At 42.1% G+C, this 288,358-nt stretch overlaps 1 protein-coding gene, 1 long non-coding RNA gene and 1 other non-coding gene across 5 annotated transcripts; all 3 read right to left on the reverse strand.

Annotated features, from left to right (window-relative positions):
* Window positions 1-1,938: 1,938 nt before the first annotated feature.
* On the reverse strand, window positions 1,939-237,109 carry SNTB1 (syntrophin beta 1). Of its 3 annotated transcripts, none has more exons than XM_060611234.2 (8): window positions 236,983-237,109; window positions 235,685-236,461; window positions 134,944-135,160; window positions 94,069-94,276; window positions 35,140-35,279; window positions 12,523-12,719; window positions 6,946-7,136; window positions 1,939-3,807 (listed from the first exon to the last, which is right to left on the reverse strand). In XM_060611234.2, the coding sequence occupies exons 2-8, from the start codon at window positions 236,235-236,237 to the stop codon at window positions 3,715-3,717; spliced, it is 1,599 nt and encodes a 532-aa protein (XP_060467217.1). In that variant the 5' UTR covers window positions 236,238-236,461; window positions 236,983-237,109; the 3' UTR covers window positions 1,939-3,714. The 3 variants fall into 3 exon arrangements, with proteins under 3 accessions (XP_060467217.1, XP_060467216.1, XP_078298094.1); XM_060611233.3 differs by lacking the exon at window positions 236,983-237,109 and adding an exon at window positions 236,629-236,766; XM_078441968.2 differs by lacking the exon at window positions 236,983-237,109 and having other exon boundaries at window positions 235,685-236,766.
* On the reverse strand, window positions 50,961-51,065 carry LOC132664915 (U6 spliceosomal RNA). Its single transcript, XR_009603906.1, has one exon. It is a non-coding gene; the product is annotated as a U6 spliceosomal RNA (small nuclear RNA).
* On the reverse strand, window positions 123,533-126,208 carry LOC132664454 (uncharacterized). Its single transcript, XR_009603677.3, has 2 exons — window positions 123,795-126,208; window positions 123,533-123,708 (listed from the first exon to the last, which is right to left on the reverse strand). It is a non-coding gene; the product is annotated as an uncharacterized LOC132664454 (long non-coding RNA).
* Window positions 237,110-288,358: the final 51,249 nt, after the last annotated feature.

The raw sequence follows: 288,358 nt of genomic DNA on the forward strand, positions 1-288,358 counted from the left end.
TTCAGGAAGAGTCGCCTGAGTTTAGTGGAATATTATGCACGGTTGGTGTTTCCCAAAATGTAGTACTTGGACCAGTAGTGTATATGGTATGACTTCAGGTGGTACAAACTTTTTAAAGAATTTAATTGGTGTGTATTCATTTTTATATGTATATACTATGTTGCTATATTTCTAGCAAATATACGCTAAGATACACTAAGGTGGTATTGTTAAAATTATAAACTTTTGGCAATAATGTGCTTGATGACCTCTGAAGTCTCTTTAAAAGTGAGATTCTACAGTTTAAATGTAATCTCAATACTACTAAATTTTCAAATAGTAAAAAGACTTCCCAGCCATAGACTAAGCCATTATAAGCAATTAAAAACAAACCAAGTTGCAGTACTACATAAGATTTGAGTATTTGGAGCTTGGTATACAGGTCAAATCCCATGTATTTTTAGTTTAAGAGCCAAGATCCCTAAGCTCCAGATGAAGACCCATCCTGAAATTATACACAAAACCCTCACACACCAAACTTTCTAGTGGCATCTCCGTTACCCATTAGCACCTTCCAAGGCCAGTCCTGGAGGAAGAGAATAGTGGGATGTGTCTTCACATTCCGTCCGTGGCTATCATGAAACCACCAACCAGTCCACCATATTCAGAGGTGAATATTTATTTAATTCATATGTAAAGTTTACATGATATCCATGGTGCTATAAACATAGGCACATTTTTTTTTTAACTCAAGGTACATTCAAATATTACCCCCTCACCCCAGCCCACTCCCCTCAAGATGGACTAATATTTGTAAAACAAGGGCCCGAAAGGCCCTGCTCATTAATTGTAGGAGAATGCATTTTTCAGCATTTTAATTCCATCAATTGATAGAATTAATTAAACGCCTCCACGTGGATGTTTTTAAGACGTTTATGATTTTTTTCTTCTACTTAGTTCAAGTCAGGAAAGAGACTGCTTTCTATATTCCTCTTGGCCTTCTTCAAATCCCTGGGATGCTTAGGGATCGCCTAACCACATCTACCAGCAAAATGGGTAGCTTCCCAGTAAGTACAGTTAAAACATTTGTATTGATTTACCCTTAAAGGGACAAATGTGAATTTAATAATTCATTGATTCAAATAAGAAACGGATTGAGCACAAAGCAGATTGGACAAAAACAAATTCAGTGATTGTATCCAGACATAGGACTTTGTGTCTTTCACAACATCCATAACACACATCAAGACAAGATTAAAATCTACACTATAAAATCATTGTAATTTGCTGAATTCAGAACGAGGAAAAATGAGTACTTGAAATTGATTCATCATAGCCACTCAGATATGATACACTTTAACTGTGAAGGAAAAAAAAAAAATGATTCGTATACACAATTCTCTTAGTAAAATTGTCTATTTCTTGCTAATAACACATTTTTATTCAGAAAATGCATAAATTTATTCAAATGTATATTTTCTAAAATATAAATATTTAACTTAAGTTTTTGTAAATGCAGAGAATGTAGTTTGTTGACCCCCACCCAGATATTAATCAGTCTAAAACTTAATGTGATGAAGAAATATTTGTAATTATCATTTTAATTTGTCTATAAATATATAATAGGATCTTTGCAATTTAATTATGAGCAATTAACTCATACTTCATGTAGTAATGAGCACCTTAGATTACATTGTTGAACTATTGGCATTAATGTATGTATTTCAATGTTATTTACAATGCATAAGTATAATTCTCTTGTATAACAACATTCCAGTGACTTCGAAAATATGTCATGAAAGAGTTCGGTATAATTTACAAATGCATCAAAGCTTTCCTGTAGTATTCAGGGTGGGATTTCACTCCTCAGCATTTTAAAATAAGAAACCAAAAAGGAAAGAAAAGAAAAGAAGAGAAGAAAGAAAAAAGAAAAATCGGTGTCCTAAAGCTGTTTCCAAAGTGTTTTTTGTTTTCTGTTTTGTTTTGTTTTATTTTGTTTTTTTAAACACCGGTTTCAACAAGATGCCCTGACAGAAAGGAGTTCTAGAAATGTTTGAATAGTACACGGGTCCCCCCTTGAAGAATCTCAGTGTATACGTTAAAGCCCTTGAGGGGGCCCACAATCATGAAATCTGTTTAACATTTCTTACCTTGGTGTTTAACACACTTGAACACACAAACCTCTTATTCTCCCCCAACAAAACACGTCTGTCGATGCCCTTTGGAACTAGTGTTACATGACAGACACTTTGGGAAACACAAATCTAAAACCAGCTTTGTAACTCAATAAACATCTGGTGGGCAAAATTACATTCCTTTAAGACAGTTTCACTTTTAAAAGCTCTTTGCATAGGTATTTGCTAAAAGTTCTGCAAAAACGCATAGGTCCAATCCAGAACATTTCTTTATGTACATTACAGGGGGAAGAAGGGTTACAAATGCTTACGGAACCTCTAGAGCTAATTTTTAAGGTCTGAGGAAAGGGACTCCAAAATCAAATGATACTGGTGTCTTTCTACTGAATTTGTATTGAAAGGTAAAAATAAAGGCATTAAATCAGAAATATGCTCTATGTTGTCTGAAAATATTCTTGTAGAAAAATATCAGGTCATTATATTATTTCCCTGGAATTCCTAAGAGCTGCGGATGCTGTCAACAGATTTGATTACCACTCTGGGTGTATGCGTAAAGCCCATCATCGTCCAGAATTATATGCGCTGCTCTATGATTGGTTCGAAAATGCATGCATACGAGCACAGGCAGGCACAAGGGTCAATAAATTGCTCAGTATTTCCACTGAAAACCACGAAATGGGGATAATTAGTTAATCTCATGTGAGCTGTTTTATATATATGTATGTAATATATATAGGAGATATACGTATGTTTATATATATCTCAAATGACAATCTTTTAAAAAAATATCCATAATTTGCTTTCTATAAGTAAAGCTATCCGTCTTGGCTCTAAGATAACACACCTTGGTGTGAGTGCAGTCTCCAGATTAATCATCTTTCAAGCACACGACTCTTCTGCAAAGCTCTGCACTATAAACAGTCTACTTTGGCTCAGATTCCACCAGCTCAGAGCTCAGATCAGTATCTGACGCTTTATCTAATTCCTGCTCGGCATATGCTAATGAGAATACTTCAGACTCATTGTACATCACTGAAAGATAATTCATTAAGAAAAAAATTACAGCTGCTTCATACTTAAGTAAAAGGTGGGTTTCCAATTTGAAGCACTTCTCTTTCCTTACCAGCAAAAGTCAACTCAATTAGAAGTAGGCAATCAATCACACTAAAACAAGGGATCGTTGTTATCGGGGGTGGGGGAGGTCAATGTGTCCATTTCTCATCTGGTCAGCCCTTGCTTACCTGGGTGAACCAGTTGCCTAGACACTGGTATGATTAAGATCTGCACACGCTGTTCTAATGTTCATGTACTTGATTGTCGTGATTTCAAAGCTATGCTTATGTATTCCCATTCGCCCTCACCTCTTTACCCTTCTACCGTCCTAAAAAGCCATTTTTCTCCTGATATTCCTTGCGGTATTTTCTTGGGGCGCCCCCTTGTAGTTGGTGAAGCTGATGGAGAAGTCTGGGGCAGCTGAGGACTCGGGGATCTAAAGCTGACCGCGGCAGACCTGCTATGCTACCTCTCCCCGCTCGCCGAGCAGCCCATCTGACGTCCCACAGCAGCCCTCCTTCTGTCCAAGGCAAGCCATCCCCCCTGCTCAGGCCACCAAGCCCAGTCTTGTGATCTTCGCTGACAGGAAGGAGTGAATGATGAACACGATCGGCTTGGGGCAGGAGTGAAGGTCCAGTTGCTGAAATTTAAAAAGAAGGGAGCGTGAGAGATTTTCAATCAATGCTTGATACAGAATAGCGATTTGCACATCAAATGGATCTGAGCACTTCCTGCTTTTAAATGGGAACTGAATCGATTATGGCTGTAAATCCTTGCCCCCCCCCACCCCCTCAGTGAGATTTAAAAGCTAACTCTTTGAACTTATTCTTTACATCTCATATATCTTTTTTTTTCCGAAATAGGTTCTGTGAAATTTATATATACCAGTAGCATCCATAGTGATGTTGCCTTTCTTGACTGTCTAAACCATTTATTTTTGGTATCACAATAGTGATATTATTTATGTTGGATTAGGTCCAGCTTGGAGGAGCACTAAATTTCACATCTGAAGATTAAATTTGAGTCCTGGTTTTAACACTTTTTTTTTTTCCTTTTAATACTTTCTAGATATATAATCTGGGACAAGTCACTTGAAATTTTTCTTAGTCTTACCTAATTTACAGGGTAAATAGAGTATTAAATGAGATACTGTATGTGAAATCCAGAATACAGGGGCACCTGGGTGGCTCACTTGGTTAAACATCTGATTCTTAGTTTCGGCTCAAGTCGTGATCTCACGGTTTATGGGTTCGAGCCCCACATGGGGCTCTGCGCTGACAGTGTGGAGCCTGCTTGGGATTCTCTCTCTCTCCCTCTCTCTCTGCCTTTCCCCTGCACTCTCTCTCTGTCTCTCTCTCAAAATAAATAACAGAAAAAGAGAATTCGGAATGCAGAAGCCCTAGGGCTAAGCAGCTGTGTCCCCAGGGTCCTGTGCTCTTGAATTGTAAGCATGTGGGTCACATGTCTGTTAAGTCCCCTGCTCCGTGTGTGCCTACATGTGTCTCCACCCATGACCAGAGCATAAGAGTCAGGTTGAATTTTTATCACTGGACCTAATTCAGGAAAACTGGAGGTGTTTCCAATTCTGTTCTGATGATGACACTACTGGGGAATCAACAACCGGAATGTATAACAGTATCTAGCGAAGTTAGGGTTGTATTTATCATGAACCAGGCACCGTGCTAAACATAAACTAGGCACTGTGCTAAATATTAGCTCTACACCGTCTTATGTAATTCCTACAAAATCCCATGAGGTAGTTATTGCTATTATCTCCATGTTTTATATGGGAAACTAAGACTTAAAGAAGTTCTAAAACTTTCTGAGCTCACGGATCTTACAGGGAAGGGTACATACGGACTCAGATGCAGGCTTCTCTGATGCCAGAGTCGGGGGTTAACCACAGGATTCTGTTTTCACTAAGGAAGAATGCAACTTTTGGAAGTAATCGTAAAGATTACCCACTTTAGTCACTGTATTTTATGGACAGAGAGACTCAGATCCAAAGAAATACAAGGACTTGCCCAACACAACTGGTGAGTTACAGACTCAGAACACGGGTGTCTTGACCCTCAACTCCATCTCAACAGCACATCTCTGCTCCCTTCCCTGGAAAAGGAGAGGAAAGCCTGGGTGGTGCCTGCCTCCTGGGGTTGCTGACTTGACCTGGGGGAGCTATGTGTGAACTTGCACTCACCAGCTGAATGGACTGGCAGCAAAAACTCAGTCCTTCCTAAATCTCCCGAGTCAGGTTATAATTACAGGCTTCAGGAAGGCTGAAATTTAGACCTAAGTGATTTTCCTCATGGGCAAAAATAGCCTTGATTTTTCAAGCCAAGGATAGCAAGAGACTTTTTTTTTTTTTTTTTTTTTTTTTGCTAGGGAGCAGTCCCCTTTAAGAAAAAGCACGCAGTTGAGTGATTGATAAGAGCAGCAACTGAACTACAAGTATTCTTAGCGAAAGGGACTTTCTAGTCACTTATTTCCAAACTGGTGCTTCAGACTGAACCTACTGACTGAAACACACAAATCCTATAAAATCCTGTGGATCCATTTTAAAGGTTAAGGAAATGACTGGCTGGAAACTGTTCTCAGAAAGTGAGTTCAGATGAGCAGCCAGGCGTAGGGTGTTGGATTCCTCACGGCCACAGGTGATACCCACAGTGAGAAGTGCTGGTTACGTGGGGCCGGTGGTGTCTCGGGACCCAGAACAGCAGTGCTCGTGACTTTGAAATGAAGGCCTTATGCTAACAGCTTAAACGAGGTCCTATGTCTTCCGGAGAATGTCAAGAACTATACTTGCTTTCTAGAAAGAACGTGCAAATTCCCACCCTTTCATAGAACTGAAGAAGTACACTGTTATTGTTGTAACAGGCAGTAATGATCACAGCAAATTGTGAATTTCAATACACTGGCTGTTTGCATTGATCTAAGTCTAAAAGTTACTCTGACAAATCTGCTAATTTTGTTAGACGTTATTTGCCATTAGCCCGAAACTTCTGGGCTCTTGTCTGGCTCTCTCTCCATGCAGGTATTGACCACAGTTCTTTGTTCCCCACCATCCCTTCTACTCTGCCCCTCGTCCAGACCCTCTGCCTCTGTGCTCTCCATGTGCTGTGCTCCTTGCAGACCTCCCCGATGGCGGGCATTGCGCATGTCACGCCCCCGCACCCCCCACACCAGCAGGGATGCCCAGGTTAGATTAGACGCTTGAGACTTTTTAAGAATGAATGGTGCATTTTGAAGCTGGTGGGACCCCATTTAATGAGAATTTAATGCTGACTTTGTAAAAAATTCTTTGATTCAAATATTGATTTGCTAGTGGAAAATGAGACAAAAGTTAGGAATTTTGAGATGCTTGGATCTAATCATAGTTTTTCTAGGATCAAACAAGACATGAGCCTGCAGGTACTTTTTTTTTTTATTTTTTTTTTAAATTTTTTTTTAACGTTTATTTATTTTTGAGACAGAGAGAGACAGAGCATGAATGGGGGGGGGGGGCAGAGAGAGAGGGAGACACAGAATGGGAAGCAGGCTCCAGGCTCTGAGCCATCAGCCCAGAGCCTGACGCGGGGCTCGAACCCACGGACCGCGAGATCGTGACCTGAGCTGAAGTCAGATGCTCAACCGACTGAGCCACCCAGGCGCCCCAAGCCTGCAGGTACTTTGCAAATAGTCAATTGCTAAATAAACATAAGGCAGCGTTACGTTTGCAAGCCATCACAGATGTGCCGCCCAGCAAAACATGAAATTGCACTGTCTACAGAAATACACTTACGATCTCTCCATCTTTGCCTCCAAAATCCAAATACAGCATCCTGATTCCATCATCTGAAGACATTTTCAGCTTCTCATAGGGAGACTGTAAGATGGTCTTGGGAAAGGCACCCTCCTGTGGTTCCGTGGTAATAGAAAATCCATTCTCGTAATGTATGGTCAGGCAGCACGCCTGGTTTTTGTAGGTGCAGGCTGAGGGGGAGACAGGAGACACAGCGGTGTGAGTAGCAAGGTCGGTCCATTTTTCCATGCACTTAACTTACAAGTCTCCTCAATCCCAGGGTCAGCCACACATTTCTCAAGTTGAAAAATCAATCACTGCTCATGAAAATCTTCTCCTTGGATGGATTTTGATAATGTATCTTAACTTGCCCCATGAACCCAAGGGAAAGAAGCTGAAAGAATTCCTTTTGCTGGGATTTACTGACTTCTTTCTGGGCTCTCGCCCTTCTCTGACCCTCTGATAGCACACACGTGGACAGGTATACTTGCCTGCCACTGGCCTTGTCCAAAGCCGGAAAAAAACTGACATTTGATGTAGGGTAAGCTACCTCTGATTGGCCATCATCAACATCACCACACACACACACACACACACACACATACACACACACGCGGCCCAATGCCATGTGTCTACTGGCTGGTGAAAGAAACAAGCTTTCCTCCGTGACATTACCAAAGTTAGCACACCTAAGCGGTCAAGAGCAAGTAGCCTAAAACCACCTCATTTTTAATTTTTAAAAAGTCCAACAAAGCTCATTTTTTAAACAGAAATGAGGGTTTTAAATGTTTTCTCTGATGATCTTGGGTCCTAGAAAAGCTGTGCAGTAGGATAGACACCAGATGTGGCATCTTCCGTGGTGAATGCTGTTTCCTCTCTGCCCAGTGTGGCATTCAGGAGCCCCAGGGAGTATTCACAAGGTGCTGTGTGATCCAAAGGAACAAAATTAAAATCTCTTGATGACAACAGGTGCCAGCTTTTGTGCGTGGTCCTCACTGTGTTTAGGAAAAGTGACCAGCACTCTAAGCTTGTGAGCGGGATGCAGCCTTGCCCCAGAATCCTACTTCCTATTTAGGAAGACTTGTGAATGTTTACACCCCTGATCAAAGAGTTCTGAAAAAGGTTATTAAGTATCAGATTGGATTTTTTTTTTTGCCTCACAGAACACCACAATTAACAGACCCTGGCAAGTAAATTGGCTCAGCCCTTCATACACATCTGAAAGCTCTTTAGGGAAACCAGGATATTTTCTTTGCTGGAGATGGGGATTGGGAAGAGGAAGAGGATGGGCATTATGATTGCTCTATATCAACATTAGCTCAGCTTGGCTTTATAAACCAAACTGAATTTCACCTTACCACAAACTTCTGAAGCAGGACCTTAGCTTAATATTATAGGTGAAAAAAAGTGACGCTCAGACAGGTGAAATGTGTCCCAACTTAGGTGGTTTAGAATTCAAAATTCAAGTTCTTTCCACTCCATGCCATGTCTCTTTCTCCTTCTCTGGAAGTCAGGATATAGAGGGATGTGGAGAGGGACCTTGGCAAAGAGGCAGAGTAATGACTGTATGGTCAGGGGGCCTTTAGAGTTTGGGGGAAGACACAGGGGACTCACAGAATGAGGCGGCTTTTAATTGAAGCTCTGCTTAAAACCCATACCCCTCCTTCTGACTTCCCACAGGCATCTTTCAATTTGTAACTAAGAGCTGATATTTCCCAAAGGTGTACTACAGTCTCTAATAGATTTCTGAGTCCTGGGCAGAGCCCCTCAGTAAATCTCATACTCTCAGAAGGTCCGTAGGCCTCTAGCACCCCCATAGTCCTAGGATAACCAAAGACAGTGGCATGGGTGTAGTTATGGCTTCCCATCTTGAATCCTTGTTTTTGACACTCTTTACTTCTATTACCTGCAAAATAGGTGGGCAAATGAGCTTTAAACATGCTTTTCTTCTTCCTTCCTCTATATTTGAACTTTAAAGCTATGCCATCAGATATTCCGAATTAACTGATTGTGGTTACTTTCAATTCTAGTTGACCTCAAATGGTATCCGTGGCCTTCATATAATGGAATTGGTTACCTCAAGATGTTCTCAATCCACACAGGGTAAACCGAACACATTATCAAGTTAATTGAAGCTCTGATTAAAACATAAGCCCCGTTCCCCTACTCCCTGCAGGCATCTTTCAATTTGTAACTGGGTTGCACGTTTGATCATTTCCGTAATTTCTCCTCTCCCACCACCCGGCTAGCTCCATCCACACAATTCATTGTTTATTTCCTTTGGCTGGTCTACCACCAGCCTCATTATTTTCCTGTCCAAGTAGAGGTCAACTTACTGAGAGAGAAAGATCTTACAAAATCTGTGGAATGCAAACTAAACCAAATCCCTTTGGCCATCTCCAGTCTTTCCTAGAACACTCCTCAATTTATTGCAAGGAGCATGGATCTTTCTGGTATTTACACATATAACTTAAGTTTAGTTTTCAGGTTTTCCAAATCTCAGCTCCAAAACTCTAGTTTTTCTTGCCATACAGATTCAGCATAAAAAAAAAGTTTCAGCGACGCTCCAGAAAGGTTTCCAACAATGATGGAAAATGGTCGGGGCACCAGTCAGTTTCAGGGTAACTGCTAAAAGACACGGATTTTGTTGGTGTTGCTGCAGTGGAAATTCTACAAAACATCTGTTTGTTCACGTTTGCATGAGTAGAGGAAATGTGGAGAAACCGTACTACACATCTGAAAGATGTGTGTCCCACCTTTCAGAATATTCCTGAGTCCCGGGGGAAGCTCCTGCCTAGCGCGGCAGTGCTCCCTAAGGGCTCCAGGGCCCGGCAGCATCAGCACCACCTGCTATTTATTAGGTGCAGATTCTCAGGCCCCATCCCCAAGCTGCTGAATCTGAATCTCTGGGGGTAGAGGTCAGCAATCAGGCTTCTGAGAATAAAACAACAACAAAAACTTTCATTTCTGTTGGTTTTAGTGTGGCTAAAGTTTGGAAATGCTGTACCTAGGATGTCTTGTGGGCAATCCTGTTCCCCTAGAGCAAAGCTGTACAGTAGGACTTTTAGCCATGATGGAAAGGTTCTAGATCTGCACTGTCCAACGTGGTTGCCATTAGGCACATGTAGTGACTGAGCCCTGGAAATGTGGCTGGTGTGACTGAGGGAGTAATTTAATTTTAATTCAATAATATTTAAATAGCCACATATGACCAGAAGCCAGCATACGGGACCGCACAGGTCTGGAGAAGTCATTACAAGAGTAATGACTAATAACAACTCTGAGTGAGCACTTACTATGTGTCAAGCACTGTTCGAGGCGCTTTACATGGATTATTTCTCATAATTCTCGACAACAATCCTATGAGGTAGGTACCGTTATTTTCTTCTTTTTACGGATAATGGAAACAAGCGAGGCAAGTAAGAGTAAGAGATTAGGAAAGAAACGGGACTGGAATTTGAATCCAGGCCTTTCTGACTTAAATCCCACACTGTGGCTACCACCTTATACTGGATGCTCAGAGACACAGAGAAATGAAGGAACAGGCAGGAAAACATGATAGAAAGGGGCGAACAGAGAAGCAGCCTTATGGGACTCAACGTTGGATTTCCTGGGAGACTGTTGTTGAGGATACTAGCCACTCTGTCACACATGCCCTCTTTATGAGTGACCGCAGGACACCTGGAAGAGAGGTTGGTCCTAGATCTCAGAGCTAGAAACAGTCTGCCTTACATCTCAGAATCAGGAACAACAGCATTATGGACACTGTCAACTGTACATTGTGCTGGCTGCTGAAAATCACTGGGCTAGTATGGAATCCACCTTAGCAAATGTACAAGATTTTACAGCACATACTTTGTTCCTTCATGTGACTTTAGATTCCTATTACTTCCTAGTCTCTAATTTTATCTTTGCCCAGTAAAAAATGAGATTATCTAGATCTGTATATTTATATGTGCATGCATTCTATCTATCATCTAGCTATCTGTCAATCGTCTATCGGTCACCTATCTATCCATCTGATTTGGAGAGTGGCATGAAAATTATTGATCACAGCAGCCTGTTTTCGGACCAGTGGTATACCAGTGAGATCTATGTCCTTGTAGACAATAGTCAATGAGAAAGAGTCTTTAGAATGGCACAACCTAGTGTTACAGTTTTGTCATTTATGAGTTGTGTGATCTTGGATAAGTTACTTAACCTTTCTTCCTTTTTTTTTAAATTTTTTTTATTTTAACGTTTATTTATTTTTGAGACAGAGAGAGACAGAGCATGAACAGGGGAGGGTCAGAGAGAGAGGGAGACACAGAATCTGAAACAGGCTCCAGGCTCTGAGCTGTCAGCACAGAGCCCGACACGGGGCTCGAACTCACGGACCGCGAGATCATGACCTGAGCTGGAGTCGGACGCTTAACCGACTGAGCCACCCAAGCGCCCCGATTACTTAACCTTTCTTAAGGATTTGCTTCCAGATTTGTAAAATCAGGTTGGCAAGGGAATTGTGTGCATTAGACGAGATGAGGCAACGTATTATGACCCTAGTCATACACACACCCCGGAATCAAACCTAAACAATATTTACACTAATTTTCCTATTCCATTTAATTTTTTAAATGTTGGTCTGGCCTCAATTCATTGATTTCTGGACCCCTAGTAGGGTTGTTTCTCATAGTATGAAAAACACTGAGGGGTGCCTGGGTAGCTCAGTCGGTTAAGCATCCGACTCTTGAGTTTCAGCTCAGATCATGATTTCGCAGTTTGTGAGTTCGAGCCCTGCATCAGACTCTGAGCTGACAGCGAGGAACCTGCTTGGGATGCGCTCTCTCCTCTCTTCCTGCCCCTCCCCCATGCTCACACGCTCTCTTTCTCGCTCTCTCAAAATAAATAAATAAACTTAAAAAAAAAAAAAGAAAAAGAAAAACACTGAGAGGCAGTAGATGAAATGCCTGGCACGTTGTGAGCACTCAATAAATAGTACAGTATAGAAGGTTCTTCCTTCTTTATACAAATCCCAGTTTCCCCACTAACCGGCCCTGTCGTAGAGCTCTGCAGGAACATGGCTGCACTCACTGTGTGTTCCTTCCATCCAGCCTCGGCTTCTCCATCCATACCAGGGGCAGGGGTCACTGGTGGTTTCCCCTTTGCTGTTTCACCCCAGCTAGACACGTCTGTTTCCCGCTCTTTTTCACCAACTGGTTCCCCAGTTTTGTAAACAACTCTGTGAGCTACCAACACTAATGTGCAAGAATTGTATTCTGTGATAAGCTACTCAGAGTCAGTCTCTGTTGTTTATAACAAGAATCCTACTAGTTTGGGCCTCCAAAGTACATGCCTCCAGGAAGCCACCCAGGGTTACACAGGTAGGAAAATGACATCTGACTCTCCAAGTTACCAACTTTTCTTGAATGAAGGAGGAGAAAGGCTTGCTTTTCAGTAGGGCATACAGTGCCTTAATTTGGAAGAATTTAAGCTTACTTCTGGAATTCTCCACAGCCAAAAAGGCCAATAGTGGAAACTACTTTGAGGCCAGGGCAGAGGAGAGGGCGTGCCGGTCCTGTGTCAGCCAGCAGTGCTCACCTGTGGTGACCTCGGTGACGAGTTCCGCCGAGTTGTGACATCCCTGTACGATGCTCCGCGTCCAATGGGAGAGGTCCCTGCTGGTCTCGGCCCTGAAGACATGTGTCTCGATCCCCTGCCTGGTGCCCGTTCGCGTAGCAAAGGACAGATCCACGCCAGCCTGGGGCGATCCTTTGCCCGGACCTGAATGGACCAGCCTGTCGAGAAAGAGAGACAAATCTCCATCAAACTGTAAACCACTGTGTTCACCTGACTTGTCATCTGATCAAAGCTTCCACATGGGTGATTTGCTCTCGTTTTTCTGACCTAGGACCAAAGGGTCCGGCTTAACCCCAGTGTCCCCCGTGGTTTTCTGCCTTCTGCTCTGCCAGTCCCTCTCCAGGGCTACGGTGAGATTTAGAAAGTGCCCGGGGAGCCGCATCCGGCTGAATGTGCAGAGGAGTTGAATCGCATGCCTTTAACTCCCACGAGACAAGTTCCACGATACCCACTGGGCCAAAAAGAGAATTGGGAAAGTGAGAGCGAGAACAACTTAAATAGTGTGTATAGTCCTCCCCATTCCATTCCTGGGCATGAGTATGTCCCGGTGTGAGCACGACACTGTTTCCTGGCTTAGCCTCCGTCCCCCTGCATGTCTTGTAGTTTGGCTCATCTGGGTGTACCGAATGCGTTTTTTGAGCACACAGCCTCCAAACACAAGCAAACCACCATGGGACTCCACTGAAGAAGCAGCAGTGGTAACACCTAGGAATAACTGGCAATGCTGGGCTTCCTGGGAAATGGAAAGAACGGCACTTACTGGAAGATTTAAGGGATTTCCAAGAGTGCTTTTTGCCACAGTTTGCACACTGACTTTAAACCGCACGCTTTAAAGCATAAAATGTGACTCCCATCGTAAATATTTTCTGAAAGGCCAGACGGAAACCGTGAGGAATCACAGTCTCTGAGCCCTACCCCCTGAGCAGGCACCGGCTCCTCCTTTTCACGCCTCCCCTTTAAACCCCTGGATCTCTCCTGCTCCTCAATGTCTGATATCTCAACCTTCTTTGGGAAGAGACACCCGTATCAATCATTTGCAGGATAGCACGAGTATAATTTAGTAAATGTGACTTCTCCCCAGGATATTTGCATTTTCAGTCTTATCTTTTGGTACAGAAGGAAACACTACCATTTGCCAGAGAAATTCCAGGTGTCTATTCACTCAGTGGACGGGAGATGGGAGACTGACTTTTTTAGGCAAGGGGCTTGTTACCCCTAGATTAAAATTGCACAAAGAAATCCAAAAGCTCATCTCCTCTTGTAAGCTTAGATATTGCAGAGCAAAATTACCGGTGAAATCAAACACAGTACCCTGTTGGATTTCTAGCAACAAGCTTCTTGTAGAACTCTGAAAAGCTTTCTTTTACTCACAAAGCTGGAATTGGTGGCGGGGGTGGTTTGCGACGCCGCCTGGAAGAAAAAGGTTTGTTGACAAGCTTTTTGATCGTAAAATTCTTTGAAGATAGAGAAGATTCCAAGAGATTATGAAGGCTGGCAAGAACGTGGAGGAAAGGGACCCCCTGCGCACTGTTGGTGGGAATGCAAATTGGTGCAGCCACCATGGAAAATAGTATGGAGGTTCCGCAAAAAAACTGAAATTAGAGCTACCATAAGATCCAGCAATTCAATTCTGGGAATATGTCCGAAGGAAGCGCACTCAGTATCTCAGAGAGGTATCTGCAACCCCAAGTTTGTTACAGCATATTCACAATAGTTAAGATATAAAAACAACCTAAATGTCCATCGATGGATAAATGGATTTTAAAATTGTGGTATACACACACACACACAGACACACACACACACACACACACACACACACACACACACACACACTGGAATATTACTCAGCCTTAAGAAAGAAGGAAACCCTGCCATTTGCAAGAGCATGGGTGAATATGGAGGGCACTATGGCTAAGTAAAATAAGCCAGGCAGAAAAAGACAAATACTGGGTGGTATCATTCATATGTAGAATCTGAAAAAAAGTCAAACTCATAGAAACAGAGTAGAATGATGGTTGCCAGGGCTACAAGGTGGGAGAAACAGGGAGATGTTGGTCAAAGGGTACAAACTTTTAGTCATAAGATGAATGACCCCTGAGGATCTAATGTACACCATGATCACTATACTTAATAATACTGTATTGTATACTTGAAATTTACTAAGAGAATAGACCTTAGGCTATCCCCTCCATACACACACCAAAGTAACTATATTGAGGATATAGATGTATTAATTAATTTGATTGTGGTAATCATCTCACCATATATACATTGTGCACATTAGGCTTTATTTGTCAATTGTACCTTAATAGAAAGTAATAATAAAAGGGAAGTTCCATGAATCTCATTGAGAGAAGAATCTGGGACAGTGTGAAGGAAACTGTCTGTTGACAGGGGTTTCAAAATCTTGGTGAGGCTAAAGAAAAAAGAAAGCATTTCTCAAAAGCCTAACATGGGTTATAAAGGGATTGAGAGCCAGGTAAAAATTCATTAAGATAAGGTACAAATATGGATTTTTGAATTTATTCCATCCTATTTTTAAAAAATGTATTCTTTTGTTCAAAAGTCAAACTGTCAGGGTGCCTGGGTGGCTCAGTTGGTTAAGCGTCTGATTCCTGGTTTTGGCTCAGATCATGATCTCACGGTTGTGAGAGTACTTAAGATTCTCACACCCTTCTCCCTCTGCCACTCTCCTGTTCTTGCACATGCCTGTGCACACATGCTTGTGTGCACATGCACACACACACTTTCTCTTTCTCTTCAAAAGAATAAGTAAGATAAACATTAAAAAAATGTCAAACTAAAAAAAAAGAAAGGTACTTATAAAAAACAAGGATTTATATTGTTTTCTTAGTTGCGTAAATATGTTTTTTATACTTGATGGTGTTTAAGTTTTAGTTACTTGAGGAAATACATCTAGCTTTTCCTTTTTAAAACTCTTAAAAATCTGTATATGTTGGGGGCATCTGGCTGGCTCAGCCAGATCTTAGATCCTGAGTTCGAGCCCCACATGGTATGTAGAGATTCCTTAAATAAATAAAACTTAAAAAAAAAATCGGCATTTTTTTTTACAGCTGGCCAGCTGCACTGCAAACTGAAGAGAGATAACAAGGTTTGGGGGGCATAAAAGCCTTCATGAGACCCCTATTCTGCCATGTGTTAAATGTTCTAGGAATCCCTACTTCATAAGGTAGTGTTTTAAAGATCAACTGAAATAATCTGTGAAATCCATAAAATAATAATATTCTAATCTGTCCACATCTAGCACAGACCCAGCATACGGTTTGTACTCAGTATTATTTCCATACCCTTATCCCATCCCTTAGTGCCCCTACCCTCATTTCCCTTATTTTAATATAAGCAAGATGAATTTTTCTTTTAGTAGGCTCCACGCTCAATGTGGGACTTGAACTCACAACCTTGAGAGATCAAGAGTCACACGGTCTACCAACTGAGCCAGCCAGGCACCTCTCGGTTTCCTTATTTTAAAAATACGACTCCTGCCTCCCATGCTTGGGATTCTTTATAATAAAGTACAAAAAAAAAAAAAAAAAGCACTTAATTCAGTATTCAGTGATCATCAGAAGCATTCAGTAAACGTTAGTTCCCTTACGCCTTCCCTAGCCGGACATGTTCTCATTTGTTATACCCTAAATTGTCCACTGAAGGGGCATCAGCGCTGTCACAATCAGGGCCAGTGCAAATGTAACACTGAGGCACAAGTGAAGGGAGAAGAAGATGTACCACCCTCATGGAGAATGTCACTTTTTTATGAATTTCCTACCAATATTAATTTTTCTCCAGAGAGACTATAAAATCGGAGCCAATAATAACTGGAAATTTAATTTGTTGGAAAATTTGCACTTGGTAGGTCTGGGTATAGGGAATGAAATTACTAACTGACTCTAACAAGGTATGAGAAAGGCCTGTATCTAGCGGACCAACACTATGCACAGGGCGTCCTTGATGGGGAAACCCAGTGAGTTAAGAGGGAGCACCACTTCTAAATTTGTTATTCATCTCCTCGCCAAATTTCATTCACTGAAAAGAAAAGGGAAGAGAAGAAATTGATTTTTCCACTGATCAAGTGTGAACTATCTAATATCTATATTAAAGAACAAGTCGATTTGCTATCTGAAAAATAGCAGACATGCTGAATAATGTATTCTTTTGAGTACACCACTATTGGTTAATGAAATGTGCCAAGCTGTAGGTAAACAATCAGATAAAGCAAATTTCTTTTCCGCTACCTCATGTGCATACTGGTAACAAAAACATCTTCCAGATTAAAAACAAGTGAATTGGGGCGCGTGGGTGGCTCAGTCGGTTGGGCATCCGACTTCGGCTCAGGTCATGATCTCGCAGTTCCTGAGTTCGAACCCCGTGTCGGGTTCTGGACTGACAGTTCAGAGCCTGGAGCCTGCTTCAGATTCTGTGTCCCCCTCTCTCTCTGCCCCACCCCTGCTTGTGCTCTGTCTCTCTCTGTCTTTCAAAAATGAATAAACATAAAAAAAATTTTTAAATCAAGTGAACTACATCCCAGTATCCACACGATGCATATAGGTACATGTTCTCCTCTGCGTAGAGTATTACACAGACCTTGAAAGTTATTTTATAAACACGGATGGCAAATATGGGGAAACGTGTATGTATCTACCAAAAGTCTCTAGATACACAATTCAACCATGTAAGAGAAAAACCTGGAAACAAATCCATTAAAATCCTGAGTCATTTTATGGGTGATTTCATTTCTTCTTATGGTATTTTTTTTTTATCTTGAAATCTCCACTTAGCAACAGATACTATACAATTTAAAGATTCACTTTAGAAGGCTATGAGGCTGGAATGAAGTCAGATCTTTCACTTTAATTTTTAGGACCAGAGCTTGTATTCCACTGAAAAATACATGCATTCTGACTCAGAGCGACAAACATGCTTTGTTTGTTGTTTGTATAACATTAGTGTCAATTCAGTGTTGGAACAGCGGATGAGCTCCTCTCTGTGGCCCTACATGTCCATATGTCTAGGTTATTCTAAACTGTCCATGCCTCGCTCTTCAGACTTAACACCTGCCATGGAAGAGCCTTTCTCAACATGGAGTTAACTGAGCCGCGTGGGATGGAACCTACACCTGTGGCCTCATTAATCCCTTACACAAACCAACTGGCTTCCAGCAAATGAGACAGGAGAGACCCTGAGACCTGCCAGTTGAAGTTACAGAATCTTTTTTGATTCAGGGTGCTCCAAGGGGCCTTAGAGGAGCTTCCTGCTCTGTTCAGGTCTCTTCTCTACTTCCAAATGACCACCAAAAAAGTCACGAAGTTCATTCATTCAATCAATCAATCAAGATTTCGCCATTCGCCAACTGATACATCCTACAAACATTTATGGAATACTTCCCTGTTACGGACTGAACTGTGTCCCCCTAAAATTCCTATGTTGAAGCCCTTGCCCATGTGACTGTATTTGGAAATACAGACTATATAAGGTTAAGTAAGGGCATAAGTGTGGGCCCTTAACCAATAGGATGCTGCCCTTACAGGAAAAGAGATGCCAGAGATCTCCCTCCCTACACACACACACACACACACACACACACACACACACACACACAAAGAGCAAGGACCAAGTGTGGACAGAGCAAGAAGGCAGCTGTCTATAAGCCAGGAAGAAAACCCTCACCAGAAACCAACCCTGATGGCACGTGGATCTTGGACTTTTATCCTTCAAAACTATGAGAAAATAAATTTCTGTTGCTTATGTCACCTGCTTTGTAGTATTTTGTTATGGCAGCCATAGCCAACTCATAAATGCACCTACTCTATGCAGACCCAAGGCTAGGCATGGTGTGAGTACAACAGATGTGGCCCAAGGTTGGAGGAGATGAAGTTCACTTCAGGTTCTGCCCCAGTTCTTAGAGGCTCACTCCTCGAATATAAAAGAAAGTCAGAACCAGCCTCTGGCAGATCACAAGTGGAAGAGATGAGCCAGAGTCAAGTGGACAGATGGAGAATTATTCCTCTTCATTGGGGCAATCTGATTATTAAGAAGATCTTCCTTCAGAGGGTGAACTGGAACCTCAAGAGAAAGCTGTTCCGTCATAGGAAAGGCAACAGTGGATTCTGGCACAAGAACAAAGAGACCCTACATTTATCAACATAATTGTCATTTCATCCCTACCAAGATATCGGAAATAATAGATTTCCTTGTTCTTAATATCATCCCCAACGAATTGCTTTTTGTGGCCAACAGTAATGAGTGGATGACAACATGTAGAGATGTGGACATGCGCCACCATGCCATCTTGAGAAGTCCGAACAGAGTTGGTTGGTTTACAAATCATGGCATTGCAAAAATGAGACAAGGCCACTGGACAGGGTAGGACCAAGATCCTTTCTCTTACCTCTTTTTTATTATGTGGGCTGCCACAGTGATAGGAGTGGCAGCTACAAGGAAGAGATAGAGAAAAATAGTGCAACGATTACATTTATAAATGTTCTATGAAATCATTCTCTGCAGGTGAACTTGTATATTTCCAGCTCCAACCAATAAAATAATATTGGATATACACTACTGGATAATGCACTGTCTGATTGTTCACTGAGCATCTCAGAGGGCTCACAAGTACCTCAGATCAGCAGAAGTTAAAGCAATATTGTATAAGGTCCTTAAGATCTTAGGAATCCAATACTTGGGTTCTTTTTTTTTTAAGTTTATTTATTTACTTTGAGGGCGTCAGAGAGAGAGGGTGACAGACAGAATCCCAAGCAGGCTCTGGGCTGTCAGCATGGAGTCCGACGTGGGGCTCGATCCTATGAACAATGAGACCATGACCTGAGCTGAGATTAAGAGTCAGATGCTTAACCGACTAAGCCACCCAGGTGCCCCCCTTATACCTAGGCTCTAAATTAAGTAACACCAGGACCCACAAGGGCCATGTCCACTGCAAAGGACAGGATGTTTTCACTGGGAGTCAAACCACTATTCAAAAGAAACCTTTAGATGGGCAATCGAGGGTCCATATGAAGGAAGGTTTCCTAACAATGACAAATACAACACGAGGGGCTATTTTTAGATGTCTATGGTATACAAAGACAAGGACTAGGCAGCTCTGTATCTCCAGGCAAACAGTGTTATTGATGAGTGGCTGAAAGAAAATATAACTTATGAATTCTTTCTTTGCTGCTTTATGAAAATAACGTTTTTGAGATGTGAGCCTAAGTAAGGGGCAGTGGAAGCCAAGAAGGGAGTGGCATTTGGAAGAGAGCACCCTGATGCTTCAAATGAACTCAAGTCCTTCCTGGGAAGATTACACACCAACGTACCGGAAGGGCTTAGATGCTTCATAATTGAAACTCTGCGGGGACCTTTGGGAAATCAGGGAGAACAAGTCAGACTGTTCTAAAAAAGTGAACTGGAAAAGTGAAAATTATATCTTGGTTTTCAAAACATGGAATAAAATAGATTCTTTGGCCCTGTTCCCAGGCAAAATTCAGTAATGGATTTTTTAAAAAATGTTTCTTTATTTTGAGAGAGAGAGAGAATTAGAGCGAGTGAATGGGGGAGGGGAAGAGAGAGGGGCAGAGAGAGAATCCCAAGCAGACTCTGTGCTCTCAGCACACAGTCTGATGCGGGGCTCGATCTCACAATCCATGAGATCAAGAGTCAGACATTCAGCTGACAAAGCCACCCAGGCACCCCAGTAATGGATTTTTAAAAGCAATCTTTCTTTCTTTCTTTCCTTCTTTTTTTGACTTTGGAAAATAGGAAATAGGAGTCCATGAGGGCCTACATGGCTTCCTTACACCAACTGTTTTATGCAGAAACCAGATTAGTAGAAAAGTAATAGATGAAGTAAGTATTCAGAAAAAAAAATGTACTGACAGTTTCCTTTAATATTCATTTGGACTTAAAAGGAATAAGTTTTGGGTACAAAGCTTATCAGCTGGAAGAGTACTTTGTTAAGGGGTCATAGACATCACGAGTCAATTTAATTAGGAATGGAGGCAGAGCTATGGCCTTAGTCCTGTCCTGTTAAACATTGTTATCAGTGACTTGTATGAAGAGGGCATGCACCTCAAGTCAGCAGATGACCCAAAATTGGTAAGAAGACGAAATATAGAATCAAGACGGAAGACTGCTAAGCACTGTAGTTTGAGCCCAAAACAAACAACGACAACGACAAAATTAGAATGGGAGAGACTTGATGTAGAAGCACCACTGGAAATTAGTTGACTCAGAGCTACCAACAGCACTAACGTGAATTTAAACTCAATTAACAGAATGAGAGCAGGTGCTGGCCCTGTGTGGGCCCATGCTGGTCAGACCATGCCTAAAACGCAGCATTTGGGCCTAGGCACCAAGCCCTGTGGACCGTTATTCTGAACAATGTGTATAAATCATAAAGTAAACAGAATTACAAAGGAAAGCAGTGATACCGAAATACAGTTCCACGCAAGACTCCTAATGCTGAAGACAATGATCAAAACGGCAGAGTACCCAAAACTGCTTCAGAAAGAACATCGTTTGGATATATCCTGTCTGGCAAAGAGAAGACATTGTGTGAGGAATGGAGGGAGGGAGGGGCAGGCATAAGTGTCCACGATGTCTGTGGAAGTGCCCAAGCATAGGCTGGACAGGGACTTCCTGAGGACAGTACAGACACTTCTCCCCTTGAGAGTCTATAGTCGGATCAAAGCCATCCCTGAACCTTGGCCCATCCAGGAAGAGCCACATTTGGAGCAGACGATTTGCTTCCGGGGATGCAGGGTGAGGTAGGAGGTCTTCCAGGAAGACTGAGACAGCCTCCATGGCAGCCAGCAGGGGTCCTTGGACACCACTCTGTGGGGTTTGTTGCTCATGTGTTGAAGTTGACAGGTCCAGGGTAAAAATATGTGGGAGGAAACAAACTTGCTGTGGACAGCACAGCAATCTTCTGGAGCTCCAGACCAAACGCGGTATGGTCTCCTTACTGTAGGTGCCCCTCTTCCGGGTCCCTACACAGCATTTACGATTACCATCTCCTCTCCCTTGCTAGATTCAGATGCTCTTCAGGGTAGGAGCATCTCTCCTTGATTCTGTGGTGCCTGGCATTCTACCTGACACGTGGGATTCACTACCTGTTGGCTGAACAACTGCATGAATACAAGTTTTCCAAATGTTTAAAAAATGTGAGTTCAATTTTGCAAAGGAAAGCACACACACACACACACACACACACACGCCTAACCTATTCTGAAATGCTATGAAACGTGCGGCAGTGAAAAGGCCCCCTAATGGGCTCTTCACTTGCAGACCACACTTAGGAACACATTACCATAGCCAGATTCTGGACACTAAGTAGCAAGTAAATGTCAGCTGGACATTAAGATTTTTAAAAGTCATCACGTGCACATTTAGAAAGGTAGGGCTTAAGGAATAGAATGTGTCTGCTAGAGTTTGTCCTATTCTGTTTTTTTTTTTAAGTTTTTAAATTTATTTTTGAGAGACAGAGCACAAGTGGGGAAGCGGGACAGAGAGAGAAGGAGACCCAGAATCCAAAGCAGGCTCCAGGCTCTGAGCTGTCAGCACAGAGCTTGACGCGGGGCTCAAACCTATTAACCATGAGATCACAACTTGAGCTGAAGTTGGACACTTAACCGACTGAGCCACCCAGGCGCCCCAGAGTTTGTCCTATTCTTGCAGAACAGCCTCTTTACATGCCTCCCAAGATTCTTCCCAAGGATATTTTCTGATCTGCAGTCTCAAGGGGGACTCTGAAATAGCTATTATTTATATTTCAATTATTTTACATTTTAAGCTATTTGTGTATCCTTAAAAATATGACCATCTGTCTCTTATCTGTGGCAGGGACTAAACTATAGCAACCAAGGAAATGCTGTCTCTCAAGAGAAGATAACTCTCTTACCCAGTCAGGGAAAAATACCGGCACCCTGGGACAGGCTTTCAAGCTGTAATTCACACCCAATTTCTAAGTTTTATCTGAAACTGTGTGAGAAACCCAAGGACATGCTTTGTTCTCTGGTTACGGAAGTCAAATACACATGCCCATGGTTGGAAGCAAACTCCACCAACTCCAGCAAGATATGACATTTCCTATTATCTGGAAGTATGAATAAGGGAACAAATGAAAGGCCCACATAAACCGAGTGGGCCCGGAGAGTGAAGCCACAGAGATGAGGCGACAGAGGAGAGAGTCAGATAGCCCAAATGGGCTATTTGCCAACCGTGCGACCTCAGCAAGTCTCAAACACTCTCCACGCCTCAGATGCCTCAAATGCAAACTGGGGGTAGCAATATGCCTACCTCATTGTATTGTTGCTAAGGATGAAATGAGTTCTATGAATGCTGTGTGGAACAGCGCCTGGAACAGAATATATAGGAATAGCCGCTATTCTCATTAGGTCAATCAGGGAGGGACTTTTTATCTGATTGTTCCCAACTGTATGTGTACAACCTAAAACAATTCCAGGCACGTGGCAAACACTCAGCAAATATTTGTTGAATGAATAGCTAGAATACAAGGAGGATTATTTTCTAAGAAGTTTGTGATTAATGACTGTTATGAGACACTGTGATTTCTCTCCCACCCTCAGTCTCCCATCATGAAACCATAGCTCATGCTAGATCCAAAGAACTTGGGTTTACATCTGCTAAATGCTCATTTCCAGATTAACTCGATCCTGGCAAAAAGTGATCTTGAAAGGTAATTGGGATGAGATACTCTATGGGATTAGCCTAACATCCATCTCCTGTTTCTTCCTTCAAATCCATCTCTAGCAACTGGTGTTTTTAGCAGTGACTTGTTTAGGGAGTCAGAGTTAACCTTTTCTGGTCTGAGAGTGGAAGGTACCATTTTATCAACGAAGTAAGTCAGTAAGATTTCACATTCATGGCTAGCATGGATCCAGTGTACATAAATTTAAAGATTTATATATAAATGGGTCCCTAACCCAGAAAAAGAAAGGGTGAAATGTTTTTATTTTTATAATGTCTACTTGTTTTTGAAAGAGAGAGAGAATGAGCAGGGAAGGGGCAGAGAGAGAGCGGGACAGAGGATCCAAAGCAGGCGCTGAGCTGACAGCATACGAGCCCGATGCGGGGCTCAAACCCACAACCCACAAACCGTGAGATCATGAGCTGAGCTGAAGTTGGACACTCAACTGACTGAGGCACCCAGGCGCCCTAAGGGTGAAATGTTTTTAAATGACTTCACTGCCCAAAGTGGCTCACAAGGTGGACCCCACAAGGCTCCATGTGGCTGTGGGATAAGCCCACTTGCAGGTCAAATTCTTTGTTCAATATTTGGGGGAACCTGGTGGTAGAAATTCCTTCATGTCCAAAGAAGGCCAAGCAAAAGGTGTCTCTACTGAGGTACTAGGCTGCACACAGTTTCTGGATCCTCACATCCCTTTGCATGCCTGGTTTTGAGAAAAACAAAAACAAAAACACCTGTCTCACAAAGGATGCTTATGCACAAATTTAATTCCGGATATAGGTGTTAGAAAATGCTGCATAAAATGTCCCACACAAAAACATTATTATTAATATCCTTAATTAAAACAAAAACAGTTACAGCACACAGATTCAGCCAAATTAGTAAAATTACATATTAGGTAACTGGGTTGCTAAGCAATATTACATTCTTGCTTAATTGCTGTAATTAGCATCTCCCAGCATATGCCACAATGCAAGCCAAAAAAAAAAAAGAAAAAAAGAAAGAAAGAAAGAAAGAAGGAAAGAAAGAAAGAAAGAAAAGGAAAAACAACTGTTCAGATCCCTTAAACGGTTCTGGTGTACTTGATTACTTCCATCCACTAGTCACCGGAGCCCAGCAGTCAACGGGCTGACTAGGAAAGAAGTGAGGGGAAAAGTCACTAGTAAGCTCCGGACTGTCAGGGCGGAAGGGCTGCTCAGAAACCAGCATGCTGCCCCTCAGCCAAGAAGAGCTCACAACTGCCTCCTTTCTACCTCCTAAACTTTCATCTGAACACGGTGCTGAAAGGTTAGGCAAAGGGGTGCCTGGGTGGCTCAGTCGGTTAAGTGTCCGACTTCATCTCAGGTCATGATCTCGCGGTCCGTGAGTTCGAGCCCCGTGTCGGGCTCTGTGCTGACAGCTCAGAGCCTGGAGCCTGCTTCGGATTCTGTGTCTCCCTCTCTCTGACCCTCCCCCATTCATGCTCTGTCTCTCTCTGTCTCAAAAGTAAACAAACATTAAAAAAAATTTTTTTTTGAAAGGTTAGGCAAGGTCCCATCTCTCCAAAAGATACCACTGAGGGATACTGACTGTAAGCAAAGACCGAGGTCATATAGGAGAATGAGCAGCAAAAGAGCCAATTTTTGACTTTTAGTGAATCCAGCTGGATTTCCAGAGACCCGGACACATGTTCTCCCTGGTCTCATGACCTCCCACAGCCAGCTGCTAGAAGTAATGTGGAGGGAGGAAAACCGATGCCTGTTCTGTGACTCGTTGCACTGACGCACTATCTCCCTGGGTCTCCACGATGCCCCGGAAAGCATATCACAAGCTCCACTTTACCAACAAGGAATCCATGGTTCTGTGTGCTAAAGTGGTAGCTGGCCAGGTGAGTGTCCAGAATATGAACCCACATGATTATAAAGTCTATAAGCTTTCCACTATACCACAAAAAGGGGCCAAACTCCAGTGTGTCAACTGTAGATAGAAAGGAAATTAAAGAGAGGGAGGCCAACCATAAGAGACTTTTAAATACAAAGAACAAACTGAGGGTTGATGGGGAGGCACATAGGGGAGAGGAGAAAATGGGTGATGGGCATTGAGGAGGGCACTTATTGGGATGAGCACTGGGTGTCGTATACAAGTGATGACTCACGGGAATACACCCCCAAAACCAAGAGCATACTGTATACACTGTATGTTAGACAAATTGACAATAAATTATATTTAAAAGAGAGAGAGAGAGAGAATAATGAACTCTTCAGGTCACCCACAGATTTAATTCACCCCCACGCACTTGCCATCTCCAGAGATGAACAAGGCTTACAGTCTGATGAATATTCTCACATATGATAGCCTAATGTCTTGGAAAATCTTCCTTTCAAGTTCATAGTCTTTCTTTTTTTTAACCCTTAGCAATCTTAGAACTTTAATTTTGAAATATATTCTTTGAGTTTTCTGGTTATCTCTTCCACATTCCCTTATCCCATCTGTGTTTTAATTAGTTCAACATACATCACAATATGTATACAATAGGTATACTAAAAAGATCTTCAAGAACTTCTCCATGGAAAGTAATGACAATTAAAATCTGTCCTATTTTGCAGGGAAAATAAAACCATGAGTGAATAACCTGAAAAATTAGCTTTTATAACACTTGGCTTTTATCTCTCATATTTTTCTTCCTTCCTTCCTTCCTTCCTTCCTTCCTTCCTTCCTTCCTTCCTTCCTTTTTTTTTATATAATTTCCCAACCATCAGCCCTTGGTACAATGTTGGCCCCTAACAGGAGACTGTGAAACATTTCTTAAACTGAACTGGACATTTTTGCCCCAAGGAAGAAGCCATCAATAGGCTACCTTCCTGCAGTGTTGCACCTGGGTGCCTCAGTCAGTTAAGTGTCCAGCTTTTGATTTGGACTGAGGTCATGATCTCAGGTTGTGAGATCTCAGGTTGTGGAGCTGCTCCTGCTTGGGATTCTCTCTCCCTCTCTGCTTCTTCTCCACTCATTCTTTCTCTCTCTCCAAAAAAAAAAAAAAAAAAAAAAAAGGACTAGCTTTCTGGTGTGAGTTGAGGGGTTCCAGTCTCCCCGTTCCATCTCTCACTTCCCCCTCCCTACAAATTAAAGCAACAAACTCTTAGCCCAGTCCTTATATCTCAACAATTTTGATCTAAGACACTACGAGTCCCTGATAAATGCAGTATTACATGTGGAATCAAATATGTCTACTTACTTATCAGTTATTCATACATCAATTTCAATTAATTTTTTCAATATTAACAATTGCTAACATTTATCAATCACTTATTATGTCTCAGTCATATGTTAAACACTTACATTTACTGTCTTAATAGTTCCTATCAATAGCTGAATGAAGCAGAAGATACTACTGCCCTTCACAGAGATGAGGCTTGGATTCGGAGAAATTGATATTTTGCCCAAGATCACATGACAAGTAGAGGTCTCGGGGTCAACTCCTTGTCTGACTCCAAAGTCCTTGGACCCCCTCACTCTGCTTATCTCCCACCCAACTCTGAGGAGCTTCTGGATTAACAGGAAGGAGGGCAGGAAGGAGGCTGGCCATTAGTGTGAACACCAGGTATGGTTCACACAAACGGGAAGAATGGGTGTGAAGGCCAACTCCACTCTTCTCAGGCTGACAGAGTGTGGTTCCATGGGCATGCAGATCCTCTTATGCTGCCCTAGGGAATGCCTATGGCACAGGCTCACATTCCCTAAGAGTGAAGAAGCCTCCCACACTTAGTGTGAAAACCACAAGCTGATTGTAGTTGAATGTTTGACAAATGCGACTGGCCAAACTTCCCCAGTGGAAAGCATTCCTAAAATTTCTGAGGCTGGCCTGGGGCAGCAATTCCTTTTAGCACTGAGAAAACAGGTTAGTTCCTTAGACACCAAGGATTACCCAACATGTTTAATACAAGTGCCAGTGCCTTTGGCTCCCAAGTGGCATCAGGGGAGCAAAGTGCAATTCATCAGTTCCTCTTCCCCAGAGACCCCACCCCTTCTCTCGGGCCCACAGGTGGGACAGCTGGGCTCAGAGCCTCATTACTTTTGCAAGCTCTGTGCTTCCCAATCTTTTGCCAACCACTGGAACTGGGCGTGCAGAATTTCTGGGTTAAATCTCCTCTAGAATTCCAGAAATACTGCCACCTTAATCCTCTCTCCCTGTAGGCCTGTCACACTTGCCAATTATGATGACAGTGACAAAAAAAGAAAAAAACAACATACATCCTCCATATGGGCAAGAGTACCTTTTTTTTCTTCATGTTCAGCGACATCAAGTAAGCTTTGGCTAAGCAAAAAAAAAAAAAAGTTTTCCCAAGGACTCATAAAAGCTGAGGGATGAGAACAGCTAACATTACAACGTGTTTGAAAAGTTCCTGAGCACACCGCTATAAATTGCAATGCGGATGCACGTAGGCACCATAGATGTTTGTCAGCAGGAGAAGCAACAGCTTGTAAACTTCCCTGCATGGTGATCGACACCAAGAACATGCTGTGAGCATTTCTGATGCCACTGCTATGAAACACAATCAAATTTTCATTTTCCAGAAAAATATAAATTAAATGTGCCCGGGACTCCAAAAAAAAAAAAAAAAAAAAAAAAACGGGAGGAAGGAAGGAAGGAAGGAAGAAAGGAAAGGAAGGAGGGAAGTTAGGAAGAAAAAAAGAGAAAGAAAGAAAGAAAAAGAAAGAAGAAAGAAAGAAAAGAAAGAAAAAGAAAGAAAAAGAAAGAAAGAGAGAAAAAGGGAAAGAAAGGAAGAAGCGACAAAAAAGTATCAAAAAATAACCCTAAACAAATCAACAAATCAACTATGAACTGTCTGAGGAAGTAACTCGATTTTAAAAGAACCCTGTTTCCTACTGGCTCTGGCCCTGGCCAGTTCTTGTGCAAGAGAAAAGACTGTCTCTGACATTCTGAATAGTACTGCCTCTCAAGGCTAAGGCAAAGGGAGGGGCACGGGCCGTTGCCCAGTTGCCCAGTTGCCCAGTTGCTGTGGGCCAGTGTTCTGCTAAATGAGGCTGTCCTGTCAAGGCTCAAGATTGACTCCTGCCCCACCCTCACCCCCTCAATTCATATGTTGAAGACCTAACCCTCAATGCCACCTATATGTAGAGACAGGGCCAACGAGGGGGACATTGAGGTTAAACGAGGTCCTAAGGCTGTGGCCCTGCTCTGGCGGTTTGACACCAGATGGCTCCAGCATTCTCTCCCCCCGCAGGCACTCAAAGAGGTCACGTGAGCACACAGCAAGATGGCAGCCACCCACAGACCAAGCAGAGGGCTCTCACCAGAAACCAACCACACTGACACTGTCTTTGACTTCCAGCCTCTGGAACTGTGAGAAGGTAATTATCTGTTATCCAGGCAGTGGTATTTTGTTGCAGCAGCCCCAGCTGACTGACACTGCCATACTTTCATTTTCATAATCACTCTGCAGCAGACATTAGGATCCTAGTTTTCAGGGGGAGGAAACAGGATCAGAGAGGTGACATGATTTGCTTAAGATCACACAGCCTGTAAACTGGGGCCTGACTGGGCAAACCCAGAGTATGAACCCGAGTGTCAAATCCAATACTGTGATCTTTCCTCTCCACCACTAAATAAAGTTGTTGTTTTTATTTAGTTAATTAATTAATTAATTAAGTTATTTATTTATTTATTTTTGGTTCCACATGAGAAACTTTATTAATGTAATTCAAAACTGCATAATCATCTCAGTATGTATCCGAAAAAATAGAATTCAACACCCATTCATGATTTTGCTCTCATCCTTTACTCCTCTATATACCACCTTTTCCCATTCCCCTCCACAGAGGAAACCCCATACCCAAAATCTAAGGTAGGGATCCATCTAGAAAGTCTGGGTTCATGTTTTTTGCAAAAGAGAAGGAGGAGCTATGAGGATATATTCCCTACTATTTCCAACTCTGATTAAAGCCTTCATCAGAGAGTCTTTGGAATCTCATACACGATGTTTTGAATAGAAGTAATGCCTTGCTGTCTTCAAGCATCCTGCCCACCCAATTTGCAGCAGACGACTTTGCCTCCTACTTTTAAGACCAAAACAGAACCCCCTAGTTGTCAACTCCCCCAAGTTCTTTCTTTCGTTTTTTTTTTTTTGAGATTTATTTATTTATTTATTTTTATTTTTTTTAATTTAACTTAATTTTTTAAAAATTTATATCCAAATTAGTTAGCATTTAGTGCAACAATGATTTCAGGAGTAGATTGTTGTTTTTATTTTTTAAGGAGATGGTTTTTCAGGCTTTTTGTTTGCTTTATTTTTATTTTTATTTTTTTGCTAACAGGATGGGTTTGAAAAGATTTCTTAGATGGTTCCATAATGATGACCTATGGATTTCCAGTGTGATGAAATTTTGTTTTTCTTTTTTTAAGTTTATTTATTTATTTTGGAGAGAGAGGCAGAGAGAGAGAGAGAGAGAGAGAGAGAGAGAGAGAGAGAGAGAGAGAATGCTAAGCAGTCTCCATGCTCTCCAAGCAGAGCCCGTTGTGGGCTCGATTCCACAAACCGTGAGACCGTGACCTGAGCCAAAATCAAGAGTTGGTGCCACCCAGGTGCCCTGAAGCTGCTTTTAAATTGTGGCAAATATACTTATTAAACTCCAAAAGAGAGAAAAGGTAAATAAGTAATAATAACCGAATTTATTTAGCACTTACCATGTCTCCTTATCAGGTAGGTAGAGATACTATCCACATTACAGATGTGGGACAAGAGGCAATAAGAGATCACGAAACTTGCCCAAGTTTCCAGAGCTGGTAAGTAGCTGGGATTTGGAGGCGCGCCATAAGTTTCCAGAATCTGTGCCCCAAACCTGCCCCAGGGGATTCCCCAGAGCATCCATGCAATGGAACACTATGTAGTCACTACATTGAAGCTAAGGTAGAGTGCAAAGTCTCAGTGGAAAATGCCTATGGGACCATGTTAAGTGAAAAAGCAGGGCACCACACAGTACATTTTGGGAGCTTCTGATGACTCTGTGAGCACTAGACCCAGGACAGCCTTCGAACTAATTCTTTGGTGGTCACCACAACATAAGGCAACATAAGACTTCTGATGAACCACCAGGAAGAAAGATGCACATCCCTGCCGTGAAGTGTCCCTCTGATTGTGAACCCTAGGAGTATGAGAGGCACCAGAGCATGGTCTTCCAAATCAGAGGTTCTCCAACTATAGCCTGCATCAGAAGCTCCTGGGGGGCTGGCTGGTTAACTCAAAGACAGGCTGGGGTCCCTACCTCCAGTGTCTGATTCCATCGGTCTGGAGTGGGGTGGAGAGTCCGCGTGTCTAAGTTCCCAGGGGGTGCTCATGCTGCTGGTCTGAGGACCCCATTCTGAGAACCCCCAGTCTAAGCCACGGGTAGAAACTTTAGGTCTCCGATGGCATACAGAGCCCTGTCCTCACTCTGTTGTGTGATCTGAGCAGCTACCTATTGCATAATTGAGTTGTCAGGAAAGCTAAGGAAAGATTTATGTGACATGCTTGGCACAAAGAGCCACTAAAACTCCAGGGAATAGGAACGTGCTTTTTCGGGGAGTGTGCAGAGAACAGGGGTTAAAAAGGTGCATGCAGAATCAGAATCCCAGGTGCATCTCTTACTGGCTGTATGACTGAAGGTGAGCTCCTTAAGCTCTTAGTTCCTCCGTTTACTTATCTGTGAAACAGGAATAAAGTCTAACCCTTCCAGGGTTGTGGGGGTTAAGTGTGGTCATCCTGAGGACCACACCCGCCAGATGCTTGCTGAAAACACATACTCCTGACTCTGGAACGTAGAATCTCCAGGGCAGCGTCCTCAGGACTGGCCTCTGTTAAGAATCACCTCCAAACAGCCAGGTGATTCTCAAATTGGAAGTTTTGCCAAATAGGATAAAATCCATGTAAACACCTGGCCTTGATATACGCTCCTTCCACAAAGCTCAGCCACCAGTTGATTACTGCCTGGGTCTATGTGCAAATAGTCCTACCTTGGCCTTCTTGAAAATATCACTCAAGATGATTCGTTAGAAAAAAAAGACACAAAGATGATTCATCAGTAGACGCCCTATAGTAAAACTTTAGACACCGTGGCTCTGTATTCATAAATAAAAATTAATTGAACTGCACATTTAAGATTTGTGTACATACTGCTTGTAAATCACACCCTAATAAAAGGTTTTAAGAAGACAGGAGTCTCCTTCAGAAAACTGCACTCAGAGATAAGTAATGCTACTAGACAGGCTACGTGCCCAAACGCTCATATATAAAGGACACACTGTGGGGGCGCTGGGTGGTTCAGCTGGTTAAGCGTCCAGCTTCGGCTCAGGTCATGATCTACTGGTCTGTGAGTCCCACTCTGTGCTGACGGCTCGGAGCCTGGAGCTGCTCCAGATTCTGTGTCTGCCTCTCTCCCTGACCCTCCCCCACTCACACTCTGCCTCTCTCTCTCTCAAAAACAAATAAACATTAAAAGAATTCAATAAAAAAGAAGGGACACGCTGTCATATGTGACTATGGAATAAACAGAAAGTAAATACGTCACTTTATGAGCTTAGCTATGTGGCTAGGGAAGCAGCTAATGGAAGCACTGGGGTAACTTCTGTAACGGAAGGATCCAGAGTTTCCCTTTGACTTCTACCTCTTCCGGCAGTGATTTCCCTGCCAGCCCAGCCTCCCATCTCCAAGAGCCAGCTCGGTCTGCAAGGATAGAATGGTTTCTGTCTTCAGCTGAGGTAAACCCTGCTCCATAGCCTAGAGCCACTCAAGGGCTGCGACCCCTCAGTGTGATCACGTGATTCCAGGGAAGGGAGGGGTCGTTTTCCTTGTGTTTTTGTTTGTTTGTTTGTTTGTTTTGTTTTTGTTTTTGTTTCTGTCTGCTTTCCAAAAGCCTTTCTCTAGGAACATCCACAGGGCTGCGGAGGGAAGACGATCCTATCCAAGGCACACAAACCATGGCGGCTGCCGCACCAGCCAAAGGGTCCGTTAGAAACCTATTTTCTCAAAGTCTATCTCTGCTAGGCTTTGGAGAGACAGCAGCATTTAACAGATGCATTTAACAGATGAGAGGACTCTCAAAGAGGGAGGGGACATGATTAGCCCAGGCAAAGCACTCTTCCGGCAGGAGGAAAACTAAGACGGAAACTCTAGCTTGAGGGGATGAGCTAAGAATGAACAGCCAGGCCCGCCTTCACATCTTGAACATCCTCTGCCAAACAGACTACCAGCTGGAGACCAAGGGCATGATTATGAGCCTAATTTGATCATTGCTTCTAGGGCTAATACGCACATGCAATAACACACTTTTCTTCAGCAGGTCAGTAGTGAGGCTGGGTAATTTGGGAAAGAGGAGGCAGTTAACTGGGAGGTCAACCATTGCCACTGCTCTCTTTTATGTTTAACATGGTAGAGGTTGCGATGCTACGTCTTCTGTTCTAAATGAGCACAGTTTGCACTGAAAGGGTTTCCATTTTCGATTTCCGTAGCGGATGTAGGCCACGCATGCACGTTGCTCACAACCCAGACGTGGCTTATGAGCCTGTAATGGATATTTCTGGGGCCCCACCCAAACCTACCCAGATGCCAGTCCCTGTGCCTGTGCACCCAGCCCCCTGAGCCGCTGGTGGCCTGAAGAGCCTGCAAGATAACCTCCCGTGGGGCAGCCTGTGCTTTTGACGCACTGCCGTTGGGCGTGTGCCAGTCCAGTCACTTGCCCGAACAGGGACAGATTCTGGGCTGGTCATTTATGCTCTAGGGCGGTGCTGTCCAATACAACTTTCTATAATGACGGAGATGTTAATTTGTGCTGTCCAAAATAGTAGCCACCAGCCACAACTGCTGAGGGCCTGAAATATATTAGTGTGACTGAGGAACTGAATTTTTAAAATCCTGAATGCACGCATGCATGAATAAAAAAGCGGCCTCCAGGGGCGCCTGGGTGCCTCAGTTGATTAAGTGTCTGACTTTGGCTCAGGTCATGATCTTGCGGTCCGTGAGTTCGAGTCCCTCATCGGGCTCTGTGCTGACAGCTCAGAGCCTGCAGCCTGCTTCAGATTCTGTGTTTCCCTCTCTCTCTGCCCCTCCCCCACTCATGCTCTCTCTCTCTCTCTCTCTCTCAAAAATAATAAACATTTAAAAAATCTTTAAAAAATAAACAATAAAAAAAAGCAGCCTCCACTAATCAGAATGCCTTCAAACTATGAGGAGAAAGCTATGAATTAGGGCAAGTTTTACTTCCAATTTGCCTGAGAGTTACCTAGAAATTTTACTTAAACTTTTGTTCCTGAAAATCATTATTTTTTTTAGTTTATTTATTTTGAGAGATGGGAGGGGAGGGGCAGAGAGAGAGGAAGAGAGAGAATCCCAAGCAGGCTCAGCACTGCCAGTCTAGAGCCCAATGCGGGGCTGGATCTCCCAAACTGTGAGATCATGGCCTGAGCTAAAATCAAGAGTCAAACACGTTATTAACCGACTGAGCTACCCAGCCGTCCCTTTCCTGAAAATCATTCTAAGAGGATGAATCCAATTTCTCTTCTTAGTATCTGGAATACAGAGACTATCGTCTAATCTTTCTTTGGTTCTAGTTGTGAGAATGTGAGAATGGCACCAGGTCTGGGAGTTGTCAACTACTTGAAGGCAAGACTCAGGTTTGATGTGCTTTTGTGCTCAGGATACAGACTTTCAACAAGGGGATAAACACCTGATGCATTAAGATAATATGTCACATGGACAGGGGCGCCTGGTGGCTTAGTCGGTTAAGTGTCCGTCTCTTACTTTCAGCTGAAGTCATGATCTCATGGTTGATGAGATCAAGCCCTGTGTTGGGCTCTGCACGGACAGCGTGGAGCCTGCCTGCGATTCTCTCTCTCCCTCTCTCTCTGCCCCTCCTGTGCGCATGTCCTCTCTCTCTCTTAAAATAAATACATAAACTTTATTAAAAAAAATTTTTTTTTCTGTGTGTTCCGGTACCACTGTATTTATGGACTTGGAAACTTGAATTTTACATAATTTTCACATGTCATGAAATATTTTTGTTCTTTTGCTTTTAAAAAAACATTTAAAAATGTAAAAACCATCCTTAGATGGTGAACTATAAAAAAAATAAATAAACTTTAAAAAAATGTCACATTGGGGCACCTGGGTGGCTCAGTCGGTTAAGCATCGGACTTCGTCAGGTCATGATCTAGCGGTTCATGGGTTTGAGCCCTACATCGGGCTCTGCGCTGACAGCTCAGAGCCTGGAGCCTGCTTCAGATTCTGTGTCTCCCTTTCTCTTTCCCCTCCCTTGCTCATGTTCTGTCTTTGTCTCTCAAAAATAATAAAAAATAAACGTAAAAAAAGGTCACATGAACAATAGCTGTGCACGGAAGGTCCTAAGAGACAGACACACGCCTAGCAGCCCCACATGCATAGGAAGCACCATACTACCGAGGAAGAACTCGCTATGGGGTCTGTCGTGCCGAGAAAACTTTAAAAAGCACAACAGGGCATCCCATGACAATCTCTGTGCCACCGAGCGAAGGATGATTCTCCCTAAACTTCAAGATTGTAAACACATGTGCACAGTTCACCTCAAAAAGAATGGGGTGGAGACCCCCCAGGAAGGAGACTAGGCTGGGACCTTCTCACAGATGTCACTGCTCCTTCAGGATGGATAAAGCAGTTTGTTCTTTGTCTCTGTGTTGCCCCAGGTTTGGCCATAAAAGACAATCAACTGGATAAAAACGTGTGGCTCTACTCTGCAGGAGCCCTCAGTTCCTGATGCAACAGGAAGCAGGAATACAACGTGTTGAAATCATTGTGATTGACTAGAAAAGCTTCAAGCTGCAAACACATCAGATTCAAAGACAAGGTCACGGCTACCTGGTGGCAAGAAGAGGGTACGTGTGAACTGGGCTGAACCAGGCTTCCTTCCTCCGTGGCATGCTGTCATAGATTAAAAGGTCCTTCTCGGTCAGTACGACCAGGGCCGGCTTCCACTGTTTCTCACTCTCCCCGGGCACCTGAAATGGAAAGCAGGGCATCATCAAACAACAGGTGAAGGAAGAGTGACTAGAAAGGAGAAGCTGGCATCCCCCCAATCAGAAGACCCAATGGTAGGAGTCCAAAGTTCAGGTTGTGAAATCCAAATGAGAAGAAACCATTCACGGCCGCAGGACTCTTGATCCTTGAAACTGTGTTTCTCAAGGGCCCCGGTATGTGTCGTCGGTACAGCCAAGAAGCAGCCCAACTGTCAGACATCTGTCTCTGTTTCTCACCTGTCAGTCGGCACTGAAATCATTATTTCATAGTGGCATGCAGATGCTTGGGGGAATAAGCACATCCAGATGGCTCTCTGGTAGAGTACATTGTTTTTATTACAAGATGGTAAGGTTTGAAAGCTTTTGAAGAATATCCAAAGGCTCTGAAAATGTATTATGGAGGCAAATGTCTGTCTGAAGAGGTAGGAGACATCACAGCCTTTCGCTTTGACTGTTTCTGTGATTCGGGCACCATCTTAAAATTCTCTTAGTTCCACTCAGCACAGAAAGTTCCTTAACCCAGAGGGATGAAATGACCTGGCAGGGATATGGGAGGATTAAAACATCAGTTGGATGTTTGGACCAGGTGACCCTTAAGGTCCCTTCCAATCCCGAGAGTCAGTTAGCTCAGGTCTTATCTCACGAGCCACCCCTCTCTGCCCGAACTCTGATGTGCTGATGTGTGATACGATGATGTGCTGATCATTCCCAATTCTGCATGTGTTCTTTCATCTGTGAAAACTCCCCCCTTCCAATTTGAACGTTGGGTCTTGGGATACATCTTGATGCTCAGCTTGGAACAACTCAATGTGCTGGCTTTGGTACTCAAAGCATGGATCATGTTCCAGTAGCATCAGCGTCACATGGGAGCTCGCAAGAAATGCAGAGTTCCAGGCCCATCTTAGACCAACAGAATCAAAATCTGCATTTTAACAAGATCTTCGGGTGACACATATGCTCATTAAAGATTAAGAACCACTGCTCTAGATGAGGTTAAGGTTTTCTTTGACACTGGTAATTCAGTGAAGATTCAACCCTTTCATAATAAACCATAATCCAAAATCTATTCAAAATTAAATGAGGCAGTAAGATAAATAAATGACAAAATTTCTTCCCTTTCTATTTGTATTGTTACCTTTTCGTAAGTGCCACAATGACATCTGTATTGAAGTGGCTTTAAGATTGAATGATCACAGTAGAGAAGATGGGCAGGATTGTGGAAGGGGTGAGCTTTGTAGGTCATGTACTTTTATGGGCTGCTTGACTCTGAGTCCCTGCTCCATTATTTATTGCCCCTGTGACTTTGGGCGAGTTATTATTCCCTATGCGTCTATTTCCTCACTGATAAAATTGCACAGACAATGGTTAAGAGTGTTTTCTCTGGAGCTAGAGCGCCTGAACATAAATCACAGCTCCTCAATTCACCAGCTGTGGGATCTTGGGCCAGTCAGCAAATCTCTTTGTATCTCAGTTTCTGTATCTGTAAAATGGGGAAATAATAGGACCTATACCAGAGGATTATTGTGAAGATTGGGTTAAAATGTCTAAAATGCTGATCACCGTGTACCATAAGCATCATTTAGAGCCTGTTAAGTGGCATACACCTCATAATGCTACAGTGGAGACTGAATGAGACTGTGCACGGGGCACCTCGTTGGTTTAGTCAGTAGAGCATGCAAGTCTTAGTCCCAGAATTGTAAATTCAAACCCCAAATTGGGCGAGGAACCTACTTTAAAAGATTTTTTTTTAAGATAAATGAGACAGTGTACATAACGTGCTTAGCATAATATCTGGCAGATGGTTAAGACCCTCCAGTGAAATTTAGGGTGGGAAAATTGTAGCAGACTCACTGAATTCTAAACTTGTCAAAAAGGTATTCATTGGAAAGGCAACAGTATGACAAAGTACTGGTTTTCCTTGAAAAAAATTATAAGGCAAGCCAAGAATATCCTTGGTGTTAACAATTTCAATTCAATCTTTCCCCATCCATTCCAAAGTTGTCCCAGGAAGAATTCATTACAAAATGATCATGCACCTCTTACAGCAATTCCAAATAAAATCTCCCTTTCAAGAAGGAAGAAATCCTCAAAAAGCTATTTATACTAGAATGTGAATGACTACCTGGCATATTTCTTCCATTATGCATTTCATACATATATAAAAAAAAAATATCCAGGGTTAGCCTATTGCTTTTTCCAACAGAACAATAGCACCTTTAAGAGATCAAAATGAACTGATACAGAAAACAAGGTATTAGTAACCCGCAAGGTGACCACGTTATAGTCTCAAAGCATAAAGTGTTTGGGAGTTTGGAGTAAATTTTTTCCAGCCTCTACATTAAACTTAGCAAATTACTTTTCCAGTTCATTAAATAGGACTGGAAAAGCTACAAATGATCCTCCCCAAAGTGCCTATCTTCCTTACCTAGTCAGATCTGATCCATTAACTTTGACTGGAACCATTTAAACGTGAATACAACTAAGCATCATTCTTCAAGAACAATATTAAGTTTGCAAAAATAAACCTTACCAGTGAATGCCAACAGTAAAATACAGAAATTTCTAATGGTGGAGTCACAAACTCACCCACATGTCAAATGGTATATATATGTATGAATAATTCTAAAGCCCTAAAACACAAAATGGTTTATTAAAGAGTGCTTCATGGATTTGTTAACTGTGCCATAAGAATACTCAGAGTGGATGTTTTCCACTGTTCCTGTGCGCAGAGCTTTCATTTTAATGCTACCTGAATGCTTGAAGCTAGAAATCGGCCATGAGGACAACAGACTTCCAAGGAGAAAAATGTTATGTTGAATACAGGTTTCTAAAACCATACTTTATGCCACGTGAGCTTCGCATTTGCAAAGCCTTTCAAGAACACTTTTCTTCAGGCTGGAGTATCTGTGCTGTTGTTCAGTGACAACTTCCATTATAAATCCAAATTTCCTGGCACCCAAAGTTTCCCCAGCATTAATGCAACAGTTCTGGGACGCGTCTACATTTGATTAAAACGTGGCTCCTGAAACAGATGTGACAACTTCCATCTCGATCCCGGCTTCCTGCCATGAGATGCGGCAGCAGTCAGTGTCTCAAGAACTGATCATGTTTCTCATGAAGAAGGCAAAGGGGAAGAAATGGAAACAGACACACAATCCTGAAATTACTCCGAAGCACATCTGTGGTGAACTGAATCCTGTCCCCATGGTCACTTCTGTGAAGCATGAGAGAAAAGGTTGACAAAATGGCAAGAAGAATTTGAGATAGTGGAAAGAAGTCTCTGCTAACAACTGAGGGAAGTAGAAATAAATGTATGAAATGAACATGTTGTATATCTTAAACTTAGGCAATGTTACATGTCAATTCTACCTCAACCAAAAACACCTGAGGGAAGAACAGTCACTGAATCCTCTGTTGGAGACAGGTTTCCTATGTCATTGAGGTCAGGAGGAACTTTCAACCTTTTAAAATTCATTGGACACATCACATCATTCATTCATTGTGATCACATCACAAGTCATGGAACAAAATGGGGTTCTGGATGGGGTTCCAGCCTGGCTGAGGTCTGAGACTTTATGTCTTTATCCTTCCATCACCCACACCTTTGAGTGAGGTTCCTAGGAACCACTGGGACACAGTTTGAAAACTGCTGACTGTGTTTCCTCTAAAATATCTAAAATCTGAAGATTATTTTCAAAGAGACAGTTTGACCAAAACCTTTCAGTGCCTTTTTTGCAGGTATTTCCAGAAGAAATAATAATACTGTTGCTTAGGCAAAGCTGTAATGATGAAATTAATGAATGCATATTGAGTGCTTAGAAAAGTGTCTTACATACAGTAAGCAAGCAAACCTTTAAAAATATTAGCTATTCTAATTCCAAAAAATACATGCACCCCATGTTTATTGCAGTATTATTTACAACATACAAGATATGGAAGCAACTAGGTGTCCACTGACAGATGAATGGATACAGAAGATGTAGTGTGTTTACACAATGGAATATTACTCAGCCATAGAAAGGGATGGGATCTTGTCATTGGTGACAACATGGATGGACCTAAAGAGCATAATATGATAAGTGAAATAAGTGATATGGAGAAAGACAAATAATATAAGAGTTCACTGATATGTGGAATCTAATATGACAAAACTCATCAAAGAATAGAAACAGATTCAAATACAGACTGGTGGTTGTCAGATGAGAGGGGGATGGGAGGACGGGTGAAGTAGGTAAAGAGGAGTCAAAGGGAAAAACTTGCAGCTGTAACATAAACAAGTCACAGGGATTCAAGTACAGCATAGGGGATATAGCCAATAATATTGTAATAACTTTGTATGGTGACTGACGGTAACTACACTCACCATGGTGATCATTTCGTAATTTATATAATTGTTGAATCACTATGTTCTACATCTAAAAGTAATATAATATTGTATGTCCACTATACGTTGATTAAAAGAAAATATCAGATATTCTGATCGCCACATCAAGTAAGAATAAACGAATATCAAACAAAAGATGTAAGTAAACTTGGGCAAGAATTCCTTGCCTTCACGGGTCTAATGTCCTCCCTGGTGGGAGAATCGGCTAAGACAAAGTTATTGCTAACAGCCCCTCCAACTTGAAAATCAGATCATCTTTTTCAGTTCAAAATTCCTGGCTACTAGGCTGGGACCGCTTTAGTTACTAGGACCCTTTTTATACATCTCCTTTGTTCCGCGGGCTCTGTTCACAGGGGCAACAAACAATGTATGGGTCTTTTTTTCTCTGCTTGTGCCAGGTCACTCTTCCTAACATGCTTATTTTCTAACTCCTACTTGAACACAGGGGTGGCAGGGACAGCTCAGAGGCTTTGGAGCCAAACGGCAGTGTCTTCAAAATCTGGCTTTGCCACTTCTCAGCTGAGGGATTTGAACTGCTATAAGCATTTGTTCACTGATGTGTAACATGCCGATCGTGGCCTCCTATGCATATTTTATGAGGATTAAATGAGAGAATGTATATAAAGCACTTCCCATATGGCAGATACTGGAAATGTTAAACCAGCCCCATCACACACCTCACACAGCTACCCTGCTAGGGAGGAAGGTCTGGAGACAAGGTGAGTGACTAATAGGATAAATCAAGTTCACAGAGGAAGAGGTCAAGCACAACTTTTGTTTTGGAGATCATGGCTATCTCGGCAACTTTTTACTTTAAGCCTTTTCACTTCAGATTGCTAGGAACTTAGAACAAAGGACCAGATACCAGGGTAATAATAATTAGCAGTTATCAACTTCCAAATGCTTTACAAACATTAGGTAATTAATCCCTGCACCAACTCTCAGAGAGGCAGATAAGGATCCCCGACAGTTCACCAAAAGGAGAGGAACAAGGGGCACCTGGGTGGCGCAGTCGGTTAAGCGTCCGACTTCAGCCAGGTCACGATCTCGCGGTCCGTGAGTTCGAGCCCCGCGTCGGGCTCTGGGCTGATGGCTCGGAGCCTGGAGCCTGTTTCCGATTCTGTGTCTCCCTCTCTCTCTGCCCCTCCCCCGTTCATGCTCTGTCTCTCTCTGTCCCAAAAATAAATAAAAAACGTTGAAAAAAAATTTTTTTTAAAAAAAAAGGAGAGGAACAAGTTTCAATGCAGCCATGGGAACACAGGGAACACGGTACCAAGTCACAACCTGCAGCCTTCTTCTGGCTGGCCCTGAACAACCCTAGGACCCAGCAATCGGGAACCTTGCGGGACACCCACACCTGGATGCAGAGCAGGATGGAAAGGAAGAGAAGGCAGAGAATGGGAAAGAGGACTAGAAGGCAAGTTCAGAAACAGAGCTCTGCAGGAGCCTTAGCTCCCCTGGACTCGCTGCTCTCCTCTCACGCAACTCCCAAACTGTTTGGCACCTGGATCACGGGGCGAATTCATGGGTGGCTTAAAGTGGGGGAGCAGACTGAATGATCCATCCTGTTTGGTGGATGTCAAGACAATGATGAAGAGTGTTAGAGCACGCTGAAGGAAAATAAGGAAAGAGAAATATGGTTTGACTGCGGGACATGTAGGGAGGGTATCATTTTTATATGTCGACAGTCCCAATAGCCGCAGTCCCCAATTTCAAATTTGCTCCCTCCTGCCAAATTCTGAAACTGGCTCTGGAATTCTATAAGCCATATATAATAAAGCCCCAGACTCAGGGTTCATGATTAGAAGTCTCACCAGAGTCAACGTACAAGTTAGCATGGTGGGACTTTGGTGCTTGGGTTATAGAGAAATCACCTCGGGGGTCAGCAGGACCATGCTCCCTATACAGGTTCTAGGGAAGAATCCTTCCCTGCCTTTTACAGGTTCTGGTAGCCACCAGTATTCCTAGAAGATGTGTTAGTCCAATCTCTGCTTCTATTGTCACACAGACTTCTTTCTACACGTCTTTATGTGGCCTTGTCATCGGGACACCTGCCACTGAATTTAGAGCCCACCCAATTCCAGTATGAACTCAACTAATTACATCTGCAAAGACCATATTTCCAAATCAGGTCACCTTCTGAGGTCCCAAATGGACATGAATTGGGGTCAGGGGAGTGTGGGGTAAAGACAAGAAACTAATCATAAGAAAATGGCAAGAACCCACTATATTTTCAGTTAGTTTTCCAGGGCTTTTTTTTTTTTTTTTCTCTTTGAACATTTGCAAACATGGAGTGAATTTTTTTTCTGAAAGTTATCTTATTTACTGAGCATGCAGAAGGTCAGATGCTAATGTAGTCTAACAGAACCCTTTGATGACTCTATTATAGTTGTTGTTTTTTTTTTTTTTTTCAACGTTTTTTATTTATTTTTGGGACAGAGAGAGACAGAGCATGAACGGGGGAAGGGCAGAGAGAGAGGGAGACACAGAATCGGAAACAGGCTCCAGGCTCCGAGCCATCAGCCCAGAGCCTGACGCGGGGCTCGAACTCACGGACCGCGAGATCGTGACCTGGCTGAAGTCGGACGCTTAACCGACTGCGCCACCTGATGACTCTATTAAAAGTAATGCCTTGGCCTCTAGGACTTCATAATGAAGTCAACCTTAGGGCAGATCACATGTATACAAAGAGATAAGTGCAGAGCTAGGGTTTTAAATCTCCTTTCATCATACAGCATCATGGAAAGAGGAGGCAGAAAGCCCATGAAGGTCTAGTCCCCATCAAGGCACAGAGCATTTCAACCACATGAACCTGGCCTTTCAATTGTTTTGCTTCATTTGCTTACTGCTAATGAGACAGGTCTTCAAAATGACAACATTCTAAGTATGATACATTCCAGGAAGTGATTCCAAGATCTCTTCTTGCTTGATAAAGATTGCTGGATTCTACTTGGATTACTCTGTATCTCAATGTCACTTTCAGTTCAGGCTATGTACAATCAAGTTGGACTAATAAGCTGGAAGAACCAAATCCAGCTACCCAAGCCTGTGTCTCTTTAGGTTTAGGATGATTTTCTACCCTATGCCCTTCTCTGCCTTTGAAAAGCAGAATGACAACTTTACTGAAGAACCCAACTACAGGAAGGAGGAGCACCACCCCATTTCTGCCCATTGCCTATGTCAATCTAATGAACTCCCCCTCCAAAGAAAGATGTGCTGTGACTCTAATTGTTCAGATCTAGAGCTGTCACTGGGTCTTTTTAATAGCAGGCACTGTCACGTTCATCACAAGTAGGTGTCTGTGGTCACTACCCACTCATTGCGTTATCACCGTATCTACATGGTAGAAACATGTACACTGGACTGGTCCTAGAGCAGACTGGCCATTTTGGTCCACACCATTAACACATTTCAATACCCAAGCACCCTAGCTTCAAAAGAGGCCAAAGGAGACAAGACACATCACTCTGACTATGTTCTATATTATGCCCCATTTATCTGGGTTTGGCATTAATTAGGGCTTATTGGGTATTTACGTAACTATTAATAAATATGGTGGGGTTTTTTGTTTTTGTTTTCCACCAGTACATCATTCCCTCTCACTCTCAGTTGGGAACCCCAGAAAGGAGAAGGGGTGCATAGTAGTTACACTATCCAAGTCCTACTCTGAACCATCTAATACTCAGCATTCTAGGAGAAAACCAGGCCATGAACTTGGGCCCCCAAACTGGATTCTGCTATGTGTCCCCTTGTGTCCATTTTGAATAATTCTGCTTGTTATTTTTCCCTGCCTGCATTAGTTTTTATTACTAGACAGTTTATTCTCTTCTTCCTTCCAGAGAGGCCCTGGCCCCATGACCATTGACTAGTCTCACCTCTCTCACAACTACCTAGATCCAGACTAGCCTAACCTGTCAATCCCTTATCTCATTAGGGAGTCTATCTTGCCAACCATTCTGTGTAGAGTCAGAAGATTTGTCTCCTTCCTCAGTGCCTTGGCTCAACTGAAAACACCCTAGGTTTCCCCCCAGGACATGCAACTTCTATTGGACACTTCCTAACACCAGCTGTTTGAAGTGGAGACCTCTTGTTTGTATGAAAATAAATTACTTACAGTGCTTCATATGGGTTTGTTCTTTTGAACCTGTAAACATTCCCTTTTGTCTTGTTTACTTGTGTGCTCAGCTCAACCTCTTCTGAGAAAAGTCCAAAAGTGAATTTCAACTCCATGCCTTGTCTGAATTATACAATTATAACTGAGTAAGGTTGAAATTGTTTGGGATTTACTCTATCTTTGGGTCTCAAAAACAGTAGTAAGTTAGAAGGAGCACTTAGAAGAGCAAGGTTTAGAGAGAACGTGACATGGTAGATTTTGAGCTTTTTAGATCTGACAGTTCAAAAATCTACATGAGAGGAAAGAATGCTCCCTTATTAAGGGAGGCTATGCTGAAGGAGTAAACATGTATTGAGAGCTTACTCTGTGATAAGAAGGACTGTGGATTCCATTGTGTCTCCCCCTCCTCCAAATTCAGGTGATTCAGCCCTAACCTCCAATATCACAGAACGTGACCATTTTGGGAAATATGGTCATTGCAGATGTAGTTAGTTGAGATAAAGTCATACTGGAATACAACAGACCTTAAACCAATACGGCTGGTGTGCTTATAAAAGGGGAAATTTGGCCACAGGCACACACACACACAGGGAGAAAGTGACATGAACATGAAGGCCAAGCTAGGGGTGATGTATTTACAAGCCCCAGAATGCCAAAGATTGCCAGCAAACCACCAGAAGCGAGGAGAGGGGCATAAAGCAGATTCTCCCTCACAGCCCTCAGAAGCAAGGAACCCTGGTGCTGCCTGATTTGTGAGTTTCTAGCATCTGGAACCATGAGACAATACACTGCTGTTGTCTAATCCACCCAGTTTGTTGTAGTTTGTTACTGGAGCCTTAGGAAATACTACAAGCACCATGCTAGTTTCACCTCCCTTAATCCTTTCGACACTTTGAGGCATTTATTATCATCTCCATTTTACAGAAGAAGAAACTGTGGTTCAGAGAGGCCAGGCACTAGCCAATGTTACACAATGATAGTTATAAAGCCACTTATGTGCCTTCCTGACCTCAAAGCTGTGATATTTTCAGATCACAAAGCTGCCGCTCATAAGAAAGGAAAAGGGGGATGATGTGGGGGCATGAGGGCAAAGGTGGGAGGACAGACGGCTGCGAACTCAGCTGTAATGTCTCCCGTGGACTGAGGTGCACAGTGTCCAGCTATGTGCAACTCTGCAGCTGACTAGGTTGCCCGCTGGGCAACTTACTTCTCGCCCTTCTTTCCCACCTCCTGGCACGGGGCCTTCACTCAGGCCAGACATCGGTTCAGGGCAAGCTCCTCTGAGTAATCAAAGCTCTTTATTCCCCAAGTCTCACATCTGATTAAAATAATTCAAGACTAAGTTGTAAATGACTCATAACCCTTAATATGTCTTTCCACTAAGGGATATTTCTATTTATAACGAGTAGCTGGGACAAAATTAGTCTCCTGTGTTACTCTTCATTGCACAATTGAAGGGCTAGTAAGTGAAACAGGATTTGGTTTCTAAAGGCAGCAAAATATTCCATTACACCATAAATTTAATTTGCATGTTTTTGTTATTTTAGCAAACTCTATTCTTCACTGATGGTACTCACTCCAGCACAAATATCTGACAGTTCTAAGTCCAACTTAATGTGGCGTGCAGTTTTAAATCAACCATGTATCCTGTGTTCAGCAACATATAACAGAGTACTGTAGGCTAAAAATTAGCATCCAGATATCTGTAACTATCAAACTTTCCTGGATATTTGAAACATTAGGAAGTGGTTCCTGACCCTTCCAGCTCATGGCCTAGAAACCACTAGATTCAAACAAATAATCGCTGCATTAACAATAAAATCTTCTAGACAAGGAGTCAAAAATTTGGAGACTACAGAGGACCGGATATAAGAAAACAACAAGAACAACAACAACAACAACCCGTATCCCACTCTTTGGGGAGCTTGTTTTTAGCATTAGCCTATCATTACCAGAAAAGATGGTAGGCATAGCATGGCCAAAAGAAACATTTCAAAAGAACCCATCAGTTTATATTAAAAAAAATTTTTTTAACATTTACTTATTTTTGAGAGAGAAAGAGAGCACAAGCAGGGGGTGGAGGAGAGAAGGAGACACAGAATCTGAAGCAGGCTCCAGGCTCTGATCTGTCAGTACAGAGCTCAGCGCAGGGCTTGAACTCACGGGCCGCGAGATCACAGCCTGAGCCAAAGTAGAACACTTAACCAATTGAGCCACCTGGACGCCCCAAGTTGTATTTTTTAAACATAAATTCTCCCTATTTTTTTTAAAGTTAGTGTATTATTTTCTTATCACTTCCCTAAGAAATCACCACAAAAACTGGTATTTATTCTCATACAGTCTGGAAATCAGAAGTCCTAAATCGAGGTGTTGGCACGGCTCCTGCCTTCTGGAGGCTCTAGGGGGAGAATCCATTTCCTTGCCTTTTCCAGCTTCTAGAAGCTTCCCTAATTCCTCCGTTCATGGCCCCCCATCACATTGCCTTTCCCCCCTGTGTTTCTGTCAGAGCATCACCTCCTCTTGAGTCTCACCCTCCTCTCTCCGTCTTAGAAGGACCCATGTGGTTAAACTGCCTCATCTCCAGATGATATGAACATCGTTGGGAGGCCATTAGTCTGCTTACCTCAGTTGGCAATTGATTCAAGTTAGAAAAATAACATACGGAGTGAAGTGATACGAAGTTTGGTACTTCTTTAAAAATCTCCAGCATGTCTTTTTCCCCCTGCCCAACCCTCAAAATGGGTAAACAGACAAAACAAGATGGACAGTGATAAAAATTGGGTTATGTGCACCTGGAGGTTCATTGTTGTTTTTCACTACTTCTATGGAAAAAAGTTAAATTCCTCTAATAAAAATTTTAAAAACTAAGCAATATGGAGACTGAGAAAATACACCTGCAAGCGAGCTAGGCATGGCCCCAGACTGCCAGCCTGCTGTCACATAATGAGCACCTACTTGAGAAATACACAAGGACACAATCCCTGCAAATGGATTCACAGAACTCACATGCAGTTTCCACACATGCCTTGTGCTCCTCAAGGGCCCCAACATTCTGCTGATGTGCAAGTGTGACCTGAATTAACTGAAGGCTGGGGTATAACAGGGAGTATAAGCTGTTGAGACACACTGGCTAAGAGCAACCTCCATTCCATCCTCAAAACATGTGTGTGTGTGTGTGTGTGTGTGTGTGTGTGTGTGTGTGCGCATGTGTGTGTTTACTCATCGTTCCCTAGCTGGTGGCTCTCTTGAAGAAATACCATATTTGTCTCTATAGGAAAGGTGTATACCAAAAAAAAAAAAAAAAAGTGGGCATCTAGTGCAGGTGATTAAGCGAAGGGTCAAGGAAAGATATAAGCTAGTGATCTCTCTTGGAAAGCTGAAGTTTATTGGAGAAATTTTTATACACTGGGCTTCAAGATTTGGGGACTCTCAACGTTTCTGAAACACAGCTCTCACAAATGACAAAGGTCTCCATAATAATCCTCTGCCTCTAACATGCTACCTATTTCTTCCCCTTACTTATTCCCCCTAACTTTTGAAAAATCACCCTCTGCAAATTCTGATCTTGTGTGGGATGACTGTCCTGAGGGGCTTATGGTTCCATATTTTATCTATGTAGCCAGGGTATCCACATAATGCCTGGGATATAATGGGTGTTCCATAGACTCTGGATGAACTCTGAATGACTGCAGCCATACCCAGATAAACACTATAAACTGTCACTATCCAACATTGTTTAAAGAGCCCAGACCCCCATGATCTATGTGTCTCTCATGGACTTTCTTCATCCACCCAGGGCTCCAATTCCCTGTTCCTTTCACAAGGAGGGAGCTGTCCAGATTCAGCTTCCAGAAATGGATGAAAGGCTGCTTCTAATCTGTGACACTCACAGATAATTAAATTAGACTCTTCTCAGTCTGGTGGGGAAAGCCATTTTATATTTTCATTAACTCCAAAGGGCCATTTCAATTACAGTCCCTGTTTGGTAAACAAGTTATCTTTGACTTACAGCCTTTACTTCTCTAATGCCTAGGAAATATGCCCTTTAAAGGGATGCTGATGTGCCACAGAAATTTCATAATTTGGTAAAAAAGTTATCTTTTGAAAGGCAGTTGACATTATTATTAAATCCAAAAGGAGCAAGTTCTTAAAAGAAAAAAAAAAGTATCTGCTTCAGCATCTTCCATTTTGTTTTCCCGGGGTGTGTCTGTGGGTTCCTTTGTTGATTTTCTCATTTATTTCTCCTTCAAAGGAGAAAGCCAAGAGTGCTTTGAAGGAGGAAGACTGTTAAAACATAGGGAGTATCTGGCTTCAACACCATGTCAGCATTATCTAAAGTCATGCCCTGGTTCTAACAGCTATTCAATAATGTCAGACTCCATAACTCTATTTACTTTATGAAAGAAATATCAACATGTTTGCTTTCAGTTGGATTTGTCAAATTTTCAAGACTAAACAAACAAAAGCAAAAACGAATTTATTTTGGAGATATCTCAACATTTGTGTGACCAAGGACCAAGTGACAAATTCCAAAATCTACTTATCCTACTTTAGTTTAAATGCCTTCATAACTGCCCCAACTAGGAAGATTCTTTTTTTTTTTTTTTTTTTCCTCTGACCTCCTGGAAGCAAAGAGGCAATGTAGTATTAAGAACATAAATCTCGCTGCCAAACAGTTCTGGTCTGCATGTCAGCTCAGCTACTCACAGTGTGATCTTGAATGAGTTACTTATCTTCCCCATGCTTCAATTTCCTCATCTGTAAAATGGGGGTAATAAAAGTCCCTCTCCCGTAAGACCATTAGGAAGATGGAATCAGATAATGTGTATAAATGGCTTACAGTACTGTGCTCAGCAAAGATCAAGTTTTCAAAATGAGGGTTTCTCAAAATTTGGTCTGCATGTAACCTGCATCAGAATCAGCTGGGCTGCTAGCTCTAAGACCCAGTTATTCAAAAGTGCTAGGGGTGGCAGCAGGAACCTGCACTTAGAGCAAGGACCCCGAATAAGTCTTACATGTACTATTGCTAGAGAACAATTACAATGAGTGTTAATTACCATCGCCATGATACCATAATGTATACAGCACTCGTTCTCCACTAGTGATTTCTAAAGGCCACTACCCTTGGATTCCCTGCCTCGATATCACTGTGGCACTCGGTAAAAATACAGATTCTTAAATCCCAAATCCACTGAATCCTGGTATCTAGAGATTGAGACTACACATCTCTATTTTTGCAACTTCTCTGGAGACTCTGATACACAGCCTGCCTCGGGATTCGCTGGCCCACACAACTCATTCTGACTGGCTCAAAGCCCTTTATTTTTTAACCATTTAGCCAGTGTCTATGCTAAATGTTGGTTGTAGAAATCGGCTGACCCGAGGACAGGTGTGTCTGCCCAAGTATACCTCTGAGCTATGAGGGGCTCTGCTTAGCGATTATCTCTCCTCATTTCTTTCTAATGTGACATCCATGAATATGTGCTTCCTGGATAGTTTTTCCAAACTTTAGTCACCCATGTACCATTTTCATGAATTTCATTGGTTCCACTTGTACTTTTATGGGATTGACTGCTAGCCGCTCATCCGATATCTATTCTTTTTCTTTTAAGTAAGAGGACTCCATAATTATTAGGAGTGACAATGTGTCCAGTTACAAAATTCTATTTCTGAGACCCACATTATCCTTCATGTCATCCCCCGTCCCACCCACCTCCCCCCCAACGATCCCAACATAGACATGTCACCTGCCTTCACCCATTAGGCTTATTTACATATTCAACTTGACACTCATTTGGTTGGATGGCATATACAGACATGTCCTGCACTAAACAGGTCTCTTTCAGGTCTGCTGGTGTGCTCTTTGTAGCTGTCCAACAGGAGACAATATAAATGTTATTTCTGAGCAGAAAAGTAACTGTGAAAACAGGGCGACATGTTTTCCCTTCTCTTTCCAGTCTTCTGTTTTCTTCCTCCGATTTCCCTTCTGCAATGCACATTATATTTGTGGCCAACATGCTCCTTTCTGGAGTAAAAGAACCACAAGGAAAATTCCAAAGCCATCTGAATGTTCTACGAAAGCCCAGCAGAACTAAATGAGACATAAGAAGGCAGTGTTTCGAATGTAGTGCCATGTCTAGTTTTGAAATCCTTCCAGGTATGAACATTTTCAGGAGATCTTAGACCTTTTACAAAGGCTTTTACTTACACAAAATTACCTATATACTAATTAAGTAGGAGATCTAACTTCAGATATATAAAATGGTAAATATAGTAGACTATTAAGAATCTAAAAAAAAAGGGGGCTTTCTGAAAAAAATGGTTTTGCTATTTTTTTTTCTGTCCTGATTTCAGAACACATTCATTTGTTCAATAAACATTTATTTAGTGTAACTTGTGTGCTGTGTACTGTGCTCAGTGCCTCGGTGCTATTTAATGGTAGTAAAACCCGGACAAGTCAGGAAAGGAAGAATAAATAAGCAGCAAATACGAAAAAGTAACTTTGGCAAGTCTTATAAAGAAACAAAATAGGTTAATATGATTTAAATATGCTATGAAATGTAACAGAAATTAGGAACAGTTCAATTGCTGTCCTCTGACAGTTCAATGTTCTAGCTCTGTGGAGAATTTTTTTTAATCTAAATTTTGGCTTCCACAATATTAATTATCCATTAGGGTCACTTGCAAAAGTACTAAGCATTTACTTAATGTTTCTAAAATAGGGATAAAAAGGTATTTTTAATGTTTATTTATTTTTTTATTGTATTTATTTATCTTTTATGAAATTTATTGTCAAATTGGTTTCCATACAACACCCAGTGCTCATCCCTACAGGTGCTCTCCTCAATGCCCATCACCCACCCTCCTTTCCCTCCCACCCCCCATCAACCCTCAGTTTATTCTCAGTTTTTAAGAGTCTCTTATGATTTGGCTCCCTCCCTAACTTTTTTTTCCTTCCCCTCCCCCATGGTCTTCTGTTAAGTTTCTCAGGATCCACCTAAGAGTGCAAACATATGGTATCTGTCTTTCTCTGTATGACTTATTTCACTTAGCACAACACTCTCCAGTTCCATCCGCGTTGCTACAAAAGGCCATAGTTCATTCTTTCTCATTGCCACATAGTATTCCATTGTGTATATAAACCACAATTTCTTTATCCATTCATAAAAATATGGAACGCTTCACGAATTTGCAGGTCATCCTTGCCCAAGGGCCACACTAATATTCTCTGTATCGTTCCAATTTCAGCATATGTGCTGCCGAAGTGAGCCTGGGATAAAAAGTTTTAAAGGACTGCATTTACTTGGATTTAATCATCTACAGTCTTTGCCACTCAGCAAGCTTGGAGTCTACCAAATATCTTTAAAACTTGGAATCTGCAAAATAATATGGTAATTCTTTTAATGGATGGATGGCTATCCATCCATTCATTCAACTACATAAGAAACGCTTACCCAATTCCTGCCAGGGTCAGGCTTCAGGGACTACAAAATGATTAAGACTTCACTCTTACATCTGAGGGATTCATAATCTCAATCACCTAAGAGTAGGTGACTGGAAATGCTGGAAGAGGAAATGTTCTGGGAGTTCCAAGGAGGGAGACATTGATGCTCCCTCCTAAAAGGAGGGTTGTGATAGAGGAGAGGTCATTTGTCCTGGAGTGGCAGCTGGGACTCTCCTAGTCACAGAAGAGGAGGAGGAAGGTACAAGAGGAAAGCAGTGGCACGGGCAAAGCTTAGGAACGGAAATAATACATCCAGAGAATGTTTGCCAGCTCTATGGGGCAAGTGTGTTGGTTGAAGAGGAAAACAGACATCACAGGAAAGAACAGCAGCGATGTGTGGCCACCCTTTAATCCCCACACCGAGGTGTATGAAACCACTAACAGTTTTTTACAAAACACGACTTCCTGAAACCTACATGCCATGCTTACATCACACCCATGGTCCAGGGTGTCTCCTCTTAAGCCAGGCAGTCATACAGTCATTGGTCCTCAGAAGACTTTTGGTGAGAGTTGTCTCTCCTGTGCCTGGACCGCAAAGACTAGGCCAATAGCTGAACCAGGGAACAAAATAACCCCTTCGATCCTGCACAGTAGACCTGGCCTCATTAGAACTGTTTCTGTATCTCCATTACCTCCTGTTTTAGGTTCCGTGTCCTGGTTGTACTGCACGTGCATCCAGGAACCACCGTAAATGTTTTCCGTAACAAGGTCATGAATTCACGCCCTTTATAGGGTTGTGTCCCATGACTTTATCTGAGCCCTTGATTTTTTTTTTTTTTTTTTTTTTTTTTTTTGCCATGTGGGGTGGCTGAAGAAGAAGGCTGGCAGAAGAAAGGTGGGGAAGGCATCCGTCAATCCACAGAATTGGCTGTGATGCTGACAGAGATGCTGGCCCTGTGGCAAGAATGTGATCTACATTGTTCTCGCTTCTCTCCCTTCTGATCCCTCACATCCCACTCTCTCTGTGTGCCTTTCTCAACTTGTAGCAGGAATCCCTTACTTCTTTCCAAGGCGGAGCTCAAGGCGCTAGCTCTACCCCATTAGCTACTTTTCACTAATGCTTCCCATGTTTAGCCAGTGCTTCCCACTCAGGCAACTACCTGGACTTTTGTGTGTCCCCCAAACTTGAAGCTCATTCCCTTTTGCTTTTCTTGGCCTCCTAGATAAAGATTGTTTTTTATAGACTGGCCCTAGCACTGACCCTCAAATTAAACCCTCATGCCTAGAGGCGCCTGGGTGGCTTAGTCAGTTAAGCATCAGGTCATGAGCCCTCAGTTTGAGGGTTCAAGCCCCGCATCGGGCTCCGTGTTGACAGCTCGGAGCCTGGAGCCTGCTTCAGATTCTGTGTATTCCTCTCTTTCTGCCCTTTCCCTGCTTGCGGTCTGTCTCCCTCTCTCAAAAATAAATAAACATTAAAAAAGAATGTGAAACGCTCATGCCCGTCTCAGCATTATTCCTGCTGGAATGAGCTGTATGTTTTCATTTAACTCTTCTCCTGTAGCTCCAACTTCACTCTGTGGTAACACCCACATTTTATTGAATGAGTATTCCAGCACTAGATATAAAGAGTTTGCTTTGTAAGAATTTCTTTGAATTTTAATTTAAGCATATGGTACATTATCTCCTTGGTGGATCTGAGTATGTATTTTGCAATTGAGGCTATGGTTTCTTATAACTTCAGTGCGTTTAAGTTGCCTTAATAATAAGGATATTTACATTTGTAAGTATTTACCAAACACCAGGCGTTACTTTATAAGCATTATCTTATTAAATCCTTAAACAATCCTGTGAGGTACGCAATTCCTATCCTCACTATAAAAGTCAGAGATCTTGAGGGGCACCTAGGTGGCTCAGTCGGTTGAGCATCCGACTTCAGCTCAGGTCATGATCTCACAGTCTGTGAATTCGAGCCCCGTGTCAGGCTCTGTGCTGACAGCTCAGAGTCTGGAGCCTGCTTTGGATTCTGTGTATCCCTCTCTCTCTGCCCCTCCCCTGCTCATGTTCTGTCTCTCTCTGTCTCAAAAATAAATAAAAAAACATTTAAAAAAATTAAAAAAAAAAGTCAGAGATCTTGAGTCCCATACCCAGTTTACACAACTATACTTTAGTGTTTGTTATGCCACAATACTCTCTTGTTTGTTACTGGTGGACACACAAAGGATGCTGGATCCCCAACATTTAGAATGCTTAGTATGGTCTAGGAAAGACCAAGTGGTAATACATTATGACAGGAAAATCCCTCCCTGAGGAAGAACACCACAGTTAGAGAATAGTTTCCCTCTATGTTCTTCCTCATTGGAAGCAGAAAACCAGGAAGCTCATATTTCTGCTGAGTAGTTGCTCAAGACCAGATCACTGGACTCTAGGCCAGCTTCAGGGGGCAAGAGGCCTGTGTTTAGAAGGGCCTCATCCTTGGTTTACATGCTTTCTAATGCTGTCTTGAAATTCTTAATAATTTTTGAACGAGGGGCCCCACGGTTTTACTTGGCGGTAGGTTTCAGAAATTGTGTGGCCAGTCCTGACCACTCTGTAAGCTCCGTAAACACAGCCACCGTCTGTTTCGTTCACTGTTGTAGCCCTAACACCCAGGACAAGTCTGGCACAGAGCAGGTGCTTTGTGTGTGTTTGTGTATCCAGTAGTCCCCCCTTATTTGCAGTTTCGCTCTCTGTGGCATCAGTTACCTGTGATCAACTGCAGTCCAGAAGCAGCTGGCTCTCCTTTTGAAGTGTTGTCAGAGGTCAAATAATAATAGTCTGACACTAGGTCACAGTGCCCGCGTCATGCCCCTTGCTTCATCTCATCACATGGGCATTTTCTCATCTCACGCCACAAGAAGAGGGACATAGTACCAGACAATAAGAGTACAGGACAATATGGTATTTTGAGAGAGAGAGAAACCATATTCACAGAACTTTTGTTCCAGAATATTGTTATAATTGTTCTATTTTATTATTAGTTGTTGTTAATCCCTTACTATGCCTACTTTTTTTTATTTTTATTTTTTTTAATATAATTTATTATCAAGTTAGCTAACATACAGTGTATACAGCGTGCTCTTGGTTGCGGGGTTAGAGTCCTGTGATTCATCGCTTACATACAACACCCAGTGCTCATCCCAACAAGCGCCCTTCTCAATGCCCCAGATATCATGTTTTCACTCATGTGGAACTTGAGAAACTGTGCCTAATTTTTAAATTAAATGTTATCACAGGTATGTGTTTATAGGAAAAAACAGTTTCTATAGGGTTTGGTACTATCTGTAGTTTCAGGCATCTTAGTGGGGGTTGTGGAACAGATCCCCCCATGGAAAAGGGGGGGACTACTGTGTGTGTGTGTGTGTGTGTGTGCGTGTGTGTGTGTGTTTAATTTAATGAAAGATTGGACTGAAGCAGAAGCCAATGAGCTACTCAAGAAAGTCCACATTTTTGGTAAGAAGTTCATATTGGATTGAAGGTGGGAGAGTCTAGAATGTTTAGGGAACCAGACAAGAGTCCTTGGCTTTTACCAAGACTGTTAGATAGCAGGGCATTGGTCTCAAAGGGAGTGACCTGAGAGCTAGATCCCTGTAGCTTTCGGAGACGGGGTTTGGACTCTACTAAGTGGTTGAAACTGCCCTCACCACCATGAGTCACATACTTGTACTCATATTGCTTATTTGTACCCGTGTGTGTGTGTTCACCACACAGTGAATCACTTGTCTGTCTGTTTGCTTTCTGTCCCACTTCTTGCTCTTCTCTGCTGTGATGGTTAGTTTTATGTGTCAACACAGCAAGGTTATGCTATCCATCTACTCAATTAAACACTCATCAACGTGCTGCTGTGAAAGTATTTGTAGAAGTGGTTTAGGTCTATAATCAGTACTGTCCTCTGAGATGCCTCTGATGCTCAGCACATCGCAACCCCTCTTCCTCCCGCCCCTCCACGTGGACCCGACCTTACTCTTGCCAACACGCCCAAAACCACGAAGCACACCCTGAGGGCTCCAGTATGCCCTGCATTCCTTCCTAGTAAACCCCACACTACACCCACTAGGCCTAGCCTGCGAGTGTTCCCCATGATGGGAAAAAAGGAGATTATCCTTGGCAATCTGGGTGGGCCCCATCCAATCAGTTGAAAGGCCTTATCAGCAAGACTGAAGTTTCTCAGAGGAAGAAGAGGTCCACCCGTGGAGAGCAGCTTCAGGTCCAGCCCGCAACTCTCTCAGTGGTCCAGCCTGTCCTTCTCAGTGGTCTGTCTTATTGGTTTCAGATTTGCCAGCCCCCACAATCACATAAGTCAGTTCCTTGAACTAAATCAATCTCTCTCTCTACCCCCACCCCCACCCTCCAGCCGCCGGCTTCAGGAATAGAGTAAACAGCTGTTCTCTGTGATACTCCTTCCAAAATCATCTGGAAAAATAGTATCTACCTTGAACATAATAAAATCAGTTTACTATATATCACTCAGGGTCAAGCAATACCTGGTAGTTCAGAGAAGACTGAGTATATGGAGCTGGTAACAAAGTCTTTGGAATAGCTGGACAGCCAAAGTGGGAATGAGGAACCAACCCTGGGGCAGCAGTCGTTTGAAGCTCTTCTGGTTGTCCAGCTGACGGGACCAAGAGAGGGTAGTGATGACGGCAGAGCTCAGGAGTGGGGAGCTTCTGACGACCAGAACAGGAGGCAGAATCGTGGTAGGACAATAGGGAGCTTGGCCAACGGAAGAGGGGACTGGCAAGTAGGAGCTAGAACCAGACAAGGAACAGCTACTCCGGGAGACAGTTATCCAAAGAAGAAATACCTTGGCTATTCCATGTTCCCGCCCTCCAATTTCTACCTATGCCTCACATTGTTCTAATTTAAGTAGATAACAGTATCTACAGGAAAACTGAGAATCAAATGAAGTATCATATGAAAAGGAGGAAGCATGGTTAGCACTACATAGAGTATTAATAGGAGTACATGCGGTGAAGTGCACAGTTATTCACAGTGTACTCATTTTTTCTCTCTATCCATATTAAGACCTGAGGATCAAAGACATACATGCTATTCTAGATAGACTTTCCAGAGAGGTGTAGCAACTCTGGGACCTCCTTGCTCTCCGCCAGGAAGGAATGTCTAAGGATAACGCTGGATCCTCTGCTGGCCCTGCAGGGCTCATCAGCTATGAAATGATATCACTGCCATAGCAGCATATCCTTAACCAAGTCTGATCCCTGCTACCCCTGTGCTAATCATGTGTTTCAACTGCACACGACAGCACTTCCGATTCCCTGGAATGGGTTGTCTGTGAGGCATTCTACTTCCTTACAGGAAGCATCTGCAGAGGAGAGCATCACACAGAAGGTACACCATAAACAGCCCGACACTCAGCATCATGGAGTCTGAAACACACTTCTGTCTAGGATTTTCCTGGGTCTCTGGATCATCAATAAGTTTTGAAAATTAGCCAGTCCAAACTCAAGAACATCCTTCTTGTCTTTTCATCATTTGCTTCCCACAGTTTATTCCTTACAGCATCTTCTTATGTGCTTTTCATTTGCCAAACGCTGTTGGATTTAGTCCGTTGCATCTCCACCTTAGAGAATCGGTGACCTTTTTCATTATACTCACTTTTCCCCTCTATCCATCTTAAGCCCTGAGGATCAAAGGCATACATGCTATTCTAGACAGATTTGCCAGAGAGGCATAGCCACTCCGGGACCTCCTTGCTCTCTGCCAGGAAGGAATGTCTAAGAATAACTCTGGCTTTATACTCACAATGTGGGGAGTGTACGGTTTTGGGTAGAAAACACATTAACCATGACAACACGAAGGGCTATAGATGTATTGCAGCTGGTATCAACAATTGCTCTGTTTTAGGAGTCTGTAAATACACTCATCCTGACCTCTTTTGCCTCCTCATACAAGCCTCGCCTCCAACAAATTCTGGAGTCCTCTCCAGCCTCATCCCCCTGAGTGTCCTACACAGTCCTGTCGGCACTCTTTTCTCTCCCACCCCCACAGGAACTCAGTTCTCTTTACATCTGCATGGCGTGCAAAGAGGTGTGACTTAGGTTAAAGGAAGCGATTTCCTTAATAAGTAAACATGTGGTCTCAGTGGCTGCAAAGATCCATTCTCATTAAATTAAAATTGAAAAAGGGATCATCCTCTTGACAACGACGACGATGACAATGATGGTGATACAAGTAAAAAAAAAAAATACCCATAGACCACTTGAGTTTAGTTTTACTATTTTCTCATTAAGAGAATATTATGGAACAATCTCTTCCTACTGCTTCTATTACAACAGTCACTAATTATCTACAGTTGACCCACTCATAAGAAAAAACTAAGTCCCCTATAACACAGATTTTTTTTTAAGTGAGAAAAAAAGGCTGAAAGCTTTGCTAGAAAGCTACTCAGACAAAAAATAGAAACTGTCCTATGTCAGACTAAGAAGCTAAGAAATTTTGAAAAATCCATTCTCATTGGAACAGGACATCCCAACTGAATGAGGTGCTATGTATTCATTCATGGGACAGACGTCTCTGAGCACGTGCTCTATGCCAAGCACCGTGTTAGGAACTGGGTACATCGTGACAAGCAGAACCAGACAGCATTCCCCAGAGGGAGCTTATAGACTGGAAGGGGGGATAGATGCTACACAAACCATCAAACAAACAATAAATATACAATTATAAATGGTGATAAATGCTGCCACTAAGAGGCTTACATAGAAGTTCTACTAAGTCAAGTCCACTTTTTCCTACTCTGGAAGCTTTGCTATTCTCCTGTTTTGTTTTGTTTTTAATTTTTACTTCAATAGTTGACATGCAATGTTGTATTGGTTTTACATTTACGAAGCTTTCCTATTCTTAATTCTGAAATTCCCTTTGCACTGACTGCCATTAGAGGCAAGTGTTAACATGGTCAATGAATTTGATGGGCACACCTGGAATAAAAGATGCACGGATGTTGCCAGCTTTCTGGATGTATTTTTGCAAACAGCAGATCCCTACAAATATGATCCTTCACCCACACCCTGTTCCCATGACTTTTTTGGGGGAGGGGATGTTTATACAGCTGTTAAAAAGAAAAAAGTCGGGGCGGGGGGAGAAACAGCTTTTGGGACTCACTCAAACAAAACAAAACAAAACAAAACAGAGAATCCAACCAAAACAGATAACTCCTATCCTGCTTTGATTTTCTACTTTCTCAGGCTTTAAAAAATCAGTTCAGAGAGTTTTCATTCACAGGGTGGATAGTGACTGACGAGACCGATGAGGTTCAGCAAAGTTCTGTTGTGGCCCCAGGAATGACATTCAAATGATTTAACAACCGCACAGCCACCCATCGAAGCGGGAGCCATGGGAAGCAAGCTGTCGGTCCCACGCAGTATGCACCAGCCTAGGACCGGGCCTGGGAGGCAGCCTCGCCCTCTCCCATGGCACTTTTTTGGCCCTCCATCACGTTCCAGCACCCTTAGGTCTCACGACTGATTGCAGTATAACAAGGTCTTCCAGCCAATCAAACATTTATTGAGCACATCCTGTGTCACTGAGCCCCAGGAAGTGGGTAGGTAAGAAGACACAAGCCATCCTTGTCTTCATGGAACTTGAGTCAGTGGTCAAACAAAGGATTGCAAATTGCGATCATGAACAAAGCGGATGATGATATAAAAGAGCAGAGTGAGGGAATGACTTCATTTTTTTTTTTTAACATTTATTTGTTTATCTTTGAGAGACAGAGAGAGAGCATAAGCGGGAGATGGGCAGAGAGAGAAGGAGACACAGAATCCGAAGCAGGCTCCAGGCTCCGAGCTATCAGCACCAAGCCCAACGTGGAGCTTGAACTCACAAACCATGAGATCATGACCTGAGCTGAAGTCGGACACTCAACCGACTGAGCCACACAGGCGCCCCCGGAATGACTTCATTTACATAAACTCATTCTCACAAGGACTGTTAGGACTTAAAGGGTAAGTCTTGTATGAGGTATTTGCATCTTAAGAAGGGACAAACCACTAAGCCAAAGAAGTGAATCGTTAATGATGGGATTTCAGCCATAAAATGGCATAATGAGAAAATTATTTGGAGAGATGGCACATTGGACAGGGGTTTTTCCTAATCCCATAAATCACCTCATCTGGGAAACCATCCGGGGAGCCTATTTTTAAAGCTGGCCGAAATACACAAATACAAAAAAGTCCTTGTCTAGAAGGGGGGAAATACTGAACTGTTCCAGAGGTTCCCTCTTAGGATAAGATCAAGCAGGAAGGAAGGAAGTTCTTTCAATGTTAATTGTACTCAATTCTGTATTGTTTGAGTTTTTAATGAGCCTTTATTACTTTTTTTTAATGTTTATTTATTTTTGAGAGAGAGACAGAGCATGAGTGGGGGAGGGGAAGAGAGAGAAGGAGACACAGAGTCTTTTTTTAAATTAATTTTTTATTGTTTATTTTTGAGAAAGAGAGAGAGACAGAGTGCAAGTGGGGGAGGCGCAGAGAGAGAGGGAGACACAGAATCTAAAGCAGGCTCCAGGCTCTGCTGTCAGCACAGAGCCAGACGTGGGGCTTCAACTCACAAACCATAAGATCATGGCCTGAGCCGAAGTCAGACGCTTAACCGACTGAGCCACCCAGGTGTCCCAAGGAGACACAGAATCTGAAGGAAGCTCCACACTCTGAGCTGTCAGCACAGACCCCAACACAGGGCTTGAATTCACCTGATCTCACGAACTGCGAGATCATGACCTGAGTTAGAGTTGGATGTTTGACTGAGCCACCCAGGCGCCCCTGATCACCATTTTGACTGGTAAGCTCTTAATGAGGATGTAAGTGATCAGCTAATTATGCAAAGCAAGAGTTTGGGAGCGCCACCAAGAAGGAAGCAGAGGCAGTTAATTTGCTCATGTCCACAGACTGGAAATGGTCCACTATCATCGTGCCGTATGTGTAGACAGAGGACACAGGGGTGATCCCATCCTGCAGTCTCAAAGGCCTACGATCTGCAGAGGACTGAAGTCCTAAAAACGGCTGTGGTTCTGCTTATTTACATATGGTTCAAACTAAACTCAAGACTTCACTTCAAAACAGAATATATATAGTATGCTGAAGTAAAAAGAGTCTCTTGGTAGATTTCCCAACTGTAAAATTCTTCATTAATTCTTCAAAGCTAAACCTTTCTCTCTTTAGGAGAGCACTACTTTGCCGGTGCTTATAACTGCCCACTGGGTAAGCTGTCTGCACACAGTCTAAAACCACCATGTGCCTTGTACCATGTGCCTTTCCACTCCTCTCTGCTTCTCATGGCCTTATGTCATCCTTCCAGGGGAGAGTCTCCCTGATTCTCCAGGCTTATCTGGCCATTCTTCTCATTGGCTTTCTCAAACCCCGGGTTAATTCTCCATTCTCACCTTTTCATGTTTGCTCATAACAGAACCCCCATCTGTAATGCTCTCCTCCAATTTTTACTGCACCAAGCTTTTACCCACCCCTTAATGTCCGTGCACCTCCTCTAAAATACCCCTGTCTGCTTGTCATTAGCTGCAGAATCACTTGGTATGCATTTACTCTCTGCCAAGGACCCAACTGGGTACAGTGGATACAACAGTGAAGACAAAGCAGGTCCCTACCTCCAGGAGCTTAGTGTCCAGTGAGGGAGATAAGAATAAAAAAGGGAAGTTGACAGGGGCACCTGGGTGGCTCAGTCAGTTAAGCATCCGACTGCGGCTCAGGTCACGATCTCGAGGTTCGAGCCCTGCATCAGGCTCTGTGCTGACGGCTCAGAGCCTGGAGCCTGCTTTGGATTGTGTCTCCCTCTCTCTCTGCCCCTTCCCCACTCACGCTCTCTCTCTCTCTCTCTCTCAAAAATAAATAAACGTTAAAAAAATTTTTTTAAAAAGTCGACAAATAATTCAAATTGTGATAGGTACTATATTAGTTTCCTATGGGTACTGTAACAGGTTACCACAACTTGGTGGCTTAAAACAACAGAAATCCATTTTCTTACAGCTCTGGAGGCTACAAGTCTGAAACTAGTGACATTGGCCAAAGTCAAGGTGCCCACAGATCTCTACTCCTTCCAGAGGCTCTAGAGGAGAACTTTTTCTTTGCCTTTCTAGGCAAAGCTGTATCCACAGCTGTATTTGTTGTCGTTGTTGTTGTTGTTGTTGTTTTTGCATTCCTTCCTCCAACTTCAAAGCCAGAGAACACAGGATCTTCTCTCCCTGAATGTGTTCCCCTGCTTCTGTGTGAAGTTTCTCTCTGCCTCCCTCTTATAAAGGTAAGAGGGATTGTGATTATACGGAGGGTCCACCAGGATAATCTAGGACTACCTCACAGCATGATCTTTAATCGCTTATTCTGTGATTACAGATTCAAAGACCCCTTTTTTCACAGAAGATAATGTTCACAGGTTCCAGGACTTAAGACCTGGCTCTACCTGGAGGCCATTACTCAGGTTATCACAGAGCCTCTGCAGAAAACAAGCAGGATGGGAAGACAGGGCACTGCCTCTAAATGAGGTGGCCAGGGAAGGTGAATGCCATGAGGGAACTTTAAGTCAAGAATTAAAGAATGAGAACAAGTCTTGGTCTTTGATTTTTCATCAGTGTCCATCTCAAAATATAAATGTGCATTTAAAAAGTTCATCAGAATTCTATGTAAATAATTTATAATAATGGTGAGCCGCAGAACTGTGTCCTTTCCATCTCAGGAGAATCTAGCTTATTACCCTTTGAAATGGTCAGGTGGACCAAATGACAATATGTGCATATGCAGATTTGTTTTTTGTATGCTTCTGAAGCTAATTGCTGGTTGATGCTTTTGCTAAAAACCCTGATTCTCTATTTATGTATGCCTCACTTCAAAACAAGTTTGAAGAATTAAATAACAATTTTGACAATGATAAAAGCCTTGATAAGGATATAGACCATTGGTCAATTCACTAAACATTCAGAGTAGCCATTCAACTGTCAGGAAAATCCACTTCTATTCATTTGTTCCAAATTATTGGATATTAGCCAATTGAGCCTTGAAATCTATAATTTAAAGAATTGTTAAGGGTTTGTGGTTATTTTGCAAATGTCAAAGATGTGTTTTACTAGTAAAAAATAGAAGATTCGTAAGAACTGTTGTTTCTTTTCTTTTTTAATAATAGATGCTTCTCTTTAAATATTAAATGCTTTTCTTGTCTTAGCAAAAGTAACAGCTATTGAAGAAGATGTTTGGAGTGCTGATAATGTTCTCTTTCTTGATATAGATTCAAGTTACATGACCATGTTCACTTTGTTAAAATTCATCAAGCTGTACTGATAACATACGTACATATGCATGTATGATATTTATTAAAATTAAAAGATAGCAATTCATTTATTGCTGGAAAAATCAGAAAATGCAGTAAAGCAACAAGAAGTACATAAAAACCACCATTATTTCCTGAAAATTTTAGTTGGAACATTTCAATTCACCCATTCTTTTTTTTTTTTCTTTTTTTCAACTTTTTTTTTTAAATTTTTTTTTATTTTTGGGACAGAGAGAGACAGAGCATGAACGGGGGAGGGGCAGAGAGAGAGGGAGACACAGAATCGTTAACAGGCTCCAGGCTCCGAGCCATCAGCCCAGAGCCTGACGCGGGGCTCAAACTCATAGACCGCGAGATCGTGACCTGGTTGAAGTCGGACGCTTAACCGACTGCGCCACCCAGGCGCCCCTCAAATTCACCCATTCTTTATCCATCCATTTATCTGTCTCTATGTCACAGACTGAAGATGGCCACAAACCCATCACTAGATGGAATCTCTTTCCTTTCTCCAGGCTGGCCCTGCGACTAGTTTTGACTACCAGCATGCAGCAGACATGACGCTTTAGAACTTTGAAGGTTGGGTTTTAGAGGTTCGCCACTTCTGCTTTTGTATACTTGGAACACTCCTTCCTGGGATCCTGCAAGCAGTCCAAATCATTCGGAGAAGGCACCCAGGGAACCAGCGTGCTCCAGCTGACAATCCCAGCTGAGGTGCCGGCTGACAACCAGGACCGACTCCCTGCCGTATGTGTGCGCCATCTTGAATGGGATAACTCAGTCAAGTCCCCGACTGCTGCCCCAGCTGCTAGCACATGGGGCACAAGTACTTTCTAGCTAAATCCAGTCAGCACACAGAATGGTGAGAGATAATAAAATGGTTGTTTTAAACCACTACCCCAATTAAAAATCATTCAACAGGTATAGAAATTACTGAGCAATAAATAGCTGAAATTCTCTACTTGTACCTTGTTCTATTTACAAATTTATCATTTAATTTACCTACAAACTGTCTTGGTCAACATGGTGTATTATCACTACAGTTTTGGGCTGGCCACGAGATGGGAGAAAACTGGGCTGGGCGTCAGGAAGTGGGATGGACCATCGCTACTAGCTTGTGGAGTGAAGGAAGCAGAAGTAAAAGCCACAGAGCAGGGCCATCCTGGGAAATCTGACTGGAGAGGAAGACAGAATGTGAGCCCAACACAGCCATGCCCAGTCTGGTTCAGCCTGAGAATGGGGAATTGGTAAACTGAAGCTGGAAGGAAAAGTAAACAGTTCAGGTACAGGGTAAAACATGCCTCCACGTCCCCACACTCATGCGAGGGAAAGAGCTTGGTGTCCAAGGGACACAGAGGAGGAGGGGCATAGCAGTTAGGCTGGGTGGGGTCTCCCAGTACTGCACTCTCACTTGGGGAATGATCTGAAATCTTGGTGAAGAATGGGGCCAGCTCCTGCTATCATCATTAGAGTGGTCTCAGGTGGGAGGGGGTAGCCAGCATGGAGGGGGTGCATTACATACCCAATGGTGAACTTAAATGTTAGAATTTAGATTTCACTAGTCAAATGAGGATGAAAATATCTGATATTCTAAGACATCTTGCTTGGATGAGACAATCTTAAATAACCTTAAAAAACAAAACAAAACAAAACCCAACCCATGTCAATTATAAGTGTGTTACCAACAATACCTCACAGACATCCTTAAGTCATGCTGAGGATGACGCCATCTCCAACCTCATCACAGTCCTCATGTTAAAAAGCAAAGACCCCTCATTCTAAAGCCCTTTACAAAACAAAAAGTACAAAGTAATGTGTACCACAAACAACTTTATCCATTTCCTGTGTCTCCCCCCCATCCACAACTCTTATTGTGAGCCCTGCCTGGGGTTGCAGCGGGTGGTCAGGATCATCAGCTATGCACATAACTGGTTAAGAAATCACAGTGTTGTTATGTTTTGAAGCTGCCACAGCAAAACAGCCTCCTCAAAATGAACTGCTTTGGTCACATGTTAATGGCACAGAGAAGCTCTGCCTAATCATTTTGATCTGTCTACAAGATGTGCCTGCCAGCCTACACGTGTTTTCCACTTGGTTCAATCATCCCAGGCTTGGCAGTACGAGCCCTCAGACAGTCACAAGCATATGGCTGTCTCGAGTAATAAAGGTGATAGCCAGATAAGGCTCCCAGAATCTGGGGACTACTTTCTTTCCACTGGGTCTTTAGGCTTGAGGCACAAAAAGACTTCATTAAATTCCATTTAGTGTGCTTTCACCAAAAGCAGTAAAGCAGATTTTTTGGTTGGTTGTTCATTTTGTCTGTTTTAGGAAGAAGCGTCCTAAAGCAGAGGCTTTTGTATTTTTTAATCTGCGACTCACAGTAATGAAGACCTTTTAAACCACAAGCCGGTTCGCCCATAGGCGTGCATGTGTGTGTGAAAATGGAAATGACCGTTTTCACAAAACAGTATTTCTACTGATGGTGAATTTGATATGTGAGTCTGACCAGACTCTGGTGACAGTTGTTTGATCCAAACAGTCTAGGTGTTGCCATGAAAGTATTTTTTTTAATGTGATTAACCTTTAAATCAGTACACTTTGAGTAACGGAGATTAGCCTCCATAATGTGGGTGGGGCTAATTCAATCAGCTGAAGACCTAAAAAAGAAAAGATGAGGTCCCACAAAGAGGAAAGATTCTGTCTTTAGGTTGCCTTTGGACTCAAGAATGCAGCTATAACTCAGGCTGTTGAGCTTCCGACTTTGGCTCAGGTCATGATCTCACGGTTCATGAGCTGGAGCCCCACGTCAGGCTCTGTGCTGACAGCTCGGAGCCTGGAGCCTGCTTCAGATTCTGTGTCTCCCTCTCCCTGCCCCTCCTCCACTCGTGCTCTATCTCTCTCTCAAAAATAAATAAACATGAAAAATAATAGTAATAAGGGGCGCCTGGATGGCTCAGTAGGTTGAGTGTCCGACTTCGGCTCAGGTCATAATCTCGCGGTTTGTGAGTTCGAGTCCCGCGTTGGGCTCTGTGCTGATGGCTCAGAGCCTGGAGCCTGCTTCGGATTCTGTGTTTCACTCTCTCTCTGCCCCTCCCCTGCTCAGGCTCTGTCTCTCTCTGTCTCAGAAATAAATAAAACACTTAAAAAAATAAAATAATAATAATAATAAAAAAAAGAACGCAGCTGTAAAATCCTGCCAGCTTGCCAGCCTGCCATGAAGATTTTGGTCTCTCTCATTCTCTCTCTCTCTCTCTCTCTGTATGTGTGTGTATGTGTATATATATCCTATTAATTGTTTCTCTGGAGAATTGTCATACACTATGTAAAACACATGATATTTTTTATTTATTTTTTTTAATGTTTATTTTTGAGAGAGAGGGCACGAAAAGGGGAGGGGCAGAGAGAGAGGGGGACAGAGGGTCTGAAATAGGCTCTGCGCTGACAACAGCGAGCTTCATGCGGGACTTGAACTCATGAACCAAACTCAGGGGCTCAACCGACTGAGCCACCCAGGCACCCCAAACACATGATATTTTCTATTTCATTCTAATTAATTGAAAGAAAAATGTTTGCAATCCACTCTAATAAGTTATGGCTTTTAAAAACCAGCTTTATTATCATGTGATTTATATACCACAACCTTTATCCATTTGAAGTGTATAATTCAACGATTCTCATTGTATGTATAGCCTTGTGCAGCCATCACCTTAATCTAATTTTAGAATATTTCTATTATCCTCAAAAGAAGCCTTAGCATAGTTATTCTCTAGTTATCACTTGTTTTCTGAAAAGCACTGTTCTAAAGCAGTGTTTCTCGAAGTGTGATTCAAAACCAGCACCATTAGAGTTGTCTGTGAACTTGTTAAAAATGTAAATTCTTGGACCCTCAACCCGGACCTCCTGAATCAGAAACCTCGGGGTAGAGCCCAGCCATGTAGGTGGTGATTCAAGAAACATTCCGGGTGATTCTAGCACGTGGGAAAGTTTAAGAACCACTGTCCTCTAGAACATGACCTGAGAGGAGGAGGCTTTGTGCCCATGTGCTCTGTGCTCCCAGATGACAAGGGGCATCTGCTGAGCGCCATGTTGCCCTGAGGTCCTATGGGATTCAAGTTTCATTCAGAAATCACCTTGACATGTTTAGACCTAAGATTCAGTTTGGTGATTAATTCACTAATCCCTTGGAGGAAGGGCTTGTCCTAACAGAATTAGGAAATGGTTGCTTGAAGTTCCTATTTCCCAGGTGGCGGGTTTTGACCATGGATGCTGAGGAATAGGTGTTCCCACCCTTCTCCACAGGGACTAAGAGCATCGTCAGGCTAGGGTTTTGGGGGAAAGGAATCCTGCTCCTCCTGGAGGTTCTGTATCCAACAGTCTGCAAGGGGCAGGTTGCTTTGGTCCAGACACTCTGTGAAAAAGGAAAAATGACGCATATGGGCCTGAATAAAGAGGGGAGTAGAAGATGAGGATGCAGAGGCCTCATGGAACCCAAAGACCATGAGGAAAGCTGAGCAAAGACCAAAGACCATGAGGAAAATTTCCCCTTCTGAAAAGGGGAAAACCAGCAGATGTGCTCTCCCATCTTTGCATTTATCTGACTTTGCATATGGCGTCCCTTGCTTTCTCAAGGCTCATGGAGGAGCTCTCAGTATGTGAGTCTCCATCACCTGTCAGTTAGCCTTCCACAGCTACGTGGCCCACTCTCCAGTCTTTCCAAATGTCAACTCTTCTTTTCTCATGTGGTCATGTCATAGGCCACTGATTAGCCTACCGATCGTAAGCTTACAGCTTTTGTGTCTTATATTCATACACTCTACAATTCCACAAACAGAGGCATCGGATGTGAAGACTGAACAACAGTAACTATTTTGGGGTAAGACACCTAGAAATCAGGATTCAAAGGCAGGCGCTTGTTTCCAGTAAGGTGTGCTTCTTTATTCAAGCCATCACTATTCCAGAGACTATGAATACACATACTATGCATGCCGTAAGTTGTTCTTCAAGGAGTGAAAGTGCTTGAAACCTCACAAGGAGTGACATCTTGAATCCCAAAGATGAGGTCCACACTGCATTGTCATCTCTACTTTCCCATTAACAAGGATGTAATCTTGGATTGGTACAGAATACTCCTGAACCAACATTCCTCATATTTGAGAAGTATAGAGTGGGCGATGTATAAAATTCCTTCCACCTCTATATTTACTAGACTCATCGGTGTTGACTCAGCAGTTCCTTGTCTCTAAACCTTGGCGGAGCAGCAAGAGGTTGAGTCCTCCGCACTGGACAAATGCACACGGCCTCCATCTGCTTTCAGGAGTCAGTGTGCTCCCCACCCTTCATAACTTGCTCTGGAAGGAGATTTCACTCACTCCATCTTCCATGAAGAAGTACTTGCAGGAAGTAGACAAACTTGCAGGAAGTAGGCACAAGACTAATAGATGGGAATATGTAGTTCCGAGCGACCCTTACGATGTCTGATTATGCTTCTTCAGAACTTTCACTTCAGATAAGAGTAATGTACGTTCACAAGACAATCTGTGACATGTAACCTTGGTTAGTGCTTGTTGTGTGTTCAACTCCTTTTCTAGCCAGTGCTTTTTAGGGGTCCCTGCTTAGAGGATGCCCTGTAGATGTTTACTTAAGGTGATGAAGACGGCATTAAGTTTCAAAACTGAATTATAAAAGGGACCCTTCTAAAAAGATTCTTATTTGTTAAGCAAAGTCCAGATGAGAAAAAACCTGGTACCGCTCTAATGTGAGGCTGCATGGACTGTGTATGGAATTATGCTGTACAAGGGTGAATTTAACCCATGTGATATAAGCCTTAAGGACTCTTTGAGACAATTAGAAAAAGGCGCCCTCTTCTGGGCAGAAGTAGCCCTGCAGGCACAGACTGCCTCTAAAAAAAGCCCTTTCCTTTGGTGGGGTCAGGCTCCTGCCACCATCCATAACAGGAGGCTTGGCAAATAGAATGTCAGTTGGATTTTCCCCCTAATAGCCCCCACTTCTGGGCACCTTTGCAGAGTGTACAAACTGTACAACCTTACACAGCAGTTCTTAGTGAATACCAGTTGCATAAATACAAACAGAGCAGACCAAGGCTTTGCAGTGCGCTTTTTATGCGCTTTAAAGCAATAACTACTACTTTAAAAGTTTACACTGAGACATACATATTTCCGTCTAAAACATTACATTGCTTTTTTATTTTTCCTGGTTGCTTTTTAGTTAAAGAGAAGACCAGATTTGGGTCTTCAACAAGAAATAGACAATAAGATGTTTGTGACTAGGTCTGGTAACCCAAAGTGGCTAAACTTCCACCTGCCAGTACAATTGAAGGTCTCTGGCCATTCAGGTAAAATTTTCAATAAGTTGTCTTTTTTTTTTTTAAGTTTATTTATTGTTTATTATTTTGAGAGAGAGAATCTGAAGTAGGTTTGGTGTTGTCATTGCAAAGCCTGAGGCGAGGTTCAAACCCACAAACTAGGAGACCATGACCTAAGTGGAAATGCTTATTCCACTGAACCACCCAGACACCCCTCCATGAGTTGTCTTTAAAAGAAAATTGATCAAATTGAGTATTTTCTGTATGTCGTAAAGTCAGGTGGTGGCAACAAGTCAACATGACAATGCACAAGAAAGTGCTTTTAAATTCTGGAGACTCCCATAAATGCCAGTCACTTTAATGGGCTAGTTAGCCAGGGCCAAGCTTAACAAGAAGCCAACAGCAGCATTCCTGTTTCAATTAGGGAAAATGGAAGAATGCTTTCTATTCTCCCTATTATGTAACACTGGTACAAAAGTACTATCAGTCTAGGAAAAGGAATAAAATAGGGACATAAAAAAAATTGGAGGACAGAGGTGAAAGTATCATATTTTAGGGCTGAGATGATTGCATATCAGAAAAACTCAAGGCTGGCAACTGGAAAAATGATATAAACAACAGAAGAGTTCAACAAGTTGGCTAGGAACAAAATTAACATGTGGAAGTCATGGCCTTCATATATGCAAAGTTAGTGAAAGTGAAAATTAAAAAAAGATCCTGTGTATAACAGCTAAAGGTAAATAAGAAATAAAAAGAAGTACAAAATCACATAAAGAACATTTTAAAAACCTAATGGAAGGCCACAAAGAAAATCTAAACAAATATCCAGTTCTTGGAAGGGAATATTCATTGTCATAAAGATGTCACTCCTCCCCAAATTCATCTATAAACTTAAAGGCACTAATATCTTGAAAATCCTTGTGTTCCAAACACCTAAACATGTTGGGCAAAATCTGACATGAACGAATACGTGAAAGCCTCAGGGGCAAATATAAAAGAGGGAAGTGATGTGGAGCAATGAGCTGGTGCTATGGACAAGCTGGAATAGAAAGGCTGGGAAAGAATGAAGGAGAGGTAGTTGGTCTCCATAACCCAAAACAGGTTTTGTAGCTCCTTGGGATCAGCTACCTTGCAACTCCACGGGTGGCCTTGTCTACAAGTTGAGAGGTTGTAATTGATGTCTATGCATAAATCTGAACCTGTTAAGGGCTTCACAGCTAGTGAAAGAGTAGACAGAAAAAAACTATCCTCACAGCATCCTATCATTTGAATATGATAAAAGTTCTCCTCTGATTATTTAAACCATAGCCTGAGGACTCATGAGAGTCTAGAGTTGATTTTTCTATAGCCTACATGATCCAGGAAACCCCAAGCAGGGTTAATTACCAAAAACATTGGCCAGAGCCTTTGAAACTCTGGAAGCACCTGGCAGATCATTCCGGATAAAGCTGCTCTGTAGGGACACACCTTTAACCCCCACAGGTGGTATTCCCACAGTTAAACACCCAACAGAGATGAGCTCACAGTCCAAAATTTCAAAGCACATGTGATGAAACTCCATGAGAAAGAGTTAACAGACACATCAGTTTGGGTTCTTAGACCATTAACGTAAGTTATCGGCTAAATTGTGTCTCCGCTCACCCCTAAGTGTATACGTTGAGGTCTCACCTTCTACGTATCTAAGAATGTGATTGTATTTGGAGACAAGAGTTCTTTAAAGACCCAATTAACTTACGGTGAGGTCATTAGGGTGGGGCTAAATCCAACAGGACTGTCATCTTTATGAGAAGAGTAGATTAGGAGACAGACACATACAGGGAGAAGAACATGTGAAGACACTGGGAGAAGACCAGTGTCCATCCACAAGCCAAAGAGAGGTCTCAGAAGAAACTAACACTACTGACACCTATCTCAAACTTCTCACCTCCAGAAGCGTAAGAGAATAAGCTTCTGTTGTTTAAGCTACTTAGGCTGTGGTATGTTGTTTTGGCAGCCCTGGTAAACAAATACAATGCACTATAATACAAGAAAGGACAGACATGTAACAGAAGTCTGTCTAAAGTATTAGAGGCCATACACATAGAATAAGACAAGGACTCTTACTGAAAAACCAAACACTAAAGGAGTGCTTCATGAAAAAATAAGCTGAATCCCCAAGGAAGAAGTGGGAGTAAAGAATAATGGAGAGCAAAGAAACCAGTCAACTTACGGGCAGACCCAAGCAGGTTACCATTGCTGGATAACAAAAGTAATGACTGGTCTGGGGAGTGTAAAATGAAGTGGTACATAAGACTGAACAAAATAACATGGAAGACAGGAGTGGACCAAAAGCTTCCTAAGATCCTTGTATTTGATGGGAATGTGTTACAGACATTAACGTTGTTTGGATTTTAAGCCATGTATGTGCATCAAAAATTAAAGGGTGGGGCGCCTGGGTGGCGCAGTCGGTTAAGCGTCCGACTTCAGCCAGGTCACGATCTCGCGGTCCGTGAGTTCGAGCCCTGCGTCAGGCTCTGGGCTGATGGCTCGGAGCCTGGATCCTGTTTCCGATTCTGTGTCTCCCTCTCTCTCTGCCCCTCCCCCGTTCATGCTCTGTCTCTCTCTGTCCCAAAAATAAATAAAAAACGTTGAAAAAAAAAATTAAAAAAAAAAAAATTAAAGGGTTAACTGTGAAACGAACAAAGACTGTATAATTTCCAAAATAAGTAGAAAGGAAAAATAAGAAGCAAAATAAAATAAACAACATAAAACACGAAACGAAATAAAAACAAAAACAAAACAGACACAAGAACCAAATAAAAATAAGAAAAATAAGAAGCAGTCAAGAAAAGAACAAACTAAAAGCAAAGATCCTAACATAGGAAGAACTCAGTGTAAAACTGCCTGCTTCTTTCTTGAGCAGTCATGCTTCATGTTCCTTAAACTGAGGGAAACGATGGGGCAGCCCAGGCATACAGCCCTGTGCTAAAGCATTTCTCTCCCCAAAGTCCTGTGGGGTCACCAAGGGACCACCTGCCAGCTATCATCCCGCCACCTGTATCATCAGGCTGGAGCGGGATGCCCTGAGCCATCAGAAGACACTGCTGCTGATTAGGTTTGCAAGTCCAACCCAGCCTGCCTCCCATCGTCATGGGAACCACTCTTGCAAAGTCCATAATCACGTTGAAAAATGAATGGAGAGGCGCCTGGGTGGCTCAGTCGGTTAAATGTCTGACTCTTGATTTTGGCTCAGGTCATGATCTCACATTTGTGAGCTCCACGCTCAGCACAGAGCCTGCTTAAGATTCTCTCTCCCTCTCTCTCTTCCTCCGCCCCACTCTCTCTCTAAAATAAAAAATACAAAAAAAGAAAACTGAATGGAAAATAGTGTTCACAATGAGCACACATCGATTTTTAAAAAGATTTTTTTTTTTTTAAATCACCAACATGAATAAAAAACAAACCAGATCAGGGGCACCTGGGTAGCTCAGTCAGTTGAGTGACCGACTTCAGTGCAGGTCATGATCACGTGGTTTGTGAGTTTAAGCCCTGCATGGGGCTCTGTACTGACAGCTCAGAGCCTGCAGCCTGCTTCAGATTCCGGGTCTCCCTTTCTCTCTGCCCCTTCCCCACTCACGTTCTGCCCCTCTCTCTCCATTTCTCTCTCTCTTAAAAATAAACATTAAAAAATTAAAAAAAAAAAACAGATCAATCCTCTCATTTACTCTTCCTCCTCTTCTGCTTGGGAGGGAGGAAAGGGAGATGTGTCTCAATTTATGTCATATTCCATGTCTGTATACATGGATATTCCAGTACTTCTGGGTCACTGTTCTGCCTGATGGTCCTCAAGCTTTGTAGAAAATACTTGAAAAACTGGCTCCGTACTCCCTGGAATCATAGCACACATCTGCTGCCTCATGAGAAAGTAAGCATCCCTAAAGGTAGCAGAAGTGAGACTTAATTCATATTTTCCGCCCAAATCTTTTCTTTTGTAATACTCTATGAGGCCGGACCAATGTGCTTAACCACCTGATCTCACCTGTAACTAACTAATCACAGAAAGACTTATACAGTTATTTAATCGAACAGGATTGTGTTTTGCCTTGCACATGTTCTCTGTGGATCACTACTTGATTTTGAAACTTCTCATTTTGTTGTTTCCTTCCTTAATCAACTTATAAATCAGCTACTTGAGGACAAGGACTATGTTTTACATTTACAGCCCACTAACACCCTTGAGCAAGACTGTTCCTATAGCAAGCAATCACAGAAAATTTGCTGAATTTTCCTCATAATGCTAAACAGAGCACTCATGAAATTAATGCCAGTTGTTATCAGTTCATCTACCACTAAGCTTGGAATCAATTACATCTTTCTTCATGGTCACTTTTAGCCACTGACTGGCCAGTTAACGAAGAGTGGAAAAAAGAGGGAAACAGCAAAATCAAAAGTTATCAAATAGCAATTAGAAGCTCCAGGGGGAAAAAAGTCGACAAAGAAACTAGAACCATTATTTTAAACTATTTTTGAATATTTGCAGAGGGTTTTTTTTTTTTTTTTAACGTTCCCTATGACAATCTGAGAAGAAAATTAAATCAGAAAAGAAAAATCACCTCGGAGACACGAAGTGATGGGAAACCAACTATGGCAGATATGTGATATGTGGCAATGTTCCTTCAGGTTTGCTGGAAAGCACCTAGGACTGCTTTCTCTTCTGTTTATTAGTGGGGTTGGTTGGTTTTTACCTAAAGATACCTCCTTCAAGATTAGCCCATATATCTTCTTTATACAGCCTTCCATGAGTCTCTCCAAACAGTGAATGCCTGGCTTTCCATTAGATTTCACCCCTTGCAGCACAGGTCATGGGCGTCTATAGTTGACTGCTAAAATGTAACTGCAGGGCTGGACAGAGCACTGGAATTTATTTTTTTTTTTTTTAATTTTTTTTTTTCAACGTTTTTTATTTATTTTTGGGACAGAGAGAGACAGAGCATGAACAGGGGAGGGGCAGAGAGAGAGGGAAACACAGAATCGGAAACAGGCTCCAGGCTCCGAGCCATCAGCCCAGAGCCTGACGCGGGGCTCGAACTCACGGACCGCGAGATCGTGACCTGGCTGAAGTCGGACGCTTAACCGACTGCGCCACCCAGGCGCCCCTGGAATTTATTTTTTGTCTCCACCTGTACAATGTTATTCCTGGGAATAATAACGATAATAATAACAGCAACAGCAACTATCACCATTAATGAGATCTCATTATATCAGATGTTGCTAGGGTTTGAATGTTTGTGTCCCCTCAAAATTCATGTGTTGATATCCTAATCCCCAACGTGATGGTATTAGGAGGTGGGGACTTTGGAGGGGAGTACGCCATGAGAGCAGAGGCCTTAGGAGTGAGATTAGCCCTCTTATAAGAGATCCCACAGATCGCTCTCCCCTTCCCCGATGTGGGATACAAGGAGGCGTTTGCCACCCAGAAGAGAGCCCTCACCCTACCAACCTGGAACCCTGATCTTGGACGCCCAGCCTCCAGAGCTGTGAGAGATGTGTTTCTGTTGTTTATAAGCCACCCGGTCTGTGTTATTTTAGCAGAGCAGCCCAAAAGGACGAAGACGGATGTAATTAGCACTTTGCATACATTATAGCATTTCATCTTCACAAAACCTTTATGAAGCGGTATACCCCTTTTCACTCTTCTTAAAATGGAATTTAGGAACATGAGAGTAGCCTGTCCGGGTCACACAGCTAGTAACTCATAAAACCAGAGTAACTAAGTTCTTCTTTACCACAATATAATATAGAGGTGGTTATCAAGCCTCAGTGCATGTCAGGGTCTCCGGAGACCGACTGAAAATTCATGTTCTTAGACCCCACCCACGGGCCGATTCTGATTCAGTAGGTTTGGGGTAGGACTGGGAGAGCTACATTTCTACCTTGCACCATTGTCTCTCTGGGCATCGTCTCTGATGGAGCTCCGTGCTCCCCCACAGTGCTTCCTCACCAGAAGCTCGATCACTGATGGGGAATGGATGAATGTAACATTTATCGACATTCATACAGATTAAGCATGTGACATTCTTCACGTCTGTCTCTACGCGGGTAAAGATGGAAAATGTCAATGGTGAGACTGATTTAGGAAGCATGATGTTAAACACGTTCACAGGGATTTCTTTATATCAGGGCTTCTCAGAGCCTTTAATATAAGCAAAATATTAATGGTAAAATACAATATTTGCTTCAAAGTCATTTGGTCATGGATTCTATTCCTTCATTTAACTCTTACCTGACCCCCTTTAAACTGCAACAGGGGCGCCTGGGTGGCTCAGTCGGTTAAGCGTCCGACTTCGACTCAGGTCATGATCTCACAGTTCGTGGGTTTGAGCCCTGTGTCAGACTGTGCTGAAAGCTCGGAGGCTGGAGCCTGCTTTGGATTCTCTCTCTCTCTCTCTCTCTGTCCTTCCCCTGCTTGTGCTTTCTCTCTCAAAAATAAACATTAAAAAAAATCAACTGTAACAACAGAATTTGGAGAATAGTGTCTTGGAAAATTAATAATAAGAGCTTACATTTATATGGGGCTCTACACTTTATAAAGTTCCTTCACATGCATTATTATCATTACCATTTCCAGGGGTGGATACAGGAGCTCAGAGAGACTAGCAATGGTTCACCTAAGAAGAAAGAGCTCATAAAGCAGAGTGAGCATCCGAACTGGGCCCTTGGGCTCCGTATCCACTGTTTATCCAGGGCACCAGGTGAGTACTTTCCTTTCGCATATAACCTAGTGCTTAGGGGAAGCAATGCAATATAGTGCAAGGCTATTTCTCTCTTCGCCTCAGTTTTCTCATCTGTAAAATGAGGCATTTGGAACAAATTTAAAGAAGTACCTCACCCAAAGTCAAATAGCTATCTTTAGCAGCATGACTTGTACAATCAATTTTCATAACTCCTTAAGGAGTCCAACAGATTTGTCTTGAACTGGGAGCCAGTAACTGTGCCAGGAACTCTGGGTGCAATAAAAGAGGCACGAATCCTTCTCTGACACAATATTATGTCTTCCAAAATGTGCTGGTAGAAAATGTTGTGTGCAACTGCCTTTCGAAAAATTGCTTCCCAGGCCAGACTAGCGTGCCCTTTTGTGCCCTGGCTTTGGCCTGCCAGCTCCTGGGCAAAAAAAGAAAAAAAAAAAAAAAAAAAAAGACAACACAGCACTGCCTTGAAATATCACCAGTGTCCTTGTGGTCAGTGCCACATGGCCATGCCTGAAGGTCTTAAATCTACTGTTACTCAACAGCAGGGCTGGAAGTCAGCTTCCCTTTGATAATAAAAGCTATTACCTGACTCTTTAAACAGTTCAACCTTCCTCCCTATTTCACAGTTCATAAGGCACCTCTCAGATGTGGAGGGATTTTTTATTTAAGAGGAGATATAAGATAGCATATTTTTTCCACCTCTTGATTGCTTATTACTTCCCATAAGCTATGAAATGGTGATCCTGCAACACAGCTTTTCTAATTGCTCACGTCTGTTAAGATGCCAGTGTGCTGGGCATCTTGCTGCCCTCCCGACTCCATCTCATTGTGCGTCCGGCTTTAGCACTGCCAGAGCCCGGGTTAATATGTACACCATGCAACTCATTAGCTGTATGTTAGTATCAGAGCCAAGAATCAATGTGATGGATCCAACAATATGTCGGGGCTTGGGTCAGAGTCTCAGCTGAGGACTCATCAAATGCAGAGGTCAGCAGCTTGGCACTGGCTCTACAGCATACACTGAGCGCATTGTGCTCAAAGTAGCCATTGGGGAAGACGACAAATATGAAGCTTCATTAAAAGTCGAGGGGAGGAAAAATCCCTTTGCAGGACCCACGGACCTTCACGGTTATCGATGTGCCTCTCTGCTCACATGAGAAATGTATCGGGTTTATCACACACACACACACACACACACACACACACACACACACAAAAGTGGCATTATCATATTTCCAAGAATCAAATACCAATTCATTAGGAATCCAAGCAAGGAGCCCCAAGGTCAGGGTTAAAAGATTTAGAACATGTCTTCAAATCCGATGTTATTTTTATGCTTTGAATGACATAAACTGGTTTAAGCCTAATGGAGGTAAAATGATCACAGCATGTGTTTCTCCTTTCTGATTTATTTCCTCCCTCACCGCCTCTCTTCCTTCCTTCCTTTTCTTTCTCATTTCTTCTTTCCTTCCTATCAATTTCTTCCTTTAGCTCTTACTAAGGAGCTAATAATAAAGAGCTCTTTAAAAAACTATCTGTTCTTCCCAGAGTGGGGCCTCTCAAATCACCCCCTGTGATGCATCACTTGGCACACAAATACTGCTCCCACACTTCCTATCATCTCCTCTTGGAGGACAACCAACCTTAGTAGGAGTGGAAAAGTTACATTAGGAAGGAAAGGCTTCCTCAGATCTCCATGCCGGTCATGTTTCTAAGTAATGACTTAATAGGACCTTCTGGGTAGGACAGTCATCCTTTTACTAACAGATTCCCTTTTCTTCAAGGGTAGAACACTGAACAGGTACCACCAGCAGCTGGTGATTTGGGAGATGATTACCTGACCCAACAGGAGCGTTTAAGATTAGCTTGAGTTTCGCAGGCATGGTTTGGAAAAGAAAAGGAAACAACAGCAACAACAACAACTCCATGTTTAAAGTTACAGGGCGTGCAGGGCTCACATTTTCATAAATCCACTTAAAAATGATCACATCCTCACAGGGGGTCAAGGAGCGCCTGGGTGGCTCAGTCGGCTAAGTGTCCGCCTTCAGCTCAGGGCACAATCTCCCTGTTTGGGGGTTTGAGCCCCGCATCAGGCTCTGTGCTGACAGCTCAGAGGATGGAGCCTACTTTAGATTCTGTGTCTCCCTCTCTCTCTGCCCCTCCCCCGCTCGTGCTCTGTCTTTGTCTCTCTCAAAAATAAATAAACATTTTTTAAAAAATTAAAAAGAAAAAAAAGAGAAAGGTCAAACTAATCATTCCAACACTGAGAATCCGTTTTCTTGTCAACATAATTCAGAGAGATTTTATTCTCAGTGATCACACCAATGTTTGGCAGAATCCCAATAAGCACGTCGAACCATGACGAACACGAGGTATGCACGACATCTTGGATGGTGTCTGTGTCCTGTGAAAGGGGACATGGCTCCTGCAGAGCCAGGCGGCCCACACCTCTAAGCCGGGCACACCTGCAAGCAGGCATGGGCTCACTCATCAAGAGAAAGAACTCACTTGTGCTCTGGTGCTTACATGGTGTAGAATCAGTGAGTTCTCACGAGTGCTGAAGGAAACAAACACAAAGTCACTCCATAAAGCACTAACGCAAACAGTGAATTGCTGTTACGGTCTGGATGTGTGTGTCTCCCCAAAACTCGTATGTTAAAAACTGAACGCCCAAGGTGCCAGTACTGGGAGGTGGGTGCCTTTGGGAAGTGATGAGGTCCTGAAGGTGTGAAACCTATGTGAAGGGAACTAGTGTCCTTATAGAAGAGACTCCCCAGAGCTTCTCTCTCCCCTTGCCTCTTCCCCCTGTGAGGATGTGATCAGACGTCTACAGTCTGGAAGACAGCACTTGCCTGACTATGCTGGCTCTCTGACCTTAGACTTCCGGCCTCTGGAACTGTGAGAAATACAGTTATGTTATTGATAAGGTACCCAGTCTATGGTATGGTATTTTGTTATAGCAGCCCAAACAGATCAAGATAATTGTTTCTTATAACTTCTGTAGTTCTAAGAGATCAAGGAAGAAGATCTTTGTGGGAGAAGTGTTCACGTCTAAATCTATTTGGGTACAATACACAAAGCCCTAGACTGTATTTCATAAGGAGCAATATGCTACAGTTCTTTCTTTTTAAAAGAAAGATTGTCGTGAGCTTGCAGATTTACATTACTGGGTGAATATGGAATTAATATGTAAACCCCAATAGAATTAGTAGCAAGGTAGAACAGAGCACCTGGCTCAGTGGTAGGCACTTACAAATGCTGTTAAATTATTTTCCTGAAGAATTTTATGGCATTTGGTTTCCTCATGCATTTTGGGTGCGGCATCCCTGGTGGTCAGCCTCAGATGGCACAGCAGCATGCCCGACTATATTCGGAGGCTCAAAACTCACCTCCCGGTACCCAGCTCTGGGAGGCAGGAACCATTGTCTAAAGGGGTGGAGGGGGCTGAGCTGAACCAAGCAGAGTGAAAGTGAAAAATACAGACATACATTGCTAAGAAATCATCTTTGAAGGCAATTCCAAGGAAGAATTCTAAAAATGCAATACAGCAGCACAGGAGTGAAAGTACAACTGCCTGAGGGCGTTGCTGAGAAAGGCAGCATCACCTGAATATCTATATCCAGTGCTCCAGCCACCCAAGATTAATGGCTACTCTTAAACGAGGCCACACATTGTGCACCTTGAAGCCTTTTCCCGTGCTACTCCTTCTGCCCAGAAAGTCCTCCTCTACCTGATCGTTAAGACTCTGTTTAATACCTTCCTTATGCTCCTAGGCCAAATTAGCACATTCTTTTCTAGGAGCCCTCACAGATTCAACACAGAAATTTAGAATTTGTACATTCGAAATTCTTCGTTTCCATGCCTGTCTTTCCCATCTGTCAGTGAGCTCCTTGAGAACTTCTTGGTATTTCCAGCCCAGGGCCTTGCCCATTATAAACAATTATCTAGAATAACTCCTCTAGCCCCTTACATTTACATTACTCATTCCCTTTATGGCACTTATATCCAATTGTTTGTTTTCCTGTGTATTATCCATCTTGTCTGCTGAAATGCAAGCTCCAGAGCAGAAGGAATTTGTCTGACTTGCTCACTGTTCCACTCCCAGTACTTAAACCTGCTTATAGATTGTATGTACTCAACAGTTATTTACTGAATGAATGAATTATAGGTACTAAATAATGTTTATCAAGTAAATGAGCATATAACTAACCCTACATTTGTTTTCAAAAATCACTAAATTATTTATGATTTAAAAGATGTCCAACCTCTAAGAGATGAAGTAAAAACAGATTCCTGTGACAGTTCCATTCTGGACTTATAGCTGTTGGATTCTACATCAAATTATCTTCCAACCCAGTTATTATTCACGCCAAAGCCTTAAAGCTTGAAATGGAAGAAAAACAACATGCCAAAGGGCCCAATGGTGGAAAACCAAAGGCCAAAAGAAGTTGGCTCCTCCAGCTCTAAGGTCTGCTTTCTCAGAGTAAGATAAAGGTACAGAGTGAGGTTTCCAGAAACTTGAATGATTAGCAGTTGTTTTTAAAGTCCTCATTTGCCACCAGAAAAGTTTAAATACAGAGTGGAGGAAACAAGAAAATACAAATTTATAGATTAGTTTCTGCAAAAGTCATTAAGAACCTAAACTTCCTACAGATACTTGTTCCTTCAACTTCTGATCTCTTCTAAGGAAAAGAAAAAACGGGAATTATGAATACATTATTTTATGCCTTTGCTTGAAATTCAGTTTTATACATTCGGTTACAATTGCTTTATTTAATCAAGTTTACATAAACCTTAGAAAGGTGTTTTTATGGAGCTCCTGGGTGGCTTAGTCAGTTAAGCGTCCGACTTCGGCTCAGGTCACATCTCACAGTTTGTGGGTTTGAGCCCCACGTCCGGCTTTGTGTTGACAGTTCAAAGCCTGGAGCCTGCTTTGGATTCTATGTCTCCCTCTGTCTCTGCCACTCCCCAGCTCATGCTCTATCTCTGTCTCTCAACAATAAATAAACATTTAAAAAAATTAAAAAAAAAAAAAAAAAGAAAGGTGTTTTTGTAACTTATAGTTGGTTAAATATGGAATTACCTCTATAAGCTTGATAATAGGGTCTTAATTAAAATTATACTTACATATGAATTCTACATTCTATTTACAGGGAAACTGAGATTGATTTACAATCAATCAATTATACTTATGACATCACATACTAAGCTCCTTTATTTTAGGAGTTTCTTTGTGAAAGTAAGAAATAGGCCAAATACAAATCTTTTCACTTAAAAAAAATTTTTTTATTATGTTTATTTATTTTGAGAGAGAGTGAGAGACAGAGCGTGAGTGGGGGAAGGGCAGAGAGAGAGGGAGACACAGAATCCCAAGCAGGTTCTAGGGCCACAAGCTGTGAGATGGTGACCTGAGGCCGAAGTCAGAGGCTCACCCAACTGAGCCACACAGGCGCCCCCAAATCGTTTCACTCTTTAGGGACCAACTCCAATCTGACTTTTCCCCTCTAGAAACCACAATTTCTACTGTGCTTTCTCCTTTCCTAATTGTGGCAGCACTATCGCCGGGTATATATTTTCACTCAGGTTTTACTCTACCACATACGGTAGACCTTTGGCCTTCATGGATTTAATACAGTCGTCACTGTGTGTGACCCTGAATGCTGGTGCCTTGCAGTCATTTGTAATTTTGCTAGGGGACCAGTTGTGCAAGCGCGGGCTGACTGCCCTCCACAGGCTTATCAGTCCGTGTGGCCCTCGGTTCCCTCACTTGACGTCATTAACGACACACACCCCATATGCGTATATTCTACTCTTGTTTCTTTTTGGAAAATGGCCTAAAAAGCCAAATGATAGTACCGGTCATGAAAGGGATAGTTTTCTGCCAGAAAACAGAAGTTAGAGATAAATTAAACAGCAGAATGCTGATTCGGTAGCTCTGAGCCCCACAGGTAAGTCAGCATTTTGGAGAAACGACCAGTGCAAATCCTTTTTACTGCATTTAATAAAAGAAAATATATGCATACAGTTTGGTAGCATTCACAGGTTTGAGGATTTCTAAAGGCCTCTGTATAAATCCCACTTCAAAACTACTGCTTAGAAGGGAGAGCTACCTTTCCAATAAAATTTGCAAGCCGGAACGCTGACAACCTTCATATACTGCTTTCAACTTACTGGCTGCTATGTGCCAGGCCCTGTGGCAGACACTGACATACGATATTTCATTTAAGTCATATAAATTCTCTTTTGAGGTAAGTATTAATGTCTTTTTTATAGACACAAAAGATCGAAGACTTTTAAAAAGTTGTCTAAAGTCACTCAACCAGTAAGTAACAAAGCAGGGATTAAATCCAGGTAGGTCCCCATCCAAAGCCCTGCTCTCGTTTCTATATCCTGCTGCATCGCAACCCTGCCAGCCTTCCCTGCCTCCTATGCATTCATTCACTTGGTTCTTATTGGATTTATTTGATTCCAGCCTTATTTCTAGGTTCCCCAAACCCACCTTAGCCAAAATGCTTGGTTCTTGAATTCAACAGTTAAGATCTATACAATTACAGCATCCACTGTGTATACACACACACACACACACACACACACACACACGGGACTTCTGTGTTCTGAGCACCGACACTATTGACTTCAGGTTGTCTTTGTGCTGCGTGTCTGTGTTGGGAGATTTGGTATACAAAACAAAATGTTCACAATCAAGTTTTTGTGAAACCCAGACATGCCTACATGCTCTGTCTTCACTGATGGAGTCCCCGGACACATTGTTTTCCATTGCCTCTGATAAAGATTGGGTTGATTTGCATTTCTCCCTTCCAAACCCATTACTGCTAATGACCAGAAAGCGGCCCTTAGGTAGAGTTAACTAGGGAAAAGGAGGTATAGGAAGGAGTTTAGGGAATCAGCAACTGACAAGAATCAGACAGAGTATAGTTCACACAAGGTTTAGTCCATCTTTCCACAGAACAGAGAAGGGGTGAGGAATGGTGAGGAGGGGGTAGGAGAGGGAGGCTGGAAAGATAAGTGAACTACACAGCCACATGTTTTGTGAGCCAAAATAAAGTCATTTGACAGACAAGCAAATAATCATTGCTAGTGCTATTCTAGAAGTCTTTCAGGACAAGAGGAAACTGTCAATTCTAATCAGGGCAGGAGAGGCCTTGGCCAACGGGTCATCATGACCAGAAACCAACTCTTGTCTAGTCTTCTCCTCCTTATGATCCCCAAGTTTTCACTCTTTTGTTCTTACTTTCCAAGAGATTTCTTCCACCCTTTGATCTTCCTCTCTAGAAGGTATTCCCAATCTCTTTCCCCACCTCTGATCTCACCAAAGTTCTAGACCAGTAGACCCCCACAATCCCCAATGGCAAAATAGCAATAAAACGATGGTGTATTTGCATAATTCTGAATTGTTTTTACAACACTACACGGATGGTGAGGTGCACGGGATGGAGCAAATTATGCCCTAGACTGAAAATCAGAGAGACATGAATTTTAGTCTCACCCGTCAAGCAAACTAGCTGCATGATTACAGCCAAGTCACATACCATTGCCAATTCATATTCTGTTATTTTTTCTGTCCCTCTTAGCTCTAAAGCACTGTAAGAATCTGATTCTCAGAACCCATGGAATAAGTAAGGCATGCATCCGAGTTGTGTTATTTGCCAGGGACAACACAGCAATGAGCTAGCTGAGCCTAGGGTCCTCATTTTCTGACTACTAATCCAGTGTTCTTTTCACTATGAAGGAAGATAAATTCGTAAAACATAAAGAACAGCTACTCGAAGACCATCACACCTGCATCTCACTCAAAATTGAGAGGCTTGACATGTTGAAGTAAGGAAATCCCTAAGTTACACGGAGCGTATGGCCTGAGAATTCTCCTGTGCAAAGATGATTGTTGAGAACACAGAAATGAGGGTGAGGTGACTGGGTCACTCCTCTCCTCTTCCAACAAAGCCATGTTGAACATACAACGTGAGATCGTACTGCATTCCCAGAGAAATCTGTTGCAGTGCCTGCAGGTAGCAGGGACTACACATTCTGGCTAAGACTCACTCATTCGACAAACATAGACTGACAACCTGTTATTTTCCAGACCCTGTCTAGGCACTGGAGCAACAAGCCTAAATAAGAAATTGCCTCTTTTCTCTATAAGGTTGTAACCTGCAGGGCAAAAAACAGATCAAGGACTATTACAGGGTCTCTCCCTGAATCGTGAAAGGGAAATGAGTGAGAATAATTCTGAGAGTCTCACTTGACCTCTAAGCCTCCACAAAGACCCTCTTTTCATCCTGACTCAGGTCATACGCCGATGTGGATGTTCTTAAATCGGACTCTAGAATTCTAGATCCATCTTTTTCTATTCCTAATTCTAAATAAAATAGGGGCACCTGGGTGGCTCAGTCGGTTAAGCGTCCGACTTTGGCTCAGGTCATGATCTCACAGTTCGTGAGTTCGAGCCCCGCGTTGGGCTCTGTGCTGACAGCTCAGAGCCTGGAGCCTGCTTCACATTCTGTGTCTCCCTCTCTCTCTGCCCCTTCCCTGCTCATGCTGTGTCTCTCTCTGTCTCAAAAATAAATAAACATTAAAAAAATTAAAATAGAATAAAAGACTTCAAACTTAATCGCTTTGATTTAGCTTATGAAACCTGAACATACCAATTTGAAAGAGTTTCAGGATGAAAAACAAAGCATGTTAATTTGCATTGCTTTGGCAATATTGCAGCCTAGTCCTATTTGAAGTAATAAAAAGCCCAAGCCAAAAATGTAAGGGTGCGAAGTGACTCTGAAAATGATACTGAGAATGTCAAAGCATTAAAAAACAATTCTTCTATGGCGTGAGGAAGAACGTCATGAGTAAATGCCAGGGTGAGTTACTAGAACTTGAATATAGTTGTAAATAAAATTAAACTGCCAGGTGGTGGCTATAATCATCTGTGTGTTGGCTACTATCTGTATCTCTTTGCCACTTGAAGATCCTGTGTACATGGGCTGGACTGTTTTTCCCCCTGCGAACACACGAGTGATTACCGTGGATATGGTTGGTCCTCTGCCAAAATACCCTTTTCTAGGGGGAGCATTCAGCCCTCACCTGATGTGAAGAATCCCTGCCCACAGCTTAAACCTTCTCTTCCTCTTAGACAACTGCTCCAGGCAGACGGGAGTGGCCTCTCCTTACCTACAAAGTAGCCCACAGCCAGTGGCTGACTTAAACAGGGGTATAAAACCTCAACTCTTCAGCTTAAGGTGGGCGGGGCAGGGGGGGGCGGGGGATCTGTGCTCTGTGCTGCCCTTCAGGCTCCAGAGCCCCCTGTGGGATCGGGATGAAGCTAAATTCTAGCTGATACCACATCTTTATTTGGCTTCCCTCCCCGCCCCACCCCCCTTGCCTATCTTGTTTCACTCATTGCTTTACAGGTTTCTCCCAAGTGTCCTCCCTCAGTAAATGCCTCCCCAGGGAATCTCCATCTCCGACTTGACTTCTGAAGAGTCCTAAGACACTGATCAATGTATTGTAAGGCCTGAAATTTCATGTGCTGCCTTAGCATCTCTGAGCCTCACAGGGCTCCTGCTCTCATCTGATATGCCCACCACCCAGTTCCCTGTACTCCCCCTCGTCCTTACCCTAATGGGTTTTCCTTCCCCGACAGCCTGCAGAATGATTCAAACAAGCCAATCCCATACTCCCATGGGAACCAGAGAGCATCTCACCTGCTTCTTACTACAAGGCCTCTCCCACAGTCCCTGCCGCTTCCCTCTGTCCCCGAGGAAACCTATGTGGCCCTGCAGTGCTTGCAGCATCCTCCTGGGCCCTGAGTAAATGCGACTAATGAGCCGCTGCCAGGCTCCTCTGTCCAGTGCCCGTGTCATGGGTTCTGCCATCTCCTACTTGGGGGGGAGAGGGGGTGTCTCTTCCTCACCAAGGAGGTCAACAGGTGATCGGAATAATTAAATAATGGAAATCAATAGTAAAATCAATTTTTTTTTTAACTAAAGAGAGGGAGTTCTGGAAGAGATCTATTTCATAAAGAAAGGGTGATCTGTAACAACCAATAAGATAAAATAAAGTATCAGAGTCTGCTGGCCATATGACCGAGCACAGGGAGCTTTCAATCTTGAGTTCTACACATGTCTCCAAGAAGATCAAGTAGGGCTCATATGAATTTGTGGGAATCAGCCTACAAGGACAGAATGTACACGCCCCATGTCTTCTACGTGGGCAGCACTGATGTCTCCACCTTGGTGACAATGACTCCCGTTACTAAATTGCACTGTCAAGTGATGCAGAGAAGTGGGCGTATTTCCATAATTCCGTTATGGCGGCCTCCCTGCTACCCACCCACCCCAGTTTTAGATCCCTGATTTTTGAGAGAATGGAAGATGGGGGACACTTGAATTCCATTCACATTGGCACCTACACTTTAAACACTTGTAGTGCAAGACTAACAGGAAAATAACCAAGCTGTTGCCGGTTTTCCTCGGTCTTGTTCCATCACAGAGGTGATTCACTCAGGAACTGGATGACTGCCTTATAAAGCAGCACAACAGACCCATTAGCACTTAATTGCATTAACAGTCTGTGTTTCCTAGCATAACAAACAGTCTTGATTTAGGGATGATGCAAGTCAGGGGTAGCCTGGACAGTATTTCTATTTCTATTTATCAGATGGGAGTTCCCTCAGGTCAGAGACTATTTTCTCCCTGGAAGAAGTGGTGGGAAATTCCCACGTAGGTGATTTTTAGGCAGATGGTGGAGCTGATATATTTAGAGGCTCCAGAAATATCGTTCCCTTAATTACACTGTCAAGATCTTGATTACCGGCAGCCTGTGTTCCTCAGGCCAGGGCTCTTTTACATTTGCATTTGAGATTCCTCTCTTAGATAGCTGGGCAATGCAGCTACAGAACGAAATTCCTTGGTTGCTTATATTCATAGGGAATTTTAGGGGCTGAATAAATTGCTATCGTTGGAACTGAAAATTAGTGATGGTCTAGTGAATTATGTGAAAATATATGGAAAAGTATGTTGATAGGTAGAGATAGATAGGACATGGATGGATAGGTAGAGGTGAATATAGAGAGAGGCAGATGGATGGAGAGAGAGAGAGAGAGAGAGAGAGAGAGAGAGAGAGAGATGGATGGATAAGGACGGATAGACAGGCTAGATGAATGGGTGGATAAACAGATATAGGAAGAGATGGATAGACCGAGAGAGACAGACAGTTCTGACTTCACACAGCAGCGCTGAACAATAAAAAAGACTGTGTAAACTGAAACCACACTAAATGATCTCAGTCACTTGGAAAAAATCAGGATTGGTCTCTAGATACGCAACATGTTGTATTAAAACATTAAAAACTGTCTTACTCTCGGTTGTGAATATACAGGGAAATGAAAAAAATAGTAAATATAAAACATATTTACTTAGTAATCTATCATTTAAAACAGTAGAAAGATCAAGAATGAAAATGTGTTATTTCTTTGTCAAAAACTTGAGAGAAGTGTGAACAGGGCTTCTTGCCTTCTCGTCATGTGACTCGGAATTTGGAGTGAGCATCTTCTCTCTGCCTTGACAAGCCATCCTACTCCTTTCTAAGTCTGGATCAGCCAGCAACATTTTATCCTTTCTACTTTCAGGGATGCGAAATGTCTCTGAAAGTTCCCCTGTTGTGAAGCGTCTCACTTCTTCTGGGGTACATCACTGACTTCTGGCTGCATGTAAGGAGTCTCTTGAATGGTACGAGCATTTACACCCCCATGATCAGCTAGTTCTTCTATAATTCCATTTATGTTTGGGGGGAAGCTCACTTCCAGAATTGTCACTTTTCATTTTACTGCACTTTCACCCTTTTTGGACATCTCCCCCTTTCTCTTATCCATTCTTATAAAATGTCATAGATTTATTACTAGGAGACAAGGCAGAAACACAACTACCCACTTTGCAGTCTATGTGTGAATGAACAGATATGCGGTGACCGATGGCCCACGGATTGTGAGAGAAGGCATGTGATTAGTCACAATCTGCACATCAGCTATTCACACAGGGATTTTTTTGAATGAAAAGCTGCCAGCAAAGTTTGTACTTTATAAAATTACTTGCAGGTAATATAGCATAGTCACTGAAATTTGAACTATGCTGTTGAGACTGGGGATACTGACTTGAACCATGATAACTGAAATTCATAGATACTGGAAACACTCAAAGCAAGTGTGTGTGTATCTTAGTCTTAGCCTAACCTGTCCTATCAAATACAATTTCAGCCTTTGTTGGACCTGTACTCTGGGCTTCTGTAGTACAAAAGAGGAAGAAACAGAAGAAGGGCAGAGGATTATTGTGTGAAATATAAAGGCAGGGACTAGCCAGAGAGGTGTAATTGACTGACATAGTCAAGAATACAGGAAGAACACAGAAGAGAGAATCTCTTCTTCTCAAGGGTTTTCTTCTTTTAGGGTTATGGAAGGAATGAAAGTAGTTCAAGATTAGGATGGAAGTCAACAGGAGAGAAAAGATTTTAGTAAGCGTTGCACCGACCTGTTTTGTGAACGCCCCCTGCTATAGACCCAATGTGTCCTCCAACCCCCACCTCCAAATTCGTATATGTCAAACCCCTCCTAGTGTGACAGTATTTGCAGTGGAGCCTTTGGGAGGTAAGTAGGTGGGGTGGATCCCCCATGGTGGATCCCCCATGACGGGATTAGTGCCCTTGTAAGAAGAGAGTTACTTTCTTTCTGCCAAGTGAGGAGACAATGAGAGGGCTGTCTACAAATCAGAAAGAGGGTTTCACCAGTACTCAACTATGCTGGCACCCTGATCTCAGACTTCCAGTCTCCAGAGCTGTGAGAAACAAATTTCTGTTTATAAGCCACCCAGTCTATCGCACTGTTACAGCAGCCTGAACTGATGAAGACACCCTTTATTTTCACAAAGACAAATAAAGGATAGGAGTTCTTTTGATAAGTCTCTTAGTTCTGAAACCTGGCTTTTTGTATGTAATATCGCTCTGACACTGGATTCTGGCAGTCTCACGTATATGGACCCATGTTCCCTGGATCCCTTTATTAGCTCAGCTTAGTGGAAAATTCTGGACATTGGAATTAGAAAGAAGGGCCCATGCCCTGTCTCTGCCACTTACGAGATGGGTGAAATTACTCAACTTCTCTAAGCTGGCCTCATAGGATAGGAATTATCTAAGGCACATAGCTTGAGACAGACTAGGCACATAATAAATACTAATTACCAACTTCCTTTCCTTTAGGAACACCCTGGGGAGGCACAGCTATATAAATGTTCCCATTTAAAAATCAGAAGTGGAAATGACGAAAGCTGAGAATTGAATTTGCAACTCAGAACTCCCAGCTGGGTTTTTTGTTTGTTTTGTTGTGTTGTGTTGTGTTGTGTTGTGTTTTTGTGTTTTTAATCTGACAAGAAATGGTGTGCAAACTAAGATGACAAGATAGAGCAAAGGCAACACCTGATGAACCCAGCACAAAACAGAATTCAGCAATTCTGCCATGTTCCCTGTTGATCAGTGTTTTTCTAAGTAGCAGGAGAGTCTGAGCTCAGTTCCTTTTTCTCTTGTCTGAAATCTGACTGATCATTGAAAACAGCTCAGTAACAACTGCAAAAAGATTAAAGAACAATGACTGAAGAGTGTGTTTGGGACATACTGCATTTTACAGTTCAGGGTGAGGATTAGCATTTATAGGCCCTTTTGAGATAGACTGGGGCTTGTAAGGAGTGTAAAGGTTTGAGACTAATAAGAACAAGGGAAAGACCATATTGGTACACCTGACCCATCTCCAGGTGCGGGTGCTTATAGGAAAAGCAGCACAGGGCCTGTCACTGTTACTGTCATAGTTCCGAGGACCCTGAAGTGAAGCAGACAAAAAAAAGAAAAAAAAAAAAAAAAAAAAAAGGCCCCAGTTCAAAGACTATTGGCCCAGTGCTGACTTTGACACTGTAGGGAGTCCAGAGAATGGCTAAGTTTAAGGAAAGAATAAAATCAATTGCAATGGATGAGCTGCAGTGGATTCTTTTAAAAATTAAAGTAAAAAATAAGGATGTCATCACCTTGTCCCACTCTCTAATTATTCCTGTGTCTTGATTTAGACTGTGACTTTAGATAAAACACTTTGCATTTTCTGGGTCCCAGATTCCTCATCTGTACAAAGAAGAGGTTGGTTTAGATCAATGTCATAGTTCAGGCTGTTAGAATACCATAGATTGGGTGGCTTAAACAACAAACATTTATTTCTCATGGCTCTGGAGGCTGGAAGTGCAAGATCAGGGTGCCAACATGGGGTTCTTGTTGAGGGCCCTCTTCCTGGCCCTGGAAAGCTACCTTCTTGCCGTACCCTCACATGGTAGAGAGAGAGGGCTCTGGTCTCTCTCTTCATCCCCTCAAAAAGCACCAATCCCATCATGGCACTCTATGCTCTAACCTCATCTAAGCCTAATTACCTCCCGAAGGCCCAGCCTCCAACATACGGATTTGGGGGGACATAAACACTCAGTCCCTAGCAATTACTTCTGTGTCCCTGCTCTCTGATATTGTATATGAAGATACATATACAATACTACCCACCAAATCAAAGTCAACTTATCTGCCCAGCTTTCAAGATCTTCCATAATGGGGTGCCATCCAAGGTATCAGATTTGCTTGTCAGCTTCCTCCTGGATGAGCCCTCACCTCCCTTTAGACCAGTCTCTGGCGTGTCCTCTCTACAAGTTGCATTAATCCATTACCACTTTTTTTTCCCCATATTCATCCTCTTCTCTTGGAGTGCACTCAACTCTCTCCATTGCCTCAAGAACTAGCCATTTTGTGGGAGTCATTCTTCCAGTGCTCAGACCATATCACAGGGAATGATAATATTAATACAAAGTTTTCCTCCTGTGTAGTACAGAGGAGGTTTTAGGATTAACACAGAGAGGATTTTAAAAGGGAAGCTGCTGGGGTGCTTGGGTGGATGAGTCAATTAAGTATCTGACTTCAGCTCAGGTCTCTGTCTGTCTGTCTCTGTCTCTCAAAAATAAATAAACATAAAAAAAATCTTTTAAAGGGAAGTTGTTGTTGTTCTGTATTATTTTAGTTCAGGTAAATGCAGTTCTAAAAACTTGAAATTAAATTAAAATGTACAAATCTTGTCCCAGAGCTGCCATCATTAATCACAAAATTAAAGATTAACAGTATAGGAAAAGACAAAGGACATCAATTTAAGGTAAAGTACAGCTGAATATATATAGGATCACACTTTATATCTTTACAAATACCAAGTGAATTCTCTGATATTTGTGATAATATAAGAAGGCCACAGTATTAAGGATTTGCCATTCATTGTAACATTTTGCTGAAAACCGTTTGTATGCCTCCACACTAGGATTCAGTATTAAATATTTAATCAGAAAAGATTCCGGCTTGGATTTTTTTTCCCTAGGACTTGATCCATGGTAATCTTTGAAAAGTTTTGAAGCTAAAGGCAATAAAAGACATTCTTGCTTCTGATAATTGTCCATGGTAAGTCATTACTGTTCTTAGGAACACAGCACACAATGCAATTTGAAGAAACATCTGTAATGGTTATCTGAAATTATATGATAAGAACAATACTATTCTGAAAACAAAAAGAGCTTTTTAGGAGCCTTTATTACTGCTCCATGGGAATGCCTAATAATGTGTCTACTGATAATCTGGGATAAGCAGACAACTTTTAAGTGAGAAAATGGAATCTTTGGAAAAACTTTCAACATCATTAATAACGACACAATTATGTTTTCCAACCATCCAAATGGTAGTGAAGTTCGTGTTGAAAGAGATGGAAAAAAGAAGCTCCAAGAGTGGACAGCATCTCAGTTACTTGGAAGGCGGAGAGATGTGTATGCTGGACAGCTCTCTTTGCCCCTCCGGGTCCAGTCTCTACCCTTTTCCACCCTGCTTGTGCCTTGGGAGACAGACCTTGTCGGAGTGCATCAGTGGGGCTCCCTTGCCTCTGGCTTCCAGTCAGCCTCAGCCAATGGGAGACACTGGCAGATCAGCGGGCAGGACTTGTACGGATGTGCTTCCCTCTCAAAGGCCTCAGCTCTTGGTGGTGGCCCTTTTCTAGAGCTGCAAGTCCCGCTAGTTTCAGGTAACCGCTCCTTTTCCTTGTTATTGCAAATTAAGGGATGGTAGTGGCCTCGTGCCATTGGTGCCTCTGGAGTACTTCTCCATCTCTTCTTGGTTTTCCTTGCCTTGGCCACACCTTTCAAATTACTGCTGCCTTAAATCCTTTCCAACCATCACTTTTAGGTTTGCCTTCCACCTCCTGCCAGGACCCTGAAATCTGCAGAATATCTGCCAGTCTACCCAGACCCCTAACCAAGGGAGGACGTCTTTCATCCTCATCTTCTCCTTCTAGAGTGAACGTCTGTTGCTCTGGCTTCTCCACAACCCATTCAAATCCTCCTAGCACAGCAGCCAGACTTTGCATTAGAGAACCGCCTGTCCCCATCTCTCAGTGCACATGACTTGGATGAGGCTGATCTCAGTACAACCCAGGGCTGAACATCTGATCTGAGTCAGGTCAATTAGGCTTAATCTCAGGAATCTCAGTTCCACTCTTCTGTGGGGGGCAAAGAGGTCTTTATTCAGTGAGACAGGTACCTGTAAGGGACATCACAAGCCTCGAACTGTTGGGCCAAGGTCGAGGGCTTGCCTAAGTGTAAACCAATGAAGTGGGCAGGGTGCAAAAAGATGGAGAAGCAGGTCTAATATCATTATTTGGATCCCTGGATCCCACCATGCCTGAAGTTGATCCTTGGACACCGTAGTTTTGCAAAAGTGGTAAAAAATAAAAAATAAAAAATAAAAAAAATTAAAAAAAAAGTGGTACACCACTTTTTTGCTCAACTGAGTTGAGCTTTCTGTTGCTTGCTATGGGAAGATTCCCCCACACATTTGGAGAAAGGAAAAAGTAAAGAGTGTTAGAGACTGTGACTTCTAAAACGATGTCATCCAGATTTGCAGTATTGTTTTCACTGAGAACCCCAGCCCATAAGGTTTCCAGAAGCTACCTGTGGGTTTTGTTTATCATGCCCTGGGGGCTACCACCACCTGCATTGCCCCTTTCATCCTCTGGAATCTGTGAGAGATGGGACGACACCAAATCAAACAACCCACTCTGTGTTGAATTTTGTGGCTCAGACTCAGGCATGAACTGGTGCAAACAAAGAACAATGGTGGAAAACAGCCGAATACTGTGCTCAAGTATTATTTTCAAGTGCTGTTTGACTGGACCTTCTCAGATGACACGGTTCACTGGCAGGAAGGCTGTTTATTGCAACAATCATTATTCCCATTTACCTCCTATGACAATGTGAGTCACTGGGAGGTCAGACTATTCCAAAAGCCCAGTGTTCCCGAGCACTCAAGGTCAAGTTCAAGGGACAGCAATCAGGTATAGGGATAATGGCAAAGGCTCAATCCTTTGAAATGAAGAGAAGGGTTAATTCCCAGGAGATTGTCGCAAAGTGAGTTTTACTATTTTCAACATATCATGTAACTTGGGAAAAGAAATCAGAGTGAACAGTGTTAACATGACCCCAGGTCCTTCCCCCCGTCGCTGTCCTCCCCAAGAGCAAAGGTTAAATCTTCATTCATCCTTATACACTTCCCTCTACTCCTGCCTAGCGCCATGCCTTGCACAACATCGGTGCCCACAAATGATGGCATTTAGGGCCTGCTGACTTAAGAATACAGATAAAATATAAAATAATATGTCAAAAGAGTTGCTGGTAGTTGCTAAGGACTCCTTGCTATTATTAGTAAATGTATCTATCTGTGTTAATAAGCAGGTCATGAAAACACACAGAACCTTCCCCCCCCCCTCTTTTTTTAAATTTTTATTTATTTTTGAGAGACAGAGCATGAGCCAGGGAGGGGCAGAGAGAAAAACGGAGACACAGAATCCGAGGCAGGCTCCAGGCTCCGAGCTGTCAGCACAGAGCCTGATGCGGGGCTCGAACTCACGAGCTGTGAGATCATGACCTGAGTTGAAGCCGGACCCCCAACTGACTGAGCCACCCAGATGCCCCCAGAAACCCCCCTTTTAAAGCAACACTTGCAACTTCCTTACCTCAGAAGGCAAAAGCTCCATTTTGAGTTTATTTTCCCCAACCTTCCTATGTGTGAGAGTCAATACCCATCCGCTCGCTTAACTCATTCATCCATTCAACAATCTGTGGCCACCTGCAATCTGCAATGTATTGGACTATATCTGGGGGAACCAGAGCTGATGAAGACACAGCCCCCATGTGGAACACAAAAGCAAACCTAGTGGAGATGGCCAAGAAACCCGAGCGGCCTGTGAATGAGGGACCCAGCGTGTGGCACGAGGTAACTGACCTCATGGCTGCAACAGGTGCTGGGGAATCGCTGGGGAAAATGACTATTACCAGGGGAGCATTTTCCTTACCTTATCTGCAAGCCAGCCCAGATGCCTGATCTCTCGGCTCCCAGCAATGCCTGTTTTCCCCAGCTGTTCTCTGACCTCAGCAATCACTTGGGTCAGCAGGTCACTAACATTGGAATGGATGGCACTGAACCAGGCCTGGGCAGTGGCTGAGTCCTTGCTCCTTAGAATCACTGTGTGCTTAGCATCTGGAGAGTGAATTTCAAGCTGCCTAGAGAAGCAAAGAGAGAAGGGTTAGAATGTTTCCTGGCAGATCATACTTTGTCAAGTCTGGGCCACAAAAGGTGAATGAATTCTTTACTTTTACTTTTATACTCTGTCAGTTTCACATGGTTTGTCTTAATGCTCCCATCATTCATTCCTTCACTCATTTGTTCAACCACAAACATCTACCGAGTGCCCAGGCATTGTTCTAGAACCTGGGGACATCAACTGAATTAAGGCTATTTAGATTTCCTGTTATTCGGCTGACTGGCTTATCAATAGTATCATATCAAAACTTCCAAACTATGAGCTGATATTAATTTGTTTTACCTCTCAATCCACAGAGGATTGTAATAGTACGCTCACATCCTTGCTGCTCCTGTAGGAAGTATACTGAAATATCTAGCCACACTCTTAATCCTACTGCTCAGTATTAATTGTGAATATTGAAGAATCATAGATGACCAAATTTTGTACTCCTTAGTTAGGAATCCTGTCTGTGGCACATTTGCCTACTACTTACCCTTAGACATGTGTATTGAAGAAGTGAATTGGCCTAGGAAGGGGTAACACTGGGCAGAGAGATGCACTAAGAGTTGTTCTATTTAAAGTCAAACAGGGAAGGAAGGAAGGAAGGAAGGAAGGAAGGAAGGAAGGAAGGAAGGAAGGAAGAGAGGAAAGGAAAGGAAAGGAAAGGAAAGGAAAGGAAAGGAAAGGAAAGGAAAGAAGGAAGGAAAGAAGGAAGGAAGGAAGGAAGGAAGGAAGGAAGGAAGGAGAGAAAGGAAAATCAGAGGAAGGAAGGAAAAGACAGAAGGTAAGGAGAGAAAGCAGAGAGAGGAGAGGAGAGGACAGGACTATTCCATCACCAAAAAGCCCTCCCTCCAGCTATCCCCGGTTGTTATAATGCTCCCCTCTCCACTGCCATCCCAAATTTCTGGCAACCATTAACCTGTCCTTCACACCTATAATCTTTAAGACAGGTAATTTTTATTATAGGGAGAAAAAAAAACCCACATTTATTCATTCATGTATACATGCAAATAAATACTTTTACATTCGTGTTCGTATCAGAAAGATGTAGGGATTGGGAAACTCAAACTGAATAAAAATGACCCATTTATTATTTTGTCCCTTCATTATTATACTACAATTCATTGAATATTTACTATTTTTAATTTTTTTAATTTTTTAAGTGTATTCATTTTGAGAGAGAGAGAGAGAGAGAGAGAGAGAGAGACAGTGTAAGTGGGTGGCGGGGTGGTGCAGAGAGACAGGGAGAAAGAGAGAATCCCAAGCAGGCTCCTCGCTGCCAGTGCAGAGCCTGAGGCGGGGCTTGAACTCGTGAAACTGTGAGATCATGACTTGAGCCCAAACCAAGAGAAGAACATTTAGCCGACTGAGCCACCCAGGCACCCCAAATATTTACTATTTATAAATATATTTCTCCTAATAGTCCCAGGACTGATACTATTAATCCTATGTAACAGAAGAAAAAAAAACTGAAGTTTGTTCAGAGAGAGGAAGAATTTACTCAAGGCCACACAGTGGTTCTAGGATTCAAACCTATGTTGGTTAGGCTCAAAAGCCCATGAATTTAGATACTGCGTTACAGTGTCTCTCCTCAAGACTGGACAACATTCAGTAGGGGAGCACCCTTGTCTTCCACAGCTGTCTCGAGTCTATTCTTATGCTCAATAGTGCCCTTAGTTCCTGAGTTTCAAATTAACAATTTTGCAAATCACCTGAAAATAAGTCCTAATGCAACCTGGCCTCCTTTACATTCAAAACCAAACTTTTAGAGAGAGTAGACCTTTTTACTCATAAACTTAGAGAAAAGGAATGATTTCGAAAGTGGCATGTCTCTGGGGGAGTTTTAGCAATAATTAGCTTTTTTTTTTTTTTTTTTTTGGTAAAAAATGTGCAAAACAAGACTCTTCACTAAGACTCCAAAGGTTTCCTGTGATAACACAGGGAATTCTTTAGGTGACATTTGTCCTCACTCAGAAGAAAAAAAAAAATCTCATGCCTCTTGGGCACTTTTCAAAGAAACGGGAGATAAATCTTGCCCAAAGTTCTTACTGTTCAGTATAGTTACATAACCAAATACCAACCAGGGTTCTCAGAAAGCATTAATGAGAGTTCAAGGCACTTTTGCTTGTTTTTTCCTTATTTCAAAGATTTTATTTTTTACTTTATTTTTTTAATTTTACATATAGAGAGAGCGAGTGAGCAAGGGAGGGGAGTAGAGGAAGAGAGAGAATCTTAAGCAGGCTCCACAGTCAGTGAGGAGCCTGATGTCGGGCTTGATCCCACGACCCTGGGATCATGACCTGAATGGAAACCAAGAGTCGGACACTCGACTGACTGCGCTACCCAGGTGCCCCTTAAAGATTTTATTTCTACATAATCTCTACACCCAATGTGGGGCTCAAACCCAAAACCCTGAGATCAAGAGTCGCATGCTCCAGCAACTAAGCCAGCCAGGGTGCCCCTCAATGTGCTTTGGAAATTATTCCAACATGATCTGTTATTCTCGAAATTTAAAACCTGCCAGTATTTCATTTGCAGTATTTCCTTTTGAAGACCCGGATTTGTTTTTAAACAAATGATGGCTTGGGAAGCCGCCACTCCCCAGGTATCACACACACATATACAAATGATGCCAGCGAAAAAGAAAGGAAACCAAGAATATCTTTGTTGGGTTGTCGGCATGCCCCCGGAGGAAAGCTGACTTGTAAACAAAGGTACAGGCTAATGATGCGGAGGCCTGTTTTCCCCAGGCTTTGACAGCATTTATCATCATTAATTTTTAAGTAAACTTTTTAAGTATAATGTAGACAGAAATGTGTACAAATTGCAGTGCACGGCTCAAAAGTACCTTTGTAGAGGGAATGCCTTTGTGTAACCGCCACTCAGATCAAGAAACAGAACATTACAGGTACTCCCTTTCCAATTATTGTCCCCCTCCCCCCCAATATCACCACTATCCGGATATCTATCACCGTGGATTACTTTTATCTCAGGTAAAACCTAGGAGTTTTTGTTTGTCTTCAATTGTTGTCATTGCCTGAAGTACAGGGAGGATCTTGGACTATTTCTGGGGCAAAGTAGCAGGTCCTGTGCTTTTCTCGTGGCGGTTCTCAAAGTGCGGCAGACCAGCAGCAGCAGCAGCAGCAGCAGCAGCAGTGGGGGAACTTACTAGAAAAGCAAATTCTCAGTTCCCACCCTGGAGCCACAGAGTTAGGAATTCTGGGGGTGGGGCTCAGGAATCACCCTCCAGGTATATCTGATGCAATTCAAGTTTGAGGAAGTGCTGCTCTATGGGTTCATAAGAAGCCCTGAGCTTGCTTGGTTGCCAGGGTTCCCAGTGGCTGAGGAGGACACCCCAAAAGGGGATCGAGCTCCTCCAAGCAGCCTCAAAATCTCAAAGAAAGAACACAGAGGACACCATAGGCCTGTGGCCTTTTACAGTCCAAAAAAAAGGGGGGGGCAGAAAAAACTCTCAATCGAAAATATTCTTCAGACACCCCTGAATAGATTTTGGTTTTTGTTTTGAATCATTTAACTAAATACAGATGCTTGGACCCCATCCCAGACCTAGGAATTTCCAGAGGTTGACGCCTGAGTATATGCTTTAAATGTTCCATAAATTATATGGATTAAGGACCATGGCAGGCCTCTCTCAGCCCAAGTTCAAGCCCTCTGCAGAGCTGAGTGTCATCAGAAGGCAGCACAGCAGAGGGCTCCCGGACAGTGCATTAATTGTCCACGGCTGTGTCACAACTGCCCCCGTGATTCAGTGGCTGACAACCCCAAACGTTTGTTATTTCAGTTTCTGAGGTGCATGGATTTGAGAGTGGCTTAGTGGGGTGTCTCTGGTTCAAGGGCTCTCGTGTATTTGCAGTCAGGATGTCAGCGGTGGCTTTGGCATCTGAAGGCTTGACTGGGGCTCCACTTTTTGGATGGTGCACTCATCTGGCTGTCTGGCTGTCTGCAGGAGGCCTCAGTTCCTTGCAACATGGGCTTTTGCAGACGCTACTAAGTACCTTCATGACATAGTAGCTGGTTTCCCCCAGACAGCAAGAAGGAACTGCTATTTATTTTACCACCCAGCCTCTGTTATTATATGTAGAGCACCGGGTGGAGACCGGGTCGTAATATATATATATATATATATATATATATATATATATATATATATATATATATATAACTAGCATGAACCTCAAATACATGCCCTTTAGCCTAATTTGTCACTGAAGCTCATTTTGCCAAAATGTGACCCCATGCACTGCATGTTTTAGAGCACGAAGGGACACAGAAAGAAGTTCCATTCCTGGGCTGTATACGTTCCTTCAGCAGCCCATTTTCCCACCAATTTAAAGTACATGTGCTGGACAGTAGCTGTGAAGCACCTAGAGTTTGGGTTCAGGCTGGCTCTAAAATCTGCTGGCTGTGAGGCACTAGGCAAGTTACTTAACTTCCCTAAGCCTCAATTTCCTTATCTGTAAAATGGCTCAATACACTTGCCTCTTAAGGTTATTGGGAAGACCAACTGAGATAACGTGTGTGTGAGATGTCAAAATGCCAAGCTGGTCTGATCAGGTCTAGTTTGCCATGAATAGTCTTCCCAAACGTAGGGGCCCCATGTGGCAGGAAGAGTCTTCCCAGGTGGGCTTTGGTTCAACTCTTTTTCAGAGTACTTGGACTTGGAGGAAAGTCTAGTCCCAGGAAAAATGAAAAAGTCATACAAGGACTATCTCTAACATCCTGGAATGGAAAAAGGATAACTTTGGGAAGAGCGGCATGAGTCTTCTGCGAGATCTTGGATGATTTGGAGCAAACCTGATAATACATCCCCTATTATCCCATCTACCTCTGTTCTACCCAAAACAGCCGCACCAGGCTCATGTTTAAGAGCGTAAGTTGCTAAGATTTGCAGCCATCATTAGAGCTACAAATGTTTGTTGATGCCCCCTGTGTTTTCTCAACTACCTAAACTAACCAGCAACCACGAGGATGAAAGGAGATGGGAAATTGTTTTACCTTTCTGGAATATTTTGCTGACAGCATACCCCAAAAGAACCACTTTCAAATATTTCATAACACCCATTTTTTTTAAAGCAATTTCAACTCCAATAACTACTTCATCAATTTGCAAATGCACAGGAGCTAAATATGAAGACATAAAGTAAAAATAGGGGAAGGAGGGGGTGGGAGAGAAAGAAAAGGAAAATAGGAAAAACTCAAGGGTGGGAAAATTAAGGTGTGCGAAAATGCTACGGTGGCCGGGTAGCTGAAGTCATTAAAGTCAGGGAACAAAATCCACATGACACAATGGAGGTGCAAAAACACGGGGCAGAACGGCGAGACTCGTGCCATGCCACTGATTTAAAAATGGTGTATATAAATGCTTGTAAAGGTGGAGACTGTGCTGGGAAATGTATCCAGGTGGGTTCAATGAGCAGGGAAAGTGTGACAAGAGGAAAAGACTGGAAAGGAGATTTCACTGTCTCACTTTCTGTCTTCTGAATTTTGTTCCACGTATCCATTGTGTACTCACTGTGTTGGAATGGCAGCGAAGGGGGAGGGGAGGAAGAGCAGGTAGATTGGCCTGTAGGTTAACACAACCTTGTCTCAAGTCCAAGTTCTGTCATTTATGAACTATACTCTCTTACGACTATCTGTGGTTCCATCTGCCCAATCTCCATTTCCCCTTTCTGGCACCAGGCTTTACATCCCCGTTCTCAGCTTTATTAGTTTGGGGGCTCAATGGTGTGAGGGTTGTAGGTGTGATATAATTTAAGTTATGGAGATTCAGGCCCAGGATTCCTGGAGGAATAACTGTTAAGGAGATGGGTTTTTTTTGTTTTTGTTCTTGTTTTTTCTTCATCATATATACAAAGGGATCAAATAACATCATGCATCGGAGGGTCTGCCCACAAACAAAGCCAACATTGAGGAAAGCAGAGCTGAGAGTCCTGGATCCAGCCATATCTGACACACAGCATATCTTTGTACTTTTCTCCTATGTTCCCCTTTCTGCTTAATTTGAGTTGGGTTGTCAAATACAACTAAAAATCCTGACTCATTCACTGACCACAAACAGATCACATGATTTCAATGAGCCTTGAGTCTCCCCTATAAAATAGGAGTGGTGGTGGTGATGATGAGAATGATGATGAAGTGATAATGATGATTATAATGGAGATACTTATAATAAAACCGTCAGAGGTTACTAGAGCATCAAATGAGATAGTAATTGTGAAAGTGCTCCGTGAACTTGTAAATCCTGATGTTAGCAGTTGTCATTTACGCTTTTGGCATTTTAAGACTCTTTTGTTGGCTCGGAAACTGGGAAAAGGAACTGTATTAGTGAATACAATGCTTGTGAACTATCTGCACATACAGGCACATATAAGCAAGTTCTCTCTTTCCTAGCTGCACCATAAAGAGACAGGCATGTAAATCCTAGTAAATCTCTTGAGTTACAAAATAGACATGGAAACATGTGGTGATTTCTTCATACAAGAATTTCTTAGCACGTGTTGGGGGCCACAGAGGCATGGAGAGGACATGGTCCCTGTCCCCAAGAAGCTCACCATGTATAGTAGGATGAATAATGTTGCTGCAAATTCATTTCTACCCAGACCCTCAGAATGTGACTGATTTAGAAATATAACCTTTGCAGAAGTAATTCATGTAAGGCTGGTGCTGACGTCCTTTTCCCATTAACTACCCACTGAATTAGAGTGGGTCCTAAATCCAAGGGGATGCCATTGTAAGAGACAGAAAAGACACACAGAGAAGAAGGCAATATGAAGATGGACACAGAGATTGGAGGGATGTATCCACAGCCAAGGAATGCCAAACATCGGCAACTACTGGAAGCTGGGAGAGAGGCGTGGGATGGTTTCTCCCTCAAAGCCTCTGGAGGGAACCAGCCCTGCCAACTCCTTGATTTCACACTTCTGGCCTCCAAAACCGAGAGAGAATAAATTTCTGTCGTTTTAAGTTTTCCAGTTTGTGCCCACTTTGTTACGGCAGTCCTAGAAAACTAACACACCATGTAACTATCTTCTTGTGGGTAGTTGAATGAGAACTGCGTGAATGTGTAAAACACACAGATGCTTAAAGTAATTTGTGAGACGCAGATCGCTTAGAACTATGGCAATCATGCTTCCACTTCAACACATATTGGCATTAAAAAGTCTTCTCTTTGGCAAAAAACAAAAACAAAAAAAACACCCCCTCCAAAAAAAAAAAAAACAGACAAAAAAACCTTACCCCCCACCAACATTCAATTCTAGATGCAGGAAGAGAAAGGAATGAGGGGTATATATAAAACATGCAGAAGCATGCAGGGCCACAGTAGGCCATCGTCAGTAAATCAGAGTGCCTTCTACCTCCCTCCTGGCACTAAAAAAAAGGAAAAAAAAAATCTGGACAACCTCCTTGCTAGCTGATGAGTCCTACATTTCTGGAAGCGGGCAAGAGGAGGGAGGGAGGGAGTGAAGGAGCAATAATGTCAGGATGGCTGATTGGAGCTATTTTCAGCAGCCTGGTCTTTTATAACTCCTATTTTGTTCCCCAGTTGAACTGACCACTGCTTGATGAATTGTGTTTATCTGTAGTTCAGCGATAAAGTTCTCTTTTAATTCCCTGCTGAATAGAAATATTTAGGGCAATGCCACAGCTGTGTTTATTCTCACACTCCACCACAGTTATGTAAATACTGCCTATGGAACTATTTCTGATAAAGGCCCGTCCCAACCCCGAGGAATTACACGCTCGCTCTAGATGTCTGCCAAGATGAGCAGTTTCCATCCAGCTTGGCACAGCCTATGAATGATATCACAGCTTCTCAGAGATCATTTGGCAAACCTCACAATAAAAGAGTAATTTTCTTACCCTCTTACTCTTTCAAAGACTCCCACGGAGACGATTAATATTTCCCAGAGTTCTCTGCTTCCCCTGTTCAGAAACACGAGGCCAACACATAGAACTTGAAGCCTCCTGACACGAACTTAATAAATAAAACTCGCGGCCGGGCAACAAAAGTTTCACGTGACCTTTCCCCTCCAACGTGAGGCTGGAGGAAACACGGATGAAGGTAGCCAGAAGCATAAGGCCTGCGGCCTGGCAGCGGCCACTGGGAACTGAGGAGGACTCAAACTACATGGTCATTGTCATTATGGATGCTTCCAGTCCGTGAATCTGGGATTCCCATGGCTGATAAAAAATATTTCCCAACAGACAAATACATGGCACCATTAACAGTGGCTGTCTCTACACGGGTGAACTTTGAGGTGTTCTTCTATCTCCAGTTGTCTTCTTTTCTTTAATGTCTAATATTTTCTTGAAATGCCATCACACAAATACGAGAAGAAAAGTTTCTTGAGGGAAAGGAATGTCTCCACACCTTTTCACTAGGAAAAATATTCCTATGTGAACAAGAATACACTACAGAAAAACTCAGATTCTTTTTTAAAATCCTCAAGTTGGTTGGAACTAAAAGACATTCAAAAGAATGATCTGTATTCACAATATTCATAATGAGGAGAGGACCTTGTCCTGTGGGGGTGAAAACTTCACCACCAAACATGTTCCCTTTCCTCATTTCATCCCTCCCATCATCTATGAGGTGCATGGTTTTAGTGTGTTTACCTCACAGAGGAGAAGACGGCACCTCAGAGAGGCTGGTGTGTTGGGCCTTCCAGTTAGTAAGAGGCAAAGCCAGAACTGGATCCCTAGTGCATCTGACTAGAAGGCCTGTCTTCATCGTTCTGTTCCATTGAGTAGGATGTTTATAAAACACGGTTTGTTGCTGAAAAGAGTAGAGAACATTTTTCACCTTGGTTGCTGCTCAACATCTTTCAGATACCCTTGCTGCGTATTTGGAAAGTTTTCTAAATTATGAGTTGAGCTTCCCCATGGTAGAAGCCAGAATTCAAGCCCCAAGTCTTTCTTGCTGCCGGGACTCAGGGCCATGCACTCAAAACGGCCAGGATGCGCCGTGAGAAAGTAGTTGTGTGTGGAATCCATCTTCTGGCAAGGACGGCGGTGGAGGCATCCAGATCTAAATGGCACCAGTGGCAGAGCTTGGCCAGTCCCCAGTCGTCATTGGTGCAAGCTGAGGCAGTTGTGGGAGCTGAGACCTGGTTGTTAAGTGGTGGCAACAGTGGTGTCTTTTCTAGAACAGCCTTCACAATGTGAATGGGTGTGGAGCCTGGCCTGTCTCTCTGAGCTCTTTGTAAAATACGTGAGCCCGCTAATATCCTCAGCTAGAGTTGCTTCTATTGTGCTGAAACTACAATCCCCCGCTAAGCACGTAGATTTAGGAATCTGGTTGCCGCGATGGGAGCTAATGAGATCACCTAAGGGATATGTCAAGTGTGAGCAGTTAATAGAAAAGAAGCCAGAAAAGGTGTTCTGCTGTTTTTCACAATATCCCGTTTCAAAAACAGGTCACGTACGACATAGTATTCTGCTAGGCTCTGAGGGAGCCTGACCATATCTCTCCTATTGGCTGGGTTTCAGCTTTTCAGTAACACATACATTTGCAAAATATGTGAAGAATTTCAGCACTTCAACTTTCCTAGGGGAATGATATTGTTATCAAAGTTTTAGAAGAGGAGTCAGCTAATGTCAAACCAGAGAAAACATTTTGTTTTTTCTGCTACGTACTTCATCTGTACCTCACAGAATACTCTTGTGATTTGACCTTGCTCAACTGATTTTTTTAAAGCCATCTAAATATGCAATGTGCTATGCAGGTCAAATAAATGTACATTTGTCTCTAGATTCTTAATATTATACACTGACAGAATTAACAGTCCATCCCAGAGTCCAGTCCAGAGCACAGTGTTTGGAGTCTGAACATCTATTTTGCTTCTTTTGAATTAGATTATTTTGGACCAGAATTAGCAAATAAAAATATAGGATGTCCAGTTACATTTGAATTTCAAATAAACAACAAAGAGATGTGTGTGTGTGTGTGTGTAAAGTACGTCTTGCACAATACCTAGTAGTAGAAATGGTATAAAGAACATGGATTAGAAAATGTACAGAAGAGGTGCCTGGGTGGCTCAGTCGGTTGGGCGTCCGACTTTGGCTCAGGTCATGATCTCACTGCTCATGGGTTCAAGCCCCCCATCCGGTTTGTGCTGACAGCTCAGGGACTGCAGCCTGCTTCAGATTCTGTGTCTCCCTCTCTCACTGCCCCCCCCCCACTCTGTCTCTCTCTCTCTCTCAAAAATAAATAAACATTAAAAAATTTTTTTAAAAAGTACAGAAAATAAAACTGATAGGACTTTATGATGGATCAGCTATGACAGATGGGGAAGAGAGAAGTGTCAAGGAGGTTTCTGGCTTAGACAGCTGAATGAATGACAATGTCTACTAATAAGATAAAAAGTTGAAATGGTTCAGATTTGGAAAGAAACACAAGTTTCGGTAAATATCTCCATCTTCATTTAGATATCTTCTAATAACTTCAAACTTGGAGGGTATACATCTACCGGCTACTCCCGAAGAGTAGGTCTGTTCTATGGTTATTTTATTTTAATGGAATCAACATCTTCCCAATAATCCAGGTTGGATAACCCAATCATTCTTGTGCCTCCTGTTCTCTTCTCCTGGTACCCATTCAGTCTCCAAGGTTTATAAGTTTTATCTTGGTTGTATCTCCCTTTCAAAGAGCTAACCAGATTGTAAATTACCAAGTTTTCTCAGTGGAGCTAGGGCAATCAGTTGTCTAGGATGGAATAGAAGTTTTACTTTGCAGGGCAACTTCGATCAAATGGTAATGGCTGCCTGAAATACAATTTTAAAAGAGGCTGAGGTCTCCTTCTAGACTCAACTAGAAAAGTAGCATCATCATATATTGACGTCTGCCATGGACATGGGAGTAGGAATTGGGAGTACTTATGTTGTCTATTCAATATTTCTAGAAAGCATTTTGAAATGTGGCTCTGACATGTAGCTTGTGATTGCCCCAAGCTTAGAGAGAGTCGTGGCTTTTGGTCATCTCAAAATTTCTCTTTCAAGACTTATCCCTTTATAGCTAATACATTATGTTATGATATATATTATATATCATATATTATATGTCATATATATATGATATATATTATGTTAATATCCCCCCATTGCCTGACACACAGATGGGTAACCCATAAGTATCTCCTAGGCTAGGTGAATGGATGGCTCTATTACTAAAAGTTTTGTCCAGACTCTATGGTGGCCCCCTTTCCAACCTCTTGTGAAAGTTCTATAACTGCCTCCCTGTATGTTTTGTTTTTCCCTTACTAGACGTTAACCCTTTCAGTCTTGAATGGTGAATTTAATGCTAATGTAAAAGGTACTTCAGTTCTAAATCATTTCTTTAATATATTTTTAAAAAGTCAAACATGTTTTAATGTCCCATGAGAATCGTTTCCATGGATAATGTGTAATAGCAGTCAACTCCAAAATGTTTATTTTATTTTATAGTATTTTGTTTATCAGATAATTTGTCATACATGATTTTATTGGGCTTGTGAACTTTATCCAGTTTGGATGTAAAAGCAGACAGCCTTAAAAATATGTAAATCAAGGTTAAAAGATGATACAAAATTAAAACAGCAAGGAATATTAATTCAAAGGATGAACTTATATCTTAAAGGTAAGAACAGAAGTGGATGCCATCTAACTCATTTATGTCAGAGTTGCATGTAAAACAATAAGATATATTTGTCTCACTCATGTACAAAATTGCAAGATGCCTTTTCATTCATTAACTTACAATTATTTTTGAGTGCCTAGTACCTAGACCTGGCATTGGGCACATGAGGGGAATGGGACTCAACACAGATATGGTTTCTGTGTTCCTTGAGATTACAGTCCAGCAATCTTGGACAAGCACACACTTTCTTAAGTTTTCATATAACATGAAAAATTTCTAATTCCCAATTTGTATCTATTTTAGGAGCAGACAACCTTTTATTCAGCTCTTAATAAACTAAGCAATAACTTACCACCGTGAAGTTGGCAGCTTCTTATACAACAGTAACAGTACTCCACCAAACCCAAAATATCACTCATCCATTCTGTTTTAATTTCTACTATGTCTTTTTTTTTCTTTTTTTAAAGGAGGGAGGAGAAGAAAAGGGGAGAAGGGCAGAACCACTGTATCTCCAGGAGAAGATGTGTTACCAGGAGAAGGCCATTAAGCTGTTAATATCCCTTCAACAAGGATTATTAGTAGCCACTACCCAGCAAAGAAGAGGTCCCCAGGAGAATGGTGAAGACGAGGCCAAAGTTGGATGAGACAAGAAGGATTCCTCTACCACATGAAGGGACTAGAGTAGCCAGGGAATTGGGGTTCAGAAAGTGAAAAAGACCACAGGCAATTTTAGTTAGTATGGGAGCACTAGATAAAGAGAAGAAGCAGAAACTAAAATTATCCTAATTTAATGTATGAATCAATGAATGATCAAAGTGAGATTTAGGAATCTAGAAAGAATTCAGAGGTCATTTAACTCAAGCACTCATTTCAAAGATGAAAAATCTAACTTCCGGGAAGACATGATTTATTTATCCAAGGTCACGCCGACAGGTAGTAGTATTATGGAACCTAGAATCCAGACTTCTTACCAACCATGTTTATCCAAGTTCAGAGACTAGGCACAGAGAGCTCATGATGTGCTGAGGCCAACTTAACTTTCTTTACAATTTTCCAGAGGGCTGGTCCTGAATTTGGGGCTGATACCTCTTTCTGCATTTGAAACAGTTACTGTAATACTTTGTAGATATTTCATTGTCAAAGTATTTATGGACATGACAGCTTCATAATTATTTTCTCTGTGAAGGCTTTGCTCAAAGACACATTCACCTCTTTTGTAGATAGCAATAATCATTTCATTACTTGAAGGATTTAAACAAGCACAAACAAATCAGCTACCCACAAAATTGCTATTTTTAAAAAATCTGTATCTGAACTATCTAGACAAGTTTTAAATTGTCATGCAATTCTGCACTGGTTGCAAGAGAGAGTGAAAATCAGAATAATGCTAATGATCATCCCAAGTTTCAAAAGGTCACACTACATGAAATTCAATCTTCCTCATTCTTACAGTAAATGCCAAGGTGCCAAACAAGTTGGGAAGAGAGTCAATCTCTTTGTGAAGCAGGAAAGCTATGGGTTAGATTTGTTTAATTTTATGTTGACTTCATTAGTTTTTTTTTTTTTTTTTAGGAAAGTAGGCATTAAAATAGAACTGGAAAGTTATTACACATGAAGGAAATTTATTTGAAGATTTCTACTTCTTGACAGAGAGGTGCATGGGGAGGAGGAGTCAGGAGAAGGGCAGGCCATGGAGGGGAGAGAAGAATGCCCAGATTCTGGGGTTGCTACCAGGGAGAGCTGAGCTCCTCAGCTGGTCAGATGCCTGCCTCTGCCTATAACATTCAAAACACTTGTTCCCTCCAGATGTGCAAGTCAATTGATTAAACTTTCTATTTTCAGCTTTGTACCCTTGGGCAATCTGCATGAGGACTGTTTCTCAATTAGCCTGGACTGCTTTTACCAAGATTTCAATATAAGTCTTCCAAAACAAAACAAAACAAAACAAAACAAAAAACCCAAAGCAACCAGTTATTGAGATGGGGCATGAATCACTCATGCAAAAATGTTTATTGAAAGCTTGCTCTCTGCCAGGCAGTCTGCTAGGTATTAGGGATACTGAGTCCAACAGCATAGCCATCAGTCCACAGTGCTGAAGGAAGGTGCTGGCAAACAAGAACCCCATGCTTGCCCTCCAGGACAGGCCAAATGGTACAGGGGTTAGAATTTCGTTAATGGAGTCAGTCAGTCTTGGTCTATGCACTGGCTACGAGCTGAACATCCTTGAGTGAAGGACTCAACCTCTCTCCGTTTCAGTTTCCTCAACTACAAACAGGAGTGGGCTGAGTTATCACAAATGCAATCCTTGGAACAGTGATAATCCTGAAGCTCACTTTTGAAGGAAGAGAATCCGTTGGCTAAATCAAAAAGGAGTAGTAGTAGCCAAGGGGAGTATCTCAGGGAGAGGGACAGCTGAACAGAGGACAGAAGGGGAAAACTGTATTGCACATTATGGAAACTGTGTGTAGTTCTTTAATGGCCTGGACAAAGTTTAGGGGAGAGGTGGATGAGGAAGTTTGATTACAAATGGGAGAGTCCAAAGGGGACCCACAGACAGAATTTCATTAAAGCAAGTGATGCGATCAAGCTGTATTTTAGTGAGATGGTGCCGGGAAGATGGGATTGGAGGGGAGAGAGACTGGAGGCAAGACTGGGACATCTCTGCAGTGACAGAGGTGGCTGCAGGAGAAATGCAAGGGGAAGGACACTTTAGATATTAAAGGAAGGTCAAACTATAGCAGAGTAAGAAGAGCATTCTATTGTGACCATTTGATTTATGAATTAATACTTGTGTCTTTGGGAAAATGTGTCCTCCAAATATTGAATTAAAAATACCCTTGCATGAGTACAGGAGTTGGCTAGGCATGGGGGGTGGGTGGGCAATGGGATACAAAGATAAGCTGGATGTAGTCCAAGCCATTTATAGTTTAATGAGGGGGATGGTACCAAAATCATTCTAATACATGGCAGAACAGGTGTGCCATTAAGGAAGCATGGAGTATCCAAGGAAGGCATGCTGGAGTGTAAGGATCAGGAAATAGTTCAGGAAGAGAAAGGCATGTTAGATGGGGCTTACAGAATAAGAGGATTTGACAGCTGGGGAATGAAGAGAGGGCATTCCTGTCTGTGGGGACCATCCATGACCAGGGGCAGAGACTCACAAATACTGAGGTGTTCAAGAATAGAAAATAGTCCAGCTTTTCTGGAAAACTATAACTGCATTTATTTTTTTAACAGTGTTGCTGAGATACAACTGACATACAATCAACCGTACTTTAAGTGTGCAGTAAGTTTGGACAGATGTATATCCACCATGATGACACTGCTTCCTTCCATTTCTCTTTCTATAGCTTAGTTTGCATTATCTAGAATTTTAGCAAATGGAATCATTTAGTACATATTCCTTTCTATCTTCTACACAGTGTAATTACTTTGAGATTCATACATGTTGTAGCTGTGTCAATAGTTCACTCCCTTTTACAACCAAGTGGTAACCACTGTATGGATACACCACTGTTTGCTTATCCATGCACCTTTTGACAGACACGTAGATCCTTTCTAGTTTTAGGTTATTACAAATAATGGTGCCATGAACATCTGTGTTTTGTTTTGTTTTGGTTTCGTTTTGTTTTGTTTTTAGTGGACACATGCTTTCATTTCTCTTGGGTAAACAGCTTGGAGTAAAATTGCTAATTCATATGGTAGGTGTGTGTTTAACATTTTAAAGAATTGCCAAACTGTGTTATCAAAGTGGCTGTACCATTTTTTGTTCCCCTTCAGCAGCGGATGCAGGTTCTAAAGACTTCATAAAAAGTCTTGAATGAGGTGGTGTTAATCGTCCAACTTTGTTTTCTTCAAAACTGTTTGGCTATTTCTCTATGCATATTCTATTTGCATTTCCATATGAATTTTATATCCATTCTTTAATTTGTATAGAAAAACCTGCTGAAATTTTGATTAGTATGGCATTGTATCTAGACATCAAGGATGGGAGGGTTCTCATCTTAACAGGACAGAGCCATTCTTTCCTGTATACCCATACTTCTATTTCATATCATTTTCTTTCTGAATGAAGGACCTTCTTGAGCATTTCTTGTTGTACAGAAACAGTTCTTTCAGGCGACAAGTTCTTTCAGCCTTTGTATGTTGGAAGAAGTCTTCATGTCACCTTAATTTCGAAAGGTCTTTTCACCAGATAATAGTTTTGACAGGTTTTTCTTTTTTTCTCAGTACATGGAAAGATCTCACTGGACTATCTTCTCATTTGTATTACTTCTAATGAGACATAAGATGCTGTGTTCATCTGCTCATGCTGCTATCCTAGAACACCATGGACTGGGTGACTTATAAACACACATTTATTCCTCACAGTTCTGCATCCTGGAAGGTCCAAGATCAAGGCTCCAGTAGATTCAGTGTCTGATGAGGTGGCACCTTCTGATTTGTAAAGGGTCATCTTCTCTTTGTCCTCACTGGTGGAGGGGGCAAGAACTTACTAGGATCTTTTTAAAAGAACAGAAATCCCATCATGAGGGCTCCACCCTCATGACCTGAAAGCCTCCCAGAAGCTCCACCTCCTAACACCATCACAGGGGCGATTAGATTTCAACATATGAATTTGGGGGGACAGGGACATAAACATTTATCTATAGCAGCTGCCTTTTTTTGTTCTTCTCTATGTAATGCGTCTTTTTTCCTTGGCAGTTTTTAAGCTTTTCTTTTTACCACTGGTACTGAGCAATTTGATAATAATATGACCTACTGTCACTTTCTGCATGTTTCTTGTATATAGAGTTTATTGAGCTTCTATGTATCTGTGAGTTTATAGTTTTTATCAAATTAGGACAGTTTTCAGCCACTATTTCTTCAAATGTCTTTCCTCCTTTGCCCCCTCTGAGGACCCAACTATAGGTGTATTAAGCTGCTTAAATTTATACCATAGCTCACTGATTGTTCATTGTCTTTAAAAAAAATTATCATTTCTATCTGTGTTTCACTGTGGATAGTTTCTATTACTAGGTATTTCTGTTAATTAATACCATCCAATGTGTTTTTCATTTCATACAATGTAGTTTTCACCTCCAAGAACTGGACTTGGATCTTTTTTTTTTTTAAGTTTATTTATTTACTTTGAGAGAGACAGAGACAGCGCAAGTTGGGAGGGGCAGAGAGTGAGGGAAAGAGAGAGAATCCCAAGCAGGCTCCTCGCTGACAGGGGCTCGAACTCACAAACCATGAGCTCACGACCTGAGCCAAAAGCAAGAGTCGGTCGCTTAACCAACTGAGCTACCCAATATGGATCTTTTTGTATCTTCCATGTCTTTAATTTTTTGAATATATGGAATACAGTTACACGAACTGTTTTAATGTCCTTGTTGGCTAACCCTAATATCTGGGTTAGTTCTGGGTCAGCTTCGATTAACTGGCTTTCCTCTTCATCGGGAATATTTTCCTACATCTTTGCATGCCTGCAATGTTATAGTAGATGCCAGACACTGTGAATCTTACCTTGTTGAGTGCTGCATATGTTTATATTCCTAAAAATATTCTTCAGTGTTTTTTTGTTTCTTTGTCTTTTCCAAGACACAGTTAAGTTTCTTGGAAAACATTTGGTATTTTTAGATGTTGTGTTGTTGTTGTTGTTGTTGTTTAAGTTTTATTTATTTATTTTGAGAGAGAGAGAGACAGTGTGTGTGTGCGTGTGTGTGTGCGAGTGGGGCAGGGACAGAGAGAATCCCAAAGCAGGCTTCGCACTGTCAGCACATAGCCCATCATGGGGCTCGATCCTACAGACAAGATCATGACCTGAGCTGAAATCAAGAGTGGGACACTTGAGCCACCCAGCCAACCGACTGAGCCACCCAGGTGCCCTTTAGGTGTTGTTTTGACGGTTTGTTTGGTACAACTGGGATGGTGTTCCATCTAGGATGAATTCTGTCCCTCTATTGAGGGGAGGCCCTCTGTGCACTCTGTCCTCTGTGTACTCCTGTGAATCATGACATTTTCCAGTCCACCTTCAGGACAGGTGTGCCTCCTGGTCTTATGTGAGTGCTGAGCAATGTGACCTCTAATCTTTGCAGGTAGTTTTTCCCTTGGTCTTTTGCAGTTTCCTCACACCCATGCTGATCGGTACTCAGCTGGCCTTGAGGAGACCCACTTCGAAGCTCCAGATTTCTCTCTGTGCAGCTCTCTCCTCTCTCCTACCTGCCTTGGGGTGCTAGATGTGTTGGTCTTCCCAGACTCCCCTCCCTGTCTTCCCAACTGAGAGGGTCTTTCGGGTCCCACTGGGGTTCTCTGTCCCTGGAGCCATGGCCTGAAAACTCTCTCAAGGCAGAAAGCTAGGGCAGTCTCAGGGATTGTCTTGTCTCCCATCTCTCAGGAATCACTGCCTCATGTCCAAGGTCTTGAGCACATATTTCACCTGTCTTCTGGTTGTTTCAGGTAGAAGGGTCAATCTAGTTCCTGTTACTCCATCTTGCTTGGAGTGGCAGTCCAAGCCTATTAATAGAAGTCTTTAAGATACAGTCTTTTTTTCCAGCATGATAGTCTTTTATAATGAAGGCATTATGACATTTGCCATCACTGACGTATTAAGTGACAGATTAGATTGTATTCACTTCATGTCCGTTCAAAGGCATTTATTAGGTAGCGACAGTATTTACAAAGATGAACCACCCCAAAAGGGGCTCTGCCTTCTGGCATCAGTTTACAGACATAGCAAACAACTTTGGAAGGAACCGATTATAGGGCTTGTATATTATCCATGCTTTTAACATTCCCTCTTTTTTAACGGTGCCTGCCAACACCATCACTAATTATGCATAAAGGACAGCTGGAGGAAATAAGAAACTTGAGTCACATGATTTTACTAATTTTAAGCAGCCCTTAGGCTTAGACTTAGGGGCAGAAGTTGAAATTCTAGAAGGAAATACTTTATGCTGATGAGATGTTGACTTCTCTATTTCATGCTATTACTCTGCTCCCATAACCAGAATAGAAAGCTGGCTCTACTTCAGCTAAAAGAAAATAAAGCCCTAAATGGCTCCACCTTGGAATGTGAAGGAACAAAGCAGGCTGGGTAAGGGTACAAGGTTGACGACGTTGATGAGTTGGATTACATACAACCATCTCCACGGTGCCTCCAATTTTGAGATGAGCATTTCATGAAAGTTGTTCAAAGCAATATGTTGACCTTTCATGAGCTGGAGCAGCTGACATTTTGCCTGGATCTGAGCCAGGGTGTGTGCTATTCTGAACGAGAAATCAGTCGTCCCATCTGCACTGAGGGAACTTTTTGTGATCATTTGTTAAAGCTTTATTTCCAAGGCACTGAGTGAATTTAATTAATTTCACCACCACCATCCCCTGCTTAATAAATTCCTCACACACGTGGATTCACTAGGAAATTGAATTTCATCTCTAGAAAACAAAAAAAAGGACATTCAACTAAAGGATGAGAGATTAGTTTGGTGAAAGCCCAGTGATCTAGTCAAAATGAAAATGCCTCTCAAACTGTAATGAGGTGAATCATATTAAAATGCAGATTCTGGCTCAACAGGCCTGGAGTGGGGCCCGAGATTCAGTATTTCTCATAAACACTCAGGTGATGCGTTGTGGCTGGGGCCTGTGTGGCGCACTTTGAGTAGCAAGGAGCTAAAAGACATTAAGACCTCATTCACGTTTCATTATTCCACTAAGACACTGCAGTAACCAGGGAACCTTCTCAATTGAGCTTCAGTTTACCCTAATATAAAATATTCTCTAAGGTTCCTTCCAGATCCTCAAAATGTATCACGTTCCCAAAAGTATAGGTCCAGCTTCCCTGTACTAGAGAATTTACGCGTTCTATCAGCAGACATGTACTGAGCTCCTATTATGTGTCAGGTACTGAATGAGGTACTGGCTGATTAAGTACGCACTACATCAAACCCCTGCATGAAGAAATCAATTCAGAGGGAGAAGCAAGCAATGATAACGTGATGCCATGCATGCTATGAAGCTGCTTAAGTGATGGCTGTTAAGAGGACACAGAGGTCTGAGAATCTGTGTTTTGGAAAGCATGTACGAGGGGATGCCATCCTGCAGTGGTTCTCAGACTTGAGTGTGCACCAGAGTCACCTGCTGGGCTTGTTAAACTACAGATCACTGGATCCCACCCACAGACCTCTGAGAATTTTCATTTCTAACAAATTTCCAGGCGATGCTGATGCTTGTGGTCTGGGGTCGCACTTTGAGAAACACTGTTTTAGACCTCAAGACACGCAAATGAATGAAATAGGGCTTGGCTTTGGGATGGATGACCAGGAGTCGCGGTTTAATGGGAGAAACAGGCTTCCCTTCCCTCACTCCACGCAGAATGGCTAGGGTAACTCTGGGTGGGGTTTGAAGAGGGAGAGAGACAGTATAGTGACAGTTCTGTGCCACATGAGCTTTGGAGTCAGAAGGAGCTGGGCTCAAAGCCCAGTTCTGTCACTTTACTGCTGTGGTCTTAGTATACCAAGTGCCAAAAAAAAAAAAAAAAAAAGAGAAAAGAAAAAAGAAAAAAGATGGTTGAGGTTTCTCAAATAATAATAGCATGATTCTATCTGGAAGGAGGGAGAAAGAAAAGACTGCCCAGAGTAGATGATATCTGTGTGATGACTGAGGATGAGTGGGAGCTTGAGAAATAGATCTGTTAGGGGATAGCAGGTAGCAAGGTTAAATGGATGGTTCTAGGTGGAAGATGTCACCAAGCTGTCAAACAACACACTGCTCTGTTCACTAAGTACTTTCTGGTACATATGCATATATTACGGGATTGTAAATATAATCAAATTTAATATTCTTTGAGGAAAACTGGCTCTTTAAAGGACTCCTATGTACAATTCCCCTGTGAAGTCAAAAGGAAGACAGGCTTCAACAGTAAGTGCACAATGACCATGGACTCGGAAGTTCTAGGCTCAAGCCTCAGATCTTCCTCCTAGAAGCTCTACAACATCTGGAATTCATGTACATATGTTCTTTCCACTTCTAGCAACTCCACAACGCAGCTGTCATTATTATCATTGCCATTCTACAGATAGGAAGACTGAGGCCCAAAAGGATTCGATAAAATGCTCAAGGTTATTAACTTGTAAATACTGACTGAGCCAGTATTTGACCTCAAGTCTACTGGATCAAGTTTTATAAACTTTGGGATTTTGGCTTTTGTTTGATTATTTCAAAAGAGGATTTTCTATACTTACCCAATGACTAGACCTAATGAGAAAATTTGTCAAAACTAGATTTCTAAGCTCTTTTTTTTTTTTTTTAATTTTTTTTTCAACGTTTTTTATTTATTTTTGGGACAGAGAGAGACAGAGCATGAACGGGGGAGGGGCAGAGAGAGAGGGAGACACAGAATCGGAAACAGGCTCCAGGCTCCGAGCCATCAGCCCAGAGCCTGACGCGGGGCTCGAACTCACGGACCGCGAGATCGTGACCTGGCTGAAGTCGGACGCTCAACCGACTGCGCCACCCAGGCGCCCCTAAGCTCCTTCTGTAGAGATTCTAGTTCTGTAAGTCTGAGATGGAGCCAAGAATCTGTATTTTTAAAAATTTTTTTAAATGTTTATTTATTTTTGAGAGAGGGAGAGAGACAGAGTGTGAGTGGGGGAGGGGCAGAGAGAGAGGGAGACAGAGAATCTGAAGCAGGCTCCAGGCTCTGAGGTGTCAGCACAGAGCCCAGCGTGGGGCCCGAACTCATGAACTGTGAGATCATGACCTGAGCCGAAGTCGGACACTTAACCAACTGAGCCACCCAGGTGCCCCGAGAATCTGTATTTTTAATCAGTGACTGCCCCCGCCCTCACCCCTGCCACCATATAAGTATTACCTCTGGGGACATTTGAGAAGCATCATTACCTGTTGTAGTGGGTTGAATAATGTCCCCCCAAAATTCATGTCTACTGAGGACCTCAAGTCCTTACAGATGTAATTAGTTAAAATGAAGTCATTCTGGAGTAGGGTGGTCACACCTGGATTAGGTGACCAATGACTGGTATTCTTACAAGAAGAGGATACAGAGATACAAACACACACACAGACAGGAGGCCAGTGAAGACACAGAGAAAGGTTGGGATGCTACAACTAGCTGTAAGCCAAGCACATCCAAGGCTTGCTGCGAACTCCTAGAAACTGTAAGAACCTAGGAAGGATTCTTACCTAGATCCTTTGGGGAAAGCAGAATGAATCTCTCCTGAACTGTGAGAGAATAGATTTGTCAGTTTGTAGTAATTTGTTATTGCAGCCATAGGAAACTAACACATTCGCCTTCTAGAAACTTCAGGGAAATAACTGTCTTAAGCTGGAATTTTTTTTAATTAAAAAAAATTTAATGTTTATTTTTGAGAGAGAGACAGAGAGAGAGACAGAGTGAGAGCAGGGGAGGGGCCGAGACAGAGAGGGAGGGAGACACAGAATCCAAAGCAGGCTCCAGGCTCTGAGCTGTCAGCACAGAGCCCAAAGCAGGGCTCAAACTCACAGACCACGAGATCGTGATCTCAGCTGAGGTAGACACTTAACTGACTGAGCCACCCAGGCACCCCTTAAACTGACATTTTAACATGGAAAACTGATAACAGTGGTTGCTTCTGGAGAGGAGAACCAGGTGGTTTGGATAGGGGAGTTAAAAAAGGGGGACTTATTTTTCTTTGTGCGTCCTTTTGTGCATGGTCAACCATGTGTACGTATTATCTATTAAAAAAAATAAAGGAACAAATAATGACATAAATCATTAAATATTCTTACATGATATCCTAGAGCAGCATATTTGGGACCAGAGCCATGAATCAGGAATGTATTGGTTTCTTGCACTCCATCAAAAAAAATAAATCATATTAAAGCCATTTGATATGAAGGGCTCATTCAAAAGAGTGACTTCCAGAGTCAGTCCTGGGGTCAGGGTGATTTAAGCTACTGATCAGAGAGTCTCGTACTATGAGAACAGAAGCTCGTGAAGGTGAGGTCCAGCAAGACACTGAAGATCAGAATCCTCTAGTTAGGACGAAAATGGGGAACCCACATCATCTCTACTTTATGTTCAAGAACACGCTCAAAGAGATAAAATGACTTGCTTCGTGTGACAGCCAGAGTTGAGTGTCAGAGCCACGTGATCATTCGTTCTGTTCAATGTTACATTTACTGGGCATTTACTGTGTGCGAGTCACCAGAAGGATAGAGATGTATCAGGTGCCTTCCTGGGCCTGTCCTAGGACTGTCTGTCCTCAAATCCACTCCTTGTGCTTTCCGAGACTTTGCTCAGTATTACGAGGGGATGATTACTTGAGGCTTGTGTGTCGTGTGGCTTGTGCACACAGGACGCACCGGGGGAGACCGGAGGGGAGGAGGGAGGGTAAACCCATGCTGGCTTCTCAGCTCTTCTTTCACCATCATAACCGATTTGCTGCTTTCATTTCCCTCTGTTTAAAATGTCTCCCCACCCCCCCAATAAAACAAAATAAAATAAAGTGCCCAGAGTAGTCTGTCTTCCTGGCTGGACCCGGACTGAAATGCTTTTGCTGCCTGGGCTTTTGATTTCCTGTGGCTGCAAGCCAGCTTCTCTGCTTGGGCTAGGCAGGTCAGCGCAGGGACTCTGGATAACCTGTGGCAGAACAAACTGTCAGATTCCCAGAAGGGCCTGCAGCTGGGGCCCTCCAGCCCCGTGATGACTGGTGAGCTCCAGGGCCCGGGACCAACACAGGGGATGGATGCTGACCTTCCCAAGGCCAACCCCAAGGCTCCCCCTTCTCCCCACCAGCCCCTCTGGGCTTGAGTTCATAAGCAATTCTAAGCTGAAGGGCTGCGAGTGCCATCACAACACTGGTCACATAGAAGCAGGGAAGCTCCTTGGAGCTCATCAAAATATTAAAGCCATCCAACTCTTACAAATAAGTTCAGAGGTCACGGTTCTGGTTCCTTGAGAAACACGAATGCTATACCGTGTAGGGTAGTTATCCTCTCCGAAATGGTGCCTCACGGTTTCGCAACCTAATATACTGACTGAGGCAATCATTATAAAGAAGAATTTTCCATCTGGGGACCAGGAGTATCTTGGGGAACTTCCAAGGTACCATAAAGGTCATAGCTGAAGAAATTCTAAACATCTGTTTGGCCCCGTCAGTGGTAACATGCAGGCTGTAGGAATGCTGAGAGGAAAAGCTGAGGAGCTCTGCCCTATCTCCTGGGTCTTCCTTGTGTTCCCTCATCCCCTCATCGGTCCATTCATTTGCACACACCTCTGTCCAGTGAACATTTATTCAGTGCCCGCCCTGAGCCAGTCACTACCTGGGCTGGGCGCTGGAGATAACATGACAAACTAAGGCAAACCAGGCCACTGCACTCATGGAGTTAGTGAGACAGTCAGATGTCAGTCAGATAAAGACACAGATAAACGTAAAAACACCACACGGTAAGAGCTACAAAGGGGGACACATGGGGGACTCAAGCTGAGTCTGGGTTTCTTCTGGGCCCCAGTGAAGTGGTGATGAGGTGTGGACTTCTTTAGTGAGCTATGTTTTTCTCTTCCATTCTTTAGCTTCATAGCTTATGAAATACTTGAACGTACATTGTATCACTTTACTTTTATTCCAATGCTGCGATGACAAGATTTTAAAAAAGAAGGTTGAGAGTATGAGAGAATAGTAAAGGTGAGGACATGTAAGAGTAAAGTATTTTCACGTGTTTGTTCTTCATTTACCAAAAATTGGTGGTCTGGTCTTTAAACGTAAGTAATTATAATTTAGAAAGGCCACAAACAAACACACAAATTCTAGCCTTTTAGCTGGGGCAGAATCTGGTTACACTGTAGTTATATCTACTTTTGCCGAAGCAAACAGAGGCGAGATTTCCTTTTCGACAAAGGTGTCCTCTAGACCCACAGGAAAGAGCATTAATCACAAATATTAAAACAGTTTCCAAAGCAACGCTATAACTACAATAACAAAGGATGCTTTTCACATGTTCTGAATGCGAAAAGGTCCTTTATCGGGTACCTTTATGTCATGCTCGTTCACTTGGATAATGCCAACTAAAAAAGAAGCCATATGATTGCTTTTAGACTCTACATGAAAAACTATATAAAGTGGGGGGCGCCTGGGTGGCTCAGTTGGTTAAGCGTCCGACTTCGGCTCAGGTCATGATGTCACAGCTCACAAGTTTGAGCCCTGAATCAGGCTCTGTGCTGACAGCTCAGAGCCTGGAGCCTGCTTCGGATTCCATGTCTCCCTCTCTCTCTGACCCTCTCCTGTTCATGCTCTGTCTTTCTCTGTCTCAAAAATAAATAAACATTAAAAATTTTTTAAAAATCTATAAAAACTGGGAAAGAGAGGGAAAAAACTGCATTTACTCAAGATGCCTAGCTCTTTGAGAATGACTGTTATCTCCCAGGAAATATTACTCAGCTTGAATGCACTGTTAGGACATTTCCATGATGATCATATTGGTCACAATAAGATTGGTTTATGCCGTGCCGTTAAATTATCCTGAAATCTCAGTTACCGAGCATAACCAAAGTTTGTGAAAATAACATGTTATGTTCCCCCAAGGGCCTGAGGTGGGTGGGGTGGGGATCTGCTCCACCAGGTCACTCAGGAAGCCAGTCTTAAGGAAACTCCACCATTTTAAAGGTGCACCTCCAAGAACACACTTGCCAATCACTGCCTCAGCTCAGGAGCACACACATCACCTCTTCTCATATTTCATTAGCCAGAATTAGTCACAAGGCCCAACACAACTATAAGACTTAGAGATTCGGGGGGACAAATGGACTATTTGGTGAGCCTACTGTCTGCCACTACAACCTATTTCCAAAACTCATCAAAACTGATGCTGTAGGGGAGGGACTAGTTTAATCACAATTCCCCCAACCTTATCAAGGCTCAGGGTTTCCTGTAAGCTCTTATTTTGAGTCTTTCCAGGCACAGGGAAGAGAATTAGCATTTCTTGAGCTCCTATCGTCTAGCCAACATTGCGTGATGGATACTGTGAGTTGGGTAACTCAAGCTCACTGCACCCTCTTTACAACGTAGAATGCTAAAAAAAAAAAAAAATTCCATCTTCCCAGAGTCCCTTACAGGTAGGGTTTTGGAAATATGCTAGGCTCTGCCAGACATACACTTGATGTCTTCCCTTGCTTAGGAAGGTGGCAGTTTTGACTGCCACTGCTGGTAAGCAAGGCTGTCAGGGTCAAAGGCAAGAAGCGATGGCAGCTGGCTGGGACAGCCAGCGTCCATTCACCCAGCCTCCTGGGTGTCAAGAGGCAGTTGCAAGGTGCCAGTTCCCTCATTCCTGGATCACCCCTCAGGTCCTGCACAGTTTTGGTAATTCCAATGGCAACCTCCTGGTTCTCTACTTTTTCCTGATTAAATCAGTTTTAAAGACTCCCGAGGGTCATTAATGGAGACTCAATCAAAAAGGTCTTCCCATTTTTGGTAGACAACTAATTCCTTAAATACCTTTCTGCTTAAGTTACCTAGACTGACTTCTGTTTCTTTCACTGTGACTTGACTGATAACATTTACCAAATATCGCTATATGCATAAGTTCCTCTAACAACTTTCTGAGAACTCCTAACTGTTGAAATGAGTCAACTTGTACTTTTAGGGAATCTAAGTTTGAGCTAAAATAACTGCAAGCATAAATTTGTTTTAAATTTCATGTTTTAGCTTTAAAATTCATGTGAACGAACTCTACAATAAATTCTATTCTCCCCAAATTCAGAGCAAAATTGATGTTCCCCTAAGGTATACCTTTTCATTCAGTGGCTTTATATATTCCTTGATAAAACCAACCTTATCCACGAAGGTATACACACGTCATCTTGAGAGACATTTAATTTGTGTAAAAATTCTGAAAGGTGGCTCTCATGATGCTTTCATTATTTTATTATTTACAGATGGATTAACTGGGGCTTAGAGGGGTAAACTTAGGTGTCCAAGATCACAAAGAGCTGGGGTTCAAACCTAGGTCTGTCTATTTTCAAAGCCACAATTTCTTTCCACTACAACACACAGACTTCTTTTTTTATTTTTTTAAATGTTTATTTATTTTTGAGAGAGAGAGAGAAAGAGAGCGCGAGCATGAGTGGGGGAGGGATAGAGAGAGGGAGATACAGAATCTGAGGCAGGCTCTAGGCTCTGAGGTGTCAGCACACAGCCTGACGCGGGGCTCAAACTCACAAACTGAGAGATCACGACCTGAGCTGAAGTCGGACCCTTAACTGACTGAGCTGCCCAGGAACCCCAATACGCAGACTTCTAAGACCACATCTCCTTAGTTCTCAGCTGCTCTGAACACTAGTTTCTAACAGAGGTTTGGTTAGTTTGCTTAGCTCAGTGCTGATATGACTAGTTAGTTCTTCTCTCCTCCATGACACCAAAAGCTGTAAGCATCTGCCTCCAAATGGTACACTTCTCATTTTATGAAGGATTGTCCAAGAAAAGATGGAAGGAACACAGTAGAAAAATCTGTAGAACTAGAAAAAAAAATTGACTACAACACACATTCTGTATCGTGGGCCACCCATGAACAACATGTACACAAACATGATGATAATGGATTTGTGAAGGCTGGAAACCTAATACAACTTGAAGTCAATAGGATCCTGGGATGACTATGGCATCAGCAGAAATATGTCGGTTCGAATTCCTTCTCTGGCTCATGCACGCTGTTTTATCTGTCACTCTCCTTGCCTACATACCTGACAGCAGGCTAGAGAATCCTGCCATCAAGACTTACTGGAACATTTCTATAAAACTGTATGTGGCTGTGGTAGGATTCCACCCCCTTAGTGATTCAAGCCCTTCTCCGTCTTTCCTGGAGAAATTAATCTAAAGATACTATTTGCACGTTGACCCAGTTCTTCAAACTGTCAGCTACTATAGCTCCAGAATCAGACAGAAACATATAAAAGTCACAATGTGGTTTTCATCTGTCCAAACAGCTGTGTTACACCTTCTCAACTCAATATTTTACCCAGGGCTTTCCCAGCACTTAATAAAACTATTAAAAAATTCTTAATGCGTCGTCATGCCACTGAAAGAATCCTTTGCTGATCTTATGAGAGATAGATATTTCTAGAACAGAAAAAAAGAGGTAAATGGGAGGAGATTGTCTTTGCTAAGTGCCTACTTAGGTGTAAGGCATTAGGCACATATCAACTTATTTAATTCTTTAAAAAAATTTTTTTTAATGTTTCTTTATTTTTGAGAGAGAGACAGAGCACGAGCAGGGGAGGCGCAGAGAGACAGGGAGACACAGAATCTGAAGCAGGCTCCGGGATCCAAGGTGTCAGCACAGAGCCCGATGCGGGGCTCGAAGTCACAAACAGTGAGATCATGACCTGACCTTAGCCGAAGTCAGATGCTTAACCAACCGAGCCACCCAGGCACCCTCAACTTATTTAATTCTTAAAATTCTATACGCATTCATAAAAATACTATCACCCTCATTTTATATATTTAAAAAATTCAATGAAGATAAGTAAATTGACTGAAGTCACCCAGATCATGAGTAGAAAAGCTAATAATGAAACCCAGATTGGACTGGCCTGAAAATCAATCATCTTTTCAAGATTGCATAACACCTCTAATAAAAAAATATTGCCAGAGAGCTTGAGAAACTAGCTCCAAGAATTGGAACTTCTGGATCTAGTGTTTTGTTTCCAGGTAACATGAGGAAACATTTCCTGATTGCCTGAATATTTAATAGCACAGGAAACGAAAACAAATTGCAGTACTTGGCCCTTACTGTGTGTTTCCTAACAGAAGTGGAGGAGAGAGCTTTCTCCTAGAGGGAAAAAAAGCACCACGTTACAACTGCAAGTGTGTCTATTAAGGGTAAGTGAGTTGGCATTTTAGATGAGACAACATTAAAAAGATTTTGCAGTTTTGATTCCACTGATGAATGGTTACTGCTCAAACATACCCCTTCCTCTCTTCACATCTTCGTCTGTCTCTGGCTGTGTCACTGTTAGAATCAGGTCGGGGCAGGGTGACGGCAGCACTCCTACCTGACTCCCCAGCTTTGTCGTACTGGAAGAGGACACACCCCCTGGCCCCTGCTCTCTGAGGAGAGGACAACAGTCCATCGTGAAAGCCGTTTCTCAGCTCAGCCACCCTGGCCACTCCCTGCTGCACTTCCCTTCCCCACCTCCAGCTTGAGACAAATAAACGGTCTTTTCCTCTGAGCATCACCGAGGCTAAAAGAAATCTTGATCAAAATTCTAGAAGAGGCATGGCACCATTTATTTATTTATTTATTTATTTATTTATTTTTTAATTTATTTTTGAGAGAGAGAGAGGGAGAGAGAGAGAGGAGAATCCCAAGCAGGCTCTGTGCTGTCAGTGCACAGTCTGACGCGGGGCTTGAACCCCAGAACTGCAAGATCGTGACCTGAACCGAAACCAAGAGTCAGACACTTAACCGACTGAGCCACCCAGGTGCCCCTACAGCACCTTTTATTAAGCAGGGCCGTATAAATATAGGTTCAGTCACTAACGAGGTGTTCGAGGTAGCCATGTTTTTCGTATAGTTGTCACTTGTATATACATCAGACCTATTTTCGAAAAGACAGAACGTAAGTACACTTTTTGCGATTTTATTTTTTCTGTCTCTGCTTTCTCCAGATTCATTCTCTGCCCTTCTCTGCCTTGCTCTGTGCTCCAAGAGTAAAACTCGATGTACTAAGCACATCACTCAGGCTCCCTAGACTCTGCCTTCCAGTTGTCAGCAACCACTCAGAAGCAAGAACAGGAGACCTTAGGGCGGGACAGAGGAAGATTAGGGATGCTGACCTATTCCCAATCCTCCCTGGGCCTCTGTCTCCCAGGGCTCCCGTCCTCACCAGCTCACAGAAACTTTCTCTTCTCCTCGGTCCCTGGGGTGGAAGCAGCTTCCCAGTTGCTAAGACCTGGGTGCTTCTCCATCCATTGCTGGTTCTTCTAACACAGCCTGCTCTTCTGTAAATGGTCCCTTCATTAAACATTCTTCAGTTAAGGCTTCAAGAATGACACGGGCAGCTGTGACCAGCATCTGTGCAATTGCCATTCTGGACGCAGTGAGCAATTTCTCCATGCTGTTCCAAGAATTAGGGCAAATGCAAAAGAAATGCAAGACGTGCTGCTGTTTCTCACCATGCCTGCAAGTCCAGGTAAAGGACATCAGACTGTCAAAAGACAGTCACTCTGACTGTCAATCAAGCCCGTATCGTCAAAGGCCTAAACGTGTCCTATGCTTGTGCTTACTCCCACCCTTCAGCAAAGCATGACTTTCCTCGGTTCCATTCACCGAGGGCCAGTGTAACCACCTAGCGATAGGGGCCAGATGTATGACTGACGGTGGCTCCACGTCCAAGGACGACAGAGCAAAACTAGTTCTGGACTCCTTCTTTTAGCTCAGGCCTTCAAGCCCATTTTCTCAGGAACTCCTGCAGATTCTGGCCCTTACGTCTCTCCAATTCATCCAACTTCTCCTCAGGGCTTCTGTCCTACTCTAGCAGAGGCCAAGATGATTTCTCACCTCAATTTCTGCAGTAACCCTCTGACTGCTCCCCCAGCCAGACCATGCTTGACTATGAAGCCAGAGGGGTCTTTGTGATGTCAATCCCCTGCTATAGACCCCACCTAGAATAAAGTCCTAAACATAAAGGGGCTTAGCTCTGAATGTGACCACCTCTGTAGACTCTTGACACATTCTTCTTAGAGAGTACTCCAAAGAGACTGAACTTCTTCCGATTCTTTGACAGAGCTATGTTTTTTCTTGCCTCGGTGCCTAGACTCATACTGTCTCTTTTGCCAAGAATACCCGATTTGTCTCCCTTCCCCAAACTTTGACCTGGCTAACTTCTAGTTTATTATTCGCGTCTCAGCACAGACATCACTTCTTCTGACAATCATTCCCCGTTGTCACCATCCACCCCCTTCCAAAAATCAGAACTTTGGATTAGGTAGTATTCCTGCAAAGGAGCTACTGGAGCATCCTTTCCACCTGCATCATCTTTAAAAAAAAATTTTTTTTAATGTTTATTTATCCTTGAGAAAGAGAGAGAGACAGAGTGTGAGCAGGGGAGGAGCAGACAGAGAGGGAGACACAGAGCCCAACGCAGGGCTCAAACCCATGAGCGGTGAGATCATGACCTGAGCCGAAGTCGGACTCCCAACCGACTGAGCCACCCAGGTGCCCCTCACCTGCATCACCTTTTAGAGTTCTGTTTTGGAATGCCCAGTTACTTGTACACATTCCCTACCTGACCAGAAGCTGTGCCAAGACAAGAACCCTGCAACCGGTGCAGATCGGGACCTAGCAGAAACCCTGGATGCTCAGAACTATTTGCTAAAACATTGAAATATAAGAAAAAGAAAGACATCTCAACCAGGTCGAATGGACCACCAATGTGAAAATTCCTGTTCTAGTTTTGTTTTGGAACGAAGAAAGTACCTGTCAACAGACACGGGACCTGGATGTCCAAGTAGGTGTTGTCTAAATGTATCTGCAGCTCTCCGTGCCATGAAACCATCCTCCACTGAGGAGAGTAAAAGTCCATGCATGTGTTGAGGAAGAAGGGCAGGGCTGCTCTGTGAATCCTCCTCTCTCCCCCTTCTCCCATCCCCACAGCAGGTGATGTCCACCTGAATAGAGGATGCCTGCATTCTAGCGCGGGGTTGTTTTCAGAGGCTCATTATCTCAGCTGGAAAATCCTGGGGCAGCTTTTTGCAAACCAAATGGAGTTCAATTAATGTACTGAGAGCCAAAGATCAAGACCTAAATATTGAGAGTCAACATTAGCAAAAGTCTCTCAGCACCCAGATGGTCAAGTTCAACCTTTTGAAATGCTCTTCGAAGAGGGGAAACTGAGATTTTTCCTGGAATGGTGCTTAGAGGTACAGGAATGAACTAAAATGAACTCATCTTACTGTGTATTGATGAATCATGGAACCATGCTTGGTGAACACTCTCCTCAACTCCTTTCCTCAAGGCTATCCAAAAATAGTTAAATTCCCTTTTTTTTCACTAGCTTACCATTGCCAGGGAAACCTTACTAATTCATCTCCAACAGATTAAAAATATATGATAATTAGGATGAACACTCAAATTTATCTATGGAGGAAACAGATTTTCTTAAAAATAACAAGGCTATGAAAATGTTATTTAAGCTCATTAAAATGAACCTTTTGTGCACTCTGTTGTATACAAAGATGCAAATTATGCAAGGTTTTTTGGGGGGAAAACAGTGGCTTGGCCATTCATGTTCATCTCCTCTCCCTTAAAATATCCCAGTAAGGAAAAACAGTAAAATATGTATAAGCCCACCAGAAAATGAGAGGCAAGAGCTCAATATGTGTCTGGAGGACAGACAGCAATGAAACTCAGTAATCGATTGCACATAAAGAATGAGCCAAGAATGCTACAACCTGATGGGCTACAGAGAGAATCCCAAAGAAGTGTGAGCTCCTTGGCTTTGCATACCCTGCAGGGGCTGGGAGCATCACAGACAGAGGCAGGGGTGATGCAGGGCTGGAAACAGGGTCCTATGTGAGGTGTGCAAGCTGAGTAGTGGGGGTCTCAGAAAGCTGACAACTGGGTGTTCCCACCACCACCCACACCCAAGGCCTGGCAAATTGTCCTAAGTAACTTAATGGACCCAGAGGAAACTTCCAAACATCAACATCTGCAGAACTGGAAGGGGTCTCTCAGTAAGGCTGACTCACCAAATAATAACCGTACATGAATTCTCACCAACTGATAAACCCCCTCCCCACACAAAGGTTCCAATAGGTTTCTTTGTCTCTCAGTGTAAAAAATGAGCAGATACCAAAGGATCACCAAACATCTGAGGAAAACTCCAGCAAGTTAGATGAAGATCCGAACAAACAAGCAGAAAAAAGAATAACAGAAAAAACAAAGAGCACAAAGAAAAGTAAACAAACCTAATTAATAGTCTCCAAGAATTAAGACAAAATATAGCATCCATAAAACAAGAACAAAATTCCACTAAAAAGAAACATTCAGAGAATAAAGAGCTAAAATATAATAGCTAAAATTTAAACACAATATATTCATGAGAAGGGTCACAGAAATAAACTTTAAGAAGTGACTGAAGTAACAGAGAAAAAAAAAACAGACTTAGAAAACCAGTCTATGAGGTCATCTTTCCAACAGGGGATCCAGAGAGACAGAGAACAAAGAAAATGGAGAAGGACATTACCAAATACATAATGTGAGAATATTTCCCAGATCTCAGACATGAGTCTCTCTCATGGTTTACAAATAGGCTTCAAAATGAATGATAAACACCCATTGCTTTTTAATAATAAATCTTTGAAAACTATCTGCTTTTATTATTTTGGTAACATTTAAGCTTTCATTAAAATAACTTTTAAAAAGGAGTGTCTTACCTGTTTTCTTAGGTCTGTTGTGGATGCTAAAGGCAAGCCTTCTTGCTTTGCCTAACTATGTACACTTAAAAAATAACATAACTGCTTAGGACTTTATTTCCTATTTCAGATCTCTGACTAATTCAGTCCAACCTCCCTGAACTTTCCCTTCCCAACCACCTTTAAACAAACTGTTGAAACATTACTATCTATTTCACTTCCTGTATTTCTCAAAAGCAGAATGTGAGCACTGTTGAAAAACACCAAGGTCATCTCTCTTTTTATCCATACCCTTCCAGAGTAACAATATTTCAGTAGGGGTTATCTAGGTAAAAAGCAAGGATGGATGGATGGATGGATGGATGGATAGATAGATAGATAGATAGATAGATAGACAGACAGATAGATAATGTGATAGAGCTATAGTAGATAGAGGTAATAGATAGACAGACAGATAGATAGACAAAGGTAACAGATAGATACAGACAGATGAATAAACATGACCAAAATGGTGCTCTTGGTGGTAGAGGGAAGTCCACACTTTCAAATGAAACTGGTAGATCATCCAAAAGATAATACTCATGTTTTTTTGTTGGTTTATTTGTTTGTTTGACTTTAGTTTTTATACATGATGGTAACAGTTTAACTTAGCCACGTGAGGAGGTTTCTAGATCCACGGTGGTCTATACAGATTCAGAAACACTTCTGCTATGAACACCTTGATATATTATATAAGATATAATAAGAAAAGTTTGATTTTGGGGCTTTAATGTACTACTGAGCTTGCAAAAAAGAAAAGGAAACTCCCATATTAAAAAAAAAAAAAAAAAAGGATGGGAAGCCATTGAAAACAACAGTGGTGAGTATTGGGGTTGTGGCAGGTAGGTCAGTAGTGGGGGGGGGGGTGTGCTGAAGACTTGGGAGTTTGATATATACATGATAGTTAAGGTTCTGTGGGCCCATGACTTGGGAAACTGGAACGAGTTTCCTACAGAGAGCCAGAAGTCCCAGAAGGCTAAAAACCTCTGTGAAAGAATGTCTTACAAAATAATCTCTCCCCAACAGTTTGAGGAGATGACCTGGAAATTTCTTTCAGCTGGAAAGAAAACTCCTCCCTCCCTTGGAGCCCAGGACTGAGGATATTTTGATTGAAAGCTGAATTTATGGCACAGTTATGCTACCAGGAATTAGGGGATGCTTACAGGGGTATCAAATCCTTACAACAGTTATACGTGGTCAGTGTCAGCAAGCACATTTTATAGACAAGGAAGCTCGGAATCAGAGAGATTAGGCAATTTATCTAAAATGAAAGGGCCTAAGTGACAGAACTGAGATCCAAACTCCTATTTTCTAACCTCAACTCCAGAGTTTTACTCACTGATATTAGCAGGTGGTTAATTTGGGCCTTTTTGGGGCCTAATTTGAAAATGTGTCCACTTACTATAGTGCCACTATAACTTTATTTCACATTTTCCCCATTGTTTCCAAAATGCATTGTCAATTGTGGTGGGCTAGCAATACTTTCTGTTATGAGGCCACCATCGTGTATCCAACCAAAGTGGAGAAAACAGAACCAAGAAAGTACACATATTATGAGCCTCTTAAGAGGAGAAGCTCTTTTCACAAGCCAGGATTTACTATAGAGACAGGATGGGTAGTAGAACCTCATGAATCTTCACTCTGGTTGGCCTAATGGAGGAGCCTTTTCAATAGGATTCCAAGTTTGAAGAGTATGGTTGAGAACTCTACGTAAGCTTTGGGTGAGGGGGGCTATCGTGTGCCCCAAACACTGGAAAAAGTAGGAAATCAGGCTCAACTAGTAAAATAGTTACTCTTGTCTGTTGGTCACCAAAAGAACTGTGTTTCCAAATGTGTAACTAAAGTACTTGGGATCACCTAAAACTCACAACAAAGGGATATGGGAGCAACTTTGGAGAGCCAGGACTAGAATTTGATTTAATTTAACAAGCAAAAACAAAGTCCACTGCTCTGGTCCCCATCAGGAATAAGACTGGGTGAACAGAAGAGGAGTGGGGCATCCACTTAGGGGAGCCCCGAGTATTTATGCACAGCCCAAAGGAGATGGGGGCTCTCAGTAAAGCAGTAACTAACATAATGGCTATTCTGGCAAAGCTCTCCTAATCCCGGAAGGGGTGGCTTCCAGCTTCCTTGTACACCTTAAGGTCTGCTAGCATCTCTTGTATTGATAACCTTGGTGACAACTGAATTCCTCACATAGAATGCATTGCTTAGGCTGCCTTGAAAGTCCATATTGTTTTTGTTACTTGGTGTTCTGATATTCTGTTTACTTCTATACTTGTCTTCTAATACAGACCACCTGTATGTAATGGGAGGACATACATACTGTCCTACTTCAGTGTTTACTTCTGCTTGACAATTGCATTTGTTTTCGTTAGTATTAGCCCACTCCTTGGAGATGGATCCAGTGTCACTATGCCACTAATCAGGTTTCTGATCCTCTGTGGCTGCAACTTGGGCGCTGGATTGTGGTAACATCACTGAGGGCACTTTGTGAGAATATATCTGCATCTACTATAGGACTTACTGGATCATACCCCTCTGAATCACTGTGTGCTGAGTGGAGCACTTCTATTTGAAATTACAATGGCATCTTCTGTGGATTTTTCACTTGTATACTGTAAATAGAAATGCACACTGTTTTTCAAAAAGCTGTATGCATTGCTTCATAATTTAACCATGAATATCTACAGTGGAGTCTATTACTGGAGCACATAGGCATGACAAAAGCTTCATACACCATCCATAAGGGTCCATCTGCTTTCAACCCAGTAATAGGCTTTGTCAATGGGTTGTTATGGTTTATTTAAGTTTGCTGTGCCTGTCAAGATAGAACCATGTTTTTATTTGTTCTCTTATTCCCAAGCCTATTTAGTGGAAGATGTTTGCTTTTTTTTTTTTTTAAAGTTTGAGAAGGTAAAGAATACCAAAAATGGACAGATGAATATGCCATTTATCATACATAGCACATATTTTTGAATGCCTGCTTTGTATCAAGCAATGTTCTCGAAAGATGGGATATTAAAATGACAACACGGGATGTTCCAGACCTCAAGGGGTCTTAATAACTTTATGAACTGGGTAAGCACATAAGAAAAAAATCTCAAGTCATTATGAAAGCTGCCATAATGGACAGATCAACACACAGGGTATAGTGGGACCAGTGTCTCACCTGTGCTGAGTGTTAGAAGGTGACTAGGAAGTTGTCAGGGAAGTAAATTATTTAAGGGTGGCTGGGGCATAAAGGATGAGATGGGAAGAGCTGGACACTTAGGGAAGATCCAGAACCTCATAAGGTTTTTATGTAATACTGAGTAGTTTTGGTATCAGCGAAGGTGACAGGGAGCCATCTTGAGCAAATGGATAAATTTTGGGTGTTTTATATTCCCTTGGCTAGCTGGGTAGATGGTGGAGGATAGCGAAGGAGCAAGCTGGAAACAAAGCACCCGGTAGAGAATATGTCCAAATAGTCTGGAGGACTGGGGATGTAGCTCTGGACGAGGGCAGCGAAGAGCTTATGAACGAGTTATTTATGAAGTGCAATTTTTTTAAAAAATGTTGTAATCATTGACAACCACTAGCAGTGACATATTCTTGTGGATTCAGTGCCTGCTGGGTGACCTTTTCCACAGAAAGAGTAGCAATCCTGCCTGCTGTTCTACGGCTTTTTCTATTTGAGAAATTGAACATTAGAGTTTTTAATGCAAACTATAAGTAGCTGTGCATCACCAACCAAGGGGATTAGTGCCAAGCTGCTGTGGCATTTGTCATCAGTCCTCAAGCCTCAGCATCCAGGAGCCCATTGAGTCCTGGCCATTGCACTTACGGTTCAAGTGAGCTGTTCTGCCAGGTGCTGGAGTCACAGGCAATGGGTTATCGTGATTAAGAAGCTGGGCTTCGGGTTGGAACCCCAGATCTACGGTTTGCTTCAACTCTCACTTCTGAACTACATTTCACTGTTTATGAAATAGAGATTAGAGGACCTACTACTGAGAGTTGTTATTAGATTGAATGAGATAGTTGCTGAAATCCACACATTCCAAGGTTGAGCTAGACTCTCCCTTTCTCTTTTATGTTTAACATAGCATTATTTTCATTTTCTCAGAAAGGCTACCATCTCAGTTTCTATTTCCCCTTTCACCCAGGAGTTATTTCACAGCTTTTAAAAATCCAAGAAGAAAGGTTTTCTGCACTTTGATTTTGCAATTTGTTTTCCACTTTTACTCCACTATCATCAGAGAATGTCGTTTAGAATATTCCTACCTCAAGGAGTTTATTGCACTTTTTGTGAGCTAATCTATAGTTAATTTTGTCAATGTTCTATCTGCATTTAGAAAATGGGATTTCCTACATTTAGAAAAGGGAAGTGTGTTCTTTATTATCAGTGTACAAAGTTTGTGATGTATCCAGATCTCCCTTGTTAATGATGTTGTTTGGGTCTTTCAGATCTTTACCGATCTTTTGTCTACTTGCCCTATCTTGGACGGAGAGTGGCATGTTGAATTACCTAATAGTACATTTCGATTTCTTCTTGCATCTTCTACAAAGGCCACTGCTGTGTTATTTGGGGTGCATCCACAACTGTTGAATGTTCCTTGTGAACCCCGGTCTTCAGCCTCAACCAGTTCTTTGTCCTGTTTTGTGCTTTCAGTCTGCATCTTACCCTGTCATATATCAGGATCAAAAGTGGTACTTTTTGCTGTCATTGCTGTTAGTTTATATTTGCCTTGTACGCTTTACCCATCTCTTTGCTTTTTGCCTTTTAAAATCACTTCGTGTTAGGCGTGTCTTGTGTTCAGCACGGAGTTGAGTCTACATTTCTGACTAGTACATTATACTCTGCCCAGCATGTAACCAGAGTTCCATTAAATATTTGTTTCCTTTTTCCTTTCTTCTCTTCCTCGACCAGGGCCAAGATTCACCTAAAACCATAATCTTTTCCCCCCCAGCTTTGTTGAGGTATAGCTGACAAAATTTTAAGATATTTAAAGTGTATTGCACGGTGATTTGATATACATATACATTGTGAAAGGTCAATCTCATTATTAGCAGTTCTGGGTCTATCTGGATGGAAGTCTCCTCCTGGACCCTCTGGCTTAGCTGGATTCTCATTTTCAGTCCTGCCCTGTGGTTCTCATACCCTAGCAGGATAGGCTCTCCCACACCACCTCATCAATAGTGGATTGAAGACCACTGATTTAAAAGTTTAAAGATGTATTCCCTCTTCTGGCTTGACATATGAAGTCTCCAGTGTTTGAACTAAGGCCCGATGTGTCCCAAAATATTCTTTACAATAGAATTTGGTGCCTTAGGAGGAAGTTACAGTATATAGACCACAGCTGGAATGAACCCTAGAAATCATCTACTTAAGCTCTCTCCCCAGGCATGAATCTCTCCTACGATATTCCACATTTTCTAGTCTCTGCATTTTTCTGGTAACGGCAATCTGACACTGTCACCCACACTGTAGGCTTGCATTCAAAACCCAGCAAAACTGTGTATTAGCCACACGATGCCTGGAACTTCTATAAGAACTGAGCCTCAGTTTTCATCTACAGAATGAGGACAATGAGAGAAACTCAGAGGGCTATTTAGAGGACTAAGGAGGGTTACAGTTTTATGTACCAGGCAGATAACTGATGGAATCCCCCAAGTGTGTGGCAATAGGAGTGCTGAGGGGAATTCATTCCCTTATACAAGGAGAAGCCTCACCCAGGCTCCTGCAGATTGGAAACCTGCCTGCAGCAACGTGGGCCTAATAATTTCCCCAGATCTATCCATTTTTCTAGAAAAGCAGAGATCTGGCTTTTCAATGTGAAATTTCCCAATGATTCAATGTAGGAAGTAGTTCGGATTTCTTGAACACACTAGACGGATCCTATCTGTCGTCTGGGTACACCTAGAGGCTGCGACTTTGCAGTCTCTGGTCTGAAGTAAATTAGCGTAACGCCCAGCACAAGATAGGCACTCCATAAACTATGAGTTCACCGGATCTAACACCTTAGACATCAGACTCCTGGCAGAAAGGACTTGTCCGTCTGATTTGGTAGCTATGAGACCAGGAAAGATCAAACGCAGAGTAACCGGGGCATCAACTGAAGGCCCAGGGAAAGCAGCAGAAATTGAAGGGGACAAAACAGAACAGGTTAGAGCGGCTCATGGAGGAATGGAAGAATTCTGCCTCCTTGCCAGTCTGCCTGCTCCAACTCCTCTTTGGCTGATACTTCCCACTCTCTCCTGCAACCGCAGCTCTGATCCCTGGGCAGACAGAACCGGCATGGGAGGAGTGGGGGGAGCAGGGTGGATCCTCCAGCTGCTGGAGTGAGAGAGGCTAGCAGCTTCTTTAGAGTGAGCTTATTAGGAAGGGAACGAAAAACGCTTTGAGCTCCAAGCTGAGGAGGCAACTTCCTCCCTATCCCTATTCCCTTTGGCTCTTCCCCACCAGCAACTCAGAGCCTAGCCAAATACATCCCACTCACGTAGGCGGCAGCTGTCCCACACATGTTACAAACAAGGGCCACTAGAGCTGTCCCTATTTTTAGCATTTGGATGTGTCTGCCAAGGTCACCAAGATTCCCCGTTGACTGGCTCCATTCCTCTCCCTCTCCTCTACATGTCTGTTATTTTCCTCCCAGGTAGATGTTTTCTGTTCAGATGAGTTAAAGTAAGATGTCTGGGGGAACAGGGACCCACATATTTGCTGGTCTTCCTGGACTCCTTATAATTTCCATGGATTGGGTGATATATCTATCCCGAGGCATGAGAAATTGTGTACAGACTTTGAGAAATAGCACTCCAGGGTTGGATCAAAGCCACTCCCTTTTTGTCTCTTAAGCATAAAGAGAAGTTTAGAGCAAAAATTGCATTAAGGATCCTCCCATCGAAACTTCCAAGTACACAGTTGAGGACACTGAGGCCCAGAGGGGGCTGATGTGCTTGCTACTACCTGACATTATAATGAATATCATTATCGGGCGCCTGGGTGGATCAGTTGGTTAAATGTCCGACTTTGGCTCAGGTCATGATCTCATGGTTCATGAGTTCAAGCCCTGTGTTGGGCTCTACGCTGACAGCGCAGACCCTGGAGCCTGCTTCAGATTCTGTGTGTGTCTCTCTCTCTGCCCCTTCCCCACTCATGCTCCCTCCTTCTCAAAAATAAATAAACTTAAAGAAAATTTTAAATAATAACAAATATTATTATAGCTTATATTCAGGAAGGTTTTCCTGCTGTAAGCACTTCATGTAGATTTCCAACTCAGCGAGGTATCTATTTCAATTATTCCCATTTTGCAGATGACAAAACTGAGATTTATTGGTTTAAGAAACTTGCCCAAAGTCACATAAACTAGCAATGGGAGGCCCAGAGAAGACACTTAGGATCTTGACTCCAATTCAACTCTTTCCAGAACCAAAGATTTCTCACGAAGATAAAAGAAAGGAAGGGAATGAGGGAGGCCTGGCTTGAACACACAACATTATCTCTGTGGGGCCCTTTCAGGCTATTCTTTGGAAACCTTTGAGTGTTTTCAGAACACAGGCACAGGCCTAGCAATGTCAGAGGAGATCCCTGGCCCTCTTTACCTGTTCTCAGGGTCAGCCAAGGCCATACTCCGAGTGACATAACACATCTTGAGGGGGATGCTTTTCCGATCTCTGTGGAAGGAGAAGGGCTGCGAGGACAGAGGGTCTGAGGAGCCGCCCCCTAACCGAGGCGATTCTGGCGGAGGCGTTTCCCAGCCGATCTCAGATACTGGGGAGCCTTTCTTCACATAGGGTGTGGCTTCTCGCATGTACTTCACTGCAAAAAAAAAAAAAAAAAAAAAAAAAAAGACAACAGAGTTTTTAAGTACATCAGGGCTGGATTTCTGGAAGGTCTGATTGAGTTTTTCAAAACTTGCATGAGATGAGGTCTTAATACTGAACCTCTTAAACTCTAAGCAAGATCCACAACTTCTGTGCTTCTCAAAATAGTTTTTCTGTTATTTAAATTCTATACCAAAGTGGTTTTTAGAACTTGCTATTACAATGACCTGAACTTGAGAATTACTTTCAGCTTTTTTCAACTATGACAACTTTTATCTTTTCTGATTATAAGCTGCATTCTGGGGAAGAGGCTGAAAGACAAATGGGCAGAGAAGGAGAAAGCATAACTTAGGCTTAAAGGCACATGACTGTTCAATATAGAAGTTGGGAATTTGGTAGCCACATTCTCTATCCATGGCATCATTTTTCTGTGCAGAAGCAAGAATAGGATTTTCAATTTAATACCACTAAGCACATACAGTATGCAAAAAAAAAAAAAAAAAATCTTACATAAAAGGATACTTGTTTTGCAATTGAAAAAAAATTTGTAAGAGCAAAAATACCTTTTGAAGGAGCTGAAAACTAGCACCAACCTAAATTTCTATAAGAAAAATAATAAACTGTAAGACAGTTGTACAGTCATTTTAAAAAATGAGATATAGCTATAGATGTGTTGTAGAAAGATCTATAAGATCTATTATTAGTTTAAAAAATGTTAGACAGAAGTACATACACTTTAATCTTTTGCATATAAATCATAAATACATAGGCTTATATATATATAAGCTATATATATATATAACTATTTCTGGATAGAAACATAAGAAAACGTTAACAGCAGTTAGCTCTTGGGAGTGGAAATAAAAGCCAAGCTGACGAAGAGTAGACTTTACTCTTCATTTATCACTCTTTTATAGCATTTTTATGTTTAGCCAATATGTACATATTACTTTTGTGAAATTATAAAAAAACATAAATAGTTCAAAAGCTGAGTGGAATAGACTGAAATCCTGCGCTTCGATGTGTTTCCTTGGTCTTAATAAGCTATTTGCCAAGGTGTCTGGGTGGCTCAGCTGGTTAAGGTCTGACTCTTGATTTCTGCTCAGGTCATGATCTCGTGGTTTGTGAGTTCGAGCTCCACACTGGGGTCTGCACTGAAGGCACAGAGTCTGCTTGGGATTCTCTCTCTTCCTCTCTCCCAGCCTCTCCCTTGCTCATGCTCACGCTCTCTCTCTCTCTCTCTCCCAAAATAAAAAAAATATTTTTAAAAAAAGAGGGTTTTTTTTTGCCTATTCCGAATTTAAACATTTGGTCCATAGACAGCCTCTGAATTGACAGGGCAGCTAGCTTCTTGGAACAATGCAACATAAACATCCATATCTTTCCCTCTATCACTCGCACCGTCTGCTTCTGTGCTCCTCTGTGGCGGGGAGGGCGGGATTGGTGAAATTCCTTACCGGTATCTGATTTTACAAATGGCAATGAACTGGAATGGGTACAAACTAGAGGATATTTACTCCAGATCGTTGATGATTCAAGTCCACAAACTAATGCCTTTACCATGCAAGACATGGGGCCAGGTTTACAGACTGCAAAAATAAACAATAGACAGTTTCCTACTAAAGAGTTTAAAAACCATGGGTGACTACAGTGGATGCTGCTGGGTCCCATCAGATCCTTTCCACCAGTCTGAGCATGTATTTCCTAGCTGCCTGTGTTCGTTGAGAACAACTCTTAGCTGCCGGCCTGCTCTGGAAAACAGCTGTTAAACCAACAGAAGCCACCAAGTCTGGGAAGCTACAAAGTTGCTGCCTGATCCCCCTGACCTGACGGAGGCTCTGCTTCTCAGGAGCCCCACCCAAGGCAGTGATACAACACAAGTGCATAAATAGCACACAAAACAGAATGAGCTGAGTGTTAGAACAGGAATAAAGTATGTTGAAAAAACTCACAAGGAAACTGCATCTAGGAGCATGAGTGACAAGTTAGGTTCATAGCAATTTAATAAGCAGGCCAAACACACCGAGGTCCATGCAATATGGGCAGGGATTGGGGAACTCAGTCATAGGTATCAAAAATAGCCATACTAATTCAAGACAGAGGAGATGTCATTTAATACCAACACATATTTGAAAAGGAGATTTCAGGGTTTTCACTGAATATAGGTGCAGTTAGGAGAAAAAAGCTCCACGGTCACCACAAATCTGGTAGCACAGGCTGCAGTCACAGAAGAAGAAAGGGCATTCATGGACAGTGTATTTTAAGGCATATTGTTTATTTGTGGGCAATATACTTAAAAAGGAACACAAACATACCTAAGTACAAATGCAGAAAATCTAAGGGGACAGATTTAAGCTGTCCAAAGCCAGAATGAACAGACCGGTTTTGAAGACACTGAATTTTTTTAATCTCTAAAAATGTTTTGGTAGAAGCTAGAACACAGCTTAGCTTTGTATAGAATCATACTTGTTGATAAACAGGAAATTCAAATATAGCTGAGATGGTTTGAAGGTTCTCCTTTGGTTGCATTATTATGCTTCTGGCTGGAGTAGGAAATGAGTGTTGTAGAAATCCAGAGATGCTTCATGGAATAGATGTCAATTGAACTTGGCTTTAAAGGGAAGATAGGACTTCAGAGAGTGGAGACAGGAATAACAATCCTTCTTTTATATAGTGCACTCTGATTTACACTTTGTATTGAAATCACATAGGAAAGGAAAGTTGCCTCAGTTTGAAGGGGAATAAAGAAAGAACATTTATTCCATACCTAAGGATGTGCAAAGTACGGAACCAGATGTTTTATATACCTTCCCGCCTTTAAGCACCACCTTATTTACTTTTTAAAGTTTTTTAAAGGTTTACTTATTTTTGAGAGAGAGAGAGAGAGACAGACAGAGACAGAGTACAAGTCGGGGAGGGGGCAGAGAGAGAGAGGGAGACAGAACCCGAAGCAGGCTCCAGGCTCTGAGCTATCAACACAGAGCCCAACATGGGGCCTGAACTCATGAATCATGAGATCATGACCTGAGCCGAAGTTGGAAGCTTAACTGACTGAGCCACCCAGGCGCCCCAAGACACCACCCTATTTATAAGGTAACCAAGATCCAGAGAAAAAATGGGCAAAGGGTCTTTCATTGTTTGAGTGTCCATGTATCCATAAGCAATAAGGAAATAAATTGCTATTCTTTTCAGACCCTACTAGAAAGAAATGTTCTGTAGAACTATTCTTATTCTGATGGACACTAGGAACTTTACATATGTTATCCCTTACAAGGCTAATATTATTTTATACATCAGCACAACAATGCATGGAAGTTTCACTTATGTGGGTGGTAAGTAGTGGAGCTGGAGTTTGACTTCCCAGAGATCACATTCTTTCATGGAATCTGGCTACCCCACCTAGACAAAAAAGGCAAAATGACAAGCTACTAGGTTTGGACTTCATTCCATAGGCAGTGGTGACAGCCATGGTGGTATTGGTCCATGAGTGAGGGAATGACAGAATCAGAAGTTAGCTACAGACAGCAAAGGATGATCAGGTGTACTAAAGAGAAAAGAAATCAGAGGTAGATCGACTAATTACAGAGCCATAGGGAGTTGCTGCCAGAGATATCCTGAGCAATACTCAAAATATCCATGGGAAGTGTAAGGAGTCTCAGAAATTTGTGGTTTGATTCACTCACGGGCAGAAGCACGGGGAGTATGGCAAGTCTTAGCCCAGAAGCAAATATTTACCAAGTAACCACTTCCTGTGCAGCACAGAGCTTGAGGAATTTATGACGGAGAGAAGACATAGCAACCAACATCTTGACGAAAGGACACCCCATTGGAAATGATATCCCAAAACAGTAATCCTTTTAACTGACCAGCTGAAAATAAAGACAGAGAAATTAAGAAAGTAGGTATGATAACTTATTCATTCAGCCAAAATCCATCAGTGATTTATTATGTGCTGAGGACTATACTGTCCATGAGTGATGATTTAAAAAAAAAAGTGTCCCTATTTAAAAGAAATGTAAGCCTAGAAAAGGGGGAAGCAAAGAATTGAGTAGATGACATGAGTTCTTGTGTTAATCTTTTTTTTTTTTAATATATTTTTTTTAACGTTTATTTATTTTTGAGACAGAGAGAGACAGAGCATGAATGGGTGAGGGTCAGAGAGAGGGAGACACAGAATCCGAAACAGGCTCCAGGCTCTGAGCTGTCAGCACAGGGCCCGATGTGGGGCTCGAACCCACGGACCGCGAGATCATGACCTGAGCCGAAGTCAGCCGCTCAACCGACTGAGCCACCCAGGCGCCCCTCTTGTGTTAATCTTAAACCTGGTTTAAGTAGGTCCCAAGCTAGACAAGTCTCTAGGGAACTGGCAAAATCAATGGCAAATCCTTTCTGGAGGAAGGCAATTTCATCCTGGCTTCGAGGAATTCCCGTGAATCACTTTCAAGGGCAATGAACAGCATAAAATCTAAGAAAACTTACACATACGGAAACAAGGTAGCATGAGCAAGAACTAGTAAAAATAACTGACAGCAGTGACAGTCCCAACACAGAAGACAAAGCAACAGATATGTTTACCGTGTGTAAAGGAGCAAATGAAAAGCCCGAGAGAACCTTCCAGAGAGTATTTTTAAAAAGTGGCCTAACAGGGGCGCCTGGGTGGCTCAGTCAGTTGAGCGTCCGACTTCGGCTCAGGTCATGATCAAGCGGTTTGTGGGTTCAAGCCCTGCGTCGGACTCTGTGCTGACAGCTCGGAGCCTGGAGCCTGCTTCAGATTCTGTCTCCCTCTCTCTCTGCCCCTCCCCCATTCATGCTCTGTCTCTCTCTGTCAAACATAAATAAAATGTAAAAAAAAAAAAAAAAAATTAAAAAAAAGTGACCTAACAGATTGGTAAAATAACCAAAAGAAATATCTAGTAGTCGCAGTACCGGTAATAATAATTATTGCTACATAATACATAATTATAATAATAAACCAGAATTAAAACTTCAATAGGTAGACATATCAAAAGAAGGAATTAGTGAGTGACTTTTAGATCAGAAGAAATCATACAGAATGTAGCAAAAAGGTATTTAAAAAATAGAAAACATGGAATAGAGAAGTGGAAGATGAAATGGGAAGGTCTAATGTATGTCTAACTGGATCCCCAGAAGGAAAGGGTAGACAGAATGTGGCAGAGGCTAAGGATTTTCCAGAAGGAAAGACAGCAATCCATGACTGCAAGAAACCTGACTTAATTTTGATGAACAACACCAGGGCTCTTCCCCAGTGAAGCCAAACAGAAATAAAGGATCCTTCTGCTTTCTACCTCAGGCACACTATGTTTCTTCTGAAAGCCTTAGATATCCCCTCCCCTTTTCACTAGTTTTGGGAGGAGAGCTCAGCAAAATCCCTAAATGAGTCCAGAGATCTCTGGAACCATCAGAAAACAAGTTTTCAATTTCAAGGGGGAAAAAAAACAAAACAAAACAAAATGAAAACAGATTATCATCATTGTTCCTGAACAAGGTATACTGAAATCACTGAACTGTTTCCACATCTGTCCTGAGAAAGAACAGGTAACATCAACGCCTCCCTGAGTAAAGCCCCTTTGTTCATAAATCTTGCCTCTTGTTGAGATGTGTAGAAAAGAGAAAATGGAGAAACTTGTTTCTGTATATAACAAAGAAAGCAACAGAAAATTGCCACTGTATTTCTCCAAGGGCCCACAATTTTTGGTCCAGAAGGAGTAGTAAAAGTATCAGAATATCCCTTCTTGCTACAAGACTTGGTCATCAGTTATGTGCATAATTCTACTGTCAAGCAGTTCCCCTCCAATCACCAATTGAGGCCTGAGGCTAAGTCCCTTCTCTCCTCAAGCAGACAGTAAGAACAATGTGGCCATGCCTGGATGTGGTAAAAAAGGATGTGCCTCTAACAGAAAAGAAAGTGTATGTGAAACCTTTTCATGGTTTTTTGTGCCTTAGCCTCCTGAGATTTCTACACATTGCAGTCAAAATAACGAGAGAATGGTCTAATTCAGGAGAGTGAAGTGTTTCCCAAAGACTATATCTGACTGCAACAGGTGTTCCAAATTATAGCGTACTGAATGATATAGAGGTCTGTTTTTCTTTTACTAAAAATCTACAGCAAAAGAAAAGGGCTGCCAGGGCGGCTTTGCTCCCTGGAGTTGTGAGGGGCTCAGTCCTATGCCCCCTTCCTCTTCTGCATCTCTAGCCTGTCATCTGTTAATCCAATATGGCTGCTTGAGTTCCAGTCGTATGAACCAACTTTCCATCAGCAGTAAGAAAGAAGAGGACACACCATGCTTCCTCCTTTAAGCAGTCCTTCCTCCTTCAGAGGTCAATTCATTATATCTGCTTACAAACCATCTACCAGAATTTAGCCACATGGCCATTTCTAGAGGGAAAAGAAATTTTACTCTTAACTCTGGGTAACTTGGTGCCCATCCAGTTAAAAAGTGAGGAGGAGAGGCCATTATTGTGGAAGAAGAAGAGAATAGATACGAAGGGAAACTTTCAGTTTCTACCACACAAAGATATCCCTAATTCTGTCAGCTCATCACAACTAGGTTTTATAACACAGAAGTACAAATAAATGGGTTGGAGAGAGCACTAAAAATCACAATGACTAGATCTCATGAACTCTGCGAAGTGTTTTTTGTGTACTAACTCGTTAGAACCTCACAACCATTCTATGATACAAGCTGTTCGAACATCCTCATTTTACCAAAGATGCAGTGATGGAAAAGGGTTAAGTCATATCCCCAAATTATAGTGCTGGAAAAGGCAGAAGCATGAGTCAAATCCAAGCAGCCTGGCTCCACAGTTCTTGCTTTTAACTACAAAGTAATACTGTTTCTCACACTTGTTTTTTTATTATTAATTGAATGTGTGTGTATTTAAGCCAACATTTTTATGCACTGGGAGAAAACATCCAATTAAGTGGCTATTGCCTGTAACATAAGAGAGCTTGATTTTGTAAGCCTAAACTATTAAACTATGGCATTTCAATAAATGCCTTTTAAGACACTGTAATATGTATGCATAATAGAGGGTTTAACCTGGCAGAACTGAACAGCTACTGTCTGCATAATTACACCTCCATGTGCTTACAAGACAGTAATTTCAGGCAAAGAGCTGTTGAAACCGATCAAGAAGCAGCCAGGCCCCAGTTTGGGGTGCCTCATAGTCAGAACTAATTAATAAACCTGCCCTTTCTGGGCATCATGAATTAAAAACTGTGGTTGAGCAATTAAAATTCCAATCTTCACTTGTGAAAAAAGGGGAGGAGAGCCGGAAGGAGTGGTCTTCGAACCAATAATCCACCAAGTCACTTTCAATATGTTTCTGGTTTGTCATCTCAAGGACGAGCAGTTGTGAAGATTTCAAAAGGAGCTTCCGTGAAGCCCAAGTTTGCGAAGGCCCCAAGTTGCCACAATTAAATCTTTGTTGAGGCGGCCAGATGACATTTGAAAGGAAAAGCACACACAGGCTACTAATGAGGAAATGCTCTAGGCAAATCCAATCAGCTCTCCTACTAGGCTGGTTTCTGAGGAGCCAGCAAGTCCCTCTGATATGTGCAACTCGCCTTCTTAAAAATAACAACAAAAACCAAAAAAAAAAAAAAAAAAAAAAAAAAAAAAATTTCCAGATTACAGGAAGGAAAAGAAATATTTCATTAGTCTGGGGGCTGTGAACACAAAACGTGCATTTTTCTAATGTGGTTAAGGGGAAAGGGGACCAGCTGGAGGCAAGAAATCTGGGTGTCAGGGCCACGAGTGAAACTTTCAGGTTGGGGCCAGGTTAGTGACAGTGGGATTTGCTGACAAAATGCAATATAAGACTTTTCCTTAATGGCATTTTCCTAGGTCATCTTAGGAAAGAAGCAGAGGGAGATCATCCATATTTCCGGAAAAGCCAAGAAATGGAGAAGGAAGTAACACAAGCTTCTTGGAGGGTACAGCTAAGCTCTCGGGAGGTGGAGTGGTGAGGTGGACGTGGGAGTTGGGGACGAGCTCTGCCCCTAACTAGCTGTCTAGCCCTGGGCAAGTGGGCGAGTCACTTCCCCTGCTGGACCTCATTTTCTTCACCTTCAAACATTCTACAATTCCTTGGGAAGTTAACTCTTCTGACAACATAAAAGAATTGTTTGTTCTTACCTCATCTTGCTGTTGTGTCTCCACCAGCAAATAGCCCTGTTAAAATGTGTGCCACACTTTTAGTCCTTAGGTAGACGTATCTGCTGACTTCCTACCAAACTCTACAGGCTTCCGACAAATGTGACAATAAGTCTGTGTGGAGATTAAGTACTCAAGTTACTTCTCCTTTGGTTTGGAGGAGTTGTCTAGAAGAATCATTGCTTTCATTCATTTACCAACATTTATTTCTCTTCCATCATGCTGGGGTGGGGAGGGTGGTCCTTGAAGGTAGGATTTGAAGAGACATTTGAAGGATTGTCCAAAGGCTATCATGAAGCCATAAGGACATTCTGGATGAAGGTGATGAGTTTTGTTTTTGGTTTTGCTTTGAAGATTAATTAATTAACTAATTTGTTTTGAGAGGAAGAAAGAGCATGAGCAGGGTAGGGGCAGAGAGGAAGAAAGAGAGAATCCTAAGCAGGCTCTTCAAGGTCAGCATGGAGCCCGACACATGGCTTGAACTCATGAACTGTGAGATCGTGACTTGAGCTGAAATCAAGAGTCAGCTGCTTAACCGACTGAGCCACCCAGGCATCCTGCTGCTGAGTTTTAATATGTGGCATCAGGAGTAAAATAGATTTGTTGTGCATTTGCTGATTAATTATTGCCCTACAATTAAAAATCTATCTTGAAATTATCCTATTTTATTTTATTTTTTAAATTATTTTTTTATTTTTTATTTTTTTATTTTTTTAATATATGAAATTTATTGTCAAATTGGTTTCCATACAACACCCAGTGCTCATCCCAAAAGGTGCCCTCCTCAATACCCATCACCCACCCTCCCCTCCCTCCCACCCCCCATCAACCCTCAGTTCGTTCTCAGTTTTTAACAGTCTCTTATGCTTTGGTTCTCTCCCACTCTAACCTCTTTTTTTTTTTTTTTTCTTCCCCTCCCCCATGGGTTTCTGTTAAGTTTCTCAGGATCCACATAAGAGTGAAACCATATGGTATCTGTCTTTCTCTGTATGGCTTATTTCACTTAGCATCACACTCTCCAGTTCCATCCATGTTGTTACAAAAAGCCATATTTCATTCTTTCTCATTGCCACATAGTATTCCTATTTTTTTTTTTTTTTAACGTTTTATTTTATTTTTGAGACAGAGAGAGACAGAGCATGAACGGGGGAGGAGCAGAGAGAGAGGGAAACACAGAATCTGAAACAGGCTCCAGGCTCTGAGCTGTCAGCACAGAGCCCGACGCGGGGCTCGAACTCACAGACCGTGAGATCATGACCTGAGCTGAAGTCGGAAGCTTAACCGACCAAGCCACCCAGGCGCCCCAGTATTCCTATTTTAGATAGTACAGTTATTCGATGTGATCTGCCTTGATTCTTCAACGAAGCAAAATCATTGCCCCCAGGGATGCCTCCAGAGACCTGTGGAGACTATCCTATTCCATGACTGCTAGAACCACCTAAAAGCACACTGACAGGTTTGGTTATCCATTAATTCAACAAACGTTTACTGAGCTCCTGCTATGGGCTCAGGGCCCCGAGTGTTGGAGTTATTCCGGTCAACAAGACAGACTGGGTGCCTGCCCTTGAGGTGATTGCATTGAGGTGTAAGTGTGCATGCTGGGGGGTGGGTAGGAGACATTAGACCAATAGATAAATGCTCCAGAGCATTGCTCGGGGAGAGACACACACTAGAGGACTGGGGTCTGTCCCAGTTCACATAGAGCCACTCAAAAACTGGCCTCTGCCCACCTCTTGTTGTCATCTCAGCTGACTACCTCTTGGTCTCCACAGTTCATACGTCAGCCAGAGAGAAATTCTTTTTAATCCTCTGAACATGCCATGCTCTCTCCTGCCTCTGTTCTTGGCAAATGTGGTTTCTTCTGCATGGAAACCTTTTCTCTCTACAACCTGTAAGTCTAGTTCAAGTAAAAACCTCTTTTTTTTTTTCTTTTTAATTTATATCCCAGTTAGTTAGCATATAGTGCAATAATGATTTCAGGAGTAGATTCCAGTGATTCATTCCCTATGGCTAACACCCAGTGCTCATCCCAACAAGTGTCCTCCTTAATGCCCCTTGTCCATTTAGCCCATCCACCCACTCACAACCCCTCCAGCAACCATCAGCTTGTCCTCTTTACTTAAGAGTCTCTTATGTTTTGTCCCCCTCCCTGCTTTTATATTATTTTTGCTTCCCTTCCCTTATGTTCGTCTGTTTTGTATCTTAACTTCCACATATGAGTGAAGTCATATGATATTTGTCTTTCTCTGACTGACTTACTTCACTTAGCATAATACCCTCCAGTTCCATCCACGTTGTTGCAAGTGGCAAGATTTCATTCTCTTTGATTGCCAAGTAATACTCCATTGTGTATACGTGAATATATACCACATCTTCTTTATCCATTCATCTGTTGATGGCCATTTGAGCTCTTTCCATATGTCGATTTCCATATCGACAATGGCTACTGTCGATAGTGCTGCTATAAACACTGGGGTGCATGTGCCCCTTTGAAACAGCACACATGTATCCCTTGGATAAATACCTAGTAGTGCAATTGCTGGGCCGTAGGGTAGTTCTATTTTTAACTTTTTGAGGAACCTCCATACTGTTTTCCAGAGTGGCTGCACCAGTTTGCATTCCCAAAAAACCTCCTTCTTAAATTGTCCAGATATGCCTTCCTTAGGCTCCAACCATGCTTTGTGACCTCCACTGATATCAGCAGCATCAGGACATAAACATTATGAGAATGGCTTATGCCATGCAAGGTGCCATGCTTCTCTTCTTACAAACATTGAAGCACTTGCACATCACATGCAATTATTTGTTTGTACATAGGTCTCTCTGGTGGAATCATAAGGTCCTCAAAGTTGAGTAACTACTTTACAGTAGAAGTTAAAACTCTCGACTCTGGAGCCACAATGCATAATTTCAAATCTTGCCTCTGCCACTTATGGCAGTCGGTTAACTGGGAGGTTAAGTTTCCTTAATCTTTCAATGCCTCCATTTTTCCATCTGTAAAATGGGGATAAGTAGTAGTGCCTACCTCGGAGAGCTGCTGGAGGATCAAATGAACTAATATACACCAAGGGCTCAGAACTGGGTCTGGCACATGGTAAGTGTTCATGAGCGTTAGAACAAAGGGAAACTTGATATTCATATCTATATCCAAGCAATTAACACAATGCCCATCTGTAAAATTGTTGAGCAAATGAATAACAATGTTACTTAGGATCTCCAAGATAGAAATTTTCAAAGATTTGTTCTTGAGGAGGAAGAGTCTTATAAATGAACAGCAGAGGCCAGAGAGTATCTGTCACTTGTTGAAAGTTTCAAGACAAAGAGAGAACAGAGGAAGGTTAGAAATCCATTTCTTCTGTCCTGTAGAATGGAGGTTGGCAAGCTTTTTATGTAAAAGGCAAGACAGAAAATTTGGGGGGCTTGGGCACCTTCAAATCTTTGTCACAACTGTTCCATTCTAGCATGAAAGAGCCACAGACAATGTGTAAACAAGTAAGTCTGGTTGCATTCCAGTGACTATATATATATATATATATATATATATATATATATATATATGTATATATATACACACACACACATATATATATATACACATATATACATATATATATATATGTATATATGTATGTATATTTTTTTTTACAAAAACAGGCAGTGGCCTTCATTCGACCATGGAGCTTTAGACAAGTAACAATAACTAGCAATTATTGATTATTTACTATGCATTGGGCCCCACTCAAAATGTCTGAGGTACACTAGCTTATTTCAAAGCGACTCTATGAAGTAGGGATATCGTTACACCCGCCTTACAAGCAAGGAGAGCGTTTCACAGAGAGTTGAAGTGACTTGCCCAAGGTCACAGAACAGAGATGGGCAGAGCTGGAGTCTGGAATGAAGCAGTCCCGCTCCAAAGCGCCCAGTCCTGATCACTAGAAAGGGAATGAGCTCTTTCCTTGCACCCTGGACGCTGTCTCCACATGTGGCCAGATGTTCATGCCCAAGTCCTGTTTGCTCAGCCATGAAAATTTTAGAAATCATGCCTTTACAACACCATTTTGTCTGAAATGTCTTCTGTATATTCCTTTTCTTGTCTTGAACCCAAATCTTATTCCTGTAATTTGTATTCACTGATCATGGCTCTACTCTGCAGAGATACACAAAGCATCTTGAGCCTCATGTAAACTAATAATACATAAGTGTTTGGCTTTCTATGAAGACAAAGATAAGCCAGATTAAGAGGAGACTGCCCAACTGGTACCTTGCTCACTTCGCATCCAGATGTTATAGGGCTCCGGATCCACATTCTCTCAGAGCCTAAAGGTGTTAATGGATGAACTTAGTGTGTGACAGGCATCACAGATGTTGCTTTTACTACTTCAGGCTCCTAGATAAAGCTGGAAGAGACACCCAATCCCTCAGATGACAAAACTAAGATTTTCAGAGTTTCACAAAGGCCCAAACAAAAAGAAATATAATACGGATAAGATGGAATATTTTGTCATTGTGTGTTCAAAATAAGCATCATTGTAACAAGTAAGATAGGAAGAAGTGTATTATAGTTAATGTGAAGGAAAGTTCTAGGGATTTCCATAGCTATGGCTGCCATAATATGACATTAGGCTCCACCGATAGAAGTATGGTGATCACAGGAGAGGACAGTTTCCCTCTTTACCACTGATCGGCCCATACCTGAAACAGGTTGGTCGATGTTTAAATGAGGGTAAGAAGGATGACCGTGTTGTTGAAAGGTTCAAGAAATAAAGAAAACATAAATTAAATGGGAGACCTTAAAGCACAGAAGGGAGGAGTCTGGAGTCTGATTGCTGGGGTCTAATTCCTCGCTCTCCTATAGCTAAGCTGTGGACTTAAGCAAATTACTTAGTTTCCCCATATGTTAATTCTTTCACCGATCTCATAGAATTGTTGTGAGGATTAAGTGAGTTAGTATAAGGAAAAAAATAAATGTTTAGGAAACTTGACATAATAAACATCATAAGGGTCAGTTGCCATTATTGGGAGTTAGCCTGCGAAAGAGAAGATTTAGGGAACCTAAAAAGTGGTGGATTGGGCTAAACTCACTCTGTGTATCTCTGGGGAATAGAGCCACAGTTAGTGAATACAAATTATGGGGGCAAAATTTGGGCTCAGTGTAAGAAAACACACTGTGAGGTAGGGGGTTCCTTATTGCCAATGACATAGAAGCAGAAACCAGGTGAGGTATGTCCCATGTTGCAGAAAAGATCTGTCTACTCTGTGGAAGAACAGACTGTTTCTTAAATCCCTTCAGGCTGTCAAGTTCTATCTTCTTTCTGGAATTTGGGTGGTTAAGGTGCCTACTCCAGAGACTCCAATACAGTGAGGGCAGGTCATAGTTGTACACCACATAAAACCATGCTGTCCATTCCTTTATTCTTATATGCTTATTACCTACATATCAGTTATATGACACAGGGACAGTTAGTCAAGCTCAGTCTTAGAATCCTCATCTGTAAAATAAGGAACACGATGCATTCCTAAGAGAAGCCATACAATGTAGTAGTTTAATAAATGAGCTCCAGGGGCGTCTGGGTGGCTCAGTCGGCTGAGTGTCCAACTTCGGCTCAGGTCATGATCTCGCGGTTTGTGAGTTCAAGCCCCGCCTCAGGCTCTCTACTGTCAGCGTGGAGCCCACCTCAGATCCTCTGTCCCCACCCCCCACTTTCTGTACTTCCCCCACTTGTGCTCTCTCTCTCAAAAGTAAACATTAAAAAAATGAGCTCCATAGTCAAAGGATATGGGTTTAAATCCAAACCTATTTACAAGCTGGGCTTCTCAGAACAAGGTATGCAACCTCTCTCTCAGTTTCCTCACCTGATAATAACAGTACCTATCTCAAAGAATTTTTATGAGGATTAAATAATTTTTTAAAATGTATACAAAGCTCTTAGAACAGTGCCTGGCACATACTCGGGACTCCCATTTAACTATTACTAACATGTTGTTGCTGTTGTTCTGAGATTTAAATGAGAAAATGCATTGCAGGGCCACCGATTTCTTTTCTAACTTGAGGAGCTGTCAAAATCATCAGTGCTTGAAAGTATTATTTCACTATTTATTCACTGCATATAAAGTAAGCCCCTACTCTGTGCTCAGTGGGACTAGACACTGCAAGATGGATAATCGCTCAGACTTACAAGTTCTTGCTTCTGAGGATTTTATGATCGTGCCAATGAGAAAAGGCACACAAGCCTAAAACCTGGGAATTGCTATAGAAAATAATTCAGTACACACACAAATAGCCTATATCGTCAGGTATAACCAAGTTGAGAGGGCATGGATTCTGACGTCTACAGGCTCGACCCATCAACAATTTGCTGTGGGCTCCTCACCACTGCAAATAATCATAAATTCTCCTCGGGAAAATACAGTAACTATTTTAACAGCTATCCCTTAACATCTGAAGACAGGAAGTGAGTAACGGGCTGAAAGAATGTCTGAATACTCAAGCCCTAATAATTGTTTTTGCTCTTTCCTAGACAGAAGATCCTATGTGAATAGGACTTTACGTCACAAGACAGGAAGCCCTGCTGTCACTCCCTCCTTGCAGGCAGCTCTGGAAAATAAACCTCTATTATTCCAGGTGGAGCTTGGTGAAAACATCCTGCAAATCAAACTCGGACTCAGTAAATTTGCAGCTACTTTTCAGTGGCAGAAGCCCAGAGCATAAAGGAAACTACGTTAAATAAACAAAATATCATTACCAAGGGCAGACCCAGGCCAGGTCTATTTTCCTTTTTTTTTTTTTTTTTTTTTTTTTAACCCTAGCCCAGATATGCTGCAGACCCAAAGTAATCATACAGGCATATGGAAGAAAGGGAGGGGGAGGGGGGCTCTGAAACATCAGGTTTCTCAAACTTGACAAGGTTATGAACACCTGCTGTTTCAAAAGTGCATTACACTTTAAAACACTCCCATGTGCACACTTTCATTTCATCCTTACTGTCATCTTCACAGAACTACGCATGAACCAGAAGTCCTACAAGAATCTGACTACGCATTTATTTGCTTGAGACTTCCATGGCTCAAGAGGTAAGAGCCTAGCAACTTTCCCCACCAAATTCTACCCCCTGCACAGTACACATACTACCTACACCCAAACACATCTTGTTCAACAGAACGAATGCCTACAGAACTCACCTCGTGTTCTGGATTTTCTCCTAAAGGCCAAATGTAGCTTGGCCTTGTTTGCAACTCTCCAAAAACTACGAGAAGTCGATCAGGATGACATAAGAGAGGCCTAAGCAGGCAAACTTCTTGGATATGCCTGTGAGAGCCAGGAGAATAAAACTTTACATGTTTTTCCTCTAAACCTCTTGACTGGACTCTAAACAGTCAAGATAGATGGGCTTGTTTTTGTTGTTTGTTTGTTTTGCTTTATATTTTTATTTTTTGTTAATGTTTATTTTTGAGAGACAGAGCACATGTGGGGCAGGGGCAGAGAGAGAGGAAGACACAGAATCCAAAGCAGGGTCCAGGCTCTGAGCTGTCAGCACAGAGCCTGATGCGGGGCTCAAACTCACTAACCACGAGACCATGACCTGAGCTGAAGTCAGATGCTTAATCGACTGAGCCACCCAGGTGCCCCAGTTTTGCTTTTTAAAGAGGTCAGGAGGGGATGATGGTGAACATCAGAGAACAGATACAATTTTTTTATAATAAATAGACCCACAGGAAAATTTAACAACAAAAGAGGTGAGAAAACTGAGGTTCAGAGAGTTTAAATATCTTACTTCCAGTAAGCAGAAGCCCTAGAATTTGAGCCCTCATGTTCTAAATCTAATATCCAATCTAATAAATCTAATAACCACAGCTGTAACAATACAACTGGTTTAGTATCATGCAGACATAGGCTAGATTATTGTGCCTAATGAGTAGTGAATTGCTATGAAACCTGGGAATATCTCTGGGTATGAGGGGGTTACATTAATAAACATTCTCTAATGGTCATATCAGAATTCAAATTATCAAAATATTCCACATCTGTCATAATGGAAAAATCTAAAGGTAGCATAGGCAAGATCAAAAAAATAGACACCCCCTGGAGTATTTCATGAAATAAAAAATGTAACAAAAATCAGCATTCTACACAGAAGGGGGAAATAACAGATACAAAAAAGATTAAAAAGATAATAAAATAACACTTTCTATAGATTTAGGATAATAAATTTGAAGAGTTAAAGAAATGAATTCCTAGAAAAAAATAAACTTACTCAAACTGACCTCAGTAGAAATAGGAAGCATGGCTAGTCCTATAACACTCAGAATGGAAACACTCTGGTTAATATCCTTACCACAAAGAAAACACCAGAACCAGATATTATCAGTGAATTCTACCAAATTTTAAAAGATAGATCACTCAAACTATTTCAGAAAACAAAGACAGAGTCTCCCCCAATTTAATTTATGAAGCTAATAAAATGTTAATAATGAAACCAGACAAAGAAAATTTCAGGAAGGGAAAGTGCAAACCCATTTCATTCATAAATATAAGTGTAAAAATTCTAAACAAAATATTAGCAAACCAAGTCCAATAATGTATAGAGAAGACAGTACAGGTTTGGTCTGGGGGATCTTTAGGAATTTGCCTTAGAAGCATTTTTTGGTAGACTTTGCCTTAGGGCAACAAAATTTAAAGTATGTAAAAATTTTTACATGATTTTTTCAAATTACGCAGTATTAAAGGTGTTATTTACATTATATTTCAAGTACTCTTCCAGCCTATAGAAAACTATTGAATTTAATACCTAGAGTCAGCAAACCACATCATGATTTTACTACGTGTCTAGAAACAATATCATGAATTACAAAACTGATTGGAGATACTTTTTAGTCTGCGTGCCCCAGGCTTATTAAAAATCTGGTTTTAGTCTCTGCCAGTGAATATCTGGGTTCCAATGTTCTATCACAAATAATGGTTTGCCCCTTGCACAAGCCAAAAAGATTTCTGGTTTAGATTCTTCTCTATGGGCAGGCAGATACGCCTTAAAATATTTTCTGACAATTATTTTGAGGTGCATATTGGTACCTAGGTAAAGCGGCCTTTTAGAACACTTCTGAATATGTGCTAGATATTATCCAGTTGAATATTTATAGCAAATATATGAGTTATGTGTCATTAGCCCCATTTAACAGTTACAGATACTAAGGCTTAGGAATGTCAGGAAATGTTCCATGCAGCCATTTGTGGAGGAGTCAGAAGCATAAGCCAGATTGGTCTGAGTGGAAGCCTGTAATCCTTTAGCTAAACCACACTGGTTCTTGAGTAACCCAATAAGCTTCCTGTTTAGTTTGAGCTTTCCATTCACAACACCCACAACCTCCTCACTCATCTTTGCTGTTCCTAGATTAGATCTCAGAACAGAGATAATGTTTTAGACAGAAGGAAGGGTTTAAGTCATCTGTTCAATTCAATGGCTACTTCCCTTTTGAGCTTTCATCTTTATTTACCTTTTGCCCTTTGCTTGGCCCTGGGCTGTCTGCAAAGAAGGGAGGGTGAGGAGAAGGTGGTGGAGCTATGGATAACTTGGAACATAAGAAAATATCCTTAAGGTTGCAACCCCTAAAATGATTCTAGGGTCTTACAGATCTGTCCCTGTCCTCTTTGTTTCTGGAAGGTCTGCCTTAGTTGGAAATGACAAAGGAAACTACCATTTATGGTACAACTTTTTAAATAAGACACTATAAATATAGTATCTGGTTTAATACACATAACTCCAATAGATTAGTATTGTGAAATAGGAAATCCTGGTTGTGAATTACAGACTGAACACTCTCACTGTCCATTGACACGGCCATCCAGGTTTCCCTCATACAAACATCCATGGAAACCACTGTAGATGTAGGCAGATATCTTGAACCAAAGAATCCAAAGTATTTTGCATGGAAAAATAAATGCTTTACTCTCTATTAGGCTCCAAACTTTTCACTCCTTTTCCTTTTTTGTTCAACATAATGCTTATCTAAAATATAAATACCTTTTAGGATCAGCCTACAAGTCACGTAGGATTTGTGACCTGAGCAGGCTCAAGAAGGCTCTGATATAAAGTAATCAAATGCTTACAGTCTAATATGTTATCTGTAATAACAGAAGAAGAACCCAGATAACAAACTTTTACCATTACAACAGTGCATTCTGTTTGTCGTGTATTAAAAAAAAAAAACAAAAAAAAAACAAAAAAACAACTTTTTTTTCTCTTCTATCCTTGGGTAAGGCCCAAATACTTTTTAAATGGACATTCTGCTTTAAGAAAATACACCCACATTAAACTATATACTATACTAATTACTTCCCAGAAATGGTTCCTTCTAGTTCAATAATCATTTACAAACATTAAGATATATTTCATTGAATCATACCCAGAGTTCATGGAATCATGGGCTTACAAGTGAATTATACTTGGAATGAATTTTCTACCAGAGCTTAGAAATACATGGCATTATTCATACAGTGAACAAAGTACATCCAATTCTAAATTGTTCAACAATGCCTGTTGCCAAAACAAAGAGGTAAGGAAAGAAGCATTGGAACTACTAAATCTTAGCTATAGATGCATTTCTCTGATGTGATGAAAAATTAATTATGGGCCACTTGGAAAGGTACAGCACAAAGATTTCATATTATAAGACAAATAATAATGGTAAACCCATTAACACCACAGGAGCATTTATTCCTCCCTTAACCAAAACTGTGAATAGACACTTAAGAACTATCTATAAATGACCACATTTATGTCTCACAACAGCCCATTTTACATACGAATAAGCTGAAGCTCAGACAGGTTTACTTGCCCACCATTACATGCGTCACATGTAGCAGGGTGGGAATCCGAACCCACTTTATGACTCCAGCTCTAGCCATTAACCATCGTATAGGCTGTGCATCTGAGACACTGGTCCCCTTCTCTTTCCTCTTTCCAGCATCCAGCATGTGCTTTCAGACACCCATCCCTACTCCCAGGATTAAAAGCATCTGAAAATGCACTGACCCCAGAGTCGAATAAAATAAATATCATTATTCTTGGAAATTGTTCTAGAGTGGAAAACATTGGACTTGAGAGTTAGGATCCCTGTGTTGAAGCCCAGCTCTTTCCTTCAGCTGCATAATGATGGGCTACTCATTTAATCTTCCTAAAGCTCAGCCTCCTCATCTATGCAAACCAACAGAAATTATACTTTTTAAAATTTAGGCATAATTTATATAGAGTGAAGTGCTCAGATCTTAAGTGTATCACTCACTTAGTTTTCATGAATGCATATTAAGACACAGTACATTTCCATCAGCCTAGAAATTTCCCTCATGTTCCTTTTCAGTCAACCATCCCTCACCCCACTCTACAGAAAAGCAACCTGATTTGCTTACCCTAGAATTTTCTATAATGCAATTACACAGTATGTAGTTGTCTGTGTGTCTTTAGCTGCTTCCACTTGGCAAAATATTTTTGAGATTCACCCATGTTGTAGTGTGTAATAATTGTCCATTCCCAATAATAGCAATTTGATACAAGTATTCAAAGAGATAATGTACACTATTACCAATTAAAGGCTCTCCTCCAAAACTGTCATTATTCCAAAGAGGAAACCTAGGAGTAGAAGGGGAGGAAAATCTAAATCTATCGCGTCTGGAATAGATTTGGAGAAAGGGGTTCATTATTAGTGGCTCTTATATAACATTCTTTATATGTTTAAGAACATCGATGCCAGAGACGCTTATATTTGGTGTTTTGGGTGCAACTGGACTGAATTCAGCCTACCAGACAAGAACTTAATTTTCTGCCATGCAGAGACAATTTTGATCCCGTACCTTCCCAGTGTATTTCTGAAATATCCCATCTGCCCACCACAGAGGTGGAGGTCCCTTTACTCAGAAGATTACATGTGAGAGGCCAGCATGTGAAAAGCCATGCGTTAACGCTAGCCTTCAGCAGGGGCCAAAGTTTATGGGGTCAATTCTGGCCAGCTGTGTAATTCAATTTTTCGAAAGGGAGCAGGAGTCTGGTCCTCACGAGCACAAAACCAATGCTGCATTTCACAGAAGGCGATTTGGCCACAATAAATAAATCCACACTCTAGAAGGAAACGGAATCATTGAGATGCATATCTTAAGTCCTTTCTTCATGGCGGAGGCATTCTTCACTAGAAGCACGGTCTAAATAAGAAGCAGGTATCATTCCCAAAGGTCTTGCCTAACAATCAGTCCTAGAGGGTGAGGTATAAATATTCATACTCCAATTCCAAGCAAAAAGTTCAGAAGCCACACGAGTCTTGGAAATGACCCCTTGTTCGGGTGGTAACTTGGGCAAGAAGAATGCCCTAGAGGGACACATGAAGGTATACAAAATTTATTAAAATATCAAGTCACATTTTGAGCAAGGTATGGAAGAAATCTCCTCAAAGTTCCTGCAAGCCTGTGGGTGGAAGTTTCTATCCTGCTTCCTGCAGAAACAACATCTGTTCTTACATTCAACACAAGCCACCTCTGATATTTATTGCATTGGCTGAATGCTGAAAGCATCTGAAATGTTCAACCTCTTGATCTGTCAGCAGTTTGATTTCTGTGAAAAGATGAGCTACATAATAGCACAAAATGGAGAAATTTCATGTACCCAAAAGACATAAATCCCCAATACAATCAAATTTTCTTTCCATACACAACTGTGCAAGTTGTAGAAAATACATCCAACCTTTACCTTAGAACTTTCTTTTTATGTTCCTCTACGTGTATAGCTCTGTTTCCTTTAATAAGGTACACTCAAGGTCATTCAGTTGTGACTTAACCCATTCACTTCTCCGAAACTCATTTAGATTAAATGCAGGAAAGTGAAACCATATGTTTGGTCTCATTAAGCTCACAATATCCTTATGGGAGAAACAGGGAATTTGGTTCATTATCCTAACTGTTAATGAAGGATAAATTGGTTATATTTAAGTGGGATTTACATTTTATTTTTATCCAATGTTCAAGTGTCTTGATTCTCATCAAAATGTGAGGCTGGCAGTTACTCAACAGAGGCCAGAAAACAGCAAATTAGTCTGCATCATATGAGTTGTGTATCTGGGGGGAAAAAGTAGTTTAAAAAGAAAAAAAAACAGACTTGGGTTTTATGACTTAAAGATGTCCCCGTTTAAAAGACTAATAAACAAAAGATGCCTGGAAGGTACAAAAACCTAGGAACCTGGACAGGACTTGATGAAATCTCTATGCAAGATTTCATGTGATGTCAAGCACTGAGCACCGCGACTTGGCACAGACCAGAGAGTCGCATTACCAGAGGCTGAAATGACAAGTAAGAGAGGGGGCGCTGCTTCTCCTTTGTGTCTTCTCTTCCTCATCTCTTTTCTCTGAAGGACTCCCTGCATTCCAGATCCTGTCCTGCTTGCACAGCAGTGGAGGAAATATTTTGAGAAACTAATCAAGAATCTGGACTAATCAAAAAACCTGTTCTCGAACTCATCAAGGAGCTAGGGTTTCTGGAGAAAGCAATGAAAAGAACCACCTTATAATAATCTGTAATGGTCCTATTTATCTTGGGAAATTCCTTCTGACTTAATCTAAGTTCAATCCCTCGGTCCTGCTAGAACCCTGGGAATCTTCTTGGGGAGTTATGATGAGTGGTTTAAATCATCTCTTCTGCTGGACTCTGGGCTCCTTCATAAGGCGAAAACGAACTGAGGTCTTTCATCCCTGTTGTTTTAGGGCTGAGCTCATAGTTGGTGCCCAACAAATGTTTGATGAATATATGAATAAATGAATGAGTGAATAAAAGAATACATTTTCCTACCTCAAGCACATTTGCCATAGACTGACTGCCGGAGGGTACAGAACATTCTCTGTGCAGAATTCTATTATTATTATTGACTCTTTTCATTCCAAATATACTTCAAAGGGTTTGTACATATTAGTAACCTTAGATTTGTATCCCTATTTAAGCTATTCACATAATATAATGTTATTTTCTTCACATATTCACACAGAAAAGAAAAAAAAAAGATTCCTTAGCCAACATTCTAGGCAAACCATCCTACCCTGTGAAAGCCAGTATTTGTAGTTAATCATCTATTCCAGCATCTGATTTTGCAAATATATGTCCTCCCTCCCTTGGGGAGGATGCTAAAGGTTAAGATATAGGTCTCTGTTTTGGACAGTTGATGCTTAGGATTTGGACAGGTAATAAGAAGAATGTTTAGCAACGAGAAATGCCCACAGCTACATGCGGCGAGTTTCCTCCCATTAGAGGTTTCTGGAGGAGGCCGGAAGCCTACCGAGCAGCACCTTGGAGAGGAACTGAACATCACATTTCAGTTTGGATGCCCTTGACCTTCTCCTCAACCTGAAATCCTAAAACTTCATGCTTTAGCACTGCAAGCAGAAGTTTTTGCAAGTACTATGAAGTAGTTTTAGGGCCTGCCATGAGGGCAAAGACCAAGAGGGCCCAAAGCTTGGGCTTCTCTGAACAGCAATTTCCTTACTGATCCCCTCGTGGGAATTTTCATGAACTTTAATATTCTAGCCAAGGAAGCCAGTCCTCTCTGCACACATCCTTAGGTTTCCCCAGAAGTGACCCCTTTTGTTCATAGTGCAAGGCCCTCCAACTTGTCACCGAGTCTTCCCCTGGGTCAACACTCTTTAGGCTTTTCCTGTAGATCACTTTTTCCCCTGTGAAAGGTGGTTCAGCCTTCCTTGCAAACTAATCTCAGGCCTGTAGCAAGCTGTGCAGGAAAACATTAGGCAGACTGATTAGAATGTTCTGATTCTGATCCTCGGGCCACTAAGGACCTCACTGATAATGGAAATGCAGTTTAATGTTCCTTTTAGTTCTGCCTAGACGATATGAAATATCACCTGCTATCTATCACAGAGCCCGAGACGCAGTCCACTGAACCCCACGCAAACGGACCGGCTCTATATTAAGACTGCTCTCCCACCACATGAGTCGGGAGCTAAGACACTGAGCCCTTGCGGAAGGGCCGCCCCGGCCAAAGAAATGCTCGGATGACTCCAATGGCCCAGGGAATGTGACTAAAACTCCTGCTCATCAGCTGCTTTTTTTTGGTTCTAACTTCGCCACAACACACTCTCTCTGATTTCAGTTTTACTGATAGAGATTCTCAGGTAGCGGATAATGCTAAGCCTCCAGGGCGCTGAGGTTTGCCTTCTCCGACAAGAGGAAGTCTCCATCTTTGCTGCAGAGGCTGGACAGGAGTCTACGGAGTTGACTTACATTGTCAGATGGGTCCTTCCCGCGGCCCAGATGATAAATGGCCAAGTATGACATGCAGGGTCGAAGGGAGCTCAAGGCGGACTGTCTACTGTTTTGCTTAAAACAGAAATAGGTCCAAAGTCAGAAGCTGATTATTCAACCCCACACTTTTAGAGAGAGAGAGATCTTGAGGGCATTTTACTTTTTTTTTTTTTTTCAATATATGAAGTTTATTGTCAAATTGGTTTCCATACAACACCCAGTGCTCATCCCAAAAGGTTTGAGGGCATTTTAGAGAAAACAAAAATGAAACGGGAAACAGAACCCTCTGTCCTCAAGTGGCTCAAAGAAGAGAGCACTTCCATGATGCCTGAGAACAGGCTTAAGGTAGAAGAAAAGAGGTGCTGGATGTGTTTGTCCATCAGCCCAGAACAGTCCTGCCCTCTGAACCAGACAAGAGAGGCCACTGCCCTGAGCTCTGCTCTTAGAGGGATCTGCTCTGGTCCTTCTCCAGCCACACTCCTCCTCAAGGGCAGAGGAGTCCTCCATGCCAAAGGGGTGCATCCACTTGGAGACTGTGGGCCCCTTCGGGACTCTGGAATTTCCTATCCAAACGGCTCCAAGCTGGATCCAGAGCATGCGGTAATCTCTCTTCCTTGTGCGTCCTCCTGAGGGTCTCGGAACCACCCAACTTCCAGGCTCAAGAGGGGCAAAAGGGACACATGCTTTTTGCAGGTGCAGGGTGTGGACAGAGCCTGTGTATGCTGGGGTGTCCACACATGTGAGCCAAGAGCTTTGGAGCCAGGGTGGAAGAGAAGAGGATGCCGGCTTCAGCTCAGGCCCACTTCTCCTCCCTTGGTCCCCGGCCAGCTTTCCCTCCATTACTTCCTGTAGTAGAACCACAAAGGATCTGAGATTCTCAATGGAGCACTGGAGGTGGCCAGATAGATTTTATCTAATGTTTATAAGTTTGGTTGATAACGTTAAAATAGTAACGTAACGTAACGTAACGTAACATAACGTAACGTAAAATAGTAACGTAAAATAGCTCAAATAGTGAGCCTCCATTTGTACTCACACCCAGAGCTCCGAAGATACTAGAGCCTGGTCCTCATGCCCGCCCTGCCCCCCACCTGCCCATTAACTGCTTCTGGGAGGGAAAGGACAAGAAAGACTAAGCATTATTTGGGAGGTGGGAAGTGAGGGTGCTGGCAGGCAGGTGGGAGGTGCTACAGAGCTACCAGAGCCAATGGAGAAGTGGAGGAAAAGTCAAATCACACAAATCAAAACAGAGCACAGGGAAGTCTGTGGTTCCCTATAAACTCCAGATGTTACAAGCACTCAGGCAAGAGTGTCAATTCCATTTAAGAAAGGAAGAAAGAATAACTCTCTCCTGCCTTGATTTTTCTGGTTCCAGAATTCCTTTGATACCAAGACTAGGAAAGAGCAACAAAAGGCACTGACTTGGGTCTGCTTCAAACCCCAATTCTCTCACCATCTCAGAAGCAAACAGCAGAGTGAGAGAAAGGCGTGCATCACACTGGAGAGATTGAACAGAGAAGTAACACACTTACGCAGTAATCCGCTTTCCACAGCTGGTTCCAAGCGACCACCCCCAACGTCCCTTACTGCACCCTGCACAAGTTCCCACTCCCCGCACACCCCTGTTTTGTGGACACAGGGATGACTGGCTGGGCTGGGTCTCTCTCCAGTTCGCTCAGGCCGGGAGGACCAATGGGCTGATGTTCCTGCCCCGTGGCATTGTTCCACAGGACACCCTCCCCAAGCTGTGGCACAACCAGTGTAAGAAGATGGCCTCACTGTTGGACTCACTGTCTTTGTTTGACTTCCTCCCCCAAAAGCAGAGACTGAAACAAGGACTTGGGGGCAGGTGGCTCATTTAGGAGGTGATTCCAAGAAGCACAAGTGAGGACGTGGGAAGAGAGAGACAGGGAAGGGGATAAGGCAATATGGTGTGCCGGGGCCTAAACTCATCCGCCCAGCTTCCACCTTTGCCCGCATCGTTCCACCTATGGTGGGACATGCCTGACTTCTCTTTCCCCCTCTCTCATGTAGGAATCCAATTACGTGAGTAGTGGCTGACGCACAGAAAGCCAAAAGTTCTTGCCTCCTGGTGTAAAACAATTTCAAACTATCCACATATGTTAATAAAAACTGTATACTCACTACCAGGACTAGAACACAGCTGCAAATTCTCTTTGAATTCTGAGCTACGACCCTACCTTCTGGTGATAGGTGATGCAGTAAATATATGGGCAAGGGCAAAATAATTTTTTTTTTTTTTAAAGGGCACCTGAACGGCCCAGTTGGTTAGGAGGCTGACTCTTGATTTTGGCTCAGGCCACAATCTCATGGTTTGTGAGTTTGAGCCCCACATTGGGCTCTGGGCTCACAGAGCAGAGCCTGCTTCAGATCCTCTGTCTCCCTCTCTCTGCAACCCCCCCCCCAAAATAAATAAATGTTAAAAAATATTTTTTTAAAAAAAGGATATGGGCTTGGGCAAAGGGGCTGACCGCAAGACAAGCAAGAGCTCACTAAATAATTTAGATCACCTCCTGGCATGCCCTGTCCAAGACAGCCGCAGCTATACTGTAAGACTGTGGGGGCAAATCCCCATACGCCCTTTGGGATAGCCCAATGCCAAGCATATTAGACCTTGCCTGGCACCCATGCTCTGAAGCTCTGCTCTCCCCTGGCTCCCCACTCGGTGCCCCATCCGAGGCTCCAGCACACAAGCCTGACACGAGCCAGAAAGGATTGATTTCGTACCCTCCGTACAACATATGGCCAGCAGTTATCAAGTCTCCTCTGACCTTGTGACCCCATTCTGACAACTGGCTCTTCTCCTTATTCCTCAGATCTGCCTACCACCTCCTATCCTTATCTGCTGTGAGTGAATCCAACTTCCCAAACGATGAGTTGGTTCAAGTGGCCAGATCAAATTACTGGCTTTCCCTTTCCGCCTGACCTACTGTACTCACCACTATTCCTGAGTGAGTTATGACAAGGTGAATCAGAGACACACACGGGTGCTGTAAGGGCCTCTGTCAGGACGTTTTACAAACCCACACTCTGAAAATACAGCGAATCAAGTATCTTTTACGCAGAGGTGACTTACAGAAGTCATTACCGCTTTGGCAGGACGTTGGGCTAATCATAAAATAATGCTGTCTAATCATGGGTAGTCAATGCCAAGGCAGGAGTGGGTGAGAGAACGTATCATAGTTATCTGGTGAGGAGAGTGAGCGATTACCTTATCCCTCCACAGACGCCTCGGCCTATTAGTCAAATATTTTCTAAAAGTCTTCTATATATTAAGCTTAGACAGCAGCTTAAGGAACTTGAATCAGGCATGAAGAAAGATTTTCTGACCATATTAGAGGATTTAAATATTTGGGTGTATTCCTGGGGTGGTCCTACGTAGCCTCCCTGTTTTCCAGCTTTTATAAATTTGTTAGACTATTGGGGGATGCTAAATCGATGGTTTCTTAGCTGACTTCCAGAAACCTCTTGGATGTCATGGAATCCCTCATTTTGATAAGACATGCTTTAAAGGGTTACACAAATATTTGGTTAAGATTTCATTTCTTAATAAAAATTCTCTTTTGGCTGTTTAAAAAGTGGTACTAAAAAGGAGTGCTCGTGTATCAAATGTGTCTTGCATGGACCTCTGACATGTTGGAGGACACAAGGTCTGGACTGTTGCTATGGGGCTAATTCACTTGTGCGCAAACCCTGAAATCAGGCTTCTCCTGCAGCACGTCCTCAGCTAATTGCAGCAGCATCTGTTATGTAAGGATGACCGCTTTCTCATACCGACCTGTGCTGCCATGATCCTCCCATCGGTACTCAGTCAAAATAAGATGCCCAGGCATACGCAAAACTGCAACCGGCGTGCCCAACTTCCAATTACAAAGAGCATCTAATTGAAGCAGCTTTATTACTCTGTCTGGCTCCTTAATCTGGAAATGTGAAAAGCTGCACCTATAAAGTAAATTCATCCGACTACAACCCTGACACCATTTTTATTTATCCTATGTATTTGGGGACATTTTTATTGGTGCTACTTATTTGGAAAAAGAATGAGTCATGGTTAAAAATTAGTTTGAGACTGGGCGCCTGGGTGTTTCAGTCGGTTAAGCATCCAATTCTTGGTTTCAGCTCAGGTCAAGAACTCATGGTTTGTGGGTTCAAGCCCTGCCTTGGATCCTTGGATCCTCTCTCTCTCTCTCTGTCTCCCTCTGTCTCTACTCATCTCTCTCTCTCCCTCCCTCCCCAGCCCCCCTTACTCTCTCTCTCAAAAATAAATAAATAAACTTAAAAAAATTGGTTTGGGATCATTGACCATTGGTTGAGATAAAGGTGGGTAGTAACTTCAAACAGTCCACCCCGATCTGATTATTTCATTGCATCACTTGCTCCACGCACATCAGAGGAATGGGATTTGAATACGGAAGAATATTCATGGTGGTACGTTGTTGTTAAATAAACAAAAGAGGTTCAAATGAGCCCTATGTGGCATATTTTTTATATATACGCACACATATACACACATGTACACTACATATTAGATATGCTTGGAAAAGATTTCAAGTGTATATGCCAATGTCATACACTATACAAAAAGCCAATGAGAATTATTTTTAGAAAGCAAAGCAGAGAAACATAACATTTCTCAATGTAGAACGATAGGTGAGATTGGCACGTGTGTCCAAATGCAGCAAGCAAATAAATGTGTGAGATGAGCCCGGGGTTTGCTAAGTACAGTCTGTTTATTCCTTCATTCACTCCCAGCGTTTTGGAAAAGAGACACATGTACGTAAGCAGTGAGGCCATACAGGGCAGTGGCGTGAGCACTGGTTTAGACATACAGACAACTGGGTCCAAGTTCCAATTCTGTTCTGAAAAGCTGTCTATCCTCAGGCACACTTGACCTCTCTCAGCCTCAGTCTTCTCATCTACAAAGTGAAGACAGTGACACCTACTTGGCAGGACTATTGTAAAGAAAGTGAAATATGCTCACAGCCTTAGAATGTCCAATAAATGGCAGCAAATCTCAGCATGAGGGTGTGCTTCCTCCGGCCACAAGATGCTTCCAGTCTAGTGGGGAAGGCAGCAGACACGTGAACAGAGAAATCACACTACAACCAACCCCATCGTCACTGCTACGGAAGCATGAACAATGTACTTGGAACTCAGCAGGCCGGCCTGATGAAGTTCAAGCCAGAGAGTCTGAACTTCTTGCTCATTCACCATGAAGGAAAAAGATTACTTCAGGCTCTGCCAAATCTTTTGGGTCCCTGAAAGCTGGAAAGGAAACCCAGGGGAATCAGCAAACAGCAAACATCCAAGGGCCTTGGATGTCAGCCTTTCAGCCCGGGTACCCTGCAAAGGTGCCCTGTACCAGGGGACACTGAACAACATGTGCATGGGTAATTTGGCTGTCAAAGCTCTTGGACAGCCTGGCAAGGTTTGGGCTCAGAGGGACAGCTGTGGGCCCAGGTCTGCCTACTTTACTAGTTCTGGTTGGCGTGCGTTCTTTGCTGCTGCGGTAGAACATGGAGTCCCATCATCCTGTGTCACCTGCTCGGCAGGGGTGTGTGTCTCCTGCAACTGCAACTCTCAGAATAAAGTTCTCCCCGCAACAAGCTGAACTCGTCAACCCACACTGCATTCCAGCCTTCAAACTCTGAATGCTATTTTCAGTAGCGATTCCCTTCTAAGGAGCATGGAGTAGGGAAGAGGTCTGAATAATTTGTTGGAAAGGAGGCATGAGATTTTAAAGATCCCGCGGCAGGTTAGCTCACAATATCTTGTACGATCTTGAATGCGATGTAAGATGTGAGTTTTGGAAACCATTTTCCTTGTAGTCTTTTATTGTTTTGATGAAATAGAAACCTGGTACGAGAAAAAGGCCCCCAAACGAGGAGGGGCGGGGAAGGATGACAACAGCTGGAGAGGGGTTAGAGCAGAGGTGGTGGAACCGCACAGCTGAGTTAGGAATCCAGCAGGAGGGTGGGGATGGGGGTGAGGAGGAAAGCAAGGAGGGGTAAGCAGGAAGCACTGGAGGTGGTAGGAGGGAATGTAGGAGGCAGAGCGGGAATGGGAGGGAAGCAAGCTGGAAGATGGAGAAGGAGGGTCAGGAATAGAGGTCGGAACATCATGGCATCTGCCAATGGGGTTTCATGCCACATCCCTTCAGCCACCTCTGACTTGAACCACATCTGATTTCAGCTCCAGCTCTGGCCAGCCATTCCTTTAGACACTGAGAACATCCCATCTTTTTGGTTTTGGTTTTGTGGTTTTTTTGAGTAGAGTTAACACACAACGTTACATTAGTTTCAAGTGTACAACATAGTGATTCCACAAGTTTATACATTATGCTGTGCTCACCACCAGGTAGATCGCTACCATCTATTGCCATACCATACAATGCTATTACAACATCATTGACTATATTCCTCATGCTGTGCCTTTTATTCCCATGGACTTATTCCTTCTGTAACTGGAAGCCTGTATCTCCCACTCCCCTTCACCCATTTTGCCCATCCCCTACCACCTCCCCTCTGGCAACCATCAGTTTGCTGCCATCTTGAGGCTGCCATCTTGAGGCTGCTCAGCTCCTCTGCTTCAGAACTTTCTCCAAAGCTGCAGAGCCCACTCAGCCAAGTGTGGAGGAGTTAATGTGAGGCAGAGAAGCAGGAGGTAAGCAGAGGGAGCAAGGGTGGGATGAGGAGTTGATGGATAATGCTCCAGCCTTTAAACCTCTGGTGGGGGTGGGGGATGTTACTCTAGGTGCACTCAGAACACTTCCTCCAACGGTCGCCAATGAGATTGAGTCCTCAGTTGCCCAAAGTGGTAACCAGCTCAGTATTTCAATATTCCACTCTTCATAGACTTTCCATTCTTCCCTCAACCAATCTCTCTGCCCTCACTCCAGCGTCTAGAGGTCACCTCCCAAGTAAGTCCTTGTCTCAGACTCTGCTTTCAGAGGACCCCAAACTAAAAGAGGATGGAGGGAAGGAAGTTGGTGGCAGCAGTGGCCACAAGAGAGAAAGAACACAAGATACGCCCATGCAGGTCCTACAATACACAATACTAATCACAGTAACTAGGCCTGAAAGGGATCTCAAGACACTACCTTAAGGAAGTCACTTCACCATCTCAGACAGGAGAGCCTTTTTTAAAAGTTGCTATGTGAAAATTCCTCGATACCATTCACAAACTCTTTGAAGTTAAGAGTTATCATTAGCACTGATTATGAATTAGACCACTAGCACCAAAAGCCTAAAGAAAGATATTACTATTGCCTTGTTATAACCCAATCTGATCAGTCTGACTGATGATCATGTGGAAGGTCAGTGTGTGAGTTCAGGGCTCATTATACTGAAACAACCACCTCCTTTCCCATCTCAACAAGGGCTTCTGTTTTTACCACATATTCAGCAGGTGCTGAAGTCTCCCCTGCTTACTGGTGCAGCATAAGCAAAATGACTTTGCACACTCTTATTTAAAAACTCTGTGCTCAGATTTGAAAATCTATATTTTAATACTTAAATTAAAAAATCATTAGCTATCACTTAAGAACCTGAGTATTTCTTTTTTTTTTTTTTTTTTTTCAACGTTTATTTATTTTTGGGACAGAGAGAGACAGAGCATGAACGGGGGAGGGGCAGAGAGAGAGGGAGACACAGAATCGGAAACAGGCTCCAGGCTCCGAGCCATCAGCCCAGAGCCTGACGCGGGGCTCGAACTCACGGACCGCGAGATTGTGACCTGGCTGAAGTCGGACGCCCAACCGACTGCGCCACCCAGGCGCCCCAAGAACCTGAGTATTTCTTATTTTAGCTCTCAGACTCTCTCTAGCTTCTTAGATGTTCTCAGAGACACTCAGATACACAAAGTTTGTATCACTGGTTTAAATTTTATTGGATAAGAATTCATTTTGTTACTCTGTAAAAAAAAAGAACCATATATTTTTCATAGCAAAGCTATTTTCTTGATAAAATCACCCTCCGTGGATTAAACTTCTCTTTCAACATTGATATCAAATATGTAACTCCCAGAATTATTCAAATAGCTAAACAAATTTACGAGTAAATTTCAGATAACATGTAAGATGAGGGTGGACATTTTGAAATAGACTCCTATTTAAATAATCATTAGAGGGGCGCCTGGGTGGCTCAGTCGGTTGAGTGTCCGACTTTGGCTCAGGTCATGATCTCACAGTTCGTGAGTTCAAGCCCTGCGTCGGGCTCTGTCCTGACAGCTCAGAGCCTGGAGCCTGCTTCAGGTTCTGTGTCTCCCTCTCTCTCTGCCCCTTCCCTGCTTGTGCTCTGTCCTCTCTCTCTCTCTCAAAAATGAATAAATGTTAAAAAAAGATAAAAATAAATAATCATTACAGAGAAAAAACACACTTCAGCAGAAAGAAAGCAGTTCCATCAGATTTTCTTTTTGCTTCTCATGGTACAGACGGAAAAAAATCTGAATTCTAAGAGGGAAAATTAGAGCCGTTATATGGACTATCTGTGACGGTCCTCGGAATGAAAAAAGCTATTCAAGATCCACAACGTAGAGAGTGCATGTAGCTGGTTGTAATTGACAGTGACCTTCCAGTAGTGTTTGGAAGAGGCACATCCTGGCACTGTGGGATGGTGGAGGTAATTAAACAGTCATGAACATCTGAAAATGGAATGCTGACAAGAAAGCATCCTGCCATTATCAGCACTAATAGTCTAGTAGACGATCTGCAGTGCTCCTCTTCAGCTTAAATAATGTTTGCCAGAATTGTCAGTCAACGCTTGTCTCCCTCTCTTTTTGCATCAAGTTGCAGGAATTTTATGGATCCTGCTGGGATCAAGAGAGGAAGAGTCACCAGGGTTCTCCTGGATAGGGAGCTGGAAGGCGGGAGCAGGAGAGATCAGAAAAACGCATCTCAGTACAAGCCCTCACCTGCTGACCAACACAGGGAAGAACAGTATGGGGTCAATGACAGGCGGGCGCCAAGCGTGCCTCATCTCGTTATCTGCATTTGCAACAACTTAAAAAGCCCCATAAACCTGCCTAAAACTTCAGAGACGTGTGCTGAGAACCAGGCTGACACGGAAAGTTCATTTCTTCCCTTTGCTGTCCAACCACTATTGTCTTCAGAGTGTGAAACCATCTAACTCAGATAAGGGGCGGGTGAGTGGTGATAAGAGCCTGTGTGTTGTTTCAGGCAGATCAGGGTTCAAGTGCTGTACCTGCCACTTACCTGAGGGGTGACTGTGAGAAAAGTATTTTCTTTTCCTGCTCAGGTTCTGCTCTGAAAAATAATGGTAATAACCACCACTACCCTGTAGGGTTGCTGGGAGCCTTCAGCGTGATTGTGGCACCCAGTACAGAGGATTACTCACTAAATAATACTCATGGCCACTGCCTTTAGACACGAGGAAAACTAATGCCAGACTTCTTCTCACAGTAGGTAGAACACTGCGACAAGACTCGGAGCCAGAATACCGTAGAGGAGATTCATGACAGAACAGAAGGTTCTATCGTTCCTCTGTAAAATCCGCCAGGTGCCTACACTGGCCTGGGTGGTTTCCTATGAGAATTCTCAGTTTGCTGACCACTGGGCAAATAACGGCTAACAAATTCTGTGTGAGGGTGCATCCAATCCCGTGGTCTTTTAGTTACATCCCATAGCTTATATCGTACAGGTTAGCAGCCAGCTTCCCAGGCAACTCTTTGTGAGCCTGACTGTAGAATGGTATTGCCACGCAAACATCCTTTCTCCGCTCCCTCCCTCTTGCCCGTCACCCTTGCAAATTATTTGTTGAACAAAATATTTATTAACTGACCTCTATGTGCTGAACACTTTCTTTAAATGTGTATTTATTTTTGAGAGAGAGAGCATGTGAACCAGGGAGGGGCAAAGAGAGAGGGGACAGAGGATCCAAAGTGGGCTCCACACTGACAGCAGAAAATCCAATGTGGGGCTCAAACTCAGGAATCCCGAGATCATGACCTGAGCCGAAGTCGGACGCTCAACCAACTGAGCCACCCAGGCACCCCTCCATCTAACATATCTTTAAGCAGAGAGTGTGGGTTAGTGTTCCAGGACTCTGAACATGACGGCTGCTTCCCTCACGGGCCACTATGCCAAGGACCGTCTGTCAGGTCAAGTGCAAACATGGAAACTGTAAAACAACCATCTCAACTCGACATACGACAGATACACTGCCAATTCCATGAGCAACCCCAGAGTGATGTTCCATGCATAAATGCCATGGTTATAAATCCAAGTATCTGTTCAAATTGAGAACCGACTATATACCAAGGCCTGTTCTAATGAATTCTGAATCTTCCAATGGCGAGCCTAAAAGGGCCTTCAAAATGAGTTCCATTTTGCCACAAACTGTTTTGCAAATGGTAGTATGACCCTCACTTATGCCTCTTCAATATACGTTTTACACTTACACACATAATTGCTATGTGCACCACACTGCAGTCAGAGGCACTGGCTTATTGGAATCTCAGCTCCATCACAAACGGAGTGACTGTGGGCAAGTGACTTAATATATCTGCATTTTAGTTTCATCTTCTACCGAGTAGGAATAATGACATCTATCTTTCATGGTGATCCAAAGATCTTAAATAGTATATATCTAAAGAGAGCATAGCACCGTGCCTGCCATGGGGTTGCTTAATAAATACAGCTACGAAGAAAAAGTACAGGTATTTTCAGTTAAATGAGTAAACTGCAGATTTATAAATCCAGTCAATTTATACTTTGTCTATTTTAGATTGCTTAAGTCGGGGGGGGGGGTGAGGGAGGAGGACTGGGGGGGGAATAATTAGCTCTTTTGTTTTTTTTCTTTAAAAAAATTTTTTTTAATGTTTATTTTTGACAGAGAGAGAGAGAGAGAGACAGAGCATGAGCGGGGGAGGGGCAGAGAGAGGGAGACACAGAATCCGAAGCAGGATCCAGGCTCTGAGCCGTCAGCACAGAGCCCGACGTGGGGCTCGAACTCAGAGACCGCGAGATCACGACCTGAGCCGAAGTCGGACGCTCAACCGACTGAGCCACCCAGGTGCCACTGTTTTTTTTTTTTTTCTTTTCACCAGTTAAAGACACCACATGACTGCAGTATTAAGAACTACAGTTTCCCTAAAATGAGGTAGCAGCTCCTTCCTTCCAGATCCAGAAAGAATGAAAGATGGTTATTGGGAATGAATCAATAGGATCAATATCACCTCACTGGCCAGTTTAGGAAATCCCAGATGGACCAGGTTAGGAAGGGTTGACTTCTGAGACATCTTAGACTATTTAATGTTTCATTAGAAAAGCTTAGCTCCCTGCCCTTTCCAGGAGCCATAAGATGTCAGTGCAGAACAGGGCCTGGGTGAGCACACAGACATCAGTCTCACATCTCAAGGAAGGAAACTGAGGCCCGCCAAGAGGATGCTTGCCCTGAATCACTCAGAGAGCCAGTGCCAAAGCCAGCACCAGAAGCCAAGTCTTGCAGATGCCCGAGGCAGAACCTTCCCCTCTATCATTCAGCAGCCCAGCTGTTACAAGATACCATGGGTTTAATTCTGGGAAATGATTATGACTTGTTAAATTTTTAACTTCCCCCTGAAACAAACTTCAACTGAAAACACTCAGCATTCCCAAATTCCATATAATTTCTACAAAGGCGACTGCTATGGCGATTTCATTTCATGAAAATGGGGGACTGTATAAGCAAGTGAACAGTGATTCAAAACTGGAGTTCTCTCTGACAGCCGCATGAAGCAATTTGGCTCTTTTCAAGATGCTTATCTCTCCATGAGGGGATGAAAATTAAAAGTTGGAAAGCTCAAAAACCTTTATAACGAGTTTTACTACAGACACTTTCAATAGGATATGGCGGGCTGTGTTCTTTTCTTCCAAGGGCTCATATGACTTGGTAAATCAGCTACTTTGTTCAAGTCCCCTTTGGTTATCAAATAAATCCCTACAATTTGTCTGTTTACTCATTTCTGCAAGCTTGAGCCACTGAGGGAAAGACAGCATTACAGTTTATGATTTAAAAAAGAAAAACAAAAGCTACGACCCAAAATGATGTCTGCTGTCTCTAGCAGAGCTCACATTTAAAGGAGACTTTTCCTGGGGCGCCTGGGTGGTTCAGTCGGTTAAGCGTCCAACTTCGGCTCAGGTCGTGATCTTGCAGTCCGTGAGTTCGAGCCCCGCGTCAGGCTCTGTGCTGACGGCTCGGAGCCTGGAGCCTGTTTCAGATTCTGTGTCTCCCTCTCTTTGACCCTCCCCCCGTTCATGCTCTGTCTCTCTCTGTCTCAAAAATAAATAAAGGTTAAAAAAAAAAAATTAAAAATAAATAAATAAATAAAGGAGACTTTTCCAGTCACTCCTTGTGTTTAACCAGAAAAGCAGAAACCTCACTCTCAGGATGTGGGTTCTGGGTTTTTGCACGTGAAAAGTTCTTCTTTTGCTTTCAAATCATTATGCCACTTACTTCAGTTCAGAGTTGATCGTTTTTATTTTGAAACAAAGGAATATTCTATGAATAGGGAGCACGTGCATTTCTTTGAGACACCTGCATGCTGCCGAATGGAAGGGCATGGCTGCTTACATAATGGGCACAGGTCAACTCCATCTGCTTTTGCTTTCGGGAGTTTACACGTGGGGGTAAAACATACTCGTTTCAAGGGGCAATTCGAACCACGACTATTAGCAATATCAAGAGTGCTGGTGCATGTGACGAACATCACAGGGAAGTGACAGAGAAAACGAATTCTGCCTAATAGGCCCTACCTGGAAGTAAACTTGTATGTATGCAGAGTATGGGGTAGTCAAATATCGTCTCTAAGAGGTGCCCACAAAGTGGTTAAAAAACACACACACAATAGTTTATCTCAGAATCATTCGGTGTTCTGTTCCTTTCCTTTTCCTGGAATGAGTCATCATACCCGAGGATCGTTCTGCATGGATAAGAAGGTCGATCTGTGTTAAAAATCTGGCCGTGGTTTTAAATTGAGGGGTAGGAAGAGTGTCCGTGGCTGGTGATTGGTGGTTTAGGCAGAGGTGTCTGTTTCATTTTTCTTCCTAAAAAATCGGTTCTATGGTCAGTGTATTGCTCATGGAGTTGCAGGGGGCAGGCTCAATGACTCTAGATCTCCAAGCAATAGGTCTGTCTGAAATTCCCATTTAGCCAACCAAGTAATCTTTCTCTTTCTTCAACTGCCTTCCCTAAGGATGCTGGCTGGGAATTCCAAGCTCTTCGGTCCCTCTGAAAGAAGGAATGAAGCATGGATCTGTATCTCTAGTTTACTAGGTAATGACAAATAATCAGCTCTAACCTCCACGTACAAACAACCACGTCCTTTCCATTCTCTGTCATTTCTAAGCTTTCATGGCTTTCATTGATAAGATCCTTAAGGGACACAAGAGGCTGGTGATAAATTTCACAAAACCCGGCACTTAGTAAGGTAAACTCTATTTAAATGTCAGCATCCAGTAATCACTATGGAGAAGTAGGTAATGCCTCAAGGAGAAGTAGCAGCTGTGATTACTTTGTTGTAATTACTAGTTTAAACTAGTTAACACCAGACTTTCCCACTCTACTGCAAGCTCTGCTAGGAGGGTACAATAGGTGTCTTGTTCAAGGCTATCACCCTAAGATTATAAAGTTCTGTTACTAACAATATCAACCTGAAGGCTTATCATGAAGAATTAAATAAGACCAATGAAAGTAAAGTCCTTAGCACAGTGCTTAGAACACAGCAGATATTCAATAAATATTTTGTTTACTAAAAATAATAGACACACAAAGAAGAAAGAAGATTATAACTTGAGAAGTTCAAGACTGGCGCTAAGTGTTGTTTGCATAATAGTCATGAGAGCTAATATTGATTGAGGACTTACCATAGGCCAGGCTGTATGCTGCCTCATCTCATGCCTGACAGCAACCTTAAGATCACTATAGATGAAGGTGCTGAGACCTTTGGGAAATAATACTCCTTAGGTTACCAAACGAGCAGATGGCAATTCTAGGGCCCACAGTAGGATTTACCAGTCTCTGGCATATTGTTAGGGCAGCCCCCAGCACACTCAGACATAGGGGTAAACACGAGTCAGTCTGGGATTCTCTCAGGAAGGAGGAAAAACCGGGAAGAGGAAGGACAAGCAGAATCAATGTTGCTTCTCAATTATCCCCCCAAGCATTTTTATTGTTAACTCTGCTCTTCTGAAGGTAACCCTTAGACTAGCGGATCATGGGGAATTAGAGACAAAATAGTTAAGGTTCAGGATATTCGGAAAAGACCTTAGGGAAGTCCAAGGCTTTGCAGCAGGCAGATGTCGGCAGAAAGTATGGTGGTGGCAGAGACGCACGTAAAGAAAGGCCACGAGCCAAGGCACATGAATCTGCTCACTCCAAATTCTATCAAGGGCTACTTTCACTGGAGACCAAAACTTCTGTGACTGGAAATAACATTTCCATGATTTCCCATGATGTATGTGGGGATGTCAAAGAAGCAAAGGAAATATAAAAAGGCTTCACAAACACCTCCAAGTGAACCAGCTTGGATTTTATTAGAGGGCCTCTTCCTCCCCGTGGGGCCCCCCGGGATTGCCATGCCAACCATCTATTAATATGCAAGGGCTAATGTGGCAGGGCTAGAGCATGGAAGCCTTGGAAGCCTTGGAAGCCAGAAGCTGGAGGAAAATTAAAGGCACTTCATTCCCATAAGCCCTCTGATTACATTACCATATGGGAGCCACAGGCGCACAGAACTTTTTCTCCCAAATCACACCTGGGTGAAGTGCTCATTAGCTCTCACCTGTGTCTTAACATGTTAACATTTTCCACACTGTCTTAGTCTGTTTGGGCTACTGTAACAAAATACAGACTAGGTGGCTTGTAAACAACAGAAAATTGTTTCCTACAGCTTTGGAAGCAGAAGTCTGAGATCCGGATGCCAGCATGGGCAGGTGAGGGCCTTCTTTTGGGGTCCAGCAGCTTTACATGGTGGGAGGGGTGAGGGAACTCTGTGAGGTCTCTTTCATAAGGGTGCTCACCCTGTTCATCAGGAATCTATCCTCATGACCTAAGAACCTCCCGAAAGCCCCACCCTACTAATACCATCACATTGGGCATTAGGATTTGAACGTATGAATTTGGGGGGGGGGGGGCACACAAGCATTCAGACCATAGCACCCTTTCTCTGCTGTCTTCTATTTATCGATATATCCACACCTCCCTTTCTTCTCTTTCTCCTCTCTCTCTCAACAGTTTGTAACATGGAGTGAAACTCAAACATCAAATGGTTTGCTTGTTCAGTGACACGTTAGCATGGTAGGGTGGCAGCCTAAGTCATGGATCCACCTTCAACTTGTCCTGTGACCTTGAACATGTCACATCATCTCTCTGAATTTGTTTCTTCACCCATAGAATAGAGGTGTTAGAAATAAGTGTTTTTTATACACCATGAGGGTATAAAAAGTTCTTTACAAATTGTTGTTCCATTTAATCCTCTCACTCTTGTGAGACAAGTATGTATTATTACCTCCATTTCCCCGAAAACATTTGGGATGCCTACTCCACAGAGTCAATGCTCTAAATAAATTATAGGACATATGAAAAATACTTTGTCAACTACAAAGCACCAAAGAAATGTTAGTTAGCTATCAATTTGTTCTCAGTTTAAGCAAATCTCATGATTTATATAGTGGATGCTTCTGTTGGTGCTTTCTAAGAGGGGAAAGAAAGGCAATTTATACCTAAACTTGACATCATCTCCTATAAAGTAGGAAGTTTTGATAAAGAAATGAAAACAAAAGCTCAGAAAAACCTAACTGCAAGCACTATCCAGAGACTGGGGGACACACTGGGTTCCAAAGTCGTTTCGGGGAACAGCCAGCTGTTGAGACTTCTACAGCTGAGGGCAGATCCAGGGCCAGCCGCGTCAAGGTCTAGCTTCATGAAATGTGGCTTCAGCACATCTCCACCTACACTCGTAACGTAGGCCTCATTTGCTCCTTGTGATTCTCCAAATCAGAACTTTTCTCAACCCACTGTCATCTGTCATAACGTATAATCCCATTTTTCAGACCTACTAGCTCCCCCTAGAAAACAACATAGAAGTGGCTAAACCAGTCTGGTTGAAATGTTGATCAGTGCTAAGGAGTTACTGTGTTACCCCGGAAAGGGGGAGCCTGACAGTGTGTCAGGCCACTGAATGAAAGAATTTCAGGTTAGACCTACTTTTCATGCATCATCATAACATGAGCAAAAACACCCACCAGAATTTGTAAAGCATGTCTTGGATGAAGTAGAACTTTCATGCAGAGTCTACTGCAGACAATCCAAGGTCTTGTGCAATACATAGGATAAAGATTATTATTTTCAAATAAGGGAAGCAAATCTTGGAGAGGCTGATTTCTTCCCTCCTGCCCTCCCTGTATACATCTCTTCCTTCCTTCCTAAATATAACAGAAATGTTCCTCCCCACAATTCCACATTCTTCCTAGCTCTGTTCTTAAAATCTGTCACTGCATATCATCAACCAAAATCCTCAAAAACACTTTAAAGCTGAGAACAGCAGGTACATAAAAGCCCTATGTAAGTTGTAAAACTCAATACAAATATGAATAATCTAGCTTCAGATAACTGCACACATCACCATTGTGTTCTTTTTTTTTAAACAAAAACAACCAAGTTTTTATTGTTGGTCTTTCTTTCTTTCTTTCATTTCTTTCTTTTCTCTTTTTTTGTTTTTGTTTCTGTTTTCACCAAACACATGGCAGCTCCAAGAATTCCCGAATCTGTCCTCCATTCTGTTCCAATGAAAAGGAACCAGAAGACTTCACTCATCAACCATTTCTGCAATTTAGGAATAAGCTAAAATTGCAAAGCAAATCATGGTTCATAAGAATTGTTCTTCTGTCTGGCAGCTGAGGTGGGTGTGTCATGGGCATAACAGTGAACAATAGAAGCCAAAGCCATCCTCAGAGTGGAACAAATTTCCCCTGTGAAACTGTCCAGAGCAGTGTTTACTAAAAAGCTCTTGTAATTTTAAGAGAAAGAACAAGAGTTAATTTGGAGAGAGGCCCATGCATTATTGAAATTATTTTTACAATAATCCTTCTCCCTCCCCAATTTACCTACACCCCCTGAATCTTCAATCAGCGAGCCTTGTGGACAGTAGCAGACGCAGGGTCTCATTAGTTACCAGGACCCAGCAGGGTTGTGAAGTTGAAGGGAAATGACTCCAGCCTATCCAAGGAAATAAGCTAGCCTAAGAAGAGAGGAATTCCAACCATGGCGGTTGTTCTGGGACAAAGGCATTCAGTCTGGGTTCAAACACAAAGGAGCATTTCTGTCAAAAAGGGAATTTCCCAGGAAGCCTAAGTCCTTCTGTGCAAGTATTTAGGAACTCAAGATGGAAAGCAGCACATCAGGGCTCCTAATGAACTAAAATTACATTCTGCAGAGGAATTAGAATGAACTGTTATTTGATGTTGGGTAGGAAATATTTGGGCATCATGGAAGAAGGAAAAGAAGAAAGGGTCAGAGAAGTTCAGGGTCCCCAGTGTTTGGATTAGGGAATTAAACATATCTCAAGGGCTGTTGTTACAAAAAGATTAACGTTCAGTTCCACACTCTCCTGACATTTACCTCAACTATTAGGTATTAAATATTTACAAAGCACTTGGGCTTGTAGAGCACTTCCTCATTTTTCTTCCAATTATTGCCTTCCTCACATATAGGGGAGTGTCACTATTACTTCTATTTTATTGGTTAGGAAGTGGGTGAGGGGGTCATAAATGCCAACTGACTTACTCAAAATGGTAAGGTTAATGGAAGACTTGGGGTTGACATGAGTAAAATTGATGCAGTTCAGGCATGAACCCATATTCGTACAGTCACCCATCCAAACCTAGGGGAAATCAGCTAATGGGCCTAAAAGAAATTCAACAAGAAAGCAGTTGCCTGCTTCCTTTCTATAAAGAAAAAGTCTATGATGTATGTTCATCATAGGGAAGACATTAGATTGGATTCTTTTTTTTTATTCTTTAATTTTAGTGACATGAAAAGAGCTGGAAGGGAAGGGAAGTGATGTACCACTTATAAATATGGCCAAAGACAAGGTGAAGTCCATAGCGGCCACAGCCCTGATCATGCTCTCTGTGTGCTGAGCCATGGAGCTGTCGTGTCAAGAGCATGGCACATGCTATGTTTTGTATTTTACACAGTAAAGCATCCAAGTTCAGATTCTCCATCATCTCCACATCTTTCTTCTATAGAGTGATCTTTCAAGAAGACATAATCCATTTCCTTTATTGGATTTTGTAGTCAAATGATTACAATGACTAATGGTTATAGAGCATTCATTCACCAGGTGCCAGATACATTATCGGCGCTTTGAATCTATTTACTCAATCTTCACAGCAACATTACGAGGTGGTTACAATTATTACTACCATTTTATAGATGTGGAAACAGAGGCCCAGAGAGTTTAAGACTGATTATACCACAGCTAGTCAGCAGCAGAGCAAGGACTTGACTCCACAGCTCAAGCTCTTGATTGCTTATGCACAGTAACATTCTATCAGCCTTCTGTCCATACCCTTATGTCAGACTGTGAGTCCGCACACAGGGATGCATCTTCCTGGTGTGCAATGCAACCACCTCCACTTCTTCTTCTTTTTCTTTTGTTTAATGTTTATTTTTGAGAGAGAGAGCGAGAGAGAGAGAGCGGGGAGGGGAAGATTGAGAGGGAGACACAGAATCTGAAGCAGGCTCCAGGCTCTGAGCCATCAGCACAGAGCCCAATGCAGGGTTTAACTCATGAACCGTGAGATCATGACCTGAGTCAAAGCTGGATGCTTAACCAACTGAGCCACCCAGACACCCCTATCCACCTCCACTTCTTATAGCTCTTTTCCTTTAAGATGAAACATTATCTTTGCATGATCACATTCCAGATGTATGTCAAAGTCTACCAAGTCTTGATGGCAACTATTCATTGATTTTATTTCTTTGAATTAAAAAATCTCTAGGGAAGTTTGAATCATGTTTTCTGCATTGGTACAGTTAAAATTTTAACCATACAAATGGTATTTTATCCCCTGCTGATTTTTAATAATACGAATCTGAGCATCTTCCCCATTTTTCCTTTTCTCTATCAAGGGTCTACAAGCTATAGCCCATGAGCCACTCTGGCTCGTGGCTTGTATTTGTATGCCCTGCATTCTAAAAATAGGGCTTTTTAAAAAATGTTTCAAAGGTTGTAAACTAGAAAAGAGGGAGGGAGAGGAGAAGGAGGAGGGAAAGAAGGAGTAGAAGAAAAAAAGGGAAGGGTGAAGGACAAGTGTGTGATAAAGAGCCTATGTGACCTACAGAGCCTACAATATTTACTCTTTGGCTCTTTATAGAAAACGAAATTGCTGATGTCATATTTTATATAATTTCTAAAGTTTACCAGAGAAATGTATTTCCTAGGCTAGTACATTGGTGGCTCAGTCAGTTGAGAATGACTCTTGATTTTTGCTCAGGTCATGATCTCACAGTTGTGGGATCAAGCCCCAAGTTGGGCTCAGTGCTGACAGCATGGAGCCTGCTTGGGATTCTCTCTCTCCCTCTCTCTCTCTCTGCCCCTCCCTCCCCGCTCATGCATGCATTTTCACTCTCTCTTTCAAAATAAATAAACATTTAAAAAGAAAAAGAAAAATGTATTTCCTTTTTTCTCTGGGCATTTTGTTCTGTCCATTGCCATAATCAGATGTCCTCTTCATCTGATTAGCCCATATCTGAGGAAATAAACAAAAAAGAAATCATAGGTATGGCAGTGGCAATAATTAGTGGTGTGCTGGAGCTGGCTTGCACAGTGGATCATGTGCACCTCTTCCCAAGTCAGCATTCAATGACTTTGGTACTTGGCATCAACCATGGTCACAGTATTTACACCATGGAGATTGGCAAACACTGCCATATTTTACCTAACTATATGGGAGAAAAATACATCATAGTAAGTTCTAATTCTCTAGTACTATGCAAGGGTCAGGATTAAAATTGGGTATGTGTAGGAGTTACAGAGGTGACCATATAAAGACAGCCTTGTATAAAGAATGTTGAGAAAGTTAAGAATTTAAATCAAGAGTCACAAACCCAAATACTCATAGGGGCTGGGCAGGTAGAATGTGCACTACAATGGGCTGGACAAAAACAACAACAACAATAAGAAATAACAAGTCTGTGCAAAGAAGAGAACAAAATCAAGGACATTCAAAATGTTTTTTAAAGTTTATTTATTTTTGAGAGAGAGAACACAAGGAGGGAAGGGCAGAGAAAAAGGGAGACGCAGAATCCAAAGCAGGCTCCAGGCTCCAAGCTGTCAGCACAGAGCCCAATGAAGGGCTTGAACTCACGGACTGCAAGATCATGACCTGAGCCGAAGTCAGACACTTAACCGACTGAGCCACCCAGGTGCCCCTGAAAGCTGTACCTTTAAATAACTTTTTCCTGCCTCTCCCGGGCATTATTGCATTGGTTGGAAAAGGGTTAAAAAGGCTTTTCATGAGATATAAGGAAAAGTGTACCAATGCACGATTAGTGAGTAAGGGATGAATTACTGAGAGTGATGACTGGCTCACCTGACCTAGAGGATGTTTCCAACTGAAAGCATCACGTTCATCTGAGGCCATTTATTTTCCTACAGAAGGCAGAGGGCTTCGTTGGTGGGGTGGCCCCTAAGCATCCTGCCCCAGTAGTAGGAGCTTCCTCCTACAGCAGGGGTAGAAGGTCTCCCTCTTTTGGACATTGGTAAACTATTTCAAACCATATAGGTGGCATTTCATTTGGTTGTTCCATTTGGGAGCTTTAAATGATCCAAGTAGACTAGAATCATGGATTCGCTCTCAGAGTAACACATTTCCTTCCTTTTTCTGGAAGTTATCAAGACTGATAGGTTTTTTTCCCCAATGGGGAACCCCACATAAACATCAGAGAAGGCCCCAAACACAGCATGAGTTTCTCAAAACTAAGCCAGGGCTCTCCTGTGGCTCTTGCAAAAGTGGAGAAGGAAGACAGATCAACTCAAGTCTTGCAGGGGGTATGGAGACAAATAAAACCAATAGTGATCCCAGTGATCAGACCTATGCCAAGCCTCAATTCAGATTTTTTTTTTTTTAGGTTTATTTATTTATTTTGAGAGATAGAGAGTGAGCAGGGAAGAGACAGAGAGAGAGGGAGACAGAATCCCAAGCAGGCTCCGCACCGTCAGCGCAGAGCCCGATGCAGGGCTCAAACCCAAGAGCTGTGAGATCATGACCTGCGTGGAAATCGAGAGTTGGACGCTTAACCGACTAAGCCACCCAGGAGCCCCCAAGTCTCAATTCAGACTTTTAATAATGATTGGGAAGAAAGTATAGAGGTTTCCAAGTGTGCAAAAATAAGACGTTCCAAAGAAATGCAAAGTGAGGTGAGGGTAAACTACTGGAAGCTTCCTTGAGACCCTGCAGAGGGTCATCAGAAGGGCTGCCTCTTCCCTGAAGGTGAATGCAAAACAATGCATTTAGAGAAAGACGCACCTCCGGAAAAGGGATGTAGAACCGTCCTTGTGGTCACAGAAAAGCATGGAGGAAGCAAGGGTGCAGTATACTAACGACACCATCCAACATGGGCAAAAATGTCTGCATAGTAAATAGTCTGCTTTGGGGTTTTTTGTCCCCCATCACTGACATTATACCTATGAAGTGTTATGAAATACTGTAACTAAAGTGGTTTAAAATGAAATGACTAAAAAGCCTTTTGTTTGTTTTCACAACTGCTATGGACTAAATATTTGTGTCCCCCCCAAATTCGAATGTTGAAAACTTTATTTTTTTATTTTTTTATTTTAGAGCCAGAGAGTGTGTGCACGCAAGTGGGGTAGGGTCAGAGGGGGAGAGGGAGAGAGAGAGACAGAGAGAGAGAGAGAGGATCTTAAGCAGGTTCCATGTTCGGCGCAGAGCCTGACACGGGGCTCAATTCCACGACCCTGAGATCGTAACCTGAGCAGGAATCAAGAGTCAGATGCTCAACTGTCTGAGCCACCCAGGTGCCCCCATACATTGGAATCTTAATCCCCAGGGTGATATTAGGAGGTGGGGCCTTTGGGAGGTGCTTCTTCATAAATGAGATTAGTGCTCTAATAAAAGAGGCCCAAGATATAGAATCACTATACTGCACACCTGAAACTAATTTAACACTGTATATTAATTATAGTGGAATTAAAATTTTTAAAAATAACAAAATGGAAAATTAAAAGAGGCCCGGGAAAGCTCCCTTGTCCATTTTGCCATGTGAGGACACAGTGAAAACATGGCTGTGTGTGAACCAGGATGTGGGTTCTCATCAAACATTAGAATGTGCCAGCATTTTGATCTTGGACTTTCCAGCCACTGTAAGAAATAAAGATTTTTCTTTAATTTTATTTATTTATTTTGAGAGAGAGAGGTAGAGGGAGAGAGAGAGAGAATTAGTGCAGAGCCTGACTTGGGGCTTGATTTCACAACAGTGAGATCATGACCTGGGCCAAAAACTAGAGTCAGATGCTTAACCTCCTGAGCCACCCAGGGGCTCCAAATATTTATCATTTAGAAGCCACCCAGTTTATAGGTTTTTGTTATAGCAGGTTGAACAGACCAAGAGAGCAATCAATAGTTCCTTATCAGGATCCCGGTGACCCTCAAGTGTATGCACAGCCATGTTACAGAATTACTGTGCTGAACAAGAGTGAAAGGTCATTGCACACCAACGATGGTGGGGAGGCAGGCCTGGCATTTGGTTCTAAAATGCAAGGCAAAAATCCTAAAGGATCAGAAATTTCTCGATGTTCGGGCACCTGGGTGGCTCAGTCAGTTAAATGTCGGGCTTTTGGGTTCAGCTCAGGTCATGATCTCATAGTTCGTGAGAATGATCCCCCAGTCAGGGTCTGCACTGACAGTGCAGGGCCTGCCTACAGTTCTCTTCCCCTCTTGCTCCACCCTTCCCCACGCACATGCTCTGTTTCTCTGTCTCAAAATAAATAAAAACAAACTTTAAAAAAAAAAAAGGAATTTCTCAATGTTTCCTACATGGCATTACGTGTGCAAACTTCTAATATAAATTTTATGCCAGTTCGGGGCGCCTGGGTGGCTCAGTCGGTTAAGCGGCTGACTTCGGCTCAGGTCATGATCTCGCGGTCCGTGAGTTCGAGTCCCGCATCGGGCTCTGTGCTGACCACTCAGAGCCTGGAGCCTGTTTCAGATTCTGTGTCTCCCTCTCTCTCTGACCCTTCCCCATTCATGCTCTGTCTCTCTCTGTCTCAAAAATAAATAAACGTTAAAAAAATTTTTTTTTTTAAATTTTATTCCAGTTCAAGTCCTTAGAACAACAGAACTCCTAAAGAAAAGGTCAAAAAGTTCTACAAGCAGATATTTGGACAATAGAGCCATTCTTCCTTTAAGATAACTATCAAAACTCTAGCTGTTCGTGGAAGACAGGTAGAGTTTAAAGTGTTCTTACTTGCCTGCTGGGTTTTTGGTCATTTCATTAACATTAACCCAAAACACAAATTAATAGATTTGATTTTCTCTTATGAGTACCACAGAAGGAATGGAGTTGGCAACTTGGCCTGGCACCTTTGGGTTCCCAGTCAGTGACTGCACTATGGAAGCAGAAACTCTTCTTTCTGGATCTTTCTGTTCAGTTGTACTGCAAGGAAACCTCTGATTAGTAGGAGCAAAGTACGTGAGGACAATCCCAATGAAGCTTAATCTTCAAAGGACACAGATCTTAAAAACACACCGAGTGTCTGACTGTGTTTCATTATCACTCAGAGTCTGGAAACTGCATGTAACGCAGAGGTAATTACAAAAACACGTTTGACACTCTTCCCTTGGCTTCTTGATTGACGTTCCTGATACCTGGCCAGCATCACTCTGGTAAACTGATAGCTGTGAATGCAAGCAAGAGTAATCAGACTATATTAACAGAAACCTAAGTGACGCGTCACACACAGGTCTGTGTTTAAGGGGCTGTGCATCAGCAAAGGAAGTCAAACATCTTTCTAGTGGAGTCTGATTTGCAGCCAAAGTACAAGTAGTCATTCTCCATCTCCTGATAAAGTGAGACCTCTTGTAATCTCTGAACACAACATAAAATTAACAGTGAGTAGTCTAGCAACTGAGGTACATTCAGAGGGGCAGGCCTTTTATGGGCGTCATGGTTACTGTGTCGGCAGGTGGTACTGAAAGAGCTCACATCTTTTTCTTAACTTGTGTGTGTCAGACTAGAGCAGAGAGCACAGCACTGTTATACCACAGGGCCCAAGGAAAGGAACACTGGACTTTTTTTTTTTTTGGTCAGGAAAATCCCTCCTACAAAAAACTAATGTGCTGGGGAAATGTATATCTTTGCCTCCATTTATTTCCAGTTTTATTAGGAAGAGAAGCTGACTAAGTCAGCCTTGAAAGGAGGTACACCTACTTCTCTTACACTAAAAATTAGCTAGCACCTCTCACCTCCCTCTAAAAGCAGACAGATCCGTTTAGGCAAAGATCAACGTTAATGCAATTCCCTGAACTAGAAAGATGTACGGGTTCCTGGAGCTACACAATAAGATGATTATGAACTGTCACTTTCTTAGTCTGTCCAACAGCCCTCAGGCTGACTCTTCTGGATCTCACTCATTCAGAAACAAAACTAAACTTTTCAGTTACTCTTAAGACGTTTGATGTGGCACGAACTCCATTGTTTACCAGCAATTAGAACGTGTTGCTATAATTACGGAGGACTCAACGGGCTTAACTTTGCCTTTTATTTTAATATCTTATTATTTTTTTTTCAACGTTGGTAGTTTTTCCTGGACAAAAGAAACTTTGAATGGTTGCTACACAGAGATTAATTTGGGGCACATTTCAGTCTCTTAAAACCAAAGCATGGGAGTAAGGGTCATATAATCTTGAATATGTGCAAAGCTTTTAGCCCATTAACTCCACTCTTAGTAATTTATCCTAAGAAAATTAGTAAGTATTGAATAAAGATTTAGTATGTCAACACAGATACTTTGTAATAGATAAGTAGAAAGCAACATATATAGCCAACAACTATTGTATTTTCATTCAAGGAATACTCTAAAGCAATGAAAAATAATCATGTATTTTTTTTCCTTTTCTCTTTTCCCTTCTCTCCGTCTCCCTCTCCCCTACCTTCTTTCCCCTTCACCTCCTCCCCCTCCACCTCCTCCCCTTCCTCCTCCCCCTGCTCCTCCTCCTTTTTCTTTATCCGATAAAGATTTCCATGGTGTATTTTAAAGCAAAAAGACAGGTGAAAATACAGAACATATACTATGGCCCTACTTTTGTTTAAAAATATATATAAGTATGCCAATGCTCCCATATGTGCTTATACAAACAAAATAATCTAGAACAACATACCACTTTTTTAAAGTTTATATTTTTTGAGAGAGAGAAAGAGAGAGCACATGAGGAGGGGAGGGGCAGAGAGGAGGAAGAGAGAGAATCCCAAGCTGACTCCGCACTGTCCGTGCAGAGCCCACGTGGGGCTCGACCTCAGGAGCTGTGAGATCATGACCTAAATGGAAACCAAGAGCTGGATGCTTAACTGAATGAACCATCCAGATGACCCTCTTTAAAAAAATTTTTTTTTTAAGTTTATTTATTCATTTAGAGAGAGACAACGTACCAATTTTTAAACACAGTTGTCTCTGGGTGGAGAGATAAAAAGTGATTCTTTTTCCTTTCTCTTCCTTCTGTTTTATCCCCACAAGAAATACACTTTACACATTACTAGTCATATTCTGTTGGATGGGATGTTGTGAAGGGACTTGTTTGCCAGAGTTTTAACTATCCGATGCCTGCAAAAGACTAATGGTTGGCTTCGCTAAGTAACCCAAACTGTGCACCCCCCCTTCTCCTTGGCAATCAGGCAATCAGGCTTCTAGCAGATAAGTTACGCTCTGACTCTATTCAAACGAGCTATGTTGTAGCAACAGCTGACATCCTGTCCCATTCTCCGGAACGTGAAGACTCCTGCATTCTCTGTATTAGATCAGGGAGTTGTTTGTTTGGGAGTGGGTTTTTCCTCCCCCTCCTTTCTAACTTGCTCTAAAAATATATCCATAAAAATAAAGATGACGGAATACAAAAAATTTGGTCCTCATCCTTCCGGTGGTCTGGGAACTGTGGTCTGGAAATGAAGCACAAAGGGTTTGTTTTCTGCAGCATCTGGCACAGGCAGGAATCCTAAGGACTACAGGGGAAGGGGGATGGTGAAGTGATTTGCTGTCTGAGAAAGCCAAATTTCTGCAGCAGGAGGGCCACACCACCACTTTAGAACTACTGCCCAGAGAAGGCGAAACGTGTTGGTTGCTTGAATTTGCTGTGTAACCCCAAGGCAGAGAATTCCAAAGAAAAATAAAGTATGAAAATTTCTTCTAGGGGTAATGTTCTTGCTCCTTCAGTGCCCAGCAAAAGACTAGAATGGTGCTATTGACATATCTGTTTCCCTGCGTAAGGCAGTGTTCTGGTTTCATCGAGCCTGGTGCAGGGAAACAGCCCAGGTTCTGAGCCACACAGCCTTAGGGATTGGAGTCCCCAGCCTCTAACTTCACAGCTGCAGGCCTTAGAGTGAGTCATTTGCATCTCTCTGGGCCTCAGTCTCTCTTTCTAAAAATAAATAATACTGCCAAACTTGTACTGGCTTTGTGATTGTTAGTAATTATATATGTAGTGGGCACCCAAAAAGAAATTTGTAAAGACTGGCTACATTACCAATAAATACAAGAAAAGTATTATTATTTCTAACACCGGTTCTAATATAACCTTCTAGTTTGCCTGATTTTTTAAAACTCTGAATCAGGGGAATTCCTGAAAAAAAAAAAAAATTAGAGAACAACTTTCCAGGGATTAGTCAAGGAGGTATGGGTCAGAGCCTATTTCTAGCTAGTTCTCCCAATGACCTGTACTCCCCAACTTTTTAAAGTAACTGTCAGGGCAAATCTTTAACAGCCTGTGGTTGCAGGAGGAAGTAAGAGAGAAAGGATAAGCATTTTCTTTATTCCATGCACATTTGCAGAATCTAGTTGCAATGGAGGCTAAGTCTTAAATTATTCCCTTCATTATATGCTATTAGTTGACCAGACTGCTAACTGGGAAGCCAAAATTTTTTTTAAAGACTACTTAAATTTATTGATTTTTCCATGTCAAAAGTTGGATCAATATACTCTACATGAACCACTACAATCTCTCGTATCTACCAAGTACATTTTATTCTGTTTCTCTGGTAGAATCTTGTGGTTGTCTGTGAGCTGTGAGAAGGCCCTCTCTTGTGGTTGACTGCTGAGTGTTTTGGTTATTCTGAAAGTCTTGTGAAAATATGTTGATAAAGGTTTGCAGAGAAGAAAACTAAAACAGACTTAGGGGAAGTTAGGAACCAAACACCTTTCTTGTCTTTGTATTTCCACTGAAAGCAGCTCAGCAACTACAACACTTGGTTGGCTTGAACCAGTATGGAAAGGTCTGTGCTGGCCTTGGGGTTCCTGTCGGCTACATGCCTGTCTGTGAACTTACCTAACTCCTCATTTGTCTAGACTCTGTTTCCTCCTTGGGTGAACAGACAGCCCAAGCCTTTGTATCAAAGTCATTAAATGGTTCTTTCTAAGTTTTAAAGTTTTTACTTTATAAATCTCTAGCAATCACAGAATGTGAACAGAAATTTCCACTTTGAATTTTTCGAATAGATCAATCATATACATGATGATTTTCTTTCATTATTAAGAAGTATTAAGAAATCTCATGTGATGTTTCAAGGCCAGTCTTCTCTACCGGAGACAAATTATTCCATTACTTAGGGTAATAATTCCTCCTTCCTTCTTTCCATCTTTTTCCCCTCCCTTCCTTCCTTCCATCCATCCATCCATCCATCCATCCATCCATCCATCATTTCTTGCTTCCTTCATTTATGTATTCATCAAGATGCATCCCACAAAGTCAGAGACTGCTCTTTCCCTAGCTCTTAAAACAAAACAGGGCCTCATTAGATACTGTTTGAGTGAAAAAATAAATAAGGTCCCTTTGTTCATCTAGCCACACTGCCATTACTCCCCAGTAATAACATGGCAGTAATATTACTACACCACAGTATTATTACCATGCAGAGCCTTGTTTTTGATAATTATTTTATAACTATAACTCCACAGTGATAAAGCCACTGATACAATGTGGCAGTGGTTGCCCTACCTGCTTGGGGCTGGGGCAGGTGAGGCAATGGGCAAGACAAATGCAACTTATCCTCATTTTCCTAGAGCTTACAGTTGATTTGGTGAGAACAACTGAGCATATAGTTACATAAGCAATAAAACTGTTGGATGTTCCACAGTGGAGATGCACAAGGATGTTCTGAAAACATGTATAGGGAGACTTAATCTTGTGAAAAAAGAAACAGAGAATAGGTCCAGGTCAGGGCAAGATACCCTGAGTTAGTGACAATTAAGCTGTAACCTAAAGCACGGGCAAGAGCTCGTCAAAGGGAAATTAAGATCTGGGCAGGGAGACAGCATGGAGGAAGGTGAGAAGAAACACACTTGAGAACCATGGAGGGGCTTCGAAGGAATGCAGAGAACAAGACAGAACGAAGATGGCAAGAAGTGGAAATGGAGTTATATTTAGAAGGTGGAATGGACAGGACTTGATAAACACATTCACGAAGGGGTAGAGACAGAAGACTCAAGGACGGTCTCAGGATTCCGGCCTTGGTAACTAAATGGCCTTTACCTTTAACTCATTTTTAGAAATTTTAATTCACTGTATTAGTGTCTTTGGGGAGAGGATGTTGCAGAGAGAAAGAAACTGGAAACCAATTCCTTAGCTTGCCAAGCAACGCCCCTCAATGGTCTGACCTTTCCTTCTCTCTCCCATCCCTTCCCCAACACTATGCTTCAGACAAAAGCTCACAGTTCCCAGGCATTTGCCTGCCTTTCCTTTTCTAATCCCCTCTGCACAGAAAGTCCATCCACTATTTTCCACCTAATTAACATTTCAGCTTCTAACAACACTCAAGAGTCACTTCCTCTCTGACACCTCTCAAAATAGGACTGACACCTCCCTTTTTTGTTCCCCACTGAACCCATAGCAGCAAACTTTCAACTTCAATGCTAGCGTTGACAAGGAGGCATATCTGCAAAAGAGGGTCACCTGTGCATAAATGAACGTGTCTGGACTGTGCACGGGGTGGGGGTGGGGAAGCTGTGGCTCATCGGAGGCAGACTGCCCTGTCTAAAGGCTACTCGGCTTCAGCCAGTCATTACAGTGGGAATTCAGACTAATGTTAGCAGATTTGAGCTCCTAAAAAAAAGAAGCTCAAAATCTGAGGGGTGTGTGGGATTGTGTGGGAGTGAGCATGTACAAACATACATGTGTGGGGGTGTCTGTGTGTGTGTGATCTCTCAATCTTTCAATAACGACTTAAAAGAACATTCACTTTTTAAGCCCTGAGCAGGCCATTATAAATACACCAGTTTGCAACGTCTGCTGTTCAGATCTCATCTTCATTTTGCTTCTTTTTCTCATCTCTTCTAATCATCTTTATCATGTTTATCCATCTCATGGGTCTTCATAGAAGGTTCTTGAAGGCAAGCAGTGTGGTATATTCACTCACAACTGCATCCTACAGCAGCATCCCAAGCCTCTGTATGCCCAGGGCTGGACCCAGTGTCTGGTGCATGGAGGGACCTGAACACATATTGCTAATTAATGCGTTCATACAGTCAGTCACTCCATAGAGACTTGCTAGTGTCCACAACAAGAAATGACTTGCTGGGCTCCCAACTGCCCCCAACACCAACCACTTGCCTGCAAATCCTTCATTAGTGATTTATTTGTTGATCTAGTTTCTCTCGATGTCACCTTCTGCAGGTAACCCACAAAGTGCTTATCATTCCTTGACCAAAAGCAAATCCACCTTTTCATATGAAGTTCGCTCCCTCCTAAATCACAGTCCTCAGATGCCAGGCCCTGTGCTCTGACTTGTGATAATGTTGCAATACATAGTGTTTGTAAAGTGCTCTCTGACCCTTGGAAGAAAGATGCTGCAGAAAAGGGAATTGATTATAAAATAATTGAATACACCAGGGTGTATCTGGCCTTCTGTTTAAACAGAATTGATTCACTAAGGGTCACGAATGCTCATTTGTTCAGAGAAGAGGGATGCTGAGAGATAAGAATGAGAAGCAAAAGGGACATTTCCATCTGTCATGAGGTGTCAGGTAGAAAACAAAGGGCTGGCTTCTATTTTACAAGGAGAACCAGCTTGATGCATAAGCAAAGGGAGCTAGCTGTCATTTAAGACCGTGGAAAGGCTTCTGGTGAATTTGAAAGAAACTTGTCCCCTTCCTTCAGCCATCCCTCCAACCTAATATATTACAATTAGAATGCTGAAAACTCACAGAATCAGCCAGCTCCTTCAACATTACAGCAGTGTTTTCTAAAGAGAGGCATCATAATCTATGGTGAATGGATTCCGCCTAAGGACGGACCCATTATCACCTACTGCAGCTTTAGAGAACGAAAGAGTTGGGGACAGAGTCACAGAATGGAGATGTTCCCCTGCAGGGGAGGGGAAGCGAAGAGAGACAAGGTATAAGCAAAAGGTCAAGTGAGGACCCTGAGTTATCTCAGGACAGGGAACAGTGGGGAATGATTGTGCAAAGACAAACTGAATTTTGATGATCTGATGGGCTATGAATGTATCGCCCACATTAATGCGACCCCTAGAAAAATTATGCAAGGATATTAGTCACTGACGAAAGAATTCCAGACATGACACGTGGGCAAAGGAGGTAACTGGGAAAGAGACCCCTAAAGTGACTCCTTATAGGTATTTATTTCCACTTCTTTTTCATGCAACCCTTTCAGACACCCATACAAGTGACATCTTAAAAGCTATGGTTTATGTGCAAGAGGTCTGTCCCCATGATCGTGTCTCTACCTGCAGAGGTGGCAATATTGTTGTTGGCACCGGAAGAAATGTCTGGTCTTACAGCTGGCCCCAATTTTCCTTTTCCCTTCTGCATTTGGCTCATGATTAAAGCTTTATTCCCTTGTGTACCCAGGGACTATTAAAAATAAAAACATGTTCTCAACCCAGCAGCTCCATCAGTTCTGTAACATGGGGAGAATAAAAGTAGGACTAAAAGAAATATCAGGTGAGAGTCGAGTACAGCGTCTGTACACAATGGGTGCCCAATAAATGTCAGCCGTTATGATCCGGTGGCTCTTCCCACCCATTCTTTTATTCGTCCTGTTCTAGCTTAAAGCAGTTAGCCTGTCAGCACACCCTTAAAGTGTTTTAGGGAATGTGGGCATTACAACCTGCTACCTGTTGTTGGTGACAGTCTCACTTCTTCTCGACTATAAACCTCCCCAAACACTGTCTCATGTATTTGTCTCATTAAAAATGACATGCAGAGTAAGAAAAAAAGAACATCAAATTTAAAGAGATAATTAACAAAAGCCAAGCCGAGTAGAAGGGCAGGTTTATTTGGTTCCTTAGACAAAAAGGTAATGAAAAATCCAATTTGATCTCAGGCCAGGCAACCTGGCTAAGCTAAAGTTCCCAGAAACACCGGGATTAACAATAAGCAAACAAACACAGATGTATATATGTGTTATATATGTAATTTCAAATAAATATTAAATATATAATTAGTTGATATTAATACATATACATAATTTAAAAATCACATCTCTGAGATGGAAGAAAGTTTAACAAGTAGTTGAGCTGGAATTCAGACCCAGGTTGATCCAATTCCAAGGCCTATGCTCTTTTTTTTTTTCAAAATTTTTTTTAATGTTTATTTATTTTTGAGAGAGACAGAGACAGAATGCAAGTGGGTTAGGGGCAGAGAGAGAGGGAGACACAGAATCCGAAGCAGGCTCCAGGCTCCAAGCTGTCAGCACAGAGCCCAACGCGGGGCTCCAACTCACGAGCTGTGAGATGATGACCTGAGCCGAAGTCAGTCGCTCAACCGATTGAGCCACCCAGGCGCCCCATGGCCTGTGCTCTTAAGAACAATGGTGCATTGTCTCTACGGCTCAACATATTTCAGAGATGCGGTCAAAGAGATCCCTAAATTAGGAGGTATTCTGGGCTAGATGACCTTCCACTTCCCAATCCTCCAAGTCATTAAGATTCTAGAATCCACAATAAGCTTATTTAACATAATCATTCCCCTCCTCTTCCCAGACTCAACATCATTTTCTATTTTTATTACTTTGCTTTAGTTTTCAACACAATACTTAACACACCTGGCATTAAAGTATCTGTGTGTTTGTTCTCTTGTTTCTTTCACAAGAATGTAAACTGCATGAGGCCAGGAACTTGTTATTCATATCTGTATCTCTCGTGCTGGGATAGAACAAACATTAATTTATTCAATGGATGGACAGATCTAGTAGCTTGACCTAGATGGAAATTACATTCTGTCCAATTCCCTAGCTTGGGGTAATGGGGCTTTTATTTTCCTCAAGACAGCTGGCTTAAGACCTGACATAGAATACAAGAGAAAATTAATTGCTACATTCCCCATGGCACTGAGATTAAAATCTGAGGCCTGTGGGAGAAAGAAATTTAAGTCCCAAGATCCAATTTTTGCCTGCCTACATAGTCAAGTCATATCTCCAGATTGTCTTTTCCAGGATAGAGGGCATCTCATCTTTTTCTCCATGGGCACAGGATGGAACATAGAGTCTCTACCCACATGTCCCTTTCCTATGAGATGTCAGGAACTGAGATAACAATAATGACAACAATAGCCACAACCACAGTTTATTGGTGCTTACTCACATGCCAGGGACTAGGTGATAGGTGTTAGTCCATAATCCTTTAACAACATTGCACAATGGTAATTTTCAGTTTCTCAAGGTCACATTTTTACTCAGTGAGAGAGATAGAATCAAAACAGATCTTTCCAGTTCCCAAACCTGTTTCGACCAAAAGGACTGTATTTCTACATGATACCAGGTGATAGGTCCTTGGCTGCCACGGCCAGCTGAGCAATGATTAAGAGGACTTCTGGGGACTGAAACAATGGCAGGGACCCCGCAATGGCAGGGTGATTAAGGAGGCTGAAGAAAAAGAGTAAGCAGGGGGGAGTCCAAGAGGGTCTTCTTGGAGCTGAACGAAAGAGTGAATGGTAGTAACTCAGAGACAGGAGACCTGGACCAGGGGATTGCCGTAACAGACCAAGTGGCCAGACGTGGCAGCTGTATTCAAGTATCTGGAAGGTCACAAAGAAGAAAGAACTAATTCATTTTGTGTTTCAAGAGAAGGCAAAATTAGGAAGTACAGCATTCAGTTTTAATTTATTAAAGCATTCCCAAGCCCCATGATGCTTCTAATGTCCATACCTAGTTTCCTTGGCCTAACACTCTTCCCTTCTGTGAAAAACTTTCCTGTATTCCAACCATAACATAGGGGTGTCCTTCCTTCCTGGCCACTGTGACCACAAAAGTATAGATACCAGATGGAAGATCACTCCCCCTGCCCCCCCCCCCGCCCCCCCCTCCCCCGCACAGGGTACAAAGGAAACATTACAAATACCTAACCCTTTATAATTATGAAGCAGGATGTGTGTGTGAGCTTGGGAAGTTACTTAGTTGCTGAGTTTTCCACTACATAGAGAAAGCCAATCAGAAAGAATGAAGGAGAAGAGCAGAGAAAATCACAGATGGAAAGAGGAGAGGAGGATTGTAATCGAGGCAGGGAGAGGGAAGGAGGCATCAAAATTGGCTGATTTCTAGTATTCAAACCTACATGATAGTCACCCCTGAAACCTACCCTTCCCAAGTTTTGTCAAAAGAGCTAAAAAAAAATGTTGATTTTTTTTTTAACTAGTTTGAGCTGGATTCTGCCACTTGCAACCAGAAGAACATTAGCATAGTCATTAGTGACCCCAATGCACTGGGGTTGAGTGAGGAGTTCCCCACCTCTGGACCTATTTGAGGAAGGCTTGCATGGTGATAATAATAAGACACAGTTCTCATTAAGGTGATCTTTGCATATTGATTTGGAGGTCCCCTTAAAACTAGATTCTGGGAGAGCAGCAAGATGGTCAAGAACATGCTCTTTATTTGTGCCCCTGTCACTTCTGCATGGGTTATTTGCTTCATTATCTCCAACCCCATGAACGTCCAATGTAATCTGGTGATGGCCCACTTACAAGACCTCCTGGGGAGATTCCACAATCACCATGATAAAAAAAAAGTGTAAGAGGAAAGCAACAGAACTTACCTTTGTTTCCATGCCAAACCATAGCACAGCGTGCTATCAGGGTTCCAGTTTGAGGGCATAGCCAGAGAGACTCAAAGAGACTATTCAATCATGAGCATTAATGCTACGGTCTCCAAAGGGGGCTCAAGAGGCTGGTGTGGTCACCTCACTTTCCTCAGGAAAGTTGTCTTTAATGAATAAGGAAATCCAGATTGTGTATCTACTTGTTGCCTACATCCATCTTCTTCTAGAAGCTTGGCACAGACCCTGCTCAGCATCAACTCACATAAGGCAAGGAAGTGTTTCTGGTATCCTATGGCTGTCGTACGTAACGATAAGGACTGAAGGAGTTTACCACAGGTCACAGCCGAGAGCTCTAAAGTTCCTGTTCTCTGTGGAGATCATAATAGATTTGCCCTGTATTACATGATAGACACAAGCACAACAGTTTGTGGCTTAGCTTCTTTTCTACATGAAACCCAAAACAGGCTTCATAGGACAGAGTGGCAAATACTACCAACAGAGTTAACACCTACCTAAAAATATTCAAGCATTTTTACCTATTTATAAATGTTTAGGAAATTCTCCCTGGTTATTGGTCATTATTTCTTAAGATAAGATTGGTGGTCTGCTTTGAATCCTTCCCCCCCCCCCCCCCCCCACAAATGAGCCCACTCCCTCCCCAAAGAGGTATACTGCTTGGTAACTTAAGAATTGAAAATCGGATTGAACTTAGTTGTACATATTCGGAAGTGGCACTACAATACTGAGGGGTCCACAGCCGTCACTGTTAACAATCATTGCTCTGTCAGAAACTGCAGCAGTGACCTTGGCACTCTAAGAAGATTCAGCCCTTTGCCTGTCCTCAGATACTTCCTGTTCTACTGAATAGGCTGGGCTCCAATGACTTTCTCTGGTCCAAGAGCAACTTCAATGTCTTTCATCTTGAACCAGTCCAATAAGAGCTTATTTGGTTGGCCCTCCAAAATACCCTATAAGCTCCCTTGGGGGCAGGTCTATGTCTCTACTTATCTCCAAATGGAAATGTTTTTCTCCAGCACTTCATAGGTGCTCGGTAACTGTTGATTTTCAACTCAAGCACAATGCCAAAGAATTTGAACTTACCCAGGACCTGTGTCCAGAGGGTGCTAACCCAAGGCTCCCCAAACTTTTCCTGTACAGTATCAGACGGTAAGTGTTTTAGGCTTTGCTGGCCATATAGTCTCTGTCACAACTACTCAATTCTGCCATAGACAATATATAAATGAATGAGAGGTGCCTATGTCCCAGTAGAATATTATTTCTGGATGCTGAAATGTGAATGTGATATAATTTTTACATGTCACGGAATATTATTTTTTTCAACCATTTAATAATATAGAAATAATTCTTAGCACAGGCTATACAACAACAACAAAAAAAGGATGGTGAACTTAAGTTTCTGATTTGACATAGAAAGAGCTCAGAAGTTTGATAATCCCCATCCTCACAACAAGAAAAAAGTTGAAAAACTGAAAATCAGCAACTCTTCTTAGGTCCCTTAGAGAATTGAGATCACAAAGCAAATCAACACCCTCAAGACAGAATAGATGGGCAGATATGGAGAATCATATCTTACCTGGAACAGAAGCCCTACTGGAGCCAGCACTGGGTGGGAGTACTTAATAGGCACCTGGCTAACTATCTTTTTTTTCTTTAAGTTTTTCTTTTTGTTTATTTATTTTGAGAGAGACAGAGAGCGAGGGGGGAGGAGAGAGAGAGACAGACTCCCAAGTAGGGTCCATGCTGTCAGCACAGAGTCTCATGCAGGGCTCAAACTGAAGAACCTTGAAACCATAACCTGAGCCAAAATCAAGAGTCAGCTGTTTGAGCCACCCAGGTGCCCCTGGATAACTAGCCTTTAATTATTAATTACTGGGCACTGAGGTTGGCCCAGCTTGAGAAATTAAAAACTCCTGGAGCCTGGCCTTGACGGGACCCCACAATTGCCTGCGTTTTATCTTTAGGAACCCCATAAATTTCTCTCTGTAAAGATTGGTGGAAATTATCATCATGCTTCCAGCAGAGGGGAAGGAAAAGTAACCATTTTGAAATATACCCAAAATGTTCTGTTCTCCTTAACAACACATGGCCTCAATGGAAACTATTTTACCAGAGCCTAAACCACTAACTGGGGTTTCATCAGAGCCTAACTGATGTGGGAGAAGGGAAATACCCAATTTAAGCCCCTTCTGGTTTCCTGTCTCACCCAAGGGGTAAAAAAAAAAAAAAAACTTGTGAGAAGCACTTGTGAAGAATTTTATATAATCAAATTTATTAATCTCTTTTTCATTCTCTGCATGGAAAAAAAACCATAAACAAAGCCAAAAGACAAATGAGAAACATATTTGCAACTAATAGGAGGCAAATTTCCTAAAACTATAAAGAACACCCACAAAAGTTAATCAACACAACAGGAAAAATGGGCCAAAATATAAACAGGAAAAGAAATTAAAAGGTTCTTAAACCTACAGTGATAAGAAACTTACTGAGGACTGAGACGTAATCAGGAGATAACAGAGCATTCCCCCTTGCCCATGTCTCACCACCACACCAATAAGGCTCCTGTATAATAACAGGGGATGATAACTGGTAAGAAATGGAAGGCTCAGATCCTATTTATGAAGGAGTCTCTAGGGAAACCCAAGACGAGGGGGAAGGCAAAAACAAGGACATGAGAGAAAATTTAGCTTCTGACACCTGTAGCCACAGCAAACAGTAAACACAGCCTAACTCCCAGGCAGATACACGAAAAAAGAGGTGGTAGACCAGAATTGGCCCAGAGGCCATAGTTACTGCACCCCTATGCTAACCTCTAAGGAATTCCAAGCATTCCATGCCACTCTCTGTAGTAGAAGAGGAAGCTCAGGCCCATATGTGAAAATTGGTCTAGACCATGCTCACGAGGGGAGAATGAATGGTGGCCTACAGACTTACCCAGACACGGTTCTTTTAGTTTGTCATTTTTTACAGCACATAAAATTTTAAGAGGAAAAGAGAAACCTTTGAACACATTCCATTCCCTGGACACATCAAATGTTTTTAACTGAAGAGATCTCTTTGAGACCTTCTCCATATGTATAGTGGCAATCCTAAGGTAGATGCAGCCGGAGCTGGTTTTCTCAAATCATCACTTCACAGACATTTTCCACACCGCTGTACAATCTTTTTACTTACAATTTTGAATAGCTATATGACATTCCATAGAGCAGCGCAGGGGAAGGGTTTCTTTTTATGATAGGAGGACTCAGACTGTGACACAGGGTTCACATAAAGGCTGGGGTCCAGCTATCCATGTTGCAGTGTTCTGACTGTGATCCCTAGAATTCGTACATTGAGATCCAAATGCCCAAGGTGATGGAGTTCAGAGAGGGGGCTTTGCGGAGGTGCTTAGGTCATGAGGGTGCCTTAAAAAGAGACCCCAGAAGGAACACTCGTCCCTGTTTCCACTATGTGAGGATACAGTGACAAGTCTACAACCCTGCATTCCGGAAGAGGACCCTCATCCCACCCATCTGCTCCCTGTCTTGGACTTCCATCCTCTAGAGCTGTGAGAAAAATAGATTTCTGTTATTTGTAAGGTACCTAGTCTGTGGTATTTTGTTATAGTAACTGGGACAGACGACACATGACCTTCAACTCACGGATTGCCGGTCCTCGATGAAAATAAAACCACTGGAAAAGAACCCAAACAATTCTTTACAAAAATATCTCAGACACCTTTTCGAGAACAACCTGTTTTTCTCAACTTCACAGAAGTTTTCCAGTTTCAGTGGGACAATACCCACGTTTAGAAGCCACCCCTACTATGCACCCCAGAGAACCGCATCTCATTACTCATTATGCCCTGGCTGTACCTTAAGGGCTGAGTATTGGGAATGTTAAGAGCCCCATAAGAGAGCACCAAAGGCACCAGCTGGCAGGGAGCATGAGACATGCCAGCGTTTTTATAAACGTCCACCCAGTCGCTACGGCTCTTTTCACTGACAAAGAATCTGCTGTTTCCAACCAACTGCAGGTCCAGCAAATTGCACTTTAACTAGGATGGAGGTTCTGCAAAACAGGCAGAATGTTTACCAGGATGAGACCAGCCAGGAAACCCATCTCCTTTATCCCCTAATCAGGATGAAAAGAGGGACGGGGTTCATGAAAGGCTGTGCATTAGGGTCTGATCCCTGTGCTGTCATCTCTTGTTACCTGCCTGAAAGAAGGGGATTGTTGGGGTTTGGAGGGCGGGTGAAAGCGTCCCCCGATTTTCCAGTCGAGCTGCTATTCATCCATAGGCTTGCTGCCAACGTGTTACTCCGCCGTATGTCCCATCCGTTCTCCAGTTTAGATTGTATCCCACAGTGTTTTTGGCCTTATTGAATCTAACAGTGGATTTTATTAACATGTTGTCCCTATACCTCTGTAAAACCTAAGGCTGTGGTTTTCAGGAACAGGTTCCTCGTTAAATCTTCTCGGTCTATGCCCCAGAATCCAATATATCGTTTAGTACACAATGGGTACCTAATAAATGCTTGCTGAAAGAAAGAAATTCCGGGCAACAGAAATCTGCCCTAACAAGATAAAAATAAATAAAACATAGCTAATATTTATTGAGCATTTAACCTTTCCTGAGTGCCTGGCAACAATACCTTGTGGTAGGTAGTACTGACATCCCTATTTTTTAGAAAAGGAAACTGAGGCTCAGAGGTACACAGTTGGGCCTGAAACCCAGTCTCTGACCACCACACCGAACCATTTCAGAAACTTCTACTTCCAGCATGTACATAATTCCCATGAAATTTCTTTTGATATTTAAACCTTATAAGTCCTACAGATCTCCTTTTCCCAAGAACTGCTTCTGCTTGGTAACGATGCCCATTGTAAAAGGCAAAGCTCTTCTTGAAAATCAGACAGAGGACTATAGTAATAAGAAATGCAGGCTTCCTGGAATACTCAGAAATAATGGCTGGCTTACTATGCCATAAAGAGAACTTTAATAGAAGAAGCCGATTCTATTGTTGAACTCTGTGATTGTTAAAATGTTCTTTCTTCCAGGAGGAGCTGAACTTGGCCACCTTGCAACTCACAGTTACGCTGGTCTTTGTCCTAATAGAACTGACATACTCCTCCTTTCTCACAACCACCTGGCTGATATCTGGAGCTAGTTGCCTGGTCTTCCCACATTTATTTTAGACACCGAATAGTATTAACAAACAGCACAACTTGTTTTTTAGTAGATAAAATTTATAGGACATTTTACCTTCAACAAAATAAATTGCAGATGGATCAAGATATAAACTCAAATAAAGGAACCATAAGTATTAGAAGAAAAATGACCTTTTAAAATTATCTTGGGGCACCTGGGTGGCTCAGTCGGTTAAACGTCTGACTCTTGGTTTCGGCTCAAGTCATGATCCCAGGGTTCAAGAGATGGAGCCCCACATAGGGCTCCATGCTCACAGCACGGAGCCTGCCTGGGATCCTCTCTCTCCCTGCCCCTCCCACTAGCACACACGTGTTCTCTCGCTCTCTCTTTAAAAAAAGAAAAAACTATCTCAAGATGAGGTAGCCCTTTCTACATATGACACAAAACCTGAATACCATTTAAAAAAAGATTAGTAAATAAGACTATATAAAATTTTTAAAAAGTTTTAAGTTTATTTTTAGAGAGACAGAGATAGTGTGAGTGGGGGAAGGGCAGAGAGAGAGAGAGACAGAGAGAGAGACAGAGAGACAGAGAGAGAGACAGAGAGACAGAGAGAGACAGAGAGAGAATCCCAAGCAGGCTCCATGCTGCCAGCGCAGAGCCCGATTCGGGGCTTGGACTCAGGAAACTACAAGATCATGACCTGAGCCAAAACCAAGAGTCGGATGCTTAACCGACTGAGCCACCCAGATGCCCCTAAAATTTTTTTAATTACTGAATAGAAAAAAAAATACCATTAAACAAAGACGAAAAACAAATAGGAAACATAATTTGCAACTAATGAGAGGCTAATTTCCGTAAACTACAAAGAACACCTACAAGAGTAAATCAACCTAATTAAAAAAAAAATCTACAACATGAAACCCAACCTCACTCAAAGTAAGGGAATGCAAATCAAACCTACAAGGCTGTTTTTTTTCACTGATTAGATGAGCAAAGATCAAAAAGTTTGATAGCACAATGTAATGGGCTAATATAAAAATGGGAAGATTTCCTCCCTCCCTCCCTCCCTCCCTTCCTTCCTTCCTTCCTTCCTATTTCAAAAGTTAAAGGGCCTGGCGGGGAGGAAAGGCTGGCTATGGTAGGCAGTATTTTACCTATATTCCCTTCCTTAATCCTCACAACAGTGAGGTTATTTCTGTTTTTGTAGATGATGAAAATGAGGCTCAGGAAAGATAAATAATTGGCCCAAGCTAATAAATAGCCAAGCGGTGATTCAGACCCAGGTGTGACTGATTACCAAGCCCATCCTCTTACCTCCAATTTATCTTTGTATTCCTAACATGTTTCGCTCCATATATTTTATAGCGACGCTCTTTGGCACATGAAGTTTTCAATCTATTATATCTCCACCATTGATTATACCATTTATCAAGGTGGAACCATTGTGTACAACACTTTTGATTAAATGCTATTTTTCTCATTGGTATCCACTTACCTTTTTTATTATTAAATCATTTCACACATATTTGAGCACCAAACATATACCAACTCTACACTGGCGACACCAAAATGAATAAAGTCCGCCTTCAAGGGAACTGAAGAAGATATTAACTAGCAAAACACTGTACAATGTGATAGTAGACCACACAGTTTTTATTCAATTGGCAATGAATGCAAATTGCCGCCTATTGCTTTTTAATTCACTCGGAAATATTTTAGGTTTTACGAGAAAAATGTAAACCTATGTATTTACCATAAGGCATGCACTTGGGGGGTTACTGTTGTTCTTTTGCCTCCTTACTTTTACTTTTCCACTATTTTCTTCCTGTGTAAGCTATGTTTTTTATCCTATATCCACTGAGAAGACAAGCATCCTATTTTCAGTGATAAGATGGTTATCACAGAGATTTTTTTTCACAAACACACAAAAAAATCTTACGTATCTAATCAAAACAAATTCACAAAAAAGTGTCAGACAGTGTTTTATAGATTACCTGAAATGTAGTGCTGTATTAGCACTTTCTCCCCTACTCTCCTCCAAAATCTAGCCTTTAATTAATTTATTTGGGTTCCCAAACCTAGTCATTACCTTGCATGTGCACTCGTGTGTGTGTGTGTGCATGTGTGTTTAATTCTCTTTCAAAAACCTTTCTTGTCCTTTCTAGCTAGTTTGTTTCCATAGTTACGGCAATTATTAGCATCAATTCTTAGGCTGGCCATTAGTATTTTTATTCGCCTGACCTTAAAGTTCAAGCAAAAGCTGAATGAGGATTCTCTGGGGATCCCTGTAGTGGGTGGGAAGCTAGAACAGACTGCTTCTAAAATCCCTTCCCACTCCAATGTACTTTGTAACTGTATATGGTGTATATAAAGTGTTTATACACACACCAGGCTTAGGTATCTCAATAATACAAAAAGCTTCCTGTTTAGATGGATTCCTTGACTTGCTCATATACTCACCAGGCCTTGAAAATGCCAACCACCACAAACAAAAAAGGCACTAGAAAGATCTAATGGTACGGTTGTTTAGAACAGGCTCTACAGCTAGACTATGTTGGTTCAGACCTGGGCTCTGACTCTTATTACTGCGTGACCTTGGACAAATCACTTAGTATCTCTGTGCGTCATCCTGGGTGAAGCGGGGAGAACAGTTCCTCAGAAGGTTGTTCTGAGCCTTCAGCGTGATAAAACACACAAAGCCCTTACAGGACGCCTCACCAAAAGTCTCGTCTGTTCCTAGGCTTTTCGCAAGCTCTGTTGTTTCTTGAACACAGTGGCCTGATTATTAACACATTAGGAAGTGCAGTTTATCTTTCTGTACTTTTCAACACTAACCTCCCTCATTCCTGGTAAATTGTAAAAGACTGTGAAGAATGAAAGGAGAAATGCTACTTCTTGTTCCTCCCTGCCAAGAGTCCTGCTGGAATCCCTCTCGAGAAGGTGGTGACAATCCAGCCAAACAGCAGAACCTTCCTGGAGCCTGGACTATTTCACTGCACCTGCATTCGATCGGCTTGCTGATCTTCCCCAGAGCCAGACAATCATGCTGACGATCTGAGTGCTCTGCTGGAAAGAAAAGCAGTTGGTCCTGCATGTGCGACTTGCCACAGAAACAGCGGCAAAGCCAGGAAGTGAGGTCGCTGACCTGGGACTGCACGTGCACGTGTTCGCACCACGGTCTCCCGTGGGACACGGAGTCCTCATGCCGTTCCAGGGCTGGTGGAACAGCACCCATCCCCAGCCCCTTGGCCACATGCCAGCACCCTGGGGCCACGTGGCAGCCCGCAGCCTTCTTTGGCGATACCCTTGGGAGGTGGGGCTGCCTTCTTCCCCTGCTTTCACCTGGGCGGGCTCTGGTGCTGCTTTGACTCGGACAGCACACGGCCGCGACGACGCGTGGTGCCGGTTTCTGGATCCAGACCCGAGAAGCTGGCAGTTTCAACCTCCTGTCTCTTGGGGTGCTCGCTCTGGGGGATCCCAGCAGCCACGTAAGGAGTCTGTGTGCACCTGAGCCCGCCTCGCTGTGAGGAAGCTCTGGATGGTGTGCCGTACAACAACAAACAACTAGCACCTATAGATCGCCTACCAGAATGCTCGCTATATTCCTACTAGGTGACGTTGCTATGATTATGTGATTTACCCAACGCACACAGCTCATCTGCTGTCAGGCAGGGCCCAGAACACAGGCAGGGCTGCGTTCCTTACCCCCTGCTCTCTCTCCTACAACTGGCTGTTCTTGCTCATCAGTGAGCAGTTAGTGATAATCAGCCACTGTATTTTTTTGTGGGAAACATTTCTACAAGCCCTGGGTGTCTTTCCTGTCATGAAATGGAGCTCTTCCTCCCAGTTTATGTCTCTATTCTATGTCCTCTATTCAGAGGATCTGAAGGGGCTCCGCGCTGACAGGCGGACAACAGTGAGCCCGATGCAAGGCTCGAACTCACGAACCGTGAGATCATGACCTGAGCCGAAGTAGGATGCTCAACCGACTGAGCCACCAAGATGCCTCTCTAACTATTTCGATGTCTGACTCTACAAAAATCACTCTTGGGGATGCTTTCTCTTGTTATTCCCATATTGCCAGGTGTCTTTTCTCCCCAGCAAATATTGATCCTCATGGAAGGATTAATACAAAGAGACAAGAAAAACAAGCACCATTCAAGCACAAAGCCAAAAGCGAGGTCAATGTGCATCTTTTCCGTAACTTTCCTCGCCTCATTCCCTACATCCATCTCTGCCTTTATGATAGGAGCCGTGCCTAATAACAAGGCATTCTCCGCCTGATTTCAAGTGCTTGCTGAAAAAAATTGGACCTTAAAACAATTTCACCTTCAATATAAAACAGGAGTATATAAATCTTGTGTGCAAGATGTTCCTCTTAAAATACAGACTCTTAACTATGGAATCATCTAATCTAAGCAGACCATGCTTATTTTCTTAAGCAGTGTATTTCTGATACCAACTTTTACCTATGTTTTAATTTGGCTAGGGAATGGGAAAGACAGCATAAGTCCAGAGGAGTCATGGTCCTGGAATTCTAGCAGGAAGAATCACAGGGGATTGTCTATTTCCAGACCGTCCACTCAGTGGCAGGCGGAGAGAAGTTATTCTGGAGGGAGGTTGGGCAGATCTGACAGCAGCAATGACACTGGATTTGTGGTTGGGACAGAATGGAGCCAGCAGCCCCATGTCCCCAAGAAAGGAAACTGCTGTATCCCAGAGGGAGGTGAACAAGGTTTTGGGAAAAGAGAAAGGTCCAGAGACCCAGTGAAAAATTAGAATCTCAGAACCTAGAGAATGAGATTATGGAATTGAAATTTATGGAAACCCTGGGTGGTATTCTCTTTTAGTCTCTATTATTTCTGTTACCTGAAGAGTAGAGAAACAATTGTTCTTCAGGAAAAAGCACCTGAAAAAATGTGTTTTGATACAAATATAAAGAAAAGGATTGGGGGCGCCTCTGTGGGTCAGTCCAGTTGAGCATCCAACTTCGGCTCAGGTCATGATCTCACAGCTCGTGAGTTCGAGCCCCACGTCAGGCTCTGTGCTGACAGCTCGGAGCCTGGAACCTGCTTCGGATTCTGTGCCTCCCTCTCTGTCTGCCCCAACCCATTCACATTCTGTCTCTGTCGCTCTCAAAAATAAATAAACATTAAAAAAAATTTTAGGGGCACCTGGGTGGCTCAGTCAGTTAAGCAACTGGCTTCGGCTCAGGTCATGATCTCACAGTCCGTGGGTTCAAGCCCCGCGTCGGGCTCTGTGCTGACAGCTCAGAGCCTGGGGCTGCTTCGGATTCTGTGTCTCCCTCTCTCTCTCTGCCCCTCCCCTGCTCGCACACTGTCTCTTCTATCTCTCAAAAATAAATAAATCTCTAAAAAAATTTAAAAAAAAAGGATTTAGGGGAAAATGTAGAAGTAATTTCTATTCCATTAGATCATAAATGTTTAAATTTCTTTGCTATGAACTGAATACAATTAAGATTATATAAATTATCTCATTATTTTCTACTGGTCAATCAGTTTGGGCTAGAGAAGGCTTTTATTGGTTTCTGTCTTCTTCCCAGTCAAGACTCATGTTCGGTTCAAGGGTCTTACTTGCAAACAACAGAAAAACATGGTTAAAACAAAATGAAACCATGCTTTCTTTTCTCTGACACTTAACCTCAAACATAGAGCTTTAATCAAGTTCTCTAAGCATCTTTATTGTAACAGAATTTTGCCCTCCTAGCAGAGACCTTCTAAGATACGCTGCTCTCAGGAATTCTGTTGGGTAACACTGTGACAATACATGTTTTATCTCTGTCCTGTACCTGTTCTGTCAAGAACCCTCTGGCCTGCCTCAGATATGAGGTTAGGGACACACATTTTCTTTAAATATATATTATAACAAAGGAGGCAGAAAAATGTCTCCCTCTATCCAATAGCATTGGAGTCAATCAAACTGAAGTGAGGAGGGTGGGGAACAACAGAATTAGTGTGTACCTGCCACAGAGAAGACAGAGGGGAGAAAAGAACTTAAATTGATGGACTCTGGGGTCCAGAGCAGGAATGGAAGTTCTCTAGTGTACTCAGGGAACAACATTCATTCAAGGCTGGAGGGGTCCCTGGAGGGAATGGGATGAGAGGAAAAGAAGGGGATGGGAAAAAAAGATGCTGCCATAGAGGCAACCTGATAAGTAATACTTTTCGTTAAAAGTACACACAAGTGTGCCACGGTTGGTGACACCACATCACTCACACCCCAAGGAAGGAGACAGTCCTTGCCACTTACAAGTCCACAGTCCTACAGAAGACACACAAGCAAAATAATAATACTTTCTTTAAAAACCAATGAAGCAGCGGTGCCTGGGTGACTCAGTCAGTTAAACATTCAAGTCTTAATGTCGGCTCAGGTCATGATCTCATGGTTTGTGGGATTGAGCCCTGCATCAGGCTCTGAGCTGACAGTGCAAGACCTGCTTGGGATTCTCCCTCTTTGCCCCTCCCCCACTTGTTCTTTCTCTTTCTCTCTCTCAAAATAAATAAACTTAGAAAAAAACTAATAAAGCAAAAGGAACTGAGGTCTAAAGGAGAGAGCTGAATGGACTTGGGCTAACACAGGGGAAAGCTTCTTAGAGGACCCCATTTTGAATGAGTCTCAAAGCACGACTGGCATGGATATGAGAATGCACCTGTGGCCCGGAAGAAGCCCAGAATGTGTTGTTAACCACATTACAGAACTAAAACTTCAGATGAAATGCTCCTGGCTCTACCCATTTGAAGAAACAGCTTCTGAATGCTTATTCCATGTTTCCTGGTAGTAGCTGAGGATAACAAAAGTAAAAGTAAGATACAGTCACACAGTCTGGTCCCTTCAGGAATCCTCCAGTTGATGGGAAAAGAACCACGTAAAGAAATAATTATGATCCGGTATGACAAGTGCAGGAAAAAAAAATATTATGTCCAACATCCCCTATGTGATTACTACGTGCCAAACATGGTAACTTTACATTTATCTCATGTAATATTCCCAATAACCCTACAAAGTTGGAACTAGGACCATGCAGCTGAAGGCACTGAAAGGAGAGTCATTTGCCTAAGCAATCCATTCAAGGCCACCGATATAAGTAAGTGGCGGGGATGGGCTTTAAAGCCACATGTCCTGGATTCAAGGCCATATGTTTTAAAAAAAATTTTTTTTTTTAACATTTATTTTTGAGACAGAGACAGAGCATGAACAGGGGAGGGGCGGAGAGAGAGGGAGACACAGAATCTGAAACAGGCTCCAGGCTCTGAGCTGTCAGCACAGAGCCCGACGCGGGGCTCGAACTCATGGACCGTGAGATCATGACCTGAGCCGAAGTCGGACGCCTAACCGACCGAGCCACCCAGGTGCCCCAAGGCCATATGTTTTTAACTACTATGCTATATCTCTGTACAGTTTGCTGTGGGGAGGAAACAATATTCTGCTTACTCCTATCAATGGCTCTATGACACTGGCACTGTGTCCATGGTCATGGATGAGACAACTGAGATTCAGGGTGGCACAGGTTCTCAACATCTGTTTGGTCTAACTCCAAAGCTCATGTTCTTTCTAGTAAACCACACTCAGGGTAAAACGATAAAGTCACCAACTGATTGGGAGGTCTTGGAAAACTTGATAAAAGTGAAGAGAGTTGAGCTGAATCTGGAAGAGCAGGATGTGACCGGCCATAAAAGAATATTCCAGGTGATGTGACTGACAGGAGCAAAGACCCAGAGGCACTTGTGAGCACGCGCCACGAGAACATAGGCGGACGTTCAGTGTGGCCGCAGAGCGAGTTAGGACACGACGGCTTAGCCAGCTGAGCCGGGCTGTGCGGGACCACTTGGTGATCCCGTGTGTGAGGGTACGGATGGGATTCTGAGTTTGGGGAATCCTCAGAACTTTTGAAGAAGGAGAAAGGCACAATCAGATTTGCATTTTAGACACATGTCCCTGGCAGCCGTGTGGTATGTGGAGAGGATGCAGTAATTGGATTTGCAGACATTCAGGTAGTGAAATTGACAGAACACGGTGAGTGAGAGAAAGAGAGTAGCATGAATCCAAAGCTTCTAGCTTGGGAGCCCGGTGGCAGATTACAAAAACTAAGGAGGAAGAGCAGATTTCTAGGGGAAAGTGGTACGTTCAGTCCCGGCATGTTGAGTTTGAAAACCCTTCGGCACATTGAGGGGTGCTACCCGTGAGGCAGCTCAAAGACAATTATGAAACTTCAGGGAAGACTTGATGAAAGTCATGGAGTTGAACTTTTGTCATATTGCATTTGTCTAAAACCCAAAGAAAAGGAGACAGCAAGAAGAGACAAGGCAGGTAAATAGTCACTCTCGCCTAGTTTGTCTCCTGTATGTTTTGCAGGGAGGATGGGGTTGTTTGTGCGGGGTTTTTCTCCTCCGCCTCTTCTTCATACAGTTGGGATTTACTGAGAAAAACCGGTTGCAGGCTTTTGGTCCAAATGATATTCATTCTGCAACAAGCTAACCGCATCCTGGTGATCCCAGCTCCAGAGAGAACAGGCAGCCTCGAGTTCACTGTTGTGGTGAAGTCCTACTCTGGCCTGAGGCAGGAGAGTCAAGATCAAAGCACACAACATAAATATCATTCGGATTAAAACCAAACTTTCTGCTTTTGATGTCGCCTAACCTCTATTGTCGGTAGGAACAATGGGGTAATGTAGAAAAGGACACACTGGCAAGAAGTAAGAACCAGAATGTACTCAATTAAAGGGGACAGAGACAGAGAGGAGACTGAGAGAGAGAAGGAAGGAAGGACGGAAGGAAAGAGAATAAAGTAAGTGAAGCCAGCCTATGTCCGAAGGAGTGACGTAGAGGCGTACCCAGCTACACAGACACAGTATCTTTTGTTGAGGTCCCCATCTACGGAGGAAAGAGCAGAGCACGTCGGATCAGGAAACCCTCATTCTAGTCTCACTTCGCCATAAACTGCCCGTGGGGTATTAGGCCGCCCTGCACCTCTTCAGGCTATTAACCAGAGGCTGTCTCCAGTCCCCTCCCCGTCTCACATTTATATTTCATGGCTGCTCTCTGGAGATGGTCTTTTATCCTGGCATACTACCTTCTTTCTTTCTTGGGGGTGGGGGAAAGGCTACCTGATCTCCTATAGGGGTAATGAGACACAGGGAGGATGTCTGAGCCATTTCGAAGAACTCTCAGAGGCGGTAAGGGGTCCAGGCCTTTGCACTTTTTAAACTCCCCACATGCTATGAAATTAAGAAATGCCAAAACAGGATTAACGAAACTCTCGTATATTCTCAAATGCTTCTATTTCACAAGTTACTCTTATTTACAACGCAAACAAAACTTCATCTGGGAACAATGTCAAGAGTCTCAATTTGAGACCTTTTATGAATCTGCGGCCTGCGGCTAAATGGCCCACCTGCTCTTCTCTCATAAATCTGGTCATTTCGGTACCACCAGGAGCTGAGCACATCGCTGTCACATGGTGGATAATGAAGAAGTACTTGCTAGATGAAAAATGCACACATGGATGAGTAAACAGTGTGCATGTCCTTGCGCTCTGCATACTTCATTAGGGCAATAATGGGATGACAATATGGTTTCTGAGAAGCATTTTGATTATAGTCAAGCCCTAGAACTGGGTAGATCCCCAGAAATCACCTTTCATCTATAGATCTAAGGGATGGAAATAAGACTCTTACCTACAAGTAAGAACAATATCCCAGTTTTAGCTCTAAGTTTCCAATACCAATCTTCAGCTCGGATATATTTCTAACATTCAGATGGACAATGAAGAAGGACAGAACTCTCCAGAAGCCAGAGACTAGGTCCCTTGAAAGAGCACTTGTCAAGGTTTTATGCATAAACATTTTTGAAGGGATTAGGAGAAAACAGTTGGTTAAGCAAACCCTTACCCCATCGATAAACAGGACACTCAAAGATTGACCAGAGTGTTGGATTTGGATAAATCCCAAAATCATGTAGCAAGGTCTTGATGTCACAAGTATCTATTCCCCGCCCAAATGAACAATTGCTATTGTTCTCAAAGTTTTATTTTTCAGCCAAGGTCTCCTGCTAGATTTACCCAGTGAGGATTTCTGATTGGTGGCTAAAGAGTAGAGAGCCATCCTGGAGTTAGAAGAAGAAAAAAAGAGAGAGAGAGAGAGAGAGAGAGAGAGAGAGAATCAGCTGCCAGATGTTGGTTTCAGACACCTCAAAATGGTAGGGTCAGGTCTCAGGATTTCCCATGTGTGTTCCCAAACAGCCTGTGCAAATCTGTGCTTCCAATTCATAGCCCTTGGAAGGACGAAAACACAACTTGACATCTACCTTCCTCACAGAGTTCATGGAGAGGATTAATGAGTTAATAAGCATTAAGTACTTTGCAAGCCACAGGTGACCGACAGACATTACTAGGACCACATTTTTCCTACCAAAATGGTTCGGGCTGTGAACAGAAGGTAAAATCCCAGGAGAAATGTCTCCTAATACAGGAAACTGGATGCCTACTCTCAGGTAATAGGCTGCCTGTAAAAACGCCCTAGGTTGTCCAGTCACTGGTGGCAGGGACAGATTTACACAATATGAAGGCAACGGTACTCCCCAAAGCACTATTGAAAGTAACCGAAGTAATAAGCAATTCCAATTAACAGTGGCATTTGCAGCAGCAGCAGAAACACTTTGGTTAGACGGATGTTTCCCTGAACTCTGTCCTTTCTCAAGTCTAAGACTTATTTGGCTGTTTTGCAAACTACAGCTCTGTTAACAACGCATGGTCATTTGCTTCGGCCACAACCAGACTTCACGTGCACATGCACACAATCTAGTCAGACGGCAAGAGCTGTATTGGATACAACTCAGGTGGTTTCCAAGACTCCCGTAAGCAGGGAAAACACAAGAGTCAGTAAGTTCATTTTGGGCTTAACTATGTCTCCTTCCTGGAACATTGCCTCCTAACTAACTCTATGAACTCTCAAAGCACAAATCCTGTGAAGGGGTTAAGCAGCTAAAACTTCTTCAAAGATCTTCTGCACTCTGCAAAATGATGTGCTGTTTATGTTGCTACGTAGCATCCCTAAAACTCTGGAATGGTCAGAGACACCTGAAAAGGGAAAATGCCAAGTGCTTTTAAGAAGACAAGAACCTCCAAGTCAGGAGTCCTGACCCTTCATTTTGTCAGCATTCTAGCGTTTCTGCAAACTTTTTAATTCTCAGCACAAAAGAACCAATCTAGTAGGGCTATGAAGAGGCGATTTCAGGATGAGAGAACAGAGGTGGGGAAAACACTGTGGAACGTCAGGAGGAAAATATAATGAGACTCCAAAAAGAAACTGGTGGTAGTGGGAATTCAAACGTGGACTGATTTCCTATGTGTGTCAGGCTTTGTGTTAGGGGCTGAGTCTTTGTTGCCATAAAAGGGTCCCAGTCTCTGTGAACACTCAGCACACACATAGCCATGACATATATGAACTGCTATGACTGTGGCATGAATAAAATGCCCCCAAATCACAAACTGGGAGGAAATTGAGACTAGATCGCCATGAAAAACTTCACAAAATGACATACTGAATAGAATTTCACTCCTTTTAGAAGGAGGGAACTAGTTTTCCTGGCAGCAGGAGACAGGTATGTTTGGCAGGCTCAATATCTGTTGAGTCATTCTTTCATTTATTCACTCAATCTTCCCTTTATTCATTATTCATGTATTCTTCAGGCCTCTACTATGCGCCAGGCTCCACAAGGGGCCCTGGATACATTATATTGAATGAAGCCCAGTGGGGACAGATGAAAAAGTGGTAGATGTCAGGCTATAAAGTTTCACTTATATCGTGATGTCACTAGGGACGCAGCCAAGGATTTCTGAACAGGAAAATGACATGATCACAACTTCTAATAAGTGAAAGAGTTGTGGCCAAAAATCAAATTTGAAAATGGAGGATTAGAGAGGCTGATGAGTGACAAGGCAACTATGAAGACATTGCTACAGTCGAGAAACAGGATGGAAAGTCCCGATGAGGACAAGAGCAGTGGGCACAGACAGAAGCATAAGATTTGCTACCTGCATGGGGACAATGAACAGAACTCTGAGAGACAGGCAGGAACAGAGCACCTGAGCCTCAGTTTCCTGGTTTGGGTCAGTGGGGAAAAGTGGGAGTCTGTTGCCCAGTTAAGGGGCATTGGAGGAGGTACGTTTGAGCAGGAAAGTGAAAGAGGACCGTGTGCGGGCATACCATATTTGAGAAACTTCATTCACGTAAGCGTATCCAGTGGGCCTTCCTGAAGTTCAGGATAGAGGCATCAGCTCGAGAAAGGGATTTCAGAGTTGTGTGCAGATAAGTGACAGGTGAAACCATGAAAGTAGAAAAGAAGCAGATACAGACAGATCCTTCCCAAAGCCTAGTTGAGGCACATGGCAGACAATGACCTGGTGAAAAAAGGTAAGTGGCAGACCAGGAGAATGAGGAAACACTGCTATTATGAAGTCAACAAGGCAAGAGGGAGGAAGAGGGCTGGTAAATAGCAAAAATCATTGAAACACAACCCCTTCTACATTTCTTTCACCCCATCACCAAATTGATTTGTCCCATTTGCAGACATTGATCTGTGGCCATAGTAAGTGTAATAGTTAAGTCCGAGACTCCATTAACATCAGTGCTGGGAAGACATCCAATCTGATCAAGGGCCAGAGAGGAGGCAGCAGACGTGTGTCAGATTATTTGAAACGGGCTCAAAGGAACCCCAAGCGGTGAACATGAAAACCCTTGTGTGGTGTATCTTACTGTCATCATGGATAACAAAGAGGTTTGTAAATTATAAGTCAAAGTCATTTACTTAACAGCATTTCCAGAAAGATCTGAACAGCAGAGATGCTGTGTTTCCAAGAAACAGTAATGGTTTTGTCAGCTCCCTGTCTTACTCTTTGGATAACCAACCGCAATTTTCTGGAAGGGGTGAACTGAAAAACCAAATCAAGCTGGTGCCACAAATGACCATCTACTGGTACTCTCAACAGCAGTTCGGTTAGTACTTAAGATTGAAGAAAAAGCATCTTATCTGTTAAACATCTCTAGGTTTTTTCAAGGTACTGGATTATAAGCTATTAGGATAGACGTTTTTCTTTTTATAAACGTGACATAGGATATTCTAAGTTCAGTTTGTGTTCTATTTTATTTCATTTAAAATAAATATATGCAGACAGAAAAATATAAAAAGAGTAAAAACATAACAACACAGGCCCAATTTGAGCTTGAGTAATTAAATCAAACTCTTGCTGTCTTTGTGTTATGCCCCGTGGAAATCATCACATCCCCAGTTTCCCTCTGACTGTGAAGCTAACGTTCTTTTCTCAAATTAGATCCACAGAGAGTGAGAGCCCTAAAGAGGCCTGTTGACCTACAGGCTATCAGGAATGTCTGCTGAATCAGTGATTCTTCACTTTAAAACTAGTAAGTGGTGGGGAGTGAAGAGATAATGTCTAGAGTTGATCATCAAGGAAATGTAGCATAAGCATATTATTACAGTCAGGATGGTAACCACTGAAAGAGCTAAATATGGAAACTGTTGAAAGTGGTTTCCCCTGGGAAGTGGGCTGGGAGCCGGGGAGAGTGGGGGTGGCTGGGGAGACTGTGTTTTTCGTTATAAGACATTCTGTACTTTGCACTTTTTTTTTCTTTAACGAATAGCATCTTTATTTGGATAACAGGAAAGTGAGAAAAAGCATTTAAATGTTATTATTACATGTATGCTTACTTCATCTTGTGTAATATAGAGTTTTGGATTTACATGCACAAAGCAAAAAGAGATTATCTTCTATTATACAGATAAAAAGACTCAGATCCAGACAAGTTAAGCGTGTTACCTAAGGCCAGAAAATGTACGGCCAAAGCAAGAATGCAGCCGCTCTCCTAGGTCTTTTTGATCCACGGACTCCCAACCTGCCTCTTTTTATGAATTTCACAAAATAGGGAATGGCTTTATTCTTATTCAGGAATTTTCAGACTATGTTATGGGCCCTCCTGGACAATTATTCTATCACAGCTCAGCCTTATTAAACATTATAAATGTTACAAAGAAGAAAGAAAGCGCCAGAGGCTGGGATATGGAATTGGTTTCCAAAAAGTCAGCTTCTAGGGAAGGAGGACCCATGGCAGTGGGGGGGGAGGGTGGGTTGGGGGCACCCGGTAAGATCACCTCTACCTGGCCAAGTGTACAATCTGCTGGAGCTCCTGTAACAAAATATCACAAACTGGGTGGCTTTAGCAACAGAAATGTATCCCCCAGTACTGGAGATGAGAAGTCCAAAATCATGGATTCTACAGGGTTGGTTTCCATTGAGGGCTGTGTTCTTGGACTCTCTCGATGACTGGTAGATAACCAACTTCGCTCTGAGTCCCTTAGTGTGGTCTCTGCATGGCTGCATGTCCAAATTTCCCTTTCTAGAAGAATTTTATAAGTGATATTGGATTATGGGCTCACCCTAGTTCACTATGACCTCATCTTAACTGATTACATCTGCAACAGCTCAGTTTGCAAATAAGGGCATCTTCTAAGGTACCATGGGGTTAGGACTTAAACATACGAATGGGTGGGCATAACTTAACCCATAACACTAGGAGATGATCAAGTCACTGAAGCCTTTCCCCAAACATTTATAGAGATGATCAAATCACTGAAGCCTTTCCCCAAACATTTATAAAGTTTACTAAATATTTCTTTTTTCAGGGACTATATCCCATTAAAACTTAAAATCAATTGGAAAACAAGATTTACTGGTAAGAAATTCATTTTACATGACCTATTTTTGAATCCTCCACTAAATAAAATGGAGAATGTTCACCATAATATTATCTCCTCTAAATGAATATATACTCTAGGATGTTTTAGGATCAAAGTGATAATAAATTATAAATAATTATGTATACATTTACACACATACACACAATGTTATTATCATAAACATAACAAATGTTATACAACAAAGTCATCATCCAGTAAGGTAAAAGAGTTCACCTAATAACTACATTAAAAGGTTTAACCCTCAGATGGATATGTCACATTTTAAGGGGCCTTGTCAATTATAACCATCCAGCTGAATAAAGCTGGGGAAGCTTAAACTGGGGAAACACACATAAAATTTTAAAATCCAATTTATTTTTTCATTCAACCATGATATTTACCGTTTGCTTTTCACTGAGAAAGAAAAATAAGGATAACAAGTTCCTTTTGATTTCTAGTCAAATCTACTGAGGGTCTTCACAGCAAGGACACATCACAGGAAACTTAAAAGGGAAAAATTTTCCTCGTATTTGATCTGTCTTATCAATTGTTCTCCTAAAATAAGCAATTGTATATATAACTGATCTGGGCTAACTTTGAAAACAAGTGCCGGCAGCACACTTGAGACTAGCAAATATTTCTCATGAGAGCAAATGCTATAAAACTGATCATTTTCCAAATGCACCTATTTCTCAAGCTTAGTTGGTTTTCACTAACTCCATTCATTTGCTCACTTTTCACAGAATCATTCAAAAATTATTGGCAAATTCTAACCTAAAAGTGGGTTCCTTTCCTCAAATGTATAAAGACATTACTGTTTAGAACTGGAATGCATTGTTTAAAATAAAAGCAATATTACACATCTGATTGTGTATTCAGTAAATGCCCATACAATCATAATGAGATAATAAGAAAAAATATGTCAATACTTGGAATTAAAGAATAAAACGAGATCATTTATGCTTTGTCATGAAAAAAATTCTTTCTCCTCATCTTTAATCTTTTTTTCGAACACTTCCTCCTCCTCCTTCTACTTACCCTGACGGAAGCCTGGCTTTGCCCTGAAAATACCACTTCCTTTGTTAACTCCTTCCTGTTCTGGCCACTCCTTCGACCTGTGTCCACCTTCACAGGGAAGGAAGAAAAGTTAGCAAACTCCTTGTTTCCTACAGCCCCTTCCAGGTATTTGAACCTCTACAATCTCTCAATGAACTCTGCCCCTTAAGCTATTTAGAGGTGTGGTAAGTCATACTCGTGACACCCTTCCCAGAGAATGTGCTTAGAATCTCCACTGAGTGAGTACCTGGCCATGTGGTCTGATTTCCTGGACACAGCTATCTGGACAAAGGAGGGACACCTGACCCAGGTCACACCAATCAGATTCCCTCTCTGTCAGGAATTTGCAATTGGAATGCTCTTGGCACAAAATACTGTGAAAAATGATGTTAAAGAACAGCATGGAAGACGAAATATATACATTCATATTCATTCATTCATCCTCCAAATCCTTACTAATTGCCTGCTGCCAGCCAAGCACTGAGGCGGGTCCTATATTGTACAGTGTTTCCAGGAGGCAAGAAGTAGGATAATTTAGCCACAGCATAGTGTTTACCTGGAAATGCAGAAAGTAGGTTGAGGCTAAACTTGTAGCAGGTTCAGATGGCAGACCAAAGATTTGTGTTTTATGCTGCAGTTAAAATGAAAAGGAAGCTGGAATGACAAAATGTTTCTGACCTGGCTCATGAAAGAAGTCCTCTACTTTTTATCACTTGCCTTTTAAGACTCCTACCTTGAATTTAACCAAAACTGACTGAAATAGAATTCCAACCCACCTTTTTTATTACTAGGGTTAAATGATTTCTCCTACCATGGTTCTCCCTGATTCAGTGCAATGCAAACTCAAATGGAAGAAAAGAGAAGAACGTGGCCTCTCTACAAAGCTCCTTCCCCAATGTCTTGTAAGCACCTTGACAAAGGGGAGGTGCTTTGTTAATATGCTTCTATCTCTGGAATCTGCTTTAACACGCGGAACATAGGAGATGCTCAGTCAATATGTGCAGACCAAGGGATGCCTGGGTGGCTCAGTCGGTTAAGCAATGGACTTTGGCTCAGGTCAGGATCTCACAGTTCATGAGGTCGAGCCCCATGTCAGGCTCTGCACTGACAGCTCAGAGCCTGGAGCCTGCTTCAAATTCTGTGTCTCCCTCTCTCTCTCTGCCCCTCCCCCACTTGCACTCTGTCTCTCAAAAATAAATAAACATTAAAAAAAAATTTTGTTTTACATATGTGCGGACCAAAACTGAGTAAGAAACATGCATCCTGAGCTTAGAGATGTCACTGGGGTGGAATGAGTTAAAAAAAAAAATCACTCAAGATTTCTAAAGAATACCTTGCTGGGTGTGGAGAATAAGTCTGGGAAATGTGCTTTCTTTGGCATAAAGAGGGGGTTGGAGGAAAAAGGTAGAAGGAGAGGCAAATACTTTCAAAGAACAACATTATGTCTTAAGGATAGAGTGATTTAACGGTATGCAACACACCTGTGCTTGCCCAACGGCACAGTGATTAAGAAATACTGTTATCGCCTTCAGAAGGAAGTTTTCTGAAACATTAAATATGATAACCTCCTGGTGTATTTTTCCATAGCAATTGCAGCAACCACTTCTAATCATGCTGCTAAAAAGATAAGGCAGGTTGGGATCTGAGACACAGGACATAGGCTGCCCATGAACCAATGCTGTCCCCAAGTGTAACCTATCAGCACACAATCTATCAAGTGTTCCACTCGAGGGACCAACTCTGGTTCAAAAACTTCTTTTTCTCTCCCCACCCCAATCCTAGGCTTCTGACAATTGGAGTTATAAAGATTTGGGTAGTCAGGGTCCAAGTTATTGTGCAAATCAGCTATTTAACTTCAAACCCTACATTGTTTTAACTAGTCAAATACCGATTTTTCTAAGGTGATTAAAAACAATCCTATTTACAAGATTCTAGAACACATTAACAATCAAAGATTTAATCTGAATTTTAATGCTGTTGCCAAAGAACAACAATGAAAAAAAAAAAACAGTTTTTTTTCATCTCCATGTATTTGTTATTTGCACCACATGAAAGAACTTTTGTAAGTGTGACTAGCTCACACTGTATTTCGCAATGATAAATATGTGCTTCAACTTACTTTTAATATAGGTCAAGCATAATAAAAAAAAAAAATTAAGGTGTGGAAAGAAAAAACCCCTGCAACTGGGTGTAGTTGTTACGATAATAGGTTAAGATCCAGGAAATGCAACTGTCTTTTCACATGCCTCTTTTTCCCTTCGTGAATCAAACCAGAAGAGTGAGTAAACAGCTGGTGAATTCAGTATGAAGAAGGTCAACTTCACCACCAGTGAGCAAGCTGTAAAGACTTCAAGAAGTCCTTTACACCATACAATGTCCTGAAGCCTGATGTGATTCAATAATTTCCAATGGAATGGTGGAAATTTCTGAAAAGAGGATCTCGCCCCATCTAAACTTCTCTTACCATGGCTCTCAGGCCCCAAGTTATTCACAATAGAAGAAATTTCTCAGACCTTCCCATAGAAAACTGGTAGGTAAACCCTTTCTTTCAAATTAACTGGAAGTAATCTGTAAAGCCTTAAGTTAAAGAAAGCTATTGGTTGGTTCATCCATTCAACTAGTATTTTTTTTTTTAAGGTTATTTATTTTTTTTGAGAGAGAGAGAGAGAGAGAGAGAGAGAGAGAGAGAGCACAAGCAGGGGACAGGGAGAGAGAAGGAGAGACAGAATCCCAAGCAGGCTCTGAGCCATCAGCACAGAACCCAATGCAGGGCTTGAATTCATGAACTGTAAGGTCATGACCTGAGCCGAGTTCAAGAGTCGGACACTTAACCGACTGCACCACACAGGCACTCCTTTTCAACTAGTATTTATTGAGTGTCCAGTGAGTTCCATGTAATCCTCTAAGCATTGGGAATATAGCTGTGAATGAAGGAGACAGACAAGAAACCAATAAACCACATACAGTACAGTCTATGTTGTATATATCTATGTATAGTATACTACAGTATATGTTACATATATGGGAGTATATAAAAATATGTACTTTGAGGCACTAGAAAGAAAGAGTAAAAATATAAAAGGACTCTTGTCAATAACAACCTTGTTAATTAGTTTTATAGGTGTAGCATCAAGATGCAAATTCTTTAATTTTCAGATGATAACTGCTTCGGGTCCTGTTGGTAATATTAGTTTTTATTAGTAATTCAGTCCATGCTGATTCTAGATTTACTGTCATCTTATTCCTGTCCCTTGCCCCCATTTCTTAGCTGCTGTTCCAAACTCTGGTCCTTCTAAAATTGGGGATGAGGAACAAAGTCTTCAAAGAAGAAATCACACCTTCATTCAGTGGCCTCAGCTACACCTTCGGAGCAGCTTCTTGGTTGACTTTTATCTTTACAAAAGCATTTTCAATGATCCACCCTCTGATTAGTCTGTCTCTACTGACTCATGGTTTTGTCACTGGCTGGCTACAAGGCTACAGTTTTGAAAAACATGTAAATACGGTTACCAGCTCAAGCACATAAAAATGTAGGATGCCCAGTTAAATTTGACAAATATTTTTTTTAGCCTAAGTACATCCCCGGATATATTTAGGACATATTTATACTTAGAAAAATTATTTATATCAAATAACTGTCTTTTATCCAGTAACCCAACATGTGAAGATTTTGGAAACTAGATTAATGATTTCAGGAGCATGGATATCAAGTTTTGACTCACACAAAAATCAGAGAAACTGCTCCCAAGGAACAGTCCTATGGCGAGGCGAACATGCATGAGAACAAAATTTAGCAGTGCTGTATGCACCACAATAACGTGTAACAACCTAGCCCTTTCAGGGCTGACTCATACACCTAGAGAAATGCATCTGAACACTCAGTCACTCAGTAAAGACAGATGGTCTCATTAGATATTTGACAAAGAGAAAAAAAAAATGTGCTAAATTTCAATTACTATTTGCTCACTCCCCAAACTCCTTGCCAAATTTTTATGAAATGCATCCAAAGCCTTCCATAGGAGGTGTAATATTTTGCTCGGGCTGCTATAACAAAGTGCCACAAACTGGGTGGCTTAAACCATAGAAGCCTTCTCTCCCAGTTCTGAAGGCCAGGAGTCGGAAGGCAAAGTGTCGGCAGGATCGGTTCCCGCTGTGAAGGCGAGTCTGCTCCAGGCCTCCTCCAACTTGAGATGATTTCCTGGCAATCTTTAGAGTGTCTTGGCTTATAGATGCATCATCTCAATCTCCGCCTTCATGTTCATATGGTGTTCTCTGTGTGTGATGTCTGTGTCCAAATTTCCCCTCTTTATAAGGATAGAAGTCATATTGGACTGGCGGCTCACCCTACTCCAGTGTCACCTCATCTGAACCAATCACATCTGCAATGACCCTATTTCCAGATGTCACATTCTAAGGTACTAGGGGGTAAGCACTTCAACATATGGATTTGGAGGGGACATGTTCAACATGTAATGGGGGTGAATCTGTACAGGTGTTAGAAAGACTGGAGAGGGAATCCAAAACCCAACAACACAGGTCTGTATGTGAAAACTGACAGGCAGGGTGTTTGACGGGGGAAGCTCCCAGGGCCTTGGTCCTGCCTCAAGGATCTGTCCATTCCACACCGGTGGGAAGGGCTGGCGAGTGGACAGGTAAAAGTTGGTCTGCATGGCAAGCATGCTGTTCTCACACAGCCTGGAAGCAGGCAGCGGCAGACTAGAAAGACTTACTCCAGGTCCAGTTCAGGCCCTACCCTGGCTCTGCAAAATCATTCCTGGCTGTCCCCCACTTTCAGAACCCTCCCTCATTATATGTATAGCATTTACTACCTATATCATTCCTTTAGCAAAGCTCTCATATGTATTTTCTATGCAAGTTCTGTCTCTACAACTCTATCAGGGAAGCTTTCGATTTTCCCAAAGAATATTTTTGTGTGTATTTTATATTATATGCACACATATATATAAATATGAACACATCCAGCAACAATAAAGTAACTGAGAGTGGAATGTTACAAATCAGACTCTGAGATCCCTTCTTTATTTATTTTTTTTTTTTAAATTTTTTTTTCAACGTTTTTAATTTATTTTTGGGACAGAGAGAGACAGAGCATGAACGGGGGAGGAGCAGAGAGAGAGGGAGACACAGAATCGGAAACAGGCTCCAGGCTCCGAGCCATCAGCCCAGAGCCTGACGCGGGGCTCGAACTCACGGACCGCGAGATCGTGACCTGGCTGAAGTCGGACGCTTAACCGACTGCGCCACCCAGGCGCCCCATGAGATCCCTTCTTTAAAAGGTTTCTTCTTTCAGATAATTCTTCCAGGCTTTATGGGCTTTTCAAAGAATACACAACTTAACTGAGTTCTTGGAGCAGTTATCAAGTTATATTAATTACTTTTCCCTGACAGATACAGATTGATACGCATAGCATCCTAGGAACATGGTCTCCTGTCATTTCATTATTACGGAGGCAAATTTGTGGAGAGTACATTTTCTGGAAAAATGAGAAATAATGATTCTGTGACATGAATTATAAACTCAAAATAAAATGTACCCATATAAAAATGTTAAAAATTTTAAAATATTTGAAAACTATCAAATCCATTGCAAAATTCGATTTTCCAAGTTTTAAGAGGCAGAATCACCTGGCTTTGTTAACTTAGCCCCTCTTTCAACCGGGAACTGATATAAGAAAGGCCTATTGCCTGAAGACATTCTTGAGTAGCTGTTGACCCAAGGCCATGTACATTATTTTACAGTCAATAAATCTCACCAACTGAAGCTGTTTATTTCTTACTTTTGCCCAAATCCTGCCATGGCTAATGACCAACAGACAACTGCCAACGGGTCAATTGTCTTCAGTTCACTCAAGTTTTAAGATGGAAAAGATCTGATCCCTTCTCCTAGAGTCATACAGTCTAGTGGGGAAAGACAACTAGACAAAAATAGCATACGAATAGCCAGCACACTTTGAACTCTTTGTGCTGGATCCTGCATTGAGTTCTGCATTAACTTTTTAAACTCCCCCCTCAGGCCTATAATGAAAGTACTGTTGTCACCCCCATGTTATCAATGAGAAAACGGAGTTCTAGGCAGGTGAGGCTATTGCCCAGGTAGTTTGTCTACGTCGCTCATGGCCGGTCTTATCTGGTTCAAAATGTCAATAGGACTGAGGTTGAGAAACACAATACTCCCCTTTGGCTCAATTAATCTAACTCGTGCATCATCTACTCACAGAAACTGCAATCAACTCACTGGATCTGCAAGACTCTCTACCAACCATACACTTAAAGAAATTAAAAGTCAGGTATAGGTAGCCAACATTTTGCTTTGCAAAGCTTTCCGAGGACAGTACACTCAATCTTGATCATGCCTGAACCAGCCTTCAGGAAAGACTTGTGATGGAAATGTGTCTAGAACTGAGTGCAGTCCATCTTCCACTAGGATTTCCTCTGCACACTTTTAAATTAGGCCATGTGGCTCTGCTGGAGCCTAAGTTAGACCATGTCACCTCTGTAGTCAAGTCTACGCACAGAAGGTTGCTTCCGGTGAGTACCCGCACTTCTCTGCCCAGGGCCATTTTTTTGGCAGAGGAGCCTTGTGACCTCATAGAGATGCCAAACAGAAGTACCAGAGAGGTAACGCCCCCAGCAGTAGCCCTTAACAAAAGGATGGGTGGAGAGTTGCTGAGTAAGTTTTATCTGCTTCCTCGAATGTCAGGTGAAAATATGCTAAGTGCCACAGTGACTGAGTGGTCCACAGCGGGGCCTTTATGGGCTCATTCCCTTTACTAGCTCGTGTTCCTACTCCACCACCAGTGTTTCTTGGGCTTGTATCCCAAATCAACTTCTTGCCCTGAGATCCTCAGCTCAGGTTCTGCCTCTAGGGGAATACAAAAATGGAACAAATCTCAAAATAGATGAAACTATTAGCTATGCATAACACACCGAAAATTGAAGCACAGAGAAAGGAACTTGGAGACATCTGAGTCAATACTAGTGAAAAAAAATCCTTCAAAAAACTATTAATATTCTCAGAGAGATCAGCAAAGATGTCGTCGCATCCACAATACAAGAGGATGCTATTTAAAAAATGAACAGTGATGGGGCGCCTGGGTGGCTCAGTTGGTTAAGCGTCCGACTTCGGCTCAGGTCACAATCTCGCGGTCCATGAGTTCGAGCCCCACGTCGGGCTCTGGGCCGATGGCTCAGAGCCTGGAGCCTGCTTCTGATTCTGTGTCTCCCTCTCTCTCTGCCCCTCCCCCGTTCATGCTCTGTCTCTCTCGATCTCAAAAATAAATAAACTTAATACAAAAAATAAAAATAAAAAATAAAAAATAAAAAATGAACAGTGAGAAGAAGAAAATATTCTTGGACCTTAGTGATATGATGGATGAAAAAAATCAATACAAGCGTTGCAGATAAAAATCTAGTAATTCTCCATGAAAAAGAACAAAAGTAAACAGAGAAGGAAAACTGGAGAAAAACCAACAAGACAACGACACAAATCAGCTTGCTGATATGTCAATACAGAGGGTCCAACATCCAACCAAAAGAATTTCTATGCACAGGAAGCAAAGAAAATGGAGGAGAGGAATGATCAAAGAAATCAAACAAGAAAATGTTCCAGAACTGAAGTGTAACATTCTTCAGAATACAGGTCCCAGTCTACTCATTAAATGACAGCGTAATGTCTCAGTAACTTTTTCATGACACGCCTAGGCCCAAAGAGATACCTTCCAATTCAGTGTTTTAAGTAGTTAAATCCAAACTACTTAAAGGACTCTTTATGTCCTAAAAACTTAGTAACTGCTGGGCACTATACAACTTCTCAAACCTAGAAATCATATTGAATACTGCCACCCTCATTTCCTGTTCCACACTATGTTTTGATTTGTGTGGTACTTGTTTGTGTGTGTGTGTGTGTGTGTGTGTGTGTGTGTGTTTGAAATCATGGCAACTGCAGAAAACCCAGTTCTGCAAAGATATTGACATCATGGAAGGAATGTAGCAATCTAATATTAAGTCTCCAGTTAATGGTTCGCCTAGTGGCCAACAGATGTTGCTATGTTTTCCTCAAAATTTCAGAATATTCCCTGGCACTCTTGTGAGTTCACTCGGGTGACCTACAACACCTTGGCACATAGTTTGGGAACCACAGCTTTAGCCTACCTGTACCTATCAAGGTCTTAGAAAATTGATTAAGAAAACTTCCACACCAAGGCCAATCGCTACTTATAACTCAGAATATCAGTGATAAAAAGAAAAATTAGAAGTTTCCAGACCAAAAGAAAAGAACAGGTCACGTGTAAAAAAAAGTGAGACTTCTCACAGCAGAAAGGCTTCTCACAGACACTCTGAAAACCACCAAGGGAAAAATGCTCACTCAGCCTATCGCACCCAAAGTATCAGTCCAGTGAGAGAACAGATTAAAGATATTTTCAACTGTTTGCCTCCCACACGTTCTTTCTCAGGAAGCTACTGATGAATGTTGTCCAGCAAAACTAGGGAGTAAACCACAAGTGAAGGTGACAGAGAAGAAAGCCCAGGACGGCTTGAGGAAGACGGCCATGTGCCAGACCAAGAGAGAACCAGTCCACAGCGGCAGGGTGGGAAAATAAACAGAATGTGTGCGGGATTCAACATGTATGAGCATTTGAAAAAGAACAAATTTCCTAGAAATTTGATAAATATAGTGGTGCTTCAGGGGAAAAAAATGTACAGACAGGTATAAGAAAATGAAGCAAGGGGTGACTGGGTGGCTCAGTTGGTTAAGTGTCTGACTCTTGGTTTCAGCTCAGGTCATGATCTCACAGTTCATGACATCGAGCCCCATGTCTGGCTCCACGCTGGGCGTGGAACCTACATAAGATTCTCTCTCTCCTTCTCCCTCTGCCCATGCACTCTCTCTCTCTCTTTAAAAAAAAGGGGAGGCTCCTGGGGGGCTCACTCAGTTAGGCATCCAACTTTGGCTCAGGTCATGATCTCACGGCTTGTGAATTCAAGCCCTGCATCGGGCTCTGTGCTGACAGCTCAGAGCCTGGAGGTTGCTTCGGATTCTGTGTCTCCCTCTCCCTCTGCCTCTCCCCTGCTCATGCTCTGACTCTCTCTCTTTCAATAATACATAAACATTAAAAAAAAAATTTTTATTTTTTATTTATTTTTAATGTTTTTATTTATTTTTGAGACAGAGACAGAGCATGAGCAGGGGAGGGGCAGAGAGAGAGAGGGAGACACAGAATCCAAAGTAGACTCCAGGCTCTAAACTGTCAGCACAGAGCCTGATGTGAGGCTCGAACTCACGAACTATGAGATCATGACCTGAGCCGAAGTCGGACATTTAACCGACTGAGCCACCCAGGCGCCCCCCCAAAAGATTTTTTAAATAAAAAATAAAAACAAAAGAAAATGAAACAAATGGAAAAAAAAGAAAAGCTGTGAGTAACTGCAAGAAACCTGATCATTGACTTTTACATGGCTACAAAATGGAACAATATTGACATGATCACTAATTCTGTCAATAGTGGCTAAAACTGATATATTAAGAAGTAGCAGTATAGGCATATTATTTGGAGTATTAGAATATATATTTCTATATATACTAGGATTAGAAATATATTCTAATATTATAAGTATAATATACCTATACTTCTATTAAAATATTTTTAATAAAAATCATTAAGTTATTAATTAAAATATGTTTTCTAATATTCTGGGGGACAACAGAGAAGGTATGGGGTAGGGTGCACAAAGGAATGCTATAAACATATATTATTTTTTTGCATATATTATTTTGATTTAGACAAATTCTTTTTTTTTTTTTAGTTTATTTTTATTTATTTTGAGAGAGAGAGAAAGACAGTGAGTCGGGGAAGGGCAGAGAGTGAGGACAACAGAATCCCAAGCAGGCTCTGTGCTGCCAGAGCAGAGCCTGATGTGGGGCTTGAACTCATGAACCATGAGTTCATGGCCTGAGCTGAAGTCAAGAGTCCAATGCTTAACTGACTGAGCCACCCAGGTGCCCCTGGTTTAGATAAATTCTAAACGTGAAGTAGAGAACAGAGGACAATATGTGGATATTGGAAGCAAAAGACAAAAATCATTAACTTTGATTTTTATTGCAGATTAAAAGCTTTCAGGTGAAAGTATTTGAAATGCAGGGTCGCAAACAGCCAAGTAATTACCTACACTTTACACTTCACTTTGCTTACACCGCCCTACTGTACAAGTTACCTCTTCTGTGAAGCATTCTTTTCCACTCCAGGTATCCTTAGTACCTTCAGATATTCCACAAGTTCTGCTACAGCATTTATATTACTTATAAATATAAATTATTATTTTTATTATTATAGAATATACTTGTAATATATGTAAATGTAATTTATTACTCCACACCTGTCTCTCTCTGGACTGTTCTATTTCAGAAGAAAAGGAATTTCATCTCATCCCTCTACAGATTTTTCCTTCAATCTACCGACAAGGTCCTCACCTTACAAACATTACCAGAAAAATTATTTTAATAACTAGTTATGTGACTATAATACCCCATATCTCATCAATCTAAACTGCCCATTTTTTTTTCACATTTTATCATTTCTGATTTGGGGAATGTGCCTTAAAATCGCTGGAGGCCCAGATGGAAGCTGAATTCTTGTAGACAGAATTTACAACCACTCCTATCATTCATCAGGGGCCCTCCCAATCTGAAACCACTTTAAATTATCTGCCTAAGTTTTGTTTTTTGTTTTTTGTTTTTTTTAACTCACACTGACACTACATTCAGACCTACATATTTAGTAGAACCGACTTGCCATTCAAAATCTTAGCAGGTATACTTTTTCTGCCTTCTACCAGGACTAAATCTGATATGTGTGAGTTTCTTTGTTGTCCCTTTCTGTGTGATGGGTTTATTTTTCACTTATCCCTGCATTGAAGAGATAGTCCCTTACATCAAAACTTTAAGCAGGTATCCCATTAGACACCCCATCTTAAACATTATTTTGAGGGTACAGATACAATTCCACTGGATTGTCTCTTAGATTCCATGAAATACAGCATTAAATTAAAACCATAAAAAACTAAAGTATAATGCTGGCTTAGTAACACCTATATAAATATTTCACCTCTTTTTTTTTTTTTTAATTTCAGAGATAAAGAGTGCATGTGTGAGTGAGGAAGAGGGGCGGGGAGCGGGGGAGAGAGGGAGGGAGGGGGGAGAGAGGGAGGGAGGGAGGGAGAGAGAGAGAGAGAGAGAGAGAGAGAGAGAGAGAGAGAGAGAGAGAGAATCTTAAGCAGGATCCACACTCAGCACAAAGGGGCTGGATCCCACGACCCTGCAACCATGACCTGAGCTGAAATCAAGAGTTGGACTCTCAACCGACTAAGCCACCCAGGCACCGCCCACATTTTAACAAAAGAAACTTTTGGGTTTCTTTTGGCCAGTAAGAGCTCCACACCCCTATAAGCACTAGACAAATTTTCAAAGAATTTTGAATTTTGCTGTGTAAGTTAAATCCTTACTTGCCCACTTTCCCTTTACAAAACACTTTTTTGCATGTTCCTGCATATCAGCATTTTAAGACAAAGTTCACATTTGCCCACCAAAAACCACAGCAGCCTACACTGTGATCTGTTTGATGGAAAACATCTGATGCGGGGTGCCTGGGTGGCTCAGTCGGTTAAGCGTCCGACTTCAGCTCAGGTCACGATCTCACGGTCCGTGAGTTCGAGCCCCGAGTCGGGCTCTGGGCTGATGGCTCAGAGCCTGGAGCCTGCTTCCGATTCTATGTCTCCCTCTCTCTCTGCCCCTCCCCTGTTCATGCTCTGTCTCTCTCTGTCTCAAAAATAAATAAAAACGTTAAAAAAAAAATTTTTTTTTAAAAAAGAAAACATCTGATGCTACTAAAAATCATCAATGAAATACACCCTTGTGGGATCATAATTCACCCCTACAAGGCAAACCAACTCTCCTAGGCCATCAGTTGCATCCTTCAGTTCCCTACCATGGCAAATCCCAAACTGTCCTTTGTGTCCCCCCCACAAAGACTTTATGTAACATGATTGAACCCATCATTTCACTTGTATGCTTAAGACCTCTGTGTGCAAACAGTACTTAGCTAAGCATGCAATGTGACATGTTATATATAGTTAGAAAATATTTAGTGCTTACTATGTTCCAGGCAATGAGCTAACCACTTTACATACATAATTACTCTAGCCCTCACAATAAACCTACTGATTAAGAAATTGAGGCTTGTTGTTAAGTAACTTGCTCAAGCTCACACAGTGAGAAAGAGATAGAACAAGAATGTAAGCCCACGCTGGGTAACTCCAAGGCCCTCCCTCTAAACCACTGCATTCTACTCCTCTGGGAAAGAAACTGCAGTGAGAAGAAACAAGGCCAGTTTGAACAGCAAGCACGTGAACTGGGTAGGTTAGCTGCAGACACACTGAGCAACCAGTCGAGTTTGAGATGGAGCTTCCCACACTTCTCAACAAGCTGAGAATGATGCTTCAAATCACAGGAAGAAGTAGTTTCAAAAGCACTGAGCTAAAGTATGGGGCATCATTTTAATTCCCATTATAACCACTATTCCATCTTCTCTACCCTACTTTGGGAGTGGGGCTCATTTGCATGGGTCTGTTAGGACATTTACTTCGTGGTGTGTGTATCATACTTTCTCTTAAGTCTGGATCTGCGGGCCAGAGCTAAAGGCAAGCTATTATTATAGATCAAAGCCACTGAAGTAGGTAATGAGGTTTGGTATATAAAACTCTCAGTATAAATGCAGGGGGAAATTCTGGCTTTTCTTTAACATTATCTGCTTTGAAATGCATCGTTTGAAACAGAAGTCTCAGTAGGCCAGAGAATTCTAGCTGCCAGAGAAGAATTTCCCTTCACCAAACAGACCAATGGTAGCTTCGGCTAGATGCCTTTCACAAATGCGGAGCCCCGTGCGGTGAGTTATTTCTGATTGGCACTCCATGGGGTGAGTGCTACAAGCATCAAGGGACATGAAGAGCATTCCTCACCAAGGCAGGAATACAGGAATACAGAATTGAAAGACCATTCTGACCGGCTTCCTGATAAAGAATACAGTCTGAATTCTCACGCGTAAGCTTTAAAAAAGAAACAATTAAAATATCTAAGCAGACAGTTTTCATCTCTCCAGGTAGAAAGTGTTCTTAACATATTCAGACTTGTAGGTCCCTGAGCTACAGGGGGGCAAAGGAAAGGTGGTTATAACATTAGAAGGATAATTACATTTCCCAATAACTTTTAAAATCATGTCTGGCTCCTCTTTTGTCTTTCAAGACCGGTCTATGTTAAGTACGTGCCTCCCAACTCTATAAAGTGACTTCCATAATTCTGCTCTACAGACCAAGCCATAGTCTTCATTGTCAGATGCCAAATGTGTATCATCACCACGTCTAGTAGCATGAGTGCTGGAGGAGGGGAGTCATCAGAGAAAGTCACTAAGTCCCCAAATTACTTTCCCTCCCCCCTCCCTTCCTACCTTGCTGTCTGTCCTTCCCTTCTCCCTCCCTGATTCCCCCACTCACTCTCTCCTTCCCTTCTTCCTCCCTTCTGTCTGTCCTATTTTTTGCTTCCTAAGACATTTTAAAATCAGCCTAAGGTGTGCCAGGTACCATGCTATAGATGCTATAGATCACACAATTTGTACGACTAATCTCAAAAACTTTACAATCATCCTCAAATGCCCTACTTCCTTAATAACTGTCAACTCCCTGAAATCAGAGGCCATGCCTTATACCTTTAAGACTTCATTGTGTCCACTGTACAATGTCTTGACTTTGTGTAGTATGCAGTAGGAAGAACTGGATGGGTATTAGATAATCTGATGTCCAGCTCCCTCATCTACAAGGTAACCGCAGGCCAGTCACCTCATCTCTAGCACCTCCATTTCCTCCTATACAGAAAAGGATCCTTAGGCCAGTAGTCCAATGATCCACACAGGGTTGACCTAGTGATAACATCATGATGTGAGTGAAGTCACCTTATCAACCTAAGCCTTGCCGGGGAAGGTGCCCCTAAGCATAACTCAGGGTGAAGTGTCTGAACACTGGTGCTGCCAGGTGAGCACATGAAGCTGGGTCACGTCACTAGAGCCCTGCCCACCTTACAATAGACGCATGGCTCAGGAGAATTATCTTCTTGAAATGTGAAACCCAGCATGACATTTTCCTACTTACAACACTTCACCCTGAGAATGAAATCCAACCCTATCATAAGGCCTAGAAGCCTTGATTCCTGCTCAATTCTCTGGTCTTTTTCCCTTCCTGCCCCTTAACAAGGTCTGAAGGTCACATTCCTCCCACCTACTGACACCGAGTGACAGCTGATAGCCACGCTCTTTGTTGGGCTGCCTTGAGACTTCTGCCTTCCATAGGCCTGTCCAAGAATGGGCCAGATGCCCTTCCCATAGGCTACCACAGCACACAGCATCCCATGATGACCTCGCTACAGCACTTTTTACTCCATCCTGTACCTGCCTGCATGGTGCTTATCGGCATCTGTCACCATAACATTGTTCCTTGAGGGCAATGCCCTAGTGGTATCACATGAAAGATACTCCGTAAGTTACCTGTTAGATGGGTAAATAAATGAATAAGTGAGGAACTCATTTGCAGTGTGACAGGACATGATCCTTTACATGGTTGAGGATATTCTTGAAGTGCTACCTGGGAACTCTGTACCATTATAACTTCACCGAACCAGATGTAACAGGCAGAAAAATGTCCCCTACCCCCACTCCCAAGATGCCCACATCCTAGTCTCCAGATCCCAACCATATGTTACCTTGCATGGCAAAGAGGAATTAGGGTTTCAAGGTGAATTAAGGTTGCTAATCAGGGAAATTCTAATTTAAAATATATTTAAAATAGGGAAATTATCCTGGATTATTTTAGGGTGACCATGGTAATCACAAATCCTTAAAAATGCAAGGAGAAGACAGAATGGAGGTTGGACTGTTTCAGTTTGAGAAAGATTCAAGTTGCTACCAGGCTTAAAAAATGTAAGGGAGCCATGAGCTAAAGCATTTGAGTAGTCTCTAGAAGCTTCTGGAAAAAGCAAGGGGACAGATTCTCTTTTAGGGTCTCCAGAAAGGAATTCAGCACTGTGGATACCCTGATTTTGGCTCATTGAGATCTGCATCAGACTTCTGACTTAAAAAAAAAAAAAAAAAAACCATAAGATAATAAATTTGTCTTTTAATTTACTAAGGTTTTGGGAAATTTGTTAGAGCAGCAATAGAAAACTAATACACCAGACAAGAAAGTAGAAGACCTAAATAGGACAAATCATGGGACCTGTTGGAGCTTTACTCTCCTTTTTATTTTTTTCTATCTATCTATCTATCATCTATCTATCTATCTATCTATGAGAGACAGAGAGATCACACCATGCACGCAAGCAGGGGAGGGGCAGAGGGAGAGGGAGAGAGAGCGTCTTAGGCAGGCTCTACACTCCATGCAGAGCCCCACACAGGGCTCAATCTCACAACTGTGAGATCATGACCTGAGATTACGACCGGAGCCAAAATTCAGAGTCTGACACTTAACCAACTGAGCCACCAAGGAGCTTCACTCTCCTAATCAATAAACTGAGGTTAAGCACCCCTAATCTGCTCATCGCCTGAGTCTGTTTATGAAGATCCAAAGCGATAAGGCCTGTGTTTACATCTCAGCAGCAGCATTTATTCACTGTTTCAGTGGCAAGTGACTTAAATGATCTGTGCCTCAGTTTTCTCATCTATAAAGCAGACATTCTAATCATATTGGGTTACTGGGAGAACCCAATGATTTAGTCCATGTGAAGTGCTTAGAACAGCATCTGGCATGATGCAAATATTATATAAATGTTAGCTCTTATTACATCTGTAAAGAGTTTGCAAAAGGTTAGGTACTGCTGTGCCCGGCAGAGGATATGTTCCAAGACCCCCTGTGGATGCCTGAAACCACAGACTGTACTGAACCTTATATAGACTGTGTTTTTCTCCTATACATACACACCTATGATAAAGCTTAATTTATAAATTAGGCACAGTGAGAGATTAACAACAATACCTAATAATAAAATAGAACAATTATATCAATCACTACCATAAAAGCTACGTGAATGTGGCCTTTCTCTCTCTCAAAATATCTTACTGTCCTGTACTTGCCCTTCCTGTGATGACGGGAAATAATAGCATGCCTACGTGATGGGATGAAGTGAGGTGAAGGATGCATGCATTGTGACAGAGCGTTAGGCTACTACTGACCCTCTGACACTATGTCAGAGGAAGATCATCTTCTTCCAGGCCGTGGTGAACCTTGCGAAGCTGAAACCGTGGAAAGCAAACCCCAGGATAAGGGGACTACTGTATAAAGTGGTAAAGCAGAACCGATATTCTTTTTTTTATGTTTGTTTATTTATTTATTTATTTATTTATTTATTTACATATTTATTGAGAGAGACAGAGTGTGAGCAGGGAAGGGACAGAAAGAGAGGGAGACACAGAATCCAAACCAGGCTCCAGGCTCTGTGCTGTCAGCCCAGAACCCGACACGGGGCCCCGAACTCATGAATGGCAAAATCATGACCTGAGCTGAAGTTGGACGCTTAAGCCACTGAGCCACCCAGGCGCCCCCAGAATCAGTATTCTTACAGAATGTTCTCAAGAGGCTGGAGCGTCAAAATAGCCCTTCTCAGTAGCAGTTCAGATATTTATGGAGGCATTTTGGGGGTCCAGGGGAGCGGCAGTGGCATATTTCTAGCATTTTGTGATAGGAGCCAGGGAAGCTAGACATCTTGCAACACCTGAGGCAGCCCTTCACAGTGCAAGATTCTTCCAGATCCCAAATGACACCACACACCCCTAGCCACCTTCAGTTGTAGCTATTCATTGATGGTGATTTTACATTCAGGTACCTGTATCTACCTCACTCATGCAGACCTCTGGTGTAGTTGTACTACGCATTTATCAATCGAAACTTTTTTCAAAATAATTTATCCAGGAGGCCCAGTCAGTTAAATGTCCAACTTCGGCTCAGGTCACATGATCTCTCAGTTCGTGAGTTTTAGTGTCACTTTGTCACTTCGGGCTCTCTGCTGTCAGCAGAGTACTCTCTCTCTGCCCCTCCCCCCTACTCTTTCTTTCTCTCTCTCTCAAAACAAATAAATAAACTTAAAAAGATTTACTCATTTCTCCGTTTTATTAATGTTAATAATAATAGGGCATTATGCTGATTTTTAAATGTAAACTACATCAGATTTTATTATTTATGAAATTCATTTCGTAAAAATAAAAGCGGTGTTAGAAAGGTTTCTTATTAAAAGTGTGTTGGGTCTTAATTTACAGAATGTGAAGTGAAATAATGTTTAGGGATACCTTAACCTAGCTCCTTAGCTTCCCAGTGAAGAAAATCCAGGCCTAACAAGTTAAAGCATCTTGCGAAAAGAGTAACTATTAGTTACAATATAAGAGCCCAAGTTTCAAGACTCTTAATTCCAGAGGTCTTGGGTAATCTTTAAGGATCTGTACATCCTAAATAAAGTAAGATTCTTTAAAGTTCAAATTCTCGTCCAATCCTGAAATTTCGTGGCAACAAAACCACTGCCTGTACCTTGTGCCCCATCTCCCTGCCCTGCCATTCCCACTTCCACCACTAAGGGAAGTGACTGTGCAAGTGACATTTTAGATGATCTCAACAGCCAAGCATTCCTGGGAGCAGTACTGGGGGAGGAGCTTTGACGGACAAGGTTCATGTCAACAACAGTCTCTGACCTTCTCTGAGTTTCCATCTCTTCTGGATCAGTTCCGGAGGATACCTTTTGGCCCCGGATATGATTCTGTTCATCCCCCCACCCCTACCTTCCATACCCCAATATGTGTCTTCCAGAACATTCTGTACTCCTCAATCTGGACAAAGTTATGGGGAAACTAATTTTATTAGTTTCAGTCACAAAAAGGTCGATAGATTCCAAATTACTATTTTGCTACCAATCTCGGCAAAAAATTCACCCCTCCCCTGACCCAGAACTACCAAGGATATTCACGCAGCTGTACCCTGCCCAACTCCACAGGGTGCCATTCTCATTGTACACCATGTACATGGCGTCCCCTGGCATTATGGGGTTCAATATTTGCATGGCTGAATGTAGGGTCCCTGATCTTACCCCCTAAAATAGGAAATGAGCTCATAATGTGAAGATACCTGACCTTAACTTTGATGAATATTTGGCTAAACACTGACTTAGGTGGCCCTGTCTATTCACTCTATTTTCAGTTTGAATTATAATTTAGTCTCCTTGTTGGTCATGTGTTCAATGATAGAGGCCCTGCCTTGTTGTGAAGTTGAGCCATACACTTGGTGCATTAAGGTTTTTAGACTCAATCCTCTTTTCTGTCCCTCCCTTTTGAGTAGCCCACACAATGGCTTTTCCTGCTCAAGGCTGTCCCAAGCACTTCAGCATATTTGAGGAGTGGGGAAGAACATCTTGAGCCCAATAACTGAGGAACTTCAACCAACTTAAGTATATAGTTGAAGGAGAAACGCAGAGTATCAATTTCCCCTAGAAGTTACAAGTATGAGCTTTTATTTGTTTGTTTACTTTTGAGAGAAGGAGAGACACACAGAGTACAAGCAGGGGAGGGGCAGAGAGAGATGGAGACAGAATCCGAAGCAGGTTCCAGGCTCTGAGCTGTCAGCACAGAGCCCGATGCGGGGCTCGAACCCATGAGCTGTGAGATCATGACCTGAGCTGAAGTCGGACATGTAACCGACTGAGCTATCCAGGTGCCCTTGTATGAGCTTTTAAGTGAGACAGACCTGGAAACCTCCTAGCTATTTTACTTGAAGCAAATAGCCCACAGGGAACAAGTACTAGCCTCACAGAGTTACTAAAAGTGTAACGAACAAATCCAAGTAAAGCCTGTAACATATAAGTGCTCACCAAATGTTAGCGATTGTAATGACTCCCTTCCGGCAGAGGAATGGTCTCCTATCATTACAGTTTCATAGTAAAAAAACTAAAGGGAGACTAAAAGTAAGAAATATAAAGTCTAGTATAGTGTGAGGAAAGGACTATCCCTTAGGACAATTTCACCTTCATTTCATGTAATGGCAACATAACTAATCACAGCAGTCATTTGATGCATGTCTTGTTTTTCTTTTATTCTCAGATTTCTCTTCCATGCAACAGCCCTGTAAAGTAAGAAGGTCTAGCCGAGTTTCTTTATTTCCTTTTTTTCAGAAGACACTGAGGCTCAAGGAGGTTAATTCTGTGGTAGATTCTACAACTGGGAGGCAGGGATTGAAACTTGGGGTTCAGCCGTTTCATTTCAGAGCGTTTCACTAGCAGAGGCAGCGACTTTCCACTAGGGGGCGCACGTCGTGTAATGGGGTGCGTATTGGCTGTAGTTAAGGGACTAAACTAATCTCCATCGGCAGGCCAGGAAAAAAAAAAAAAGCAACCTAAGTAAAAAACTGTGCATTTTCCACATAAACATATCTTTGAAACATCTCCCTAAGCCTCTCGTCCAAGCAGATTACGTCTACAAAGCCATTCCTCTGTAGAAATTCTGCAATCAAGATTGCATTTCAGGATATGGGCAACTAGATATGTGATTTTAAGAAGCCTTTCTGGTGGCTCTGATTGCCCCTTCAGCTGGTCACCCATGTACTAGTCCAAGCTAAAAAAGAAGGGATATGTGTGTGATATTTGCTTTGATGGTATAGGATCACACCTCTTGCACTTAGGACCAACACTGTGACTCAGAACAAGAGACATTGTTTCGAGCGGGGCCTCTACTTGCTTCTCTTACTGCCCCCGATCTCTAAAAACTCAGGCTGGGAAGAAGGTTGTGGCCCAAAGCCCAGGCGGTTCCTGTCTAGGAGGCCCAGGGGCCTTCCCTCAGAGGTCCTACCTGCAACACAGGAGGGCATGTTGCAAGAATGTCACATTAGAGGTTTTTACAAAACTCACTCTTCAGTTGCTGCATCCAGAAAGTCACACAACTGCTTGATTCTTTTTCTTTAAGTTTATTTTCAACTGCAGGGAGTCACCTTTCCTTCCTCTTTCTGGGTGAGAGATTTTTTTTTTTTTTTTTTTATCTATTGCTAAGTCATTATTCTTTAAGTGGAAACCAAGGAGAAGAAGAGTCGTAACGAAGGGCAGTGCTTTGAAACAGAAATCACCTGCCTTTTGTCCCCCCTGATAAGTATTGCAAGCTGAGCAGGTGTCCAGTGGTTTACCCAGATCCCACCTGCCCCTTGTCACACAAACCAACACACTTGAGTCAAGAAAACTTTTTTTCTGCTTGTGTTAATCATCAAACCAAAGCAAATAGCCTTCTACTTTTCTGGATCCAGGGTAGCAATTAAACATGAAGACATCACAAATCCTCTAGATAAATAATGGTGGGGGTGGGGGAAGCCTCTGGATTCTAGGCAGGAGGTGGACTATCATGTACCAGACAGTTGCATCAGCCGTCACATGTTAACAAGGCTGGCTTCTCAACTTTGAACTTTCGCAGTTTCACACCCCAGCACCACATCTGGTGAGCAGGAAATTGACTTAAGTCCTTAATTTAGGATTTAAATCAACCACCAGTTTACAAGGTCTGGGTTGAAACACTCTTGTTTCTGTGGCTGTGGGTTCGTTTACTTATTCACTCAGCTTGCAGATCATTGAGCACCTAAACTCAAGGGAGGTGACCCATAACTAAATAAAAGACCCAAGACAACTCAATCTACAGCGAGGGGAAAGCTGGGTAAATAGATAAAAATAATTGCATAATATTTGTGTTAACGGAGGTATGTACAAAGGAAGCTATGGGGCAGAGAGGCAATTACCAAGTAAATACAGACGTAGTGGGAAAGGACAATGATTATCCACTTAATACCCTATTGCCCTTCTGCCCCTCCTAACAGCAAAAGGGCACAGTAATGCGACTACTTATTCCATTCACTTGAAAAACTAGGGGATTGGGCTCATAGGATCTCAAGAGAGTCGTCTCGAAGACGCCTCACACTCAGGAGAAACTGTTTCAAAATGCAAAACTGTTTGCACACTACTCGGGAAAAATCCCGGGAAAATGCAAGCAGAAAAACTGCCTCCCCAACCCTCCACCCAGAGGAGCAGCCTGGAATCCAGACTGACCGGCCGAACACCTGGCACCAGAAGGGAACTTGTGCACAAAGACGCAACACACTACCCAGCCCTTGGCACAAGTCCCCGGCGTGAGCCCGGCTTCCAATCTGAAAGAGGGAAGTCCGGAAGGGTGACGGGGTTTTAGCGTTCAAACACTGCCCCTCCTCTCTGTCCTCTTTGGGACGGAACCCTCTTCACCGGATTGCCCAGGCTCCTGAGGACAACTGTGCCAAAGCAGAACTCTCGGAGTCGCTACTGTTCAGTGAGCTCTCACCGGAGCGTGGACGGCTGCCCCTCATTTCCAGAACCACGTCCTACCCCTACGTACGCTCCACTTGGATTATCCGCGGGTAAAAATGAGACACCGGGCACTAGGCACCAAGACCCTGTGCCTGCCACGTAGCTCAAGAAGCCCTGCTCGCCAAGCCCTTTCACACACCCCTGCCGCGTCCAAGCCGGCAAAGACTCTAGCGTGGGGACAAGTTGCCCCCAGGTGGGGTAAAGTTGTCCAAACTCCCCGCCGCCCCCACTCGCCGGAACCCCGGGCTGTGTCCGCACGTGGGCGAGAGTGAGGGTGCGGCGGAAGGGTGAGGGGGTGTGTGCGCGGCCCGCGCGGCGTTAACCCCTTACCTTCCAGCAGCACCTCCTTGCCGGCGCGCTTCAGCGCCTGCACCGCCTCGTCGTGGGTGGCGTCCCGCAGATCGGCTCCGTTCACCGACAGGATGGCGTCGCCCACGTACAGGGCTTGGGTCTGGTCCGCCGCCAGCCCCTTGAAGATCTTGCTGATGAGGATGGGCATCTTGTTCTCCTTGCCCCCCTTGATGCTGATGCCCAGCCCGCCCAGCTCCTGCTTCAGCACCTTCACGCCGCGCTTCTGGTTGGAGATGGACTCGGGCACCTGCTCGGGCAGGTCGGTGAAGGCGGTGCGGACCCCCGCGGGCGAGTCCGGGGGCTGCGCGCCGCCGGCGCCCCTGCAGAACGAGCCATTGGTGGCGGTCCCGATGCCGTTGTACGCCGCGGCGCCCTCCTCGCAGCTCAGAACCAGGGCGTCCTCGCTCAAGTTCACCAGAACTTTGTGCCAGCGATCCCGCACCAAAACTTCCAGCAGCCCGCTCCGCTGCGCCCGGCCGCCTCCCCCGCCGCTCGGCCCCGCCGCCGCCGCCGCCGCCGCCGCTACCGCCATCTTTCCGGCATTCTTAAAATGCCATGTGATTGCCAAAGGGGGGAAAAGTGGGGAAGGGCTGCGGGGGAGGCCGCGGGCCCGGGGAGCGAGGAGCGCGCGCCGCGCAGGGCGGAGGCAGGGCGCGGGACGCCGCTCCGGGAGTTCGCACACACGCACCCCGCGCGAGTTGGCAGCCGCAGCCCGGCCCGTTCCCCTTCGCCGGATCCTGGGCGGGGTGGAGCGACCTAAAAGAAGAAGGAGAGGCAGAAACAGGGGAGGGGAAAAAAGCCAGCTGCCAGGCGCAAAAGCCCAAACCCAGGGGAGCAGCGGAGCAGCTCGGCGCCGGGAGGCTGGCTGGGAGGAGGCGCGCCCGCGGGGAAGGGCGGGGACCCGCCGCCCCGCGGACGCTCACCTGTTCCAGCCGCCGCGGCCTCGGCGCCCTCGCGCCGCTCGCCGGCTCAGACCCCCGCCGCCTCGCTCGGCCGAGCGCCGGGCGCCGCAGGGACAGCTTCCCCGCGCCGGCTCCCCGACCCCGCCCAGCCCGCGCCTCTCCACCCTCCCCTTTCCGCGGGCGCCCGCGCCGCACCTCTGCTGGGACCGCGCGTGCTGCCGAGGTCCCCGCACGCGACGCTCCTGCCCCCTCCCTTCCCTTTCTTACGTCCCGCCTCATCGTCCCTCAGTCCTGACCCCCAGCTGTATCTCCATCCACGCCTCCTCTCTCGGGCTTCCTCCAACCGGGGCTTGGCTTCTCGTGCCGAGTTCTTACCTGTCTGTCCCTTGCGCACGGACTCTCAGGTGGACTCAGACGGAGGCCCCAGGTTCTCGCAAAGTTAAGAGGGAAGGCTGTCCCAAGAACTCAGAATGAGACGTCAGCATAACCCGAGTGTCCGAAACTTCCTCACTTGAAATGCAGGACGTCTTTCTGCCAGATCTCTGGAGAGGTGCCTGTGCTGGCGGGGGTTTTCAGCAGGTCACTGCCTGCCCCAGACCCCGGGAACAAATGCCTTCCCAGCTTTAACACCGAATATGCTCTATGTTTCTGACCCATCTTTTCTCCCCCAGTGCCGTCCCAAGTGCTTCCTGGGACTTTCTCTTTCTCCCCAAGATCCACTATCGGAAGTTAATTGCTTGAGAACTCAATTTCAATGGGCTGTATCTGAAAAGTTCCTTTACTAGTTGTTTATTTGGAGCTCAGGCTGCGTTTTTCCAGGGGAAGGTTATAATTGTTGGTTACCTTCCCAGGCCAATCTGGGAATGCCAACATAACCCGTGTCATAGCTTAACCTCACTGAGCCCTCCTGTTCTTTGAACCTCTCAGGTTCTCCCCCTCAACCATAATCAGGTGCCATGGACCTCCCCAAGAGTTTTAAGTCTCTGTGTATCCCTTCCGCCTTCCTACCTCACCCCTCTGTCCAAAATCAAAATAAAACTCACAAATCTGCTGTTCTTAAAGGTAAACCCAACCCCGCAAGATGTCAGGAGGAAAGAAATCTTATCAAACACATTCCCATTGATGCGCATCACCGTTGACATTATCGAACATGCTCTAACCCTTCCAGAACGACTTACACTATTAGTTGACAATGCTTTAAAACCCAGACAATCCCTAAAGGGTAGCTGTAGTTCCAGGCAGTGTCCCGGAATGAAATGAAAACATTTGGACTTCTTTGGAGAAGTCACTGCAAGCAGGTCAGCGGGGGCCCCTGGCTTAATGCTTTCTCTTGAAGCTCCCTCCTTTCCTACATTTTTAATCCACCAGTTTTCTACAAGATCTGTGTTCTTTCATGTAAAGGTACCATAGCAGGGAGAGCAGCCCCAGCATCAGATAGGAAGCCCATTCGGGTCTACCACTGTGGGGTGAGAAAAGCAGTTGGGACTGCCCTCTGCTTCAGAGCTGAGGATTCACTCATATCACTCTTCAGAGAAATCAGAGCCTGAGTGTCTATGCAGTAACCCAAAATACCTAGGAGGAAATAGGCACCAGAACACCAGTGTGATGATTTAGAAATCAAAACTGATCTGCCCCCAGACCAAAATCCTCCATTTCCATGATGCCTGCGTCTTGCCTCTGTGGTCAGGCAAGGTGGGAGGCCCAGGCAGAACTAGAAGTAACTTATTGATTTGCCATAAGATACCACAGGGTCTGGAATGGCAATTTCTCAGAGTCTCTGTGACAAGCACATTGTTTCTGTGTAAGCAAACCTACATGGGAAAGAAGTAGGTACCTCGGTTAAAGTGGCATTTGAAGGAGGGGAGACCAATATTTAATGTCATTAGGCCTCAGACATGCAGGTGGCTCTGTGAGTGGACTTGTAACAACAGCCCCTATTCTCCATGCTTTACACATATTAACTTAATCCTCCCACCAATTCTCGGGGATCCATACTATTACCATCACTCCCACTTCATAGGTGAAAAAGTAGAGATACAGGTTTAATAACTTGCCCGGGGCGTGTAGCTAGTAAATGGCAGTCAGGATTTGAAGCCAGATGGGATGAGTCTGGACTCTTAACCCTTGTCCCACACTCTCCTGAAGGTCCTTGGAGCCTGTTAGAGACAGGGTGCACCCTGCAGTGAGGCCAGCCTTTCCTCTGGGAGGGAGCGCCCAGACGCCCTGGTTGTAGAAGGGGAGAGCCAGCCCCTGCCTCTGGCCTGTCCCTCTTTCCTAGGTTAGAGAGCACTCTGGCCTCTGCTAACTGACACTTTTTTAAATTACTATTTTAGACGTGTTAATATGTTGAAACTGGTGACTGTTGTGGTCGTACAGGCCGAGAAGTCCTATCTCACCCCTCAAAGAGCTTTGCATCTCTGGCCTCTGACTAGTAATGCTGATTCTCAAGAGTGAACCTTGTTTACCTCATTTCTTAGTTGGTGGCGGGACTTGGAACTAGTGCACTGTAGCCCCTTAATCCTTGCAGTTAGGACACATCACCCCTTCCCAGGTCTCCTTTTTTTTTTTTTTTTTTTTGTTAAAGAATGGTCACTAGAAAGCACTGACAAGACTTCCAGCTTCCTCATTTTAGAAGCGTGGCATTTGAAGCTCAGAGTAGAGCAATGACGGACCCAAGGCCACAGCGTGGGTTTGTGGCAAAGCTGCACCTGGGCTCTCATGGCTACTGGTCCAACTCAGTGTTCCAGAAATTATATCTGAAGCTCCCCAACCCCCTTTTTCCTTAAACCAGATTTCTTTTGCTTAGCTAGGTCTCCTATTCTGTTTTCTACTTCTGTCCTAAACTTTTGATTTTCATTTGTCACCCAGCTAGGACTGGGGTCCTCCTCTGTGTGTCCCTTCCCTGCGGGATGTGCGTTTTCCTACAGAGGTTTGTGTGAACTTAGACTTGCAAGAGCATGTCGTGTGATCCTCAGTTTCACAGCACAGTGTGTGGTGGAAGGAACAGTGTTCATCCCATCAGTAGCCCCCACACAGTTTGGTTGTGCAACCACTACGTCCCAGGCAGTGTTCTAGGTGTTGTGGTGTGAGAACAGACACACTGACAAAGGCATGCTTTATGAAGCTTACACTGTAGCTGGTGGTACAGTGGAGGTAGAGAAAGACTACAAACACACAAGATCTTTTCCTCCAGAAGTAAATGCTGGGAAGAACATACAGCAGTGTGATAGGGTCAAGAGTAACCAGGACAGGCAATTACCAGGAGTGGTGCTATTAAGGAAAACCTTTGTGAGAGATGTGGATGGTAAGAAGAGGGGAGTCTTACAAAGATCTAGGGAAGACGGTCTCAGGAAGAAGGATGTGCCAGTACAATGCACCTGAGACAGAACCCGGCTGATCTGGTTCACAGGATCAGAAAGAGGTCAGCGTGGCTGGTGCAGCCTGTGGGAGGAAGAGAGAGGTAGAGGCAAGATCAGAGAGGTAGGCTGGACCAGATCACAAGGTAGGGCCTTGGAAGATTGCAACATACCTGTCCTCCTTGTCCTCTTGAGCTGCAAGAGCCAAACATTTTGGATTGTCGAAGACAGTGTCGATTTCAAGCATTGCTTACTATTACCTACTGAGTAAACTTCTACTGGGTGGAACACACGATCCAGTGTTTGGGTTTGGAAAATATCATCACTGTATTTGGGGCGCCGTTTCATGAAGAGTAGGCTGAGCATCTTTAGGGAGATTTATCCAATACACAGGGTGGACAGTGGCTATAAGGTGAATAGTGAAGAGGAAACAAAGAGCTTTTTGATATCTAGGGGGCAATTAGAGAACAGAACAAGACAGAAGGGGGATGTTCACAGGAAGGGTACTTGAAATGCAAAACCCCGGAGGTGAGGCCTAGGGATGTCAATACCATAGGCTAAACGCTTAGGGAGTCCCTACTCTGGTGAAGAACTGAGGGCGTTGCAGGAGGCCCACCCTAGTATGCAAAGAGAATTTCCTACAGGAAGACAGATGTGAACACAGAGTACACGGGGGCCTGAGCCGGCTGCAATGCTGAGTGTGAAATCAGTGGCTAAAGCAAAATGCTGGCTTATAGATTCTCACCTCAGAGATCAAGCACTGAGACTGGGGGACAGCACCAGCGGGTTCTTTCTTCTCTGGTACACCCGGTTGGCTAACAGGTACATCATCAATTTTAAAAAGGGTTGGCAAACACCCTCTATTGCATGTGCTTGGCTTTTCTCTGGGCGGGTCCTTGGTAAACTAGATGGACCACCACCCAGACTATCACCCAGCCAGTCAGTCAGGTGAGAGTTATCTGACGGCTCACCATGGGGGTGCTGCTTGGGGGACTTTTCCGGGAGCAGGGCTGGCCCAAGGCAGAACTGAAAGTACTTAGATGTTGTCTTCCAGCTTCTCTGACCGGGTTCTACTCCTTTTACTTCCCTTCCTTAACAACCTGCTGTTGAAACAAACCTGATACCAGCCTTAATATCTACATAAGTCTTAATATTTATACCAGTCTTAATATTTATATTCATCCTATAAATTTAAGTCACTTTTCTAAGGGATTGTACATTTGAGCCTTTTTAAAATTGTGAGTGATCGGTTAGAACTTATGTTAAAGGCACGTTGGGACAAAATGGCTCTTTGAAATCCCAGAAAGAAAGATAACCCTCTGCATATTGGGAACTTTAGCAAGTTAGCCTAAGTAGGCATAAACATGTCTGGTCTGAGGGTGAGGAGGAATAAGGAATCGAAGTTTCCTCCATACACATCTTTCGAATAATATGAAATGGACATGACATTTCAAATAACTATCGCACAGTCTTGTTTCTTAGGCTCCAAAAGAGATTGGTTATTAAATTACTTTGAGAACCTTCAGGCTCAAGAGGTCTATAAATGAGGGAAACTCACTTTTTTCCACACTGTCTCCATTTACTTTATGGAATCGCCCCCCGCCCCCCAGACTCTCCCTTGACCCATGAGAAAGTTCGTCTCATGTTCTACCTCACAACCTGATAGCCCATTTTTCTTCATCACCCAATTTATTCCCTCCCATTGTAGCAGGGTTCTCTTAGATAATCTCCCTGTTAGCTCCCTGTACTGAACTCTTAGTCTATCGCATGGCTACGTGCAGATCCTCTTTCATCCTAGGTTGAATTCTCACCCATTCCTTCTATTCCCTGGCTCCAACTGGAACCTGAGCTAGTTCCCAAACACCACATCTCCCACCTTTCTGCCTTCTCTGGCAAGAACCTCACGTTCTTTGACGGCTCTGGGTCTCTCAAACATTACAACAACATTTTTGACGCCTGGTAATACCTGAGATCATGAAATGTTTATGGTCTTCCATTTCTCATCATTTAGCAAACTCTAGCACTTTCTTTAAATTATGCTCTGTCTTTTCCCCCAGCCCCTAACAATCTAGATGTGTTTGGGTAATTTAAGCTCCTGGTTCATGTTTTTCCTTTTTAAATGCATTTCTCTACCTTCAGCAGCCAGACATGAGTATTTTTAGGAAAACTTCAATGTATTCTGCCCCATGTTGTGTTTATGGTTTGGAACTAGTTCCTTCACTTCTAGACCTTAGTTGAGCTTAGGAATTTTATTCTGACTTGGTAGAAAGGTAGGAAATAGCAAGGATTAATGACCCAATAAGTAACTAAACATCAGATGACATTTAGGTTTTGGAATCTAAAGCCTACATATTAAGCTAAGGGAACACTCCCTCAAGCTCGCGGAGAACAAACCGAGTTCATGAAGATAAAGGTTTTGCCTTGGGTCTTACGGAAGCACAGACTTTGGAGAATGAGATAAGAGAGAACAAACATTCCTAGCAGCGGGAACAACTTGGTCAAAGGCAGGAAGAAAAGGATGAACGGATTATCTTCACTGAGCTGTGGGTCGATCAGCTTAGAATGGTTTGGGAACAAAGTAAGGCAGAGATCTGGTAAAAAGATAGTATTATTAGTCAGAATGCTTGGCTCCAAATGATAGGATCTTAACCAATGCTAAACACCAAATGGGAAATGCATGAGCTCACATAGCCAATTTGTTAAGGGCAAGAGAAAGGCTAGCCTTGAGTACAGCTGGAACTGATACCAGTGCACCTCATTCTTTCAGATTGCACAAGGCCAAATGGTGGCCACTGGCACTGCCAAGGTTTATAGTACCCAGCTCAGCTTCCAACAAGGAAAGGCCTCTTTTCCCCTGGTCTCAACTAGAAAAGTATCCAAAGGGAGAAAGTTGGTTCAGCTTGGATCACACATCTTCTTTGGTGGCTGAAGATAGATACCATGATTGACAGCTCCCAATGCAGCCCCGTGGCTGGAATGGGGACGATAAGCAATTCACCAAAATAAATGGATACATTTACTAGAATAAGGCAGGAAAAGAGGCCTGGGCCAGACCAAATTATAATTCCCCACTACAGATAAGCTGGAGCCTATTTACCCTATCTGTGGAATTTATCCTAAAGGTACTGGGAAGCCAATGATTCTTCCTAATCAAGGGAGAAGTGTAATAAAAACAGATCCAGGGGAAGATTAATCTGTTGACAGGAATGGGTTAGTTGGAAAGACTGAAAGTGTCTTAGCATGATTTCTTGCACACATAAGGAACACAAGTCTTTGGGGCTACTGAAGACAAGAAAACAACCTAGAAAGATTATTCAATAGCCTAAGCAGGGATAACCAAGAAGCTGCATTTGTGCATAAATAGAAGAGATCATTTAAAAAACTATTAAACAGATTGTGATGATTTACCGTATAGAGAATTAGGAAGAGGAGAAGCTGTGAAATAAGAAGTCATTTTTATTAAATCTTTATGCTCTGGTAGGCACTGTATGTATGTACAAAACACATGTTGTTGATTCCAGACAGCAACCATTTGATGTAGGTAATGTTATCGCCATATTACAGATGAGAATGTTGAGTTCAACAAGGTCACACTGCCTCTAAGTGTTTGAATTGGGATTTAAGTCTTGTCCTAATTAGTTCTGTTTGATTCCAAACTCGTGCTTTTTAATTGTTACAATACACTAGGTATGAGCTTAGGTGGCCAGGAAGGAGAGGGCAGAACTAGTCAAGAGGCGGTACGAGTTTCTTTTAGATTTGTTGAATTTGAGGGCACGGTAGAACAATCAACAAGTAGGCATTGAAGTCAAGGGCCTGGATATGGGCATTTTGGTATCATTTGCTTAGACTAGCGTCTAATACGATCAAGGGAGAAACTTCACAGAGAAGACAGCAGTGGCTCTTTGGTAATGAGAGCAAGAAAATGGAAAGTCAAAGGATGATGCTTAAAAAAATGTTAAAAGCAGAGTTAATGGGGTCTGGCAGTCGATTTGGATGTGGGGAGCAAAGGAAGAGAGATTGATTATGGGGAGGAAATCCATAAGTATATGCTAGCTTTTGAATTGCTTCTCTGCATAATCATACTAGAACTATACAAAAATAGGCCCAATTAACTGCAAAATTTGGAAGCCCTGAGGCAGAAGACATGTTTAAAAGCAAAGGGTTACTGTCCCACTTCTGGAATGGAAATTCAAGCCCTCTGAGGTGTCACAAGACACTGAATTTACATACAGGGTCCACCAAACTAAACTCCAAGGATGCACTGATGCCTGAAAGCTTTGGTCTGCCTGGTGAAGGGACAAAGAAAATTAGACCAAGCAAAAGGCAGAGCCTGGAGACAATCCCAGGTAGCTGCTTCCTTTTCCCATTTCCATGGATGTCAATATTTCATACCAAAGGGGAAGGGGTTTGTGGTGGGAGTAACAGGAAGGAGTTCTCCTAGGACAGTGCTGGAATAAAATGGCAAGAGTCAGGAGTAGCCAGAATGACTGGCATATTTAACAGTGAGGAAAAAATACTTTCATAAGTACTTTAAAGACAAAAACAAATTGTCAACAGGCTGACTAGAATTTCTATTTTTCATACATTTCTATTAAGTATTATTTTCTCCAGGGCAGGGGCTGTGCTTAACATTTTATAGCTGTTGTAGAATTAAAGAGCTTCAAGAAAACATCTAGCAATTGTTCCCAAACTTTGGAGGGAATTAGAACCACCTGGGGAGCATGTTAAAAAGCAGATATTGAATTCAGTAATTCCTTCTACATTTATTAGCAGACATACTACTGAAATGAGGATCTTTCTTCCAAGTACAGTCATTTTTGTGCCTGTTGTTTCTTAATTTCACTATGATGTACATTCTTATCTAATGTGCTCTATCCCATTAGTATTATTATTCTGTTTTCTGCTTACATATACCAAATTTGGCCAGCATGAAACTCCTCAAGCTGACTCCTATGTACTTTTGATAGGTCCCCATTGTCTTTAAGCATATTTTTTTTTCCTTTTTGTTTTCTGCCATAACAAGCTATTCCAGGACCAACTTGTATTTTATCTGCCTAGCCCTGGGATCAGCCATTCCTTATGGACCTCTAGTTCCTTTTAGTATGAAATGTTATTTAAAAACCACAATCTGGAGACTAGATGTGCTTATTTCTACTATGAAGGTAGGTATGTCGAGTTCGTATTCATATCTCCAATTCAAATCCAACATGTAAGGTACTTTCTTACTTTCTCTTTTCCGTATTTTTGTCTTCCAATACATGAGAATCTGGTTTCCAAAAATGTCAACATATTTATTCATCTTGCTGTGTCCTACAATATAGAAATTATTTCAGAGTTATGATCACTATTCCAATAGCAATACCAACAACAAACTAACCTAGTAAGTTAAAAATTTGTTTGCAATTCGTTTGTCTTTAGAATGTATTCCAATAAAGGTGCACAAAGTACCATATAGATGTTTGATCCAATTTACCAGCTAAATATCTAGGTATGGGAAAACAGGCAGACCCAGACTGGGGGCAGGGGGACATTCTACAAAACAAGTGTCCTGGATTTCCCAAAAATGTCAAGTCATGGAAGACAAAAAACATGGTAGAATTTTCTAAATGAAAGGAAGCTAAAGAGACATGAAAACCAAATAAAATGCAAAATCTTAGATTAGATCATCAAAGAAAAAATACAAGGACATGGTTTTGGTGGCATTCAAAGACATTATATATTTGATAATATAATTGTATCACTGTTAACCAAATTACTTGGGTGTGATAATGGCATTATCATTAGAGAATGTCTTCATTCTTAGAAGATATGCACTAATGTGTTTAGGTGTGAAATGATGTCCTTAACTGACTTTCAAATGGGAAGAGAGGAATTACCCAGAAAATGTGGCAAACCATCAACTGACTTCCAAATAGAAGAGACAGAAAAAGAGAGCAAGAGCAAAAGATCTACGAAGCAAATATGGCGAAATTAACAATAAGTGAATCTAGTGAAAGATAAATGGGGGTTCGTTATTCTTTCAACTTTTTAATGGAGTTAATACTGTTTTTTGTTTTTTGTTTTCAAAATAGAGTTGGAGATAGTAATGAAGAAACCTAAGCTTCAGTCCAAAGGATTCTGATGTCTTATATAGGGTCTGGAAATGTACATGTTTTTCAAGGGATTTCTAATGCAGATAAGTTAGCATTCTTGAAAAGGCTGAGCAGACATGTGTTATTTTACAGATGTGGGAACCTAAGGTCAAAGACTCCAAAAAGTCACATATCCTTGGAAGCAAAGCCATGACCAAATCTTCCTTCTCCCAGGAATCGGTGGTTCTAGATCAGTCAAACCTGAGAATATAGTGGGTACTCCATAAATATTTAGTAATTGTGGGTAATCCTGAATGGTAGGGTGGACAAAGAGCAAGGAACTGATTTCATGCTCCCTGCTTTTGACCCAGGCACTTTCAGATACTTTCAATACTGCAATCTTTCAAAGAACCCAGCAGGGTGTAAATGGATAATCCATTTTTTATGTATGGAGAAACCACGGCTAAGAGAGTAAGCAATTGTGAGGTCAAACTGCCTAGATTTAAGTCCCAGCCCTCTAATTTACTGGCTCTATGACACTAGGGAAAGTATTTAATTCTTCTAAGCTTCCTTTTACTCACCTGTAAAATTTGTGTTAAAAATTTTTTTATCTCACGGCATTATTGTAAAGATTAAATAGTGTATATAAGGCACTTGGCACAGGCCCACGTAAAGTCAGAAAAAGTGATTGGAGTAATGTTAACTAGTCATGACAGAGATCAGACAGAGCTAGTAAATGGTAAACATTCTAGTTAAGGCGTATAGCTTAAGGCAAGAGGAAGAAGAATCTTCTGTATAGTTAAATATAAGTGTACCGTATATAAATTCACTTTGAGGTCTCTTGCTCTTTCTTCTGTCCCCTTCTTTTGCCTCCCTTCCTCATTCCTAAAACAAACTGAAAATTTTAACTATGCATTGGGATAGCAAGAACTGTATGTGGGATGCAAAGATTCATAACCAAGTATAAGGGCTGGCAAACTATGGTCCAGCTGCTTGTTTTTATAAATTAAGTTTTATTGGAACACAGCCATGCCCATTTGTTTACATGTTGTCTATGGCTGCTTTCATAGTCAGTGGCAGGCAAAGTTGAGTAATAATGTCAGAGACTGTAGAAGCCTCTGACCTTGAGCCCCTTGACTGTAGAGATCATCAAAAATATAAAAATAGTTCTAATCTGGTCCTTTGCAGAAAAGGAATGACCACTGGTCTAGTGCATTAGAATGTTGACCTGAAGAAACTTTTATTTTTTACATTTTTTAAATGTTTATTTATTTTTGAGAGAGATTGAGAGAGAGAGAGAGAGAGAGAGAGCAGGGAAGGGGCAAAGAGAGGAGACACAGAATCCAAAGCAGGCTCCAGGCTCTGAGCTGTCAGCACAGAGCCCCACGTGGGGCTCAAACCCACGAATAGTGAGATCATGACCTGAGCAGAAGTCAGATGCTTAACTAACTGAGCCACCCAGGTGCCCCATTCTGAAGCAACTTTAAAAGCAGGGGAATCTGAAACTCAGGTTAAGGGACACTGGTCTGGCAAATAGTGGGCATTCCAATCCATGATAGCTGTCATTATTATATGTAAAGAAACACAAAAGAGAGTCAGAACCAGCTTTGGAAAGTGCTTACAAAGGGTCAGTTCATGTTTTCTCGTGCAATATTCACATCAGCTCTGTTACTCCAGGTTACACTCAAGGTTACATCTGTTTGGGGTGGAAGGACTGGAATTCAGATTTCAGTTTGACAAACTCCACACCACATCCCCTTCCTCTGGGCCACCCTGCCCCTTTGCCACATTGTGGGCTTCAGTCGACTGAAGCTCTGATTTTACATCTGTGGTCCTCTGAGCAAGGGCCTTTAAATCATTTTTAAAGGGGAGCCCTCAAGAGGATCAGCCTCTCTTCCAAAGGGTGAGTCTTTGGCAACCCTAACATTGCTGTGTTTTAAACTCTGTCCCACAGGGTTTCTGAAAGGTTAAGAAACTACCGTTGTTCCTTTTGGAGTCACCAACATCAATGCTCCCAGTATAAGGAGCTTTATATAAAAGGCAGGACAAGGGAGTCCTATTTTTGCACAAATGCAACACAATTTTATTGACATTTTTTTCCCCCCAGAAAGCCAAGCAGCTGAAAATTTGTTTGGGGGTTATTGAGGATTTCTTTTTTTCTTTCTTTATTTCTTCTTCTTTTTTTTTTTTTCCTCAAAAAGAGAATTTTGTTTTTCCCAATTGAATCTACTTCAAGTGAACTTAGATTCTATCACAAAAAGTCCTGTATAATCAATGAGATCTGAAATTCTTTCAAGGCTAAAGTTATTGCAACTCTATGTTAGGGATGGAGAGGCTTGTGACAGTAGGCAAATAATATGTATATTTACATTATTATGTTACCTTATTATATTTATTCTTGTTTATGTTATTCTTCACCTCCAAAAGGAAAAACGCCCTCCTTCAATTTTCTTTTTAATTTTTTTGAGAGACACAGAAAGAAGGAGGGGCAGAGAATCCCAAGCAGGCTCCATGCTGTCAACACAGAGCCCAACACGGAGCTCAAACTCACAAACTATGAGGTCATGACCTGAGCCAAAATCGAGAGTCGGATACTCAACCACCTGAGCCACCCAGGGGCCCCTCTTTCAATTTTCTTGAATTACTCTGCCCTCTAACTTTTTATTCAACTTTCCAAACTTTGATAGAGACATAAGTTATAGAAGAGGTATTTCTCTATTACAAGAAAGCCATGCAAGTGCTGTGGTAAACTATCAGTAACTATCAGTAATAAGATCTGCGCAAATCTAGATGGCACAAACTTCCTGTAAATGGCACCAGCACTCAGCAACAGCCAGGAATTGTTGCCATTTGGAAAGGTATAGGGGTCAGATCTTCTGGTTCTCCAGGACGATCAAGAGATCTATTTTTAAATGATTCTTGAAATTTGGCTCAACCTATTAGAATGGCTATTATCGAAAAGATGAGAGCTAACAAATTCTGGTGAGAATATGGAGAAAAGGAAACCCCTGTGCACTCTTGGTGGGAATGTAAATTGGTGCAGCCACTATGGAATGCAGTCTGGAGGTTCTTCAAGAAATTACAAATAGAACAATCATATGACCCAGCAATCCTGCTGCTGAGTGTATATCTGAAGGAAACAAAATCATGATCGTGAAGAGATACCTCTACTCCCGTGTTTATTGTAGATAAAGAAACAGGGTAACTATAAATACAGTAGAGTATTATTCAGCCATAAAAAGAATAAATTCCTATCATTTATGACAACATGGATGAAACTTGAGAGCATTATGCTAAGTAAAATATGTCAGACAGGGAAAAAACAAGTACTGTATGATTTCTCTTATATGTGGAATCTAAAAGAATGAACTCATAGGAACAGAGAGTGCATTGGGGTTGCTAGGGGTGGGGGGCGCAGTGAGGGAAATGGGTGATCAGAAGGTACAAACTTCCAGTTACAAAATGAATGACTTCTGGGGATACAATGTACAAAATGGCGACTATAGTTACCGGTACCCTATTGTACACCTGAGAGTTGCTAAGACAGTAGGTCTTAAAAGTTCTCACCACAAAGTAAAAAGAAGGTAACTATGTAAGGGCTGGATACGTTAAGTAACCTTACTGTGTTAATCATTTCACAATATGGATGTATATCAAATCATCATGTTGTACACCTTAAACATACACAATGTCATATGTCAACTTTATCTCAGTCAAGCTGGAAAAATTTTGTCTTAAAAACGTGTTGAATGTAATTTGGCCCCACAAATGAAAAGGACAAACAGGGGCGCCTGGCTGGCTCAGTCTGTTAAGTGGCTGACTCTTGATTTTCAGCTCAGGTGATAATCTCCCTGTGGGACAGAGTCCCGCATCAGGCTCTGCACTGACAGCGTGGAGCCTGCTTGGGATGCTGTCTCCCTCTCTTTCTGCCCCTCCCCCGCTCCGGTGTGCATGTGCACACTCTCTCTCTAGAAAAGAAAAGACAAGAAAAGAAAATGCAAAGAAAAGCAAAGAAAAGAGACAAGCAACCCAAAGACATATACAGTCTGGTGTTGATCTTTAGATCATGATTCTGTATCTCCCAATGAAAGGAACTGAACTAAGGGTCTGCATTTCTAGATCTGTCTGGCAAGTTAATATATGGCAATTCTGTTCCTCAGAGCTCGGATACAATCTCATGTTCTCACAGAATCATATCTCTGAGCTCCAAGGTCTACTCATCCCTGTTCATACAATAAGTGGAATGTTTACAAGGTAAGTTTTTTGGCAACTAGCGAGCTGGCCTTTCTTCTGCTTCATGGTGTATTCCTTCAACCCATACCAGTGCCCAAACTACTAACAGAAATAAGATGGCAGACGTTTTGCTTTCTACTCTATGGTTCAACACCAGACTAGATGCTTTTATACTAGGTTCTGAAAAAAAAAAAAAAGTGTGCAACAGCTATCTGACAGTAATTTTCCACCTCTTTTCAAAATCCCAGTTGTCAAACACTTCCAAATGCTTGCAGCAAAAGCAAATGAAAAGAAACCCAAACAACGTGAACTAAAGGGTGTGAAAAATGGGACTTGCATAGAGGTGAAGTTTGGGTTTATTTGACTCTATCGAAGTTCCAGTATTCTCTGCACTTTGTATTCTTGGTAAACGTAGTCAACCCAGAGAACATTTCTGGGTCAGTACCTGGACTTTGCTCCCTTTAAATGCCCCTAATATTTTAGAAATTAGCTTTAGTCACACCACAGGCTTAATGCAGGCTCGGGGGCAGAGTTTAAGGAGCAAGCAGGGCTGGTTGTAATCAGTCTTGGAAAGTACAGCCTGACCTTCCATCATCCAGGGAGGCACACATTTCAAGGCTACAGATTCTAACCATGCTCCGAGGTCTAGTGCTTTCCGGGAGAAACAGCCTACCTCTTTTTTTTTTCTTTCCTAGACAATCATAACAAATGTAATTTACCCAACCATTCTCAGGTCTTTCATTTTTATACTATATTACTGTTTGAAAATGTTTTCATATAGATGATGGCAATGGGTCCTCAAAACACCTGGAAAGGTAGACAGATCAGATATTGTTAAGCATCATTTCCTGATGAGGACACAAAAGCCTAGCAAGGTTGTGAGACTTTACCAAGGTTACTGTTAGTCAGGTTTTCTGAGTTAGCTTGAGCATTTTTCTTCAGTCTCCAGAGAATTATAGCTCTATACAATATGGGCTTATTCTGTTGAGGTCCTCAACTTTTATTTTTATTTTTTTTAATATGAAATTCATTGTCAAATTTATTTCCACACAACACCCGGTGCTCATCCCAACAGGTGCCTTCCTCAATGCCCATCACCCACCCTCCCCTCCCTCCCACCCCCCATCAACCCTCAGTTTATTCTCAGTTTTTAAGGGTCCTCAACTTTTAAACCTGATTCATGTGTCCCTCTTAACTTTGACCTCAATATTATTTAACTATTCCAATAATTTCAGAAGTAATTATTGACTAATCTATAAATACCCTGTGCTAGACAATTTTATGGGATTAAAAACACAGGACTTGGTTTCTGTTTCAAGGAATGGACAATGTGAATTAAAAAATAATTATGTGAAGTTAAAAATTAGAGAAATAGAGGCAAAACTAAGAATAATAGGCCTGATAGCATGAGTCAAGGACAGAGCTCAGTACTTTACATGTACTATCTGATGTCATCTTTGAAACAAGTCTCCAAGGCAACTGTGCTTATCCATCTGACAGTGGAGGAAACTATTAAGTAACTTGCCCAAGGTCATAGCTAGCTACTGCCAGGGCTAGAATTCAACCACACGTCTGCCAGATGTCAAAGTCCTGGAAAGTTTCATTGTGTCATTCTGACTTTCTGAACACATAAAGGAGCCCACTGTGGTGGGGACTAAATACTTCAGTGTCCAGGAAAATGTGGAAGGTGGGCATCCTCAGAAAAGGACAGGGCGGTGGGTGTCAAGTTGGAACTTGAAAGAAATCGGTGAGCATGGATTGGTGCAGACCAGGTGGTGGGGAGGGAGGCACAGGTTGATTGGAAAAGCATGAGTGAGGGGCGCCTGGGTGGCTCAGTCGGTTGAGCGTCCGACTTTGGCTCAGGTCATGATATCATGGCTCCTGAGTTCAAGCCCCACGTCGGGCTCTGTGCTGACAGCTCAGAGCCTGGAGTCTGCTTCGGCTTCTGTGTCTCCTTGTCTCGCTGTGCCCCTCCCTCATTCATGCTCTGTCTCTCTTTCTCTCAAGAATAAATAAAACATTTAAAAAAAAAAAAAGGAAAAGCATGAGTGATGGCTGGGTGATTGGTTAAGTTGTGTGTTGCAATCACTCTCAGAGCTCAGGTGGCTTATCTGGCTAGAGAGCTATAGGTTAGCACCGTGTGTCCTTAGAGCTGGGTTTATAACTGTGCCTCTTTGTTCTGAAGGAGAATTTGTTGCTTTTGCCAAGTGCCTTAGCTTCCTGAGTTCAGGTACTCCCAGGAATAGATGAAAAACAAGATTTTGCAATATCCGTGGGAGAAGAGGGAAGGGGCTCCCCTAAGCAAGGAAGATTGGATTGAGCCATGCCTTTTCTTAGGGGACGGTGAAGGGGGTTTAAGAGGCTCTCCGGAGGCTGTGATATACATACTTATCTCACAGCACAGGACTTTGTGCAAGTTCTTAAAAAAGCGATTCAAATTTTGTACCTACCAAAACTATGGCCCACAGATGTATTTTACTTGATCTGCATCGTTTGAAAAGCTGGAACAGGTTTTCTGGACTCTACTTTCTCTATTATTTCCTCTGCTGCAGTTGGTGCTCTGAGGTGATGCCAAGAGCTCTTGGAAATGTATCAGCCAGTGTTAACTCTGTGGGATCTAAATGGCCCCAGGAGACCTTATTGCCTGGAGATCGCTGTTCTTCCCCAATATTCCCAAAGGGATTCAGCTCTCATTGTTGGGCTTTCTGCATAGTCCTCACTACAGAGGAAGGGCTTCTCATGAGGCCACATTGTGCCAGCGGAGACTTTGGAGCTGGGCGAGGACTCACATCAGCTTGGAGAGTCTGAGGGCTACATAACCTATCCCTCTTCCTCATGAAGGAGGCATGACTTAGGAAAAGAAGCTCTACAGTTTTTCATTCTGTCACCTAAGCCTCCTAGATGATTGTGTCTAAATCTGCCTATCCAGTCCCTCTCCATCTACTTAGAACAAGGGCATTTGAAGCCAGGACATTCAGGCCCGGATGTCAACCGAATGGCTAATGTCAGCAACCAGAAGAAGACTGAATTACAGCAGGGGTCCGCATGTGAGGTGGTTAAGGCACAGAAAGCCAGAATCCTTGAAGACACAGCAATAAAACAAACTTTTTAGAGAGCTTCCAGCACTATGATTCACATATGCTTTGACTCAACGATTCTGTTTGTGGGAATTTTTCTGACATATATCCTCATACGAGTGCACAAAAGTACCATGCAAGGAAGTTCACAGCAGCATTTTTTTTTTTAAAGAAAGAGAAAGAGTTCGTGAAAGCTGGAAGAGGGGCAGAGCGAGAGAGAGAGAATCTTAAGCAGGCTCCACACTCAGTGCAGAGCTCAGTGCAGGGCTCGATCCCACAATCTTGGGATCATGACCTGAGCTGAAATCAAGAGTTGGACGCTCAACCGACTGAGCCACCCAGGCACACGCACCAATTTTCTTTTTTTCCTTTAAAAAAAATTTTTTTTTAATGTTTTTTTCTGAGACAGAGAGAGACAGGCATGAGTGGGGGAGGGGTAGAGAGAGAGAGGGAGACACAGAATCCGAAACAGGCTCCAGGCTCTGAGTTGTCAGTGCAGAGCCTGACCCGGGGCTCGGACTCACGAACTGTGAGATCATGACCTGAGCAGAAGTCGGTCGCTCAACCGACTGAGCCACCCAGGGACCCCCCAATTTTCATAGTAGTACGTAATTTGAAACATTTTAGGAGTCCACAATTAGGAAATACTATACAAACCATTTTAAGATGTCAAAATTATGTTAGGTCAAAAGGTACAGACTTCCAGTTATAAGATAAGTAAGTCCTGGGGATGATATAATGTACTGCATGGTGACTGACTACAGTTAATACTACGTTGGAACTTTGAAAGTTGCTAAGAGAGTAGATCTTAAAAGTTATCATCACATGAAGAAAAACTGCATCTATGTGACATAATGGGTGTTAACTAAACTTAGTGTGGTGATCCTTTCACAATATATACAAATATCAGATTGTTATGTTGTATACCTAAAACTAATACAATGTTACATGTTGATTATATCTCAATTTAAAAACAATAATACTAAGTTAAAGCAGCAAATAATAAAATAGTAGATATAGGATGCACTTCTTTCAAATAAAACAACAAAAGGAACTGTGTATCTATATAGGTCTCTCTCACTCTTTCTCTGCATATGTCTCTGTTTGCTTTAAGATCACAGGGGAGGGGCGCCTGGGTGGCTCAGTCGGTTGAGCGTCCGACTTCGGCTCAGGTCATGATCTCACAGTCTGGGAGTTCGAGCCCCGCGTCGGGCTCTGTGCTGACGGCTCAGGGCCTGGAGCCTGCTTCGGATTCTGTGTCTCCCTCTCTCTCTGACCCTCCCTCCACTCATGCTCTCTCTCTCTGTCAAAAATAAATAAAACCTTAAAAAAAAAAAAAAAGATCACAGGGGATCCCCTGATCACAGGGGGGACAGAACTCATATTCACTATGTCCCTACACTATCTTTAAGATTGGATATTATCAAACTTCTTAAATCTTTATCAACCTGAGAGACAACAAATGATTCTTTATTGTTTTAATTTGTATTGTGAGTGAGGCTGAGAAGCTTTTTGGAAATTTATCATCTGTTTTATTTGTTTTTCCATGGGATGTCTTTTGTTTATGTCCTTCTAGTATATGAATCTTGCTGTTTCTTTGAGGACTGTGGCTTTCTGTGCCTGAGCCACCTCACATAGGAACCCCTGCTATAATTCAGTCCCCTCTGATTTCTGACACGAGCCACTCAGTTGGCATCGAAGCCTGAGTGTCCTGACTTCAAATGCCTTGTTCTAAGTAGATGTGAGAGGGGATTGGATGGGCAGTTTCGGACACATATTTCAAATGAACTTATAAAGGAATAAAATGGAAAAAAAATCTATGCTAGGAAGATAAAGTGCTATCAACATAAGTCCAAAGCATCAAATACACTAACGGCAATAATAGTAGTCAAAAATACCAACTTAGTCCTTCTTTGTGCTAGACGCTGTCTTAAGCACATTGCATACATTATCTCATTTCAGACTTATGATAATCTTATGAGGTAGTTATTATTCATGTCACCATTTTCGTGATGAGGAACCGAGGCATCAAGAGGTTAACTTACCCCAGGACAAGCAGGGAGTAAGTGGTTGGGCAGGTATGGGCAAGAGAAGTCTTGAGTTTCTGCTCTTGGCGTCTATCCTACCCTGTGTCTGTAGGTAAACATCCAAGTTCAAAGCTGAGCTGAGGACTGATCTGGAACTGACGAGTAGGAGCCAAGAAATTTCTGTAACTGTCTTGGAGGTGTCCCTGATCACCTTTCCCAGCCACTGGGTATCTGGTGATACATGAGTTAAACTGACTCAAAAAGCCAGAGAGACAATATTCTTGTCCATATGAGTTTGGCTAACTTGATTATTGGATCCGTTAGAGTTAGGGGAGCTGTATATGGTAGGAACCCAATAAAGTGATTGCTTAAATAAGATAGAGATTAACTTTTTTCCCATATATAAGAAATCCAGAGGTAATTCAAAACGAATTTGGTGGACTGCAGTAAATTAGGGATCAGGAATGCACCTGTCAGCTCTTTACTTGCCATCCCTTGTATGTGACCTTCATACTCATGGTCCAGGTGGCTGCTGGAGCTTCAGCCATAGCATTCCTATTTCCAGGACAAAGGGACAAAAAGAAGAGAAAATAGTGGTGCCTACCAGATAGCTAAGTGTGCTTCGTGAAAGCTGCTGAACGTCAATTCCCCTTATATATCATTGTTCAGAATATAGCCATTTGTTCACAGCTAGCTGTAAGGAAGCTAGGAAAATTAGTCTTTATTTCTAGACAGTCAGTTACTTGGGTAACAATTTAGGGTTCTATTACTAAGTAAGAAATGGACAATGGCAGCAAACAGCAGTTCTGCTAAAAACGACCCATTCCTGGTTGTCTGGAAGGGTTCACATCCAATAGTTTCAAAATACTAAAAGACGTTCTATTTATGACTGATCTGAGGAGCTCACCCAGGGACATTTTGAGGATACTGGGAAGCTCAGGGTACAGGTAGGTAGGCAAATGCTAAACAGGCATAACAAACTCTAAGAAAGGGTGGAGGGGCTCAGAAAGTAAGTTCTACCCCTTCACAATTTTTTATAACAGCCAGATTTGAACTGTGACAGTTTTACCTTACTTGGCCTTTCCTACAAGAAAGTTTCCACATCACAGTGTATGAGAGCCTTTAACTTCTCATTTTTGGAAAATAGAAGGGATATTCTAAGGTTCACCCAACACCTCCATGTAGTAAAAGCTGACAGGTCACTTTCTGAAGTTGCCAATCTGCTTATTATCACCTCCCTGTCTGGACTTATAAAGGAATGAACATCTTAACTCAGAGGGATGTGCCCGAGAACACTGAGAAAAAAACAAGATGAGCCAAAAGAACACGTAGTAAAGTTCTGCCGAATATTTTAGAGCCCTAGTGGTGCAGACAGACTGTAATAGGTTCTAAAGGGCACTTGCACAAGCTGTAACTGCCTTAATTTCAATTAAGCGGTACTTTGGGAAGGCGAGAAATTATTTTACACCTTAGAAAACATCAAAGAAAATACAGTAACTCACACCAACAAAGATAAAATAAAACCAACTGAAGTCCCAGCCATCACAAAGAGGGGGGAAACTGCAAGCAAGAAACAGAGAAGAATTTGGGTATAAAATGATTTAGCTCAAGACATTGGTAATCATGGCCAAATCTGATGTAATCTCTTTGAATAGGGCCTGTTTGTACTTAGCTGACAATGGCTTTTGCTTTTTTAAATATTGAAAAAAACCAGGAGAAGAAAAATCCTTAGAGATATAAGAAAACTAATTTCAGTGTCCACAAAGTTTAAATGGAACACAAACATGCTCGTTGATTTATGCATGGTCTATAGCTGTCTTCACACTACAATAACAGAGTCGAGAGTAGTGGTGACATCTGTCCCTTTATAGAAAAAGTTCACCGACTCCTGATTTAAAGTACCAAAAAAATGTGTGCCTCCATCCTCACCACTTACCCATTGTATGAGCTCAAAAAACTTGCTTTTTGAGTCTCAACATCTTCATTGTTCAGATGGGAGTATTGACAATCGACTTCATAGACTGTTATGAGCATTAAGTTAAATAGTTCATGTACAGCACTTACCTAGAACATGGCACATTGTCAATAAATGGTAGGTGTTTTGTTATTTATTGTTTTGATGGGTAAATTTTACTTCTCATTTAAGACTCAGTTTGCTTCGAGGCCCCTGGGTGGCTCAGTCAGTTGAACGTCCTACTCTTGATTTTGACTCAGATCATGATCCCAGGATTGTGGGATGCAGCCCTGCATCCATTTGGTGTGGAGCCTGTTTAAGATTCTCTCCTTCTGCCCCTCGCCGCTGCTCACATGTACTCTCTCTCTCTAAAATAAACAACAAAATTCTTTTAAAAATGACTCAGCTTGTTTCTTGAGCTTTCTTTGAACCCCTCAAGTTGGATTAGGTATCTTTCTTCTGTGTTCTCACAGTATCTGGTACTCATCTCAGTCATTTCTTACCACATTGTGTCGTAATTATGTTTATGTCCCTACGACCCATGAGTTGTTTGAATAAGTAGATCATGACTTATTGGTATTTGTATTTCCAACGGCTATTACAGTGAACATTACATGTTGGGAGTTGTAAGAGATCCTGAATTTGTGTTGCAGGATGTCACTTCCTAACACTGAACTCTAGGATCTGGCAGACCTACCTACTCAATCACAGAGTCTGTTGGTCCAAGGCACCCTCCTACTCCTCACAAAGGTAGACCTGGCCCAATAGCTGTTATGGAATGGGGTTGTCTTATCCCTTCTCCCAAACTCCTTAGGAGAGAAACCACTTCTCTCATGGAGAGGAGTGAGTAAGAAGGTGGGGAAGGAGGCCAGGACCCTTACTGTAGTGGGGCTATCTCTCTGTGGAAACATGAAGCCATGTAAATAATGTTGCCCCTTCTCAACTGGCTGCTCTTATCTAAGAGCCAAAGGCATGCCTCCCATGTGATGGTGCTCTATGTTATCTCACTGTCTTTACTGTGTTCTTGAGTTTTGTCATGTTCACCATGTGAAAACCAATGATGCCCTGTAGACAGTCACCTGCTACATATCCCAAGCATAGTCAGAGGCACTTGTTTTCAAAAAGAGGGGAAACATATTTCTCATACTGAGGAAGATCAAAGGAGAAAAGGGTAGTAATGGATATAGATCTTCTTTTAGTGGGTGAAGCAAAAAAAAAAAAAAAAAAAAAAAAAAGAGCTCTGTGAACCTGGAGGCATGTTGAGGGGACTAGAGCCTCTCCCACACTTTGTCTTATGCTTTCATTTACTCGTCTTTAAGATGAAGCTGACTTTGCAAGGACCGTTGGTCTAGAGGTAATTTGTAAGCTCTTTCTACATCAGAACTGGAAGAGGACTTAGCAGTCTTGCCATCAAAGTTCCTCATACAAAAGTGAAATGAAAATAGGCCCACAGATTCTTTGCTTGCTAAAAACATGTTTGCAATATCCTGGATTATATTCTGCTTGTCTAGTGTGTGCACTGTTGAAGGTTCACACCATGACTATAAGGTCTGTTTCTTTGCTTGGAGATGGTTGCCAAATTGATACACCAATTTATGTAGGCAGCCTGAGAAAGTGAGGAAGATAGTTTAAATTTGGCAGACCTCAGGAAAGGTTGGAATCTATATACATCTTGTCGAATACTTTTCATCCGTTCATTCATTCGTTCTTTTATATAATCTTTATTAAACCAAGTACTACACGAGTTACTAGAGACATATTAATAAGCAAAGAAGCCATTGTCTAAATCTGTGGTTTCACAGTGTTTGTCCCACGTAGGAGCCAGAGCCTCAGTAAAAGCAACTTGAAGTCAATAACTCTGTCTCTTATAAAAATCCTGCAGGTATTTAAAAAGATCATATCCCAGAGGAAGAGATTAAAGGGAGAAGATTTTTAAGGACAAGGACATGGAGAGGGATTCTCCTGAATGGGGGTAAAGGGGAGAGATTTGTGTGTGCCCAGACTGGGAAGGATTTGTATACTATATCCTGCTTTGTGGCTGCCCCTGAAGAGGAGACATGAATTTAAACTAAAACTATGATGAATGCCTAGGGGGGTGGGACCTATATTGTGAAAGTTTTCAGTTTAGGAGGAGTTTCCAGACCCTACTAGTGACATAGAAGTCAACAACCATCAGAGGCCAGGGGGGCTACTATGGGCTTGGAATCTGAGACATCAGTGGTCCTCATATAGACTGGAGATTTGAAAACCTCTTTCTCTCTCTCTTTCTCCCCATTTCTCCTGTCTGTCTTTTCCTGTGTGTGTGTGTGTGTGTGTGTGTGTGTGTGTGTGTGTGTGTTTAGATGTTACTTTTATATCCTACATTCTGGTGCAAACCTGGGACAGAGAGGGGACTCCAATAATGCCTGAGATCAGATATTCTGCCAGCCTGGTATGATGGGGTAGAGAATCAGAATTAAGTTGAATTAAAGAAAACAAAGGAAGTAATATTTCTTACAGTTCTTAGTTTGTGTTCTGTATAGTGTAAATCTTGTTTCTCAGCATCCCACTCTCCTGACAGGTAACCTGAAGAACAGATAACTTAATAGATTCTCAATAACTTCCCAAAGTGTCTAACCACCATGGATTTCTGGGGAGAAAGTTTTCTATCTGCTTGTAGGGAGTATGACAATGTTATCTGTGGTATCAAGTGAACTATGGGAGAAAACACTCTTTTCTTAGATGCTTAGGAATGATTCATACTGCCAAAGGCATAGAGCTAAAAGAAATAATGTCTGCTTAGTCCAACACCTCATGTTTCTGTGAGTACAATTTAGAATTAACTGGGAAGACTGAGAGACCAAAACTGGAATAGGATTCTCCCTGCCCAAGGCCAGAAGATGAAGACAGAACCAACATCTACAGCATCAAACATTAAAGCTAGCAAAGCCAAATATTGACTTCTGTCCAAAGGGCAGAAGAGGATCTGAAACAAGACATGAGACTAAAGGTCAGAAACCAAGAGCAAACTGGACTGAAATGGAAGAAGTCTGGAAATAAGTTGCAGAGGGATCAGGAAAACTGTTTTCCAGGGAAGCTCTCAGTGTTTGGTGGATGGGGGCTGTTTCCAGTTTTTTCACTGATCATATTAACTTCTTATTTACTTATTTTATAGCACAAAAGCAGTAAGTGGTAACAAAGGTTTAAAAAAAATTGAGGAGCAAAAAGTACTAGGTTAAGAAAATGACTTCCGAGGTGCCTGGGTGGCTCAGTCAGCTAAGATCTGACTCTTGGTTTCGGCTCAGGTCATGATCTCACAGTTGTGAGATCAAGCCCCAAGTTGGGCTCCATGCAGAACATGGAGTCTGCTTAAGATCCTTTCTCTCCCTCCCTCTCTGTCCCTCCCCCACTTGCACTTGCACAGGCTCTCTCTCTCTCTCAAACAAACAAAGAAAAACAGAAAGATAATTATTTCAATTGACTCCCTCCAACCCCGAAAACTGAGAAGAGACCATTGTTACATTTGTCTGGTGGATCGCCACTATCTAGTTCTAAGAACACCAGTGCTTGGAGGAAAATAGTTTGACAACAACTGTCCTTTACTGTATTAGACAGTTCCACATGGCCTTTCTCTTTCCTCTATGCTTCCTGACAAGTATGGAATAAATTTGGGACAGGCACCATCTTAGACACAAAAGATACAGAAATGAGAAGCCCACAGTTTAGAGGGCTGTCTAATAAAAAGATACAAAAATATAATGCAAGCCACAAATGTGAGCCATGTGAAAAGAAACAGATCCAATTAATTTTAATAATATATTCTACATATTTAACTCAATGCATCAGAAATATTATTTTGATGCAATTGACATACAAATTACTAATAGGATAGTTTATACTCATACATATAAATTTTGTATATGAATCGGATAGATTATCATGGGATAGAATCTGGTCGTTGACAATAATTTCAGTGCTCTCTTAGCTTTTCTGACCTAGGGTGCCATTTCAAGACATGAGTACGTAGCAAATTTGTGAAGTCTAGTGAATATCTTACACATGTATCTCAATTCTGACTAGACCACAATTCTGATAGCCATGTGGTCAGTGGCTACTGTAAGGGCAGAGCAAGTCAAGAGGAGCTCACTCTGTACCTGCACATTATGAGGTCATTAACTCTCTGAGGATATAGACTAAGTCTGCCTTGATCGGCATCATATCCTCAGTGCCTTTCGCAGTGCCTGGCATGTAGGAAGTGTCAATATTTGCTGAGTGAATAAATGGAATATTTAAGTTTTTCTTCTAGTTTCAGTAAAGAAGTCACCCTATATACTCACTTGTTGCATTTGGAATTGCTACTTTCCTTGCTTTACTTCATACCTCACTTACTCCTGAACATTCCTGGGAGCCAAACAGTTTGCACAAAGTGCTGGAGACTCCACTGTGGACCACAGGAGTGGGTGTGATGATGGAATCTAAGGAGACATTGTCATTTTTGCTTTCCTTTAGATATTTAGTTTGCTACATCAGACAACGTAGCATTAACACTATTTCTAGTGTGTGAATTTTTATGACTTCTTTTGAGCGCTGTTAGTTCATCAAGTCTTTATTTTGATTCGAGAATATTTTCTACGTTTCTATGTGTCATGTTATATTTTAGGACCAATCATTTTCCAAGGGAATTTACCTCCAATTTTATAACACAAGTCATTAGAAAATTAGGAATTGAAAAATAATAAACAGTTTAGATACTCAGCTGCTGTTTGATTCCACTGAAAGATTCCATCAAGCCCTTTGAGTCAGACACACCCTATGGTGACCCCTCAATGAGTCACACTCTTCTAGACTTTTCTTTCTTTGATTGTAGGAAAAACTAGTAGCTTCCTTGAAACCAGTAGAATATGGTAATGGCGATGGGATACCACTCCCTTGATTAGGCTATGCTATGTAAGACTTTATGTTAGCAGACTGGAGAGAGAGACTCTCTTACTGACCTTGAAAAAAATCATACCACCATATTGTATACTGCTGAAGGAGAAAGCCACATATTGTGGGCAGCCTGTAGGATGTGTGGGTGACCTCTAGCTATGCCAGCAAGCAAAGAGCTGGCACACTTATGATCACAGTGAAATGTGTTCTACCAACAATCTGAAAGAACTTGGAAGTGAATTTTTCCTCACATAAGCCTCCAGGTGAGAATACAGTCAATAGACATCTTGACTGTATCCTTTTTGAGACCTTGAGCAGAGGACCCAGCTAAGCCATGCCTGGACTCTTGACCTAGGTAAACTGTGAGATAATAAATGTGTGTTGTTTTCGTCACTATGACAAAATATACCCTTGTTAACATAATCTGATACTTAGGTACTTTTTAAAAAATGGTTGAAATATTAAAGTGTAAATAGATGTAGGTGTGTGTCTTTGGAACCTCAATTCCCACTGTTCTCCTGGGTATACTTAATGCTCCAATCATACTGCACTTAACAATTCTCCAAACTGACCGTTTCACACCTCTGCTGGGATGCCTCTTGTTCTGTTAGTCTACCCAGAGAATTCATCCTTTGCTTTCAATCTTAGTGCAAATACTTCCTATGGAAATCTCTGAGCTTCTCAAGTAGAATTGATCACTCCTTTCTGCCATCAAGGCACTTTGAAGTATGTTTTGTCATTCTACTTATTACATTGTTTTACAACTGCAGATTTAGATGTCTGCTTTCCTTCTCAACTTGGAACTATTGACAGCAGAGGCTATGTTATATTCACCTCTTATGTACGCAACACCTAACACAAAATGTTAAAGTAAACATCCAAATCTTAAATTATAGACATATTTGCATCTCCCCCAAATTCATCTGATTAACTTCTTTGATGGCAGAGAGTTTCTTTGCCCAGCTACTTGAAATTCCTTATTTAGACACTGTAGCTTTTATAGTATGAAAACTCATAAACCAGTCTGATCAATTTCTGAAATTAAGAAAAAAAAAATTTTGTTCAGAAGCCAGATTCTCAACATTATATATCATCAGATTTTCAAAAATTTCAGTTGGATTCCCTGAATTCAGTTGGATTTATATATGAGTCAAGCAGGCTCTCTGGGCACATAGAGCACATGGGATAGAATCTGGTTGCTGACAATAATTTCAGTGCTCCCTTAGCTCTTCTGACCTTGGGGTGCCATTTTAAGAAATGAGTATGTCATTACATTCCAGGACACATGGGTCCAAGAAAGAGTTAACCTGCGAGCCCCAAATGCCTACCTGACAACTAGTGAATTGCTCATATACTAGGCTGTTTTATTATGGAACAAAGGCTTCAAAACTAATTTTTTTAAGTGAGACATTTGGATTAAATTTATTTCTAGAATATTCTCTTAGAACAACTCTTTTTTCAAACAAGTGTCATGAAAAAGTTTATTTTTAGGTTTAAGGTTTACAAGAGCTGCAGTGTACTTGGCTGTGTATGCTAGATTTTTATAGCCCTCTCACTTTTCTCAGATGAGAGGGCTATTAATGTTGCCTTCCAAATAGTTTTGGTTCTGTGGAGAAGGTTTATAAAAAATCATTTTAGCCCTTGGGAAAACAATTAGGTCAGTTCAAATGCCATATTAAACATTTGATATGATATCCAATGAAATACAGGGTGGATAAAAATGTAATTTTAAAAAGAAATGCTAAAGAATATTTGGATAACATTATATAGAGCATAACATTTTGTCTTTCCGTGTTAGGAAAGAATCTGAGAGAAAGCTTCTTCTTGTAACTGTCTAGTTACTCATTATTGTTATTTTCATGTAAACTCTGAAGATATCTTTTAATAGTTCTTTCTCCTCTATAGAAACAGAATAGAAAAAACATGAAACAATATTCATAGAACAGGTGTTAAGAATGGACTACTTCAATAAGGTCTAGTCTGCTGACAAAAATGGAAATATTTCTCATATATATATAGAAACAATGATATGGAAACAATGAGAAGAATGGTTTTTCTCTTGTTGCTCCCACACGAGCAACATTCTATTTTCAGGAAGTATACAACATTGCCAAAATGTTCGCTTTCATAACTGTGAATTTTCATTGCTCTTGTAAGAGTAAATCATACAGACTTTGCCTGTGAAGTTTTCACTTATGAATTCATAAGTAGGATACCTAGGTATGTTGTTTTCAGTCATTAATGCAAAGGTGAAATTGTTCTTTCATGGCAGGTGGGCCAATTAGCATCTTTAAAAGGAGCCATCATTAGGATAACAAAAATCTTGGGTTTGCTCATGAATAATGGTTCATCTCAAAAAGCACTTTGAAAACATTGACTAATTAATATGACTCAGAAGACTCAAATAAAAATATGTTCTATGTCCTTAAACTTTTAGCACTTTGGGAAACAAAGAATAATCAATAGGGAAATTATATTTCTCCTTTGCCTAGCTGTATTACAGCTTTCTTACAACTGTTTGTGTCAGAATGAGGACAACCTACATTTTACTATGGGAAACATATTTTGTAATAATAGTCACACTTTTGTATTTGGTAAGCATGGTAGAACTGATAACTTGAGACTCTCCTAACAAAAACACTTCAAAATACCAGTTAAGATAGACAAAATTCTTTTGAAGGTATGGCGAGCTTAGATTATCAATAAGTAATGGAAGACACAGGACACCAAGAGAACTATTAAAAAGTGAGTTGATATCATGGAGCTGTGGACATCCTGCAGTGAGTAAGTGTTAGTTTTAGTAACCTAGGGTGTTAGGTGTGTACCCTGGGACAAGAGAGAAATGAGCCCACATGAGAAAAAGGATTGTGACTGAGGTCACTGTGTTAGGTCTAACTCTTCAAGGGCTATCATTTTAGAGAAAGGGTAGACGAGACACAAATGGCCCATCGGCACAGCGAGATAACACGGAACCTTGCCTGTCAGCTTGCACTCTGAGTGGGAATAGTTTTTTTCTGATATATTTAACCACGGGTATGTTCTCACTTGGATAAGAGATTGTACTTTTTACCGTCTGCATGGTTTGAGAATTCCATGGTGACAAATTAACATAAAAATGGTTCTGACATTTTTCAGAAGGTCAAATTTTTCTTCTGAAGGATGTACTCTCAATTATGACACATTGGATTTTTTGTAGAGAAATCCTTTCTGAAGAAAAACTTGCAATGAAAAATTGCAAAGCAATTGAGAAAAAAACTCACCATGAGAATCAGCAGACAGAACAAATAGGAATTTCAAATGACGGAGTTGTACAGAAACTGTAGAATATGTGCATGTAAAATGATCACAGAACTACAAAAGGACTTTAATAAAAGATAAAAAAAAAAACTATGAAAAAAACCAGGAAAAGCTGAAAATAGATCAAATAGAGCTTCTGGAAATGCAAACTACAGTCATGTATTTAGGAACCCAATGGATGGAATAAATTCCAGATTAGACACATGGGAAGAGAGAATTAGGGAAAGTAGACAGTATATCTGAGGATATTATCAGCACCAAGGGGTAAATACACAATATGGAAGAGAGATTAAAGAGATGCCGGTTAGAACAAACAGGCCTAACATATGTTTAACAGGGGTGCAGGAGAAAGGTGGGGAGAATTAGGAAGAGGTAATGTTTAAAGAGAACACGGGTGAAAATATTCTATATTTGATTAATGTCATGGATTCTCATATATGGAACTTCAAGAAGAATGTAATGGGGTGGAGCGGGGTTAGATACATCTCTGGCAAAGTGCAGAATCCCGTAGGCAGAGATTATCTTAAAAGCAGCTAGAATGAAAATGACAGGATACCCTCTAAACACTCCAGAGTGCAGAGCAAACCACTGCATGCTGCAGGTGGTGACCAAGCATGCAGATTTGCAGGGCAGGTGGGGGCACTCGTGTGAACAAGAGGTCTGAAGTACACCGTGTGTCATTCCTGTCGGGAGGGCTGTTAGCAACAGGAAGATTGCAAAAAACAAGCCTTCCAGAGCAGGAACAAGCAGAAGGAGTCAGGAATCCAGAGTATGTGGGAAGCCTGGAGCACAGGCCATAGTACCAAGGGAGACAAACCTCTGGGTGAGATATGCAGAGGGAGTTGGGGTGCCAGTGTGGGCAGCGTTCAGTGTGCCTACTGAGAGGACCAAGAGAAATGATCACCTGACCAGGCTACAACTACAAGATTGCCAAGGGGCCATGTGTTTTGGATATGTGGCTAGGGCAAGGCCCCACCGAATGTCCTCATATCCACATCACTGACTGACAGTGCATCCAGAAACAGCAGAACTCCTTCCTATTGTAGTACCCCTCCTCGCCCTCTACTGGAAAGCCTAATATCACACTTGACTGTAAAGCAGTGCCTAAGGGAATTTCTTTCATTACCACAAAGCAAATATTGAAGGGAGAATTCGGATCTGAAAAGCAATAAACTGATAGCTGACATAATAAACTTAAGATAAAAGGAAGTAGAACACAGAAGGAAGGAGTGTGATTAAGAAGTTAGGTGAGTCAAAAAAAAAAAAAAAAACCAAAAAAACAAACCCAACAGATAATATTGTGGGCAAATCTAAATGGCAATGGCTGTATATAAAACAGTAAAGATATAATTCATTTGGAGGGTGTAAAGCAAGATGGAAGTAAAATACTGGAAAACAAACATATAAAAAGAAAAGGTATGGTAAAAGTGAAAGTTTTCAAAGTCTTTTTGGTGTTATGGAGGGAGGGAAGAGATTAACTTCCTTTGGACTCATTTTTTACTCCTCTCATACTCCGAGTCTAACCTGTTAGCAAGTCTTTCCAGCTACATCTTCAGGCCATACTCAGGATAGGTTCATCTTACTGCCTCCACTGATACCACCTTAGCCCAGGCCACAGTACTTTTTTGCATGTACATTTCAATTACCTTCCACCTGTTCTCCCGGGTTCTGCCCTTTGCCCTTTCCATACACCCCATCCCTTAGCCCCACAAAATAAAAAAAAGGATCCAGGTGACCTGGTTGTGATAATATTAATATTTATCACTCTGCCTCTGAGTGACCTGGTTGTAATCATATTCATATTTATCACTCTGCATCCCTGCAATAACTTTCCATCTAAAAAACAAAAGCAGAAACAAACCAAAAACAACAACAACAACACAAACCTTTCTGTCTCAGCATAAAAGCCAAAGATCTGAAAATAGCTAAATGTCCCCACATAATCTCCCTCCCACTCCCTACCCAGTGCCTTTCCTGCTGAATTCGTTCCTTCCCTCCTTTCTCCCTTACTTGTTCTAGCTAGCTTCACTGACTCCCTGGTGTTTGTTGAGCATACTAAGAATCTCCTACTTACTATTTCCCCTTACTTCAGATAGCCACATGGCTCACACTATCACTTTCTTGAGTTTTTATTCAAGTGTGGTTCTCTCAGTGAGCCTTTTCTTGTCAATCCTACTCAAAATCCAGACTTCTTCCCTTTCCCATCCTAGTACTCCTTATCTTTCTTCTTTATTTTTCCATTATTCTTATCAATATCTAAATTCTATATACTTCAATCTTTCTTTCCCTTCTTCCCCACATATCAAGATACTAAATATCTTAGTTTTCCCCCATTGGAAAGTAACCTTCATGATGCCGAGAACTTTTATTTTTATTGTTGTTTTCACTGTATCTTAAGGTTCTAAAGTAGCGCTTGGCATTAGCCAGGCCAGTAGCAGCTATTTAATAAACATTTCTTGAGTCAGCAAATGCATGAATGAATGAATGAATGAATGAAGCCAAAATAGAAACAAGGAGAACTATAGAAAAATTTTAAAAAACACAACTAACAAGCTTGACCTAATGGACTTATATCAAACTCTGTACTTAACAATTAGCAAATACACATTTTTGTGTGAAAATATATTGATCATGGGGCACCTGGGTGGCTCAGTCGGTTAAGCGTCCGACTTTGGCTCAGGTCATGATCTCACGGTGTGTGAGTTCGAGCCCCGCGTCGGGCTCTGTGCTGACAGCTCAGAGCCTGGAGCCAGCTTTGGATTCTGCGTCTCCTTCTCTCTCTGCCCCTCCCCAACTTGTGCTCTATGTCTCTCAAAAGATAAATAAATGTAAAGAAAAAATTAAAAAAAATATATTGATCATTTGCCAAAACCAGTTATGTATCTGCCTCTGAAGCATATCTCAGTGAAAAACCAAAGTTTCAGTAGTAATATACTAACTCCTTTCTATAACCACAACATAATTAGAAAACAAAAACAAAAATAAAACTAAAAACTTACCAGATGCGATTGGAAAGCAAAACAGATTTAAAAAATGAAACTTCCTAATTACCCACTGATTAAAAAGTAGTCATTATGGAGTTCAGAAAATACTTAAAATGGAAAACGTGAACTTTTTACATATCAAAAATCTAAAATAGTACTACAGGGAAATGTGTAGTGTTAGGGGAAAAAACAGCAATTTACACAAAGTAGAGGCAAATAAATAATAAATTTTAAAGCAGAAATAAATGAAATAAGAAATAAAAAAATATAAAGAGGATCAATTACCCCCAAAATAACTTAATGTAAAGAGTAATAACATAGACAAACACAGGAACCGATTGATAAAAAATAAAAAAGAGAGAATACACAAATACACAAATATTCATAAATGGATAAAAAGAGAATTGGGAATAAGTATACACAGCAGAGTTTTTAAAAATAAATTATAATGAATATTTTTATGCCAATACTTTTTAAAAATTAGAGAAAATGGACAATTTCTAAAATTACAGTGAAATTATTTTCCCAAGCTAATTATTTCATTAACATTTTTAATTTAAAATAAAATGTAATAAAATCATTAAAATACCACTATATATTAAGTTTCTAAAGAAGGTGAACATTTAGTTTTCTCCTTCCAATCATCTTTGGCAAAATGCTAAAATGATATATTTTTCCTTTTATTTAGAATTCTAAAGTGCATTGATCAAAATCCATTAAGTTGCAATTTCATATCAAACTTCTAGAACTTCACAAATGCTTCTGGCTTCAGGAGGTCTGGATCCAGTAGTTCAAATAATGACATCAGTAAATTGCCTTGTTGTATCTCTGTTTTGGCCCCTCCTTCCTCAGTTTAGGAGTCATTCCTATGAAATTAATCTAATGGCGGTGGTTAACACGGTCACCAGAATTTCTAGGCTTACATCATCTTCATAGTTGGCGATCATAGAGAACAAAGAACTCCTATTTCCTGAGAGTTTCTGCAAAAGTCCTGAGGGTTAACGCTAATTGACCTGCTGACATCATGTGTCCATCTCTCAATTGATCCCTTTGAACAAAGGAGGGGGTTGTTCAGCATGTGTTTCTCTGCTGGATCAAGGGGATGGAATCCTCCTTTCCATACCATATGGGTCCAGAGTTTGGAAAAGGCATGATTCTCCAAAAGAAAGAGATGTGGCAAGAGACACACATAAAAAGGTACCAACTGTCTCCTATAGATGCCATGCTAGTAAAAACGATGCAGGGTTTACTAGATAGAATATTTTTACCTGCCCTATCCAGAGAATGGCAATGTCTGTAATGTAAAGTGCCAGAGAACAACTCTTCCTTTGTCTCCTTCTCTTGTCTAACAGCAGCAATGAAGCTAGGATATGAATCTAATTTGAATTTACCTTTCTGCCTAGATAGTCCTCTTTTGTTGTTATTTCGCCCCGGTATTTCCAGGTGTCAGGAGCATGGTGCTCCCTCAATATCAGCAACTGATATCAGTTGGGCTAATAATTAGCTGCACTCCCAAGACTCCCCTTCTCTTTAGGATCCTACCAAAAAAGAAAGTACTGGACCTGGGGTCCAGGAGGAAGAAGGTGTCTTTCCCGTTGGCCCTGTTTCCAGTATTTACAGAAAAAGGAGAGATCATAAGAATAAAAAGAATGGGAGAAATTGGAGGGAGATGGGAAAGAATTCTGCTGTTGCTTTGCATGGGCCATGAGGTGCTTTAATTGCGCCATGTGAAGTTGGGTGAAATTTGAGAGGGCAGTGAGATCAGAATATCATATATTGAGATTATGTCAGTTAAATATTTGATGAAATATAAATTACTTTGTGAAAGTGAGAAATTCAACTATATTTTATCTGGTGTTCTTATCTCTCTCTTTTTTTTCTTTTTCTTTTTTTTTTTTTTTTTTTTTTACAGTTATAACTGAACAAAGCATGTTTCACAGAACATTCTGTGACACAGACTGTGAGAAAATATTTCCACAATCACATAAATTTGGTAAATCCGACATATTCTGTACTCAACTTGTCTTACAATTTTCATTTACATATTATAGTTTATAAATATAGAAAACTTCAAATGTTGTTTAGCCCGGTATTGACTATAAGACTTCCCGCCCCCTCCCCCTCCTCCCCATTTGTGGTAAAACCTGGGCAGTATCATGTCTTTACACACACTCCGGGAAAGACTAATTTTTCTCCCTTCACAGAGGAACTAAATGTAGAAATCTGTAATTGACTTACAAGTAGAATTTTGTAGTTTTCCCATGCTACTGCTTCTCCTTTCTTTTTTCTTCTTTCTGTCTCTATCTCCCTGCTATTGATATTAATCATAAAAACAACGCTGATTGCCTTTAGAGAGTCTCATTCAGACTATACAATGAAGTAATTGATACGCATCTTCACTGCACGAATGAAAGGTAGTGGGGTCAGAAGCTTGCCTGGGGTCATGTGATTAAGAACAAGAGCAATGACTGCATTATTGCTGAAAACAAAAAATAGCTGCATTGTGAGGGTGTTAAAAAAGAATGGGGTCCTACTGGAGACAGAGGTGAAACAACGGAGTTTCTCACAGATGGAAGTCAGCCCAGTTTATTACCTCAAACTTTGTGGTCTTAAATCATTGTTCTCAAGGATACTTGGAGACAAAAGCATACTTATATAATCACAACATAGTTGTGGTGAAATTATGTGCACCATTAAACAGTGTCCATGTTTACCCGTATTAGTCAATAAACATACTTAAAACAGCTAAGACACATAAGGTAAGATCAGGTTTTAGAAGACATCATGGAGCCAAAATTTCAAGGCTGGCACAGGTCAAGTTTGGCATTATTGTTTTTGGATTATTGGCACAGGGGCACTATCACAGATTTGCCAATCGATGCCTGAACCACATTCAATCCAAAGAGTTCAATAGTTACTGACTAGCTGGAGAAAGGAGAGAAGGGATAGAGGAAGAGAGGAAGGAAAAACAGGTGTAAGTATATGCGGTAAGCCTTCTCAGCTCCAGGGTCCATGTTCTTCCTACAGTAGGACATTGAATCTATGAGCCGTCATAAGACAAGTCATTTAACCTCTTGGAGTCTTTGTGTTCTCATCTGTAAAATGGGAGTGATGGTACCTTATTTAGCTACTTTGCAGGATTTTTTAAAGGCTGAACCAAAAGAGGCAGAACCGGTAAGGGGTTTGCTAGGAGGGAAACACAATACAGATGTCTTTATATATTTCAGAACATAATAATGAACACATTTATATCTAAATTTGGACTATGTGGCATGATAAATATAACACACGTGTGGCATATGTATGGGCTAAGTGAGAATTTGTGCCTAAGTGAGCACTCTGCAATCTGGCAGATGGATGGACTACACAAAGCACCGAAAAAAAAATATTAAAAATAGGAACTTAAAAAATAGTATGATTGAATTGTTTTAATGGATTAAATAAAAGTCACTTACAGAATTGAGAAATAGCAATGTTAATACGGGTTCAGGATGGGTATTTGGAACTGAGTCCAACTACTCTCTTTGGCCTTGGCTCTCAGCTTTGATCTTTATTTGCTATCTTTTCTTTGCATTTCATGTGTTCCTAACCTGACGGGTCTGTTTCAGACTCTCAGAGAAAGCCGAGGTTGCCAGATAATCACATCTGATGAAGTGATTTCTCTGCACACCTCTTCTACCTAAGACATACTAGAATTAACACTTCAAGGTTGCCACAAGCTAGGATTTGGTTTATTCCTTAGGAGCAAGAGTGTGGTTGCAAATTTGCCAGGCAATGATGAGACTAAATGCCTTCCTGACTTGAATCAAGGCTGCTTATGAGGTTTATTTGTCTGCTTTCATAAGTAGCACCATTGGTGATACCTTATAAAAAGATGAGTGCATGGGAATGCAAGCTGGTGCAGCCACTCTGGAAAATAGGATGGAGGTTCCTCAAAAAACTAAAAATAGAACTACCCTACGACCCAGCAATTGCACTACTAGGCATTTATCCACAGGATACAGGTGTGCTGTTTCGAAGGGACATATGCACCCCATGTTTATAGCAGCACTATCCACAATAGCCAAAGTATGGAAAGAGCCCAAATGTCCATTGATGGATGAATGGATAAAGAAGACGTGGTATATATATACAATGGAGTATTACTCAGCAATCAAGAAGAATGAAATCTTGCCATTTGCAACTATGTGGATGGAACTGGAGGGTATTATGCTAAGTGAAATTAGTCTTTTAGAGAAAGACAAAAATCATATGACTTCACTCATATGAGGACTCTAAGAGACAAAACAGATGAACATAAGGGAAGGGAAACAAAAATAATATAAAAACAGGGAGAGGGACAAAACAGAAGAGACTCATAAATATGGAGAACAAACTGAGGGTTATGGGAGGGGTTGTGGGAGGGAGGATGGGCTAAATGGGTAAGGGGCATTAAGCATCTACTCCTGAAATAATTGTTGCACTATATGCTAACTAATGCAGATGTAAATTTTAAAAAATAAAAAAATATAAAAAATAAGGTTTACCAAAGCGAAAGTATTAACACTACCTGTTTAATCTATTGACCAGATTTTTAAAAAGTTGTTCAATTATTTAAAGCCCTGTCTCAAAAAATAATCCATATGCTAATTTATAATCTTCATAACTATGAAGAGTTTATTAGTGAAAGTTACTCCCTACAGGCCACAGCAGAGAACAGAGAGGTTGTAGGAATGAAAAATGCTGAGCTGCTCTCTCTGACTCCACCCTTTGCTCAATTAAATCCCCAAAGAAGGTATAATAAAAATTAATATGTGGGACTATGTCAAAATAAAAAGCTTCTGCACAGCAAATGAAACCATCAACAAAATTAAAAGGCAACCTACTGAATGGGAGAATGTATTTTTATATATCTGATAAGGGGTTAATATCCAAAATATCTAAAAAAATTCATACAACTCAATAGCAAAAAAATCCCATCTGATTAAAAAGTAGGCAGAGGCACTGCTTAGGCATTTTTGCGAAGAAGACATCCAGATGGCCAACAGGTACCTGAACAGATGCTCAACATCACTGATCATCAGGGAAATGTAAATCAAAACCACAGTGAGATACCACTTTATACCTGTCAAAATGGCTATTATCAAAAAGACAAGAATTAACAAGTATTGGTGAAGATGTGGAGAAAAGGGAACGCTTGTGCGCTGTTGGTGGGGATATAAATTCAAACAGCCACTATGCAAAATGCTATGGGGAAGTTACACAAAAAATTAAGAACAGAACTACCATATGATCCAGCAATTCCACTTCTGGGTATTTAGCTGAAGAAAATGAAAACACTAACTCAAAAATATACATGTACCCCATGTTCACTGTAGCATTATTTACAATAAGCAAGACATGGAAACACCTAACTGTCCGCTGATGGATCGATAAAGAATTTGTTTTGCATATATGAATATATATGCAATGTACTGCACAGTGCATATAGTTAATAATGTTGGATTGCATATTTAAAAGAAAAGTTCTCACCACAAGAAAAAAAATTGTAACTGTATGATGATGGATATTAACTAGACTTGTGATCATTTCTTAGTACATACAAATACCAAATAAGTATGTTGTATACCTAAAAGTAATACATTATACATCAATCATACCTCAATAAAAAAGCTGAAAACTATAAAAAAGAAAAAAAAAAGAAAGATGAGTGCAAACTCAGTTTTGTTTCCTGATGCTTCCTCTTGGATGTTTAATATTCTAAAAAACAGCTATTGAAGTAGAAATTTTTGTTGTTGGTTTTTCAGGCTTCTTTGTTCTGTTTTGAGTTTGATTTTTCATTTGTGGTTTAAAAAAAAAAAAGTGTCTCAGCCTGCAAAGGTCAGTTCCTGGAAATCTTTATATGAGCCCCAGGTAAACTTTATTTATCTGAGTTTATCATTCTGAAATTGCTTGGGCCTGCACATACACACAAAATCTTTTGATTGTGGAGACCACACATCTGTTGATTAAGCTGTCAAATTTGTAGACTGATTGACCTAGAGATATGATTTCAATTATAGTTTTTGATGGTTCTGGAATTCGTATCAAGAGATAAGATGTTTGGCTCTAGGAGACAATTTCTATTGCTGGGGACAGGGGATGTACATCATCGTAAGTGCATGAAATTTTCCAAACCAGTTTGGTTAGTTTACTCTAAGAGTTTTACAGTCACTTAAGGGTTTGTTTTTTTTTTTTTGCTAAGTTGAAGGCGAACCTGTTTTGTAGAAGTCACAAATGCACGGCCTTCACTTCAGAGCCTTGCACGTCACAGATGTGGTTTGAATCCTAGATGCTCTCTCTCCTAGTCTTGGGAACATGGACAAATACTTCACCTCACTGAGCCTCAGTTACTGCTGGTGGTGAGGAAATAGTGCTGCCTACCTGTCAGGACATTTGGGATGATTCAGTTAGCCCAGTACTGTGCATGGCATATTACTGTTATCAACTAGCATCCCCAAAAGGGCTATATTTAAAATCTCTGTTGCATGTGAAACATGATTCACAGCTTATAAGGTATTGATATTTTGTGTATGAATATCTCAAGGCAAGTACTAAAACATCCCATTTTTTTTAATATATGAAGTTTATTGTCAAATTGGTTTCCATACAACACCCAGTGCTCATCCCAAAAGGTGCCTTCCTCAATACCCATCACCCATCCTCCCCTCTAAAACATCCCATTTTAAAGATAACATGGGGCACCTCAGTGGTTCAGTTGGTTAAGTGTCTGACTCTTGACTTTGGCTCAGGTCATGATCTCATGGTCAGGAGACTGAGCTCTGTGTAGGGCTCTGCGCTAGGCATATAGCCTGCTTAGGATTCTCTCTCTCTCCCTCCCCCTCTGCCCCTCTCCTGCTGGTGCTCTCTCTGAAAGGAAAGAAAGACAGAAAGAAGGAAAGAAGGAAAGAAGGAAAGAAAGAAAGAAAGAAAGAAAGAAAGAGAAAGAAAGAAAGAGAAAGAAAGAAAGAAAGAAAGAAAGAAAGAAAGAAAGAAGAAGAAGGAAGGAAGGAAGGGAGGGAGGGAGGGAGGGAGGGAGAAAAAAAGAAAGAAAAAGGAAAGGAAAGAAAAGAGAAAACCCAGGCTAAGAGATATAAAATGGATTTTTCAAAAGTCACATTGCAAATCTTGGCAGAGCAGAAAATATGTCTTAGATCAATAATACCCCTTGTTGTCTCTAACAAAGATTCTCTTCTTGACCAAACTCTACTCAGGTACTCCTGAGTTCTTTTTCAACTAGGCTCAACTTTTGGATCTCCATGTTTGTTTCTGTCTTGTCCAATTTTAGCAAGAATCCTCTCAGGTAAGTTTAGCCAGAATCCCCCATCCTCAGTGATCTGATCACCCTTGGTATCTAATTGGGTTCCTCATCTCCCGCCATCCCCCAAATGATGCCTGATTGTCCTGGCCTGACTTCAGCAAGAATTCTGTTAGGTTGGTTTAGCAAGAATCCCTTCCCCTTCCCAACTCCTGATGTTTTCTCTTGGTGATTTTCTATCCACTGTGCCATTTTCTATCCATTGCAGTATCCCCAAACTGCTCCTTGTCTATAAATTCCCACTTGCCCAGGCTGTATTGGGAGTTGAGCCCAATCTCTTCCCCACTGCTAGACCTCCTTATAGTTGTTCCCATACCTATGTCCACAGTCCCGCTTTGAATGAAGTCAGCCTTCCATACTTAACAATTGTTATGAATAATTTTTTCCTTAACAGCTACTACAGAGCTTGGCTCTCTGTAGGTCTTAATGACATTTTTGCCAAATAAATAATTGAATGAAGTACCTGAAGCAAAAATTCTCCGAACTCTAAGTTCATTGCTATTTTTATTGTGCTACACCTGCATGTCTAAATCAGGGTCCAGTTTTTTATTAATGATGGCAGAATTATGGACATGCAGATAAAGTAAAGTGTGCTTAATGTTAATGTGAACCGAATCACACTTGCACTTTCTATAATGTTAGAGCGACCCCCTTTCAAACGAGTCTCATTGAGAACACAATCTTCAGGGCACTGCATTCAATGGGCTGAAGCACCCTCAGCTATCTGGAAAGAATGATTTACCCGCAACAATATGCTGATGGGTATCTTGAAGAGGATAAACCCTTGGTATCCAAAGTCCACATAAGCCACAGAACATGCTGTGTTAGGAAACATGCCTGTATCTGAAAGAGCAACACATTCTTCTGATTTCCCAAGGCTGTCTGGTACACAAGGACATTTTTTCCTGAGTGGGAAAGGTAACAGTGATCCAATAGGAAGTCCATGTGCAATCTGACTGGACTTCATATTTGAGGACCAAGAAAAGATTACTGGGAGAAGACACTTATTTGGCACTTACTTATGGCAAAGAGAATTTAATGGTAAATTAGAGATCTCTCCAACAAACTGATTTCTTGACTGCGCAGCCTGCTACTGTAAACAGAACGCCAGATAAAGAGAGATGGGCTGGTTCCCTAGTTCCTAGTTCCAAGTCCATCAATAAGTAGCAATGTTGCTTTCACCAAGTTCCTCAGCCTTTCTGAGTTGCATTCTCCTCTAAGAATGAGTTGGTTAAACACATAATATCAGAGATTCCTGGAAGTTTAAAAATTCTGAATCTGTATTTTCATAGGAAATGTTTTTAATCCATTACAATGAAAAAAAACCACAAACCCTCCTTCATTAAAAAAAAGTAAGAAAGAAAGAAAGAAAAAGGAACTGGGTGACAATCAGCATTGAAAGAGAAATTAATTCCATTAGCATTTTAAAAAATCTCAGTGGTAATATTTCCCGAACAATGACTCCCATTGATGGCGTGAGTGGGCCATTGTGCCTTCTGCCAGTTAAACAGACACCACTTTATTCTTAGCAGCTGTGATCCCTAATTGGAAAGGGGGACTGGTCCAAAAATGATAAAAGGGAAATCACATCACAGTGCTGAAAATCAGCGTGGAGCTTAGTGGTTTCTGCCGCCCTGGTTACTGTGCTTCCCTTCAGCTTCTTGTCAAGGAATTTGCCCTTTGGAGACTGAAGCCCGACAGTGGCTCAACTTTTGCTTTGGGGATATTTGCCTGCAAAGGTTCCTTTTGCTTTCTTTATTTCTAAAAAAAAAGTGAAAAATTATTGATCGAACCAATTCTTCACCAGTGTAGTAACCCCACACTTGAGCTTTACTTAGACTTTAACAGATTCTCTTATTTTTCCATTTCCAAATAATTTTGAGATAAGGCAAAGCAGAAGAGAATACATTGATTTTTAAATCAAGTAATCAAGTTCTGACGAGAGATGATTCTCTAGATTTATTGAAAACAATAGCCATCATTTCTTGCCACTCCCTCTGCTGCAAAAGCTCTTGAAGTAAATGCCCAAGGCTCTTGCCTTCACCCACTTCAGGGCTTTGCTTAAATATATCTCCAGTGAGCCCTTCCCTGTTCAACCATGAGGACTACCTTCCACCCCACTTCCTACTCCTCCTCCTTGATTAATTTTTCATGATAGCATGTTTTTTCCCCCCACAGTACCTCATCAAAGATAGGATCTTTCTGGATTTTGTCTGGATCTCAAGTTCCTAGACCAGTATGTGATACACAGTGTGCCCCCTGTAGTATTTGTTGAGTGACTGAAGGTTGAATGGCATACAAGAAGGCACTCTAATAAGTATTTCATAAATGGATGAATGAATCATTAAGAAAGGGAGTCCTTTGAATTCCTGCTGGTCCTTTGATTTTTATTCTGGCAGAGCACAGAAGTAAATTAGCTTGCCATTTGATGTAGCCTTTCTGAAAGTCACCTACTTCTACAGTGTTTCTTCACTGTTAGGGGTGATTTCACTCACTCTTCCCAGGAGAGCAAGGCTGCTGAACATTAAAGGGACATGCTAGAATTTGCTGTGATGTCCCTCTGGCTCTCTTTCATACCACTCAGTTCTTGTCTTGGTTTCTCCTGGAGGTTTTCTTTCCCCTTGTCCTCCCCAGGGATCTCTTATTTCACATGCAAATACTGCAGTTCACTGATTTAAAGTGCACACACATAGAACCAAGGCATGTTAATTTGGGGAAGAACCGTCTGGTCCACTGGCTCCATACCTTCCTGTACTTTGTAATGACCCCGTCGGCTTTTATAAGTGCTGATACTCAGGTCTTGCCCCAAACTATTAAACAGAATCTCTGGAGCCAGGACCACATCAGAATCATTTAAAATCTCTCTTGTGGTATCTAATGTGTAGCCGGAGTTGAGAACCACTGACCTATTCTGCATGCCAATCCCAATTCAACAGATGAGAAACTTGGGTTCAGACCTTTTGTATTAGTTTCTTATGGCTGATGTAATAAATTACCACAAACCTCATGGTTTAAAACAGTAGAAATTTATTCTCACAGAGTTCTGGAGCCCAGAAGTTTGAAATCAGTATCATTGAGCCAAAATCAAGGTGGTGGCAGAGTTGTGCTCCCTCTGGAGGGAGGCTTTAGGGCAGGATCCTTTTCCAAGTTGCTTTTTCCAGTTTCTGTTGTCTGTGGCCACTCCTTCTATTCGCTGGCTAATGATGAGCCCTTCCTCCATACTCAAAGCTGGCAGTGCAGCCTTTTAAAACTTCTGTCTGCTCTTCACATCTCCCCTCAATGTATCTGAAATCCCCCTCTGCCTATCTCTTATAAAGATATTTGTGATAGAATTTAGAGTCCACCCAAATAATTCAGGATAATCTCCTCATCTAGAGATCTTTAGCTTAATCACATTTGTAGTGATCCTTTTACCATATAAGGTAACATTTATAGGTTCACAAGGTTAGGATCCAGTGTCTTTGGGAACCATTATGCAGTTGACCTGCAGGTGTTCAGGGACCAGCCCAGATCCCATAGCTGACACTAGCAAAGAAAGACGGTATCTCGGTTCCTGTCTGCATTGGAAGCCTCATTACTACATTTACATTAAATGACCTTCATAGAGTGAATCTGACTCTCTGATTTTGTCTTATAATGGGGCAAGGAGTCTCCACTATGAATTATGTATTGACCAGATTTTTGAATAATTATATACGTTAGAGGTGATATATATATTTCACACAGTCCATTTTCCTTCTGAGGTCCGAAGCCCTTCCTATCACCAGATATCTAAATATATATCATCTGTTAGTGTGAAGAGGGTCAACAGAGAGAATCAGAGAATAGTCAAACCCTTGACTTTCCAGCTTTGAAATTTTCAGAAAGAACTGGAAGCATATCTGATCCAGCAGAACTCCTCCAGACCATACTGAAAATGTCCCTACTTTAGACTAGGTGAAGACCGCATGATATAGAGGAAAGAGAAGAGGGAAAGACTATGTGGATAAGATAGAGTTCCAATGCCAGTCCTGTATAAGGAACATCTGGAGCTAGGGGCAGGAAGCAGCATGGGGCCAAGTCATTATCCCCAGACCATCTACTCTGGACAGGTCTCCCCATCCACAGCCTCATCATGTGCTGGTCATTAGCAGGTATGGTACCCAATTGTGTCTCAGATTTGCTTAGTCCTTCCCTGACACACCCTGTGTAGACAACATACTTTCCACGGTCAGGATGCTCAGGAAGAGAGGGGGGTATTCTGAATGCCTAGATGGCTGGAGATGATGTTAGGGTCAAAACAACTAGCTCAAATGCTCAGTGGGACAGTAGTGGAGTATATTTACTATTATATGAAGAGCTAGCATATGTATAAGGCTATATGATTTATAAAATGCTCTTTTATGGATTTTGATGAGTCCCATCATATACTGAAATTATATTAAGCCTGAGATATTACTTACAGCCAGTTTGTTGTCATAGTAGAACTTTAGCCTGGTCCTGTCTGACTTCAGACTTTTGGGTTTTGCTACCTTCTCTGTGGTTTGCCCCTAGGGAACTAAGGGCATCCACCAGATGCCCAGGAATACTCCCATGACTGAGGAACCAAGGCTTGCCTTGGGTTCACAGTCACAAACCATTTGATTTGCTTCCAGGAAGACTTAGAACTCAGTATCAATCTCTGAAAATTTTTATCTTGTTCTCAGACCAAATACAAAAACAAAAGATCAAGATGGAATTTTTATGGGCTTAGAAAATGGCAAGACTAAGTGGTTTTTGAACATTCAGTTTGGATGGGAATTAGAACAATAGCAATAAAGGCAGCTTTAAAAAAATAAATTATGTATGGAGAAGAAGCAATCTAATCTAATCTTAGGGTTAAATCACTGGCCTAGAAATCAGAACACTTGGAAACTAGTGTTGGAAACAATTGTGCGAATTTAGGAATGTCACTTTCCTACTTTATGCTCCTTACCTCATATGTATAAAATGGAAATGATACTTGATCTATTTTGAAAATATATGAAATTTTTAGAAAAGGAGAAAGTACTAGGTGAATGCAACATAGCACTATATTTTAAAATAGAGGAGTCTGGAGTGTGTGTGGTATGGGTTGAATTCTGTCCCTCCCAGATTCATATGTTGAAGTCCTAACTCCCAGAACTTCAGAATACAACCTTATCTAGAAAGAGAGTTGTTTCAGCTGTAATTGTTTAAGATAAAATCATAAGTGGAATAGAGGGGGCCCCATAATTCAATATGATTGGTGTCCTCACACAAAGGGGAAATTTGGACACAGACATACACATGTATTAGGAGAATGTCACATGAAGATTGGAATTATGTTGCCACAAAGCCAAGGAACTACCAGAAGCCAGGGAAGAGGCCTGAAACACATCCTTCCTTAATGCTTTCAGAGGGAGCATGGTCCTACTGACAATGACAGCCCTGGCAAACAAATACAGTGTACCTGAATTGGTGTTCCTATAGTGAGGAATTCCTGTATGTACCTTTTTTGTAGTCCTCTCATGTGACAGATCCAACAATTCTAGTAGGAAATCCCAACAGTGAACATTAGAACACCTTAGTGACGATCAAGATGGGTTCTTTTTTCCAGTATGCAAACTTCTTGATTTACAGATAAAAATGAATCCTGGGACTCCCAGGACTATAGCTAAATGTGTCCAATTATTGGACCACAAAGAGTGGCTGATTGCAAAGTCCCTCTTAGTGTTGATGGAGGTGGTATGGATGTAGGCTTTTTCATTTATTTAATCAACTATTACTCATTGAGTATTGATGGCAAAATCCTAGCCTTCTCCTTCAGAATAGGGAACACTTTCATGGAAAGAAAGTTGTGGTTAGGAAGTTACCAACTACCATTTACCTCCACAATTGGGCATTCAGAGTAGAGGAAGTAAGGGGAGGACAGGATAAGCCAATCTCTGTGCCCTACTCCTGTGCCTCTTCTCCTCACCTTCTTTTCATGTCAGGATCTTCCCTTTTACCCACATGCCTCACCCTAGATTTAGGCAAGAGGAGCCTTTGACCAAGGACTTCATTTTAGAAGGTCTCATGTAGCACAAAAGCAGTTCAGGCCCCAGCAAAACAATACTCCACATCTCTCTCCTGGATGGGATAATACAGTGGAGATGAATATTATATCACAGCATGGGAATAATTTGAGTGGCAGAACTCTTAAGTAAGAGAAAGATAAATTAATTAATAATCCTTCCTCTCTGATAGCAGTGAAGTCAATAGACTTTGCATAATGAAAGTAGGTTTCCAAGGAGGGACAAAGAGGCATTCATAATTAGCACAGTATTGGCAACTGAGAAATATTTTGCAATATGAAAAATTCATATTACTTTTCTTTTTTCTTCTTTTTTTAATTTGAGAGAGAGAGAGCACAAGAGGGGCAGAGGAGTAGAGGGAGAAAGAGAGAGAGAGACAGAGAGAGAGAGAGAGAGAGAGAGAGAGAGAGAGAGAGAGAGAGAATTCCAAGCAGGCTCCATACTCAGCACAGAGACCAATGTGGGGCTCTATCCCATGACCTTGGCAATATGACTTGAGCTGAAATCAAGAGTCAGATGTCCAATTGACTGAGCCACCCAGGTGCCCCAATATTACTTTTAAATATGTTTTTTTGTAGGTCAAGATCCATGCTAATACGGTAGTCTCATGTGGCTATTTAATTAAACTGAAATTAAACAAAATTGAAAATGTAGGTTCTTGGTCGCACTTACCACATTTCAAGTGCTCAATAGCCACTCATGCAGTGTGACTGCCATATTGGACAGTTCAGATATAGAGCATCTCCATGATTGCAGAAAATTCTGGTGGATAGCCTTAGATTTAAAAAATATGGAGCATAATATTGATTCTTCACATTGGCAGTTAGATTGCTACTGAAGCTAGGATTGCAAAGAGTTTCATTTTTATAAAAATATTTAATACAATTTAACAAATAAAAAACCATATTCAGCTTATTTAAGTAATTAAAAGATTACTGAGGAAAGGTGTAGGATAACGGCACAAACTTGGTTGGCAAGGGGAAAAGTGTGCAAAGTAGAACGTTGGCCAAGACACAGAAACATTTTGTGTCCCTTGTAAGGTACGTAATTGGAATTTGTTATTAGGATAATGGTTTCCACAATTCTCATAGTAACGATATTGTGAACAATTCAGAGATTATATGTAATGTTTTCTGGATCTAGTCAAAGGAGAGACATCTTGATGAAATACATATCAGGACTAATGTCATAACTACTCTCAGACACAGGCTGAGAACAATGACTAAACACTGTTAAAGCAACTATATTAAATTTAGATAACACATGAGATTCATTAGAATAGCTAAATGAAACAGATTTTATGAATTTGAATATTTCATAAAGAGATGATAAAATTACAAAGCAATTGTACCTTATGTGATAAAATTAAGATATTTCATGACATTTTTGTAATGATAATTTATTATATGTGACCACATGAAATTAGTTCTAACATGATATGTAAAATTATAATTTCTAAATCTAAGTATTGCTTAAGTAATTTGTTGACAATTCTCTTTTTTTTTTTTTAACGTTTTTATTTATTTTTGAGACAGAGAGAGACAGAGCATGAACAGGGGAGGGGCAGAGAGAGAGGGAGACACAGAATCGGAAGCAGGCTCCAGGCTCTGAGCCATCAGCCCAGAGCCCGACGCGGGGCTTGAACTCACGGACCACGAGATCGTGACCTGAGCCGAAGTCGGACGCTTAACCGACTGAGCCACCCAGGCGCCCCAGTTTGTTGACAATTCTAATCGCTATAGCCCCAGAAGAGAAAAACTTCTCTAAACTGAAATTAATTGAACAAAAAAAAAAAAAAAGTAAGAACTACAATGACTCAAGAAAGCTTGTCTTAATTTGGCTTTGCTGTCAGTAGAACCCAAATTATGTGAGAAATCTTTAACAATGTAATTAGTGATGTGCCGAAATAAAGGCAAGAAATACTTTTATAAAAAAAAAAAATTCTGAATTGAATGTCTTTACTAGAATTCATTCTAACACTGACAGCTTAGCAACACAACATCCCCACTCGAATTAAATTAGTTTATCTTTGATGTTATGTTGACTTTCAGTCATTTAAAAATAAATGGTTTTATAAAAATCTTTCAATTTTGCATTATGAAGGTATACTTTTCAAAGAAGGAAGATAGAACATATCTCGACGAAGTTTGATAGCTTGATTTATACCTCAAAATATATTGATACATGGCATGTGGGCTTCCTTTTGTCTCCTAGCCTTCGGTCTAGGGATTATAAGAGTAGACTTGGTCTTGTCAGTCTTTTTTTCATAGGTTAGTTAGAGCCTCTTCTTATAGACCCACAGGGAGTGTATTAAGACTGGACTCTCATCCAACTTCATGGCTCACCTAAAACAGCCACACAATTCCAGACACTTGAGGGCTGAGGATATTTACAGAAGAGAAGAATGTGTTCACATGTGTGTAGTGGGGGGCGCCTGGGTGGCTCAGTTGGTTGAGCGACTGACTTCAGCTCAGGTCATGATCTCACAGTTTGTGAGTTCGAGCCCCGCATCGGACTCTGGGCTGACAGCTCGGAGTGTGGAGCCTGCTTTGGATTCTGTGTCTCCCTCTCTCTCTGACCCTCCCCCACTCATGCTCTGTCTCTCTCTCTTTCTCAGAAATAAACACTTAAAAAAAAATTCAAATGTTTGCAGTGGGTTATACTTCAGTGGACACTGACCAGTCTCACGTCATCTCCACCAACACAGAACAAGAGGACCGAGGAACTATTAAGTTGTGGTTTGGAGATTTCACTTTATGCCCCAGAAAAAACAAAAACAAAAACAAAAGTATGGCAGCAAATATCCTTAAACCTTGGAATGGCTCATTGAGGGAGAAGGTGGGAGGTATAACTGACAAATGACAATTGTAAATATTTAAGGTGTACAACTTGATGATTAAATAATGAAACTAACACAGCCATCACCTCAGCAGTTACCATTCGCTTTACTTTTCTCTCCCTTTTTTTTCTTTTCTCCTTCCTTCCTTCCTTCCTTCCTTCCTTCCTTCCTTCCTTTCCTTGTATCCTTTTTTGAGGAAGGGAGCAGAGGGAGAGGGAGAGATACAATCCCAAGCAGGTTCCATGCTCTGAGCAAAGCCCAACCTGGGGCTGGATCTCACAAACCAGGAGATCTGACCTGAGTTGAAACCAAGAGTCCTGACATTTAACCGACTGAGCCACCCAAGAGCCCCTGCCTTTTTTTTTTTTTTTTTTTTTTTAATGGTTCTTACAGGTCTAAAATTTCATGGCCGGTTGCTTGAGCATTGCACAATCACATCACTGCAGTTCAAAAGCAGGAAATGCATTTTACCAGTTTCCCAGGAAGTAAGGGAAGTCTGCAGGAGTTGTAAAGGTACCTGTGCTCTGGCTGTTTTGCATTCTTGCTGAATGCTTCCACACCTGGACCACTGGGGAACCTGCCTTTGGGCTCTGTGTTGCCAGTGATGCAATCCACGGCGGATGACCACCCAGAGAGCGGCCTGAGTTATGCTCCTACGCGACACGTACCCGTGGCATTTTGTAATGAGGAACAGCTTTCTCTGACATGTGTCCTAAGTGAAAGCCGAGCTCTAGCCTGGGCTGACTTTCAGTCCAGCCCTGGCCTAGTATGCACCGGCACCGGAGAGAAGGGGCATCCGTAGAGCGGCTGCTTGAAAGGGCTCCTGGCTCCGGTTTCCGGACAGCAGCTGCTAGTCATTTAGGCGTCTGAAACCTTTGAATCGAGCGTGTGAGGTGTGTGTGTGACTTACCAGGAAAGCTCTGCTCTGCAGCTCTGAGCTCAGGAATGAAATGGCTTGGGAAGGGGAAGGCCAGAGGGAGCGAGCGGCAGAGGCCGCTGCCTAAAAGGGGCAGGCATCTGCAGGCTGGCACGGCAGGAGGAACATGCTTCTAAAAAGAAAAACGAAGCACTTTAATTACTGACACCCCCCCCCCTTTTTTTTTTAAATATGTCAGTTGGAAATGCTTGTGGTGACAGCTGGCTAAAATGAAGGTCTCAAGCCCCTTAGATTGTGAGCTGTGTGAGACAGAGACTCAATGAGTAGAGAACCTATATATTTAGTTCATTGCTGAGTCGGGTTAGCCAATGTGTGACTGGCTCCATGAGTTGGTGAATTTCACGAGTGGCTTTGTGACCCCGTGGACAGAACCTGAAGGTTCCAATAGACCTTTATGGATTTGAAACTAGTGGCTCCTCTTATTGTGTGATCTCAATGCCTCCCGTCTCTCTTTTTTTTTTTTTTCATTTTTAAAGTTTGCTTAATAATAACCACTTTATTCAGTTGGGTGTGAATTAAATGAAGTGTCATATGTAAGTTCCAGATGTATATTTATACTGAAGACTTAAATCTTTTTAGTCCCCCTTTCCCCCTTTCCTGAAGTTTGGAAGTATAATTGTAATAGACCAGCCCTAAGAATCTGCTTCGTGTTTTCAAAATTATTTGATACTTAGGAAACAAGGCAAAGAGTCCTGCCTGTCCTTTTGGTGTTGTTCTGGACCTACCCAAGGACTACTTAATAAATGAGGAGAGATTGGCTGTATGGGATAATTCTAGCTTTTGTGGATCAGGGCCCTAACTCTGTGACATTACATTGTAACTTGAGGATTTTTTTTTTTTTTTTTTTTTTTTTTGTCAAATAGAGACACAAATTTCTATGTAGTAGAAAATTAACTGCAGAGGACAGTTTATCCATTTTATATCTAACATTTTATATCTAGCAATTTTGGCTTCAATATTCTTTTTTTTTTAAGATTTTATTTTTAAGTAATCTCCACACCCAGAGTGGGGCTCAAACTCACAACCCTGAGATCAAGTGTTGCATGCTCCAACTGCTGAGCCAGCCAGGCACCCTGAATATTCTTTCTTTAATCCTTATAAATTCTCAGTTCCTCATCTGCTCTTCGATTATGCCTCTGCTGATTCCCTCTTAAATTAGTCAAATAAATTGACCATTCTATGTTAGTTAATAAATCGATCATTCTATATTAAGTGAGTTAAACACATTGATCATGGGAGTCATGTTTTTAACTTTTTGAAAATCATGATTTGACAGTATTTAGGAATCTCCATATTTTGCTGGCAATACCTAGAACATAACAGACACTCAGTGCAGGTTTGTTGAATAAATGAGTGAAGAATCAACTAAAAATTGAACTACCGCAGGAAGCCTGAAGGAGCCCTGAGTCCTGTCGGCTTTGGATCCCACCCGGTCTCTATTATCTTCATTGGTAACTTTGGACTTTGTCTTTACATTTCATGCCAGCTTAAACCAGAAGATTTAGTTCAAACTTCCTTTACAGCAGTGTGAGCAGAAGGAGTATTATATACAGTTGAAGAGAATAGTGAGTTGAGTTCATGCTGTCCCATTAGGTGTAGGTTGGGTGGAAGCCTCTGTCTGCCCATGGACTCAGAAGCCCAAGTTAATTCAGTCTAGACATTGATGGAGGTTCTGTAAAGCCTTTAATATCTACCATTTGGTCCACCTCTTCACCTTTCTTCACTCAAATGCACAATTTTCTTTTCTTCCTCCCTCACTCCATTTTTCCACCTTGGAAGTCATTCTATTCATGTCTCTTGACAATTCCCAGTGCCTATATTTAAGCATCCAGATTCTTCACTTGATACCCTCATAGTTCCTAAATGTGCATCCACATATTCAATCCTTTTATTATTATTTTTTAAAAGGCACATCTGTATCATTGATCAGTTAATGATTGGGTTCTCCGACATGTAATAAGAATCCGGAAAAAAAAAATGATTCTTTAACAAGGAGAGGACCTACTTTTTTTCACTTAACAAAAAGTCCAGACCTAATTTGGCAACTGAATGACACTACCAACAACCCAGGCTTCTTCTGTGTTTCCACAGAGACTTGCCTGACATGTGGTTTTCATTCAAAATGTTGTTTAGCATTGCAAGATGAATACTCCTTTTCCATCATCAAGTTCACAATCTAGGTAGAATGAAGGAAAAAGGTGATGGGCAAGTAGCACATTTTGGGTGAGTGAGTTTCCTTTTAAGAGCATTCCCAGAATCCTTTCCTAGTGATTTCCAATGACATCTCCTCGGTCACTACTGTGTCACATAGCTTTACACCTTTTGCTGTAAAGGAAGCTGAAAAATATGTAGTTATCCCAAACCAAATACTTCATGGCTCTTTTACTAAAGAAGGAGAAACTAAATATTGGGTAGGTATCTGTGATTATTTTTCTTATTTTTATCCTAACACATTTGATTTTATTTTAACACAGATATACCAGATATGTTTGATACTTCTCTCAAAATTCCTAATCACCAAAGATACAAGTATTTGTAAGTCATTGTTTTAAATTAAATGATTCCAAATTATCAGCACAAATAAACTGGGACATTGAAGAATAGCAGACTAATCAGACACATTGGGCCACTTGGGAGTTGAATCCCAGTTATACAGTTTACTGGCTATGTAACCATGGA

The sequence above is a fragment of the Panthera onca genome, chromosome F2 (genome assembly GCF_046562875.1).
Source record: "Panthera onca isolate mPanOnc1 chromosome F2, mPanOnc1 haplotype 2, whole genome shotgun sequence".
Classification (NCBI taxonomy): domain Eukaryota; kingdom Metazoa; phylum Chordata; class Mammalia; order Carnivora; family Felidae; genus Panthera; species Panthera onca.

Excerpts from the sequence above, each read along its gene's own strand:
- SNTB1 (XM_060611234.2), bottom strand. The coding sequence starts at position 236,237 with ATGGCGGTAGCGGCGGCGGCGGCGGCGGCGGCGGGGCCGAGCGGCGGG. Across the intron at positions 135,161-235,684 it reads CAAGGAGGTGCTGCTGGAAG|TGAAGTACATGCGAGAAGCC; the intron begins GTAAGGGGTTAA and ends TTTTTTTTGCAG. Across the intron at positions 3,808-6,945 it reads GAGGCAAAGATGGAGAGATC|CAACTGGACCTTCACTCCTG; the intron begins GTAAGTGTATTT and ends TTTAAATTTCAG.